General features: G+C 41.2%; 3 protein-coding genes across 6 annotated transcripts; 2 read left to right on the top strand and 1 right to left on the bottom strand.

Annotated features, from left to right (window-relative positions):
* The first annotated feature begins 11368 nt into the window (after positions 1-11368).
* LOC126234663 (gastrula zinc finger protein XlCGF7.1-like) lies at positions 11369-13075 on the top strand. 2 transcript variants are annotated; one of them, XM_049943395.1, is made up of 2 exons: positions 11369-11493; positions 11923-13075. In XM_049943395.1, exon 2 carries the CDS (start codon positions 12047-12049, stop codon positions 12887-12889), a length of 843 nt encoding a protein of 280 aa, XP_049799352.1. In that variant the 5' UTR covers positions 11369-11493; positions 11923-12046; the 3' UTR covers positions 12890-13075. The 2 variants fall into 2 exon arrangements, with proteins under 2 accessions (XP_049799352.1, XP_049799353.1); XM_049943396.1 differs by lacking the exon at positions 11369-11493 and adding an exon at positions 11549-11682.
* Positions 13076-48559: 35484 nt separating this feature from the next.
* On the bottom strand, positions 48560-280683 carry LOC126237101 (general vesicular transport factor p115). Of its 2 annotated transcripts, none has more exons than XM_049946909.1 (18): positions 280547-280683; positions 232885-233113; positions 214311-214479; positions 201209-201305; positions 177245-177446; positions 169078-169181; positions 168767-168996; positions 148583-148737; positions 142126-142331; positions 134604-134726; positions 134206-134316; positions 130066-130246; positions 120192-120382; positions 110326-110511; positions 90482-90598; positions 66788-66985; positions 66152-66236; positions 48560-49173 (listed from the first exon to the last, which is right to left on the bottom strand). In XM_049946909.1, exons 1-17 carry the CDS (start codon positions 280622-280624, stop codon positions 66153-66155), a joined length of 2661 nt encoding a protein of 886 aa, XP_049802866.1. In that variant the 5' UTR covers positions 280625-280683; the 3' UTR covers positions 48560-49173; position 66152. The 2 variants fall into 2 exon arrangements, with proteins under 2 accessions (XP_049802866.1, XP_049802867.1); XM_049946910.1 differs by having other exon boundaries at positions 48560-49170.
* A 1521-nt stretch (positions 280684-282204) lies between these two features.
* LOC126234662 (protein charybde-like) lies at positions 282205-286958 on the top strand. 2 transcript variants are annotated; one of them, XM_049943394.1, is made up of 4 exons: positions 282205-282634; positions 282707-282899; positions 283122-283277; positions 286109-286958. In XM_049943394.1, the coding sequence occupies exons 1-4, from the start codon at positions 282457-282459 to the stop codon at positions 286188-286190; spliced, it is 609 nt and encodes a 202-aa protein (XP_049799351.1). In that variant the 5' UTR covers positions 282205-282456; the 3' UTR covers positions 286191-286958. The 2 variants fall into 2 exon arrangements, with proteins under 2 accessions (XP_049799351.1, XP_049799349.1); XM_049943392.1 differs by having other exon boundaries at positions 286106-286958.
* The last annotated feature ends 1400 nt before the right edge of the window (positions 286959-288358 follow it).

The raw sequence follows: 288358 nt of genomic DNA, 5'->3' as shown, positions 1-288358 counted from the left end.
GGAACTGAATGTAAATTAATAACTCCAAGAAATAATATACTTTAAACTCATACACCACTGCTCTTACCACAATGCACATAATAATTATAGTGCTTTTGTAAATAGTGTTTATAAATATTAATCCGTAAATTAAACTGTAGCAAACCGGGACTGCAAGGCTGGAAGCAGTCCCGAGGATTTCAGGCTAGGCTGGCTCAGATAGAGTAACATTTCTCTCTCTCTCCCCCTCTCTCTTTCTCTCTCTCTCTCCCTCTTACTATCCAAGTCTTCCCTATCGTCTATCAACGTATCTTCTTAAAATAAGGATATCTTTAGTAGTTTTTTCAATTTCTAATATTATTCTTAATTTATTATTACTTCTATTGTAATCGCTGAACGAACGACCTGTTATAAAATGTAAGGCAACAGGTCTCTAAATGATCAATAAATCAAATCAAATAAAATCTCCATGCATAACACACAGTTTAATAGTACCCCAAACTCAGCAGTTCTGTATGTTTACTGCATCCTGTAGCGTAAAATCTGCCTCATCACTCCCAAGAATATTGCTCAACAACATATCATCAATTTCGATCCATGCTAGAAACCGAAGAGCAAATTCAGAACATTGTTGCAGATCATGAGGTTTCAGCAGCTATGCCATCTGGATCTTTTACAGGTACCACTGTGAAATAGACCACAAAATATTATGTGCTGTTCACTGTGAAATGGACAATTCTCGTGACACTGCATGAGCACTAGCGCTACCAGGGACATTTGCTGCATTGTCTACAGCAACAGCAACCTCGTCAATAGCTTCCCCCGGGTTGCATGCCTTCTTCTTCCAGGTGCCATACCTAGCTCACCTACACTTTCGAATTTCTTCATCATCTTCTGCAAACCGATTAAGGACATCGGGTCAGTCCCCAGACCTTCCAGTCGGCGATACACTTTCATTACTGCACTGTAATTACTGCCTTTCACACAAAACTGTTTTACTAACAGCACAACTTCTCTCTTCTCAATAGCTATACCGTTCACTCACATTATGGCTTGTCATATAATAGTGTGGATGTCATACTACCATACAGACACCATATACTGCCAGATTTGGAACTGGTGGCCAAAAACTGGAGCTGATTTTTTCCACATTAATGCATTAGCACTCGACCAAGTTTCATTGTCATATGATAACTGCAGCCCACACTGTGAGTAACTGCACTTTAATTATAACCAGCCAGTATTATACATGTGAAATAGTCAAAGTAGACCGACCTCTATACACCTGAAATATTGAAAGCAGATTGACCACAACTGTACCCAGACGTCATAGTCAAAAGATAAACAAGTCCCCACAGCAGCACAGTTGATTAATTTTGCTGTGAATGCAATGACCTTAAATTTTTATTACAACTCTAAAATCGAGAAACTTTAGACATAACTTTATCTGGTTTTGGTGTAATGAATACATTGCTGAAGTTTCCACAAAATGTTAATTCAATTTGTTTCTCCTCCATTTTTGAGGAATCCTAACCAAAGTCACTAATTTTTTTATGTTCATCGCAATAATTGTAGTTGCCCTTTAGGTTCAGATTTTTGCTTTTCACTATTAGTTTAATGTTACTGGAACCATATTTGAATGCATATTATATATATTAGAAATCTTTATTTCTGAAGTTGTATAACACTTTTTTGCATACTTAATGGGCTTAATCATATAAGAATAGAATTTCAGATAATTAAGTCAAAAAAGGTGATACCATTTATCATATTAATATTTTAAAAAGACGTACTTAGCGTGTATGTATGATTCATGTGTAGCTTTTGGGTACCAGTCATAGTCTGCCTACGATAAATAGTGAGTGGACACTTTTCACTCGTTTGTGGTACAATAAATTTTATGTATCTCGTGTAAAATTTATTATTTATGGGATGACTTGTGTTTAAACTCACTGACTTTGTTATACACAAAAGTCAGTTTTAAAATCTTTCGCCTGTCTCCTCCCCCCTCCCCCCTCCCCTCCTTGGATAACTATTCGTGTAAGCTCAAGTTCAGCAGTAACTTTTTGCAAAGGGGCCATACCTACATTCAATCTTACAAATTTGGGGAAGACACAGAGAACATAAATCTCTATGGCCTAAACTAGTACCAACACAAAGACACCAATTAGCTCTGTAGTACTTGTCTATTTTATTTATTGTGAACTCCAATTTTGTTTCTGTACATGCAATGTAAGCTGGTTGGTACTAGGTCATTAATCGAATGCCAAAATGCGGTTCATCCTAGAATAGAGACTTGTGACTTATTGTGCTTGATGCACTGTTGCTATGAGGAAAAGGAGTTTCAGATTATACCGACATGTTATGTAGCAGGTAACCTTTTTCCACTCAAAGCCTTGTACCTGGTAGCTAAACATCTTTCCTTGAATGTACAGACTGACTCTCTTTTACTGTTCTGGAGAAATCAGATACCAGTAATCTGGATACAGAATGCCAGACCTATATTTTTAATTCTTTTAAAGAATTGATCTTCGTATTCATTATGTGAAAACAAACCAAACAATATCTAACAACAGCAGATGCAACAATGGATTTTCTTATAGGCAGAGAACATTTTTAAAATAAGTGTTTCGTTATATCCATTACAGGTAAATTTTGGTTGAAATTCCTTTATTGCAACCAACATTTCCCATTCATTAATAGGATACAGAAAAAGGAATTTTCACTTGAGTTACCAGTAACTGCATTTTGATTCATGTCAATATACTGTTAGTTTTACTATTTCAATAATTTTGGCATGTATTTGCAGGTTTATTTAGAATTGGGGATTCGAAAATGTTAACATTCTCAAGGTGTGGCAATTTTCACGCTTTCTGTTTTCAGTTATATTCAAGATGGTGTCGATAGCCAATGCTGCTAGAAAAGTTTTATAGCAACTCCCCATGTAAAGACTGCAAAAAAGAGTATAAAAGACATAGTGACTGTAAAGTGTGACTTCTGGTTATGTGTAAGGTGTGCAAATGTGAATCTGAAGTTTGAAAGTTGCATTTGGTAAAACTGTGATTTTGCTCATGGCGAGTGTGAAGATCTCCTGAACATGATGAATTCGAAAAACAATGTTATCAAGTAGCTAAATAGTGACATCACAACCCTCTGAAAATAATGGTTTTGAATTAAGAAAACACAAAACTCTTAAATGAAGGAAGTGTATGGATTTTTGGACACATTGTAACAGTGATGTAGAGTAGCTACAAAAGAAGTCTAATTCAAATTGTTAAATGTGATGTGAAAACGGAGAAAACAGATATGGTTAATGAAGCACATGCAATGAAAAACTAAAATATGTTGAACCTGCAAACGAATGTAAGTGGACTGCAGTAAAGTATAAATACCAAGCAAGAAACCAGCAAGTAAGTGACAAACAAAATACTGGAAATGGCTTCTTAATAACTGACATTTCACTGACTAAAAAGTTTGCATTACCCAAAACAAAAATAGATATTCTCACAGAGATAAGTTTACATAAATTAAATAACTAAATAAAAACATGTAGATGGTGAAACAAAATTAATTCTCATGGGCAAATCGCAAATGAGAACTATAAAAGCGTTTTCATCCATGTGGGGACGAAATCACTTTGAAACAGCAGTGAAATCACGAATGTAGCACTAAAACTGTGGACAGCAAAAAATGTATGCCCAGTACCAAAGTTAACTTTAAGTGGTAACCCACACTGAAGACACATAACACACAAATAAAAAAAACAGCCATATCAGAGAGCAGTGCAATAATATTGGCGGACTTGAATCAATTTATTAGTAATAAGTGCTTAGGATGCGCTGGGCTGCATCTAAACAGGATAGGCTTGTCTACATTCAGCAATATGTACAGCAATATCAACCTTTGAAAATAAATGCCTTTAAAAATATTTTTAAAAATACTTTCCTAATGCAATGGAACAAAAATGCATTAAGTTCAGACTATTCAAACGGCAAAGAACCCAAACATAAACACTTGCAAATCATTGCACATAGGGTAAATATCAATCTCATTGAATGAACATTGGCTTGAAAATGTCAGTCTCAAAATTTTAAATAAACTTGGAAATTTACACATAAGTATAGCTACTGCAAAATTAATGTAACCCGTGGAAATCCTGTATACTTGTGGAAATGTCAAAGGGACATACATAAAATTGGCTATGATTTTTATTCACTTAATGAAGAAAGTGTATTTGAAAGCTGTTGTTAAGAGTTAGCACAAAATATTGTAATTTTATCTGTGTATAGAATTCGAGCTGAAGAAATAACGAAACTATTTTTGCCGAAATTTCAGTGTGTATTGCAAAAACTTAAATAATGAATCAAGAAAACAGTCTTGATAACTGCTGATTTCAATGCATATTTGTGCTAATTAAGCCAAAAGCTTGACAAAATTAATTAAAATGATTCAAAAATAGTGTTTCACTGCTAATTTCACTGATTTTACTTGAGAAAATGAGCAGTCTGCAACATTTATAGATCATGATCCTTATAGTGAACTGACTTTCTTTAGATGATAATTTATTTTTTGTTGCAATTTATTAATTTTAAATATGCACACAGCTAAATATTATCTACTTTTCCATCTCATAATTTTAAATTTAATATTTGAGGCAAGTTTAGCATGACAAAGTTTGTCAGTATTGTGCACTCTTCGTACACATACTACTAACGCCATTTCTTGGCAGAAGCTGTCCTTAGCGCAAGTATTGTGTGTGTGATGCTAGTGTACTAGCTCTACATTGGTGAGGAAGTACCATGTGACAACAGCTGCATGTTTTAATTTAATATGGAGGTGAAATTTTATACTTGATGATGACTTTCATCTATAATTCAATGTGCCTGTCATAACATTTAATCCAGTAACTAAACCAGTATATATATATATATATATATATATATATATATATATATATATATATATATATATCTGTGTGTGTGTGTATTACATTACTTGTTTTCACTGTTAACTTGCTTATTGTCCATATTTTCCTTCTGAAGAAGACACTTTTATAAATGTTGAAACCATGGCAAGGGAATTTTAATAAACCATCCAACTTGAAACTGATTGGCTGTTTATTATTTCTACAAGAAGATTTCATTCTATGGTTGCTGTCCAGCCACGTACAAAATTAAAAAAAATAAACACATGTCATTGTGTTAATTGAGTAACATGTGTCAGTATACTTGGCACAACCTTAGCTTCTGGACTGTTATGAACCTGTGCTTATTTGCTCTGATGTAATAAAGCCCAAAAGAAGTGAAAATTATTTTGTTAGACTCCTCATTCAAGATGCACCTAGTAATTATTTATTTTGTGAGAGCTTACTGAAAATCATTTTCCTTTTTTCATTGATACCATGCATGTCTGAAAATAGTATGAGTTCGGCGATTTACGAAAATGTGACAGTTCAGCCACAGATTATTAATGGCATTCCATATTCCAGAGATAGACTTTATCATTGTTAGTTTTTGATCAAGGTAATACTTTTGTCAGGTCAATAAACTGCTTTTACTCAAGATAGTCTCTTGATGTTCGAATCTGCTAATACCTTATCGGAAAACTTCAAAGATTTAATTGTGCCTGTGGCTTGCAACCTGTGTAACAGAAGTCCAGACACAACCAAGAAAGACCAAATAAAGTATTTAATTGAGTGCAGGGCTGATTAACTGAAAATTGAACTACTGCTGTACTTATGCATGGAACCAGGCATTGTAATGCCACACAGTATACCACAAAAACAGCAAATAAATTGGAATACTGAAGCAATATAAAGGCTACACAGAGAACTAAAATACAAGTCCCAAATTCGTTACCTACATATAATATTACAAACATATTTTTAATAAAGGTGTAAAAGGTGTAAAGAAAATATGGGAAATTATCACGAATTTTTTCTTCTTCCAACAGGCTAAAAATATTTGGTAATGTTATGACAATAGAAACTCAAAATTTTATACAAAAATTTCAAAAAATTAGTATGGATTTCGAAAAAGTAGAAACACAGTATCTGCTCTCAGACAGTTTCCAGACAAAATTAGCTCCTCTCTACATAACTCCCTGCATGCCATAGGGATTTGTTTTGAGTTATCAATAGCCTTTGATATTGTGTACCACTGCTTGTTACTCTCTAAACTGGAAAAATATGAAACTAAGGGCCCTGAATTAGAATGATTAAGTTCCTATCTAATTAACTGAAACCAAGTATAATTATAAAGTCAGACAAAGGAAATTAAGTTTCAGAATGGAAAACTATTTCACAAGCAGTAACCCAAGTTTCAATCTCAGGTCCTATTTTGTTTTATGTTTAACATAAATGTTCTATTGCTTAATAATCACTGACATTCAGCATTATTTGTAGATAACATGTCTTTGATCATTGAAACTAACACTACTAAGCAAATTCCTTACATTGTCATAAATACTTCAGAAAAATTAGATAACTGATTCACTCTAAACACGTCAAAATTAAACATGGAAAAAACTCAGTTAACGCTATTTCAAACGAAACAAACAATGTTAAATAATATTCATATTGATAACAACAATCAGAATTTGTAAGGCGCTAGTTGCGTAAAATTTCTAGGAATGTAATTGGATAAAAATATATTATGGGCCTTGCAAATAAATTAAATATCCTTGCATTTGCAGTTATGGTAATGTACAATGATACCAGCATGAACACAGAAAAAGTAGTCTACCACAGCTACTCTGAATCAGTAATAATATTTGGAACCACATTTTTCACTAGATCGAACCATTATGGCTTGAATATTAACACTTCAAAATACCATCATTAGAAATAGGCACAATATAAAGAAAACTATGTCAAGCAGTTCCAAAAAAATTATGTCTACTAAGTGTTCTCCCGCTTTACATCTTAGGATTTATTAGCTTTGTTAATAATAAACGTGATTTACTGCTACAAGAGCAGTATGAACATGATTACAACACCAGGAATCAAAATAAGTTTATACAACCCGCCTATTATTTAAAACTTTATGCTCAAACTCCATGGTATATGGATATAAAAATTCATAACGAAGTAAGAGGAAAATGTTTGATTAGTATTAATTTAGAAGCAACTACTTAGGTACTTATAAGAGAAACTAGTGAAGAAATGTTACTATTCAGCTGAAGAGTTCTTGGAAGATGATCTGAAAGTTCGAGGAGGAGAGAATACATAGGATTTAAGTTAATTATTTAAAAAAAAAACAATCATGTGTCCAGTTCAATACAGGGTGACCCATTTATCTTGACCATTCTAAATAACTGTTGTCTAGATGCAAACTACAAAATTTTTCAAGCAAACGTTCTTTAGCTGTCATGGGGACATCAGTCAGCATGATTACCTTCGTTGTAGCTTTGTTTTTTACAAAGATATGAAGAGCGGTATGACTTTTTTAAATGGCATCCTGTATTTTTTATTTGGTAACTCATTTCCTCTCCTAAAGACCTACTCAAAAATGTATCAAAGTGTACCATTCACTGAAACACAACGTTATTAATTACATAACACAACATTGACGATCCCATTGCTTAGTGCAGGTACTCGGGGTAATGAAGCACATCCACATACTGACGTTGACAGAGGACAAATGTAAACATAAGTAGAATGCACACCTGTCGTTCCATCAACCATCGTCAGTTGAAGAGTTGTGTGAGTAGAATGTACACCAACGAAGAGAAGGCAGAAATGCTACTCATCTGTGGGGAATGAAAGTTAGCAGAACAGTAATTGCAATACAGTTTTATTATGTACAGGTACATTTAGTACAGTAGTTTTGTCCTTTTAAATACTGTTGTGTAGAGTAGGCATACAGTAAAGGCTATCCTTCCTACAAACTGCATCGACATAATGTTTCTGTTATTGTTGTCGTTGAAGGTAGGCGAAATGCTACACAGGCAGCGGAACTGTACAGAGAGCTACATCCTGACAAGAACCCACCTTCCTGATGGATGTTTTCTCGTCTTGTTGCGACGCTTCACGAAACAGGAAGTTTCATCCACGACAACGCAATCCTCATAGCCCTCGCACAGATGAAGCAGCCAAAATTACTGTTCTCGCTTCCGTTGCTAGGAATCCACATGTGAGCGCATGACAGCTTGAACATGAGATTGGCATTTATAAAACTAGACTACATCGTATTCTTACACATCACCGGTTCATTCCTTACCATGTACACATACATCAAGAATTGCATGGGAATGATTTCCAGAATTGTGTACTGTTAAGTCAGTGGGCAGAGCTGCAAATCATCGCTAACACGAACTTCTTCTCCAATGTTCTATTTACCGGTGAATGTTCATTCTCAAACAAAGGACAGGTAAATACAAGGAACAAGCATATTGGTCCAGCGACAACGCAAGATGGCTCAGACAGATGGAACATCAGCGTCAGTGAGAGTTGAGTGTTAACGTCTTGTGTGGGATGCTTGATGCTACAATTATTAGCCCTTATTTCATCAATGGTAGTCTAAATGGCGCAGCGTATGCCAACTTCTTCACACGAATTCTTCCTCCTCTTCTGAATGAAGTGCCGCTAAACCAGAATGCTTATGTGGTATAAACATGATGGATGTCCAGCACATAATGCCTTGCATGCACGTCGTGTTCTGAACCGAAGGTATCCTGTCAGATGCATTGGCCGAGGAGGAACAGTTACTTGGCCTGATAGGTCTCCTGATTTAAATCCTCTGGATTTTTTTTCTTTGGGGATGCATTAAAGACGTTGTCTATCGCGATATTCCAACAACTCCAGAGGACATGCAGGAACTTATCGTCTTTGCTTGTAATTCTCTTCAGCAAGCAACACTGGAAGCAGTAAATAATTCTTTCATTCAATGAGTGCACCAGTGTATCTGTGTCCAGGGTCACCATTTTGAGCACATTTGAATTTCTATTCCTGAGCAATGGTACAGGAGAGTCAAAGTCAATTTCGTGTTATGTTTTTACTTGGTTTTCATTTGTTTTCTGACAACTCCAGCAAGTGGACGAGTTGGTGGTCCCTGGCTCAAATCAATTTTGTGTTATGTAATTAATAACGTTGTGTTTCAGTGAATGGTACACTGTGATACATTTTTGAATATGTCTTTAGGAGAGGAAACTAATTACCGTATAAAAAATACAGGGTGCCATTTAAAAAAGTCATACTGCTGTTCATATCTTTGTAAAAGAACAAAGCTACAACGAAGGCAATCGTGCTGATTGATGTCCCCCTGACACTTAAAGAACATTTACTTGAAAAATTTTGTAATTTGCATCTAGACAAACAGTTATTTAGTGTGGTTAACATAAATGGAACACCCGGTATATTATAGTTTCGTGTTCTGACGAGTTTCCTGCACATTAAGTGAATGACCTGAAATTGTATGTTATGCAACAATAAATTTTTATTCTATACTGTTCTATACTACTCATGTGGATCTTACGTTAATGTGAACTACGATTTTTCACAATTTTCTGTACAGAACGTATTAAGTGGAAAAAGTATTTGAATATTCCAACCATAAGTGGCCTTTGTGTCAACCAAGTGATGAATCGGTGGATCGTCTGAACTGGAGAACAGTTTCAAGTTGCAGCTCCATGGTATGCCATAGGACTCTTGTACTGTCTACAAAAGCAACATATTGCCCAGCTGTATCATATCTGGCTGATATTATTCACAAAATTTGTATATTTCATTATGTTATTATCTCACCATCCAACTACAGGTGATTCTGTCAGTTCAGAATATGAAACTCAAAATGGCTCTGAGCACTATGGGACTCAACTGCTGAGGTCATAAGTCCCCTAGAACTTAGAACTACTTAAACCTAACTAACCTAAGGACATCACACACATCCATGCCCGAGGCAGGATTCGAACCTGCGACCATAGCAGTCGCACTGTTCCGGACTGCGCGCCTAGAACCGCGAGACCACCATGGCCGGCATATGAAACTCATCATGGCATATTGCACACAATAAAGCCAACTGACTTCTCCAATATCATATTGTGCATTTCATACAAAAAACTTAAATAAAGATAAAATACAACGTTTATTACTCAGAAATTGGTCCAATTATACAAAGTCTACTGTGTAACAACTGAGAGAGATAGAATGGAAGCGAGGACTCACTTATTTGACTGACTGTTACAAAACACATGTGGGAACTGTGCTGGAATTTTCCTCGCATATATGGAATCTGTATGAAGTCAGATTAAACGGAATATCGAAAATGCGTACAGAAGAGTATTACAGATGATTCCAATTTGCTCTGTTCACTGAAGCGTTATAAAAAGTTGAAAATTTTTAATACTAAGCGCTACGGGAGAGGTACCACTTAGTCCATACAGTCGTCTGTTTCCAAATTTCCTTGAGTCATATTACAAAGAGGAAACATATATTTTACAATTGCATACATGGTTCTCTCTCATCAATCATAAAACCTGATAACTGTGATATAAAAAAAGGTATTCTTCCTATTCTCCAGCAGTAAAACACGAGATAGAAGTACCATACATGTATAGTGTCGGAATTTAGATACACATATTTTCCAAGTTAGGCACTCTCCGTGATCAATGATGGTAAACAATTCACACTGGCCGTCACGTCACGTCACGTCAAAACATTCCACAACGCATTTCAAATAGCGGCATTCACACAGGACGTCGACGGACCTTCCTTCACGCCACGTCACGTCAAAGTTTCTCACGAAGAAAGTTTTGAGCGTGTCGTCTGCTAAAATCAGAAGTTAATCTATTTTCACCGAGCTCGCTCATGTTATACTAGATGGTTTTGTGCTTTTGTTTCTTCTTAATCTTTATATTATTATTGTGCTTTGTTTTCACGGCAAACTGCTAATGTTACATAACGATAGAGATACTTTTTCTGAGTGTTTTTACGCAAACAAGGTCAGATTATTTAGGTTTTATAATAACAGAACAGAGATGACGCCCACACTATATAAATTAAATCATAAGTTGTTGACGCAATTTTTATTAACGAACATTTTATGTGAAAAATCAGCTTTAATGAAGGAGAAAAATACGTTGTTTGTGACGTTACTAGTTACTTAAGAAAAGGAACATAATGGATAAGGTAAACAGTCTCTATTTATATCCTTATAAGTATTGTTTCACATGTTCGTATGTATATATTTTCGCTAGCAATAAATGTCGCTGTTTTGAAATTTTGTTTCATTTCTTCGCACTTTAACGCACACAATTAATTAGGAACGTACGTTACGAAGTTCCTTTGGCCATTAATATATTATCGGAAGAAAGCTGCCAGTAATGATGAATTAGATGTGAAAGAAAGTTTTTTAATGCTGGTGTTACACAAAATCGATACTTTGCTGAATGTCCCATTACTGTATCAATGTTGGTAGAACAGAACGTGTTGTATGAAATGTTTATAAATCGATATTTCGTCGAGTAAATAGAATATTAGAGTATTTAATAATTGGAATCTCAGTAAATAATTTTCAGGTGAGATACTGCAAGACTCCTGTTTTTATAGGTTTTGCAGGTTGAATTAGGAATCAGTAATGGTTAGCTGACCAAATCTCTCTGTTGGCCAAAATTATGCGAGTAAACTGCGCTAATACTGGAGCAGTGATTATTTTTGGGAGAACTGAATGGACAGAATACTGGAATAAATTATATCTACCGTTCTGTGTAATTATAGAATCTTTTATTAGCTGACTAGTCATAGCGCATTATTAAAGGGACTGCATGCTCATTAATATCACGTTTATTGTTCAAGCGATGAGGGGCCCAGTATCCGAATGTTTTATGAGACCTGAACTCTAGAATAACTACGTGCATGGTAGTTTATGTTAATAGATGAAATAGAAAGTTTCCTGCATGATTTAAGGGTTCATATTTTGTAGCCGGATGGTTTTTTCCGTGTTGCAGGTCTCTCAGTAAACTTATTTACGGAGGATCCCGCTAACACCAGGAGAATGAATTTCAAGGATTCAGTATGCTTATTTTCTAATTTTTCGTGAATTGAGGGGAACTTGAGAGAAGATCTGTGAAAATGTGTGAAACGAACCAAACTTCTGTGCAGCCACAGCTATATAACTGTGAATCAACTTTAGGAAATGCTAGCTGTCAAAAATCGACAAAAGAAAAGCCTCGTCCAAAACCACAGACGTGTAAAGTGTGTGGGAAAGTACTCGCTTCAGCATCCTCATATTATGTTCATATGAAGCTACACTCTGGCGATAAACCATTTCAGTGTAAGTTATGTGAAGCAAGTTTCAGTCGCAAACCATATTTGGAAGCCCATGTTAGAACGCACACGGGGGAACGTCCATTTCAGTGCAATGTATGTCTTAAATGGTTTAGCCAGAAAAGCAGTCTCAACACACACAAGCGGGCACACACAGGGGAGAGACCCTATTCTTGTGATATGTGCGGAAAAAAATTTGCTGTCAAGAGCTATTTGACAGCACATAAATGGAGTCATGTTGTAGATATGCCTTTAGTTTGTGGAAAATGTAATGTAACATTTACCTCAAAACAGGATTATGCTTTGCACGAGAGATTACATGCAACAGGCTTGAACTTTGAGTGTCATGTCTGTGGCCGTACATTTGCTAAAGACAGTTACCTGATTCGTCATGTGAATCGCGTTCATCATAGTGTAAAGGAGGTAGCAAATGACCCGTCTGGAAAGCAAGTGGCTAGTATAAACTCTGACATACATAATGCATACACAGGTGAAGTATCGAAGAACAACATGCTTGTAAATAGTGGGCACCCAGGTGACAGTCCCACAGACCAAATGACACAGCCAAGTGAAGAAGGTAGAGGTACACTTTCAAGTGATCTGCTTGCACACAGTGTTGCATATAACCATTTTATGGTACCATGCTGAGAATATTCTCAAGATTGTGTGTTTGGACTGATTTGAAATGTAAAAATACTAGCTGCTTTGAGTATTGTTTTCCTTGTGGACTGTGTTATTTTGACGCATGCATATCTTAAAACTAGTCTAATTTAATGGAAATACATTACATGTTTCCAGAATCTCAGAATGCTTTTAGAGCTTCTGTGTAAATAAAACCAGTAATAGAATTTGAGAGTTCTTTTCATTCTATGTATAATATACTCTGATATTGTATTACTTGAGTACTCTTCTTAAAAAACGTAATTGGGAGCAGAAATCTTTAAAATGTAAACAAGTAGCTGCAGTTCATTGTATTTTGGGAAAGTGAAAAATTTAATCTCGCTCTCTCTCTCTCTCTCTCTCTCTCTCTCTCTCTCTCTCTCTCTCTCTCTCTCTCTCTCTCGCTCGCACACACACACACACACACACACACACACACGCACACACACACACTACCTTTACAACACAAGTTAGTCTTTCAACCTGCTATGTTATTTAATCCACATCCGAGTTGTCCTCTGTCTCTTAATGACCTTGTTATCGACGGGAAGTTACACACTAATCTTCCTTCCTCCCTTCCTTAACTGTAACCTCTTAATATCTATAGCCCTGCAGACACCTTTCCCTTTTTCATCTCCATACGTCTTGTGGTTCCCTCTTTATATTGCTTCTCAGTAACAGCTGTGACCTGTTTCTGATTTTCTACAGCTTCCAATGTTTTCGTCTGCTTTGTGGTTGTGAGAATTAGATCTGCCATTATGCTTTACTATGAGCTGCACCTCTTGAAAGTGTATACTGGTTAGCCTATTTTCCCTTATGCAGATTCAGAATTTTTGTGAATGGTGACTCCATCAACTTCGAATCACTTGAGTTGCATTTGTATTTTCAGTCTGACAAGTGCTCTTCGTTAATATGAGCAGATATTGCAATTTTACTGCTAGTATTTATGAGTCCGCAGTGCTTTAATACAAGCACTGATGATGGTCACACAGTGATCGAAATCAGTTTGCAACAGAAATAAAGATTTCTACTTCAGCGACTAATGCTGATCCTGCTCTTGTTATTAATTTTGGTATGTGGTTAACACAGATTAAATCCTTTAATTATCATGCTATCAGGCATGATTTCAGAAAGCTCTCATCTAATTCTGCTCATAGCTGATCTAGTCATTACAGGTGTTGTTGGCATATAACATAACATGTGAAATAATTTTTAGTAATGTTAAATGAAATAAAAGTTCCTGTTGGATACCCAAAAAATTTTAGAGTTCATAGAATGCCTTAATGATTTTTTAAGATGACAACAGTTACTACAGCTGCATTTATACTGTGCACACCATTGTGAAGTGCATAGCAAACGGCACTTCCCGCTATACTTTGTATTTGGGTTTCTTCTAATTTCATCAGTTGTGGAGCAAAGGGAGAATGATAACCGGTTGAGTCCTAAATGTGAAACTTTGTAAGCAAGCTCTTGTGGGATAGTTAGCAGCTATTATTAAGCATCTACATGGTCAGGTTTTTGAGCATTTCCATGATACTGTCCAATGGATAAAACAAACCTGTCACCTTTCGTAGTGCCTTTCTTTGTATACATTCATTGTCCCCTGTTAGACCTATATGGCTTGGAACCCAAACACTTGAGCAATATTCTAGGATGGATAATGTAAGTGTTTTGTAATAAATCTCCTTTGTAGAATGAATGGATCCTATCAATGAACCAATGTCTGCCCTCTAATTACCTATGGTTGAGTCTATGTGAATGTTTCAATTTTTACCACTACAAATTGATACACCCAGCTATTTGTTTGTCTCTGCCCTTCATACTGAGCCTGGCCCGAACAATCACACATGCAGCTTGTTAGCACTTCTCTGAGTCTCGTGTGTACTGCAACGAACACACCACATCCATTATCCTTTAGCCTATCCTTTTGATATAAATTTATTTTGACCCCAAAAATCCAACTGCTGAGGATTTGAAGATTTCACCAGCTTTCTGTACCAAAAAATATATGAGATAAGCTGCTTTTTGGAGTTCTTCAAATTCTGTATTTTATTGTGAATTCTTTGGCAATTGCTCACTAGGATTTTAATTGTCTCATCTTAGGGAGGCTTTTCTTCAAGCCTACCACTAACTAATTCTTTCGGATCTCCTACATATACCAGTATCTGGACTGGATGGAGAGTTCCCTGATCCCGAAAATCCTTGGTTACATACTATTCACATTCAGTCACGTGGGTACCAGGCTCTTATTTGTAGAGCACTCCTGATTAATTATGTTCTTAACCCTGTGGTGCAAGTCTGGATGTCACAACCTTCTCTACCATGTGCTGGAATGTTGCAATAAGACCTTTAAACCCAGAGGACAGGCATCATTTGTTCCAGTGTGCAGCTGGTTGTACCCCATTCTCTCAGTGGCTACAGAAGCCTTTTAGGATTTTGAATGAGGCCCACAGACACACTCCCTTAGTGCACAAGATGATCCTTGTTAACTGGAAAGATGTTTATAGTGCTCATGACATGAATGAAAAATATAACACATTCATGAACAATGTCAGTACCATGTTTGAAAACTGTTTTCCTCTAAAAGTTACTCAAATTAAACAGAAGTCTATAATAAAACCATGGATTACTCAAGGAATAAAGATTTCCTGTAAGACAAAAAGGAAAATGTATTTGTTGACCAAGAATAGCTCCAATGCTGATGATTTAGCTAAATACAAGGAATACTGTAAAATATTAAAAAAAGTAATTCAGACATCTAAACAAATGCACTACAAGAATAAGATAGCAATGTCAGGCAACAAAATAAAAACAATATGGGATATAGTGAAAGAGGAGACTGGTAGAACCAGAAAGGAACAGGAGCAAATAGCATTAAGGGTAGATGACACATAAGTAACCGATGGGCATAATGTGGCAAATCTATTTAAGAAGTACTTTATATCCGTTACTGATAGAATGGGATTGTCGGGATCAGTAAATAATGCCCCTGAATATCTGAAACTAGCCTTTACAGATAGCTTCAGGTACATGAATATGTCACTCACTACACCAAAAGAAATATCTTCCATAATAAAATCTTTAAAAACAAAGCATCCTAGTGGTTACGATGAAATATCAACAAAGTTAATTAAGGCATGTTCTTGTGAGTTTAGTACAATTCTGAGTTACTTGTGTAACCAGTCAATTATAACTGGGATATTTCCTGATTGGCTAAAATATGCACATGTTAAGCCTCTATTCAAGAAAGGGGATAAAGAGATACCATCAAACTACAGACTGATTTCACTTTTGCCAGCATTCTCAAAAATTTAAGAAAAAGTAATGTACAGGCAGCTTCTCAACCATCTGACCACAATTAACATATTATCAAGAACACAGTTTGGATTTCTGAAGGGTTCTGATTTTGAGAAGGCTATTTACGCCTACAGTGAAAATGTACTTAATTCATTAAATAACAAATTACAAGCAGCAGGTATTTTTTGTGATTTGTCAAAGGCATTTGATTGTGTGAACCACAACATCCTTTTAAATAAATTAGAATTCTATGGTGTCATGGGCAGTGCTGCAAAATGGTTCAAGTCATACCTCGCTAACAGGAAACAATGGGTGCCAGTGCAAGGGATTAGTGAATTAAGTCATCAGTCATCATCAGAATGGGAAGAAAAAAAATGGCTCTGGGCACTATGGGACTTAACATCTATGGTCATCAGTCCCCTAGAACTTAGAAATACTTAAACCTAACTAACCTAAGGACATCACACAACACCCAGTCATCATGAGGCATAGAAAATCCGTGACCCCGCCGGGAATCGAACCCGGGCGTGGGAAGCGAGAACGCTACCGCACGACCACGAGCTGCGGACAGAATGGGAAGAAATTACATGTGGTGTCCCACAAGGATCCATCTTAGAGCCATTGCTTTTTCTTGCGTACATTAATGATCTCTCATCAGTTACACTGCCAGAAGCAGAGTTCGTTTTGTTTGCAGATTACACAAGTATTGCAATAAATAGTATGTCTAGTGTAGTTCTAGAAAGATCTGTCAATGATATTTTCATGGATATTAATAAATGGTTTAAAGCCAACTCACTGACATTAAACTTCGAAAAGACTCACTATGTGCAATTCAGAATTTCGACCCAGCATATGCATAAAGTATGAAGAAGAGCAGATAGAAGAGGTTGACAGTCTTAAATTCCTGGGATTACAACTTGATAATAAATTAAGTTGGGAGGAGCACACCACAGAACTGCAGAAACGCTGTAACCAATCTGTATTTGCAATTCGAGTGTTAGCTGACATAGGTGATATAAAAATGAAAAAGCTTGCATACTTTGCCTACTTTCATTCCATAATGTCATATGGTATAATATTTTGGGGTAACTCTTAAAGTCAAACAAAAGTTTTCAGAGTCCAAAAGCATGTAATATGTATTATTTGTGGAGTAAACTCACGGACGTCCTGTAGAAACCGCTTCAGAGAACTGGGTATACTAACTACTGCCTCTCAGTATATTTACTCATTAATGAAATTTGTCCTAAATAATATGTCTCTTTTTCCAACAAACAGCTCAGTTCATACATACAATACCAGGAACAAAAATGATCTGCACAATGACTTAAAAGTGCTTACTTTAGTTCAAAAAGGGGTCCACTACTCAGGAACACTCATCTTCAATAATTTGCCAGCAAACATAAAAAATTTAGTTACAAATAAAGATCAGTTTAAAAGGAGCCTGAAAGACTTAGTAGTGGCCAACTCCTTCTACTCCATTGACGAATTTTTTAATAGAAACAAATGATGTATATATTCATAATATTACAGCACGGATCTATGGAATGAAAAACTAATCTAATCTAACCTAACCTTTGCTGCCTTTTCTGTATGTTTGAACTGCCAACAATTAGCAGGCCCCCAACCTTCTGTTTGCTTTCCGCTGACACAGGTCACAGAAAGTCCTCCCCTCCCCCCCACCCCCTTTTCCCCACCCCACAGGTAAAGTGTGAAGTGTGTTGCATTGGCCTACTAGTTTCAATTTTAGTAGAGACAACACCTGAAAGTTGTTGGTAAAGAGGATGAGTGTTGTATCTTGGGTTCTCCCAAGTCTCTGCTTCCCCTGTACAAAACCCCAGGAACTACTACTGACTCAACACACAGCCTGGTTTTGTTGAGGAGCAATAGGCCCTGCACTTCCTGTAGATGAGACATTATTCATGGAAGAGGATAGTAACGTAGGCACTGTTGGTACATCTGCTGCATGACTCTCGATAATTTGCTTGGTACATAAACTCACAGCAGCTTCCAATCGCTTGACAGTAGTCACAAAGATTTCCAAGTGTTCATAAATGGTGAATAATCATGCTATGCTCTAGAACAGCCTTTAAAGTGGGGCTGCATTCTTGCTCTCCATCTAGCCTCCCAAGTACACTTACCTGCCCTACTCTCTCCCCATCTCATCCCTGTTTGATCTCACAAGCAGCATTTTACTGTCCCCCAACCCTACCCTGCTATCTGTCTCCCTCCCCACCCCAGCCTCCTCCTCAACCCCACTACCCAGTCGCTTCTACAATTATGTGCTTCTGCCCGCAGACTGTGGTCATGTGTGTGTGTTTTGTCTGTTCTGATGGAAGGCCTGTTTGGCTCAAAGCTTTGTTTGAGAGTCTTTTTGTTGTGCCTATTTGAAGTTCAGCATCTCCGCAATATGGCCAGTAAAAACTGTCCTTTTCATAATATTGTTATTATTCCATCCTAAATTTTCCATTGTTTAAGTCATAAATAGCAGAATTTATGACAAAATGAACAGATGTTTAGAGCATAGTAATGCTTCTAGATGCCAACTGATTGCCTGTGATCACAGTTTCTAATGTTACTTGCAACTTTGTCTTCACTGTGTGTCAAAACAGTTGACAATATATATTTCTCAGTGGTTTTGTATTTCGTGGCCATGCCTTGAGTTTTAATCGCACAGATGATCTCATTTCATTATAACATAGACAGGTGCTAACAAAAAAAGCAGTGTTGATTATTGTTGTATGTTATTGTGGGTCTTGTAGCTTGTGCCAATTTCTACCATCTAGCATTGCTTTCAGTAGGTTCACAGATCATCGACAACTTTTATTTTCCTCCCAGGAGGCTATCCAGGCATTATTAGAAAGCTATTTTGTGTGTATATTTTAACCACTTCTGCAGTTTGCTAAATTTTAGTAATCTCCCTTTTCTGTCCTGTCATGTTTGATTGATCTTTCTAACAGTAAATAAATTCTTGCATAACAGCCATGCAAGTTACTGTGTGTAGATTGCAGCAATGGGTATTAATGAGTGGTATTGTGTTCATGCTGAGTACACTTAAAGCAACATTGAAAAGTAAATAAAGCTACTTAGTTTAGCAGTGAGGGATTATATTTTGTGCTATCAAAACTTGTTTCACTTCTGGAACAATGAAGTATGAACAGAAAAAAGTCAGCTAAACATTCTGTTACACTCAGTCCTGCTGCGTACAAGAAGAGAGATTACCAATACACTCACCCAAAATGAAATTCGTCATTAGTTTGTTTATCTTCCACATTCAGAATCAAGTAACTAACACATACATAGCAGCAGTATAGTGGTACAGTGTATTGATGATGGCAACAATGAATAATCACATGACAGAGATACTATGCAGCACACTTTTATTAACAAAAGGAACATACATCTCAGAAGCATCTGAACTCAATAAAATCATAAGGCAGACGACCAGAGAGTTTTGTGCAAGGTCCCAGTCAGTCACCACTGATGACATTTGTCAACACAGTGTTCCCACAAATGCCAAAAAATGCCATCTTGGAGTTACAACTCTAAGAAAATTGATGACACCTTCATTTCAACATGCAAGTCTAAATCTCTCTTTATTCACACTGTAATTCACAACATATAATATTGACTATGACACTAACATTTTATATGCTATGTTCGCCCGTCCCTCCTCCCCACACTCAAAATTAACCTTTTTTGCCAGAATTTATATGTAACAAACATCTAATAATAAGAGGAAGAGGTGGAGAAATGTTTTCAGTACTACTTCAGCATGTTTAGAGAAGACAGTGGCGACTGATGACAGCTGCAACATCCACTTCCACCTTAAACAGGTAAGAATGAGCAACAGAATGTTGAAGGCCACAGATGGAAGCAATCTAAAACATCAGCAGAAAATAATTGTACTGTCCCTCATTTTTTTGACCAGTGAACAGAAGGCATGCAGAAAAAATATCAGTCATATCTTTTTATAATCTCCAGTTTCTGTAATTTTACTGTTATGATCTTTTCAGAAGAACACCGCAACCTGTGTAATGTGTGTTTAAACGGGCACAATCTGGCAGCCACTGTTGAAAAGCCATTGTGTCTAACTCATGTTCTAGTCTCTAGTAACTTTATGCATTAAAGTGTTGTTTTAAAGACCAAGCATTCTACACTTTTACCAAAGAATTTAGTCTGATCAGGTTCTAGTTTTTGCATTGTGGCTGTTGACACTGGAAAGTGGATATACATGCAAACAGCTTATTGAAAAGATGCATTGACCAGTGGCTCTGAACTGTGAAAAGAGCAGACTATTATAAGAAGGTCAGGGTTTAAAATTCTGTTGATGTGTTGAGAGTTGGCACACAGACGTAGATTACACAACAATAGGGAATGAAGTCGGCTGTGGCTGTTTACGGAATCATCCCAGTATACAACTCGAGTTATTTAGGGGACTACAAAACCTAAACTGTTGTGGCGTAACAAGCTAGCTACGCCACACTGAGAAGTAGCCGGAAGGGCACGCGTCAACTCTCGCCGTCTTGCGTTAAGTCTGAAACAGGATACGTGATGAAAGCTATAAAGAAAAGAACGGAGCTTCTCGTATACTTAACTTTAATTTCTTGTTGTACATTGCTCTTGATAATACAAGTGAGACTCTCTCCAGATATGGTTAACTGCGCCTTGCTAGGTCGTAGCCATGGACTTAGCTGAAGGCTATTCTAACTGTCTCTCGGCAATTGAGAGAAAGGCTTCGTACGTGTAGTCGCTAGCAATGTCGTCCGTACAACTGGGGCGAGTGCTCGTACGTCTCTCTAGACCTGCCGTGAGGTGGCGCTCGGTCTACGATCACACAGTGGCGACACGCGGGTCCGACATGTACTAATGGACCGCGGCCGATTTAAAGCTACCACCTAGCAAGTGTGGTGTCTAGCGGTGACACCACATAAACTAAGATGACTGGACAGGGATTTGAATCCTACTCTTACTGACACCTTGCCCAGTACATAACTTCCTTGGAAAAAATGGAATGAAATGATCGTATGGCATTGTTGGCCGGGAGGCCCCATGCGGAGAAGTTCGTGGAATGATGAAGCATCATGTACCCTGTGGCCTTAATGTGGCCTAGTAAGTGGATTAAGGATAGAAAAGACCTAGTGTGGTTTAACTGTGAAATTTGGAAAATGCTGAGGAAGCAAAGGCTGTTGCACTCTCCATCAAAAGAGAAAGTGCCAATAACAACAGGCAAAGGTTAAAACAGATTTGTGCTCTATAAAAAAATCAATGTGGAAAGCATAAAACTGTTTTGAAAAAGGGAAAAAAAAAAAAAAAAAAAAAAAGTTCAGCAATCATTCACAAATCCAGCCTATATTTTCTTACTGCAGATCTAAATTTCAACTGCTAAACAGCTATCTTCAGTGCATTTAAATAGTATCATATGGACTCGTCAAGCATTTGACAAGATGTTATATGACCTTAGGATGTACAAGGTTTGAATCTGTTGTCATGCAGTCATTTAGTAGCTCACAGATTTCCCTGTTCAGTATGAGATGAATTTCATTGACCTAATTTATCTAAAATATGTACTATCTTTTACTATTTAATACAGCAAGATTGATCCCCACCCCCTCTAAAATGATTGTCTAACAATACTTCTAGAAATTTTGTGTAGACATTTGTTAAGTCCTACAGCCACCTGATACTACACTACTGGCCATTAAGATTGCTACACCAAGAAGAAATGCAGATGATAAACGGGTATTCATTGGACAAATATATTATACTGTAACTGACATGTGATTACATTTTCACACAATTTGGGTGCATAGATCCTGAGAAATCAGTACCCAGAACAACCACCTCTGGCCGTAATAACGGCCTTGATACGCCTGGGCATTGAGTCAAACAGAGCTTGGATGGTGTGTGCAGGTACAGCTGCCCATGCAGCTTCAACACGATACCGCAGTTCATCAAGAGTAGTGACTTGTGCATTGTGACGAGCCAGTTGCTTGGCCACCATTGCCCAGACATTTTCAATTGGTGAGAGATCTGGAGAATGTGCTGGCCAGGGCAGCCATCAAACATTTTCTATATCCAGAAAGGCCCGTACAGGACCTGCAACATGCGGTTGTATATTATCCTGCTGAAATGTAGGGTTTCACAGGGGTCGAATGAAGGGTAGAGCCATGGGTCGTAACAAATCTGAAATGTAACGTCCACTGTTCACAGTGCTGTCAATGCGAACAAGAGGTGACCGAGACGTGTAACCAGTGGCACCCCATACCATCATGCCGGGTGATACGCCAGTATGGCAATGACGAATACACGCTTCCAATGTGCACTCACCGCAATCTCGTCAAACAGGGATGCGACCATCATGATGCTGTAAACAGAAGCTGGATTCATCCGAAAAATTGACATTTTGCCATTCATGCACCCAGGTTCGTCGCTGAGTACACCATCGCAGGCGCTCCTGTCTGTGATGCAGCGTCAAGGGTAACTGCAGCCACGGTCTCCGAGCTGATAGTCCATGCTGCTGCAAACGTCATCGAACTGTTTGTGCAGATGGTTGTTGTCTTGCAAAAGTCCCCATCTGTTAACTCAGGGATCGAGATGTGGCTGCACAATCCGTTACAGCCATGCGGGTAAGATGCCTGTCATTTCGACTGCTAGTGATACGAGGCCGTTGGGATCCAGCACAGTGTTCTGTATTACCCTCCTGAACCCACCGATTCCATATTCAGCTAACAGTCATTGGATCTCGACCAATGCGAGCAGCAATGTCGCGATACGATAAACCGCAATCACGATAATAAAGGTCGGATTGTAGCCTAAGTCGGAAACGTGATGGTACGCATTTCTCCTCCTTACAGGAGGCATCACATCAAGGTTTCACCAGGCAACGCCGGTCAACTGCTGTTTGTGTATGAGAAATCAGTTGGAAACTCCTCATGTCAGCCCATTGTAGGTGTCGCCACCGGCGCCACCCTTGTGTGAATCCTCTGAAAAGCTAATCATTTGCATATCACAGCATCTTATTCCTGTCTGTTAAATTTTGCATATGTAGCACGTCATCTTCGTGGTGTAGCAATTTTAATGTCCAGTAGTGTAGCATTATATTTCTTCCAGCTTTTGTTCTTGTGTCTGTTATGTTAATACTCTCTGGTTTTTTCTCATTTACCATTATGCAATTGTCTCTAAATCATTTCTCTGCCCCTATTCCCACAGAAGCCTTTTGTTGTAAATAAACTTCAATGTGTTTTTTAATAAACTGGCTAGTATGATTTGCAAACAGGGCTCTGCCGCTGTCAAGTGGCAAAGTAAATCATCACTAAATCAAGACTAATAGAGGGACAAACAAAAAGTCTTCAGTGTCCCTTTAACCAGTATTCATTTATCTTGAAAAGTAATCTTAATTTTCATGACATTTCTGCCATCTAACACAACGTAAACCTGATGACAACAATCCCATGCATACCACATTTGTACAATTTTTTAAGCAGCAAATCAAAATTAATGAAATCAAAGGCTTTATACAGGTTTAGAAAAACCCACAATATAATTAATTTCGGTCTGCAGCAATAAATACATGCTTTAAGAAGTCAAATGTAATTGTTTCAGTAGATTTGTTTTCCCTGATACCATTCTGAGCACTAACCAGTAGTGGTCCCCCCCCCCCCCCCCCCCCCTCTCTCAACAAACAAGTTTCATCCTTTTTGGGAAGTGGATTTACTTTTGATTGCTTTTAGTAGAATCACCACTTTGTTCATTTTGGTATATAGCTTACCAACGTCATTTTTTTCACAGAATCCAATGTCAGTGGAATATTTTTCTGTAAACTCATTATGCTGCAGTACTGTTGGAATATTAGGTTTGTTTTGGTTTATTGTTCCGACTATGGTTAGTCTTTTTTTTTTTTTTGTAATAGCTCTTCAGCAGGAGATAGAGGTAACTGAGGCACATTTTTTGTTTTAGAATTTTTTGTTATGAAATTTGATAGTATTCGTGGATTATTTCATGTATGTAAGAAGCCTATACCATCTAGTATCTATATTAATTTACAATTCTTGTTCTGCTAAAAACTTTACAAACAGAATAATTGACAGCAAAGTGATGTGAAAATGCCCACTCTAACCCAATCATGGGGCACACTGAGTGCTGCTGCCGTGGGGCACATTGTGCGACAGTAAAAAAGATCTGCAGACAGACTGGAAACATGTATTTTTCTTTGTAAACACTATGTGATACATTGAATTTGTGCATAATAAAATCACTGGATATTGCAAGTATCCATGTAAATAGGAATTACAAACTTTGCTACAGTCTGTTTTGTGCAACCGACTGTGGGATGCCTCGGTATTCTACAAAGGACATCTGTAAAGTTAGTTTCATGTGCTGCATTTACAGCAAGTAAGAAGTGTATGTCAGTCTTAAGTGACTCCTGCAGATAAGTCACAATTGTAATGCCTTTTATTTGTATTAATTGAATGGTGAAGCTGTGTTTCTTTTTCTTTTGTTGCAGCTTTCACAGTAACATTGTCATTCTCTTCATCTCACCTTCCATGTTAAATTATTCATCATTGTGAAGACTTGAATTATCATCACTGTCACTCATCTGAGGAATAGCAGAGCTGATCTCTTGGTGAAGTTTCCTTCTGACATTTGTAGGATTGGGTTTATCTATTGTTTGATTTTGAGTGTTCAGTCATATTTTTTCCATCCTACTTTTACATTCTAGAAGCTCTCTCTTCTTTGGTGTGTCAGTAAGAATTCTTGTCTTTCCTCCTTTTCTTCCATGCTGAGCTGTTGTCTTTCAGGTGGTTGCTTTTGGAACAGATTGAGTTTCCTTTGGTGACACCAAGTGTCCTGGACTATTTAAACAGCTACTAGATGCAGGCAGATTACAATCAGACTAATGCTTGCATTGTTGATATGTGTTATATTTGCCCTGTTAGTACCATTATCAGTACTTATTACTACTACAATTTCAAATATTGCACCTTTTTACCATTGCATTGCCACGAGTCTGTCAAGCGATGCTTTATTGTTTTTCTGCTGCCAGAACCTGCATGCCATCTTGAATCACACTGGCCAGAGATTTCTGTATTTCTTCAGAGGTTGTTAGACCAAATGAAGTTTTTCAATATCTGTAGCAAACCATTTTTGTTTTCTACATATTTACCCAGTGTGCCTACCCTATCAACACAAACACATTTATTGAATCGCAGACAGACAGAATTCTATATTTCATATGCTGTGAAGACTCAATACCTGTGATAACTGCTTACGTTTTCTGTGTTTTGTTTCTGCAAAATGAAAGATGTGCAAATCCTTACGACTGACATGGCAATAATTGCAGAGGAAAAAGTAAAAATACTAGAGCCAAAATTTCAATACTCCATCATCATTCAGCCACCTCGTTTTCACAGTCCTCTAAATGCTCAGAGAGTATAGGGTACATACGAAGCACTATGATGGCATCCTGACAGTCATTTATTTTATGTAACTAATTCCTTGCTGTGCCCCAATCTCCCTTAAGCTTATAAACTAGTTATCTAATATTTTCTTCCAGCATTTTGAATGCACACTGGAAGTTACAAGCATGTGATCTTGGAAGGGCAGTAGAGAATATTTACATTACAGCCGAGCAGGAGTGGGAAAATGGACATAAGAGAACTAAAACTATGATACTAGTATTGCTTTGGGCAAACAGCTAGTCAAAACAACTTGCTTTTGTTTGATTCCTGGTCTGCGTATAAAAATCATGCTCTTTTAGAACAAGGTATCCCTTCTGAAATGTCTGTGACAAGACATTCATACACCTGGAACCATTAGACAAAGTCAGCCTCAGGATGTTTGTTTGTTCCATGCCTGTGAAACATATTATCGCACTGTCTGCAGATACACATTAAAGGATGGCCAGTTTCACAATAAGCATCACAACAGACTTTTTCATATTTGGTTGCATGCCATCACATCCCATCAGTTCTCGTCAGCTTGTTGCACCAATAATACCAATAATTCTTTAAGAGATGGATATCTACATCTACATCCATACTCCGCAAGCCACCCGACGGTGTGTGGCGGAGGGTACTTTGAGTACCTCTATTGGTTCTCCCTTCTATTCTAGTCTCTTATTGTTCGTGGAAAGAAAGATTGTCAGTATACCTCTGTGTGGGCTCTAATCTCTCCGATTTTATCCTGATGGCCTCTTTGCGAGATATACATAGGAGGGAGTAATATACTGCATGACTCCTCGGTGAAGGTATGTTCTCGAAACTTCAACAAAAGCCCATATCGAGCTGCTGAGCGTCTCTCCTGCAGAGTCTTCCACTGGAGTTTATCTATCATCTCTGTAACGCTTTCGCGATTACTAAATGATCCTGTAACGAAGCGCGCTGCTCTCTGTTGGATCTTCTCTATCTCTTCTATCAACCCTATCTGGTACGGATCCCACACTGGTTAGCAATATTCAAGCAGTGGGTGAACAAGTGTACTGTAACCTACTTCCTTTGTTTTCGGATTGCATTTCCTTAGGATTCTTCCAATGAATCTCAGCCTGGCATCTGCTTTACCGATGATCAACTTTATATGATCATTCCATTTTAAATCACTCCTAATGCCTACTCCCGGATAATTAATGGAATTAACCGCTTCCAGTTGCTGACCTGCTATATTGTAGCTAAATGATAAAGGATCTTTCTTTTTATGTATTCACAGCACATTACACTTGTCTACATTGAGATTAAATTGCCATTCCCTGCACCATGCGTCAATTCGTTGCAGATCCTCCTGCATATCAGTAGATACCTAGCTGAATGCCCTCCACAGTTTGTAAGTCCCAACGAGTTTGCCTTCGACCTTGATTGTGCGAACCTTGCAGTGTTCATGTGCTAGTTAATGGTTTGTTTTGAACATATCTTGAATGTTGACGATGTCCATTTTGTGAAGTGAAGTGTAATACATACATCCCATATTGATCTATGCACTTCCAAGACACTCATTTTCTGTCACCTTCCTGATGCATATGGTGAGCCATTAGCAGCTAATAACACAACACTTCCAAATGGGCCTTACTTGAAATGAACTCGCAACCTCGCACTCAAGGGGTTCTTTGTGAGTCAGCATGATACAGAGGATGGACAAAAATATGGAAACACCACAAAACAACAATTACCATGCCTAATGCAGTGTGGGAAAACTTGGCATTCAGTGTATCTTTCAGTCATCTCAGAACGGAAAAAACAGATCCTTTATGGTTTTGAAGGGAATCTTATGCCATTCTCCCAGCAAAACAGTGGCAAGTCCGGGTAACAATGATGGAGGTAGGTAGCAGTCACGTACACTTATCTCCAAAGCAAACCACAAAGGCTCAATAAAGTTGTGGACTGGGGTGTCCACTCTGATGGAAATTTCACAGCCACTGATAAAAGTGTCCTGATAGGAAGAAAGTGTGGGTTCTAGTGCAGAATACACACAATGAAAATAAAAGGAAATATGGAATAGTGAAGTATGTTACTCAACTTTGGTAGTGCAGGTTACAGAAATTGTAGAATACAGATTTAGCCTATCTGTCCTGTGTTGACTACAGTTCCATGAACACAAATCAATAATGTTCTCCGAACTAAATTGGGAAGAAAACTAATCTTATGTCTGTATGTACTATTAGAAGTTCCAAACTAACAGTACTCAGTTAAATCTCTAGGCATACAGTCTCTGTTCATACATAATAATTCTACTCACTGTTCTGTTTTTACTGAAGGCTGATCATTGTCTTATCTACCGAACACTGTTTCTATCTCACTATTACTTGAAGACAATGAATGTTCTGCCAGGACTCCTCCCTAGCAAGACTCGGACTAAGTTACAACTTCCTCTCATGTGCTGTTACTTAAGCATGTCTCTCTTCCTGGTGGTGCTGCCACCCCAGGGGGCGTGAGTCTCACAGGCAGCACAACTTGTTTGCGTGCAGAGTCCTGGACGATGTGAGCTATGTGAATGGGGGTCCTGTCATCTTGGGTCCCTCTCCCTTATATATGTTGGTTTTTGTTTCTCTCTTCTTGTGTCATGACATCCTAGACTGGCTTGCTTTTATTCTTTGCATTGTATATTATTTGGTCATTTTGCAGCAAACAAAATCTGTTTATACCTATAATAGAAATTTAAGAATTCTAGCTCATTATGACTCATTTTTAATGGAATTTAGATACAGGTTTCAGAGGACATCCTAATTCCTGCTGTTATCCATTTGATTTTGTAACACGTTGATACTGATGTGAGTACTTTTGAATATGTCTTTTCAAAACTCAGTTTAAATAGTGTTAGAATTTAAAGAATTACACATTTACCTTGGTTACTCTATACAATTAAGCCCAGCTTTGGTTTGCTAATTCTCCTAAAAGACCTTGCAGTTTGATTTTTGATAAATGTCATTTGTAGGCCTGCAGTTTAGGGAATTTTTCCATACCTGATTTTACTGTTATGTGGCAGAAATCGTCTGAGATTCCAAAATCATTTACAGCTGTATCCCCTTTTCCCTGTCCATATTTATTGATACATAGCAAATTACTGGTGCAGTCTCACTAGTAACCTTATTGCACTATTGATCAAGAGAGACGTGCTAGAACTCTTTGAGGTGTATTTACGAGGATGCTACTAGTTTCATTTATTATTTTATATATCCATATAAAATTACGTTGACCTTTTTAGCTGAGAACTTATCTTGAACTTCTATCTAGAAATGTCCGCACTGTCACCGGTTGATCGGTATAAGTGCAAAATAATTACTGTCAAGCCCTATTAAATAAATAGCCGATATTTCCAAGTGTTTGTCTTCACTAAAAGTACTCAGCTCGGCTTTCAATTTAAACTCTGTTCCTATTCCAGTGTAAGTGCATGATCCTCAACCCTTTGAAATATTTCTACAGTAATCTGTCCTTCCATACAATGAAAATATTACACATTGGATTTTTGTGTCTCTACAGCAGTGCTCAGTAATACAAACTACAATGCAGTTCAAAAATTGGAGATCAACTTCAAATGCCTACATTTTATTTTTTGTTGATTACCTGTTTTGATGAAGGATTGTTAACTCCTTTAAATGTCTCATATTACTGTTTCCAATGGTTTCTTTTCCTCTATAACATGTAGTATGTGTGTCATTTGGGGTGTCAGAATGTATCTTGTGAGAGCTTATTGCAATCTTTTTTTAAACTTCTGGGATTGGGAACCTTTTGTCTGGATTTATTGTAAAAAGACCTAATTCTCCTACTCGTGACATCAGGTATTTCACCAGGCTTGGCGTGAGATCCACTCCCTGTAACGAATCAGCAGTGCAAATCCTCCCTTTCGAGTCCTATTTAGGTGTAGGCCATGCCTAATGAAGCCCCATCTATCAATAGTCCAGACTGGTACCAGAGCAAGGTACATCAAGTTGGCTGCCACCTGTTGCATTTCTAACCCCTCACTAATTTGCCTCATAGCTCTATCAATGCATGGATGATCATGACACCAGAAGAGCTTGACAAAGTGTACATTGGTGCCATGAGTAAGGTAAGGTGTTTTGACTAAGTCCCACCTATGTCATGTACCTCATCTCTGTCCAAATGGTTTCCTGCCTCACACACTACCACTACATGGTTCCCTTTTGAAAAATCATCACATAAAGCCCCTAAGTCCTTCATCATTTGACTTAGCCCTGTATTTCATTTCCAACTGCTGGTGGCCTGGTAAGCTGCTTCTAAGTTTTCATGTAACTAAAGGTCTACATCTCAACTCAAGCTACTAGCTAGTTGCACCACTTTCTTCCCTGACATTTTGCACATTCCTAAGTTTCATAATCTCGGGTAAAGTGTGCTGCACATTTCCTGCTCGTGGTCTTACCTGAGATTCTTCTCCACTTAACTCTGGCAGAGATTGGTGCCTTTTTTAGTGTTTAAAATAAAACTGTAATAAAACTGCGTGTAGTAAATTTATCTGCAGAGGGAATTGTGCCACACACACACACACACACACACACACACACACACACACACACACACACACACACACCACTAGTTGCTCATACTGCCTGCTTGACTGTTTGACTTATAAATACTAAAAGTACATTGTTGTCACTATCTAAAATTATCTTCTGTGAATTTTTACAGACCCTGTACGACCTGGCTCATGTAAAAGTGTGGTATATTTACTTGAATAAACATATATTGTTCCTTAACAATGACTAGTTAAATATATGTCACATTATCATTGTAGTCTATTATGTATGTGAATAATACTGTGATGCTGAAGAAGGTGATTTAAGTAGTTTTTATACAGTTGAGCTATGCCTCAGAAGTACAGTCATCATTCCAAACTTCAAACAAACACAAGCACTGCCCAGCCAGAAAAAAAAAACAGGTACGCACAAAACCATGACAGTAATATGTTTATATTCTAGTATTGTCCAGTTTCAAAGTTGGATTATAAATGTGGTAAATGGGTACTACAAAAGCAACTACCAAGAAAGTATCATCCTAGTGGTACAGAGATAATACAATTAAATTTGATTCAGAGTCTCATTTGTAATTTTCCTTGCATATAACAAAAACTGATTCAATAACTGGGTGCATAGAAGCAATGTACAGACAACAGTTACTGTAAAACCGTGTAGGCCTAAGCAAAAATTATATTAGTAGAAGTGATACAGTTAAGAAACAATTCCAGATGCAAGCTAAAACAAAGAACTACTAGGAATGTTACAGTATTGATGTTGCAGCAGTAAGTTCCATTAATATAAAATTTCACACACCATCTTGAAAGATATGTAAAAACAGCCTGTATTTTACAATGATTGAAATTTTGTGTTATTGCACCTTCTTTGTATACCAAGCTACGATTTTTCAAAAACGCCAATTTACAACTGCATTCAACTTTCAGACAATCTCAGTGGAACTCTTTGTAATGGAGGTCATTACTTCATTCCTAGGAATGCTGCAAAACTGTGAATACTGTCATAGTAGGTTCCATTAACATCTAGCTATTGGGGTGCAGAGCCTACATTTTCAACAGAGATCTTCAGAAGTAAATTTTGTCATGTTCACTCTACTTTATTTCTTTCTTCAGCTTCAGTTTATCACATACTATCTGACATTCAGAGCAAATATCAATATCTTGCTATCAACACCTCTTCATACTGAACAAATGATATTATGAAGAGACAATGCATACAAAACTTTTAGCTTCATCAAGATGTATTTTTCACTTATATGGACTCCAAAGACAGCAATATTAGGTTTCTTTCATATTGTGTATAGTGTAATTTGTCTGTTTGTTTGCTGCTATTGTGGAAGTTCAGTAAATGTGAACTGATTTCATCCCTATGCAGACTCATTAATGAGTAGACTTGAAGACAGCTCATTTATTTAATGTAGCAGTTTTAGAAGTTCTGGCCACTTGCTTCAAATGAGAGGTGGATAAAGTACAGCATGTATCCAGGTACTAATTCATTAATCCCCCAAGAAACACACAATTTCAGTCAGAAGCGCTGCAAGTTGTATATGAGACAAATGGAATTAAGCCAAGTGAAAAACCGATCTATGCATTTCCCACTCTTTGAGATTCCTGTGGTAGTATAACGAGTATAAAGTCATGGACTGTGCACTTAAGAATATGGCCCACATCACCATCAAAGGAATGAGACTAATTAGCAAAACCATATTAAGCAATTGTCAAGCTTTGGCAGAATGATCTATGCAGCATTGTAACCCTTCTCATAATGACCTATTATATATCAGTTTTATGTATGAAGAACAGAAATTATGAGATTTCTAGTTGTAACTTAAATACTCATATGAAGACAGGCAGTTATCCCTTTGATGCTCAATTAAAAGAAGAAGTATGCATGCGACCTGCCTCTGTGACATGCATATGTGAAGTGCTGTCAAAGTTGTGCAATTTATGTAACTGGTGTTACAAGGTTATGCAGAATTGTATTCATAACTTAAAGGAAAACAGCTTGATTACAAAAGGGTTGAGTAAGAAATACTGAAGTTAAGGTCATTGATAAATAATTTAATTCCATGACTAATCACCTGAAATTTCAACACAAGCTCAGTTGACTTAAATGATCAAGGGCTTGCTAAATGTGTTTCCATCTAAGACATATCCTTTCAGCAATATTGTAACGAACTGTGGTGCATGCAATGCAGTGTAGTGCAATGCAGTGTAGTGTAGTGGTAGTGTCACCAGGTGATGTGCTGCAGGTAGCCAGTTCAAACCCAATGGGTCATGGGGTCCCAAGTTAGATATCCAGCCGGGTTACAGATTTTCTTTGTTTGGGGTCTGGGTGTTTGTGATGCCCTCATCATTTCATATCATCTTCATTAACATGCAAGTTGCCAAAGTGGCTTCAGATAGGACGACTTGTACAGGTGGCCGAACAATGCCAGATGGGGTCTCCCGGCCATTAATGCCATATGATCATTAATTTTTTGAATCATTTCTGGAAGCTTGTTGAAATATCTTTTATTTGTATATTCTGGAACATAGAAGCCATTGCCTACATAGACAGGAAATATAGTACAAGCAGTACATTTTTCCTAAGATCCAGTCTATTAAGGAGACAGATGGAAATCAGCTGCGTATCAGGCATCCATAAGTGTTTTCCAGAGACACTGGTCAAGACCCAACGAAATAGATGAAAGGATTTGACTGAGTCACCAAATACAACACATGGGATGACGTGAACTGTTTGGCAAATGTATACTTTTACTTGGAGAGCACTGCCCAGCTATGATTTGAGAACAAGTAGCTGTGGCAAATTCCAGGCCAAACTGAAGAAAACATTTAGTGTGAATCAACCGTAAGTCCGATTAGCAGAAGAACAACTGAACAAAAGTGCCTAACACCATGGCAAAATGACACAGTCGCACATACAAAATGTTTTGGACCTTTGGAGCATTGTGAATCTGAATATGACAGAACCCAACAAAAACTCACATTTGGCAAAAGGAGCCACAGGAAGGATATCACAGTAACAAAAGAATTCAAGTGGTGCCACCGTATGGAGAGAGAGAGAGAGAGAGAAAAAAAAAAAAGGTCAGATGAAAGAAGAAGACTTCCAAATTTAGTCCAAACAGAAGTTGTGGAAGACCACCATGACCTTACTTCTCTACTATGCCACACTGCACAAGAAGAGATGCAGCATTTTATGGCAACCAGAACTGTCAGACCAAATACAAATTAAATTTGACCTCCTACATCAAGAAGTAATAGAGAATGTTGAAGAAGAGGTCTATTGATCTTTGGCATCAGTCTCCAGCACCAGCCGAACATGCCAATTCAGACTTATGCTGCCGCTGCCATTAAATGACAGCCCAACTACTTATCAATGTATGTTTAACCAACTTCTCCGTGAAGTAAAACACACTGCAGAAGAACAGACATTTGGAGAACAAAGAACAACACACCAGTCTGTTTTCACTGTGGATGCCCTGGACACATTGTGTGCCACTGCAGAGGAGTGTTTGACAACTATTACGCCACACACTGTCAACCATCACAAGAATCCTGTTCACGCCTGTCAACTGCAGATGATTACACACCGATGTATAAAAGAAAGTTGCAACACCAAGAACAAGTTGTGAAACATTAACAATAGTTGATAGGAGCATTTCTGCATCTGGAAGCTGATGTCCATTAAAATTTCACGCCAGTTTCACAAGAGTGGTGCTAGTAGCACCACTATGAGGATGCAAATCAGATTTGTTTTAAATCCACCCTGCAATGGTCATGTGGTAGTTACTTTTGAGACTGGACCTAGTGAGTTGATGTTAGTCAGGAATAACTTTCAGGTGACAATGATGCCATTATCAACACTTCACTGAGTTGAGCGAGGTCCTGTAATAGGGCTACGAGGTGCTGGATGTTCCTTCTGCGATATTGCAGAAAGACCTGGCAAGAATGTAGCCACTGTACATGATTGCTGCCAGTACAGCTGCAAGAAGAATGAGCTTCAGATGATCATGTGGCACTAGCGAGTGTGACTTCAGTGAGGTCAAGCAAGAGCTCTTTGGAGGGGAAGTTAGGAGTCTGTTGTGTTTTCTGGTGGAAACTGGATTCGCCTCAGTGCCAGTGATAGGTGTGTGTTGTTTAGGAGGAGCCAAGTTATGAGCCTGCAACAAACCTGCCTGCATGCTAGACACACACCTGGAGTTAAGGTCTGGAGTGGGAATTCGTTGACAGCAGGAGCACTCTCGTGATTATCCCGTGCACCCTGACTACAAATTTGTATGTCAGTCTGGTGATCTGACTTGCTGTGCTGCCTTTCATGAACAGTATTCCAGAGGGTATTTTTCAACAGGATAATGCTCACCCACATACCAACTACTATTGTAACCCAACATGTCATCATTATGCCTTTGCCTTCTCTATCACCAGATCTGTCTTTAATCAAGCACATATAGCACATCATAACAAATCCAGTGTCATCCACAACCAGCATTAACTGCCTGGAATTGACCAAACAACTACAATAGGCATGGAACTTAATCCTATTAACTGACATCCTATTAACTGGCACATGTACAATACAATACAATGCATGCAAATTTGCATGCTTCATTCAACATGCTGGTGGTTACACCAGTTATTAGTGTACCAGCATTTCACATTTGCAATGGCTTATTTCACACTTGCATTAGCTTGTGGCTTTCCAGTGTTAATCACTTAAAATATGTTACCCAGACAAATGTAGTTATGAAATTTTATTACTCTGCATTAATAATTTTTTGGTGCTGTGATTTTTTTTCTGTCTGTGTCTTTGTTCTGTGGGTTGAAGTTCACTTATGTACTCAATGAGGTCTCTGTGCAACATGCCACAGCCATTCTCTGTCACCGTACACAGGTACCAGCACTCATCTAGCTGGTAAGATCAACAAAACTATTCAAGGTGACCATCTACAGAGCTGAGGCTGTCACAGGTGAAAATCATCCACAGATGACAGTTACCAAAGTGACAGGAAATCTCACCAATATTATTGACAGAAATTAGTCTGGGGCTCTAGTCAACTTGGGCTTCTTTTTCTATAAAGCTGAATGCTTATCATTGCCAGCTGAAGGTACAAAAAGTTGTGTTTAATGTTCTTAATGGGAAATACATTCAGCCTACAGGAACATGTATTGCAAGAATGATTATCAATGAAAGAACACAGCCTTTCCAATAGCCATAATGTTATTCTCAGATGAAACTTTTTATGGTATCTTGTTGGCCCACCCCCATGTTGTCAAGGGTGTTTCAAGTACACTGCAGAAGTTTCACTGGGAAGCCCTTACACATACTCCATACAGTCTCAATCTTTCCCCTTACTATTTCCATATTTTCGGAGCCCCGAAGAAAGACATTCGTGGCCATCGAGTTGTTTTTGGACAAAGAGATGCAAAACAGGGTTCTGTAGGCAACTGCAATCTTTTTCCACAAAAGCCTTGACTGTCTTGCATACGGTAGGATAAATGTATTAACAATTATGGCAATTAATTTTGAAGTAATAAACAGTTTACTTACTTTTTTTCCATCTGTCTTGTTTTTATTTGAATGCCCTTTATAATTTTGAAATTGCATCTCTGTATAAGAAAGTGTATAAAGAAATAACATTAAACTTCTATCTGATATCATTTTGCCCATAGTCTCATAAATTGTACAAAATATCATATGTATGTGGTTTCCTACCCATCTGACAAGTAACTTTGATACAAAAGTTACAGTTTGGGTGTTTCAACACTTAGTGGGCTATTTAAATATGCAGTTAACATGTATAATTAACTTGTGTGTAATACATTAGACATTAAATTGTTGGTTATTGGTATATTCTTGATAGTGTAAATGATGGTGAAAGAAGTAAATAGTGCAATAGCTGTAATGAAAAATGAAGAAGCAGTAGGTACAGATAAAATACCAGGAGAAATAATAAAATATTTGAAACAAGAAGGAGTGAAAGAAATATTCAGGTTACATAACAAAATATGTGACAGTAGCGAATGGCCTGAGGACTCCCTTACAATGGTAATGATTGCAATACTGAAGAAACAGGCAACCATGAAATGCTGTGAGCACCGGCCAATTAGCCTCATTTCACATGGAGCCAATGTTACGTTAATAAAAAAAAAAAAAAAAAAAAACAGGAAATGGAGAATACAGGTGAGGACTAATTTTGTCTTAGACATTACATGGGTACAAGAGATCCAATGAGTTACTTGTGAATTTTGGGAGAATGGTTTATTGAAAAGGGAAGAGACCTGTACGTATATTTTACGGATATGGAAAAGACAACTGATGGTGTGGCTTGTTGACGTTTGCATGTGACATGGTCTTTCTAGCAATAGATGAAAAAGAATGACAAGATATAGTGGATACCATTGAAGTTAAAGCAAAGAGTTATGGAATGAAAATCAACACAAAGAAAACAAAAGTAATGACACAAGGAGGAAATAAAAGGGTAAAGGCAATGCTGAATAGAGAAACATTAGAACATCTGCACAATTTTAAATACCTAGCGAGCAGTACAGAAAGCAGCTGTAAAAGCAGCACAAAAATTAAAACCATGATAACAATGGCAAAGAGAGGTATATTGTACAAAAAGGAAAATCTTCTTCAACAATTTGGGCAAGGATTTTAGGACACAGCCAATAAAATGTTTTGTATGGATTGCCATCCGTATGGTGCTGAAACATAGATAATGAGGATGAAACATAGAGTTAGGCTGGAGGCCTTCGAGATGTGGACATGGCGAAAGAGGAAAAAAATAAGTTGGATGGATTAGAGTGAAAATGATGAGATATTAAGAGTAGGAGAGCAAAGACAGTTACTGAATGTAATAAAAAGAAGGACAAGGAACAGGACTGGAAACATCGAAGAATAAAGAAGGGACTTATAAAAGCAGTCCTAAATGTGTATCTGGAAGTGGAAGGGAATAGAGGGCAAGGGAGGAAGAGATTTCAGATCCTGGCTCATATTCTGGGCAGCAATGCATGCAGCAACTTTAAGAAGGAAGCAATGGGTTGCAGGAAATGGAGACGTAACAACTGCTAGCACAGAAGAAAACTGATGACGGTGTACTCTCTAATCTTTCAAAGGTATTTGACTGTGTAAATAATTCTTTTAAGTAAATTATAATATTATAGGCCACTGGTCTTTCCACAAAATAGTTAAAAGGGCACATTTCTCTAAAAGGAAACACAGGAAGTCAATAGGAAGGAGTACTGTGTCATGCTAAGACTCAATAGAACTACTTACATGTCAACATTCTTTCTTGTTTATGTTAATAACCTAAATCACTAATACCACTAGAACCTAAGTTCAATATTTGCAGATTATATGAATATTATATTAAGCAGTAATTCAAGTGTTGCTTTAGAAGTGGTATTAATGAAATCTTTATGGACATGTAAGGGTCATTCAAAAAGAAACAAGCCAGAGGCTGTAAAATGAAAACCACTGAAATGACTGTAATGACGTTGCCAACAGAAGATGAAGTGGTCCCTATAAAAGTGCTGAGGCCCAGACTCAAAAGGTAAAATTAAGGCTTAAAAATAATGACAAAGGTATGTAACGCATTTCTTGCCAGCAGCAGAGTGCGGGGAACAGAAATTCCTCAAAGAATAACACAAGTGTACGAAGAATGTTGCATGTGAGTTGCAAGATTCAAGACAGGGCACAAGCAATTCAAGAAAGGTCGGGTGTCATTAGCTGATGCTACACAATCTAGAAAGGGAAGGAAATGCACCACACCCATTTGATCTTCTTTTGAAGCCTCAGTCCATTTTCAGCATTGTTCAGTGCACTGGAAGGTTGACGCGTACACATACTCACCCTGTTGCCACGTAGGTGTACCTCATTCACATCCCTCTAGCGGTGAGTTTGGGGCCTCAGCGCTTTTATAGGGACCACATCTTCCTTCATTGGTAGTGATGTTATGATCCCTTCTCCAGTTTTCGGTTTACAGCCTCCAGCTCATTCATTTTTGAATGCACATTATAAATATTTTCTATACACTTCATTCTTATTAAACTTTTAAAATACTTAATGTATGCAGTTCAGAAATGGCAAGGTGCTTTCACACAGAATATGAGAACATCAATATTATAAATAGCATTGATTTTTACTTGCCACATGCACGAGACAATGAGTCACAGACAGGCACAACAAAGAGCCACAAAGGGCCACTGTGGCCAGACTACTGACTCAAATGTTTCCAGCACTACTGAGTGCAGTGGACGGTCGGTCAGTGCGTGCACAGGCTTGCTCTGTTATCATATGAACGTACAGCCAAACATTGGTTAGTGTGTGTGTGTGAGGAGAGAGAGAGAGAGAGAGAGAGAGAGAGAGAGTTGTGAATGTGTGTTTTCTACTTTGGAAGGTGGCCTTTTGGCCAAAGCCTTAAATGTATAGCAGTCTTTTCCTTGTTCCTGTCTGTGACTCAATGTGTCCTCTATACAGTGAGTAGCACTCTATTCTTTTCAAATATGAGAACATGTTAGGAGAGGTTAGGTTATAAGCTGACAATATTGAAATTCTTGGGATTACCACTTGATAAAAAATTCAGTTGGGCATATCACGTAACTGTCAAAGTTCTAAACAAATTATTGTTTGTTATGTGTTTGGTCGCATATAAGTGATGTGAAAAAAAAGAAAAGAAAAAGAAAAAAAAAGAGCAGTACAGTTTGATTTCATAACACCAAATGGTAGAATATTTAGGAGTTACTCATCAAGGGATGTTAATGCTTCTCCAAGTCCGAAAGCATATAATGTGGATTATTTGTGGTGTGTTTCAAGAATACCCAGGGGAGGCCTCCTCACAGAATAGAGTATATAAATTATTGTACTTAGGTTATTAATCTCTTAATGTCAATTGTAAAAAATAATATCTATCTTTCAGATTAGGAGCTCATTTCGCAGAATCAATGTTAAAAATAATAAAAATCTATACAAAAATTTAAAGCTACTTACTTTGGTTATAGAGAACAGTTTAAGAGAAGCCTAACACTTTTCTTGTTGACCAACTTCTTTTACTCCATTGACAGATTTATTAGTAGAACCAACTAATGTGTTATACTGTTAATGATGTTAAGAGGACATGAATGCTATGTGATATATGTACTTCTGCACCTCTTTAGTGCATTAACACAATGAATTAGGTTCCACCCATTTCAGTATGTAGACACTGATGTGTTTGTGACCTTTTTATCAGTTTATGAATGAAAACCTGTTTAAGATTTTTGATTGTTCCACATTGTCAAGTGAAGTTTAATTTAGGATTCATGGAAAGAACATTAAACTATCAGTTCCTTGTAAATATGTATAAAGTATGTTTCAAAAATTAACCAATGGAAACTACAGGTTGGATTATCAACAATATTAGAAAAATGATAGATTGCTACTCACCATAAAGATGACACACTGAGTTGCAAACAGGCACAACGAAAAGACTGTTGCACATTTAGCTTTTGGCCAAAGCATTTTACAGAAAAGAAAAAACACACATTCACACAAGCAAGCACACCTCATGCACATTACCACTATCTCTGGCAGCTCAGACCGGAATGCGAAAGGACTTTTAACATTGCAGTCTGAGCTGCCAGAGATGGCGGTCATGTGTGCATGAAGCGTGCTTGCTTCTGTGCATTTTATTTTCTTAAAAAGGCTATAACAGTCTTTTTGTTTTGCCTGTCTGCAGCTCTGCATGTCATTTTTATAGTGAATAGCGGTCTTAAGTTTTTCTGATATTATATAGTATTTTTGTTTTTCTTCCAAGTTCCATATCTTAAACAGTCTCCTCACTATGGATCTATGGCAGAATCAGTGTATTTAATCTAATGCAATTCAAGAAACGCTCAGTGCAAAGGCAACAATAATTAAATGTTTAACGAGACAAACTCTGCATTCCAGTGGCCTCATTCAATGTTGTTATTATGTAACATGTTTCTGTTGATGTGGAATATAACAATGTTTTAAAGTATTGTCTTGTCTTCTATGAGTATTGTCACTTTTGACATAAAAGTTAAATCAGAACTGATATATCTACATTTTTACCCCGAAGGTCACTGATAAGTAGTGAAATTGAACATGAACTTCAATGTGAGAAGCTTTTAATAGTTTCCACAAAGAAACTCTGTCTCAAAATCTGGCAGAAGACCCAAAGAGATCCATTAATTGTGCAATAACAATGGTGATGTTACTCTTGACAGTTCCACCAAAACATGGTTTTCCAAAACTCCTTCGCCAAAGAAATGAAGTAAATATCCCAGAATTAGAATCTAGAACAACTGCCAACAGGAGTACCTTAGAAGCAGATATCCCCAGTGTAGTGAAGCACCTTAAATCATTCACTAAAGGCAAAGCCTCTGGTCTAGATCGTATACCAGTCAGGTTCCTTTCAGAGTATGCTGATACATTGGGTCCATACTTAGCAATCATATACAACCTCTCACTAATCAATAGTTCCATACCTTAAGGCTGGAGAGTTGCACAAGTCACACCAGTACCAAAGAAAGCAACTAGGGGTAATCCACTAATTACTATTACTAATGTAAATTTGTGGTAGGATTTTGGAGCATTTACCGTGTTCGAACAATACAAATTACTTTGATGAAAGCTATTTATTGACCAGTAGTCAGCATGGGTTCAGAAAATATCATTCTTGTGAAACACAACTAGGTCTTTATTCTCACGAGGTAATGAGTGCTATCATCAGGGGATGTCAAACTGATTCCATATTAATAGATTGTCAGAAGGCTTTTGATAATGTTCCTCACGTGCAACTTGTAATCAAATTATGTGCCTGTGGAATACCGCCACAGCTGTGCAGCTGGATTCGCGAGTTCATGTCAGAAAGGCCATGGCTTATAGAAACTGATGGAAAGACATCACATGAAACAGAAGTAACATCTGGTGTCCCCCAAGGAAGTATTCTAGACCCTCTGCTATTCCTAATCTACATAAATGACACAGAAGACAATCTGAGCAGTCTTCTTAGACTGTTTGCAGATGATGCTGTCATTTACCATCTTGTAAAGTCATCTGATCACAACCAATTGCAAAATGAATCAGACAAGATATCTGTACGGTGCGAAAAGTGCCAATTGACTCTATATAATGGAAAATGTGAAGTATACATGTATGAAGAATACATGAGTATTAAAACAAATGTGCTAAATTTTGGTTACATGAGATATAACACAAATCTGAAGTATGTAAAGTCAACTAAATACTTACAACTACGAGTAACTTAATTTGGCACAGTCACATAGATAATGTTGTGGAGAAAGCAAACCAAAGACTGCAATTTACTGGCAGAACACATAGTAAGTACAACAGTTCTACTAAAGAGACTGCTTATACAATGCATTTCTAGAGTATTGCTGCATGGTGTGGGATCCAGATCAGAGATTACTGATGGACACACACACACACACACACACACACACACACACACACACACACACACAAAGAGAAAAAGGGGTGGGGGCCAGCATATTTTGCATCATCACAAAACGGGAGAAAATGCCACGGACAAGATTCTTGAATTGGGGTGGCAACCATTAAAACAAGGGCATTTCTTCATTGCGGCAGTATCTTCTTGGGAAATTTCAATCACCAGCTTTCTGCTCCAATTGTGAAAATATGTTGTTGGCATGCACTGCATATGGAGAAATGATAATCATTTTAAAATAAGAGAAATCAGAGCTTGCACAGTGTGATTAAACTGCTCATTTTTCGAGAGTGGAATGGTAGAGAAATAGCTTGAAGGTGGTTTGATGAACCCTCTACCAGGCTCTTAATTGTGAATTGCAGGGTAATCATTTAAATGTGGATGAAAGGTACCAGTATCATTATTCAATTCAGAGATAGTGCACAAAAAGAACAGCAATCAGTATGCCTTTGCATCAGTTTCTAAGCAACTAAGTCACTTTTATTTGACACTTTATGCATGAAATTCTTGAAATAATTTTCAATATCACATGAAGATGTTCTGCATAATTTTGCAATGCAGGTCAAAACACTGTATTGCAATAACATAAATTTATGAAACTACTGAAGTTCATCACTGTTTGGTTCCACAAAGTTTATAAAAGTACCTTATTTCCCAGTGGCACAAACAAAATGGAAGTGAAGAGGATTCCCTAAAGATGACAGCTACACACGATAGTCTACAGCCGTGAATAACATGCTTGCTCAGTCTTCATTTAAATGATATTGTGTCATTCCAGATGTTTAAGATCTCTTGCAGTGATACATAACACTCCAAGGGAGTAGTGTGAGTGATGTAGGGATACACATCATCTTACCGACAAATGATACTTGCAACTAAAAATTATAAAACAAGATGTCATCCAGGTAGAAGAGCAGGTATTGTACACAGTTGTTATTTTTATTTGCATATATTCAGCTCTATTAAAGGACAATGCTTGTCCAACACAGGACGGCGATTGCAGCAACTTCGCAAGAGAAAATGCCTGTGGGACACAAGGAAAAAAGTTCAATGGGTCACTGGCCTGCCTTGGGGATGAGCAGAATTCCAAAGCATATGGAGGAAGAACTGATGTTCATTAAAAGAAAAGAAGACGTTAAAATATTCACTGTCATTCATTCTGATTCTTATTTTGGATATGGCATACTGAACCAAGAAGGTGTAAATGTAAAAGTGTTAATGTATATTTTGTGAAGAGAGTACACATATTAGTGTTACTGAAATCTCACAAATTATTTGGTATCAATTTAGAAATGTAATGTAACAGTTCCTAACTGCAACGTGAGAACAGCTGGCTCAGAAGTCCAGTAAGCATAAAAAAGGTACAACAGTCATGAGTAAAAGGCAAAGAAGAGGTAGATTACATCAGCAATAATCCTTACCCTCAAATATCAAACACTGGTGATTTATAAATATCAGATTTATAATCAAACCACCAGTCTCAGAGGTCTGAATTATTTTCAACCACGTCTCTACATCATATACGTGGGCAGTTCAATAACTAATGCAACACATTTTTTTTCTCGGCCAATTTTGGTTGAAAAAACCGGAAATTTCTTGTGGAATATTTTCAAACATTCCCGCTTCGTCTCGTATAGTTTAATTGACTTCCGACAGGTGGCAGCGCTGTACGGAGCTGTTAAAATGGCGTCTGTAACGGATGTGCGTTGCAAACAACGGGCAGTGATCGAGTTTCTTTTGGCGGAAAACCAGGGCATCTCAGATATTCATAGGCGCTTGCAGAATGTCTACGGTGATCTGGCAGTGGACAAAAGCACGGTGAGTCGTTGGGCAAAGCGTGTGTCATCATCGCCGCAAGGTCAAGCAAGACTTTCTGATCTCCCGCGTGCGGGCCGGCCGTGCACAGCTGTGACTCCTGCAATGGCGGAGCGTGCGAACACACTCGTTCGAGATGATCGACAGATCACCATCAAACAACTCAGTGCTCAACTTGACATCTCTGTTGGTAGTGCTGTCACAATTGTTCACCAGTTGGGATATTCAAAGGTTTGTTCCCGCTGGGTCCCTCGTTGTCTAACCGAACACCATAAAGAGCAAAGGAGAACCATCTGTGCGGAATTGCTTGCTCGTCATGTGGCTGAGGGTGACAATTTCTTGTCAAAGATTGTTACAGGCGATGAAACATGGGTTCATCACTTCGAACCTGAAACAAGACGGCAATCAATGGAGTGGCGCCACACCCACTCCCCTACCAAGAAAAAGTTTAAAGCCATACCCTCAGCCGGTAAAGTCATGGTTACAGTCTTCTGGGACGCTGAAGGGGTTATTCTGTTCGATGTCCTTCCCCATGGTCAAACGATCAACTCTGAAGTGTATTGTGCTACTCTTCAGAAATTGAAGAAACGACTTCAGCGTGTTCGTAGGCACAAAAATCAGAACGAACTTCTCCTTCTTCATGACAAGCAAGACCTCACACAAGTCTTCGCACCCGAGAGGAGCTCACAAAACTTCAGTGGACTGTTCTTCCTCATGCACCCTACAGCCCCGATCTCGCACCGTCGGATTTCCATATGTTTGGCCCAATGAAGGACGCAATCCGTGGGACGCACTACACGGATGATGAAGAAGTTATTGATGCAGTACGACGTTGGCTCCGACATCGACCAATGGAATGGTACCGTGCAGGCATACAGGCCCTCATTTCAAGGTGGCGTAAGGCCGTAGCATTGAATGGAGATTACGTTGAAAAATAGTGTTGTGTAGCTAAAAGATTGGGGAATAACCTGGTGTATTTCAATGCTGAATAAAACAACCCATGTTTCAGAAAAAAAATATGTTGTATTACTTATTGAACTGCCCTCGTACTTCTAAGAAAAATAATGTACCCACTTTATGTTATGAAATATTAATTAATATTTAAAATTATATTTATTGTAATGTTAATTCACAAAATTTCCATACATAGGCTACTGATGGTAGCCTCTTTTGACAATTTTAGAGATATTAATTATTGTGAAACTAGAATCAGAACATAAAGAACAGATACTAAATGCACCACACACACATTTATGACCTATTCCAACACTTCATGGTCCTCATGATCACCATTTTCATTAAGCACATGTTCTGTGGCTTGAGGTGCAGATAAAACTGTTGATACACCTCTGATCATGAAATATTACTAATAAGTACATGATGTGGATCCTAAATTATGTTGGCAGCCCTACATAACAATTGAGCAGTGCAGAACAACAAAATTATGCTTTGTGCTTTGGCCCATATGGAAATGAATATCCGAGAAATTAATGAGACAACTTTTCATACATGTTCATATACACAGTGTGGTGCTACAGATATAGACATACCTGGTTCACCATAAGATCAACAGATGTCAGGAGCACGCATACATGCTACAATCTCGAAATTGATGATGGTGTGCTTTAAGCCCTTAATATTAATTATTAATAACAATAACTATATAAGTTGTGGCTGTAATCTGAGTGACTCCAGTCCTCTCCACCAAATCAAACGAGTTGTCATATGTAGGACTGTAGTACAGTTTATGTTATTAGCATGCCGAAGTAGGATCCCCAAAAGTGCTGAGACTGAAAAATCTTTTTTAAGGCATCTATCTGTAAACACTATGCAGATTTACCAAACAGCTTGAAAGTAAATGGATGATATCAAAATAAATTTACAATTTTAACTTATCACTATAAATAGTAACTACAACTGTATATATGACCATTGATAGCTTTCACTCTATACCAGTGTGAAACCTTTTTCTTCTTTCTTTTTCTTTTCAAATGTAGTGGACACTATCCAAACAACAGCACTCAACTTTATTTTCTTTTGACACGTTTAATATGTTTTTATAAGCTGTCATAAAGCAGATAAGATTCATCATCATAAATTCACTACATATGACAACATTTGTAATGCTGAAACAGTGTATGATGGGCAGTAAGTTCACACGCAAAATGAGTGATGACGATATGAACTACTTCTTAGTGAAGCATAAGGTCTATTTTCTGAAAATCAACTTGCTAGCATCTATTTGACCCTAGTCCTACAGATGAAGTCATAAAGTATGTCAATAACACTATGGTGTTTGAGTGACTATTCATTATTACTAATTGGAATAATAAATAGGAGCATGGATAAGCTGCTGTGAACAGCATAGTGAACGCATTATTGTAGCCAAGACAGACACGAAGCCCACACCTACCACAGTAGTACAAGCTTATATGCCACTAGCTCTGCACATGGTGAAGAGATTGAAGAAATGTACAATGTGATAAATGAAATTATTCAGATAGTTAAGGGAGACAAAAATTTAATAGTCATGGGGGACTGGAATTTGATAGTACGGAAAGGAAGAGAAGGAAAAGTAGTAGAAGAATATGGACTGAGGGTAAGGAATGAAATAGGGAGGCCGCCTGCTAGAATTTTGCGTAGAGCATAACTTAATCATAGCTAACACTTGGTTTAAGACTCATGAAAGAAGGTTGCATATATGGAAGAGGCACTAGAAGGTTTCAGATAGATTATATAACGGTAAGACAGAGATTTAGGAACAATGTTTTAAATTGTAAGACACTTCCAAGGGCAGATGTGGACTCTGACCACAATTTTTTGGTTATGAATTGCAGATTAAAACTGAGGAATCGGCAAAAAGGTAGGAATTTAAGGCGATGAGACATGGATAAACTGAAAGAACCAGAGGTTGTAGAGAGCTTCAGAGAGAGCATTAGGGTACAATTGACAAATACATGGGAAAGAAATACAGTAAAAGAAGAATGGGTAGCTTTGAGAGATGAATGTAGCAGAGGATCAAGTAGGTAAAATGATGAGGGCTAGTAGAAATCCTTGGGTAACAGAAAGAATACTGAATTTAATTGATGAAAGGAGAAAATATAACAATGTAGTAAATGAAGCAGGCAAAAAGGAATAAAAACGTCTCAAAAATGAGATCGACAGGAAATGCAAAATGGCTAAGCAGGCATGGCAAGAGGACCAATGTAAGGATGTAGAGGCTTATCTCACTAGGGGTAAGATAGATACTGTCTACAGGAAAATTCAAGACATTTTTGGAGAAAAGAGAACCACATGTATGAATATCAAGAGTTTGGGTGGAAAATCAGTCCCAAGCAAAGAAGGGAAAGCAGACATGTGGGAGGAGTACATAGAGAGTCTATACAAGGGTGATGTACTTGAGGACAATATTATGGAAATGGAAGAGGGCATAGATGAAGATAAAATGGGAGATATGATACTGCGTGAAGAATTTGATAGAGCACTGAAAGACCTAAGTCAAAAAAAGGCCCCAGGAGTAGACAACAGTCCATCAGAACTGCTTGGGAGAGCCAGCCATGACAAAACTCTTCCTCCGGTGAACAAGATGTATGAGACAGGTGAAATACTCTCCAATTCCAAAGAAAGCAGGTGCTACCAAGTGTGAAAATTGCTGAACTATCAGTTTAATAAGTCACGGCTGCAAAATACTATTACAAAGTCTTTACTGGTGAATGGAAAAACTGGTAAAAGCTGACCTCGGGGAAGATCAGTTTGGATTCCGTAGAAATGTTGGAACACATGAGGCAGTACTGACCCTATGACTTATCTTAGAAGATAGCTTATGGAAAAGCAAATCTACATTTCTAGTATTTGTAGACTTACAGAAATCTTTTGACATTGTTGCCTGGAATACTCTCAAATTCTGAAGGTGGCAGGGATCAAATACAGGGAGCGGAAGGCTATTTACAATTTGTACAGAAACCAGATGGCAGTTATAAGAGTCGAGGGACATGAAAGGGAAGCAGTGGTTGGGAAGGGAGTGAGACAGGGTTGTAGCCTCTCCCCGATGTTATTCAATCTGTATATTGAGCAAGGAATAAAGGAAACAAAAGATAAATTCGGAGTAGGTATTAAAATTCATGGAGAAGAAATAAAAACTTTGAGGTTCGCCGATGACATTGTGATTCTGTCAGAGACAGCAAAGGACTTGGAAGAGCAGTTGAGTGGAATGGACAGTGTCTTGAAAGGAGGATATAAGATGAACATCAACAAAAGCAAAACGAGGATATTGAAATGTTGTTGAATTAAAATGGGTGATGCTGAGGGAATTAGATTAGGAAATGAGACACTTAAAGTAGTAGAGGAGTTTTGCTATTTGGGCAGCAAAATAATTGACGATGTTCGAAGTAGAGATGATATAAAATGTAGACTGGCTATGGCAATGAAAGCATTTCTGAAGAATAGAAATTTATTAACATCAAGAATAGATTTAAGTGTCAGGAAGTCTTTTCTGAAAGTATTTGTATGGAGTGTAGCCATATATGGAAGTGAAACATGGACAATAATAGTTCATATAAGAAGAGAATAGTAGCTTTCGGAATATGGTGCTACAGAAGAATGCTGAAGATTAGATGAGAGATCATGTAACTAATGAGGAGGTACTGAATAGAATTAGAGAGAACAGGAATTCGTGGCACCTGACTAAAAGAAGGGATCGGTTGGTAGGACATGTTCTGAGGGATCACCAATTTAGTATTGGAGGGAAGTGTGGTGGGTAAAAATCAGAGGGGGACCAAGAGTGAATACACTATGCAAATTCAGAAGGATGTAGGTTGCAGTAGTTACTCAGAGATGAAGAAGCTTGCACAGTATAGAGTAGCATGGAGAGCTGCATCAGATCAGTCTCTGGACTGAAAACCAAGACGATGACAACCACCACCACCACCACCACCACCACCAAAACAACAACAACAATTGGTTACTATACCATTAACATTATACTAACAACACTGTCACTAATAAATGTAATATAAACAAATACCAAGTTGAGTCTTTTTTTTTTCCTTCAGGGTTGGTACTGAGAAAGCATGTGGTTTTCAGATTAATAAACTACAACATAAAAAGCTATACAATAGTTTTATTGTTCCACATTATTTTTGTGCAGATGTGTTGCGTTAACTTCTATTAATGTTATTACAATTTAGGCACCAAAACTAGCAATGTATTGGTGTCACACACAATTTATTACCAGTGCTTTAGTCATTGCACATAGGAATAACATAACTGAGACGAAATGTTCCATTATGTATGCAGTGATGCATTGCTTGTGTCCCTTATGATTCATAAATGTAAGGTACTGGAAGAACTACTTATTTAATATGAAGAGATCAATAATTGCAACACCATTCAAAATGCAAAACAATGGAGCAATACAATACAAATTACTTACATGAAATTAAGGTCAGATTTTTTTTAACAAAAAATTTACAAAAGAAGCACTATGTACACAAAACATACAATAGTTGATACAGAGCTAGTCTACTATGTACAGATTATACAGAGATTTCGCTCAAGCCAGTACCATGATTACACATTCTTATTGTTCTCCTTGACCAGATTAAAATTTCTATTATGATACAGTAACAGAACTTTTACAGTTCCCAGCAAAATCAGTGTAACTGGTGTAACTTATTTTGCGAACAACAGATAAAAATGTAGTCGAATGGATGACTGCTGAAACAACAGAAATATATTGTTAGAAGAAAAATTTGTCACAAGAATTTGTTCAAATACAAATGCTAGTGTAATTAAATGGCATTAACAATACACTTGGCAGTTATAGAAGCTAGTAAGTGAACAACTGAACAATGAGACTTTCACAGTTTGTCATATATATTACAAATGTCAGTTTAAATATGTACTTTTTTGTCGTAATAATGATTCAGACATATTTTTCAGGAATACATTAACGGCAGCGATATACTTGGAAAAATGCATGACAACACAGTACTGTCTTATAAAATTGTTTATTTACAACCGGATTAGGTCGTAGTCCACCTTCATGGTGGAATAACTTTTACAATGGCAATATCACACCACATAAATGTCTTCAAGTATGAAGAACATGGCCAATCAAAAGTGTGGCAAACATTTAACATAGGTATTCAGTAGGAAAGCAGTGGCTCCATCAACAGGAAGCAAAATATTTTTGAGTTTCTGCTTGATGTTGATTGAGCTATTACTTTGCTACCAAATACCTATGTTAAACATTTGTTACATTTTGACTTGATCATGTTATCCTTCATACTTGAAGGCCTGTATATAATGTGATGTAGCCATTTTAAAAACTGTTTTCACTGGGAATATGGTGTATGACTGAAACCAGTTGTCCATAAACAATTCTATAAGACAGTGCTGTGTCGTCATGCATTTTTCCAAGTAAATAATGATTACTACAATTCCATGTGTAGTATAAGGTAGTGTTTTATTTCTAAAATATTTTAACTATGTTATATAAAATTAGTAGGTTTTATCTCCCTTTCAGAGCATATGCCTCATGGAAGGCACTAAAAATTGGTGATTTCTTAATTACTCTTAGTACTGTTGCTAAGGCTCTTTACTCTTGCACTGGTTGGTGTTGCTGACACCATGAAATACAGCAGCAAACTTGTTACCTTCAAACAATTAATCTCAAAACTATTTTGAGAAGTAATGCAGAGAAAGATATAAATGAGTCCAAATCAGTTACAACTAACTGAGAATCATATATATTGAGAAAAAACAGTTACAAATTTATACCACTTGTTTGATACTGTATTTGTTTGCTTACAACCATTAGTCCCCTTATTGGTTGGTTTGTGGGGCTGAAGGGACCAGACTACTAGGGCCATCGGTCCCTTTTTCCACGAACTATAAACACCCACAAAGATAAGGACAAACAATGGAGATGACAAGAGACAACACAGAACAAGAAAGACACAGAAAGAGACCAGAAAAAAAGGAATTAAAATCACACCGAGTGTGACAGAGGTTGGCAGACCATAGAAACAAAAAAGGAAAAGCCAACCACCAAGAAACGCACTAAATCTGCCATCGCAATGTCATCTGATAAAAGTGCAGGAAGCATATCAGGCAGCGCAAACGTCTGCCTGAGCGGAGTTAAAAGCGGGCAGTCCAACAAGATGTGGACCACCGTCAAAGCTGACCCGCAGTGACAAAGGTGGGTCCTCACGGCGCAATAAATAGCTGTGTTTTATCGAGGTGTGGCCAATGAGCAGCCGTCAGAGGACAACAGAGTCCTTGCGAGACACCCGCAAGGAGGAGCACCACGCACCGGTAGCCTCCTTGATGGCCCGAAGTTTGCTGGGTGAAGGAAGGGTGCGCCATTCTTCACATCAGGTGCAAAGTACATTCTGCCGCAAAACTGACCCGAGGTCACTCTCTGAAAGGCCAATCTCCAAGGCTGGTGCACCGACAGCCTGTCTGGCCAGCGTGTCAACACGTTCATTTTCTGGGATGCCGACATGACCCGGGGTCCACACAAAGACCACAGAGCAGCTGCTACGGGCAAGAGTATCGAGGGACTCCTGGATAGCCATCACCAGGCAAGAGCGAGGGAAACACTGGTTGAAGCCGTAAACCGCTCAGGGAGTCACTACAGATAACGAAGGTCTCACCTGAGCAGGAGCGGATATACTCTAGGGCACGAAAGATGGCGACCAGCTTGGCAGTGAAAACACTGCAGCCAGCCAGCAATGAGTGTTGTTTATAATGATCCCCTAGAGTAAGAGCATAACTGACACGACCAGCAACCATTGAACCATCAGTATAGACAACGTCAGAGCCTTGAAATGCGGCAAGGATTGAAAGAAAGCAGCGGCAGAGGGCCTCAGGAGGGACTGAGTCCTTCGGGCCCTGTGCCAAATCGAGCCAAAGGCATGGACGGGGCACACACCATGGGGGTATACGCAGAGCGGCCCAGAAAAGAGGTGGAAGAGGGAAAACCTCAAGCCCAGAGAGAAGAGCTCTGATGCGAACCGCAATCGTACATCCTGACCGGGGCCATCGTTCTGGAAGATGGATGACATACTGAGGCAACAGGAGACGATAATTGGGATGCCCAGGCAAGCTAGAAACGTGTGTAGCATAAGTGGTCAGTAATCGTTGGCACCGGAACTGCAATGGGGGGACACCTGCCTCCACAAGTATGCTATTGACAGGTCTTGTCCGGAAAGCTCCAGTGGCGAGACGAATCCCGCTGTGAAGGATGGGGTCCAGCAACTGCCATAAGGAAGGGGATGCCAAACCATAAGCCAGGCTCCTATAATCTAGACGGGACTGGCCTGGTACAGCCGTAGAAGGGTAGACCGATCAGCACCCCAGATGGTGTGACGCAAGCAAAAGACAGAGTTAAGATGCCGCCAGCATGTCTGTTTAAGCTGCCGAATATGAGGGAGCCAAGTCAACCAGGTATCAAAAACCAATCCCAAAAGCCGATGCGTCTCCACCAAAGCAAGAGGTTCGCCGTCAAGATAAAGCCGTGGCTCAGGGTGAACAGTGCATTGCCGGCAGAAATGCATAATGCATGTCTTGGCAGCTGAAAACTGGAAGCCATGCGCTACAGCCCAAGACAGTGCCTTGTGGATAGCATCCTGCAGTTGCAGTTCAGCAGCTGCAATGACAGTGGAGCTAAAGTAAAGGCAGAAGTTGTCAGCATACAAGGAAGCTGAGACAGACATTCCCACCGCCGCAGCGAGTCCATTCCCACCACCGCAGCGAGCCCATTAACTGCAATTACAAAGAGGCGGGCACTTAAGACAGCTCGTTGGGGTACCCCATTCTCCTGAACTCGAGAGGAACTATGGGAGGCCACAACTTGCACATGGAACGAACGAAGTGACAGAAAATTTTGTATGAAAATCGGGAGCAGACCCCGAAGACCCCAAGCGTAGAGAGGATGTGATGTTGCCATGTCGTATCGTATGCCTTCCGCAGGCACACCAGATTATCGGCGGCAGAGCGGCCGTTACGGAACCCACCCTGAGACGGAGCCAGAAGGCCCTGAGACTCAAGTAGCCAACTCAACCTCCAGCTCACCACGCATTCAAGCAACTTGCAAAGAATGTTGGTGAGGTTAATGGGGCGGTAGCTGTCCACTCCAGTGAGTTCTTGCCAGGTTTCAACACGGGGATTACGATGCTTTCCCGCCATTGCGACGGGAACTCACCCTCAACCCATATGCGGTTGAAAAGGTCTAGGAGGCATCCCTGGCAGTCCACTGAGAGGTGTTTAAGCATCTGACAGTGGATGCGATCTGGCCCGGAAGCCGTATCAGGGCAAGCGGCTAGGGCACTGTGGAATTCCCACTCACTGAACGGAGCATTGTATGATTCAATGCAGTGTGTGTGAAATGAAAGGCTCCAATGTTCCAACTGTTCTTTCAGGGAGGAGGAGGAGGCCAGTGGGTAATGTGCAGAAGCAGAACTCTGAGCAATATGCTCCGCTAAGCGGTTTGTAATTGTGTCGGAGTCAGTACAGACTGCTCCATTCAGTGAAACCGCAGGTACGCTGACGGGGGTTCATAGCCATAGAGTCGCCTGATGTTGGCCCAAACCTGCGATGGAGAGGTACGGAGGCCAATGGTGGAGACATACTTTTCCCAGCACTCCTGCTTACGTTGGCGAACGAGGCGGTGGGCTCGCGCACGGAGCCGTTTAAATGCGATGAGGTGTTCCAATGAAGGATGCCGCTTGTGACGCTGGAGTGCCTGCCTGCGATCTTTAATTGCCTCGGCTATCTTGAGCGACCACCAAGGCACAGTCCTCCGCCGAGGGGACCCAGAAGAACAGGGAATGGCAGATTCTGTGGCAGTAACGATGCTGGTGGTGACCGAGTGAACCACCACATCAATGGCGTCATTGGTAAGAGGCTCAATAGTGGCAATGGAGGTGAACAAGTCCCAATCAGCCTTATTTATAGCCCATCTGCAGGGGCACCAGAAGAGTGACTCTGTGGCAGAGACAGTAAGATCGGAAAGTGGTCACTACAAGTCATCATGCACACTCCATTGGACAGATGGTAATAGGCTATGGCTGCAGATCGAAAGGTCGATGGCTGAGTACGTGCCATGCGCCACACTGAAATGTGTGAAGGCACCAGTATTTAAAAGAGAAAGGTCGAGCTGCGACAATACTTGCTCAACGAAGCTGCCTCGGCCTGTTGCCACTGATCCACCCCACAGAGGGTTATGGGTGTTGAAGTCGCCCAGTAACAAAAAAGGTGGCGGCAATTAGTCTATCAGCGCAGCCAGGACATGCTGCGGGACATCACCATCTGATGGAAGATAGAGACTGCAGACAGTAACAGCCCGAGGCGTCCACACCCAAACATCAACAGCCTCTAAAAGTGTTTGTAGAGGGACAGACGTGCTATAAAGAGAGTGAAGGACGTAGATGCAGACACCACCAGATACCCTCTCATAAGCTGCCCAGTTCTTATAATAAACCCGATAGCCACGGAGGGTGGGGGTTCGCATCGCCAGAAACCAAGTTTCCTGAAGAGCAATGCAGAGGAAAGGATGCAGGCTGAGAAGCTGTTGGAGCTCAGAAAGATGGTTGAAAAAACTGCTGCAGTTCCACTGGAGGATGACATTGTCTATGGCTGAGAAAGACGTGAAGGGACCGAGGAGTTAGATTACGCCACTGGGCCACCTGCTGCCACCGACTGAGTACCGACGGGAGCGACATCCATTACGTCTGAGGGACCGGCGAGATCTAGGTCCTCAGCGGATGTCAGAATCTCCACTGCGTCCTCAGATGCAGAGCTTGTAGGTAGCAGTGGAGTGGATGCCACCGCAATTTCCTTGGTCTTAGGGGTCTTTGATTTTGATTTCCTACGCTGTTCCTTTGGTTGCCCTTGCTGGGAGGGCTTCTTTCATTCAGTTTCCGGGACTGAAGAGGACTGCGAAGCTCTACAACTAGCTACCTGGGGCTTTTTCAGCCCCTGGCGGGTGTCTGATTTGCCACTGGTAGGAACCTGGGAAGGGAGTGACCCAAGGGATCCCTTCCCAGCGAGAAAAGCCAAAGAAGATTTATGCTTCTCTGGCTTAGAGGTGGGGACTGGTGGCCCCGATGGTTGAGGGGTTGCTGTTTCTAAGGTAGGTGGTGCGGGAGCAACAGGGAGGGAAGTGCCCCCCACCATGAAGGGGGCAGGTGTGGTCCTTCGGCTCTGAGAGCTGACTGTATGTGGTGCAACAGATGGAGCTGCAACAGGAGTGACAGTGGTGGCATAAGATGACATCACGCACATGGGATGAAGCCGTTCAAATTTCCGTTTAGCCTCAGTGTAGGTCAGTCAGTCCAGGGTCTTGTATTCCATTATTTTCCGTTCCTTCTGTAGAATCTTACAGTCGAGCGAGCAAGGGGGATGGTGCTATCTGCAGTTGACGCAGATGGGAGGCAGGGCACATGGAGTATCGGGATGGGATGGATGACCACAATTGCGGCATATGAGGTTGGAAGCACTGTGGGAAGACATATGGCCGAACTTCTAACACTTGAAACACCGCATTGGGGAGGGATATATGGCTTAACATCACAGCGGTCGACTTTCACCTTCACCTTCTCGGGTAATGTGTCATCCTCGAAGGCCAAGATGAAGGCACTAGTGGCAACGTGATTATCCCTCAGACCTCGGTGGACGCGCCGGATGAAATGGACACCTCATTGCTCTATGTTGGCGCGCAGCTCGTCATCGGACTGTAAAAGAAGGACCCTGTGGAAGATAATGCCCTGGACCATATTTAAGCTTCTATGGGGTGTGATAGTAACAGAAACATCCCCCAGCTTCTTACAAGCGAGTAATACCCATGACTGGGCAGAAAACGCTGTTTTTATCAAGACTGACTCGGACCGCAATTCTGACAAGCCCTCCACCTCCCCGAACTTGTCCTCTAAATGCTCTACAAAGAACTGAGGCTTCATGGACACTCTCGAATGGACTAGATACCGCTGTCATTCATAGCCTTTCGTTCCTCCCATGGTGTGGCCAGAGAGGGGAACGATTTGCGGTCATACATGTTTGCATGAAAGTGAGCCCTCGAACACTTAGAGACTGCTGGTGATCGGCCACCAGCAAGAGAAGATGTGCCACCTACTCTGACCAAGGGGCCCTCCCCACAGGTGCCACCCAGTCACAGCAAGGGCCACCTGGCAGGAGGGCCATTGCCAGGAGTCCCGATGCCCCAGGGAGATAGGCATCTACTCCTTGGCATACGTGCGGAGTTAACAGCACAGGCATCAGTAGAGCGATCCCTGTGTTGTTAGAGGGCTACAACCAACATGGTACACGGCGGCCCCACCACAACAGACTGGCTACCGTGCTGGATATTAGGTGGCAAGTGGTCCATGGTCGTCGTCAGCACAGAAAGCGACGCTGCAGAGTACATGGTCGAAATCCCACCCAAGAATGTATCCTCGCCCAAGAGATGGAGAGCGAGTGGGACCAACGCAACGACGAATAAGCTGGCTAAAGGTCTCGATGCACAACAGACACAACACATCAAGTAAGGCGCCCTTCCCGAATTGGCTCACTCTTTGGAATAATTTTGAAATATGGTGATCAAACCCAAGAGGGGACCATCACGTAAGGGTCGAAACGTTTGAGTCTCCTTTTAGTTGCCTTTTACGACACGCTGGAAGACCGCGGGCCTATTCTTACCCCCAAAACCCCTTATTCTTTTAGGTCTTAGAACTAACTATTTTTGCAGATACTGAACTTCAATTTTATTAAATAATTTGTTACAGTTTTATCTCCTCTTCTAGTTTACACCATTAATAAATTATGTGGAATGGACCACTAGAGGAATTATCAGATAAATGATTTTTTAAGATTCTGGTTTAAGAAATTTCTTAATTGGAAAAAAATTCTATCTTTATCCATAGTAGAAAAAAAAAACAATTTCAATGGAAAATTTAAGCCATAAACAATTTCCAGAAATATATAAAGCATCTGTACTCCACCTGACAAAGACTGAACACTCATGACTATCAGTCCATGAAATGTCTTGACATAGTGACAAACTACCTATTGGCTTCTGTCTCAGGTTCTTCGGCCGACATTCGCCTAATGATTTTACTGACATTTTGCCAGCACGAGTGGCTCGCATTGTCAAATGCTTCACCCTCCATTACAGGTGGTGAACTGGAGCCGCACTCGCAGCCGCACACTAATGTACCTGGTGTGCCAATGTTTGAGAGCTTCTCCGCGGTCATTTCTGGTGCAGTTCTCCTCTTGCTACCTACGACAGTCGTTTGCCGAGTACGGGAAGCCAGGATCCGTCTACCTTAAGGCTTTCCTCTTTCTTGTTGAAATTGTTTGTGTGTTTTTGTATTTCTACAGCTTCTCTGAACAAGTGCGTATGACAGTGCTTCTCCACAGCCAGAACTTCCATTTCGGTGAATTTTATTACGTGGTCGGTCTCACTCAGTGCGTGCTCTGCCACGGCCAATTTCTCCACCTGCCCCAACCTGCAATTTCGCTTATGCTCTTTGATCCTGGTGTTAATTGATCGTCCAGTCATTCCGACATAAACTTTTTCGCATGTGCATGATATACGGCATATTCCAGACACTGCAAGTGGGTCCCTTTTCTCCTTTGTTGATCTAAGAGACACTTTGATCTTCCTTGTCGGTTTGAAAATCGTCTTCACACCATGTTTGCGCAATATACAGCCTATTCTGTCCATCACTCTGGGAATGTATGGCAGAAAGGCCGTACTCAACATTTATTTTTCTGATTCCTTACTTCGCCAAGTGTTTGGCTTTGTTACACTTCTAATATAATTTGTGGAGTTCCCATTACTCCTCAGAACACTTTCCAGGTGTTGCATTTCTCATCTGAGGTGCTGCGGCTCACATATTCATCCTGCTCACGTTACAAGTGTATTAATCATGCCTCTTTTCTGGCTCGGGTGGTGGTTTGATAGTTTGTGCAAGTATCGGTCCGTGTGTGTCGGTTTTCGATACACGCTGCGTCCCAGGTTTTCGCCGTCCCTTGTGACCAGCACATCTAGAAATGGCAGTTTCTTGTCCTTTTCTACTTCCATGGTAAATGTTATGTTGGCATGGAGGCTGTTCAAGTGTCTTAGGAAGTCACTGAGCTGTTCTTCACCATGGCTCCGCACCACGAAAGTATCATCGACCTGTCTGTACCACACGTTAGGTTTGCAAGTCACCAAGTCCAGTGCCTGTGCTTCGAATCATTCCATGAAGAAGTTGGCCACCACTGGACTAAGAGGACTACCCATGACGATGCCTTCCAGCTGTTCGTAGAAATCGCCATTCCACATGAAATAGCTCATGGTGAGACATGCATGGAAGAACCTTTTGATGTCTTGTGGGAAAATGGAACCGACGTGCTCCAGAGCGTCACTGAGTGGCACTTTCGTAAACAATGAAACAACATCAAAGGTGACCAGGATGTCGTTTGGTGCAAGTTTCAGTTTCTTCGGCTCCTCAATGAAATTTCCTGAGTCCTATATGTATGTGTCGGTCTTCCCCACATGAGGCTGGAGCAGAGAGGCCAAGTTTTTTTGCCAGTTTATATGTCGGTGAGCCAGGAGCGCTAAGAGTCGGTCTCAGTGGAACGTTGTTCTTTTGGATCTTGGGTAATCCATACAGCTGAGGTGGTAGGGCCTCTGTGTTGTGCAGGTTTCTCTGTATGTCCGCCGGCAGAGAAGACGCCTTGATTAATTGATTCGTATTCCGTGTGATACGCTGTGTCGGATCTGCGCTTAGTTTTCGGTACGTCATCGGATCTAATAGGTCTCGGATCTTTTGCTTGTAATCTTCGGTCTTCATTACGACGATCACATTCCCCTTATCGGCAGGCAGTACCAATATACTCTTGTCGGTGTTGAGTTTCTTAATGGCTTGTACCTCCTCTTTCTTCAGGTTGCAAGCTGGTGGTTTTGCTCGGCGCTGTATCCTGGCGCTTTCAGTGCGTATTTCCTCTGCCCTTTCACAAGGAGGGGTCCGAATGGCTGCTTCTTTCAACAAGAAAGAGGAGAGCCTTAAGGTAAACGGATCCTGGCTTCCCATACTGCAGCGAATGACCGTCGCAGGTAGCAAGAGGAGAACCGCACTGGAAATGACCTTGGAGAAGCCCTCTGACATTGGCACTCCAGGTACATATAGTCTGCGGCCACGAGTGCGGCTCCAGTTCACTACCGGCAATGGAGGGTGAAGCTTTGACAATGCCAGCCACTCGTGCTGGCAAAACGTCAGTAAAATCATTAGATGAACGTCGGCCAAAGAACCCGAGACAGAAGCCAATAGGCAGTTTGTCAACAAGTGGCCACAAAAACTTTAACAATCTTGACATAGTGCCACTTCGTTATAACCACAAGCAATAAATGCTTCATTGTTATTGAAAATGGCCACAAAATTTTCTAGTAAGTTAGAAAAAGTGGACTGTGTTTTGAAGAAGGTTAATGCAGGCTTCTATACCTTGCTTAAATTAATTGCCCTTTATTTATAATAATATACTGTCCAACAATGGCTTTCTCTCTTCATATTTAATACTATTTATCTCAGTCAAGCAGCGCTCTCTACCACAGTTGATTTCTCTGGCCACTGTAACCAGCCTAGTATGGTGGCAAAATTCCACACACTTTTCCTAAAACATGCAACTGGTCTTGTCTATACAAACATTCCCACACTGATGTGTTATTTTATATACATCAGATGCCCTTATCCTCTTCTCCAAATTTTGAAGATATATTCCCAGCATAAGTTAGGAAAATAACTAATATACACCCACCTGGTAGGAAAAGGGAGAGAAGGAAACATAGTAGGTGAATATGGATTGGGGGGAAGAAATGAAAGAGGAAGCCGCCTTGTAGAATTTTGCACAGAGCATAACTTAATCATAGCTAACACTTGGTTCAAGAATCATAAAAGAAGGTTGTATACCTGGAAGAATCCTGGAGATACTAATAGGTATCAGATAGATTATATAATGGTAAGACAGAGATTTGGGAACCAGGTTTTAAATTGTAAGACATTTCCAGGGGCAGATGTGGATTCTGACCACAATCTATTGGTTATGAACTGCAGACTGAAACTGAAGAAACTGCAAAAAGGTGGGAATTTAAGGAGATGGGACCTGGATAAACTGAAAGAACCAGAGGTTGTAGAGAGTTTCAGGGAGAGCATAAGGGAACAATTGACAGGAATGGGGGAAAGAAATACAGTAGAAGAAGAATGGGTAGCTCTGAGGGATGAAGTAGTGAAGGCAGCAGAGGATCAAGTAGGTAAAAAGACGAGGGCTAATAGAAATCCTTGGGTAACAGAAGAAATATTGAATTTAATTGATGAAAGGAGAAAATATAAAAATGCAGTAAATGAAGCAGGCCAAAGGGAATACAAACGTCTCAAAAATGAGATCGACAGAAAGTGCAAAATGGCTAAGCAGGGATGGCTAGAGGACAAATGTAAGGATGTAGAGGCTTGTCTCACTAGGGGTAAGATAGATACTGCCTACAGGAAAATTAAAGAGACCTTTGGAGAGAAGAGAACCACTTGTATGAATATCAAGAGCTCAGATGGCAACCCAGTTCTAAGCAAAGAAGGGAAGGCAGAAAGGTGGAAGGAGTATATAGAGGGTTTATACAAGGGCGATGTACTTGAGGACAATATTATGGAAGTGGAAGAGGATGTAGATGAAGATGAAATGGGAGATAAGATACTGCGTGAAGAGTTTGACAGAGCACTGAAAGACCTGAGTCGAAACAAGGCCCCGGGAGTAGACAACATTCCATTAGAACTACTGATGGCCTTGGGAGAGCCAGTCATGACAAAACTCTACCGTCTGGTGAGCAAGATGTATGAGACTGGCGAAATACCCACAGACTTCAAGAAGAATATAATAATTCCAATACCAAAGAAAGCAGGTGTTGACAGATGTGAAAATTACCGAACTATCAGTTTAATAAGTCACAGCTGCAAAATACTAACGCGAATTCTTTACAGACGAATGGAAAAACTGGTAGAAGCGGACCTCGGGGAAGATCAGTTTGGATTCCGTAGAAATGTTGGAACACGTGAGGCAATACTAACCTTACGACTTATCTTAGAAGAAAGATTAAGAAAAGGCAAACCTACGTTTCTAGCATTTGTAGACTTAGAGAAAGCTTTTGACAACGTTAACTGGAATACTCTCTTTCAAATTCTGAAGGTAGCAGGGGTAAAATACAGGGAGCGAAAGGCTATTTACAATTTGTACAGAAACCAGATGGCAGTTATAAGAGTCGAGGGGCATGAAAGGGAAGCAGTGGTTGGGAAAGGAGTGAGACAGGGTTGTAGCCTCTCTCCGATGTTATTCAATCTGTATATTGAGCAAGCAGTAAAGGAAACAAAAGAAAAATTCGGAGTAGGTATTAAAATTCATGGAGAAGAAGTAAAAACTTTGAGGTTCGCCGATGACATTGTAATTCTGTCAGAGACAGCAAAGGACTTGGAAGAGCAGTTGAACGGAATGGACAGTGTCTTGAAAGGAGGATATAAGATGAACATCAACAAAAGCAAAACGAGGATAATGGAATGTAGTCTAATTAAGTCGGGTGATGTTGAGGGTATTAGATTAGGAAATGAGACACTTAAAGTAGTAAAGGAGTTTTGCTATTTAGGGAGTAAAATAACTGATGATGGTCGAAGTAGAGAGGATATAAAATGTAGACTGGCAATGGCAAGGAAATCGTTTCTGAAGAAGAGAAATTTGTTAACATCGAGTATAGATTTAAGTGTCAGGAAGTCGTTTCTGAAAGTATTTGTATGGAGTGTAGCCATGTATGGAAGTGAAACATGGACGATAACCAGTTTGGACAAGAAGAGAATAGAAGCTTTCGAAATGTGGTGCTACAGAAGAATGCTGAAGATAAGGTGGGTAGATCACGTAACTAATGAGGAGGTATTGAATAGGATTGGGGAGAAGAGAAGTTTGTGGCACAACTTTACTAGAAGAAGGGATCGGTTGGTAGGACATGTTTTGAGGCATCAAGGGATCACAAATTTAGCATTGGAGGGCAGCGTGGAGGGTAAAAATCGTAGAGGGAGACCAAGAGATGAATACACTAAGCAGATTCAGAAGGATGTAGGTTGCAGTAGGTACTGGGAGATGAAGAAGCTTGCACAGGATAGAGTAGCATGGAGAGCTGCATCAAACCAGTCTCAGGACTGAAGACCACAACAACAACAACACCCACCTTCACAAGTCTTCAAAAATAATTGGAACTCTTAACACTCAACAGGCCTGTTTCTTAGAATATCCATTCTACTTACACACAGATATGTTAAGATGATGTATGCTGACTACCAAAGGATATGAATGCATACGTACAGTGCAGTGGATGGTAGCTCATTACATGCAAATAATGGTCTGCCTGTACAACAGTTTGTTTAGGGGGCTGGGGAGGGGGGTGGGCTAGACCCAGGGGTATGGAGTATTTTTAATATTCTAGAAAGGCAAATGTCTACTTCCAAGTAGCCACAAAATAGTTTCAGTTCCGACTCAGTTAAAAATCTGTGTAATTTCGACTTGCAAATCATTTTCTTGAAAGAAAAACATTGGACTACTCTTTTGGCTGAGAGCTGGGGATGGCCACAGTCTACCCTTGCCACTGGTTATGGGCACCCTTGTCTACACATGTGGGTTTATTATAAACACTATGATCTAGAATTCCATCACTACTCCTGTAGAAGATTACGTCCGCAATACTAGCTTTCTACAATACTTAATTTCCATTCTACCCTTTACACTGGGTTAAAGCACTCCAAAAAGGCTATTGAGAGAATCTAATTCATGTGGCTGGACCCTGAATGTGTAATCAACATATCTTCAAAAGTATATCAGTGTTAAAGCTGCCATCCTCGCTGCCCTGTCCTCAAAGTCTCAATAGATTAACAACTATAGCAGTAGAAAAATCTGCCTCAAATATTAGTTCCTTAAATTTATCCAGTACAATTTTATGAACAAAATGTTGCCTATTTTATGACGAATCCCATGATCCTCTGAGTATCTCTTACACTTTTCTAGAAGGTTTAGAGATCTGTTATGGTCTTAGAAATGTCTCTCCGGTTTCTTCTTCTGTCGACTGTCAGGCCTCATCATGAAGGAACACAAATTATTGTTAGGCTTGTGCAGTGTAATGTAGGTTATATGTGAGAATGACCTATGTTTCACTGAGGACATTTATGCTGCTGAAAGATCGCCTCTCTTTTAAACACTTTATCTGTTATCTGTACACACAATGTGAATGCAGTGACATAACACAGCAGGGACAAGGTGTGACATGGAGAGCATGGTTGCACTTGCTGGACATGGACATTTATACCTTGGTGACGCCTCTTGAAGGTGTCGTGAACACCTCAGAAAAAACGGCTGTATTGATCGATGTGTTTGAGTTTACGAGTTACTGGTATTTGGATCTGTCTTCATGACTGATGCAAATGATTGGAACAATACAGAAGATCATTCCTAAAGACTTGTTTGTCATTCAGTATTTGGAAGTAGTGAGACACTCTTATAGTATAAGTCTGCTTGGGTATGAACTCAAGAATTATAAGTTCGTGCAGTGTCATGGCAGAGTAACAGGACCATGAGAACAAAAGCTAACAGAGACTGTATTGGAAGAACCACATAGACAGATCCACTACACAGTGTTCCCTAATCATGGCGTTACAGCCAAGTTGCCACCCACACATGGAAGGAAACAAGGTGCTTGATATGGACTGCAGTTGGCTCCAGAAAAATCTCTGTCCATGTCAAGCCCACCAACCATCACCAGTAACTCCATTATGAAGTTGCTATCTCCTCCCAAATTAAAAATTCCCTCCCATAAACTTTGGCCAACTGTGAAGGGTGCATCTGCAGTGATGAGCAATCCTTTGCACAATATGCTAAAGATCTTACTAAGACTTTCACAGGTACACACTAGCCTTCAAATCTAGTCTGCAAAAGAGCATATCCCACCACCTTATTACCCAATATCATCCTGGACTAGAACAACTCAACCACATTCCTTGCTAGGGCTTCAACTATCTAATACCACACTCAGAAATGATTAACATCCTAACCAGAAACATGCCCACTTCTCCCAAAATGATAATTCACTGCTCACCCAATCTATAAAATATCGCGGCCATTTGTATGTTACATCTACTCCCAATCCCTTGTTGCATGGCCCATATCCTTGTGAAATACCCAGATGAAAGACCTGTCCTATGCACCCATCCAGTGCATCCTATACTATTCCCATCATAAGTATATCTGACCCTACCAGAAGCAGACACACCTGTGAAAGCAATCACACAATATATCAACTCTGCTGCAACTTTTGTATGGGTTTTTTTGAGGGCATGACCATCATTCAGCTGTCCACTTAATTATCCTGACAATACATTTTTTGATCTCATAATCCTCCAGGCCTTGAAATTTGACAGCCTACAGCCCCATCCCTATCCCTGTCTGCATGCCCGTACTTCATTCATTGCAAACTCTCACTCTCCTTCCTGCAGTCTCTCTCTTCCTCTGTTCAATTTCACCTCTCAAGCCATCCTCCACTTCACTTCATTGGTTGTCACATGCATCTCTCTCTGCCTATGCCAGGGCGAGTTCACTGGTGCCACATTCCTATCCTGCTCCTTGTTGCCTGACTTTCCTAGTTGTTAAAGCCCCTTTCCTCCACTCCTCTCTCCAATCCTTTCTCCTCTCACCCATTCCACCTCAGACAACATTTCACCCCAGTCGACCTGCTGCACTGGTACAATGTAGCTGTGTGACTGTTTTCTGCATTAGTTAGCTCTGAAAAAGAACACTGTCCAAAGCTTAGCAATGGAATCTTGTTTATATGCCTAATGACCATTCACCACATCACCAACATGGTAAGTTGTTACCTTCACTCTGTGTGTTAGTAGAATTCCATTCAGATCTTTCCATTGCCACATATATTTGAACAGTGTGAGACACTTCAGAAGTCTTCTCTCTTTCACTATGGCAATTATGTCTCATTATACCAGAAAATTTATTTCCTTTATTTAATAATCTTTAATATTATTCTATTACTCATCTGTATAAATAGTGTTTTCACTATTATTGAGTCTTGTTAATGTGAAGGATTTCCTTCTTTTGAATTTTGCTAGTGAAAGACTGGTGACTGTGTTCAGCTTCAGTTCATTACATTATATACCAGTATTTGGGGTTTACTTCCTGGCATTTATGCAGTATTTTATGGAGTGATAGCATAAGAACTGTCATTAATTTCTGCTCACTGTCTGGTACTTTTAGCTTAGCACAGACTACATGTTTTGCAAGTCAGCACTGGACTTCAGCCAGTAGCTTCTTTCCAGTTCTTTACATATATGTAATGAATTTAACACTTCACTTATTGCATTAAACCCTAATATGTCCTCTTACACTTGAGACTTCACAAAGATCAGATCATGGAAGAAAATGTGGCAAGCTATGTCCAATAGAATCTTCCTTAGAATGACAGAAGCGACCTGCTGTATTTTTCTTAATATTTACGTACATGAACTACATGCCTATGCTTTAACTTTCAAAATATCAATGCAAAATATTAATCGATGAAATATTTTATTCTATGTGAGTTAATTAACTCCCATTTTTATGCACCAATATTGTTGATGAACCTTGTTCTACAACAGTCATACTTTTTTATGTAAGTTGTATCTGTCTTCAGCTATAAATAATTTTAACCAAACTTCTCTTCTTGTGTGATAACATATTCACTCCTGATCCACTCCAAAAATATGAGATTTTTTTCGTGAAAATGTTTTGCCTATGATCAAATGGAAGTCAGTTGATCATAAATGATATCTTCAGCCAAAGTATTCTTTCATTTGTTTACCACTTTGAAAGTCTTAACACCAAAAGATAAACAATTAATTTAGTGAGACATATGAGTGAAGATCTGAAATGAGAGATATGAAGGGGGGAAAAGAGAAGATAACTTTGCTTGCATTACTTTGAGGGTATCTTTAATGTCATATTAGTGCTAGACTATTTTTTGAACTTAGTTTTTGCTGTTCTACTGTGAAATGCTTCATCAAACTTCATTAGCTGAGTGGTGGTTGACAAGCACTTTACTACAGATCTGTTCTTATGCTCTGCTGAAATGCAAAAATAAATTATTTTGGGCTGTTTGCAGGAAGCAACATGCAGAAAGATTTTGGACAGCAGAAGGGATAATGGCTGATGTGTATTGACTCAAAAGGATTCTATATTGAATGCCTCTACCACTAATTAAATATATCTGGTAATAACATAAATTTGCAATATCAGTCTGGTTTCTTTTGTCAAACCTCAAACAAAATATTTCCCAGTGGAGAACAAGAACATGCCTCTAGTATACTGCATATCACTGCTACTGTGTTGATAATTTTAATGAAATTTATCGCAGGGGAATGATGCAGTTCAAAATAAAAAAAATATCACAACAAATAATTTCTTAGTATGCAAGCACTGTAAGTTCTTTTTCATCAAACTTTAGAATTATTTTCATATTTCCTACAGAAATGACATTCACACCTCTTTAGGCTGAGTAATAGCAGTTCTAGGTAATCCAAATTAGCCAGGCAAACACAATGAGGTCAAAACGTACATTTTTTAAAAATCTTATTGGGCATATCCTTACCTCAAGGAATTTTTCCTGAAGCACTGCTGATACCTTCATCCATTTCGTCATCTTGTGAACTTACATCATCTTCATCATCATCAACCTAAGTAAAAATACCACAGACTGGTGAAGTCTACATAAAAACAGAGGATACACGACTACACACATTCAAGTAAATTCTCTCTCTTTACAATTTTTTTGTTATGTTTAGTTTTTTTTTTCCTTTTTAAATTGCTGGTTGGGGAGTAACAATTGAGTTATTTCCAGAATGAGAATTAGTTATTGCTTTGTTGGAAAAAAAAATCATAGCTTCAACGGGCGAAAAAACTTGTGTTAACTTCCCATAGTGTGCACATTTTTTATTTCTCACAGGTTCCTTTGTTTAAAAGGTTACATAGCTATAATTGACATTTAGTTTTGAAAAGAGATTATAATGGGTGATTCCTAGCTTTTTATTGTGCCCTAGCAATGAAAAAATTTCTATTACCCTAATTAGCCTGAATCCTATTTAAGCAATATATTGTCTATAGTACTTAATTACATGATACATAATTTAGACATTCTATATGTAATAAATTTAAAAAGGAGTGACAAAGGAATATGATCATAAACTTTTCTTTTTTTTTAAAACAGATATCGTAACATATATTTTACCTTCTCTCCAAGAGCTCTTAATTTGTCCTTATATTCATTCAACTTTGTATCTTGATCTGCTAAAAGTTCCAGTAAAACTTCTTGGTCTTTCCTCAATGTATCTGCTTCGCTTACAATAGCTTCCATTAAAGTTACTTTATCTTTTTCAGCAGACAGTTGTTTTTGTGTTTCTAGAAGTTGCTGCTGCAGTTGTGAAATCTGTGGGAAAATATCATGTAATGTCTAATTTCAGAACCATCTAAATTGTTTAAAACTGGGATTTTAATATACCTCTTATGAAGTATGATAAAAACCATCACAATTTTCTCATTATATTTGTTTACATTTTTAAAAGAAACAGCCTCACAGCTCACTCACAAATGCACCAATGGAATTTTATAGACAACTGTATCAAAGGAAAATTCAAATGTGAAAACTAATACATTTGTATGAGAGAACTATTACCTTCAGGAGTGAAATGCATAGTAGGCTGACAGACAAACATGAAAGTAAAACTGACACACAATCTAGCTTTATGAAACTAAAAAGTTCTTTCCTCGGGGCATGAAAGAGGTATATAGGAAGAACAGATCACTTGGACATAGGATGAGATGAACCTACCTGAAGTAAGGATGAGGATAGTTATTACAAACATAAGCATGGTCATCAACTGAAAGTGATGAAATTTTCTTTACATAATTACAAGTTAGTCTAACAAAGCAAAGGCAAGTAGGATATTTAGTCCTACATACAGGTAAACTGTACCTATGAAATTAATTACTGTATATAAATAATGTGCTGCAGTTCAGTGGAGTATATGCCTACCCATATTGTTTTACTTTATGACATAACAATAAAACATGCAAATACAAAACGAAAGTGATATCAGTTACAGTGCTGTTGAAAATAGAAGAGGAGGCCACTATGGCCAAAATCAACACCACCTATAGGAAAAAATCAAACAATGGAAATTCCAGGTAGGAATTCAACAATGAAGGAAAAGACAGATTGCAACTTACCATAAAGAAGATACGTCAACACAGATACCTCATGCACACATGACCGCCAACTCCAGCATATCGGGCCGGAATGCAACATCACAAGGGTTACAAGATACAAGAAGCAATCTGGATGGTATGGGGGAGGGGGAGGGGAAGGGATGGTGGTGAATGGGTGGGGGGGGGGGGGGGAGACAGACAGACAGACAGACAGACAGACAGAGAGAGAGAGAGAGAGAGAGAGAGAGAGAGAGAGAGAGAGTGAGTTTGGCACAGGATTCCATATAAACAGGGTGGGAGATGAGAATGGGGAGGAGATGATAGGGCAGAGGGGGTGGAAACTGTTGGGTGAAGGGTGTGGGGCAGTATGTCACTGTAGGTTGAGGCCAGAATAATTATGGGAGGGGAAAATGTGTTGCAAGGATAACTCCCATCAGCACTGTTCGGAAAAACTGGTGGTGGAGGGAAGGATCAAGATGGCTCGGGTAGTGAAGCAGCCATTGAAATCAAGTGTGTTAGTGCTTAAGAGTCGACCTCAGCTGTGAATATAGGCATGGCACTAACCTTTATTTGCCCTCTTGTTGGAGACCAAGCAGAAAGCATGCATAAGAGCGTAATGTTCAGAGCACCTGAAGCTAATGATAACTTTAGTCATCAAAATGTTGTGTGTAAAATGGAATCATCAACTCTGCTAGAAATGCACAAACAGATGATTAACAAAATTTTTATGTTACTACAACCAGGAAAATGATTTTTATAGGAGGATTAGATAAGCCAAGGGTTAGACACCAGGGAAATGTCATAGCTCTAGTTTTGTAGGGATGCAGATGGTACCTGCAGTGCAATGGCATGCAAAGGGTAGCTATGCGGAATTTGGGCTCAAAGAGAACAAAGGCCAATGGAAAGTGCTTTCACTGTGATCAGATTTCATGATAGCAGATGCTACAGCAAGAAATTAAAGCTCAGCTCTGATAACAAATCACATTTTCTGTACAAAAAGATATATGACGACTAGGAACTGATGGAAAATACCTACAGCAGAACTGTACCAATTTTCATATATAAATACACACTGGGTCCAACATTTGCAAACAATTGGACTGTAAATGTAGTATTCAAAGTGCTAGCTAGCCATAGGTGTAGAAAAATATTACAAGGCATGAGCTTTGGACGATTTATTGTACGACATCTTATAGATGGGTACAGTCACAGGATGAACTGTCTTACCTGGAGATATCTACATTCTGTGGTATTTCACTTTCCACATATTCTCTCCCATTTTCCATAATTACACCATATAGAATAAAGTGAAACTTTCTGCAAAAGAGCTTGTGGGTGTGTCAAGATCAGAACAGTTTCAACTCGACATTTTCCTTGCCCTCTAGTGGCCACCGACATCTTGGTGCCAACTGTTGTTCAACCAAATGAACACGGCACATCTTGGGCACTTTTATCCTCTCACAGTGATAAGAATAAAATTGTTTCTTATTTCCGTTTGACCTTCCACACAAAATAACTTTGATAAACTACATGATCACCATTCCGTAACACATGCACAGGCTGCTATGGGAGTTTTTACCATGAGTTATTTTTTTATCTGAAGTAATAATATTTACATTTATATATTGGATTTTGTATACTGCGATCTCATGAGAGTTAAATTAACATTATAAAATACACTGATAAGCCAAGACATTATGACCACTCCCCACTGCGATGATGGATGCTCCCTGGTGGCACAGCGGGCACGTGATGTGGTAGCAAAAACATGTAAGTAGAGCTGACATTAACAGGGGCTCACCCTAGCAAAGATGTGGGCTGCAAATTGGGAAACTCATTGAGATAAGTGACTTTGGCAAAGGGCAGATTATTATTAAGCAGAGCCTGTGAATGAGTGTCTTGAAAATGGTGAAGCTAGTCAAATGTTCATGTGCTACTGTAGTGAGCATCAATGGAAAGAGCTACGACAATGAAACTACCACTAGGCCATAAATGATTGGATGCCCATGGCTCTTCACAGAACGTGGGGTTCGGAGACTTTTCAGCTCTGTAAAGTAGGATAGATGGTGATCTGTGGCATCTCTGCCAAAAGAGCACAATGCTTGTTTCAGACCACCCCCTACGCGTTAACATGTTGACCCAACAACACCATATATTATGATTGCAGTGGGCACAGGACCATCAGGATCTGACCGTCGATCAATGGAAACCTGCTGTCTCTCCAGGTGAATCATAGTTTTGCTATACAAGGTTGATCGTCGTCTTCACAAATGTCGTCATCGGGGCGAATGGCGACTTGAAACATGGAGCGCACCACAGACACTGGCTGGTGGGCGCAGTATTATGCTATGGGAGACATTCTCCAGCACTTGCATGGTACCTGTGGCAGTAGCTGAAGACACACTGACAGCTGTAAACCACCTGAATCCCTTCATGCTTGATGATTTGCTCAATGGCAATGTCATCTTTCAGCAGTATAACTGTCCATGTCTCTGAGTCACAACCATGCTACAGTGGTTTGAGGAGCATTATAGTGAACTCATGTTCATGTCTAAGTGACCAAATTCACCTGATGTAAATCGTATGGGACCCATCTGGGTTGCTACTGGGCACCATCACCACATACGAAAATCAGCAGCCCATTATTTATGCAAATTGCATGACCTGTGCATAGAAATGTAATGTCACATACCTACCAACAAACTGTTGGATCCCTGATATGCGGAATCAGTGATGTATTTTGTTCCAAAGACGGACAAACAAGCTATTATGTAGGCGGTCGTAATGTTTTGGCTCATCATTGTACAGTCACAAGTGACAATATGTCTAACATTTGAGATATATTGTTCACTTTGGAGGGGTGCAGGCACCAAAAGCAGATTGAAACATTTATGTTGTGTGTGTATCATCACTTTTTCATTCTTACCTGGTACCGAAAGTAGTGAGATGACTTATGATGGACAAGTTTTGTTACGATTTCCCTACTGATATTCAATCTGGCTGATAGAAACCGTGACACAGACTAGGCAAAACACTGATCACCATTTGAGCCTGAAACTGATACCAAACTTGGCATTTACTTTACAGAGTGACCTTATTCTCAGAGCTAGTGAAGAGCTGCACCATTCATTTCTCCAATATTGCCCCTGTGGTGCAAAGAAAAGTTCCATTACACCTTTACAGCGACATACTGATAGAAACAAAGTTTAAATTGTCTTGTATTGCTGTAATACAAGCTTATACTGTAGTTTCCATACTTGCAGATTGCAGCTGCAATTTTTAATGAACTAAGTAATCACTGTAAGTAATAGTATGCGACACAGCTTGTTTCGCACTTCATATACCAGTTATAGTATCAGTTTTGCAAGTGTAATGCTTCTTCATGCACCTGCTTTCATAAATAATATTTTCATACATTATATGCCAGTTAGAGATTGCACACTTTGCAGTTAAATCTTGCAGTGGTGTTTGCAAAACACACATCATGATCACCTTGAAAATGATGTCTCTTGTATTTGGCTTCAATCTGAATAATCATACTTAATGAACATAGTCCTCAATCCATGAGTCGCTAATGATACAAGAACAATAATAGAGTTCAGTGTTGTAATTACATTAATTCTGCAGATAACTGCATAACAAGTAGTACTGCCTACTATGCAACTGTAATGACAGTCCTACACTGATTCTAAATGTCACAGCTAGGTAAGTAATCAGGTTGTTGCATTCCTACTTCCATTGTTCTGAAACAAAACTGACCTCTAGTCGTTTGAAACAATAGGCACTGCACTCTTATTCTCATGTATTTGACATGGGTTGGCGCCATCACAAAATAATGACTACGGGAAGGATGCTGAGCAAGACAAATGTTTGCAATTCACTTGTATACCTCAAAAATATATACATAAAGTGGCACCTGGGAAATGTTTGGCAGCTTAGTGATAGTAACATAATCCAGTTCCAGTCCTGGAAGTCCACTGACTAAGTTCACCAGATATTGACCTGTAATTTTGACGAAATATTCTGAACAATTCTTGCATAATACAGGATGTCCAGTGAACGTGTCCCTGACTTCAAAATTAAACATCTCGAAAACTAAGATTGACAGACGAGTGCAACAAAAGGTATGTTTACTGTGAAATCTGTAAGAATTTTATACACAAGTTCTGAAATAGTTCGAAAAGGTGCTAACAGGCAGTATCAGTGTATAATTAAAGTTTTCCTCTGAAAGCAGTCTTAACAATTGCATCACAATCTTTCTAAAATGTCCACCACTTGCAGTATGGAGGTGATGAAAATGGACAATATATGTACAAAATCTCCAAAAACAAAGATGATGTGACTTACCAAATGAAAGTGCTGGCAGGTCGACAAACACACAAACAAACACAAACATACACACAAAATTCAAGCTTTCGCAACAAACTGTTGCCTCATCAGGAAAGAGGGAAGGAGAGGGAAAGACGAAAGGATGTAGGTTTTAAGGGAGAGGGTAAGGAGTCATTCCAATCCCGGGAGCGGAAAGACTTACCTTAGGGGGAAAAAAGGACAGGTATACACTCGCACACAATCCATATCCAACCGCACATACACAGACATCTTACTGTTTGGTTGAATCTGGGAGTGGGGCTGAAGGTGAGGCCTTTGGATAGGACAGAGGTTTCGGATTGGGAGAGAGGTTTGGAGGAAAGGTTAACTACTGAATTAGGGTATTGTGGTTCCAGATTGTGTTGATTGGAATTTTGAGGTTTTGGAGGGAGTGGAGCTGGAAGTGGGAGATTGAGTAGATGGGAGAGACTGGGTTTGTGTGCAATGAGAGGAGTTTGAGGTTTGTTGGAAAGGTTGTGAAGGGTGAGTGAGTTGCCATTCCGGAGGTGGGAAACCAGGAGATCGGATAGTTTTTTGAGGTGGAGGGTGGCATGCTGTTCTAATTTGCAGTTGGCCTGTAGGAGGATGCTCTGAACAGCTGGTGTGGATGTGGGAGAGGAAAGACTGAGGACTTTTATTAAGGATAGGAGTTGACGGGTGTGTTCATTGGCTGAGTTGATGTGTAGGTGAAGGATTAGGTGGGTGAGGGCAATGGATTGTTCAGTTTGGAATTGGTATAGGGACTGATGGAAAGAAGGGTTGCAGCCAGAGATGGGAACTTTAAGTGTGAGGCCTTTGGGGGTAATGCCAATGTCAGACAAGCCTGAGAAAATAAAATATGGGAGCGTAACCTGGCTAGGGCGAAGGCATGTTTGCGGATGGAATGTAAATAAAACTTAATGGGGTCGTTGTGGGGGTGTTGTGAGGGTGAAATGGTATTAGAAGCTGGAAAGTGTAACAGAGGCTGAAATGAAAATGAAAATAAAAATATATGGGGAGAGATGAAGGTGAACTAGAAAGCAACTGGAGATCTGGTGTGAAAAAAGGCGAAAAAGTATTGGTTAAAGCTGGGCTATGTTGATCCTGTGGTGAACTTGGGTTGGTAGACAATGATGGGCACATAGGTTAGGTGGTTGTGTTGCCGCCAAAACACGTTAAAGGGTGGAGAAATTCGAGAAAATTTCGAAAAAACTGCGTGTAAATGTATTAAAAGGAGTGGTTTTGTGGTGGCAGATTGTGAAAATGAGGCTAACAATTGTCTCACGAAGAAATGACGTTAAAACCTGTGGGAAGCAGCTACATATATAGGCAATACCAAAAGATATTTTAAACCTTGTGTAAGTTAAAATTATCTCAGTTGTTTCACTAAAAGAATTTCATATGATTTTGAATATGATTTGTAATATTTCAGGCTAAAATGTGCAAAAAGAAATTAATTTGTTAGTACTCTGTACATTCAGTTAAAATTACTCTTCTTTTGGAAATATTTGAAATTATGAAATATCTGGCATACTTAAAATTTATGTTATTAATTGCACAATCTAACGGCAATAATTAAAATTATTTCTGAATTCATTTATAAAATAATGTTATATCTTGGTGATGATTCTTCTTTTGTCAAGAAAGTTTGTACACTTTTTTGCTTTGTTAACTCTCTGGAATATTGTGAGTACTGCAGAATTTAAAGTAGTAGTGGGCATGCCTCTGATGGGATCAGATGTGTTTTTGTGATTGACACTAACAATATAATTTGTAGTGTTATAGAAGTGGAAATTGTAAAGTCAGTGTAATATTGAAAAGTAACAAAAAATAAAAATAAAGAAATAAAATTCAAGAATAAAACACACAAATCTTCAAACATTGTTCAGATCAAAAGGAACGTACAAAATCAAAATTTCAGCCTAAAGAATGTACCCCTAGATGCAAGAACTGCAGCCAACGACTAGAGAAAATGAAGAGAAGTGAAAGGTTTTTCTTTTGCACACCTTAAGCCTCTCGAACTTTTGAAACTTTTTAGAAACAGAGAAATTTAATGTTGATGTGTGGGAGGGTAAGATTACAAGGCACTGTAGTAATAGTCCCATCAGCTGGTGATGAATTTTCTTACGCATTGGCAAAAGTAGGCAACTTATTGTTAAAGGGAAGCAAACATGATGTTCTAGAGGCTGGAGTTGCAAAAGTTGAGGCTACTAATTTGCACACCTCAACGAAAGGAGTTTGTGCATTTATTTCTGTTGCTGGAAGTGAACCAATGGCTCTTCATGAAAGCATGAATTATGAGTGGATGTGGAAGGATGAATGCGAAAGTAATGTATTAGGTAGTGAATCAGAATGCAAAGTGTCAGAAAAATCTGAGAGGAGATAAAATGTTAGAGAGACAGAGGTAGCTCCGAATTTGATGGAATTTGAGTGTACCACACTGACTATGCAAATGTAGACGAGATGTGGCTCAAATTCAAAGATATAGTAGCAACAGCAATTGAGAGATTCATACCTCATAAATTGGTAAGAGATGGAACTGATCCCCCATGGTACACAAAACAGGTCCGAACGCTGTTGCAGAGGCAACGGAAAAAGCATGCAAAGTTCAGAAGAACGCGAAATCCCAAAGATTGGCTAAAGTTAACAGACGCGCGAAATTTGGCATGGACTTCAATGCGAGATGCCTTTAATAGGTTCCACAACGAAACATTGTCTCGAAATTTGGTAGAAAATCCGAAGAAATTCTGGTCGTATGTAGAGTACACAAGCGGCAAGACGCAGTCAATACCTTCGCTGCGCAGTGCCGATGGTACTGTTACCGACGACTGTGCCGCTAAAGCGGAGTTATTGAATGCAGTTTTCCGAAATTCGTTCACCAAGGAAGACGAATGGAATATTCCAGAATTTGAAACACGAACAGCTGCTAGCATGAGTCTCTTAGAAGTAGATACCTTAGGGGTTGCAAAGCAACTCAAATCGCGTGATACGGGCAAGTCTTCAGGTCCAGATTGTATACCGATTAGGTTCCTTTAAAATTACGCTGATAGAATAGCTCCCTACTTAGCAATCATATACAACTGCTCACTCACCGATAGATCTGTACCTACAGATTGGAAAATTGCGCAGGTCTCACCAGTGTTTAAGAAGGGTAGTAGGAGTAATCCATCGAACTACAGACCTATATCACTGACGTCGGTTTGCAGTAGGGTTTTGGAGCACATACTGTATTCAAACATTATGAATCACCTCGAAGGGAACGATCTATTGATACGTAATCAGCATGGTTTCAGAAAACATCGTTCTTGTGCAACGCAGCTAGCTCTTTATTCGCACGATGTAATGGCCGCTACTGACAGGGGATCTCAAGTTGATTCCATATTTCTAGATTTCCGGAAAGCTTTTGACACCAATCCTCACAAGCGACTTCTAATGAAGCTGCGAGCCTATGGGGTATCGTCTCAGTTGTGTGACTGGATTCGTGATTTCCTGTCAGGAAGGTCGCAGTTCGTAGTAATAGATGGCAAATCATCGAGTAAAACTGAATTGATATCAGGTGTTCCCCATGGAAGCGTCCCGGGACCTCTGCTGTTCCTGATCTATATAAATGACCTGGGTGACAATCTGAGCAGTTCTCTTAGGTCAGGCTGTTCCAACCGAGCTCCAGGGAGCCGGAGCGCTCACTGCGGCAGCTCGGAGCCCGCGTGGAGGGGGAAAGCGAACTCACTGCCCCCTGGCCGCATGCAGCCGCAACTGACGCAATAATCCACGTTCAATGACAGCTATGACTAGCCGCGGGAGTCCTGTACCTCTATTGGAGGATACATTTCTATTCATTGAGAGGGATGGTCGTCATGTATGTCATAACGTATTTAGTTCTGCGAAGAGGTACAATATTTATCAACATTATACACGTCTTCACGCAGCGCACTACAATCAGGTAGAAGGCGTTGCATGCAGAGAATTGGTAGCCAGGCTTAAGAACGACATACCAGGAGACGTTTAAAAAAAATGGCTCTGAGCACTGAGGTCATCAGTCCCCTAGAACTTAGAGCTACTTAAACCTAACTTACCTAAGGACATCACACACATCCATGCCTGAGGCAGGATTCGAACCTTCGACCATAGCAGCAGCGCGGTTCCGGACTGAAATGCCTAGAACCGCTTGGCCACAACGGCCGGCGGAGGCGTTTAAAAACGGTTTCATAATACGGAGGGTATCAAAACATGCAACATAGTTCGTGTTCTGTAATGCGTTTATAATTTTCAGGTGAATGAGAGCGGAGAAAACACTACTGAATCTGCAATTCGAGCAAGCTACAGGGTCGCTCACATCATTGCGACGAGTGGCAAGCCGTTTTCGGTGGGACCACTCGTAAAATCAAATGGTTCAAATGGCTCTGAGCAATATGGGACTCAACATCTGAGGTCATCAGTCTGCTAGAACTTAGAACTACTTAAACCTAACAAACCTAAGGACATCACACACATCCATGCCCGAGGCAGGATTCGAACCTGCGACTGTAGCGGTCGCGCGGTTCGAGACTGAAGCGCCTAGAACCACTCGGCCACCACGGCCGGCCTCGTAAAATTGTGCATGGTAGCAGTTGCAGAATGTTTGTTTCCAAGGGAGGTGCAAGCATTTGAAGCGGTTTGCCTGTCGAAGCAAACAATGTCTCGTCGAATCCTGGACATGGCAGCGGATTTAGAGACACAGCTCAGGAAAAAGGCGGAGAACATTGTTACATTTTCGCTAGCACTTGACGAAAGCACCGACATATCGGACTGTGCTCAGCTTGCAGTCTTTGTGCGTGGCGTAGACATGGAGCTGCAAGTAACTGAAGAACTCTTGGATGTGGCACCACTCGATTACACCGCAACAGGACGTGACATTTTTGAAGCTGTTTGTGAATCAGTGGACAATATGAATTTGCCGTGGGATAAGCTCCATTCTGTAGCGATCCGACGGTGCACCGCAAACTATTGGGCGTCACCAAGGTTTTGCTTCTCGTTTGAAAAATAAACTCAGGGACGAATTCGGGAAAGACTTTTTGACACTTCATTGTTTTATTCACCAAGAGGCACTGTGTGCTGAAACAGTAGAGCTAGGTGGCGCAATGAAAGATATCGTGAAGTGTGTGAATTTTGTGTGGCGTCACAGTATGAATCATCGCTTCCATATCCTCCAGGAATCCTTTGAATTGGCGGAGTATGGGGATATACCTTACCACAGTACAGTTCCTTTGCTGAGTCAGGGAAAAGTTCTTGATGTTTTCTTTGCCATTCGTGAGGAAATATCCCTTTTTCTTGAAATGAAAGGGGAAGAAATACGTTGTCTGAAAGATATAAAATGGATATCAGACCTGGCGTTCCTAGCTGACATGGCTATGCATCTGAATAATTTAAATCTGTCATTTCAGGGCAAAGGGCAGCTAATCGTTGACATGCACGATTAGATCAAAGCGTTCATGGAAAAGTTACGTTTATTTGAGAGGCAGATGAGTAATGGACATTTAACGTTCTTCAATAGTCTTGCTTCTTTAAAACTACCTGAAGGTACTACTTTCGGCGATTACCAAGCAAAGTTAAAGCAGCTCATCCCGTCGTTTGAAACACGATTCCGAGACCTCATTAGTTTGGAAATGGAACTTAAGGTGTTCAGCACTCCTTTTTCAGTTTCCCCCGATGACTTGTCATCGTCACTTCAATTGGAGATTATTGATTTGCAAAATTCAGCTTTGTTGAAAGAGAGGTACTACAAAACATTGGATTTGTCCTGATCGTATCGTTCATTACAGCAAAAAAATGTCCCACCCTTCACAACAATGCCTCTCAGATCATGTGCATGTTGGGATCTACGTATTGTTGTGAGCAGCTTTTCTCAGCAATGAAAAGAATAAAATGTAAGGAACGATCGTTTCTTCAGGATGCAATAATGAAGGCCATCCTCCGCATTAACGCTGCGAACACATTGACGCCTGATATTTCCAATCTTGTAATGAAAAAATGGTTCAAATGGCTCTGAGCACTATGGGACTTAGCATCTATGGTCATCAGTCCCCTAGAGCTTAGAACTACTTAAACCTAACTAACCTAAGGGCATCACACACATCCATGCCCGAGGCAGGATTCGAACCTGCGACCGTAGCAGTCGCGCGGCTCCGGACTGAGCGCCTAGAACCGCTAGACCACCGCGGCCGGCTCTTGTAATGAAAAGAAAATGTCAAGCCAATAAATTTAGTATGCAATTTCTTGTAAAACAGTTGTTTCTTATTTATTTCATGAACATCGTATTTTTTGGTGTAGCATGTCACCACGTCTTAGCAGCTATGAGTATGAGGTTGTCGATCTTGTAAGACGCAGCTGGCACATCAAAACGCTTGCCCTGCCGCCTGCCTTCGCTAGCCGTGCCACGTGCCGGCCCACTTGACTGGTCACAGCAAGCGACGCGGCTCCCTGGAGCAGGGAGCGCTCCACAGCTCACAACGGAGCCGACGAGCTGGAACAGCCTGTCTTAGGTTGTTCACAGATGATGCTGTAATTTACCATCTAGTAAGGTCATCTGAAGACCAGTATCAGTTGCAAAGCGATTTAGAAAAGATTGCTGTATGGTGTGGCAGGTGGCAGTTGACACTAAATAACGAAAAGTGTGAGGTGATCCACATGAGTTCCAAAAGAAATCCGTTGGAATCCGATTAATCGATAAATAGTACAATTCTCAAGGCTGTCAATTCAACTAAGTACCTGGGTGTTAAAATTACGAACATCTTCAGTTGGAAACGCCACATAGATAATATTGTGGGGAAGGCGAGCCAAAGGTTGTGTTTCATTGGCCCAATATTCAATAGTGTGTGACATACAGAACAGAAAATTTGGTGTGGCAGAAAGGAGGCAAATCAAATTTAAAAACAATTATAACAGAGTAAAAGAGGGATGAAAGAATAGCCCAGTCAAGGAGGTACAATCGGGGAACCCCCAGACCAAGCATACAGTGGGAGACGCACCATCCCCAACCACCCTGCCCATGCTCCAGAGGTAGAGAATAAAAATCACTTTCATGGAGGAATCTGACAGTCATGTCAACCATCCATGAATTGTCCACCAATATTAGAGACAGTGAGTCTGGAAGACCAGACTTACGATAGAGGGCCAAAAGGAGGATTACGATAGAGGGCCAAAAGGAGGAGCCATTCCATCGACATAGGAGCTACTATTTATAAGGCTTCACAACTACAAGAATGGGTTAACTTTGAATGAGCAATGTGGAGATGACATAGGAGTGTATATTCTTTCTGGGAGAAGCAGGAGGAAGAGCGCCACACTGCAGTAGTCTTCTTCACTGTGCGGAGTTTATTAGATGGGGCAGTAATCCACCAGATGATGTTCCATTTCCAATTGGGCTAAGATCTCACATAAACTTGCAAATCTGCAACTGTGATCGGCAAAGTGAACGGGGCACAAGTACATGTTATTCCAGCCAAACAGTTGGCCAGTTCATTCCCTGGGATTTGAACAAGACTTGGGACCCAGAGACAGCGGGCACCATGACAAACCTCTGAGAGAACAAAGGGTGGAAAGTGTAGGTTTGGACAATAGCCTGGAGACTGCTCATTGAGTCAGTACATATACTCAAGGGAGGACCGTTTAATAAAATGTAAGTTTCTGCTAATGGCTGTCAGCTCTGCCGTAAACACATTATGTGTTCCCGGCAGTGAATGACATTCCATACCAGCAGGATATGTAAAAGCATACCCAGTTTGATCCACAGTTTTACAGCTGTCTGTGTAAAAGATGGTAACTCCCTCAAACTCTTGAAGAACCGGACATAAAAGATGCCAAAAGGCCATGGAGGTGAGTGAGACTTTAGGACCTTGCAAGAGATTAATCCTAATATGTGGCCTATGCATCATATAATGGGTAGTGCACAAGAAAACACAGGGAGCTGTCCACGGAGGGGAAATGGAGATCTTCACTGAGGGGAGCAAGTCAAATTCAAACTGGTAATCCCACCTGATTGTGGGTATCGGGATGACAACACCCTTCATATGGAAAGAGAATGGGATACATAGGATGCTCAGGGAATTCTTGGATAGTGATTGCATAGGAGACCAAAAGCTTGTACCATCAAATCTGAAGAGGGAAGGTCCCCACTTTGATAAGGAGACTGTCCATGGGAATAGTCCAAAAGGCACCAGTGACTAGATGCACGCCACAATGGTGCATCAACTCTAAACAAGCACAAAGCTAAAGGAGTGTGATATTCGCTATTTTTGGCTTCATTAAAACAGCAAATAGTTAACACTTTCAGCCAGAAGGTGAATACTTGTTTGTAAAGAATGATTAATGTATAATATGGCGTCGCATAGCAACGGTGGAATTTCCTAAATAATGTAATTCGTTGTCTTTGAGCGGCAATATAAACTGAGAAGAATATGGATCGATATACGATATGCGCGGATTTGTGGCAGTCTGATCTAATTTTTACTAAATGTATAAAAACGTGTTCCGTCTAAGTTTGAGTGAAGTGTAAAAAGAACCGTTATAACTTATCGTGACGACGCAAGGGCAACTCATGAAGACAATGGCTATATAAAAGAGCGCTCAATGGACATGAAACGGACATAAAAATCTACCGTCATTATTGTACTAAGCATAAGGTATGATATATGTTTTAGTTACAATAAATATTTGTTCTGGAAATATTGAATCATTTAGCAGTGCTCATTCCTATCATCTCCTCAGTATTATTTTCATTTTAATTGTGCATTTTGCTAAGATTACAGACACCAAGATCAGCAGTCCAATGCGCCTGTCACATTTTTAAAAACAAAAAAAGAAAAAAAAAATGTTTTATCGTCTTTTTGCATCAGCTTTAATTCGACGTGCAAGGCGCCGAAGAGGCGTCAAGTCGAAAGACTTGCACCCAGCAAATGGTCTACCCGACGGGAGGCCCTAGTCACACGCCATTTATTTTTATCAGCTTTAATGTTGAATTTCCCTTTTTGTGTGATGTTACAGTTGTTTTTACACCCTTAAGAACTTACTGGTCCCTTAGGAAATTGTTTTGTCATAACAATAACTTCACAACCGGGTATGATCGTATCTACGATCATGAAGTAATCAGAAAGACGATAATGCAATTTCTTAATCAATAGCACGTTACCTGTAGCTGCCTCAAGTCATGCAAAACTGCAAGTAAAGACTATTCACATTTCATAATGCAATATCTTATGACAATGGTCAATCCATAACTCTTACGCCAATTGTGATTGATAAAACAGTAAATGAAATCTCAAATTCCAACTTTTCCATTGAATAACATCATCACTTTTATTTTATTACATCACAGGAGCTTGCTGAGCCATAATCCTGGCAACCATACTCCAGTCAGGACAAAATCAGGGTCCGTTAAATATGGATAAGAGTAGCATAATCCACATTCCTATGTGGGCAAGGAAGCAGAGAGCATTAAGCTTCCACATCCAGTTAGTCTTCAGGTGATGAATATGGGGCAGCCAAGTCGGCTTTTTTATTGAAAAGAAGGCCCAGGAAATGGGACTTTGCTTCAATCTCTAGGTGCTGGGTATCTAAATACAGTTTCAGGTCAGTATGGGTCATGGTATCATGGCAGAAATGTGTGATCTGCACTTTTGAAGGAGAGTATTAGAAGACATGGGAAACAGCCCACATAGAGAGATGCCAGATGGCATCAAGGAGCTGCTGCTGAGCAACATTTACTGAGTGGGAGCTGTACCAAATGCAAAAATTGTCGATTTAACAACACAGGGGTGACCAACAGTGAGGTCACTAGCCCACTGCTGGTGGTAAGGAAGAGGGTGGCACTCAGCACAGAGCCCTGTGGGATGCAGTTCTCTTGGACCTGTGAGGAGCTGAGTGGAGCATCAACTCTACACTGGAACAACCGCAGGGATAAGAAAATGCCGAATAGAAATCGACAGGGGGCCTCAAAAGCCCCAGTCATGGAGGGTCAGTAAAATGTGATGATGTCAAGTATGTGTCATACACTTCACGCAGCTCAAAAAAAGAGAGAGGGGAGGAGGGAGAGGGAGGGGGGGGGGGGGAGAGAGAGAGAGAGAGAGAGAGAGTGTTGACACTTAGAAAAAGCCTCAGATGGTCAGTTGTGGACTGTCCATCCAGGAAACCACATTTATAGAGGGACAAAAGGCTCTGATATTCGAGAGCCCAGCATAATGTCCAGGCACCTAGCATTTCTAGCAGCTTACAGTGTAAGTTGGTCAGGATAATCGACTAGTAACTGTCGAGGGACACTGGGTTCTTGCCTAGATGAAGGACTGAGACAACTATGGTATTATGGCATTGTGAGGTGAAATCACCTGTTGGATGCCCTGAGATGTTGTTTTTGGGGAACATTCATGTGTTGGATCATCTGATTGAGAATTGGTGCTATATTGTGGGACAAGGCAATGGCCTGAAGTAGTCTCCAGTCACTGAAACATTTATTAAAGTATTCTGCTTAGAGAGGAGTGAAACAGTGTGTGTGTGTGTGTGTGTGTGTGTGTGTGTGTGTGTGTGTGTGGAGGGGATCTTAGAAAATAGAAAGGTAGCCAGATAGGAAGAGGACACTGATGCTGTTGTGAAGTGGGTCACAAGGTGTCCCACGAGAACCTACAAATTGGTAAAAAGACCACCCGGTAGGACAAGACCATGGAGCTTGGACCACACCTGAGATGAAGATGCATACATCCCCAGGGAGGAGACATTGTGCTCCCAGCATTCCTCCTTACTGCATTCCTCCTTACTGTGTTTCATTAGTTAGTGAGTCTTAGCCCAGAGTCACATAAAAGTGATGAAGCTAGTCAGCAAAGAATGTAATCTGAATCACTGCTGGACTCGGCGACAATCCTGAACAGCTATTATAATGTCTTTGGTCTACCACAACACTGGCCAATGGTGTGAGGGACCTATAGGAAGGGGAACAGCAGTTACAGTGGTGTGGATGATCAGGTCTGAGATGCCTTGCACAACCTCATTAATACAATCCAACAAAGGTGGTGACTGTAATAGCAGAGGCATACAAGGGCCAGTTGGCTCTGTTAAATGCCCGGTGTGGTAGTCAATCTGTCAGGCAGTGGTAAGGAAATCACAAAGGTGGTAGTGTAGTGACCAATGTAGTGAAACCACAAGATTACAGGAAGTGAGCATAAGATTGGTAACTGAAAAGGTGCTATGGGCCATACTGAAATAGGTACAAGAACCATCATTGAGGAGGCAGAGATTATGGTCTGAGAGAAACAGGTCAATTAGAAGACCCCTACCAGACGATGTGGTACACCCCCCACAAAGTGTGGTGTGGGTTGAAGTACCCAAGCAGGAAAAAAAGGGGGGGGGGGATATTGTTGGATTAATGTAGTCAATTCAACGTAAGTGGTCTGTCTGTAGGTAAGTAAACATTGCAAATATTAATCACCGAGGTCATTTGCACCTGCATCTCCAATGAGGTATGAAGGGGAACCCACTGACACCATCTGTATGAAACTTCCTGGCAGATTAAAACTGTGTGCCGGACCGAGACTCGAACTCGGGACCTTTGCCTTTCGCGGGCTACCAACTGAGCTACCCAAGTATGACTCACGCCCCGTCCTCACAGCTTTACTTCTGCCGGTATCTCGTCTCCTACCTTCCAAACTTTACAGAAGCTCTCCTGCGAAAGGCAAAGGTCCCGAGTTCGAGTCTCGGTCCAGCCACAGTTTTAATCTGTCAGGAAGTTTCATATCAGCGCACACTCCGCTGCAGAGTGAAAATCTCATTCTGGAACCATCTGTATGAATCAAGGTACAGACCCCTCTAGATACCCTCTGCACGGTTCGGGCAGAATCCACGATACCCACGGAGCATTGGAGAATGATCATCAGTGAAGTGCATTAGTGGGAGAGCAATGCAAACTGCATAAGGAGAGGATATACAGAAGTGTGGTTCAGGCAGGTGACAGCAGTGCAAATCCACTGAATGATCATCTGACTGTTGACCAGGTTAGGCATGAAGGGGCCTGGATGACCATTCACACCACACTGCCTGTCAACAGTGGGGATGGAACTACAATCAAAAACATCGTCTCAGAATCCAACTACATGGGGGAATCTGGCGCCTCCAGGGGCATCAGAGAAGCCGCCACCGCCGCCGCTGCCGCCACCTTCGACTCCCTTTGTAGCCTCTGGTGGGCAAGGTTCATTCAAGGGGCTATCTGCATAGATTATGGGGACAGATGAAGAGCAGATGGCCCTGGGACCCACATGGCCAGGGCTGCTTCAGCCATTGTTTGGCATTGAGCCTCTGATCTAGGGGTTGCCAAGGAGACTGACCCTGAGACAGAGCCCTGTCACCAGTTAACACCAAAGAAGGCGATTGCTGCTCCAGCTGGGTGTGGGAAGTTCCCAAAAAAGATACTGTAGGTACCACAAGAGAGGAGGGTGGGTGGTGCGAGATTTTGAGGTATGATCATGATTAACAAGATGAAGGTGCTCAAATTTGTTCCATGCCTTAGTATACGGCAGACAATCGATTGATTGTATTCCTTGATCTTAATTTTTTTCTTAAAAACTGGACAAACTGGTGAACGTCGAGGGCAGTGTTCCACACAGCTGACACACGAAGGGTGATTTTTACAAGGGCTACCTTCATGGAGTGATTGTCCACAGCTGCCGCATTTTGGGACTACGCTGTAAGGAATGACATACACCCAAAGTGTAAACATCTGAAGCACCTCACAGGTGGTGTGACATACAGTTTCATATCACACCTGCGTACCATGAACTTAACTTTATCTGGGAAGACATTTCCTTTGAACGCACACATCTCATAAAATGTATGTCTCGCCACTGGAGATTAGTCCAGAGCTCCTCATCTGTTTGGAAGGCAAAATCTCTGCGACAGATGATTCCTTGGACCATGTTCAAAGTTTTGTGTGGAGCAATGGTCAAGGTATATCACCTAGACGATCACATGCCCTAAGAGCTACAGATTGGCCAGCAAAGGAAGTTTTAATTAATAACAAACCATTTTGTATTTTTACCAAAGACTCAACTTTGCCAAATTTATCTTCAATGTTTTTGACAAAAAATAATTGTTTCATTGCAGTAAAAGTATCCGCATCAAGTACTGGGTGTCTGGCTTGTCCCTCTTCCCGGAACGTAGCCAGGGAATGAAACATTGTGGGGTCTTATCTCTATGCATTATAATAATCTTTCCTATCTGGCGAGACTGTTGGGGGCCATGCAGCCACCAGTGGAAGAAAGTTAAATTCGCTTGGAACAGAGTAGCAAGCCAAACCCAACAAGGGGACCATACAGTTAAGAACGAAAAGTTGTAGAATGCCGGAAGGGAAGAAAATGACTGTCCAAAATCACAAACCAGATCAAAGCACAATCAGAACCAAGACCATCCAATGAAAAAGCAGAGGAATAAAGAAAAGCAGAAGAATAGACTTGCAGTACAGAAAAGGAAGTAGCATTTAAGGGCTGAGGCCCTATGGAGGCCAAGCACTTACTCGCAAAAGAGATGTGAGCCCCCTGGGGGGTTGCCACAGTAAACTACACGTTTTCGGAAAATTCTAATACAGTGTTCTCATACAGCAAAGCCTGGTGTAATGTAAGGGCTGCTTGTCAACTTATGCGGTGCATTTTCTACACTGCCTGTCACTTTCACACTCCCTCTTTGTTATAGTGCACCAGTGGGCCTCAGAGGTAGGTACATTCACTACCAGCAGGGCCAACTGAATTTTTATCGTCAAACTGACTGGCGTGTTCTGCATGAGCAGCAACTACATCTGTAGAACCCACAGAAGGCACAGGCAATGCAGCCACAGGAACTGTACTGTGGATGAGACAGACTTCCCATGGCAGATCCTTTTCATGGCTAAAGCCAAGTCACGAGGGACAGTCACAGTGCAAAAGTCACAGTTCATAATTTACGCCTATTATCAAGGTTTCTTTAATGTGGAAGATCATTCATGCCAGAACAATCTTTCTTGAAACAAGAAAATCCTTTTCTGAAGCTATTTGTCTGATAGCACTCGCACCCACAAATGCTACGAATGTTTTGCGCTGCTTCCGCTGCCTGCATCCCTCTTTTAAAACCAAAGAGAACAATAGGTCACAAATATTAGACTTTTTCCACTTGCAACTATATTTTCTAATGCTTATTCAACTTTTGTAAGATTCAATATGCAAATTCCAATATGTAACTGCACGAAAAATACTAGAACTTCAAATAAGAAATTGACACTTGATTAAAATACTCGCAGCAACCTAGGCATCTTGTTTAACTGCACACTGTACATTCAGTTTATAGAACTATTTTGTATGGAAAATAGGACTACAGTAAGAAACAATTTTATGCTAACAATGCGAGAGCAAAAATGTGCCAAAGTGCGCCACACTGTGATCACACCAAGGTGCCCAGTGGCAGGTGGCCAGTGGTCAGGGCTACTGTGGTGTGAGGAAACACTTGAGCATAGACTATTCTGATCTTGATTAAGCTACAAGACCTTTCACAGAACGTTTTGATATTGCTGGTTGATTAGAAAGTGAAGCAAATTATATATGACCAATACCATTCACAGACAGCTGAAATGTCATAAAAAATAAAGGAATGAGTAGTATCTTTAACTCAGTAATTTGCATCGACAACGCATGATGTAGACCACTAGCAAATAGAGGAATTTACAGCTTGAGTGGAAGACCATACTTGCTCCAGGTTAGGTTAGGTTAGGTTAGACTTAGAATTCTGAGGAGTGGCCAATTTTACTGGCATCTTACATGGACAACTTGGTCTTAGTCATTGTGCCGGCTGGCCAGTGCTCATACACTATGTCTAAGGCTGTACATTGGAATGGGAAATAATGACTAGAAACATAAATGAATGAACACAGAAAAGGTTTACAGTACATATCCTAAGGGGAAGAAATTTAGTGCCCTGGACAGAAACTTATGAGAAACGAAGACATTCAAGAGGGAGAGCAGGAAAAAGGATTTTAAGAAGCACCCCTCAGTTTTCCCATTAAATGCACTCACCCAAGAATTCACTATGGACATTTCATGGAGTATGGAGCAGCAATTACACATCTATCATTATCAGTGTGTACAACAAATGCGCCAAATGATTTTGAGCCTAGGCTTCAGCTCTTCCAATGGATTATGTTGTAATGTGTGCACTGAGAAGGTGGTCAGCATCATAAATTGTTACTGCAAGGTGTAAATAAATGTCAATAAAAAACTCAATGTCTGTTGCCGACCTTTAGTACGTTGTCTTTAAGTACTCGGGTTTTGGATCTGTATAATTTTGACCCTAAATGAATCGGATAGAGATTTTTATTATTTTTATTTTATTTTACATTATTTTCTACTATAGTGAATTTCTCAGAATACCTTAATATAAATAATGAAATGTCCTTTACATGAAACAGTACAGTTAGGGTTCCTGAGCTGTGGAAAAGGGTGCATTCAGAAATCATGACTTTATTCTCCGCATGAGCATTAAAATTTTTCTTAACAGTAAAAGAACGTATAAAAAATATACAATCACTGTCAGTTTGTGCATCATATGGAACACTACCGTATTTTACGCACTATGGACTATAAGATGAACCTTAATTTTTTTTTAAAGTAAATTTTTATTATTAAATAGCAAAGCCAGACTAAAAAAAGTTCTTAGTTTATAAGACTGAACTGACCTTTAAAATGCATGAAAATTGTCATCCGAACCACCACCACCACCACCACCACCACCACCACCACCACCACCACCACCACCCCCCTCTTTGTATATAACATGGTCTTCACTCCCTTTGAGAGCATTATTACACTGAACGTCTTGAAAGATTTAACAATAATTTCTTCTCTCGCTTTTCACCATGACTGTTTTATCTACTGATGCACTTGTTTGATTGTAAGCCATTTTAAAACTCCCTTTGGTGTGAATTCATGATGGGTTTCACCCACATCCATTTTTTCCATTTCTCTCTCGTATACACTTTAAATGGTTTATGTATAAAGACATCATGAGGTTGCAATCGTAAAGTAAGTCCTCCCAGAATAACCGTGAGTTTTCTCCTTCGCAGAATTTTTCAAATGACTACTAAACTGATCAAGCACAAGAAGAGAACTCTTCTTCAATAAAGCATCTTTCCTACTATCCTACACCTTATTAATCGACAATTCCATACCAGCCTCATCCATCCAACTCTTGTCACATATGTGAACAACATTAGCTGGTGGTATTTTAGAAGGTTTTGGGATTATTTTGTGCTTGAAAACAATCACTATATTGAGTATCATCAGCACAACATGAAAAGAGAACAGTGTAGTGCATTTTTTCATGTCCACTTGCTTTTATACGAGGTGTGGCTAGAAAAAAACCGGACTAGTACTGGTGAAACAATAAAACGAATGCAATAAGGCTGAAAGTCGTGTGGCCTGTCACGTGACTCTCGCTCCGCCTACTGCTCGAGTTTCATCTGCCTCCTGCACTCAGTCTGCCCGTGGCGTCTGTTTTAAGTAGTTGACATTTTGTCTGTGCGTCGGAAAATGTTGAGTGTACAGAAAGAGCAGCGTGTTAACATCAAATTTTGTTTCAAACTAGGAAAATCTGCAAGTGAAACGTTTGTAATGTTACAACAAGTGTACGGCGATGATTGTTTATCGCGAACACAAGTGTTTGAGTGGTTTAAACGATTTAAAGATGGCCGCGAAGACACCAGTGATGACACTCTCACTGGCAGACCATTGTCAGCAAAAACTGATGCAAACATTGAAAAAATTGGTAAACATGTTCGACACTTTCCTTGTCAACTCCTGTTAACTCAGACACTGCTCCGATTGTTAAACGGCGATCTTGTCGAACAAGTTTACCGATTTTTTCAATGTTTGCATCAGTTTTTGCTGACAATGGTCTGCCAGTGCGAGTGTCATCACTGGTGTCTTCGCGGCCATCTTTAAATCGTTTAAACCACTCAAACACTTGTGTTCGCGATAAACAATCATCGCCGTACACTTGTCGTAACATTACAAACATTTCACTTGCAGATTTTCCTAGTTTGAAACAAAATTTGATGTTAACACGCTGTTCTTTCTGTACACTCAACATTTTCCGACGCACAGACAAAACGTCAACTACTTAAAACAGACGCCACGGGCAGACTGAGTGCAGGAGGCAGATGAAACTCGAGCAGTAGGCGGAGCGAGAGTCACGTGACAGGCCACGCGACTTTCAGCCTTATTGCATTCGTTTTATTGTTTCACCAGTACTAGTCCGGTTTTTTTCTAGCCACACCTCGTAGTTACAGTTTTGGCACCTTTCACGGCAATAGTTCTGTTACTCAGCACTTCAAATGTCAGAGGAGTTTTGTCCATGTTTGCTATTTGGTTTAGTTTCTCACTGGTTTTCTTCCGATGTTGAATAATAGGGTGATGGAAATATAATATTTTTTCTTCATACTCTTGAGGCATTTTCCAAGATATTTTGGGTTTGGTTGCCACACCAAGTCCATGATGCTTCATAAACCTGTAGCTCCAACCAACTCCACCCTTGAAGTCTTAAGTTCCGCTGCAGCGCCAGCTTACAAGCGTTTATTTGAATCATTTTTGTATTAATTCCAATGCCATTTTGATGGTGCACCTGAATCCATGTCAGTATGTCATCTTCTAGTTTTGGCATTCAAATTTGTCATTCTAGTTTTTGCATTCAATCATCTATTTTCACATTTAGTTTTCATTTTTTAAAATTCCTCTTTACTAGCCCGCCAATCACAAATCTGTTGGTGGAGGGCCTAAATGCCACTCAGCTGCTCTGTTTCTATATTCTTCTGCTTGTGCTATTACCTTCAATTTATAGCTTGCAGCATATGGATACTGTACCTTTTTTTTTTTTTTTTCATTACAAAACTAGCTACTAGCAAAAATATTGTACTGTTACCAATAACGCAAATCACTTTGAATTCAACTTCACTGGCACCGTAGACTGCAATGACGTACCACAGGCTATACAGGGTTCGTGATGGCAAGGTAGGAGGGAAACAGTGTTAGAAAGTTTGTGAATCCCTGTAACTCATGTTCATCACATCAGTGCACTGCTGCTGCCAGTTGAATCCAATGTTGCCAGATCGAGAGCTTCCCCGTGCATTGAATGTATGGCTATTTTTAAAACTGTTGGGAATTTTAAATCAAACACTGGAAATTTTTATATTAACTTTGAGTATAAGACGTACCTGAATTTTGCAAGCAATTTTTGAAGAAAAGAAAGTATCTCTTATAGTGTGTAAAATACAGCAATCGTTACATTATATTACCAGGTAAGAATTTGCATTTTTCTTCAAATTCAATGAAGGTTATGTTACCTCACTATTCCCTGTTTCAACATCTTCAACAGTTGACTTCTGCACTCTAGAATCTTGTGAATTCATATGCATATTTTGTGAGACTGTTTCTGCTGTTCTTCGATGGAGCTGCTCTTCCTGTAACAATACCGTAGGTACAAATAACTTTCTATGGATCAGAAATTTAAATGCCACACAACACTTCTCTGTTGAACTGGTATCCAGTACATAATTTATTCTAGCTTTACACAGATGAATGTGTTGTGAATTGCCTTGGGTTTCTCTGGCACCTGAGAAACAGTAATCAATAGACAGCAGCACACATAAACCACAGGTTACAAAAATATTAATTTGATATCTAATGGAAGCCAGGATTATTTAATCATTCATTGGTTCTTTTTCTAAGGCTGGTATTACACTATCAAATTTCTTTGTCAAAGATTTGATCAAAGATGTGATCAAATATTTGTCAAATATATTTGACGAAGATCTTTGATGTGGCGCTAAAAAGGAGTATTACACTGTCATCGTATTTTTCGTTAAAGTTCAAGATGGCTGACTAAATTTTGTTATTAACCACAGCAGTTGCATGTACCACAATTGCACTATGAACACATGCGGAAGAGAAGCAAGAGAAAAAAAGGAAACGTATCTGGGTGAAGCCGTGGGTTTTACATGACACGATAAAAGCATTCAACAAAACTTGTTTCGTGAGCTTATAGTGGAGGACGTCAAGTTGTACATCACGGATGAGCATACATTTTGTATGTGCTCAGTGAAGTGTATCCTCATATCACAAAACACAATACTCACTTCAGAAGTGCTATATCTGCAGAAGACAGGCTCACTGTAACACTCCGATTCCTTGCTACAGGAGAGTGTTTGTATTTAGGGTGCCTCACGTTGTAAAGCGCATCAGCAGCTTCACACACCTCTATTAATTTTGTCGTTGTTGGTACACACCAATTGTATTTACTGGCAATGTTTATAAAAACACTACAGATGACAGAACGTTGCAGCGATGCTAGTGCTCCATGTGGTAACATGTCACACTGCAGTGAACAGAAGACAAGCGACTTCTTTGATCAAATCTACAACGAGGCCCTAGTTTTGATCAATTATTTGACGACATTTGACAAAGATACTGGACAAATAATTTGGACAAAGAAATTTGATAGTGTAATACCAGCCTAAATACAATGGTACAACATGTACATTACATAAAAGTCTACAGATCAGCGTCCTCCTTGTATTGCATGAAGTATTCAGTAAAATTATTGTCCATGACATATGCATAAGATTGGATTTTAATCATGAAAATGAAAAATTTGACACTAAAGGTAGACAAAGTTCCAAGTCACAAATGGAATTATAAGACATAGCAGTGAGTAACAGTGTGTGGCTTGGCAGCTTAACTCCCCATTCAGTCTTGGATTTTCATTTTCTCACTTATCACTTTTTTCCACTTCCGGCAGTGATTTGTAAATGTGAAAAATACCAAGGTGCAACATGATTCGAGATCCACATTAAAATATATCTTTACATCTACGTCCACATCCACATCTACATCTACATGGATACTCTGCAAATCACACTTAAGTGCCTGGCAGAGGGTTCATCAAACCACCATCACAATAACACTCCATTATTCCAAGCTTGAACAGCATGTGGAAAAAACGAACATCTATATCGTTCCACGCAAGCTCTGATTTCCCTTATTTTATTATGATGGTTGTTTCTCCCTATGCTGGTTGGCATCAACAAAATATTTTCGTATTCGGAGGAGAAAGTTGGTATTGAAATTTCTTGAGAAGATTCTACTGCAACAAAAAATGTACACCCCAAATCCAGTATCATGTCATTGACACTCTCTCCCCATTTCATGGTAATACAAAATATGCTGTCCTCCTTTGAACTTTCTTGATATACTCCATTAATTCTATCTGGCAAGAAGTCCATAGCAGTACTCTAAATAGGAGAATGGACAAGCATGGTGTAGGCTCTCTCTTTAATAGATCTGTTACATTTTCCAAGTATAATGCCAATAAAACATTGTCCTTGGTTTCCCTTCCCCACAACATTTTCTATGTTCTTTCCAATTTAAAGACTGATTTATTGTGTAACCAAAGTTTAGCAGACTCCTTTTAACACTCATGTGGGTGATCTCACATCTTTCAGTATTTGGGGTTAATTGTCAATTTTTGCACGATACAGGTATCTTCTCTAAATCATTTTGCAATTTGTTTTGATCTTCCGATGACTTTACAAGACGACAAATGACAGCATCATCTGCAAACAACTTAAGATGGCTGCTCAGATTGTCTCCTAAATCGTTTATATAGATACTGTTTATATAGATACTGTTTATATAGATAAGGACAGCAGATGACCTACAATACTTCCTTGGGGCATGTCAGAAATCATTTTTGTTTTACTCGATGACTTTCCATCAACTACTACGAACTGTGACCTCTCCGACAGGAAATCACAAATCCAGTCACTTAAGCGAGACAATATTCCATAAGCACGAAAGTTCACTACAAGTTGCTTGTGTGTTACAGTGTCCAAAGCCTTTTGAAAATCTAGAAATATGGAATCAATTTGAAATCCCGTGTCAATAATATTCAAAACTTTACGTGAGTAAAGAGCTAGTTGGGTTTCATAAGAACGATGTTTTCTAAATCCATATTGACCGAGTGTCAATAGGCCATTCTCTTTGAGGTAATTCTTAATGTTTGAAACACAATATATGTTCCAAAATCCTGCTGCATATCGACATTAATGATATGGTCCTCTAATTTAGTGGATTACTCTACTACCTTTCTTGGATAGTGATGCGAGTTGTGGAAATTTCCAGTCTTTGGGTACAGATCTTTTGTTGAGCAAGAGGTTGTATATGATAGTAAAGTATGGAGCTACTGCATCAGCTTACTCAGAAAGGAACCTCATTTGTATACAGTATGGGCCAGAAGACTTGTTTTTATTAAGTGATTTAAGTTGCTTCACTACTCTGAGGATATCTACTTCTAAGCTGTTCACGCTGGTAGCTGTTCTTGATTCAAATTCTGGAATATTTACTTCATCATTTTTGGTTTCGTAACTCTACTTTGGCAGCACTGTCATCAATAGCATTTTCATCACTATAGCTTAAAGATGGCATTGATTGCATCTTGCCGCTAAAATACTTTACGTACAACCAGAATCTCTTTGGATTTTCTGCCAGGTTTCAAGACAATGTTTCATAGTGGAAACTATTATAAGCAACTCACATTGAGATCTGCACTAAATTTTGAGCTTCTGTAAAAGATCGCCAATCTTTGAGATGTGTGTTCATTTAAATTTGGCATGCTTTTTTGCTGTTTCTGCAACAGTGTTCTGCCCTGTTTTTTGTATTAAGGAGGATCAGATCCATTTGTTAATTTATTTGGTATAAATCTCTCAATTGCTGTCGATACTATTTCTTTAAATTGAAGCCACATCTGGTCTACATTTACATCGTTAATTTCGAAGGAGTGGAGATTGTCTCTCAGGGAGGCATAAAGTGTATTTTTATCTGCTTTTAGTAGGTATATCTTTCCTTTATTTTTGGAGGATTTGAGGGTTACAATATTCAATCTCACTACAACAACTCTATGTTCACTAATCCCAGTATCTATTTTGGTGCTCAGGATAATTTGTTGCTTAGAGGTGAAGTGTGTTTTCACAACTGTTTTCTATTTGCATGGGCTCCTGAAATAGCTGCTCGAAACAATTTTTACAAAATGCATTTAGCACTATTTTGGATGATGTTTTATGCTTACCTCCATTCGCAACCGTCTCCATGAAGCTGGGCTACGGTCCCGCACACCGTTAGGCCGTCTGGAGGTAAGCATAAAACATCATCCAAAATAGTGCTAAATGCATTTTGTAAAAATTGTTTCGAGCAGCTATTTCAGGAGCCCATGCAAATAGAAAACAGTTGTGAAAACACACTGTATTTTCATCAACACAATGAAGCTAAATTAAAGTCACCACAAACTATAATTGTACGAGTTAGATACCTGTTTGGAATTAAACTCAAGATATCTTTGAACCTTTCAGCAATTATATCATCCGAGATGAGATCTCAGTAAAAGGATTCAATTACTATTTTATTCCAGTTGCCAAGAATGACCTCCGCCCATACTAACTCACAGGGACTACTACTTCAACTTCGTGAGAAGATAAACTACTTCTAATGGCAACAAACTTCGCCAACTGTGTTTAGCCTATCATTTCGGAACACTGTTATGTTCTCCACAAAAATTTTGGCTGAACTTATCTCCAACTTTATTCAGCTTTTAGTGCCTATAACGATTTGAGCATCAGTGCTTCTATTAGCACTTGGAGCTCTGGTACTTTCCCAACATAGCTGTGACAATTTACAACTATTATACGAATCGTTCCTGTATTTATGTTCTTCCTGTGTTTCACCTGCACCCTTTGAGACTTAAGCCCTTTTTGAGTTTTCCTGAGACCCTCTAACCTAAGAATCAGTCCAGTTGATGCTACATGCCCCCTGCTACCTGTGTAGCTGTCTCCTGCATGTAGTGAACTTCTGACCTATTCAGCAGAACCAGAAACTCAAGCACCCTACGGCACAAGTCGAGGAATCTGCAGCCTACATAGTCTCTGAGCGATCTGAGCCTCTGATTCAGACTCTCCACTCAGCTCTGTATCAGAGGTCCACAATCGGTCTTGTCGACAATGCTGGAAATGGTGAACTCTGCTTTCATCTCGCAAGCAACACTGGCAGCCTTTAACACTTCTGTTAGCCACTCGAAATCAGAGCCGAGTATGTCACCCAAAAGGCAAGGGCACACCACCATCAAAAGGACTGTGCAAAATGAATCACCGTGACATTCATACTAGCCTTCAGGTTGAGGACAGCTTTCAGCAATCAGCAGGAATTACCACTCTGTCTATGGTTCATAGATTTTGAGGAAAGGTTCTGATTAGATTTCTACAAAATCTATTTGTTCCAGCAACCCTTGAGAAACAAGGCATTACGTCTGGACACTGCAGAATTTATACATCAGTTCCACAGCTTCAATAAGACTTCTTCACTATTGAAAGGAGAGGTTCTGTAGCACCAAATCTATTCTCACCATCCCTAGAGGAAGATCCCTAAACCGGGGAAATGGAGAAGGAATATACAGGGTGGAGAAAAATTTTGTCACAAAATTTTAACCCTGGATAGCTGATGCCAGTAGGAAACTGTGGAAACTTGGTGCCATGTGCTCTGATTGGCCATGGGATTGCCCTGTTGCCGTTTGTCAGTTGATGGGCAGCACTATGGTTGTCGGTTCACACATACAAATGTCCCTTACCCCGTCACTGCCCCAACGTGATACGCCCACGTGTCGAATAGGCCTTGCTGTTTGTCCCCACCTCATGTCAGAATGTCAGAGGCATTTACAAGTAAGCTTGCTTCGGAGCGCGCGCGCGCACACACACACACACACACACACACACACACACACACACACACACACACACACACACCACCTGCAATTTAGTCATACAGTAAGCATGGTGGCACGGTATTCGTTTGAAGACCAATGAGAAATGGTTTTTGTTTATGACCTAGCCGACAGTAACGCTCATGAAGCTCAACAGTTGTATGAGGTATGGTACCCAGCAAGACTCCAACCACACCCGCAAAAGTTTACAGCAATTCACCGGTGACTTGGGGAAACAGGCTCATTAGTGGGATATCATGGTGATGCTGGAAGACCTCAAAATGATGTGGTGACGCATTTGAAGAGACTGTTTTCGAGTGCTTCGAGGAAGCACCTACAACAAGTACTCGAGCAGTTGGACACAACATGGGGGTCATTCATTGGTTAGTCTGGGAGGTTTTGAGGGATGATGGCCAGCATCTATTTAGTTTCCACCCTGTGCAAGCCCTACATCCTACGGCAGGCTATGAACACAGGCTAACGTTTTGACAGTGGTTTCTGTGACAGGCTGCACGAGATCCAGACTTCCCTGCCATTGAGTTGTTTACTGACGAGTGCACCTTCCATCGGTATGGCCTTTACAACACTCGAAACATACATTACTGGGCAATGGGGAAATCTTCACATCATGTATGTCCACGGACTCCAGGAATGATCAACATCTGGGCAGGCATTGTTGGTGACCATCTGATGGGGCCAGTCCATCTACCTCCAACTTACCGGGGCAAATTACCTTCACTTTTTGTAAGAAACTCTACCCAGCCTGCTGGAAGATGTTCCCCTGACATACGGCTACACTTGTGGTTGCAGCATAACGGGACATCTGCGGGTAACAGCCGTGCTGTGCGCGGATATTTAAATAAACTCTTCGATGGCTGGGTAATTGGTAGAGGTGCTCATAGGATGTGGCCCCCCTGATCACCAGACCTCATGCTGTCGGACGTTTTCCTGTGGGGGTTCTTCCAGGTTCTAGTTCACCCACCTGCACGTGAACCACCTAGAAACGAACAGGAATTAATGGATCACATTCAACATGCTGCCAGTCACATCAGGGCAATACCAGGAATCCTTGAAAGAGTTCGGCAAAATGCCATTCGACATAACCAAGCTTGTGTCTTGTCAGAGGGTTGCCAGTTTGAGCACAAGCTTTAAACTATGTTCTAGCTATAAAAAAGGCCCTTTTGAGGGCCGACACAGTTTGTAAAAGACTTTCTGTACATGAACCAACTTCTGTTGATGGGTTTGCTCCTGTTACGTCTTATCATGAAACTACAATGGGTGTGTCGGGACCTCGGCAGATTCGCCCCCAGGCCCCCGAGCGGAAGGCTGGCACGCTACCACTGAGCATGCGGGCCACCTTGGATACATCGCAATCTCTGGCAGGCAAAGCATTCATGGTAATGTGTTGTCCAGACATCTGGTAAAAGGGCAATCCCGCACCCAATTGGAGCGCATGGCGCCAAGTTTTCGTAGTTTAAAAATTGTGTGTTGTCAACCTACACAACATTAGTAATTTTGGTTCCTACTGGCATCAGCTATCCAGGGTTAAAATTTCATGACAATATTTTTCTCCCCCTGTATATTAAAGGAACACAAATAAACCACTTTGTTTACCTCTAGTGCTGACTAATTTCAACAATTAATGGAGAAACTGAATAAAGCAAGTTTAACAACAGTTCTGAAAAATCAATTAAAATAATAAATAAGCAACACATTGAAAAGAAAGCTGAACAAAATAACAACAAAGTACTCAGAACCAGTTAAAGATTTTTTGTATTTAGTGCAGCTGAAGACTGACTGCAAGAGACATAAACAGAAGAGTAAAAATAATCAGTCTGTTTTTTAACAGTTTAGACTTATAGCAATTAGGCATGGAGTCTGTGGTAAATGGACCAATGCAGTGTTTGCTGGGTTTCAAGAGAGATGAAAGACAGAGATGACAACCTAAATGTGTTTAGAAGACAGAAATCATGAAAGAGCTACATGGATATAAATAACTGGAGATGTATTGCACAGAAGGGTTTAGAGGAGGTGTTTTTCGAGCAATGAATGTCAAATGGCTAAAGATGCTGATCTAAATTACAGGCTGTATGAGAGATGTAAAGAGCCAACTCAACTGACAGTCAGGATTTTATTTAAGCTATTGACATTCAAATTGACCCAAATAGCGAAAGCTGCCTTCAGAAATCAACAAAATTATGTACCGAGGGCAAAGACCGTAAGGAAAGTGACCATTACTTCTAGACCTTTTAACTTTTTCTTACGTATGAGCCACTTATCCTCCTTTTGATGTGTCTATTAACTTTAGATTCTTTTCTTTCTCGTTGGTTTTTAAAATGTCATTAACAGCTCAAAAAGCTTAAAACTAATGACTGAAATAATTCATATTTTATCCACACAGTTATTTATCAATCTGTGACCACAACCACAATCTAACCTTACCACTAACAACAAACATACACTCCTGGAAATTGAAATAAGAACACCGTGAATTCATTGTCCCAGGAAGGGGAAACTTTATTGACACATTCCTGGGGTCAGATACATCACATGATCACACTGACAGAACCACAGGCACATAGACACAGGCAACAGAGCATGCACAATGTCGGCACTAGTACAGTGTATATCCACCTTTCGCAGCAATGCAGGCTGCTATTCTCCCATGGAGACGATCGTAGAGATGCTGGATGTAGTCCTGTGGAACGGCTTGCCATGCCATTTCCACCTGGCGCCTCAGTTGGACCAGCGTTCGTGCTGGACGTGCAGACCGCGTGAGACGACGCTTCATCCAGTCCCAAACATGCTCAATGGGGGACAGATCCGGAGATCTTGCTGGACAGGGTAGTTGACTTACACCTTCTAGAGCACGTTGGGTGGCACGGGATACATGCGGACGTGCATTGTCCTGTTGGAACAGCAAGTTCCCTTGCCGGTCTAGGAATGGTAGAACGATGGGTTCGATGACGGTTTGGATGTACCGTGCACTATTCAGTGTCCCCTCGACGATCACCAGTGGTGTACGGCCAGTGTAGGAGATCGATCCCCACACCATGATGCTGGGTGTTGGCCCTGTGTGCCTCGGTCGTATGCAGTCCTGATTGTGGCGCTCACCTGCACGGCGCCAAACACACATACGACCATCATTGGCACCAAGGCAGAAGCGACTCTCATCGCTGAAGACGACACGTCTCCATTCGTCCCTCCATTCACGCCTGTCGCGACACCACTGGAGGCGGGCTGCACGATGTTGGGGCGTGAGCGGAAGATGGCCTAACGGTGTGCGGGACCGTAGCCCAGCTTCATGGAGACGGTTGCGAATGGTCCTCGCCGATACCCCAGGAGCAACAGTGTCCCTAATTTGCTGGGAAGTGGCGGTGCGGTCCCCTACGGCACTGCGTAGGATCCTACGGTCTTGGCATGCATCCGTGCGTCGCTGCGGTCCGGTCCCAGGTCGACGGGCACGTGCACCTTCCGCCGACCACTGGCGACAACATCGATGTACTGTGGAGACCTCACGCCCCACGTGTTGAGCAATTCGGCGGTACGTCCACCCGGCCTCCCGCATGCCCACTATACGCCCTCGCTCAAAGTCCGTCAACTGCACATACGGTTCACGTCCACGCTGTCACGGCATGCTACCAGTGTTAAAGACTGCGATGGAGCTCCGTATGCCACGGCAAACTGGCTGACACTGACGGCGGCGGTGCACAAATGCTGCGCAGCTAGCGCCATTCGACGGCCAACACCGCGGTTCCTGGTGTGTCCGCTGTGCCGTGCGTGTGATCATTGCTTGTACAGCCCTCTCGCAGTGTCCGGAGCAAGTATGGTGGGTCTGACACACCGGTGTCAATGTGTTCTTTTTTCCATTTCCAGGAGTGTATTTTTTTACAAAATTTTTATGAAAAAAGAAGTCTGCTGTGACAGTAGAACACAAATGCCACTTTTGAAAGGAGCGTGACTTACACAGCTACATCTGCCTTTAACACAGTCAATTGATTTACCTTGGTGTCCGAAATTAAAGCAACAAACCACTACTTTCCTGTCCGGTGTCTAATTCATGATATCATACAAACTGTCAACAGATGTCTGTACAATAGTGTTCTACATGAAACATGGCCTTCCGGTCAACAGACAACCACGCCAATGACGATGTCAGGGCACACATCAAACGAGGTAGTGTTGCCGAATAGTCCTGCGCCCACAATCGCTGTGTACAGACACAGACAATGCAATATGGCACCGAGAAGACACCTACCTGACATTCTGTGGTGGAGGGCCGTAGGAAGAATGGAAGCAGACCAGCCCCAAACTGATTTGGCACAATGGCTTAATGTGAATCTTCTGTTGTTTCTCAGACATGGTGACAATTTATAGAGGTCAAAACTGTATCCCGAAGACCAGGGCACGACTGACCATGTATGACGTCAGAAAGAGGGGACCATTATTTGGTTGTAAGGGCATGACGGTATTGCCTTAGTACTGCATGGCAACTGGCATTTGACCTCACAGCATCCACTGGATGTGTTGTATCGGGGCAAACAGTCTACAGAAGGCTTCAGCACAGACTTCTTCACAGAAAGGAACGTCTACAGTGGCGTTATTAACTTGCCACCTTGACAGTCAAACAAGGGGCCAATATTCTTATCACCCGAGTCCCAATTTGGTCTGGCAAGTGATACTCAACAGATTCGCATCCAGGGGGGAACATGGAACACAATTCCGGCACCCAAACACTGTTGAGATAGATTGATGTCTTGGAGGATCCCTAATGGTGTCAGCAGGGATTATGTTGGCCACTCTGACACCTCTTCAGGAAACAGTACATGTTAATTGCTGTCATGTATCATGACGAGACCTTGGGACCTCACGTGCCGTTGTTATGAGGTGCTGTTGGCACAGACTTTGTATTGATGGACGACAATACTCGACCTCATAGAGCAAGAGTGGTTGATGTTTTCTGGGAAACAGAAGATATTGCACATATGGTGTGGCCAGCTTGCTCTCCTGATTTGAATCCCATAGGGCATATCTGCTTGCATGAAGTTTGCATCCACCAATCACTCTCAAAGACTTGCAAGCAGCTCTGCAGGAAGAATGGGCATTATTGCCTCGCACAAGACTGATGACATCACTCACGGCATACCCCGTTGTTGTAAGGCCTGTGTTGCTGCCAAAGTTGGCCGCACTCCACACTGAGCACGTTAACCAGTTGCTGGGATGTGTGCGTAAATCCATTAAAAGTTGGAAAAAATGAAGTTTTTTTTGCCTAGCATTATGCATGTTGAAATTTTTTACATACTGTATTCTTCACATTGTTTCTACATTACCATCACCTGTTCATACTGTTTTGTGGCAAAAGACAAGCAACCTTGCAAAATTCCTGTTTGTTGCTTTAATTTTTGAGACCAGCGTATATATCAAGCTCCATGGTGCTTAGTGAGACATAGGTACTCATAGGTACATAATATACAATGCCGATTATAAAATTTATTAAAAAAGGATTAATACAAAAACAGAGCATATGAATAAATAACACGTTACAGAGAAAAGTTATCAACTATCTTCTGCAGTATAGGAGTTTAATACAAGCAAAACTCTTGGATCTGAGTACTTGGGGCTTATCACTCAAGTTTTTTCCACTTCAGCTGGCAGCCTACTGAAACTGAAAACTGCTGAATTGTGCACACCTTTCTGTACAACACTTAAGGAAGTGTTATCCAGAAATATATATTTTTTTTCCATCTACTGCCCACTTAATGAATTGCATTTCTTCTGAATGAGTCAATGTCAATACTGCCGACAAGAAATCCCACAATTGAATATAGTACAAGGATGGCAGAGTTAGTGCCAAGAGACCCGAACAACTGTCTACATGAATTGACACCACAGAACAATCTGACGGCCCTTTTCTGGCCTAAGAACATTCTTGGTGAGTTCAGAGAGTTGTCCCAAAATATAATACCATACAAGATGAAAGTAAGCAAGGTAAACGTGTCTTCATGTTTCAGTGTCAGACACAGTGAAGACAGCAGCACTCAACTTCTCCAAACGATCCTGACATTTCCAAGAAAACCTTCCATCTACTCTCTGGTCCTAAGAATTTAAAATACTTGACTTCACTGTCTTTCTGACTACCTTGTGATAGTAAAATTTTGCTTTTACTGAAGTTCTGCATCAGAAATTGTATGCATTGTGTTTTGTCAAGCTGTGAGTCTGACAGCAAATTATGTGTACTGATATGTGCCACTACTCTCCTATACACTGTTTTCTCGAAAATTCTGCAAACACTTCTAGCAAAGAAATTGGCCAATAATTGTCTACATTGTTTCTTTCACCATTGTTATAGCGTGATTTCACTACCTATTATTTCAATCTGTCAGGAAACTGAGCACGCATGGAAGACACATTGTAGAGAATTAATATAGGGTGCACTGATCATCATAACTCTACTTGAAATTTCATTATACCCATGGAAGTTTTTACCTTTTAATGATGTGATAACTGATTCAGTTTAATTTTTGTTTATTTCCTGTGGCTGCATGAGGTGAAGTTGTCTTAGAACACAGCCTTTCAAGTGTTCTGCTTATTCACCCGTGCCAATAAAATTTTAACTTGCGAACTATTGACAAAAAGTGATTATTAATTTTTGAGGAAAACTTTTTATTTGGTGTGATCACAAAGAAGGACACATCAATTACTAGTTTTGGCCAGTTAAATGGTAATCTTCGTATCACCTAATAGAAAGCAATATCTATGACTACTGAAGCAAGATTCTTTGTCACAAACATGTTTAAAATTCCAAACTCAAAACTTGTGGTTGCAATATATGCATTTTAGCTAAACAGCAGAATGAAATGGTGCAAAGTGTAACATATGTCATAGTAATATGATAAGATAACATATGGAGCCATCTGGTCGTTTGACAGTACCAGATGAGGCTACCCAGCTGACAGGAATATGCCCATTGCTGTCAGCTTGATAGCTTCATCTGCTACTGTCAACAGACAAGATGGCTCCTTATGTTCTTGCAGTATATCACTATGACATATCATAGTGATTCAAGAATTTCTGTGTAAATTCTAGAACCACTCAGCCTTCTACCATCTCAAACACATGATATTCTAGATACAAGTGTGGGATGGTAAAATCCTACCTACTGCGCGTCACATGTTTGTTTGTGCAGGTTTAAAATCAGTCGCGGGAAGAAAGTAGATGCAGCGGTCAAACAGCACTGACAAATACTTGTCGGGCAGTCCATAGATGTTTTAGAGGAAGAACCATGCAGTTTTTATACAGCTCTGTGTCTATTGTGTCATTGACTATTGTTATGTGAAAGAAGAACAGTTGGAAAAGTAATTTTAAAAACTCTTAATCCAGCCTTGTTACAGGCAAGATCCGTTTTATGATTCATGTGAAATAGAGTCATGGTTATTAAGCCAGCCTTTTTATAAATGTAATTAAATTTATTTCTGATGATGGACGAGCGAGTGACTTAATGGAAGTCATATATGTATGTGGAAAGTAAGCATTTCATTCTGCTAGAAAGTTAAATATACCAACGGTGTTGCTAAAAGAGCGAAATTAGGAGAGAAGATCTATTAAAAAAGTCGTCACAACATGTTAGAATCTGGCAACCTGTATGAAATGACCCGAGAAAATGGGAATTTTAAGTAAAAAACTAGAGAAGAAGTTGTTACGTGTTGCCCTAGCAACCAAACATAACACAACAAGGGATTTACTTCGAGACATTGGAATAAGTTCAAGTATCCAACAAAGCAAAATTTGAATGAAAAATGGTGAAGACATGGAAAATTCACAACTATAAAACAGCCAAGAAGATTACGACGCATTTGTCTAAGAAGAAATACGCGTAGAACATTTCAACCAAGAAGATCCAGTGTGGTGAGTATACAGCTCTCACACACATCACGAGGACGCAGACGCAGAAACCAACCTACAACGCAGAAACCAACCTACATCTCCCCGCCAGCACCAGCTGCTGTTCACCGAAGCTGACCTGCCTCTACATCCGTTCACCTACGCAATGAGACTTCTATGCTGGGTGAGCATGAAACAAAACGTCATTACTTTAGTACAAAGTGGTACACACTGTTGAGTGAACTTTTATTGTGTAATTATAGCACTTAAAGTTAGTTTTAAATGCTTACTATGGCTAAAGCATATAAAAGCATGGACATTATAGTTAGCACAGAAACACTTGACTGGGCTGAGTTGTTAAATTTAATCAAAGCTCAGAGTGCGACTCTAAGTTTGGTAAATTCTCAATTAAATGCTCAGAGTCTTTAAAGTTAAACTCATTAGATTCGTAACTAAATACCCAGAGTGAAGTTCTGAATGCCCAGAGGGACACTCTAAATAGTCAAGCGACAAATATAGGTTTTCTGAATGCCAAACTTGACTTGCAAAGCAAAGAATTTAGTAATCTATGCAAAGACATGGGCGCTCTTAAGACTGAATTTGATGCCTTAGATAGTAGAGTAGAGAATTTAAAAATAGATTTAAAGAATGAAGTGACTAATTCCTTGACCATTCATGTAAATCAAATGTTTACTGACCTTAGTCAGAAATGGAATGACAATTTCCAAGATTTATCAAAAAGGTTAGAATTTAACACTGAGGACAGGTGTAATAATGTTGAATCCGAAATTAATGCAAAGTTAGGATCTTCTGAAAATGTGTGCTAAATTCAGTTTAATGCTGTAAAGCAGGGATTGAATACTTTGAAAGAGTGTAGATAAGAATAATGAATTAACACCGATATTCAATCGCAGATTACAGGTGTCAGTACATGAGCAGATAATGTAGAAAGAAATTTCAAAGAGAAAATAACAAACTCTGATATCATAAATGTAAGTAGTTTCGAGGAACAATTTGAAGAAATTATAGATCAAAAAGTTAACGAGAGAATAACATCTGGGAATGTGTCACCTATTCCTTCTTCCGAACTCAATGATACCAGGACGGGTATAGAAGACCTATAGAGAGAATTTAAGCTTATTCCAGACAAAGTAGAAAAATGGGTAACTTCACCTAATGTGGTATTAACTAGCGAAGCTGTGACTAATTTACAATGGGGAGCTAATTCAGGGTTATCTAGACAATTCCCTAAATTTAAGCTGGACAGAGATGTACATCCGACCCATTTCTGCTTGTCTGCTTGTGTCTGTGTATGTGCGGATGGATATGCGTGTGTGTGCGCGAGTGTATACCTGTCCTTTTTTCCCCCTAAGGTAAGTCTTTCCGCTCCCAGAATTGGAATGACTCCTTGCCCTCTCCCTTAAAACCCACATCCTTTCGTCTTTCCCTCTCCTTCCCTCCTTCCTGATGAAGTAACTGTTTGTTGCGAAAGCTTGAATTTTGTGTGTATGTTTGTGTGTCTATCGAGCTGCCAGCGCTTTTGTTTGGTAAGTCTCATCATCTTTGTTTTTAGATATATTCGACCCATTTCTTAAGTAGATTTAACCAAGGATTACCAAAATATTGGGAAGATTCTAAGAAGATCGAATTTGTTGTGGTGTACCTTCTAGGGGAAGCCTCAAAATGGGGTACAGTAAATATTGAGAATTTTTCATCTTGGGAAGACTTTCAAAAGAAATTTAAAGAGAAAGACTGGTCTGTCAGTGCACAAGAAAAGTTAATATCGGATCCATGGGACCCACACGGAGTCATCTATCCCCCAGGGATGTTAACATTCTGAGTTAACAGGCGGAGTGACGACCATCGGATCTCAAGTTGTTCTCGGTTTTTCTTCCAAAACAGTTTTCTTGCACTGAATTCCTTTAAAATCTAAAACTATCCTATAATCTTATTGCTTAAAAAAGCGGATGTGACCATAAAATGTAAAACAACTTGAAAGAATGACAGAAATAAAGTGATATCTAGACGAAATGAACTGAATAGATTATTATATTTATGGATAATATAATATGATGTGACTAGTTAAACAACTGTGATACCACAGTGTACAGATTATCTACTTTGCATAAGGTATTTTATACCCTTTATAAGATGTGATATAGATGAGAGGGTTTGTATAAATTTTGAAAGGGGTAGGTATTGTAGATAAGACACAAACATACAATTACACACTAGAAAGCCTGTCACGATGTGAGAACCACCAAGTGTTGTAGGGGAAAATGTGGGTACATCTAGAAATATGCACACAAATACAAGAAGCAATGACGGTTCTACATTGAATATGCATAAGAAAAGGTGTTTATAAACTAAGAAAGAGGCATGAGCAGAGAGAGAAAACGAAAGCAGGAGAGAACGTTGATCATGCTGATCAATACGAAATGTCAAGTATAATAAATACTCTAATGAATTTGAAGGATAGTGGGACATGAATAATATGTGTTGACATAGTATCTATTGAAAGTACAGAGGTTGATAAGTAAAGGAAGACTCTAGGGAGTAAATGATGTATTAAAGAATAAATGTGAAGCCTAAGATAGATTTAAATACTTCCCAGAAAATACTTAATTATGTTATACATAGAAATGTGTACTAGGGTAATGAACCGTGAGGCCCACTCAGAAAGGATAAGGGGGGCGTACCCAGCAGGGCAGGCATACTTACGTGGAGATAGGCTGATCTGTGGCTCAAGAAATAGGGATGTTTTATAAGGGGCATACCTACCAGAATGAAAAGAGGAAGTGCTCTCACAGGGTCAACCCAGAAGCAAGGTACAGGTACTGATCTGAGGAGAAGGGGACAGTATCATAACAAAAGTCACAAATTTTATAGGTATAATTCTGGAAAGTGTAAATTCCATGAATGACTAGTATTATTATGTTTTGTAGAAACAAGTGAGTGTCAAAAGAACACTTTTATTCCACCCAGATTCCTATAAATAATTAAAATATTACATACTAGGTAAAATGTAGTACAAAAAGATAAGAATGGAAAATAGATTACTCATGCATAATAATCACCTGAAGTTTTTGATTGAAAAAGAAAATAAAGAAAAGAGAGAAAGTCCTCACGATTCCTAAATATTACAAAAGCTGACTAAAACTTTGAGTGAATGCTCATGTCGCAATGTTAAAGTAAAATAAGAAAAGAATAGAGAAACAATAAGAGAAAGATTGTTGTTATAGAAAGGAGAGATACGTATATAAACCTATGTAAAAAAATGTATATTAAGAGATGAAATGTTATTATGAATGATATTACTTGCATAATGATTATGTATAAAATATTGTGTGTTCGATCTGAGGGGGAGGGGGATATGTAGTGATTCGGGAATTTCTGTGTAAATTCTATAACCACTCAGCCTTCTACTATCTTGAACACATGATATTCTAGATACGATTGTGGGATGGTAAAATCCTACCTACTGCATATCACATGTTTGTGTGTGTGCAGGTTTAAAATCAGTTGCGGGAAGAAAGTAGACGCGGTGGCCGAACAGCACCAACAAGTACTTGTTGGGCAATCCATAGATGTTTTAGAGGAAGAACCATAGAGTTTTTATGCAGCTCTGTGCCTATTGTGTCATTGACTGTTCTTATGTGAACGAAGAACAGTTGAAAAAGTAATCTTAAAAACTCTTAATCCGGCCTTGTTAAAGGCAAGACCTGTGTTATGATTTATGTGAAGTAGAGTCATGGTTATTAAGCCACTCTTTTATAAATGTAATTAAATTTGTTTCTGACGTTGGATGGAGCGAGTGACTTAGGCTTAAATATTCCTGTATCTAGCATCATTCTATGGAGACCAGGCCAGAGAGTTTTCCAGTTGCCAGCTAGCCATCAAAGAAGATCAGATGCGAATCTCAAGTAAGTCACCTTGTATAAAAGAAGTGGGAAGTTTGTACATCTACTTCATGCTTTAAATTGCTGTCAAAAATGTTAGAATATCTGCAATAAACACCAATGAAATGGTGCCTAGCATTTCTAATGTGCAAAAAATTGTGAATCATCTAAATCTTACACTACAAATATTGGAGAAACGGAAAGTTCTATTGAAGTGCAGTTCTGACAGAACAGATTAGTAGTCAGTTCATATTTTTACCCAATAAACAGATTGTAATAATGCTTAAAAAGTGTATTTTTTGTGTAAATACACATTAGTTTAAATGGAAAAATGCCTGTGGACACTAACAAACAAAGTAGGGTAAATTAGAATGTCTGTAGTGTTTGTTGCACGATCCTAGTGAGAGTCATTTATGAGATATCGTATTTCGAAAACCTTCCATACCAGAACTTGTTTGTGCCACTCAACGTGCAAGTCAATTAGTGTGTGGTAGTCCAAGCAGTGTAAGAAGAATAAAGTTTGTTCTTGTACAGTGTATGCGACAAGATATCCCAACAGACATAAACCATCTTGGCAATTGTTTATCAGCATCTTCAACTAGTAACGTGAAAGTGGTAGTGTAGCACTTGGACAATGTAACAGAAGGAAACAAGTGACAACAGGGGAACGATGTTGTTGCTGCTGTTGTTGTTGTTGCCGCTGATCCACACTTTAGCTCCCAAGCAATTGCATGAGGAAGTCAGGAGTCAGCCTACGTATTTTCTATCAACATAAGTCCCATCCGCATCACATCTCTATCCATCAAGAGCTGCATGAAAATGATTATGAGAATTGTGTCAACTTCTGTACATGGGCATTAACACAGGTTACTCCAGATGTATCGTGCACCTCATTTAGTGATGAAGCCACAGTTGCCAATCATTGCCAGGGACTGCCAAAACATGCACTACTAGTACACTGACAATCCACGTTGGACTCACCAGGTGGAGTGCTAGTGTCCATGGAGTACAAACTTGTTGTGTGGGATAGTGAACTCTAAGCTCATCTGTGGTACCAACGTGGTAGCTATCCACAGCCCATAGTGTATGAGGTACTACAGTACTACAGCATGCCTTCACAAATTTTTTTCCAACTTGTTGGACTGGACAGAGAGCACCTGTACCTTGGCTGGCCTGCTCCTCAGATTTGATACCTGTTGTTGTTTTTTTTTTTTTTTGTTTTTTTTGTTTTTTTTGTTTTTTTTTTTTTGAGAAAGCTGAAAGATGCTGTCTACAAGGACATACCAACTACACCCAATGATATGCAATGATGTATTACTGCAGCCTGCTGGGACATCTCCACTGAAATGCTAACACGTAAGCAACAGTTTTCCAAACTGGAAGCGTGTATTGCCACTGCCGGTGGTCATTTTGAACCCAACCTGTCATGGTCAATTGTGTTTTTCTTCAGTGTGTGCTACCATAGGTGATGCACATGTGTCGGTGTGGGAACTTTACCAAATACAATATCTCAGAAATGACTTGCGATAGAATCCAGCAACAAACACCACAACATTCAAATCCCTTAGTTTTTTAATGTTAAAGTTGATAGTCATTGTTCCATTTGAAAAAGTGTACAGTATGTTTGCACAAAAAATACACTTTTTAAGTGAAACTTCCTGGCAGATTAAAACTGTGTGCCGGACCGAGACTCGAACTCGGGACCTTTGCCTTTCGTGGGCAAGTGCTCTACCAACTGAGTTACCAAAGCACGACTCACGCCCCGTCCCCACAGCTTTACTTCTACCAGTACCTTGTCTCCTACCTTCCAAACTTTACAGAAGCTCTCATGCGAACATTGTGGAAACATCCCCCAGGCTGTGGCTAAGCCATGTCTCCGCAGTATCCTTTCTTTCAGGAGTGCTAGTTCTGCATGGTCCGCAGGAGAGCTTATGTAAAGTTTGGAAGGTGGGAGACGAGATACTGGCAGAAGTAAAGCTGTGAGGACCGGGCGCGAGTCATGCTTCGGTAGCTCAGATGGTAGAGCACTTGCCCGCGAAAGGCAAAGGTCCCGAGTTCGAGTCTCGGTCGGGCACTCAGTTTTAACCTGCCAGGAAGTTTCACAACACTTATTCCCATACAAATTGGAAAACTATGGCTGCCATTGCTGACATGGGGTTCCAGGTACTCCTACACCTACTGTATCCTCCTAACTTAGCCCCTTTGATTACCATCTATTCAGGGCTACGAAGAAACCTCTGTATGGACATCATTTCGCAGTTATCCAAGAACTGTGAGCATCTGTCCTGTGGTGGGTGTGACTGGCTCCCAAAAAGTGGTTTGAGGAGGGCCTACAGAAGATACCACATCAGTGGAGCATGTTTGTGCCAAGAGCAAGGCCCTTAGTGAGTGACGATAAAAGTGTAAATCAATTAGGAATGCCCCTTGTATGTTTGTTCTACAGTTTCCAGAACTCTAGTTGGAAAGTATACTGTTTGTAGGAGGTTGCAAGATTCAAGTAAATCAACATATACCTTAACAACTGACAACCACTTCACCAATAGCTGACATCCATGTCAAATTGCTTAAAATACAAATATGAGACACAACTAACTGATTAACTCACCAATGTCTGAATAATTGAATCCTTGCGGTCACTTTCTGCCTTCCACCTTTCTGCAGTGCTACAAGCTTCCGCCAGTCGTCTAGCCAAATCTGCACCTTCTCCCGTCCCAGTGGTTGTCTGTGCTCGCAACAGCATATTTTCATCTCTTAACACAGACGTGCTGGATTGCAGTTCATCATACTGCACCTATCAACATTCAAACACAATTTCAAAAGATGTTGAAGGCTGTGAAAAAAAATTTCTTTGCATTTGAATAAATTTAACGCATTGCAAACATAGGAATACTTATGAAGTTTTGAAAAATATTACTGTCTACAAAATAAACTCTATCATCAGCAGAATGGTCCTGAAAAGAAAATCTGATGACAGTCATTTAAAAAATTACCAGAAGACCTAGATCAGACCACCTACCTCATTCTGTTTGAAGAGACAGCTCTGTTATTCCTTCTGATATCATGGACAAGAGAACATACATTCAGATAAAGACCAGTGCATTGCAATTAAAATGAATCAACACATCATAAAACAGAATATCTCAGCAGCAGACGAAGCAGTTGAAATTACCATCTGCTAATGAAGAGGATGCCCACTATAGGTGACCAATGGTGCTTTCAACATACATGGCATGGTTTTCATGAGATTACTGATGACATTTAAAGAGACTTTTTCGAGATCCTCAAGTAGCGAAACCTGAGTATTGTGTGGCTGTAACACATTACTGCATATAGAATCATGAGAAACTTCTCTACTATTCTTATAAAAAATGTTTCATTGTAACTCTTGACCTGGATCCTCTACCATACATCAAATGATTTGAAAATTGTATGTAACGGTATGAATAAATCACTTGCTGGTTTAGCATATCACCCACGAACTGAGGTCTATGCTGATGGGCACTTTCATTAAAAAAAAGTTCTCAGAATGAAACTGGTGTTTGTAACTAGCGGCTAATAGAATGCGACACACAGGCCCAAGTAATAAAATAGTATATTTACAAAGTTTTAGAATAAAGTCCAAAATCACTCTGGACTAATGACTGCAATTAAAAGAAGTGTATTTAGGGGAGTTGTGGATTTGAATATCTACTAAAGGGGGGATTGATTAAATGCCAGGAAATTTGTCCAAATACAAGACAACAATTTTCTAGTCTTAGCCCCAGGTGGATTACAATTTTATTTATCGCATTCAAAAGGACTTTCATCACTGACAGCAGTCTTTGATATGAAAGAGCCCACTTGTTTTGTGCCTTTGACTCCACTTTAATCTGGTGGTGCTACTAATAATAAGCCAAGAACAAAAGCACAGAACATCTCCAATAGAACCATACCAAGGAAACAATGTGATATTCAATCCAGCCTCCGGGGTTGTGTGCGATTTGCTTCAGTTACTAAGAGCTAACCTTGTACTAGCTTAGTCCTAAAGTAGATACACTACTATCTTATGAGGTCTTCTGCAAATAATCCTGGTATGGTTTTACCAGAAAGTTTTGAATCTTTCAGGACTGACAGTGCTTGTTAATTTGTGGTGTTTGTAAAGAGTGTACAGGCTTCTCCAATGTATATTTTGTTGGGACTTTATTAGGAGCACATGATACAGTAAATGCCACGAAATACACTCCTGGAAATGGAAAAAAGAACACATTGACACCGGTGTGTCAGACCCACCATACTTGCTCCGGACACTGCGAGAGGGCTGTACAAGCAATGATCACACGCACGGCACAGCGGACACACCAGGAACCGCGGTGTTGGCCGTCGAATGGCGCTAGCTGCGCAGCATTTGTGCACCGCCGCCGTCAGTGTCAGCCAGTTTGCCGTGGCATACGGAGCTCCATCGCAGTCTTTAACACTGGTAGCATGCCGCGACAGCGTGGACGTGAACCGTATGTGCAGTTGACGGACTTTGAGCGAGGGCGTATAGTGGGCATGCGGGAGGCCGGGTGGACGTACCGCCGAATTGCTCAACACGTGGGGCGTGAGGTCTCCACAGTACATCGATGTTGTCGCCAGTGGTCGGCGGAAGGTGCACGTGCCCGTCGACCTGGGACCGGACCGCAGCGACGCACGGATGCATGCCAAGACCGTAGGATCCTACGCAGTGCCGTAGGGGACCGCACCGCCACTTCCCAGCAAATTAGGGACACTGTTGCTCCTGGGGTATCGGCGAGGACCATTCGCAACCATCTCCATGAAGCTGGGCTATGGTCCCGTACACCGTTAGGCCGTCTTCCGCTCACACCCCAACATCGTGCAGCCCGCCTCCAGTGGTGTCGCGACAGGCGTGAATGGAGGGACGAATGGAGACGTGTCGTCTTCAGCGATGAGAGTCGCTTCTGCCTTGGTGCCAATGATGGTCGTATGCGTGTTTGGCGCCGTGCAGGTGAGCGCCACAATCAGGACTGCATACGACCGAGGCACACAAGTCCAACACCCAGCATCATGGTGTGGGGAGCGATCTCCTACACTGGCCGTACACCACTGGTGATCGTCGAGGGGACACTGAATAGTGCATGGTACATCCAAACTGTCATCGAACCCATCGTTTTACCATTCCTAGACCGGCAAGGGAACTTGCTGTTCCAACAGGACAATGCCCGTCCGCATGTATCCCGTGCCACCTAACGTGCTCTAGAAGGTGTAAGTCAACTACCCTGGCCAGCAAGATCTCCGGATCTGTCCCCCATTGAGCATGTTTGGGACTGGATGAAGCGTCGTCTCACGCGGTCTGCACGTCCAGCACGAACGCTGGTCCAACTGAGGTGCCAGGTGGAAATGGCATGGCAAGCCGTTCCACAGGACTACATCCAGCATCTCTACGATCGTCTCCATGGGAGAATAGCAGCCTGCATTGCTGCGAAAGGTGGATATACACTGTACTAGTGCCGACATTGTGCATGCTCTGTTGCCTGTGTCTATGTGCCTGTGGTTCTGTCAGTGTGATCATGTGATGTATCTGACCCCAGGAATGTGTCAATAAAGTTTCCCCTTCCTGGGACAATGAATTCACGGTGTTCTTATTTCAATTTCCAGGAGTGTATATTAAAAGCAAATGCTATAAAAGGAAAAGTTGTGAATACATGGCCTAAAGATAACCTTAGAAAAACCACCCACAAAACAAAACTTAGTGTAAGCAGGATATCATCTACACCTACAAATTCTCCATAAGTAGTGCCTAGCAATGAAGAACTGAATTCGTAAACTCTCAAACTAAAGGCTAGAATAATGTTCAGGAATTAACTATATAAACTGTGGGTTGACGCCAACCATAATATTGTCAAAATATAGCATAAAAGACAAAGTAAATTTTGTTGGGTGATAGTAGATAGTTATGTTCAAAGTATAGTACAGTAATAGTAAAACAAGTGCTCAAAGGTTCTCATATGGCAGTGAAGGACTACAGATCTGTGGTAGTTCAATCAAAGTCACTCACAACAATGGTTTGCATGTTATTAATGCAATGAGAACAGCTTTAAACTACATGAAATGCACCAATATAATTGTGTTTGACATTTCCAACAAGATAATTTAAACCAATACTTATGTTTTAACAAAGTATGGAGCATGCAGCTTTCACAAGATTTGAAGCAGATTCCCTGCTAGTACATACTTATAAAAATAAGAGCAATCAGAAATTTGAGCCTACTTATATCTTGCACCTAGAGTCAGTTTGTCTATTACAACAGCTTCACATTCAAGAATGGTAACTGACCAGATATATAAAGACCACACAAAAATAACTGACACCACTATCTGTCAGATTCTTTATGGTCTCTCTGACCATTATCAACAAAGACTCACTCTTAACATTGTACGTACTTCTGAGGTTCAGAGGGTGTTATAGAGTGGCATTCCTTTATAATAATAAAAACTGTAAGACTGTAATGCATTTACTTCTGAAATGAGTAATATTTATGACAAAAAGACCAGGGTTTTGTAGATAAGACATCTATTTATAATACACAGTGTATTCCTAACATCACAGCTAAGCAAGACAGATGATATGAAGGGTCTAAACTGAGTATTACAGACAGGAAACAAAGTTGGAAACACTTATCTCATGTGAAATGTGATCCAGAATGAGTAAATCACGTGAAACAAAATACAATATGGAATCATTGGCACAGGAGCATAGTGTGGTATAAAATGCTGAAAGAGCTTGAATCTAGGTGCAAAATTATTGGTAAGCATTGCTTGCCCCAATAGTGGATGACACTGATATACTTGCTGGCACAAGCAACATGAGCTGTGGTTGTTGATTTCTATTCTATTACATGATCAAAGTGTGTCAATAGGTCATTATTTATCATCCTGACGTAGCTTCATACCTTCCATGATCCACTCTCACAAACACACATGTTGTAAACATTTCTTCTTCTGTTGGCCAGAGGAGGTCATGAAAAATAAAGCACTGTTCCTGTTTGTTTCCCCACCTTGTCTGTTACTTGCAGTTGCACTGCATTTAACTAGACATGTCTAAGATTTGACACTTTATAGTAGCCCTTTATTACCTGTCTTATTATGGCTGAAGCTGTGCACACATTGACAGTTTGATAGTTGCCATATGTACAAGACTGAAAAATATTATTACACTGCTTTATATTTTCTCATAAGGAGAGTGATCCTGACTGCAAAAATCTTAAGTTTATGTGATCAGGTGGATGAAAGAGTTCTATTTAACAAAATTATGTGGAAGTACAACAAGAAGTGTTACTGACAGAATTGTGAGCAGTAAAGGCTCGTTAAGAAGTTCCTATGTAAATCTCTTGAACTGCTAAAACTGTCTTTGCATCCTGTCATATGATATCTTCCACAAGGGTGTCTATAAAATGTACATTTTTCTCATATTGGATATATGAACTCTGAGTGAACAGCGCAATTCTAAAAAGCTTTGAGGGGATTCCACAATTCGTCATCATGAGAAGTATCATGCAGTATGGGGATAGGTATTGGCTGTTGTTAACAACACAACAATGAATATGTACATCCTAGCTAACACTCTGACTACTTTCCTAGTAGTCCGAGTTTTCCAACCATATGCTCGGCCAAGAGATGTCACAGTAGATGTGCAAAATAAGAGGACAGTATTTTCCTTAGTGGAGAAGGTGCAAATAATGATGTGGATGTCTCATGGAAACAAAAATAATTAGACAAGTCTCCAGGGATACCCTCTAGAGCTTAGCAAGACATTGTTAGCAAACAAATAGACGTTAGTACATTGCATGTGGAGAAGCCACAAAACTCCAAAAAGTGAACTCTAATATATTAACAAAAATTACAAACATTTGAAAGTAAAATATAATTGTATAGATAAAAAAATCTACTCACAAAGTGGCAACAGGAGAAAACACACACAAAAATTTTGGAAATACTGACAATATTGTATGAAAAGGATAGATTGGTACTCACTAATGGTGAAGACGCTGAGTCGCAGACGGACACAACAAAGAGCCTGATTAACAAGTAGACAAAACACACACACACACACACACACACACACACACACACACACAAAAATCACTGTCCGTGCCCGCCGCCTTGGCATGTTTCCTAGATCTCGCTAGTCCTTTTCCTTCATCCCTTTTCTTTTCCCTTCAATTCATCTGATAGGAAAAGCAGCCACTGCCTCTGAAAGCTTGTGTATTTCCAAATCTTTTATATTTTTTTTCTCCTGGTGCCACTTCATGAGCAGACTTTTTTATCTATCCACCTATATTACATTTGCAAAAAGTGAAGTCTGGCACTTATGCTGAGCTAGTAAATATGTTAATTCAGTAGGAACACAAAACTTGTACTGTGTCAGTTGTTATGCACCACTCAGTAATTCAAGCGTAGGATACAGAAATTTCCAGTAGGATTAAGAAGAGGGCATCTACGGGTAGCCTCCAGGGGTATAAGCCAAGTCCTGGAATTATTAAAAAAAAATAAAAAAAAATAAAAAAAAATAAAAAAAAATAAAAATAAATAATCAGCATTGAAGCCAAATCCATGAATAAAGATAATGGCACTGTGAGAAAAAAATTCTTGTTGTGGACTGATTGGATAACTTTTGTCTCTGGGGCAGGAGAGGATATTTCCGATATTAACAATTCTGATGATGAAGACTGTCTTATAGCCCATGAGAAAGTGGGCAATGTCCACTTTCAAGACATAATTTTTATTGATGATAGTGTTATTGATGGTATTATGAAACCTTAGAAGTTGGTCATAGATGAAAAAATAGATTTTATCACAGAAAGTAAGTGTTGAACATAGAACAAAGTTGGATGCAGTTTAAAGCCTGTTTCATGAGTATATTGAGTATTTGACGCGATTAGTCTCATTTGCAGATATGTCCTTAGTGGAAATGTTGAAGCACTTAAATCACATAGGAAACTGAGTTGAAAAGTCAGTGCAGACTAAAGCAGCAGACACTTCCTAAGTCTTTAAAAAATTTAATTTCTGTGCTTCAAAAACAGTTTTATTTCATAGCATAAGTTCATTAAAATTTAACTAGAATACTGCATTTACTTCTTTACACAGTATATGAAATGCCTTCTGTAGCTACAAATTTAGCAGGATCTGCAGCTATGACACTAACAGTTGCTTGCCACTTACAAATTTTCCTGTGTAATCTATTCTCTGCTACTGTATAAAGACAAGTCTTTGTTTAGCACTGTTAACAAAAATCTCTGAAAGTACTTGACCGATTTATTTCAAATTTATACACGACACACTAATGAACATAAGGATGGATATAGGCTATATATTTTTCAATGTAAATATATAAATATACATTGAATGAAGAAAGGGGAAACATTAGCAAACATCTTCCAAAGCTTTTGACTGATTCACTTCAAACATTTACATGATACACTAATAAACAATCAGACAACATAGGATTGCTATATATTTTTTAAACAAAAATGTACAATTTTTTTTAAACAGACTATGAGAAAGAAAATGCTGTGCTGCAAAAATTTACAATTTCAATTTCTTTCATGCACAACTACGATAGAGGGGCATGTAAACCATTAGACAAATTTTTTCCAAGATATATTCTTCTCCTTATATCTAATTTCATACAAAAATTTTATACACAATGATGTGCTGCCTTTTTTTTTTCCTCGCTATTGTTTCTACAGAAACACAAAAGTTGTATTTATGGCTTATCAGCTTATGATTAGAATACTACTATGGTATTTGAATCATTTGAAATTTTGTAATCCTAACTATTTGTAGATTAAAACTATGCAAAATACTGTCACTGAAGCTACTACCCCCGCATATTCAGCAGCTGGAGATGTCTCTCTCATGCCCCATATACCAATGATCCCAACTGATTTACCATTCATTTTAAGTGACTTCAGCTCCCACTCAAGGTTTTGTTTGCAGAAACCATAAATAAGGCTCAAGGTCAAAGAGAGGGGTAGGACAGAGTGGGGGAGAGGTGAAATGGACCTAGAGAGAGGGGGGAGAAGGATATCAATAAAGAGAGGGGGAGGACGTGTAGCACAGACAGAGGGGGATGGGGAGTGGGAGGGGAGGGGAGGGTGAGGCTGATGGGGAGTGGGAGGGGAGGAGAGGGGAGGGTGAGGCTGATGGGGAGTGGGAGGGGAGGAGAGGGGAGGGTGAGGCGGATGGGGAGTGGGAGGGGAGGGTGAGGGGGGTAGGGGTGGGAGGGGAGGGTGAGGGGGGTAGGGGTGGGAGGGGAGGGTGAGGGGGATGGGGGGGTGGGAGTGGGAGGGGAGTTTGAGGGGGATGGGAGTGGAGGTTGAGGGAATGGGGGGTGGGAATGGGGGTGGGAGGGGAGGGTGAGGGGGATGGGTGGTGGGAGTGGGAGGGGAGGGTGAGGGGGATGGGTGGTGGGAGTGGGAGGGGAGGGTGAGGGGGATGGGTGGTGGGAGTGGGAGGGGAGGGTGAGGGGGATGGGTGGTGGGAGTGGGAGGGGAGGGTGAGGGGGATGGGTGGTGGGAGTGGGAGGGGAGGGTGAGGGGGATGAGGGGTGGGAGGGGTACAGGGATGGAAGGGGATGGGGATGGGAAGGGGTGAGGGGTACAGGGATGGGAGGGGTACAGGGATGGGAGGGGTACAGGGATGGGAGGGGATGGGGATGGGAAGGGGTATGGGGAGAGACGGGGAGGGGATGGGATATGGGGAGAAAAGGGGAGGGGATGGAGAGGGGTATGTGGACGGGAGGGGAGGGGAGGATAGGGGAGGGGAGGGGTATGGAGAGGGGAGGGGAGGGGTATGGAGAGGGGAGGGGAGGGGTATGGAGAGGGGAGGGGGTTGGGGAACAGAGAAGGGTATGGGGAGGGGGAGGGGGAGATAAGCACACAGGGGGTGTGGAGGTGATAGAGCGAATTCAGGATGTATATCGAATTCCCCTACTTACTGAGCAATTGTGAAGCACTTCCGGGTTCACTAGTAGGTACAATATTTGCAAGCCTAAATCAGCATCTTAGTAAGGTTTTACTATATTTGTATATTTTCAGATATATGCTCCGTTTGGAAGATAAGAGGAAACATACCATTAACAATGTGTTGGCAGTTGTAAAACAATTGGAGAAAGAGGAAAAGAAAGTTAAATGAGCTGTAAGATCAAGAGAGGAACACATGAAGCAGATAGGAACTAAGATTAGGTAATAATGACAACAGTATTAACTGTTACAACAGTATTAAAATCTAATATACCTTTACACTCTGCTGTGTATTGTATGAGGGTAATCCCAAAAGTAAGGTCTCCTATTTTTTTTATAAGTACATAGACCTGTTTATTTCTACAATGGTTTACATCAGTTTACAGCTTGAACATTTAGCTATTTTTCGACATAATCACCATTTCAGTCGATGCATTTTTGTAAGCGCTGTGGCAGTTTTTGTATGCCCATGTCGTACCAGCTTGCCACCATGCTATTCAGAAAGTTATGAACCTCTTCTCTCACCTCGTCGTCGAAGCTGAATCGCTGGGACCACAGTTAACGCTGACAGGTACTGTGAGACTGAAAAAACTCAAACGGGCAATTCAGAACCAGAGAAGAGGAATGTTGGGTAAGGGCATACACATTCTCCATGACAACGCTCGCCCACACATCGCTCAGCAAACCGTTGCTCTCCTGTGATAGTTTCAGTGGAACATAATCACCCACCCACCCTATAGTCCTGACTTGGTGCCCAGTGACTATCACCTGTTCCCTATGTTAAAAGAATGTTTGGTTGGAAAGCAATTAAGCTCCGATGACGAGGCGAGAAAAGAGGTTCATAACTTCCTGAACAACATGACAGCGAGCTGGTATGACATGGGCATACAATAACTTCCTCAGGGTCTACAAAAATGCCTCGACAGAAATGGTGATTATGTTGAAAAATAGCTAAATGTTCAAGCTGTAAACTGATGTAAACCATTGTAGAAATAAACAGGTCTATGTACTTATTAAAAAATAGGGGACCTTACTTTTGGAATTACCCTCATATTAAATATCTTTTCTTCCTGTCATTTTCTCCTTAACTGCAAAATAATAAACCACACTTTTAGTCACCTGAGTTTTCTTCAACTTTTTACTGTAACTGTATGCTATAGTATTTGCATGCTTTCAAGTAAGTACATTTTTTTACTTCCCTTCACCACCATTCATCCTTTTAATCACTGACTTAGATGCTCAGATTTTGTAGGAATGTGACAGTAAACGTATATCAATATCCATGAAAGATTTTTACATGTCGGAAATAGCAGTCAAAATAGATCAAAGAACTTTTATATAACTTTCAACAAATCTGGTGCTATCTGATGAAAATAAAACCACATTAATAATAAATACCTTCTTAAGGGTTATTACCAACATACATCAGAAGGTAGCAACCTGAAACAAATGCTACAAATAAGCGAACTACCTGTAATGCATTATTTTCCTCTTTGAGTTTCTGTATTTCCTCTAATAATTCTTTAAGCTTTCGATCTTGTTCTCTAATTACTTCCTTGTACTGAAGCAGTACACTGTTTTCGGATTCTGACAGAGTCAGTCCAGAAACACCATTGACAACATCATTTTTGGGTTTGGGTGTTACAGCTTTCACAACCATACCTACAACAGAGAAATTTTTTTTTAGACGTCAATAATGCATGCAGAAGTACAATGTAAACACAATGTGTTTAACAAACAATTCATTGTGCATGATGGTCATGGTGGCTGGAAATAAAAGGTGCGTATTAGCACAGTCAGACTAGACTGCTGAAATTAGTTCACATGTTAAGTGCGAACAACTCATTTAATTTATACAAATTTAAAATAAATTACATTTCATATTAGTATAATATAAATGGATAGATAAAAAATCTACTAAACAAACAGTGGCAGGGGAACACATACACAAAAGAATTTAACTTTTACAAGCTTTCAGAGCCAGTGGCTCCTTTTTCTGGCAGAAGAGTTGAAGGGGAAGGAAGAGGGGCAAAGGAAAAGGACTGGAGAGGTTTAGGGAAAGGGGAACAGTTCAGAAAAGTCACCCAGAACTCCCGGTCAGGGGAAACTTACCGGAAGGGATGAGAAAGAATGACTTTCCTCCTCATCTCGTCTGGTATGTCCCCTGACCCGACGTTCTGGGTGACTTTTCTGAACTGTTCCCCTATGAGAGTCACCATGACCACAGGGTAGTGACCTGGTAAACGCATACCATGGACCCACGGCCATAAAACCCCAGATGTCTTGGCTGTTGGCAAGAAGCTTGGAGAGAGAGGCCGCAATGACTAAACTGCACCATAAATGTTAAATAAGGCTAAACTCAATAAAAACTGAACCAGACTTGTTACTGAGAAGCCATGAACATGCTTATAAAGACAAAATTAAGATGAATGAATGGGTAACAATGCTCCCTCAACTGAAACAGTAGTTCTCAAGTTATTTAATGTAAAATTCTTGTGTCTAAAATGAACTTTCAAAATTGATGTCTTGACAACATTCTAAACAATTTTCATGGTTGGTTGGTTTAAAAGAGGGGGGGGGGGGGGGGGGGACCAATCTACAAAGTCATCGGTCCCTTGTTCCAAAAACAATGCCACAATGGTGAGAATAAGACAATGAGACTTACAACACAAAAGAGAATGAAAGAAAAAACAACCACAACAATGACTAAAAGGCAAAAAACATTTAAATGGACAAAAGGGAACAAGAAAACCACACAGACACAAGAAACAGGTAGAAGAGGTTAAAACAAAAAAGCAGGTTACCATGGCTGGCTTGAGGCATTGTCATCTAACACCAAAGGTAGGGTGCTGGGAAAGTTTAAAGTCCGCCACAGAGCAGCTAAAAGTGGGCAGTCCAGCAAGACATGGACGACTGTCATTCATGAGCTACAGCGACACCGAGGTGTGTCCTCGCGAGGGAGGAGGTAACCATGTGTCACCCACATATGGCCAATGCGGAGCCGACAGAGAACCACAGAGTCCTTTGAGTCCTCGCGAGGGGTGCGTACTGAGGTCTTCCTAACATTCATAGTTTCCTTAGTGGCACACAGCTTGTTGTGCGTACTGAGATTATGCCATTCCGTCTCCCAAAGCTTCGAAACCTTGTGGCATAATACTGAATGCGGATCAGTTTCAGAGAAGCCAATCTCCATAAGCGGTTCCCGCATAGCCTGTTTGGCAGCCTGTCGGCAAGTTTGTTGCCTGGGAATCCGATGTGACCTGCAGTCCAGACGAATACCACTGAACGACTGGACTGTTCCTGGGCATAGATGGATTCCTGGATGGTCACTAACAAAGGATGACAAGGGTGGCACTGGTCGATAGCTTGTAGGTTGCTAAAGGAGTCAGTACACAGGAGAAATGACTTGCCTGGGCATGAACGGATGTGCACAAGGGCACGAGATATGGCCGTCAGTTCTGCACTGAAAACACTGCACCCATCTGGTAAGGAGTGCTGTTCTATATGTCCTCCATGAACATAGGCAAAGCCAAGGTGAACATCATCCATCAAGCCATCAGTGTGAACCACTTTATGGCCCTGGTACATGTCGACAGGAAGTGGCAGTGGAGAGTTGCAGGGTTAACTGAATCCTTAGGGCCATGTGAAAGGTCCAGGCGAAGCCACAGCCTAGATTTACACCATGGAGGTGTTCACGAATGAACCTGAAGTATAGGTGGTAAAGGGAAGGACTCCAGTTCGGAGAGAAGGGATTGCACACGAAATGCAGTTGTAAGCACTGAGCTGTGCTGCCAATGAGGGAGATGAACCACCATGGGCAGGAAAAGGAGACGGTAATTTGGATGCGCAGGAGAACTACAAATGTGTGCAATGTAACTGGAGAGCAACTGCGCACACCTAACCTGCAATGGAGGGATTCTAGCCTCCACCAGGATGCATGTCACCAGACTCATCCTAAAAGCTCCTGTCACTGGGTGAACGCCACAGTGGTGTACTGGATTGAGTGAACACAACGCTGAGGGTGCCGCTGAGCAATAAACCACACTCCCATAGTCAAGGCAGGTTTGAACAAGGGCTCTGTACAGCTGCAGCAGCGTAGAGTGATCTGCACCCCTGGTCAGGCAGTGGAGGGCATTGAGGTGCTGTCAGCACTTCTCCTTAAGCTGATGGAGGTGAGGAAGCCAAGTCAACTGGGTGTCGAAAGCCAATCCTAAGAATTGATATGTCTCCACTATAGTGAGTGGATCCTCACTGAGGAAAAGTTCTGGTTCCGGATGAACGGTATGACGACGACATAAGTGCATAACGCATGACTTTGCGGCTGAAAACCGGAAGCCGTGGGTTAGAGCCCATGACTGCACCTTGTGGATGGCTTCCTGTAGGTGCCACTCAGCAACACCAGTACTGGTGGAGCAGCACAAAATGCAGAAGTCGTCTGCATACAGAGAAGGAAAGATGGAAAGCCCTACAGCTGCTGCTAGACCATTAATGGCCACTAAAAATAGATGTACACTCAATACAGAGCCCTGCGGGACCCCTTTCTCCTAAATATGGGGGGGGGGGGGGGGGACCTATGGGAGGCACGAACTTGGAAACGGCAAGTATGAAGCGACAGGAAATTGTGGATGAAAATTGGGAGTGGGCCTCTGAGACCCCACTCGTATAATGTGGCAAGGATATGATGTCATCAGGTCATGACATATGCTTCTCTTAAATCAAAGAAGACGGCAAAAAGGTGTTGTCATCTGGAAAAGGCTGTTTGGATGGCAGACTCGTGGGACACAAGATTATCAATGGTAGAGAGACCCTGGCTGAAGCCACCCTGACATGGAGCCAGTAGGCCATGTGACTCCAGGACCCAAACCAACTGCTGACACAAGATACGTTCCAGCAGCTTACAAAGAACATTGGTGAGGCTGACGGGCCGATATCTATCCACATCAAGCGGGTTTATATCAGGTTTAAGGGCTGGAATGATGGTGCTCTCCCACCATTGTGATGGAAAGATGCCATTGCACCAGATACGGCTGAAGATGATGAGGAGATGTCACTTGTAATCAGATGAGAGATATTTAATCATCTGACCGCGGCTCCGATCTGGCCCAGGAGCTGTGTCGGGGCTATGTGCAAGGGCACTGAGGGGCTCCCACTCTGTAAATGGGGTATTATATGGTTCACTGTGCGTGTAGTGAACAAGAGGACTTTCCTTTCCATCCGCCGTTTGAGGGTGCAAAAGGCTGGGGGGTAGTTCTCCAATGCAGAGGCTCAAGCAAAGTGCTAAGCAAAGCAAAGTGCTAAGCAAAGCAAAGTGCTAGGCAAAGCAAAGTGCTAGGCAAAGCAAAGTGCTAGGCAAAGCAAAGTGCTAGGCAAAGCAAAGTGCTAGGCAAAGCAAAGTGCTAGGCAAAGCAAAGTGCTAGGCAAAGCAAAGTGCTAGGCAAAGCAAAGTGCTAAGCAAAGCAAAGTGCTCAGCAAAGCAAAGTGCTCAGCAAAGCAAAGTGCTCAGCAAAGCAAAGTGCTCAGCAAAGCAAAGTGCTCAGCAAAGCAAAGTGCTCAGCAAAGCAAAGTGCTCAGCAATCGCGTTTGCACTGGTAGATAACAAGCCATTGATGTTAATGCTAGGGACACCTGTTGGGGTCTGGTACCCAAAAAGATGTCTGATCTTCAACCAACTTGGGAAGGTGACATATGGCACCCAATGGTTGAGATGTATATCTCCCAACACTCCTGCTTCTGTCTTTTGATAACCTGGCGAACGCGGGCACGGAACCGCTTATAGGCTATTACGAGGAGCATTCAAGTTCTAAGGCCTCCGATTCTTTTTCTAATTAACTACTCACCCGAAATCGATGAAACTGGCGTTACTGCTCGAAGTAATCGTCCTGCAGACGTACACATTTTTCACAACACTGACGCCATGATTCCATGGCAGCGGCGAAGGCTTCTTTAGGAGTCTGTTTTGACCACTGGAAAATCGCTGAGGCAATAGCAGCACGGCTGGTGAATGTGCGGCCACGGAGAGTGTCTTTCATTGTTGGAAGAAGCCAAAAGTCACTAGGAGCCAGGTCAGGTGAGTAGGGAGCATGAGGAATCACTTCAAAGTTGTTATCACGAAGAAACTGTTGCGTAATGTTAGCTCGATGTGCGGGTGCGTTGTCTTGGTGAAACAGCACACGCGCAGCCCTTCCCGGACGTTTTTGTTGCAGTGCAGGAAGGAATTCGTTCTTCAAAACATTTTCATAGGATGCACCTGTTACCGTAGTGCCCTTTGGAACGCAATGGGTAAGGATTATGCCCTCGCTGTCCCAGAACATGGACACCATCATTTTTTCAGCACTGGCGGTTACCCGAAATTTTTTTGGTGGCGGTGAATCTGTGTGCTTCCATTGAGCTGACTGGCGCTTTGTTTCTGGATTGAAAAATGGCATCCACGTCTCATCCATTGTCACAACCGACGAAAAGAAAGTCCCATTCATGCTGTCATTGCGCGTCAACATTGCTTGACAACATGCCACACGGGCAGCCATGTGGTCGTCCGTCAGCATTCGTGGCACCCACCTGGATAACACTTTTCGCATTTTCAGGTCATCATGCAGGATTGTGTGCACAGAACCCACAGAAATGCCAACTCTGGAGGCGATCTGTTCAACAGTCATTCGGCGATCCCCCAAAATAATTCTCTCCACTTTCTCGATCATGTCATCAGACCAGCTTGTGCGAGCCCGAGGTTGTTTCGGTTTGTTGTCACACGATGTTCTGCCTTCATTAAACTGTTGCACCCACGAACGCACTTTCGACACATCCATAACTCCATCACCACATGTCTCCTTCAACTGTCGATGAATTTCAATTGGTTTCCCACCACGCAAATTCAGAAAACGAATGATTGCACGCTGTTCAAGTAAGGAAAACGTCGCCATTTTAAGTATTTAAAACAGTTCTCATTCTCGCCGCTGGCGGTAAAATTCCATCTGCCATACGGTGCTGCCATCTCTAGGACGTATTGACAATGAACGCGGCCTCATTTTAAAACAATGCGCATGTTTCTATCTCTTTCCAGTCCGCAGAAACAATATCGGAGGCCACAGAACTTGAATGCACCTCATTGGCGCTCCAGGGAAGGTTGCTGCTTAAGTTGCTGTACAGCTCGCTGACGCTCCTTAATTGCCTCAGCAACTTCTGGCGATCACCAACGGACCGCTTTTCGCCGGGGGCACCCTAAAGAGAGAGGGATCGTGTTTTCTGCCACAGTAACAATTGTTGTAGTCACCTGCTCAACCATAACATTGATGTTACGGCATGAGGGAGTCTCAACGGTGACCGCAGAGGGGAAAGTTTCATAGTCTGCCTTGTTTAAAGCCCATCTGGACAGGCGTCTGTGGGCCTGACGCCAGGGCAGTGACAGGAAGGTGGGGAAGTGGTCGCTACCACACTGAAATGTGTGATGACCTCAGTATTTAAGAGGCAGAGGTCGAACTGAGACAATAAAGTTTTGACATCTCCGCCTCTGCCAGTAAGCAAGGTGCCACCCCACAAGGGGTTATGGGCATTAAGATGTCTCTAAAGTAAGAAAGGTTTAGAGAGTTGATCAATCAGTGCAGCTAATACATTCAGGGGTACTGCACCATCTGGAGGAAGTTATACATAGCAGACAGCTATTTCCTGTGTCATCCTTATTCTGACAGCCACAGCTTAAAGAGGGGTTTGAAGGGGTACAGTTTCACTACATACTGAGCTTAGGACATAAACACAAACTCCACCTGACACTCGATTGTAGTTGCTACGGTTCCTGTAATATCCCTTACAGCTGCAGAGGGCAGTGGTCTGCATTTCCAAGGAACCAGGTTTCCTGGAAGGCAATGCAGAAAGCAGGTGTAAAGCTTAACAGTTGCCGCTGCTCAGCCAAGTGATGGAAAAAACTGCCACAGTTCCACTGGAGGATGATGTCATTGTGGGACTGGGAAGGCATGGAACATTCAATTAGGCAGTTTACACCTCAGGGTCACCCGTTGCCACCAACTTATTGCCTGAGCAGTCTATATCCATTGTGTCTGAGGGTCTGGTGAGATTTAGGTCCTCAGCGGATGCCAGAATCTCCACCTTATCCCCAGACGCAGAGCTTGTAGGTAGCAGTGGTGTCAGTGCCACCGCGATTTCTTTGGTCTTAGGGGTCTTCCTTTTGGACTTTTCTCACTGCTTCTTGGGTTTCTCTGGCTGGGAGGGCTTCATTGATGCAGTCTCCGGGACTGAGGATGATCATGAAGCCCTTCCGTGGGAAGGGAGTGACGCAAGGGATCCTTTCCTGCTGAGAGGAGCCGAAGATGACTTACGCTTCTCCGGCTGAGAGGTGGGGACTGGTGTCCCCAATGGTTGGGAGGGCAGTGCTCCCAAATTAGGTGGTGCGGGAGCAACGGGTGGGTCGGGGGTGGGGGGGGGGGGTGGGGGGAAGGAGTACACCCTCCCTCCTCCCCCCCCCCCCAATCAAGGGGGGGCAGGTGTAGCCTTCTGGCTCTGAGGGCCGACTTGAATTTGCAGAACTGATGGGGCAACAACTATTCTCGTAGTGGCAGTGTATGAGGAGCTCATAGCCACAGGATGTAGGAACTCATATTTTCTCTTAGCCTCAGTGCAGGTCAGTTGGTCCAGGGTCTTTTATTCCACAATTTTCCTCTCTTTCTGTAAAACCCTGCAGTCTGTTGAGCAATATGAATTATGCTCTCCGCATGTTGACACAGATGGGAGGCGGGGTATATGGATTATTGGGATGTGATGGACGTCCACAATCTCAACATGTAGTACAGCAGGAATACATACGGCCGACCTTCCAGCACTTAAAGCACCGCATCGGGGAAGGGATATATGGCTTGACATCACAGTGGTAGACCATCACCTTGACATTTTCGGGCAAGGTGTCATCCTCGAAGGCCAAGATGAAGCCACCGGTGGCAACCTGATTATCCCTTGGACCCTGATGGACGTGCTGCATGAAATGAACACCCCACAACTCTAAATTGGTGCACAGCTCTTCGTCAGACTGCAAAAGAAGGTCCCTGTGGACGATAATACCCTGGACCATTTTTAAGCTCTTATGTGGCATGATGGTATCAGAAACATACCCCAACTTGTTACAAGTGAGTAAAGTACGTGACAGGGCAGAGGATGCTGTTTTTATCAAGACTGATCCAGATTGCATTTTGGACAAGCCCTCCACCTCACCAAACTTGTCCTCTAAATGCTCTACAAAAAACTGCTGATTCACCGAAACAAAGGAGTCTCCATCAGTTCTCATACATATGAGGTACCGGAGTGGATACGGTTCGCTGCCATCCTTAGCCTGGCATTCCTCCCATGGTGTGGCCAGGGAGGGGAATGATTTAGGTCCTACTTTCTTGCATTATACTGAGACTTTGAACACTTAGAGACTGCTGGTGTTTGATCACCAGCAAGTGATGACATGGTACGCTTCATCGCGCATCATCTGCCCTGATGCCTCCCACTCCGACCAGGGGCCCTCCCCAAGGGCGCCACCCAGCCGCAGCAAAGGCCACCTGGCAGGATGGCCATTGCTGGGATTCCCGATGCCCCAGGAGGACGGGCATCTACTCCTTGGCATATGTGGGGAGTTAACGGTGCAGGCATCAGCAGATTGATCCCTGTGTTGTCTGGGGGCTACAACCAACAGGGTACATGGTGACCCCACCACAACGGACTGGCTACTGTGCTGGATATGAGGTAGTCCATCGTCATCGTCGGTGCAAAAAGTGACACTGCACAGTGCATGGTCAAAAACGCACCCAGGAAGGTAGTAGGTCATGTCATGAGAGTGTCAAAATTTTTTGAAGTTTTGAATCGTGGACTTGCAATATTCACGTGTGTTGCTAGCAAATACTCTGAAATATTGTCAACTTGTGAACTTTAAATATTTTGCATTAGTGACCTAGTTCTAACTCTAAAACTTTACCATGGTTTTTTGCGAGTGATTTGCACTCGGAATTTAACTAGTTTGAGATTGCGGAACTTTAATTATAAATTTGCACTAAACGAACTCTGATTATGTTTTAGCGACTTTTCTGAAAGTTTACGCAATACATAATGAGAGATACTGCTCCAGTCTGGTTTAAACTCACACTCAGATATTCATTAATTCAATGACAAACAATTATTAAGTTTGTTATATTTTGGAAAAAAAAGAAAAGAAAAAGTGTGAAAAAACTGTTTTGCTCGTCTTAAAAATACTGACAATAGTGAAAATTATTTTCGCACTAAATTCACACTAAATTCCTGAATGGAGTTATTTGAACTTTGTGATGAGATTTTTGGGTTAATGCAATGAGCATGTTTGACTGGTTTCTATACTTCAGCAGAGCAAACTGTTAGAAATCCAACCATGCATTCCAAGGCCCTATGTATAGCGATTTTCAAGTGAGGGGGCACTCACAAGTTAAAAGTTTACAGAACTTTTTTTTGTGTCAGCTAGTTGGAAAGCAATTTGTGCAACATAAATATTTCCCATTACATCACAAGATGTAACACACTGCTTGATCTTATGTTAAAAAAAGAAAGAAAGAGAGAGAATCAGAAGAAGAGAGATAGTTTAAATGCAAGGTTGTGCTCACCTTACTTTACATGTGGCTCTTAACCTTGCTCAAGTCTTTCAGCTGGGCACTATTTCAGTTGATTATACATCTGATCAGCCCATTGCTTCCAGGTTTACTGTCAGTGATTGCAGTAAGTGTTATATGTCTGTGCTGATCCTGATGGAGGTGGCAGAAGGGAGAGAGTGAAACCTAGAGTCAGCATACAATTTTGATCTTTCAAGAAGCAGTGAGCATTTGTGTGTCTCATGGGTCAATTGCCGTTATCAGTGTTTTATGCCTTCTCTTCACTGTATATTCCCCAACATCTCTTCTGGTTGCTTCTGCTTTTATAATATGCCTATACTATTCTGTTCTTTAATAATGAACCTCATGTTTGTACATTAATGAACCTTAAGAATTGTGAAAAAGGAGTGCACCATGACACCACTGTGCACACTAAATTGCGACAGGGGAAGATAGAAACCTGTGGCATACAAGGTAAACCTGTATGAGATTACTTAGTGGGCCTTAATAATCATTGTGGCCAGAGGACTTGAGTAAAACGATTAGGATTGTGTTTTGTGTGCTTGTGGTACACAGTTTATGAACAGAATTATACTATGCTTCCCAGTGCAAAATACTTGCTTACCATCTACATGATTTCTTGAGAGAGAGAGAGAGAGAGAGAGAGAGAGAGAGAGAGAGAGAGGGGGGGGGGGGGGGGGAGGATTCTTCAACCTTAAAATAAAAGGATAAACATATGATTCTTACCTTCCAAAGCTTTAAAAAGCCGACAGAATTCATGATCAAGAAGCAGATCACTAGGCTGCCTAGGACGCAACTGTGGATGTTTTGCAGCTTTGCTATAGAGTTCATGTTTGGAGACGCTACTTAGCTTATCAAGGAATGTTTCAAGTCCAATGCGTTTCTCAATCAGCTGGCAGAGATTCTCCTAGCAAAAAATTCAGAAAAATATAGTATACTGTTAATTAAGCAACGAAGTGTATAATTTTTTAATATGATGAAGTTTAGCAACTGCTTTGAAAATCAAACAATTTCCACTACTGCTGCTACACCACACATATTAAAAAAATTAGTACTTTTTTTATGTGTACAGAAGAAGACATTTGCTTAGTGAAACAACTTGCTGTTGACAATCTCCCCTTTACCGAATGCCTAAACAGATCAGTTCATGTAAAACAAAAATTAACAAACACAAGTTTAACAACAAAATAATTGCAAAAATAATATTCACCTTTTGTTTCTTTCAGCACTGTGAACATTTCTGCTATCAGGCGTGCAAGGGCTTTTTATGACTGTTTCTACTTTCCTGCACTCCAATTTATAGAAAATACAATACTAATGGTTGTGACTATGAGCTGCAGAAACAAAGGAAAAAGACCCCATTAGGCATTATTGTAGTTTTTTTGACAGTTGCAGAAATAATCTCCAGCTACATACATTATACAAAATGTATAGAAGAATGACAAAAAAGAAGTGTTCAACCTGAATTCTCAAAATATGTCTGATGGAAAAGTTATTTCCCATAATTTTCCTTCACATCCCTATGCCCGTATCTGTGAACACTCCAGTTAATATCAAAATTGGTTGATCCCTACTTCAACCATCCGCAAATGTATGTAGAACACTATGAAGTAAAGTTTCCTTGTTCATAGTAACTGGGCTTTACATGTATTGTGTTTCACATTACCTACCTACACCTTATAAATAATTACATCAGACAGTGTACTTTATTTTGCAAGTAGACGTTGAACTGTTTATAGAGGTATGTCCTACATACAAAACGTTTTATGACATCCAATGTTGCAAATGCACATGGCACTTCTTCGTGCGTTTTTTTTAAAAAAATTCTCTCTGTGACCCACAAATGGAAACAGAAAGAAAATGTTGAATGCTCCCCGATATACACTCTGAATAGTTAAATCTGTAGGCATTGTCTCATAAGTTGGCAGAGAGATGACACTATATCCTTGGAAGTCTGTCTTTGTTACATGCTATGGCATAATGCACCTCATATGTATAACTTGAGCTGCAGAATAGTTTTCATTACAATAGTTTTTAAAGTGGTTTCCATTCATCAAACATATGAACTAAAATACCATGTGAACACAAAATTACATTTTGGAAGGTCTGACACTAACAGAATATCTTCCAAAGACAATGTTCATAAAGAGTCCACACTTTCATTTTCAACAATTAAGAAATACTCTTATTTCCTGAATATGATTCATTTGAAAGAAGTCCCAAAAATGCAACCACAGATAAAAAACAGAGAGAAAGTGAACAACACGATATTGGACAATTCACAGTTGAAGATGTATGAAATACCTGATGCTCCAGGCTTCTCTGAAGAAATATTTTGCAAAAGAATTGTTTGTGTAACATTTATTGAATACTGACCAAAAGAAACTGCCAAAATGAATTTCTCAGCAATCTTAGGAACATTTTAAAAAGAATACTGGTTATTTTATACATTAACTTGCTTGTGTAGAATACAAATTTGCAGCTTGCATGTTAGTTTCACTGCTTATTTTCTTAAGAAGATTCTCATTTGGCAATGAAAGACTGGTCAGAACCCAATTTAGATCTTTCCAACACAAAAAAACTTTGAGGTGATCACCAGGAATCAAACTCAGGACCTCTGCCTCAGTAGCCAGCAACATTAACTACTAGACCATGGAGGTTGCCAACAATATTTGATAAGAGGCTAGACAGTAAAAGAGACAAATAAGCTTTAATTCGGACTGTCAAAAGTACTTTGATAATGAAAAAACGTAAATGAGAATTGTTGGAACTCTTATTCTATTCAATATATTTGGACCACCCCACATTTAATAAAATTTATGGAAGCCATAAATGAGTATTTTGAAGAGCCTCCATAATTAAATTTCAGGGATGCAATCTACTTACTAGAAAAACCTTGGACACAGTGTACTGACCTAAAAGGAAACTACTTTGAAAAATTAAGATGTTTTTACAAAGAACAGACATGTCAGGAAATTTTTCTTCACTTATAATTACAACCAACAATATTTTAAAAATTTCCTTACACAGTTACCTAGTAACAGTTCACAGTTTGGCTCATTTTATTGTCTGAATACCATAAGACTTCTTATATAGATGAAAAATAATTACAGTAAGCAATTAAAATAATGTCATGAAATGAACTAAGGGAACCGCCACAGCTTAGCTAACAAAAGTCACTTCAAAAGAAATGAGGAATGGTTTAATATAGGAAAAAATCTCTGGTCAGAAAAATCATTACCTCCTCTGACTATATCTTTAACACAATTACCACTACTTTAAAGTGTCTGTCATTTGTGATAGTAATACTTGATCTACATCTGTAGATGGTCTCTCACACACTCACGAGATTAGACAGTCCCCATGATTACAAAAATCTTTTGAGTACTTACCAACTAACTTCTTTATTTAAGAATGAATGTTTGTGTTTACTCATGATTTCTCACAGAAGAAGCATCAGTCAAAGTGAATCATTAACATGATTACTCAATGACTTATTTGATAGATTAATGAGTTGTAGGGCACAACCATGGAAATAATGGCTTGAAGCTTTTTATGTGACAGGATTAGAAAGTGGAGAGCCCTGATGTGGGAAGATCAGGAACAAATAACACATCATATGGTGACAGAACTGGCAGGTGACCAGGCACCATACAAAAAAAAGACTTATGTTGAAAAATGGTGACATTGCTGATGACTATTACATACAAATAGGAACAATAAAAGGTCTGCACTTGTTTAAAAAAAAAAAATGTTGCGACTGATTAAGTTGCACACAGTGAGACACAAGAGAGTGGAATTCCTTCATTAGCTAAACTGAAAAATGAATTAAAAGAATGTGAAAAATTAAAACAAGTTCTAGTCCTATTTAAAGTAAGAAGGAAAGAAGATCCGAGTTTAATCTTCTATAAACAATGAGGTCATTAGTTGGAGACTGAGCACAAGCTTCGATTAGGGAAGGATGGGGAAGGACATTGGCAATACCCTTTCAAAAGGAACCATTCCAGCGTTTGCATTAAGTGATTTAGGGAAATCACGGAATAGGGATGGCTGGTCAGGGATGTAAACTGTTATCATCCTAGGTGCAAGTCGAGTGTAATAACCATTTGCATCACCTCGCTCAGCTCCAGCCATGCTTACCCAAATAATCAAGCATATAGACACAGAAAGAGCTATCAAGTAAGAAATAGATGTAACTGGACAAGTGCTACACAGACAAGTGGTTCCTAAGATGATCACTGGTGAACGCAACAGGAAATAAGACTAGTCATTCATAGAACACATTTCTACTAGCAATTATGATGCCTTGTGACCACTACAATTAAAAATACTGCTGTTATTGAAATTATGGGGCCATACTTGCATTTTCCACAAAAAAGACTGAGTTAAGCTTTATTGAGTGTGAAAGCCTTCGACATCCATCTTCTCGAATGCTTACTTACAGCTGCAAGTCAACTTCAATGGAACTTACAGCTTCTGTGACATCTGTTTTCAGCTGCCAGGGCACACTGTTAGTTCTCTGTCAAAGATGGGTACATCAGAAACATTCGCCATTTTAGAAATTAGGAACAAAGGTTTTTCCGAGTTTGAGGCATTTGATATTGTATGTAACACAAGGCCTCTGTATGCTCATACCATGGGTAGGATGATAGTCATAACAGTTTAAAAGAAGGGAGGTTTATCATTATCTTGACATCAACATTAAATGCAGAGCTTCGGTGGAGAAGAAGAGGGGTAAGAAACATACTATCATTTGCCAGGACATGAGTCCAGAGGCAATGTTCTAACTGATTAATGTAACTTGACTGAATAACAACTGAGACAACAATAAATTTACAAGTAAAGTGTGAACACACTGTAACTCACCTTGGAAAAGCTGCTGACAGTGTCGTCATTGAATACTACACATATGCCCATTAAGAAAGCACAGATCCCCTGTACCAGTTCTTCATTTTCATCATGTTCATTTGATCCAACCTACAAGAACAATATGAATTTTTAATACTTTCAGAGCTACCAACGTAACTATAATAAATAAAGGATTATGTATGAATTCAGCAGCTGGGGTTTACTAATTCTCTAACAAGTAAAGTGCAGAAATTTAAAATGTTCTGAAATTTCAGTTTAAAACTATCAAGCACTTCACATCTTATGAACTGTCTTATGTTTGGAGTTAGTATGCAAATAAGATATACTATATGCATGATTCTAAAACCTAGAATAAATCCAGTAAATAGCAACAAAGTCAAGAATATTTTACACACCTGTGCTGTGAGGTAGGGAATACTCGTGGCAATGCTCACAAACTGTTTAACTGCCAGAGAACAATGGGCCAGCCATGTACTGAGCAACATCAAAATTCCAAGTTTCGACTGCACTTTGCCACACTGGAAAAAAAAAAAATTAATAATAATAATAATAATTTTCTTGTTACTTTTTCAAAGCTACAGAATTTCTTACCATCTACTGTATTTCATTTACTGGAATAAAAGGCTTCACAATACTAAGTAGTTTCTTTCAGTCCTGTTGTAAACCATATTTGTACAATGAAATGACAAAATGAAACATTCAATAATAAAAATATTGACTGGGTTACTATTGCTAAGATTAAAATTTTTACCGAAAGCCAACCAAGACAGATGCTGTTACACAGGCAGTCATGAAATATAACGCTGCAGTATTCCAAGCCATGTCAAACCACACGTGTGAAGTGCCTCTTAGTAGTGAAGCTCAAGTGACTGAATGTGTGATTATACAATATATAACATGTCATCACAGTTATGATCCGGAATTTGTTATCACAGTTAAAGAGAGAGAGAGAGAGAGAAATCTTCCTTCACGTAGTGGATCAGAGACAGATTTTATAACACTTAGACCAGTCGAGCAGACAAAGGAACACACTATTTGATGAAAAAGAGGAGAAGTTGTTACAAAATGGTTTATGTTAGGCAGGCCTTCATTAATTTTAATAGTCACAAAATATGGTGACACTGTACTTTGGTTTTCATCATGTAGGTTACATCTGATGATGCAGCTTTATGCCACAAAACCAGTTGTGTTTTTAATACACAACAATTTTACCAAGTGTTAGCACAATTCTTCCTAACATTATGTCTTTCAATAGTTGCGGTTGCCCTGAATATAAAGTATTTGCAATTGGGAACTGTTGTCTTGGATGCATCACTCAAGTGAGCATCACAAATCTGCTCTTGTTGAAACTATGTTTTTGTTTTTGCTTTAATGTTCTTTGGTGAACATACCATACAGCAAACAACATATTACTTATGTAATACATCTTATAGTTAAAACAAATTAATGTAAATGCACACAAGACACATAGTAGCTGATAAAAATATTACACCAGACAGCATAATCTCAGGCAACAAATACAATTCTTTTAGGTTACTGGGTAAAAACTATAGAAAATTAAAAATACACTAATTTGTTCTGAAGTGACATTACCTTCAAGTTGTATGACAGATCACAAAAGATAAAGATTAAGAAATACAAACATATGGCACTTTTGCCTGGCAGTATGTGAAATGGTACAGAGGTTCTCTACAGGAATATACATTCAATATATCTAAAAACAAAGATGATGTGACTTACCGAACGAAAGCGCTGGCAGGTCGATAGACACACAAACAAACACAAACGCACACACAAAATTCAAGCTTTCGCAACAAACTGTTGCCTCATCAGGAAAGAGGGAAGGAGAGGGAAAGACGAAAGGATGTGGGTTTTAAGGGAGAGGGTAAGGAGTCATTCCAATCCCGGGAGCGGAAAGACTTACCTTAGGGGGAAAAAAGGACAGGTATACACTCGCGCACACACACACACATATCCATCCACACATATACAGACACAAGCAGACATATACATTCAGTTATATATCTAGGTTTTCAAAAGTCAAATTACAATTTTGTAAGTTGTTGCATTTTTCTGGTACAAAGATAGTGTCGATATTAGCAAGAAATTGGTGTTTCAGACCATCACATATACACTGCCTGATGAAATGAAATATAATTATTTGGTAGCCCTTGTCAATAAACAACTTGCTATAAGTGTAATGAGACTGCCACAAGCTGCAGACAAATATAAATATAATAATCAAGCATTCATTATTCAGTTATCCCAGTTGGAGGCCATTCAATAGAAAAAAAATATTACAAATTCAATACCAGCTGGGAATTAAATAAAAAAAGACCATATTCTGCACAATACATGGTTTCTGTGTCTCTCAGTGGATGTACAGAAGACTTTAACAGTGCACAATTGTGATTTAAAAGCATTAGCACAAATGGCACACAAAACACTGGAGATGTACATTGATCGGCCAAAACATTATGACCACTGCTGCCCTCGACGTTGAATGCTGCCTGGTGGTGTTATGGATACACGATGCAGTAACAAAAGTATCTAAGCAAAGCAGACACGGGTGGGGGTTCACCGTAGCAAAGATATGGGGAGCAAATGGGGAAATCCATTGAGATACGTGACTTTGACAAAGGGAAAATTATTATTACACAGAGCCTGTGAAAGAGTATCTCGAAAATGGCATAGCTGGTCGAATGTTCACATGTGCAGAAAGAAGTAGGAGGACACTGAAAGTACCAATGTGCACTAAATGTTTGGATATCCATGACTCTTCACAGAACATGGAGTTCAGAGGCCGGTGGGAGTGATATTATGCTATGGGAGACATTCTCCTATGCTTTCACAAGACCTGTAGTGGTAGTTGAAGACAAACTGACAGCTGCGAACCACCTGCATCTCTTCATGTTTGATGTCTTCCCCTGACAGCGGTGTCGTCTTTCAGCAGTATAATTGTCTATGTCTTGGAGCCAGAACTGTGCTACAGCGATTTGAGGACCATTATAGTGAACTCACATTGATTTCTCAGTGACCTGTTCCTGTGGAACCCATCTGGGTCACTATCGGGCACCATGCAAATAAGCGGCCCATTAGTTACACGAATTACATGACCTGTGAGAAGACATTTAATGCCATGTACCTCCACAAACCTACCAAAAAACTGTCAGATCGCTGATAAGCAGAATCAGTGACATACTTGGTTCCAAAGATGGACAAACAACCTATTAAGCATATGGTCATAATGTTTTGGCTCGTCAGTGTACACCATCAAGAGCATTGAATTGATAACTGTTAGAGTGGGGAATCTTATGAATATACTATAACCTCTAGAAGATGAACTTATGATACAAGTTGCAGCCTAGAAGTTGGAAATGTTTATCAGTGTACTCTGCAAGTCACCTACCTTAATGTGAAGCAAGCCGTACTGAATTGTGCAATGCAAACGGATCTGCTATTGCAATATATGAATATGTTACGATCTCTCTAAATATTTGACGATCTGCTATTGAAATATATGAATATGCTATGATCTCTTTACATATTGGACTTCAATGAAGCTCTGCATAGTATTTTATAGTTGTCACTATTTCGCATCAAATTGTTTGTGCAATTTTTAAATCTTTTATGATTTTTTTTACCTCATTTCTGCCACTTACTTAAATGGTTCCACAATGCAAATCATTTATATAACACCAATAAAGTCAGCAGTTGACTTATTGTTAACAACACACCCTATGTCAAATTTTTATTCCAATTAATGGATTTTACATGGCACCAACAAGCATGTTGATAAATAACACACATATAATTACAGAACTAATACCACCTGTTCAGTGGCTCAAAGTGAAGATTTTTTGGTAAATCTGTGATACAGTGATATACTCCATCCTTGATGTGGTCAAGGTGTATCATCAAATTTTGCTTACACCCAATGACATTGCTAAAACTGAGATTTGGACACCAATTCATTTGTACAAATTTACATGTGTTGTTTGGCTTATGTAATGAAGGGCATGCTATTTGAAGGCTTGTGTATGAAATTACTCAACATTTAGAGTTTTGTTAAGAGCCTTGTGCACACAGACATTGTGGGATCATCATTACTATCAGAAAGAAATCTTCAAACTTCAACATCAACAGACTACTATTTGCAATCACTGGAAATTTTTTCAATGGCAGATGCAACAGCAATCACAACTGCATGAGGATGGGTCACATATTTTAGAGTATTCTAACACCACTGACCAAGGAATTTTATTCAAATTACCATGTTTGTTTAAAACTTTGGCAGTGCTACTGGAAACAAAACTCATTTCAACTACTGCCTACCACCCAGCTGCTAACAGCATTGCAGAACAGTTACTCCTCTAGTTAAAAAACTGCACTTGTGGAATGTCATAGAGCACTGCGTAGATGATGCTAGGAATGCATATGTATTTTAAAGAAGATTGAGATCCAACAGGCAACGAGATGCTCTATAGATAATGGGAGAATTTTGACAACATATCAGAAAATGTCATCAAAGAATCAGAGTTTGCAAGGCAGTTGTGAGCTTTAAAGTGGTAATTAGGAACAGGGATATGGTTTCTGACTGAAAAAGAGTTGCAAATCTGCAAAAATGTTTCGGTATACCATGATGCTGTCTGTAAACTGCTAAAGCCACAATACTATGAACCATAAGTCATGTCAGTGCACAGAGACAAAACATATGATGATATGGATGAACTAACAGTTGCACTATAAGAAGACAGATGTAAAACTGGTTTTCACCGCAAATGAAAACTCAATAAAGCACATCCACAAGCAAGATGTCGTGAGCACCTGCCATCAGCACTAGCAATGCCAAAATGCATGTACTATACGACAAGTCCATTCATTCCTATACAATGTTAAGACAACAGGGTGGGGGTGGGGGGCTACTGCTGATGACTATTTTATTATCCATTTTATAACATCAGTCTTTTTTATATTTACTTTTTCCTCTCTTGTTCTCCTCCTGTTTTACCTCCACTTTAAAGGAAAATACCTTTTTGTTGCATCTCCAAACCTTTATATGTGTGTATTTAATTTTGAAATTAAAAACTGTATTAGCTGTACCACATACCTATAATAAATATAGTTGTGGAAATGTCTATTTCCTGCTCTTCACACACAAATCACCTGAATTACAAGGCATCACTGCAGCTTTTTTTATGAGATAGTTTATGAGTAAGTTTACACTTTTATTTTCTCCTCAATGCATGCATATTACAGGGCAGAATACTAGAAAGACCTCAAACTGTTAAGTGCTACAGGCTGATTTGTCTGTTAGATGCCTCAGGAAGCTGCTATAATAACAGAAACAAAGACTTTAGTGGATCAGTTCTTGTTAGCAAGATTTTTTTTGGAGAAAAAAAAAACCTGAACTCAACGGCAGTGAGTGAGGAAATAATCTTGGGTAAAAAGGCTCTGTGCAAGTGGCATGAATAACACTTTTTGGGATATCCAACAACCTCATTTGGTCATCTCTTTTTGAGTCTAAAAGAGCTGGAGCTGGATGTGTGTAAGCATCGTCTGCATAGCTTTGACCACGGCAGGTAGTTAAAGGCCAAGAATAAACTTGAATGAAGAAGGTACTCCAAAGAGTGCTGACTACAATCCATCCGGTTTCTGGAATTTGATTAGTTCACTTGACAAAAGCTGCAAATTAAGGAAGTTGTTCAAGATCTGGTGGCCTTTCACCCATTCCAGCAATAAAACTATCACCATAAACATTAACTGCCATACAGGGATACCACACAAGCACAGCACTGTAACAACATTGCACACAATAAACAAAGTAAAATGAGGTGGTGTTCTGAGGTTAACTGGCATGTTTCATACCATGCCAGTTGAAGCTCGTCAATCGTTATTTTGATATGTACACCTACATATGTACACATACAAATGTACACATACATAAGAAAGTAGCCATATAAAGGATGAACCTTCTTATAAGAATACATGTTGGGGGAAAAAAGAGCAAGTGAAGCGTCACATCCAACTCCTACAAATACAATAAAATTAAACCAAGAATCCCAACCACTGCTCAGACTCGGTTAACAGCATCTGCACCAATTAAGAAGGTTCATACATTTTCTGATCTGTGATCCAAATTTTATGCACTTGTGCCAAACTGGAAGAATATTTCAGTAGAGAACAACATATTTGTGGGTGACCTGTCTCGAAATATACTTGATCGTAAATCAGGATTCTTGACATAGCATCAATAAAGGCTTGGGATGCAAACCATCCATTGGACTAAGTTACATCTTTTAAGAAGGTCAGATGACAGATGCACAGAATTAATACTATCTCACTGATGACTGTTTCCTGTTGCATTAAGGAACATATTTTGTATTAGCATATGATGTCCACCTTGGAAGCCATAAAACTCCTCTGTATTCTGAAAATGAAAAATGCTAAGGATTAGATAGATAGATAGATCTGGTAACTAATGAAAGGATACTGAGTCAAATCAGCGAGAAAATAAATTTACGTACAACTTAACTAAAACAAGGGATCAGACACATTCAAAAACATCAAGGAATAGTTTAGTTTGATAACAGAGGGAGAGGGAGAAGGGAGCTAAAAAATAGGATCTAGAGAACAAGGCTAAATTACAGTAAACAGGTTCAAATGGGTGTATGTTGCAGTAAATACACAGAGATGAAGAGACATGTACACAAGATACTAGCATGTAGGGCTGCATTAAACCAGTCAGTGGACTGAAGAAGAAGAAGAAGAAGAAGAAGAAGATGACAATGACGGTGATGGTTACTACTGTTACTGTTACTACTACTACTACTACTACTACTACTACTACTACAGTGATGGACTATCAATCTTTAAGACAAAATTCCTTTCTTGAAATGTACATCAACCTCCAATAACGGGTGACTTTCGGATTTTTCTAAATAAAACCACAGACCAATATTATTTGATAATTAGAATAGTTATAAGGACTGTAATAAAGAAATTTAAAAGGAAACCCAAAAATTGAATTTAGAAGTATTTTTTTACTGGTGTTTAATGTATGTAATGCAGGAAATGTGAAAATTGTGTTCAATGTTATAAACATAGGAGAAACTAGTCAAAATGGTTACAAAATTGCTGCCACGGGAAGGTATATGTGTAAGTGTGTGGGTGTGACTCGAGAATGGTAAAAAACTATTCTTGAAGTTCCAGAGCTACGGAATAAGATTTAACAGGAAAATAGTGACTTCCAACAAGCATATAGCCCAGGCATTATTTCTGACGTGATAACTGTCTGCTCCACAGGATTGTACAGATAGAGCTGAACAGTCACTTACACACTGCCCATCGCTTAAGGATTAATAAAAGCTACTTTTGAACACTATCTTAATTTACAATATCTCAGTCTGTTAAGTGCACAGGATGAGACAAGATGAAATACGTAAATATGGTGGTGAGCCACAAGCTGAGAGCAGTGGTGTTTTGTTTTATGCAGCCTAATCATCTACATAAGCGATTACTGGACTGATTGGTATTACAACTTAAATTAACATCTAAGAAAAGAACATTAACACCAATGTTACAAAATTGACAAAATATTAGTGATGTAACTATTATTGTTCTCACTAATTAAAGTAAAATATTTCTAGGTTAAGATATGCGCACATGTTGACTAACAAGTAACTAGTGGTTAAAAAGAAGAAGCAAAATGGTATCATAGTCAGTACAAAAAAATAAAAATAATTTTTTGAATACTCTACAGAGCAGGAGGAGAAAGAGAAGAAGAAGAAGAAGAAGAAGAAGAAAAGAAAATATTTTACTTACAACTTAAGTATGAAGTAAGACTTATTACAGTTAATGCCGAAAATGCATGTGACATTACAATTAAATCACTGTGAGAAAATACTTCTAAAATACCTGCTGTAGCAATGAAGTGCACTGGTTGAGTAAGGACACAGGAGGGTTGCCGATGCTAGTTGCAAGCATTACCCTCAAAAGCTGCTCTTTCTGTGCAGGATTTTCAACTAATGCATGAGCAAGAGCCACAGCACTGAACCAGTTTGAGAGTGGATCAGCACTAAACATTCCTCCACAAAGTAGCTGACCAGTTGTTAGGGTGCTCACTGAAAAATAAATTACGAAAATTGCTTTTCAGAGTAAAATGAAAGCAAGACAATTTTAATTTTATGCAATAATGATCTTACATATACTTGCTGCCTGGACTCCAACCAAATGTGAGGTACTGTTGGTGCTGCACTCCTATTTACAGCCAAATTTAACTTCCTCTGCTTGCTACTTGCTTTGATGTGCATTTTTCTGCACCTATGCTGTTATGCCATGTAATTTACATTCAAAAGATGTTCCCAGGCTCTAGCAGATGCGGTATTACTGAATTTGTTGTCAGACTTCAAGTCTGATTAAAATGAAACCTTCATTTTTATTTCCCAAGTTTTCCAATATTATTTTTCTGAAAGGCCTCCTCTACTACAGTCTACACCAGGGGCAGGCAAACGTTGCACGCGGCTCATGAGCGCACAGCGCTGCACGTGTGCTGCTTGCGTGCAGGCGTCGACCGGGGCTGTGGCGACAGCCGGCAGGTTGCGGCAGTGTAGTGCCAGGCTAAGCTGCGGACATTGATGCGAAGCGAGCACTATGTAGTGAACGTTGTATTTCAAGAAACGGAGAAGTGGAGATTTGCTATCTTTTAAAAAGTAATGGGAGAATCATTTTTTCTTTGTGCAAAAACCTGAAAATTCGAAATGTTTAATATATGGCAGTATTCTTGCTGCTCAACAGAAGTTTAGTATTGAAGGCCATTATAATAAATTTCACAAGGACGAGTACAATTTATTGTCAGATTCTGAGCGGATGGGGAATTGACTGAGCTTAAGAAGAGCGATCTGACGATACCAGATGAATCTGTCATAGTTGGCCGGCCAGAGTGGCCGAGCGGTTCTAGGCACTATAGTCTGGAACCGCGCGACCGCTATGGTCGCAGGTTCGAATCCTGCCTCGGGCATGGATGTGTGTGATGTCCTTAGGTTAGTTAGGTTTCAGTAATTCTAAGTTCTAAGGGACTGATGACCACAGCAGTTAAGTCCCATAGTGCTCAGAGCCATTTGAATTTGTCGTAGTTGCCGTTGTCACGAGAGATCTGCGACTTTCACTCGTCATGTCTCTCATCTAACTGATTTAACATTTTATGGAGCACTGTTTTCAAGTTTTCAGGACGACAACAATAATAGCCCAGCGGTATGTGCAAGTTATAAGACTGCACTTAATACAGCGAGAGCTGGAAAACCATTTGCTGAATTAATAAGTATCGGTTAAGAGCAAACATCAGTGATGAAAATTTACGTAACTGTGTCTTTGTCTGTATGTAGAAATTTTGTTTCAGATATTAAACATATTGTAAACTCCACCTGTGATAATTAAATAAAACGTATCGTAGGTAATAGGTACTCTTTCAAGCCATGATTTCTTTCAAGCACTCCTACTAACCTTATTCATTCACTCAATAAAGCAAGCTAGGAAACAAAACGCATTACAGAGGAAGGAGCGGACAGAAGGTATGGTGGGGATGGGAGATAAGCGGGTGGCCAGCTTGCCCCTGTGTGCACGCGGAACACCTGTTAACTGCACGCGTGCAAGTGCACCGCACATGTCCAGGATTCCTGCCCGCCCCTGGTCTACACTGTCCCAGTATCTTGGCTGCTAAGCCATGGCATAAGAACCAAGATACTGATCTTGTTGCATTTCATTTTATGATTACACTGCGGATGGTGACCAGTGACAGATGATTTGCTTGACTGTTTACATCAAATCTGCTGCTGCTGTTCCTGGACTGTTTTAAGGTTGTGCCCCACATATGACACACCACAATGGGATGGAATGTAGTCTATATCCAGTTTTCAGAGTCCTAAGCTGACCTTAACATTGCAGAGCAGACCTACATTTGTTGGAGGGGGGGGGGGGATGAAATTACATTGGGTATGTTTTCAAAGGAGTCCTCCAATTTCTAAATAGACGGATTGTGATTGAGAAAAGAAAGGAAAAAACAAAAGAAAATGGTTCAAATGGCTCTGAGCACTATGGGACTTAACATCTGTGGTCATCAGTCCCCTAGAACTTAGAACTACTTAAACCTAACTAACCTAAGGACATCACACACATCCATGCCCGAGGCAGGATTCGAACCTGCGACCGTAGAAAGGAAAAAACATCTTTTACTTGCTGTATACTGACCCAATCAGTTGCCACTGTTCATTCTGACTGCTTAACTAGTCAGTCTAAGTATATACTCATTTGGAAACCTAGTAATAGGATTATAGTCTTTTGCAAGGATCTCATTGTCCAATAGCATGTGAGCTGTGTGGAGCATAAAAAAAGAAGGATGGTTAGATTAAGTCCAGTGCTTTAACTACTGTCCACTTCACTCCACACTATGAACCAGCGTTCTCAGCATGACAGTGCTTTGCATTGTGATTACAGGTAAGGATTGGAGATTAGGTTCAGTGTATGTGTACTTTCTACACAATATGGGGTCCAGGTACCTTAACTAACAGGTCATGATTAGGCTCCAAATTCCTACAATGAAAACAACTACACAGTCTATAAGTTTTCTAATATCCTTATTTCATTAACCAGGAAAAGAAGTATCAAATTAAACACAGCTAGGTATAAGGCATTTAATTTATTATGGTCTCATCAGTCATCTCCTTCCTCATTCACCACTGATGTAGAACACCAAGGGAGTGTGCATTTCACAGAGTAACAGCAGGAGTGCAGAAAAACAAATATGCATCAAACGTTGTATTGGACACCTGAAGTCAAATGGGCTTTCAACAATGCTTCACAGTCAGTCTTTGAAATATTGTGGCTAAAAATGGAATCAAATCAGTTGCAAAACCTAAAATGTATCATCCAACAGAATTACTTTTTCTCTCTGTAGTGGAATATGCACTGTTTTGGAAATTGTACACTGGACAGTGACACAGATCCAGAATCTTGCCTTTCACTGATGCTTTTCGTACTGACTGAGCTTTACACCTTCAAATCTGCCTCTTAATTCCTTCCATCACTTTCCTCCTCTTAAGACAAGTTGTCCTTTCATAGCTTAGTCAGTAAGAGCATTGGCTACAAAATGCAGGATTCTGGGTTGAGTTCCAGCCAAGCCAACAGTTTTAATCTGGCAGGTTGTTTCAAAATAGAAAGGACCTGCATAATCACAAACTAGTATCCTTAACATCGGTTTGCTGCAGAATTCTTTAACACATTCTGAGTTCGAATCTAATAAATTTCATTAAGAAAGAAAAACTTCTGTCCACAAATCAGCACAGATTTAGAAAGCATCACTTGTGCAAAACTCAGCTTCCCCTTTTCTGACATGATGGCCTACAAACCACAGATGGAGAGCAGCAGGCAGATCCCATATTCCAAGATTTCCAGAAAGCGTTTGACACAGTGCCCCACAGTAGGCAGTTGACAAAGGTCCAAGCCTACAGTTTATGTTCCTAGATATCATTTTTTAAAAACTATATATTTTCAAACTGTTTACAAAACAACCTTATCCTCAACAAAATACTCTCCATTACAACTAATACATTTGTCCCACCGTTACTTCCACTGTTTGAGACAATTTGTTGTAGTCATATTTACAAATGGCTGACAGCTCCTCCCTCGCTTTTTTCTTGAATTCTACAATGTTGTCCAATCACTCCCACTTTCATGTCCCTTTTTATGTGTGAAAATAAGAAAAAGTCGCATGGAGCCAAATCCAGTGCGTATGATGCATGGGGCTGTGGAACTATGTCATTTTTAGCCAAAAAACTGTCTAACAGAGATGGCTGTATGTGCAGGTGCATTGTTGTGGTGGGAGAAACAGTCTCTTGTCTGCCACAAATTGGGTCTTTTTTGATGAACACTGTTTTGCAGTATTCTTAAAATTTCCAAATAAAACGTTTGACTGATGGTCTGATGTAGGGGAATAAACTACGAATGAACTAGAATGAGATTTTCACTCTGCAGCGAAGTGTGCGCTGATATGAAACTTCCTGGCAGATTAAAACTGTGTGCCCGACCGAGACTCGAACTCGGGACCTTTGCCTTTAGCGGGCAAGTGCTCTACCAACTGAGCTACCGAAGCACGACTCACGCCCGGTACTCACAGCTTTACTTCTGCCAGTACCTCGTCTCCTACCTTCCAAACTTTACAGAAGCTCTCCATTAGCTTGACTGTTGCTTTGTTTCTAGGTCATAGTCATAGCGCCATGACTCATCACCAGTAATGACATTCGACAGAAAATCTGGAAGAGTTTCAGCTGATGTTTCAAACCACTACATTTTTCAACTCCACTTGCCTTTTGCTTGTCAGTCAGAACTCTAAGAACACACTTGGCAGAAACCCTTTTTATTCCCGTATCTTCCATTAAAATTCACTGACCTGAGCTCCAAGATAACCAACTAATCTCTGCAGTTGATCAATTGTTGTTGATGGTCTGTGAGCATAAACTCTTGAATTTTTTCACTATTTTTGTTGATTCAGGCAGTTGCTGGAAATCCAGAACAAGGTTTGTCATCAATCTACATGTCGTCATTTTTAAATTGAATAAACCATTCACACACTTGAGTTTTTCCCATAGTGTCACCTTGGTAAGATGTTTTCACCATTAAGACAGTTTCAGCAGCATATTTACCAAGTAGAAAACAAAATTTCACAGCTGCATGTTGTTCACTTAAACTTGCTATCATAAGAATTGAAACAAGAACAAAATAGCACTAGCAAAAACAATCAGTGTGAATGAACAGAACAAGCCAGGTCAACAACACAGGCAGCACTGAACTGGCAATGAGTTGTGCTCTACATGTCTAGCGGCAGAAATGCGTACTACACAAGCTCCGCCCATGGCAACGTTATTGTGTACCACCCCCCTCATACACTGTCCTTGACGAGTGTTCATCAAAGAAAAGGGTATTGTCCTGAGTGCCCCATACAACTGTGATACAACCACCCTTATTCTCTCTCTATATAAATCATCTGATGGACAGAGTGAGCAGCAATTTACAGCCATTTGCTGATTATGCTGTGTTTTACAGAAAGGGGTCATTGAGTGATTGTAGGAGTATACAGGATGACTTTGACACAATTTCTAGTTCGTGTGATGAATGTCAGCTGCCTCTAAACACAGAAAAATGTAAGTTAATACGGATGAATAGGAAAACCATCCTGTAATGTTTGAATAAAGCATTAGTATGATGCTGCTTGACACAGTCACATCAAATATCTACGCATAATGTTGCAAAGCAATACGGAATGGAATGAGCATATCTGATTGTCAGTTGGTTGTAGGGAAGCAAATGCTTAACTTCATTTCATTGGGAGAATTTTGGGAAACTGTAGCTGATCCATAAAGGAGACAGCTTACAGAACGCTAATTTGACCCATTCTTGAGCACTGTTTGAAGTGCTTGGGATCCCCAACAGGTCAGGTTAAAGGAAGACATCAAATCAATTCAGAGGTGTGCTGGTAGATTTATTGCCAGTAAGTTCAATAAGGAGGCCATTATCACGGAGATGCTTCATGAACTGGAATAGGAATAACTGGAGGGAAGGCAGTGCTCCCTTTGCAAGGTACTATCGTGGAAAATTTAATGAACCAGTATCTGAAGCCAACTGCACTACAATTTACTGCTGCCAACGTACATTTTGTTTAAGGACAATGAAGGTAAGATGAGAAAAATCAGGGTTCGTACAGAGGCTTTTAGGCGGTCATTTTTCCCTCACTCTTTTTTGTGAGTTGAACAGGAAAGGAAATGACCAGTAGTGGTATGTGGTATCCTCTGCCATGCATTGTATGTTGGGTTGTAGAGTATGTAAGAAGATGCAGAAAAGTTTCTTCAGAAAACAAAGAAAAGTTGCAAAAGCTACAGAAGCTATATAATGAGATTTTGATATTACAGAAATTAATCATTTCCTTTTCCTTATAGGTGTACTGATTTATTCGAAAAGAGCAGTCACTAAAGTGAGTGGACTAGTGTCACTCCTATGGCAACAGTGAGGTGAGGGTTGCAGAGTGACGGGGGGAGGGAGGGGGGGGGGGGAGGTAGAAAATAAATAAGTGTAACTACAAATGAAACACAATGTATATTGTTTTGCAACAATTAGTACTCCATTACTCCTGTTCAATAACATTACGACAAACTTTATTACAAAAACTCACAAACTATTACCTTTTTCACAAACTGTGGCCACTTTTAGAATAAATGGTATATAATTGAGAATAATGCTTATCGTCTACTTTAATACAACTTTAATTATGGCTCCTAGATTGTAGAGGAAGAAAAATGACAGTTCAAGAATATATCTCGGTACTTACTCTCAGATGTAGAAGGGAGGAGAGTTTGAACCAGTTGTGCTTGACCAACTTCATTCTTAAATAGGAAGCACTGGAAGCAATACAGCACAGAACAACGAAGTATGAATGGTTGTTTCTCATTCACCATGGACATCAGGAGGACAACTATTGCAGGCCTGGAAAAATAAGAAAGTAGATTTATTATTTATTTTTTATTCCATAGGATCATTGACACACAAACATGGAATATCTCACTACATCATGTGAGTAATACATTACATTAGTCGTATTCCAAGGATCCTGTAGTAAGAGATCTCTGGGATATGGGTAGAAGTTAAGGACCTACATTTTATTTAAGTGCAATATAATGATGCAACTGAAAATAGTAAATATTATCATACAGGATGTACATGAAGTCCACGAACACTTTCAATTATTTATTGCACACAAACTAAACACTGAACAGATGTCATACATATTGCATTTTGAAGAGAAACTCTTGAAGTGTTTTTTTTTTCCTTCTACAAACATTCGATAAGCAAATCATGAGTAACCCGGCAGACATCAATACGCTGGGTAGCGTGGCATTGTCGACTGGCAGTCGTTTCCTGTATTCTTTCCCGGAGCTCTGCTAAATCACGTGATTGAGTCGGTACATACACTGTAGCACAGCCGATCCATTGATGTAGCAGCTCCGTGTTCATGTACCCACGAACTTCACAAGGAAAATGGGGTGGAGCCCCATCCTGCTGAAAGATGAATGGAGAGTCTGACTGCATTTGAGGTATCAGCCATTGCTGCAACATGTCCAAGTAGGAATATCCAGTGACCGTGCTCTCCACGAAGTATGGCTCATACAGTTTTCAACGTGACAAGGGACAAAAAACATTTATCTTTGGGGAATCACACTCAAATTCAATGCATTCATGTGGATGCTTTGTACCCAAGATTTGACAATTATGCCTGTTCACTTTCCCATTAGTGTGAAAAGTGGCTTCGTCACTAAAAATTAAGCGATCAACAATGCCATCCCCATCCTCATTCAATTGTTGCAACTGTGAACTAAACTGAAAATGCTTGTCTTTGTCATTGAAATTCTGCACTAGCTCCAATTTGAATGGTTTCATAGACAGCTTCTGTCGCAGGACTTTCCACACTGTCATTGGAGCCATTCTGAGTTCACGGGATGCACGATGCACCTATTTCTTTGGACTCCTTCTGAATGTCTCTCGTACGCACTACACGTTCACTTCACTCACACTGCAATGTCTGAATCTCTTTGCCGGGCACAAGCAACCCGTCTTAACAAATTCGTTGTGCCAGTGGTAAATGACCTTCCTTGTTGGTGGCCTCTTACCGTACTTGGGTCTAAACATCTGTTGAACAGCTGTAGTACACTTGTTTCTGTCAAACTCCAACACACAGAAAGCTCGGTCCGCACCTGAAGTAACCATGTTTGCGACTAGTGCTGACTACTGGCAAATTACCAAACTACGCTGTGGCAGTATACACGGAAAATATATATATATTCAGGATTTCTCTTCAGAATGACATATGTTTGATATCTGTACAATGTTTAATTCTTGTGCAATAAATAATTGAAAGTGTTCCCAGACTTTATGTACACCCTGTATTATAGTTCTCATATTAATTACGGACTAACATAAAACATTGTCAACAGTTTCTGTGGAGACACTCTTTGCTGGAGTACAAGCAGTCACCTTACAGAAAGTTTTTAAATTTTGTATTAAACTCAACCATGTAACCTTTAAGAAATTTAATATGGTCTGGCAGGCTGTTGAAATCATGTGTACCCATGAGTCAGGCCTGATTCTAAATTAATGTTGACTTATTGTAATCTTTATAGAGGTTAGTTTTGTTCACAGTATTTTATTCACGCTTTGCACTACTTACTGATGTCAGAGAACTAGTGGTAATCAATAAAGACACTAATTAGTACATGTATAATATAGCAGCTGAGAAAATACGAAGTTCTTTAAAGAAATCTCTAAAGGAAATTTGAGAATTAACATCAGACACATTGAAGAGCCAAAACATTACAACTACTACTGCAAGATTGAATGCTGCCTGGTGGTACTAAGGGCAGGTGAGAGGCAAAGAAACGAGAAATCATTATAGTGATGATATAAGCCAAAAATGGAGAAATCCACTAACATAAGTGACTTCAACAAAGGGCAGATTGTTATAGCCTGGCATCTGGGAATAAGCATCTCAGAAACAGTACAGGTTGTGCACTGTGTGTGCTACTGTTACACACATCTATGGAAGATGGTTGAAGAACAATGAAATCATGAAGTAGGCGACAAGGTGTTGGACAACCACACATCACAGAACGTGCAGATCAGAGGCTTACCCATGGAGGACAATACAGGTACAAGCATTTCATAGCATGATGTTGACCACACATTACTGAACATGGGGCTTCGCAGCAGACGACCCTTACATGTTCCCATGGTTACCCAATGACAATGGTCAGTTACAACTACAGTGGATACATGATTATAAAGATTAGACCTGGGACCAATCGAAATGTACAGCCTAATTGGATCAACCACGTTTCTTGTTATACCTGGTAAATAGTCTCATCATCTGGACATACTGTCATATGTAAGAATAACTGCTCAAAATATGCACTGCACTATGGATTCAGGCAGCTGGGGGCAGTGTTATGCTAAGGGGAACATTCTCCTGGGCTTCCATGGGACTTACAATAGTAACTGAAGGTACCGTATCAGCTGTAGACTATGTGAATATTACTAACCACCTGCATGCAGCCCTTCACACTTAATGTCTTCTTTGATAACAACAGAAACTTGCAGCACAGTAATTGTCTCTCAATGCCAGAATCAAGCTAAAGCAGTTTGAGGAGCGTTACAGTGAACTCATGTTAATGTGTTGGCCACCAAATTCGCCTAATCTGAACCCAATGGAACAGATCCAAATTTGCCTAATCTGAACCCAGTGGAACAGATCCAGGATGCTATTGGCACCAGTTCTGCACCCGCAAACAACCAGCCTCTAATTTATGGAAATTGCATGATCTGTGTGTATATATCTGGTGCTACAGGCCTCCAGAAAACTACCAAGGGCTTGTCAGATCCATACCATACACATTCGCTGCTGTATCACACTTCAAAGGCTATTAATGAAGTGGTCGTAATGTTTCAGCTCATCATTGTACAAGTTCTATAATAAACTTCTGTAATCTATAAATATACCCCCCACCCTGAAGTACACTGTAACTCATTAGTTAGTGAGGATATGGAAAATAAATTTCTTAACTTGTAATTCACCTATAGCAGTAATCACACATAGTGAACATGTAGCTGAAGGGTCTTTCCATCTCATTTATGGAAAAAAAAAAAAAAAAAAAAAAAAACATTTTCACATGCGCCATCTCAGATTTGGATGAAACTTGGTGTATTTGTTCTCACTACTGAGATTAGCTGCCATACCATATGTTATTATTTATCAATGTCTGTCTCCTTTTTTCAACATTTGGAAGTTTTGTTGTTTTTAACATGGTGCTGCTAGAACAAAATGACACTTGCTAATATTCTGAAAATAAGTTACCATTTGGTTTTGTTTATCATCCAAACAATTTGAAATTTGGGGGCTGTATATTCTTTATTACTGTACAAGAACAAAAGGAAAACATCACTGTACCTTAAAGTAAAACCACAAAGGCAGGAAAAACTGTTTACTTACATTTTTTCAGAAAGAAAAAAAGAAGAAGAAGAAAGAAAAATAGCTCCACCACCAAACTGAATATCACATTTAAAAAAGCTCATGTTAATGTTTTAAAATAACACGATGTACAGTAGATGTAATTTATATCACTAACATTTTTTTGGAGTAGATTAATAGTCCTGCCATTGCATTGATTTCAATGATTACTCCTAAGTACCATAAATTAGAATATTTACAAGTTACATGTCTTGGAAGGAACAATTTTCTTTTCTCACAAAAGACACCAATTTATTTCTTCAATTACATTTCAAGGTGGGCTCCATGTCACTACGTGATGACCTTGCTTCAAGTTCCCTAAACAGTCTAATGACTCAATGTTATGGAAACTTCTAGTTCTGGGGAGTGTTCAAAACTCTGCAAAGCATCCTGCAAGGTAAGAATGTGTCTGATTTACATACTCTTAAGAAATAATATAAAACTTAACATTGGTGACAATAACATCGCAAAACTGAAACAAATCTGAATGCAGATCGTATCTGATTTGCTAGGGTCTTTGTAAAATTTTCTTTTGAGTCAATCTTTTAACTGTTCATCCTACACCATCACACTCAGATTTTATGTGGCCAGATGCAAAGCACGATTACTCAGTATCGATATTAAAAGTGTTTTGGTGTAGACATAGGTTTATCAAATGAAATTTATTTTTTCAATTGGCGTATACAGCCATAATCAAAATAGTGGACTTTTTTTTAAGAATAAGAACATGTTTCTTTTGAACTGAGTCACAGTTTCTTGAATTTCATGGATGATGCAGAGATCACATTTCATATCATCAGATACTATACATAGACTTTAAACTAGGCTTTCATCTTCAGTAATTTTTAGATTAATTATAATATGACTTACAGTGCAAAGGGACCAATGATACCACTGGTCTTTTTCCTGCGTAGTAAAAGAGTAGTTTTCACTAGAATTCATTCATGCTGTGGTCACATTTACGTCAGGTAATTCTTTTAGTGCATTATAATATTTTGAACAATATTATGAAAGGACAGTTTGCCACACACCACACACAGGAGCTGTTGTCGCATGCAGACACAACGAAAGACCATTAAAGCATTAAACCTGTCTGCGACTGAACCCCTCCTCTGTGTGTTGATTAGAAATCTAATCCTTTCATAACATTATTGTTATTCCATCCTGGTCTTCTCATTGTTTGATTTTACAATATTTTGACTCAGACTTGGTAATGCACTAATGTGGAACAAGTATTTTTCCAATTCAGATGAAAGATTGTCAATAAAGTCAGCGATGTTTGCAGTAAATGTGATTATTTGTGCTCTGCCAGTTGAAACGTACTGATATGAATAGCAATAGTTGCACCGTCTTCACTGTTCTCAATTTTTTTTTTCTTTTTTTGAAGGGCATTCACTACAGTATCACAGCATACTTGCTTAGATTGGTTTTTGCATACTAACATTTTTCTGATATATTTATAGCTTTGATACTGCAGTAAACAGTAAAATTATTTCTGATGAATACTGCAGATATACACTGAGACAGTACAATCAGCACCTGTAAAAATCATTTGGAATGTAGTGATCCCAATGTACAAAAACCTACTTTCAATTCTGGATGTTTTGTGTAAATGACCTAAAATCAACTTTAAATGTTTAGAATTAGATTCTCACCCTGAACATCTATGAGAAGACAACAGTCAAAGAAAGAGCCAAAAAGGTGGAAACAGCATTCAGACTATGCAACACCACTTACAAATCCAAAGCCCCATCTTATTATGCCAAACTGAGATACTTCAGTACTGTAGTCAAATTTGAATGTTTATATGCAGCAGACGCATGTGTCAGGAAGGGACTCTCAGAAACAGAGAACAAATTTCTAAAAAAGATTCAGGGGCTGAAAACAAGAATCAGTGTTTCAGTTTACATTTTACTTGATGTCAAACAATGAATTACACAAAATGTATGGAAAGATCTCAATCACAACAAAGAAGAGAAGGTTGGCTTTCTATAGCCCCTTACAAAATGAAACCAAAAAGGGTTGCAATTACAATTTGACTCACCAGGAGAACAGAAAGACAAGTTTCGTGCATGAAGGAAGTACATCAGGATCTAGGGAAGTGTGGGGATCATTGGAGAAGATATAGGAAACAAAGAGATATTCAGAGTAAAAATAATGGGTGTGGTGGATCTAGCCAACAAGAAATCAAGAACACCACAAGGACTATTCATGGAAGAAGATTGAGTAAGTCAGAGAATGTAGGAATGCTGGGGGAAGAGAACAAAAGTGACTGCAACTGCATAATTGAAGCTGACAGGTGACGGTAATAACCAAGAATTTTCTTCTTGTGGGATCCACAACCTCAACAAGTTTTAAGAAAGAGAACACGGCTGAAACAGGCCGCAATATCTGTATTGTCCATGCTATTAGCTAATTTCGACTGTTAGTCATTTTCAAGACCTATCACAAGCCTCAAGCTTCACATCACATTTGGCTAAACAGTTCGTCCAAAACTTGGTCATCAGTGCCCTGACGAAAAAACAGCATGCTAATTTCAAGGGTTAGGACAAAGGCTGTCCCCTTATGCGGAGCAGTTTATAATGTATTTAAGTCTGCCTCCCTTCCCCAGCATTTAGGGATGAGGCCTGACAGTTTACAAAATTTCATCACTCTTGTAACTGGAATCAGTATCTGCGAGGATGGTGGGCAGATCTCCAATGAGACTGAGGGCTGCCCTAATATGAGTATATACGACACACATTGCCAAAATAGGCTGAACTGAAAGTGGCATGCCGCAAACTTCACAGAGTGGTGGATCCTCCTGCCGGAGGAGGAAGCCATGTGTTAAAGGGCTATGTCCGATGTGCAGTCTGGTAAGCAGAACCTCTACCACGATCAGGCTAACATGAAGTCCACCATGCCTTTGTGGTCGATTTGAGAGACACAGTTTGTTTTCTGTCACCTGCAACCATTAAGTCTCCCACTAACACATGATGTGTCTGTCAGAAAGTAAGATGATGGCATGTAGTGGCATGGGACATTGGTGGACAGCACCATCCCAAGATGTTTCCTTGGTGGCTTTGTCGGCCATGTTGTTTCCCTGTATCCCTGGTTTGAAAAGCTCCAATCAATATCTGAATTCCCTCATGGTGGACAGCATCTAACTTCTTGAAGAAGGAAGGAAGGAAGGACAGAAGGGCTGGTCAGTAGACCATGCTGCCATAATCTAAATGTAATCAGACAAATGCCTTATAAAACTGCAGGAGGTGGGACCTGTCAGCTAAGGCATTTCAAAATATTCAATGACTGGAAGCCTTTCGTTCATAGTCTTTCAGGTATGGGAGCCAAGATAGTTTCGAGTCCAATAAAAAACCCAAAAAGTGCACAGTTTCTTGAAAACGTAAAATATTCTCAGAATGAGATTTTCACTCTGCAGTGGAGTGTGCGCTGATATGAAACTTCCTGGCAGATTAAAACTGTGTGCCCGACCGAGACTCGAACTCGGGACCTTTGCCTTTCGCGGGCAAGTGCTCTACCATCTGAGCTACCGAAGCACAACTCACGCCCAGTCCTCACAGCTTTACTTCTGCCAGTATCTCGTCTCCTACCTTCCAAACTTTACAGAAGCTCTCCTGCAGCTCTCCTCGCGGAGAGCTTCTGTAAAGTTTGGAAGGTAGGAGACGAGATACTGGCAGAAGTAAAGCTGTGAGTACCGGGCGTGAGTCATGCTTCGGTAGCTCAGATGGTAGAGCACTTGCCCGCGAAAGGCAAAGGTCCCGAGTTCGAGTCTTGGTCGGGCACACAGTTTTAATCTGCCAGGAAGTTTCACGTAAAATATTGCCCCCCCCCCCCCCCCCATTGTGACATTGGTTGGTTTAAACTTTGACAGTCATGGTTAAATTGACACATGTAGTCTTCTCGGGTGAGAAACAAAAACCAGCTGTCCTGGCCTAGGTTTCCAGCCTCCCAATCATCAACTGTAGCTGCCTCATTATATCATTATATGATCCGATGAAGAGTAGAAGACTGAAAAGTCATCCACAATCAAAGAACATTTAACAGGGCTCCTGACTGCAGAAGAAATGCCACTGATAGTGATGGCAAACAATGTGACACTGAGGACACTGCCTTGGGGGATCCCATTCTCTTGAACATAGCAGTTAGACAAGGCATCACCAACATGATATCAAAAACACTGTTCCTTGAGAAAGGATTGGAAAAGAAATGGCAGGCATCCACCACACAGTCCCCATTCATGAAGTTGGCGAGCGTAAGAAGGATTCTTGTATCGCTATCTCCAGCAGAATTAAGTTGTCAAGGGTGGAACAGTAGCACCTGAAACTGCACTGTGAGCAGCTCAGATGATCTCTGAATTCAAGCAGCCAGACAAGGCGGTAGTTGACCAAACGTTCAAGGGCCTTACCCACACAACTAGTAAGGGCTACACTCTGGTAACTGTTATGGGTGCTTTGGTCCTTGCCAGGTTTCCAGAATGGAATTAATATTGCCTCCTTCGAAGTCATGGGGTACTGTCCATCAAACCAGATCTGACTGAAACAAGAGAGGAGCTGTCCTTTTGCATCAGGGCACAGATGATGAAGCATGGCATAATGGATCTCATCGGGTCCTGGAGCAGTGTCTGTAGCTGCAGACAAACCTGATTCCAGTTCCCATATAAAGAATGGAAGGTTGCAGACTTCCTCATTATGCGAGAGGAAATTGAGCTTCCTAATCTCTGCAGTTGTACGGAACACCTGAAAAGCAGGAGCTGGTTTGGATAACATAGTAACACTTAAGATGTGTTCAGCTAAAACCTGAGCCGTGTTTTCTGGCATGTGCACCATGAGCCCATTACGTGAAAAGGACGCAAGGGGACATGTACTACCCTTGCCTGAAATCCATCTCATTGAGTCCCAAACTTGTACAGTGGAAGTGGACTCATTAATGAAAGTTGTGAACTCCCTCTAGGATGCCCTCTTCCACTCTTTTATCACTTGCCTTGCATGTGCTCTTGCAGTTCTGAAGGCATGAAGGTTTTCTGTAGTTGAACAATATTTGAAGTTCCACAGATCTGTTCGTCTGGCCCTGACTGCCAATCGACAGTCGTCATTCCACCCAGGTACAGGCCATCGTCTGAGGTGGTTACTAGACCGGGGCATGGACTCTGTGGCAGCCCATCGGATCTCACAAGTGATATGGGCCACTGTCTCCTCTGTGCAGTCCTTTTGTTCAAAACTAGCCCATCAACTAACTGTACTGCAACCAATTTACCCTTTGTATCACCCAACTGTGTGGTCTCCTGTCAGCCCCCGTCTTAGTTGGCAGATGGATCCACACTGGGAAGTGGTCAGTAGAATACAAATCTGTAGCCATTTCCCACTGAACTGAGTCTACAATAGCTGGGGAACAAAAACAGAGGTCAATGGCTGAAAAAGACCTTGCAGCTGTGGAAAAGTGTGTCATTTGACGATGTTCAGGTGTGTGTGTGTGTTTGTGGTTTACGGGCGCTAAACAGCGGGGTCATCAGCGCCCAAACGCATAAAAACAGGAACACATGCAGGGAAGGGACGAAGACGAACAATGAACAAGGGGAACAGCTAAAAGACACAGACCTGCCGCAGTTCCAAATCCTAACATATAGAGGCAAAACAAGAGGAGAAGGAGGGCACTAAAAAAGGAAAGGAAACACAAGGAAGGGAGGACAGAAACCGAAGGGAAACAAGGAGGTATTCGTGACTGGCGGACCTCTTACCTAAAATCTGGGTGAGCCAGTCATCCAGCAGCACATTAAAACCCTCTCCCTAAAATCCGTGGCAACAAATTGGACAGCACACAAAACCGTAAAACCGTAACCACAGACGTTGCGTCGTCTTTCAAAATAGAGGGCAAATCCGGTGGCAAAGAAACCACCGCCCGCTGGTCAGAGAATAAAAGACAGTCAAGTAAAATGTGGCGGACAGTAATCTGGACGCCACAAGCAGTGCAGAGGGGGGGATCCTCCCGCCGAAGTAAAAAACCATGGGTGAAGGGACTGTGCCCGATGCGGAGGCGAGTGAGGAGAACCTCATCCCGCCTGCGTGACTGGTAGGACGTACGCCATGGCTGCGTGGTGGCCTTGACCAGACGCAGCTTATTTTCACCGACTGCCAGCCACTCCTCTTCCCACTGACGCATAACGCGAAAACGCAGGAGGGAGGTAACAGCATGTAGGGGGACGGCACATGCAACAACGTGAGGGAGGGAACACGCATCTTTGGCAGCCACATCCGCCAGTTCGTTGCCCCTAATACCCACGTGCCCCGGCACCCAGCAGAAGGAAACCTCCTTCCCCTGCCGTTGCAGGTGGAGTAGGGCATCATGGATGTTCTGGACGACCGTATCCGCTGGGTACAAGTGTTGCATGGTCTGAATGGCACTCAGGGAGTCAGAACAGATGAGGAACTTACGACCGGGAACACATCTCATCTGCTCCAATGCCCGCAAGATCGCAAACAATTCGGCATCAAAGATGGTAAACGCCGCAGGAAGCCGTAACTTGACGACTCGATCAGGGAAAACAACAGCACAACCAACAAAGTCCCCCTGTTTAGAGCCATCCGTAAAGACTGGTACATGGTCGGGATGCTGGTTTAAAATATCATAAAATAAGGAGGTAAAAACAAACGCAGGAGTGCAGCTCCTCCGGTACTCTGACAAGTCTAAAAGGACGCTGGGCCTCTGGAGCAACCAGGGAGGCAGGCGAGTAAAACCTAGTCGTTGGGGGGGCACACGCTCCACACCAAGGGACTCAAGCAAATGTTTGGCACGAATCCCAAATGGTCTCGTTGCCCTGGGACGACAGGAAAAGAGACGTTCCAGAGGCGGTCGGGCAACGGTAGGGTACGCAGGGGAGGTAGGACAGGCAAGGAATTGACACACCCGTCGCACCATGAGGAGTTTCCGCCGGATGGCGAGCGGCGGTTCCCCTGCCTCAGCACACAGGCTGGGGATGGGACTGGTACGGAAGGCACCAGTGGCCAGCCTGATACCCTCATGGTGTACTGCGTCAAGAATCTTCAGATACGAAGGCCTTGCTGACCCATACACGGTGCAACCATAGTCAAGACGCGATCGGACGCAAGCCCTATAAAACTGCAGCAGACGCGCCCGATCTGCTCCCCAGGACCGATGGCTCAGGCACTTCAAAATATTCAGTGCCTTCAGGGCCCGCACCTTGAGGTCTTTAAGGTGAGGCAACCACGACAACTTGGAATCAAAAATGAGGCCCAGGAACCGCACAGTGTCGCTAAAAGGAAGAATGGTGTCCCTCAGACGCAGTGCAGGGGAGGTAAAAAGACGTCGAGAACGATTAAAATGAACACACACACATTTGTCTGCAGAAAAGGTAAAACCCGTCTTCGCAGTCCATGTCTCTAATCGCTGTATCGTAAGCTGCAACTGCCGACTAGCAGTGACAAGACTGGAGGAAGAACAGAAAACAGCAAAATCGTCCACAAACAAGGAGCATTGGGCAGGACTCCGGATAGTGGACGTGATACTGTTAATGGCGACGGCAAAGAGGGTGACACTTAAAACGCTTCCCTGAGGAACACCATTCTCCTGCACATACAAATCAGATAGCACATTACCAACCCTATATCGAAAGAGGCGGTGGGAAAGAAAGGACCGAATGAAGATCGGGAGACGGCCACGAAAACCCCACTCGTGGAGTTGATTGAGGATATGGCGGCGCCAAGTAGTGTCATACGCCTTATGAATGTCAAAGAAGACACCGAGACAATGCTGGTTACGTAGGAAGGCCTGCTGGATGGCCGCCTCAAGCAGGGTCAAGTTGTCTATAGTTGAACGATATCTCCGAAAGCCACACTGCGAGGGGCTAAGGAGCTGCCTGGTTTCGAGCAGCCAAACCAGGCGACGGTTGACCATGCGTTCTAACGTCTTCCCGACACAGCTCGTCAAAGCAATACTGCGATAACTACTGGGATGCGTTCGGTCCTTCCCCGGTTTCAGGAGGGGGATGAAAATCGCCTCTCTCCACGAGTCAGGGTACGTGCCAGATAACCAAATCATATTAAAAAAATTCAGGAGAACTTCCTTGGAAGGCAGTAACAAGTGCTTCAGCATGCTGTACCGGATTTGATCATGGCCAGGCGCTGTATCATGAGCCTCAGACAGCGCCGAATCCAGTTCCCACATTGTGAAGGGGCAGTTGTAGGGCTCAGAATTTGGAGACCGGAAGTCCAAGTGAGCCCTCTCGATGGCAGTGCGGTAGCGGCAGAAATCTGGATCACAGTGAATAGTGGCGGTAGATGCCGCAAAATGCATGGCCAGTGTCTGGGCAATGTCTCTCGGCGCCGTGAGAAGACTTCCCTGATGCAGCAATGCCGTGACAGGTAGTTGGCTGCGTTTCCCGGAAATCCTCCTGATGGCTTCCCATACTTTTGTAGAACTAGTGGAGCGGGAGATGGAGTTCAGGAACGATTGCCATGACCGTCGTTTGCTCTCTTTAATCACTCGCCGCGCCTTGGCCCTTGCCACCCGAAAGGCCGCAAGATTGTCAGCGGAGGGACGGCACTTGAAGCGGCGCAAAGCTGCACGGCGGGCTCGGATAGCTGAGCGGCACTCAGTGGTCCACCAAGGGACAGGACGCCTCTTGGGATGACCGGATGACCGTGGGATTGATAAGTCAGCAGCATGGGAGATCACGGCTGTAACATGGTCTACCCATTCGTGGATGCTGGCACGGTGTTCCAAAACAGCCAGTCGGCCGAAAAGTGTCCAGTCAGCTCTGCAGAGGTGCCACCTGGGCGGCACTGGTAATACCACAGCCTCATCCAGGAGGCGAATCCAAAGGGGGAAGTGGTCACTAGAATGGAGGTCTGCAGCAACCTCCCACAGAGCAGAATCGGCGAGTGCTGGAGAGCAAAAGGAAAGGTCAATAGCTGATGACGACCCAGAAGCAGTACAGAAATGAGTGGGAGCACCAGAGTTCAGGAGGCACAGTTCTTCAGACATCATGAGGTTTTCCAGAAGGCGACCCCTGGGGCAAGTAGTCGAAGAGCCCCATAAGACATTATGAGCATTGAAGTCCCCCAGAAGAAGAAATGGGCGGGGGAGTTGGCTAATAAGGTCTGTGAGAGCCTCAGAGTCTATTGCAACCTGAGGTGGTAAATAAAGGGAACAGACCGTGAGCCTCCGACCCACGAGAAGGTCAACTGCAACTGCTTGCAAGTCTGTAACGAGAGGGAGCTCAGATGAGGGGTGCATGTCACGGACAAAAACCGCAACACCACCTTTCGCCCTTTCCCCCGTCAGATCATCTTTCCGATATACGGTATAGCCCCGTAAAGAAGGAGCATCAGTGGCCCGAAAATGTGTCTCTTGGAGACATAAGCACAAAGGGCACTCTCGTACAAGGAGTTGTAATTCGGCCACATGCGTCCTGAACCCATTCAGGTTCCACTGTAATATGGGAGCCAGTGATCAGGGTGGTTGAACTTTCACCCTGCCTCTGTGTTTTGGAGGAGAGCCCGTACTGGCCGGAGATTTATTCCTGGGGCGAGAAGATCGCCCCCGGTCGACATCAACGTCCATCAGCTCCGATGACGACCCACGGGAAATGTCAGACAGTACGATGGCCTCGTCATCGGACCGACCCTGACCAGTCTCCGCAGGTGGCAAAACCTTCACCTTCGGCGTCTTTTTCTTGGGGGGCTGAGAAGGCAGAGCTTTGGCAGCAGGTGGAGCTGTAACCGCCGTGGCAGAAGGCGCCATATGGGAAGAGGCAGGAAGTACTCCGATGTCAGCAACCACAGCCTTGTCCGACGTTGCGGGGAGAGCCGCAGGTTGCAAAACAACCGCAGCAGCACAAGTGCACTGGCAAACGCAGGTATTAGTGCTAACACTAGCAACCTCCGTTTGCGTAGCAACAGTGGCCATTTGTACCGGTTTTTTCAGAGCGGAAGCGAAAGATGGCGTAAACACAGGAGGTTGCATGGCCTTAAAGAGCTTCTTAGCCTCACCATAGGGGATGCGCTTAGATGTTTTGATCGCCTGGATCTTACGTTCGTCGAGGTAGATGGGGCAGACCCGGCTCCAGACAGGGTGACTCCCAGAGCAATTCACGCACTTCACAGGCGATGAACAATCGGCTCCTTCATGGGCAGGCTGACCACATTTACCACAAGTGGCTATCCCATTGCACCCCAACGTAGTATGCCCAAAGCGCTGACATTTAAAACAGCGCATTGGGTTGGGGAAATATGGCCGTACTGGCAAACGTAAGAAACCCGCTTTAACATGCTCCGGGAGTCTCGGGCAATTGAACGTGAGAATAAACGAGTCGGATTTGACTAGGTCACCATCGACTCGTTTCATAATATGCTGCACATCGACAATACCTTCGTCAGCCCACTCAGATTTCAACTCGTCCTTGGGGATATCCACCAAGTCCCTACATGTCACAACACCCTTACTATAGTTCAAAGTGGAGTGGAGCTCGGTCTCGATAGCGTACTCTCCGAGACAGGTTGCTTTCCTAAGAGAAGTGACTTGACGGGAACTAGAAGTTTCAACTAACAGAGTCCCATTGCGCAGACGCTTCACAGATTTCAGTGTTCCTGCAATTCCCTCAAGACCCTTGTGGATGTAAAAGGGTGAAACTCTCTCAAAGCTACCTTCCTTCCGTTTAACAATCAAAAACACATTCTGGATATCAGCATGTGCTCTGTTACGACAGTCTGATAAATCTCTAGTAACACCAGGCGCTGGAGGACTCCCAGCACGAAGTCGCTTTTTCGATTGGGTGTGTTTTCCTACCAGTGGCCCACCCAATCCACTGGTAGGGGGAAACGTAAAGGGCGAAGGGTCCATTGTGGTCCCACGAGCAGCTAGGGAACGAAAGGTCCGCTCAGACAGAGCCCCGCGTGCCTGAGTAAGCCTTATACAACTGGGGTGCGGCAGGTGCCCCAGAGGTTGCCCGCTTGCGACTGTTCCACCCCAACAGCCATGCATCTCATAGGCGCGGAGCACACCGGAAGATTGAGGGGTTTTTATAGAGGTTGTCCTTCCTCGCAATCCAGGCGGTCAAGCCAAGATTACCATTCCCCGCAGCACACAACATTCCACCGCCGCGCCATACGGTGGTCGCTGAAGCATGTCCGGGGGTTACGGAGACAGGAGACTGGCGGCGCTGACCAGTCCCCAGCTCAGGACCCCGGGGTCGCCAAGCCCGTACTCAGCAATTGAATGCTGAGCCCCTGGGGGGGACGATGTTCAGAAGACATATATTCTCAGAATGGACGAGTTGCTCATCCGACCCCTGGAGCAAATGGTAGCTGAGCCCCACAGCACATTGTGTGAACTGAAGTCCTCCACGAGGAGGAATAGGTGTGGGAGTGCCCAAAAGAGTTCTGCCAGTATGTCTGTATCCAAAGCATCATTATGTGGAAGATACAAAGAACACACTGTGATGTTAAAGGGTGCGAGAATTTTCACGGTAACTGCTTGCATGGTCGTGGGAAGAGGGACAGGAGAGGAGTGGCATCTCTCATCAATAAAAAGAGCCACTCCACCTTTAGCCCTGTCTCCAGTAGTATTGTCCTTCCTGTATAGTGCAGGTGTGTTGGTGACTTTAAGATGCATTTCTCGTAAGCAGATGCAGAACGGTTTCTCTTGGGCCAGGAGCTGTAATTCTTCCAAATGTGAGCTCTATCCATTTAAATTCCACTGGCACGCAAAAGTACCTGTGGAAGCCATTGTTTAGCAATGGTTGTTCTTTTCTTTCTCCCTCTGAGGTAGTGATTTACCAGGGCGATCAGGGGACTGTTAGCCAGGTCCTGGCTCTCCAGTTCTTCCGATTGGAAGTCCATATCCTCAAGAGCATAGTCCTCATCAGAGAGGGAGAGAGCTTGCCAATCCAAAGGTTTAACTACTGCTTTCTTGGACTGGGAACTACTTCTTGAAGGACATTTTTCTTTACCGATGGGAGGAAATGGTTGCCTGGGTTGTGGGGATGGCTTAGTTGGCTTCTGATGGTGAGTAGTAGTATTGGCTTAGATCATATGTGGCTTAGGTGGTAAGCCAATTGCTGGCCACTTCCAAATTACCTCTGTTTCAAGTGGAGCATTTCGAGACAAGTGCATGTGCCCGTACTTGAATCTGTGGTCTGAGTTTGCATGGAGGCATCACACTTCGCGATTGGCATCTTAAGGGCTGATGCAAAAGAAGTAGCAAAAACTGGAGATTGCATAGCTCTGAAAGCTTTTTTAGCTTCACCATAGGGTATGCACCTCTCGACTTTCAACTCTTGAATTTTCCTTTCCTCATTGTAAACCTCACACTCTCTGCTCCACATGGAGTGATCCCCCGAGCAGTTTACACACTTCGGAGGAAGTTTACAAGAACTGCCCGATTCGTGGCTGAGCCTCCACAATTGCCACACGTAGCCCTCCCATTAGTGATGTGGCCAAATCTTTGACATTTGTAGCACTGCACTGGGCTAGAAATAAATGGCTGAACCTCAAGGCAGATATAGCCTGCACGGATATGTTCAGGTAATTCCAGAGTACTAACCATTAGAATAAATGTTGCCGATTTTTTCCAATTTGCCACTGATTCTCCTCATATAGTTCTGCACTTTTATGACGCCCATACTTTTCCATTCTTCACCTAACTCCACAGGGTCCACCTCCATTATATCGGAGCAGGTAACCACAACTTTACTAAAGTTAAGGGTGTTATGCAACTCAGACTCGACTCTGTAATCACCTAACACCTTACATCCCAGGAGCTTAAATATTTGGGTTCAATTAGTAGTTTCAACTGAAAGTGTTTCATTATGAAGTCGTTTGACACTGTTTAAAGATCCAGCAATACCTTCCAATGGCATATGAATATAGCAAGAGGAGACCTTCTCAAAGGTTCCCCCTGTTCGCTTGACTACAATGAAAGTGTTATGTCACACTAATGCCCTGTTACTACGATTCTGAGACTACTTTTTGGGAGGACTAACCAACTGAGCTCTCTTTGATGAGTGGGTGAAGGTACTACCTGATGGTACACCCCTCCCGTCAGGAGTAGTAGTTTGATGAGACCGTTCCATAGGGATCCCACGAGGTGCTAGGGAAACAACCATTGACTTAGGCCAGAACCCTGCATGCCTGAGCAAGCCTTACACAACTGGAGAAAGGGGGGGGGGGGTAGGCAGTAGGTGCCCCAGAGGTTGCCCGCTAAGAGACTCTTTTACCTCCAACAGCCATTCATCTCATCAGCACGTAGCACACCTTGAGGTCGAGGTTATATATATTGTGTGTGTGTGTGTGTGTGTGTGTGTGTGTGTGTGTGTGTGCGCGCGCCTCATAGTCCAGGCAGTGAAGCCAAGACCCCTGTTCTCCAGAACACACGATGCTCCTCCGCTGCACTGCATGGCGGTCACTAAAGCATGCCAAGAGCTTATGGTGACAGACGGCTGGTGGCGCTTACCAGTCCCCAGCTCAGGAACCCCGGGGTCGCCAAGCCCATACTTAGCAAATAAATGCTGAGCCTCTGAGGGGCAGAACTAATGAAAGTAATCTAGTGAACCATTGGATTGTATTTGTGCTGTATGTATGTGAAAGTGACATGTTCCCCTAGTATATATCTCAATGAGGAACTTTAAACTTTCAGCACAGTAAGGAACCTGTAGAGGAACTATGGATCAAGTTTAAAAGAATAGTTGATCATGCACTGGACAGATATGTAGCCAGTAGAAAAGTTCATAATGGGAGGGAACTACCAGGTATACAGTCACTGTAAAGAAACTTCTAAAGAAACAGAGATTACTGCATAATAGGTGTAAAACAAAGTGCAGGGCTCTAGATAGAGAAGCTGAGTCAAATGCATTTATCTGTCAAGAGAGCAATATATGATGCTACCACAGCAGAATATAGCCAGGTGATCTTTCACAGAACCCAAAGAAATTCTGGTCATATGTAAAGGCTGGCAGTGCCACCAAAGTTGGTGTCCAGTCCCTCGTAATGAGACAGGAACTGAAATTGAGGGTAGCAAAGTAATAGGTGAAATGCTTAACTCCATTTTCAAAGGAAAATCCAGGAGAATTGCCACAGTTTAATCCTCATACCACTGAAAAGATGAATGAAATAATTATTTGTGTCAGTGGAGTTGAGAAACGTCTGAAACCGTTCAAACTGAACACAGCTCCAGGTCCTGATGGAATTCCTGTCAGATTCTATACTGAATTTACAGCAGAGTTAGTCCCCCTCCTAACTATAACCATTTAAAATCTCTTAAACAAAAAGTCCATGCCCAGTTCTTGGAAAAAGGCATAGGTCACACGCTTCTACAAGAAGGGTAGTAGACGTGATCCGCAAAACTACTGTCCAATATCCTTGACATTGATTTGTTGTAGAATCTTAGAAAATATTCTGAGCTCAAACATAATGAGGTATCTTGAAAAGAATGACCTCCTCAATGCCAATCAGCAAGGATTTTGAAATCATTGATCATATGACACCCAACTTGCACTTTTCGCATATGACTTACTGAAAGCTTTGGATCATGGCAATCAGGTAGATACTGTATTTCTTGATTTCTCAAAAGCATCTGACTCAGTACCACATCTACAGTTATTGTCAAAAGTACAAACATATGGGATATCAAGTGAAATTTGTGACTGGACTGAGGACGTTTTGGTAGCGAGAACACAGCATATAATCTACAATGCAGAGTCATCGATAGATGTAGAAGCAACTTCGGGTGTGCCCCAGGGAGGCGTGTTGGAACCCTTACTGTTCAAGTTTTATATTAATGATCTTTTAGATAATATGAATACTAAAATCAGGCTTTTTTGCAGATGATGCAGTTATCTATAATGACTTCTGAGAGAAGCTGCATAAATATTCAGTCAGACCTTGATAAGGTTTCAACAAGGTGCAGAGACTGGCAACTTGCTAAGTTCAGAAACGTAAAATTTTTGCACTTCAAAAAACGAAAAAATGTAGTATCCTATGACTACAATATCAATGAGTCACTGTTGGAATTAGCCAACTCGTACAAATATCTGTGTGTAACACTTTGTTGGTATATGAAATGGAATGAACACATAGGTTCAGTCATCGGTAAAGTGGGTGATCGACTTCAGTTTATTTGTAGAACACTTGGGAAGTACAATCAATCTACGAAGGAGATTGATTACAGTCACTCATGCGAACCACCCCAGAATACTGCTCAAGTGTGTTGGAACCGTACCGAATACGACTACCAGGGGATATTGAATGTATACAGAGAATGGCAGCACAAATGGTCACAGGTTTCTTCAATCTGTGGACAGTGTCACAGAGATATTGAATGAACTGAACTGAAAGAATCGTGAAGATAGGTGTAAGCTATCCCAAGAAAGCCTATCAACAAAGTTTCAAGAGCTGGCTTTAATTGGTGACTCTAGGAATAATTTACAATCCCCTACGTGTCACTCACATAGGGATCGTTAGAATAAAATTAGTATAATTACTGCATGCACAGACACATTCAAACAATCATTCTTCCTGCACTCCATACATGAACGGAACAGGAAGAAAACCTAACAACTGGTACAATGGGACGTACCCACTGCCATGCACCTTACGATGGTTTGCTGAGCATAGATGTAGTTGTAGATATGTTCTTACTATTTAATCAAATGAAATGTGAAGCCTGAAGTTTGTGATAAGTGCTTGAAAATTACTTACAGTTGAAATTAGCTAATCACATGGACAATAAATATATCACAGCCTGTTTGGATCATATTTTCTTTCTTGAAATAGTTCAACTATACAATAATGTATAACGAAGGAGATAAATATTGGAACTTCCTGTACACAACTCCACATAGTTTTCTATGAAGATATTACAATTATATCAGTACTAAATAATTAAAACTTTGCATAATTATGAAGATGAATATGTATTTTAGCACTGCTATCAAAAGCACTTAAAACAGAAATCAGTACTCCAAGTTTTAGGGCAATATTTCACTACTTCTTTGCGAGAGATTGCAAAGGGCTAAAGAGATAGGTCACTCGAGCCCTATACCACAAGGAGTTCAAATATTATGAGGAGTGAGGGTGGAATATCACTGTCTTGTCAGTACATATGCTTGTAAAATACACAGCCTTTGAAACAAGACATTTACCATACATAGGCATATTTAACAAACAAGACACAGAGAAACCATGGTTTCCAGCCTGGTGAACAATTTAATTTCACCCAATGGTAAGAATCCGCAACTATAAGAAGAATATTTAATGTTTTCAGAGTTGAAACTCTGCAAGCTTAGTTTCAAAACATATACTTTCTGTTCACTAAGAAGCTATAAAGCAGCTGGTTGAGTTTTTTTAGTGAACACTTTTTTTAGAAACTTCTTTTTTTGGTTTAAATTCTAATTTTAACTGTTACTAAAACAACAAACAACTATTTACATAAATCTTAAATTACACCCACCTTGGAGGAGCTGAAGGTGCCAGAACATTGGCAAAATATTCCTGGTTGCTCATATTACCCCTAATGACTTCTCCAACTGTGTTGATTGTTTCAGTAAGAATATCTGCCGGAACACCACTTGCCATCAGAATATTGCACAAGTTTTCTAACAGCCCACAGGACTTCATAGTCTTCTGAGATGAAGTGGTTACCTGAGCTGGATTACCAGGCGTTACCAATGTCCGTAAAACCTACAATTGAACAGAATGATATCAAAAACATATTGTGACAATTACTTCTGACATCTAACTACTATTTGAATGGACTCTCACCTGCAACATACAGTGCACGTTGCTGACTTTTTGAGGACTCCATACTGTATCATCCCCTTCAGCAGGTAAATAAAACATGGGTGCAAGTCTTTGTATGTAGCTTCCTGCCAATTGACAAATTTCTCATAGTTTTATATACATAAAAAAGCAATAAAATAAGATTGAAACAAAAGCATTTTAAGGCAATGAAACTGTCTTCAGTGTGAAATAACATAAATAAAACTGTATCTATTGTCATCAAAATAAGATTTTACTACAACCAATGCAAATTTCAAAAATACTGTTCCTTGTCATGTTGTACAGTAGTTGTTACAAAGTGCAGTAAGGTATGGTATGAGGCCACAGTTTAAAATCTCTTTCTAATTATAAGTTATCTGTTTACTATGTAAACTACAGAGGTCTTTCTTGATCTACAACATAAAAATATTTCTTACATATCTTGAGATGGGCACTCTTTTGTAGTAAAGAACTATTATGGGCTGTCGGAAAAATTGGGTGGTATGAGGTCTGGCCACAATAATCCATCCTGCCATGTTGTTGACAATTATAAAGAACATCCAATATAGCACGTTTTAGATTACTGTCACTTAATGTACTATATAAATATTACATTTTGTACAGAGCATAACTTAATCATAGCTAACACTTGGTCCAAGAATCATGAAAGCAGGTTGTATATATGGAGGAGGCCTGGAGACACTGGAAGGTTTCACAGATAGATTATATAATGGTACGACAGAGATTTACAAACCATGTTTTAAATTGTAAGGCATTTCCAGGGGCACATATGGACTCTGATCACAACCTATTGGTTATGAACTGTAGATTAAAACTAAAGAAACTACAAAAAGGTGGGAATTTAAGGAGATGGGACCTGGGTTAACTGAAAGAATCCGAGGTTGTACAGAGTTTCAGAGACAGCATTAGGGAAATACAGTAGAAGAAGAATGGGTAGTTTTGAGAGATGAAATAGTGAAGGCAGCAGAGGATCAAGTAGGTAAAAAGACGAGGGCTAGTAGAAATCCTTAGGTAACAGAAGAGATACTGAATTTAGGATGACAGGAGAAAATATAAAAACGCAGTTAATGAAGCAGGCAAAAAGGAATACAAACATCTCAAAAATGAGATCGACAGGAAATGCAAAACGGCTAAGCAGGGATGGCTAGAGGACAAATGTAAGGACGTAGAGACATCACTAGTGGTAAGATAGATACTGCCGACAGGAAAATTAAAGAGACCTTTAGAGAAAAGACATCCACTTGTATGAATATCAAGAGCTTGGATGGAAACCCAGTTCTAAGCAAGGAAGGGAAAGCAGAAAGGTGGAAGGAGTATATAGAAGGTCTATACAAGAGCGATGTACTTGAGGACAATATTCTGGAAATGGCAGAGGATGTAGATGAAGATGATATGGGAGATGTGATACTGCGTGAAGAGTCTGACAGAGCACCGAAAGACGTAAGTCGAAACAAGACCTCAGGAGTAGACAGCATTCCGTTAGAACTACTGATAGCCTTGGGAGAGCCAGCCCTGACAAAACTCTACCATCTGGTGAGCAAGATGTATGGGACAGGCGAAATACCCTCAGACTTCAAGAAGAATATAATACTTCCAATCCCAAAGAAAGCAGGTGTTGACAGGTGTGAAAATTACAGAACTATCAGTTTAATAAGTCACGATTGCAAAATACTAACACAAATTCTTTACAGACAAATGGAAAAACTGGTAGAAGCCGACCTCGGGGAAGATCAGTTTGGATTCCGTAGAAATGTTGGAACACGTGAGGCAATACTGATCCTATGACTTATCTTAGAAGATAGATTAAGGAAAGGCAAATCTACATTTCCAGCATTTGTAGACTTAGAGAAAGCTTTCGACAATGTTGACTGGAATACTACACTCCTGGAAATGGAAAAAAGAACACATTGACACCGGTATGTCAGACCCACCATACTTGCTCCGGACACTGCGAGAGGGCTGTACAAGCAATGATCACACGCACGGCACAGCGGACACACCAGAAACCGCGGTGTTGGCCGTCGAATGGCGCTAGCTGCGCAGCATTTGTGCACCGCCGCCGTCAGTGTCAGCCAGTTTGCCGTGGCATACAGAGCTCCATCGCAGTCTTTAACACTGGTAGCATGCCGCGACAGCGTGGACGTGAACCGTATGTGCAGTTGACGGACTTTGAGCGAGGGCGTATAGTGGGCATGCGGGAGGCCGGGTGGACGTACCACCAAATTGCTCAACACGTGGGGCGTGAGGTCTCCACAGTACATCGATGTTGTCGCCAGTGGTCGGCGGAAGGTGCACGTGCCCGTCGACCTGGGACCGGACCGCAGCAACGCACGGATGCACGCCAAGACCGTAGGATCCTACGCAGTGCCGTAGGGGACCGCACCGCCACTTCCCAGCAAATTAGGGACACTGTTGCTCCTGGGGTATTGGCGAGGACCATTCGCAACCGTCTCCATGAAGCTGGGCTACGGTCCCGCACACCGTTAGGCCGTCTTCCGCTCACGCCCCAACATCGTGCAGCCCGCCTCCAGTGGTGTCGCGACAGGCGTGAATGGAGGGACGAATGGAGACGTGTCGTCTTCAGTGATGAGAGTCGCTTCTGCCTTGGTGCCAATGATGGTCGTATGCGTGTTTGGCGCCGTGCAGGTGAGCGCCACAATCAGGACTGCATACGACCGAGGCACACAGGGCCAACACCCGGCATCATGGTGTGGGGAGCGATCTCCTACACTGGCCGTACACCACTGGTGATCGTCGAGGGGACACTGAATAGTGCACGGTACATCCAAACCGTCATCGAACCCATCATTCTACCATTCCTAGACCGGCAAGGGAACTTGCTGTTCCAACAGGACAATGCACGTCCGCATGTATCCCGTGCCACCCAACGTGCTCTAGAAGGTGTAAGTCAACTACCCTGGCCAGCAAGATCTCCAGATCTGTCCCCCATTGAGCATGTTTGGGACTGGATGAAGCGTCGTCTCACGCGGTCTGCACGTCCAGCACGAATGCTGGTCCAACTGAGGCGCCAGGTGGAAACGGCATGGCAAGCCGTTCCACAGGACTACATCCAGCATCTCTACGATCGTCTCCATGGGAGAATAGCAGCCTGCATTGCTGCGAAAGGTGGATATACACTGTACTAGTGCCGACATTGTGCATGCTCTGTTGCCTGTGTCTATGTGCCTGTGGTTCTGTCAGTGTGATCATGTGATGTATCTGACCCCAGGAATGTGTCAATAAAGTTTCCCCTTCCTGGGACAATGAATTCACGGTGTTCTTATTTCAATTTCCAGGAGTGTATCTTCCAAATTCTGAAGGTGGCAGGAGTCAAATACAGGGAGCGAAAGGCTATTTACAATTTATACAGAAAACAGATGGCAGTTATAAGAGTTGAGGGGCATGAAATGGAAGCAGTGGTTGCAAAAGGAGTACGACAGGGTTGTAGCCTCTCTCAGATATTATTAATTCTGTATATTGAGCAATCAGTAAAGGAAACAAAAGAAAAATTTGGAGTAGGAATTAAAATCCACGGAGAAGAAATAAAAACATTGAGGTTTGCCAAGATATTGTAATTCTGTCAAACACAGTAAAGGATGTGGAAGAGCAGTTGAATGGAATGGACAGTGTCTTGAAAGGAGGCTATAAGATGAACATCAACGAAAGCAAAACGAGGATAATGGAATGTAGTCTAATTAAATTGGGTGATGCTGAGGGAATTAGATTAAGAAATAAGACACTTAAAGTAGTAAATGAATTTTGCTATTTGGGGAGCAAAATAACTGATGATGGTCGAAGTAGAGAGGATATAAAATGTAGACTGGCAATGGCAAGGAAAGTGTTTTCGAAGAAGAGAAATTTGTTAACATCGAGTATAGATTTAAGTGTCAGGAAATTGTTTCTGAAAATATTTGTAAGGAGTGTAGCCATGTATGGAAGTCAAACATGGACGATAAATAGTTTAGACAAGAAGAAAATAGAAGCTTTCAAAATGTGGTCCGCTACAGAAGAACGCTGAAGATTTGTTGGGTAGATCATGTAACTGTGTAATTAGGACGTACTGAATAGAATTGGGGGGAAGAGAAATTTGTGACACAACTTGACTAGAAGAAGGGATCGGTTGGTGGGACATGTTCTGAGGCATCACGGGATCTCCAATTTAGTAGTGGAGGGCAGCATGGAGGTTAAAAATCATAGAGGGAAACCAAGAGATGAATACACTAAGCAGATTCAGAAGGATGTAGGTTGCAGTAGGTACTTGGAGATGAAGAAGCTTGCAAAGAATTGAGTAGCATGGAGAGCTGCATCAAACCATTCTCTGGACTGAAGACCACCACCACCACCACCACCACCACCACAACCACCACCAACAACAACAACAACAACAATATGCAACAGTTTTAGAAAATGTATTTTGCCCCTTCCCATAAGGGTGATGGGAATAACAGAACCTTAATAAACAAACCATTTAAATTACATTTGAATACAATAAGAAGACTGCTGTGTTAGCTGATCTCATCCTTACGCTGTAACTGGTCTATCTCTTCTTGAACTTTCTCATGAAAGTTTGCAGAAAACAGTATTATAGGAATAATACAAGCTTAAATTTGTTGGTGGTTTTTGGGAGTACACAGGAAGTGAAATTTAGTCACAGAGCTCCCAACTCTAACTCTGGCAGCAACAGTACCTGTAACCCAACTGGGCAGATCGAACTGAGCTTAGGTACAGGAACATCATTCACTCTACTTCAATTTTATGGCTGCTATACTCTTCACCAATCATGGTGGCCCAAGGATAGTGCAGAATACACATTGCAGATCATGAGGTGTATGTACAGTAGCAAGCCCTGATGTCAGACTGAACACAACCAGCACTCAGTAGCTCGCAGCTCCCACAACATATTGTGTTTTAATTGTGTTTACGAGTGAAAACAAGGCTGTTTACAGCAGTGTGAATTTTTCTTAGTGAGTGGAGATTGAGTTCAGAGTTAGGCCATAATTGTCAGTCTATTGAGGGATTTTTTAGAGTATGTTTTAAGTGATAAATAATGGTTTTCCATGTGATCGACAATTGCAGCAACCACAGCAGAAAACAAAATAAGTTAGAAATTAAGTTTCATATATTTCCTAAAAACAAAGAGACAAAACGATAACGATAATCGATGAATGTTTGTAAACATACAGAATCATTTTTAATTGAAAATGCTTGTACCTGCACAATATATTTCATCGATTTGGATTCTGAAAGGGATTTGAAAAGTGAACTGTTGAACATTCCTTTGACAATCAAGTTCAAGGCTGATGCTGTTTCAACTCTAAATCTACCATCCTCTGGCATTTATTTATGGCATAGTAATGAGCCCAATAATTTGATAAATATTTGCGGGGGAAAAAAAGAAGCTACCCTAAAGAAGTAGAAGATATTGTACAGATAAATACATTACCAACAACCAAAAAAATTACTACCAGACAAAACATTAACCATTAAAACAAACACTGCTGCAAATACGACGATGTGTGCTTGTGCCAACAATTAAAAATTATGGAAACAGAAATAAAAGACCTTAGGCAAAAGAATGAAGATTTACAGGATCGTCTCTCACAATGTACGGCTGAGTTACATGAAGTTAATTCATGTTTAAAAAATGATTCAGGGCTCTTTTTCTGACTGTCAACAAGTGGTTATGGAAAAATAGTGTACTAACTCATCATCTGAAGAAATTGCAAAGGCTGCCACTTTATGTTCCCTATCTTATAAAGGGTCAGAAATTTATTTCAGTATCTTCTTCCTGGTAAAATCACTATTAAAAATATGACTCAGGAAATTTAGTGTTCCACCAGGTTTTATTGATTTAAGCCTTAGTGTTTTGAAAGTTTGAAGTTATCAACAAAATTTGAAAAAGATGTTTGGAAGCTTTACGCTAGTATTGTGCCGACAATATAAAATAACAGCTTAACTAATATAAATCTTAACAATGACAACATCCACAACTGCATACGAGTTAAATGTGTGCATGCTACGTAGCTAAAAGCTCCAGCACAGTGCAGCATAATGGGACCATCCATGGTAACGTCAGAGCTCACAGCCTGTCTGAGCGCCACCCCTACAGTATGTTCTAGTATCTGTGCAGTGACTGGGGAGTTGAGTGATGGTGTGCCAGTCTCCCGGTAACTAATGACCAGATATTTTCAATGGATGAGAGATCTGTAGAACAGTCTAGTGATCTTTGTCAGTAACGTCAGGACAGCACAGGCAACAAGTGATTTGGTATTATCGTTTTGAAAGGTAATGTCGTGGGAGATACTGCAGATGGGGCATGTCCCAAAGTACAGATACCATCTTCATATAGATAAGGCAAACCGGCCAGTGATCTTCTTCAGTGCGGATGCACTCACATTGCCCGAACTCTTACGGGAATTTGTAGATTGACAGCCGCAAGTAATGAGTATAGTGGGCAGGGGCACTACAAATGTAGTGTGTGGACAGTAAGTTGGGAATGTGAGTCACATGGGGAGTGTGCCAGAGGTAAGTCCCTGCATCGCACTATCCTCTGTGTCCTCAGCGGCTCAGACGGATTGAGCATCTGCCATGTAAGCAGGAGATCCTGGGTTTGAGTCCAGGTTGGGGCACACTTTTTCAACTGTCCCCGTCTTTTGGACATGTAGGAAAGAAAAGATACCATCTTCATATGTCTTCTTTTTGGTGAGTAACAATCTGTCTTTTCGTACATTGTTGATATTCCTACTTGGACTTTCCATTGTTCGACTGTTTAGGCTATGCTTGGCATAGCTAAGTAGCATTGTGGGTAGAGACTCAGACATGATTTTATATGTTTTGCTTGGATGTGAGATGCATACTAAAGCTGTTCCTACAAAATCCCTAATTAGAAGAAATTAAAGTAAACTGAGCTGCCCCAGCTTTATGTAGATAACCCCTTGGCCTTATAGCATGTAGGGCTCACATTTAATGGGCACATTATTTCAGTTTTTTCACAATTTCAATTAATGAATTGATAAAAACGGGTGTGCTGCTCTGGACTATAAAAAAATAAATAAATAAATAAATCGGACAGCCTCCACGTGTTTGCAAATTTTCTTGGCCAACATTCTGGAAACTTAGAATTCTCTACAGTCTTCTTTGCAGCTTCTTGTAGAGACAAAACACTTACTTCTGTACATCCACCACTGACTTCCTAAAGGCCTAATGTCTATTCCTCCTTGAAATTGCAATGATCTCAATTATCTCTCTGGTAAAATACAAGAACAAATTAGCGCTGTATTATTTCTTCCATGTAAATCATAACAGAACTTGTTAAGCACTGCATTTATAGTTCGATGGGAGGAAGGTCATTCAAAACAGATTAGTTTTACCTCTTAGCATCTTAGGAAACAATGACCATAACATTATGAGCAGACTCCAGTTGCTATATTTAATGGCAAAGAATTCAAATGTTGCTACTCCATATATTGTATGACTTTTAGGTTGGCTTCAATGAAATCATGTTCCTTCACATTGCAAAGAAATTACAAAAGGAGAAAAAACTGTCTCCTTCAATTCTGTATCAATAAAGGATGTCAGAAGTAAATATTTTAGAAAATGGTCACTTCATATAGACCCTCAAAACAGAAACTATTGAAAATGTAAGCTTACCATCAATTCGTTCACTGTACTATATCCTGCTATTAAGTTCCTCAGAAACTTTGTTTCTAGCAACACTTGTTTGGTTTTTACATGTGCTTTAATTATGTTTTATTAGTAATTTCATCTATTCTGTCCATTCTGTATCCACTGCACACATAACATGAAGCTTACTTGATATTCTCCCATCTTCAAAATGATTTGTCCAGTTCCTAAACATTACTGCTCACCTCTACTAACATAGGTATTTGTACCATCTATCCGTGGCCATGTGAAAGAAGTATATGACAGCACAACAACTCGCTAAGTTACACAAAATCTGTATAAAGAGAGATAAGAAATTCGATATTCTCATTATATTGGATTTCAGCTAGCAAACATGCAGATATTTTCATAACAACATATTATGATTATTCCCAATGCAAATTAGGATTATTCCCAAAGCAAATATGGGAAAGGGCAGAGTAATACCTGAGATACAGAAATAAAAACAACATTGAAAATTACAGACCTTCTTTAAAAAAATTCTGATTTGATGTGTTGTTTCTCAGAAGATTTAACATCAATAGCAGACAATCTTCAACAACAATACCACCATCAGAGTACCCTTCTTTTGATATAACATCAAACAATCTGTCAAAGGCATTCTCGAAGGCTACTATTTTTTGGATGTTGGCATTTCCTTTTGTAAGCTGTATCAGAAGTAAGAGTGCCTGAAATCACAACATTTAAATTATCTCTGAAAGATATATTATTCATGTGGAAATTTTTATACAACATACTTGTAAGCTAAAATACTTAAATAATACATGTAACTGTGCAAAATATATCAATGTTACATTACTTAGTCTTACATTAGAGTTAAGGATTAGAAGCACAAAAGTAGATAACTTATAATGGCACAAATTTGCCTTCTCCTGATTTGTGGTTTGCAAGGCACTGTAGTGGTGTCACACACATGGCACTTTCTGGAGATGGAGGTCACATAAGTTGGCTAATAAAGATATAAGGTAAAAGGCCTGATAGAGAAAAATGTAAAAAATGGAACAAGGGAAAAGGTCAAAGACTGACAAAACGGAAAGGGAAATGAATTTATATATTGAATAAGAGATCAAAATACCTAGTAAAATAAGTCGGGACTCTTTTTAAATTTGAATCCCTCAACCAAAGTATGTGCTCATGATGGTAACATGGCCACATACTTGCCAGTTGAAGTACCAGAGGTAAAACAGAACTGCTGTAATATCTGTTGATGATGGACAACACTAATTCCTGAGTGAAGCATAGGGATAACTATGAAGATGTACTGTTAACAACATCTTCGTCTAGAAGTGAGTGAGCTGGGAGGAATTAGGAACTACAAAACGTTCTTGTGGAAATAAGAAAATGAGTAAAATAATACGTGCAAACATCTGTAAAGTCTTTGAATATTTCAGTGAACAATGCATCCATTCTTTATAGTCATTAAAGGAAGATGTACACATAAATTTCAGGCTGTCTCTTGATACAGAACTGCAGGAAAATCATGGGAAGAGACTGTGGTGTGGAACTTTACAACAAAGACTGCTTCAAGTATTTTTTAATGTAATAAAGGTCCATTGTTAACAAATCCTCAAAATTTCATTAATTTTATGAAATAATTCTGTGTTGAGAGCAATCTAAACAAAATTACTGCACCAGCCAGCCTCAAACTCCTAAAACATATTAGGTGGACACATGGAAACAGACTGAATGGTTAATACATAAACCACATTTGATAACTACAACCAAATAACCATAAACTTAAAGGATAGTGAACAGTGTGGAAGAGTAGCATTGCAATCTGAGTACACAAAGTAATTTAACTGACACTTCTATAACATAATATCCAAAGGCTGGTATAGTCTCAAGGGTTCTAACTCCTGCTGGAAGTGTCAGAATATTAAAACCTTGAAAATGCCTCTAAGTTCTTAACAGCTCTACTAGCAAATTCCACTCCCATGTCTACAAAGGTGAAAGCTGTGTGGTCCCTGGAAAATGCCCACCTATGGAGTGTAGCCAGTGGGAGGGTGGGAAAAGTGAGTTCCTGACTCTTTAAAATTAGTGCTTTTTGGCTTTAGCAGAAGACACCCTGGCAGAAAATTAGGAAGGTCAGCTGGCATAGATATGGCAGCCCCACCACCTGTGTATTCAATCACATGGTTGTTACCCCTTGTAGAAGGGGAAAAAAAGTTACCTTAAAGTGATCAGCGAAGAAAGCCAGATAGATGCAAGGGTTAGGACAAAACAAACAATGAGTGAACAGATAATTAAAATAAAAAATGTAAATAAGCCCGCCATAACTGAAACAAAAATGAAACTAAAATGTACAAAGAACCGAATGGTTATACAATGGTCTACAGTAGTGTAAACCCAACAAGAGCATAATGTGGGGTTGCAATACTGGTTTACAGTAAACAAAATTCAGAGTTCTAATTATGTGAATGAAAGTACAGTACCAGTATGGATAAAAATAGGTATGGGTTAGTTGACAATAATAAGTGTATATGCTCCTGAAAAAGGAGGAAAAAAGAAGAGATGTAGTCGTTTTAGAAAGATTTAAGAAAAAACGGGCACACAAAAGTAAATACGGCCACTTGATAATAAGTGCAGACCTGAATGTACATGTAGGAAACATACCAGTACCCGGAGTTACAGGAACGTATGGAGGGTACACAGTAATAATAATAGGCAAGAACTAAATCATTTCATCACATTCAATGATATGAAAATTACCAGCAAATTCTTTAGGAAAAAGACATTTACAAAGATAAATGGAATGCAAGAAGGAGCCATTAGTCTCTTAAAAATAAAGCAGTAAATCAATCCGAAGATTGGTTTGAATACCACAGTGCTTTACTACTTATGGTCCTGTTGGAAGTGCAACACTGTTGCCTTCCTCCAACATTTGATAACTGACTTACCCAGCCAGTTATAGGGGGACCTACTATTTAATGTAGATTCATACTAGGATTGACTGGAGATCAAACCCAAGGCCTTTATCTTTGTAGTCTGACACTCTGCATCTGAGCCACAACTTCTTTATTATTTTATTGTACATAGATAACTTGGCTCACTTGTCCAAGATGTACCAGAGGACATAACGTGAATTTAGATCTCTATCCTGTTATAGCCAAGATAAACCTGTTGATCAGATGGAAGAAATGAATTACACAACACCCAAGATGAAGTATTTAAAAATTCATCTATTACAAGAAAACAGTATAAAACACTTGTCTCAGTGACACCTCTCACAATGTCTGCAGAACGAAATCACATAGAGTAATGTAAACAAAGAATGAGAAAACACGAAGTCATCATTAACAGAGCAACAATGGAAGCTGTAAGGAAAAAGAATAAATTCAGGAAGAACAGTCTCAAAGTATGGAATCAAAGTAGAGAATGCAGTTAAAACAGAACAAAAAGCATACCTCAAACCCATATGATAATTCAGAAGAGACTCTGGTTATATCTGCAGGAAAGCACATCTTCACCAAAACAATAAGGAAGCTCTTCAAGTGTTGTGGAACAGATTTATTTCGTCATAATGAATGATGGGCATGGTGGGCAGAAGATGACCTCAAAAATGAATGTCATATATAAAGAGACATGCATAAAATACCATCAAGAACTATATACTGAAGAAGATGAAAAAGAACACACGTCAAGTTGCAGACAGGCACGATTAAAGGACACTCACATGCAGCTTTCAGCCACATACAACCACCAAATCCAGCAACTCGGGCCTGAGATACTGGTGTTGGTGGTCGTGTATGCATGAGAGGTGTGTGTGTGTGTGTGTGTGTGTGTGTGTGTGTGTGTGTGTGTGTGTGTGTCTTTGTCTCTAGTGGAGAAAGCTACATATGACTTTCTGTTAATCGTGCCTGTCTGCAACTTTACGTGTCTTCTTTACGGTAAGCAGCAATCTATCTTTCCCTACATTGTTGATATTCCCGCCTGCAGTTTCCATTGTTTGAAGATGAAAAGGAGGAAGAAAAACAACTTCAGAAGATGAAGGGGACCAACTTGTGCATCAAGGAGATGATATCACATCATGTAACACACAGGAAGCCCTGAAACAGATGAAAAACAGTAAAGCTATGGGGCCTGATGGAATCAATGTATAACTCCTTAAATATGGAAGATAACTTACCTGAAGCTCTTACATGTCTTAAAAGACTGTTGGAAGATGAGGGTAGTAACTGAAGCATGAAAGGTGGAGAAGAATAAATGTCTGTGAGAAATGTAGAGGAATATGCTTACTAAATGCTTCTTACAAACTCTACATAAGAATTATTAACAACAGAATGAAAAATATTGCTAACACCCTCTTAATGGAGGGGCAATATGGCTTTAGAAACGGCTGCTCTTGTAATGCCAGATAAAAGATAAACACCTCACCATCAAGCTGTTGCTCATTTATTTTGTTTTGAAGACAAGGGTCCATTTGTTTAGTAAGCTAGTCAGTCAGACCCCAACTCTCAGCTGATACACATCTGCATAATGATAAATTAAGTGTTTATCTTTTCTTGTGTTTACCTTGTTGAATATTTCTTAAATTTTGTCCATGATTTCTGTTTAGTAAGTGTAAATTCAGGTAGTATGTAGCACAGTTTTCATTTCTTCAGGACAGACAGCAACATGGCTCACTGAGGCATCAGTGGCCATTGGTGACACATCAGAGGATAGCCAGTTGTGTATCTAGGATTCGGTCTGTTTTTATAGTTTACTTCCTCAGTTAGTCTTGCTAGGATGGGTAGGATGTGTACATTCTGTGTGCTGACACAGGAGAAATTGGCTGCAGTTTGTGAACAACTGAATGCATTTTTGGTTACAGTCAGTTACCTTCAGGTTATTGCCTCAGGGTGTAGCACTGTGCCAAAGAACGTGACATGTCCATTGAACACATCAGGCCTCTCTTGTTTTGCCCATGTGCTCTTCTGCTGAGACACCTCCTAATGTACTCGATGCAGTGGATCCATTATCACAGCAAAGTGAGTGGTGGGGAGGGGGGGGGGGGTTATGTGTTCGCGTCACTCAAGGGCAATGCTCAATATGGAGACTGAATGACTGGCATTGTCCGTTCACCCAGTGATTGGACAGGTGGCTGCTCCTTCAGCAGGGTCCGAGCAAGCACATGGGAGGAGGGTTTTCTAGTTACTGGGAGCTGCAATGTTAGGTGTGTTATGGAGCACTTTTAAGCAGATAGTGTTCAGGGCTGGAAAGAAAGCCAATGTGCACTCAGTTTGTCTGCCGGGGTGCCTCATCCGAGATATGGAGGTGACTGTCTGCAGCTATCTAAGAGAGCAGGGTGCAGCTGCTTCCAAGTTGTGGATCAAGTTGGCACCAACAACGCCTGTCGCATAGGTTCTGAGGCCATTCTCAGTTCATACAGGTGGCAGGTGGAAGCAATAAAGGCTGCTGACCTCACATCTGGCATCCAAGCAGAGCTCACAATTTGTACCATTGTTCCCATAGTTGATCTGGGTCCTTTGGTTATAAGCTGAGTGCAAGGTCTCAACCACAGGATTCGTTAAGTCTATGATGGTCTTGGCTGTAGATTTTTAGACCTACATTATTGGTTGGGGATTTGTAGGACTCCGCTTGATACGTCAGGGGTGCAGTACATAAAGGAAGCAGCTACTCGGGTAGCAGAGTACTTGTGGAGTGCACATCAGGTTTTTTTAGACTAGGTGGTAGTTTGAGGTGCTCTGATGAACACTCTCCAGTCAATAAGCAGCAAGGGAAGTCAGACTATGTTGAGAGTGAAGACACTTTCACTGTAAAAATTTTATCAGTAAATTTTCAAAGTATTCATAAAAAGTTTTTGAATTTACTGGCCTTCAGGCAAGTTCTCACAGTCAATTTATTCTTGGGACTGACATCAGGTGGAAAGCCAAAGTGGGAAGCTCTGAGATACTTAACGAGTCGTGGAACGGAAGACACATTAGAGGTCATAGGAGAGAGAGAGAGAGAGTGTTCACTGCAGTTGACAAAAATGATGTCTCCACTAACGTTGACACTGAGTGAGACACTGAAGTTACCTGGTCGTGTGTAACAGGTCTAGGTGAAATCATACTGACTGTTGGATGTTGCATGTATTTACTGGGAACCCAATTTTGCTGTGGCAGTTATAGAGTTATTCAAAGAAAGTCTACAGTCACTAGTGCAATACTAGTTTCAGGCGACTTTACAGACTAGGATGTCTAAGGATTCACTCCAGGTAGTACTGACAGGTAGTCGTGCGAAGTACTTTGAACACATTTTCAGAAAAACTCTCTTGAGCAGTTAGTTCAGCAGCCCACAAGCAATGGAAATATCTTAGACCTGGTAGCTACATATATGCTAGATATTATTGACAACATCAGTATAGGATGGTGGATTAGTGATCATGATGTCATTATAGCAATTATGGTTATGAAAGTTAATAAATCAGTTAAGAGGGCTAGGAGAGTGTTTCTGCTAGAAAGAGCAGATAAGCAGTTGTTAGAGAGTGAACTGGCATCACTCAGTTCCAGTAAGATGGATGTAGAGGAATTGTGGACAAAGTTCAAGCAGATTGTAAATCGTTGCCTGGAGAATTATGTGCCACCATGGTTCAACAATGAGATTCGGAAAATGCAGAGAAAGCAGAAGATGCTGCATTCTCAGTTCAAAAGAGAACATGCAAATGATGACAAGCAAAGGTTAGTAGATGGATGGATGGATATGTTGGTATGGGTGCATGACAGCACAGTCTCCCCCCGCGCGGAAACAGTCCGAGACGAGCGTTGGGAAAAAACACTAAACAGGAGTATAAATTAGCATGGAAACAAAAGGTGGAAAACCATGTGTGCACCTACATGGAAGCACAAAACAAAGTATCATATCAATATTAAAACATCAACTAAATAGGAAGGAAGTGGCAGAAGGAGTGAAAACAATATAGCAGATGGAGATGGTTGGCTGATCACAAGAATAAAAGAAGTATGAGAAGCCACTCTGCAACACACTAAAACCTTCAGCCAACAAGCTTACGTCAGAGTCCAGATAAATAATGAAAGTTTAAAACTTTAGTCACACTCGTCTCATTATCAGCTAAAATAGAGGACAGATCCCCACCAACATTTGATTCTGCTCTCGCATCATGGTATAAAATGCCCTCTGTTAAAATATGGCGTACAGAGATGTGCACATCACAAGTATCACAAAAAGGGGGGATCCTTGCACCTCAATAAAAAAAGCCACGTGTAAGAGAGCAGGGCCCAGTGCAAAGATGTGTGGAGGTCACTTCATCCCATCCGAGAAACTGGCAGGAGGAACACAACAGCACAATAGTTGACTTCAAAAACCAAAGCTTATTGTCCATTACTGCCAGTCATTCCTCATCTCACAACTGCATGAACTTTCTATGTAGTGCAGAAGCAACAGCCTGCAGAGGAATAGGACACTGTGCCACATCCTGTCCTCTGCAGGCCTCCTTGGCCTGTTCATTTCCCCATATCCTCACATGCCCTGGCTCCTAATAGAATGACACCTGCTTTCCCTGTCATTGGAACAAGTATAGTTGGTCATATATCAGCTGGCTAAAGGTTCTGTAGTGACTGTAAGGCACCCAAGGGAATTGGAGTAAATGAGAAACTGTTTGCCCTGAATATGATGCATCTGCTCCAGTGCCTTCAGGTTTGTGTGAAGCTCTGCTGAGCAAACAGTATACTCATCATGAAGGCGAATTCTGGTGACATGGTTGGGGAACACTACAGAGCAACCAAAGGAATTCCCTTGTTTGGAGCCATTAGTATGAAATACTGTGAAATTTTGATGCAGATATAAAATGTTAAAAAAACAGAGACTGAAATGTAAGATATGGCATACTATCTTTCTTAAAATTGGTCAAATCTAAAATAAGTCTGGGCCTCTGGAGGAGCCAAAGTGGAAATCTGCTCCATCCTTGATGTAAAATATTAAGGCTGGCCATGCTCATTGCTAAAACGCAAACGTTTGTGCGAATCCCATAAGGCCTTGTTGCTCATTGCCGATTATGAAAAAACTTTTCCAATGGAGGCCAAGCAATGGTATGGTATGCAGGTGGATGGTATTTTACATGCTTGACACAATGAAAGTAGCCACTAGGCATATAAACACAAGGTTAGTAGAGACAGGGCATAAATGCAGACAGGAAAAAAAAGTTCCCAGATATCCCAGTTACAAATACACTTTTTCCCGTGTGAAAGTACAATTTTCCCTGGGCGAAGGTACACTATACCCTAGTGAAAGTGCAAAGTACTTTTTTCGGAAATAATTGACAATATACTCTCCATCATAGCTGTAAAATTTATCAGCTTTTTTAATGGATAAGGTATTATACACCGGCATGGTCTAGGCATAGCATCTTTGATTAGTAATCAAAATGTCCTCAGCCCCAGGTTCAAAACCTGCCACCGCTAAAATTTTTATTAATAATCATCACTGGCTGCCGAAGACTTCTGGCATAAGAAGCCACCCTCATTCTGCTAATGACCTTGTCAAAGAGGGCGGAGGAGTGGACAGAAGCTTCAGGGTACTCTTGTCCTAGGGGTGGGAAACTGCCCATGAAGGCAGAAGAATCAGCAATGATCAACGGCACCAGGATGCAGAAAGCAATGGAAACCACTGCATTAATGACACATAACGTGTATCCACAGGACATGTGGCCTGCAGTTTATAAAGTGTCATGATGATCTCTCCATTGGCAAAAGATTCCAGAACACTCCACATTCAGACCTCCGGTAGGGGACTGCCAAGGGGGAGGTAACCATGGAAAAAAGATTGAATAATCAACAAAAGGATAAAGTTCTATGAGCTGGGGCATTGAATGTCAGTAGCCTGAATGTGATAGGGTAGCTAGTAAATCTGAAAAAGGAAATGCAAAGGCTCAATCTAGATATAATAGGGGTCAGTGAAGTGAAATGGAAAGAAGACAAAGATTTCTGGTCGGATGAGTATAGGGTAATATAAACAGGAACAGGAAATTGTATAACGGGCACAGGATTCTTATCAATAAGAAAGTAGGGCAAAGAATGTGTCACAGTGAACAGTTCAGTCATAGGGTTGTTCTTGTCAGAATCGACAGCAAACCAATGATGACAACAATAGTTGAGGTATACATGCCGACGTCACAAGCTGAAAACGAAGACAGAGTATATGAGGATGTTGAAAAGGTAATACAGTACTTAACAAGGGGGATGAAAATCTAGTAGTCATGGGGGACTGGAAAAGGCTACTGGAGAATATGGACTTGAGCCGAGGAATGAGAGAAGAGAAAAACTAATTGAGTTCTTTAATAATTTTCAGCTAGTACTTTCTTTAATAATTTTCAGCTAGTACTACTGAGTTCTCTGTTCAAGAATCACAAGAGGAGGAGGTATACTTAGGAAAGACCGGGTGATTTTAGTTAGATTATACCAGGGTCAGACACAGATACCGAAATCAGATACTGGACTGTAAGGTGTACCCAGGAGCAGATATAGACTCAGATCACAACGCAGTAGTGATGAAGAGTAGGCTGAAGTTCAAGAGATTAGTCAGAAAGAATCAATACGCAAAGAAGTGGGATACAGAAGTACTAAGGGATGATGAGACATGCTTGAAGTTGTCTAAGGTTATAGATACAGCAATAAGTAATAGCTCAGTAGCCAGTATATTTGAAGAGGAATGGACATCTCTAAAAAGGGCCATAACAGAAGTTGGGAAGGAAAACATAGGAACAAAGAAGATAACTGCGAAGAAACCATGGGTAACAGAAGAAATACTTCAACTGACTGATGAAAGGAGGATGTACAAAAATGTTCAGGGAAATACAGAAATACAAGTTGCTGAGGAATGAAACAAAAAGGAAGTACAGGAAAGCTAAGGCGGAATGGCCACATGAAAAATGTGAAGAAATCTAAAAAGAAATGACTGTCTGAAGAACTGACTCAATATACAGGAAAGTCAAAACAACCTACAGTGACATTAAAAGCAAGGGTGGTAACATTAAGAGTGCAATGGAAATTCCACTGTTAATTGCAGAAGTGAGAGCAAGTAGGTGGAAAAAGAACATTGAAGGCCTCTATGATGGGGAAGATTTGTCTGACACGACAGAAGAAGAAACAGGAGTCAATTTAGAAGAGTTAGGGAGCCAGTATTAGAATCAGAATTTAAGAGAGGTTTGGAAGACTTAAGATCAAATAAGGCAGAAAGGATAGATAATATTCCATCAGAATTTCTAAAATCATTGGAGGAAGTGGCAAGAAAATCGATTATTGACATTGGTGTGTAGAATGTGCGAGCCTGGCGAATTACAGTCTGACTTACGGAAAAATATCATCCACATAATTCTGAAGACTGCAAGAACTGGAAAGAGCGAGAATTATCGCACAATCAGGTTCACAGCTCTTGCATTCAAGTTGCTGACAAGAATAATATACGTAAGAATGGAAAAGAAAATTGACGATGTGTCCGAGTTTCACTTTAGAAAAGGTAAAGGCATCAGAGAGGCAATGCTGACATTGTGGTTGATAATGCAAGCAATACTAAAGAAAAATCAAGATACGTTCAGAGGATCTTTTTTTGGTGTGTGTGTGTGGGGGGTGGGGGGGTTAGGGCGCAAAACATCTAAGGTCATAAGTGCCCAGTAAAGAACTAGAGAATGCTGGGACCACAAGGGCAAAAAACTGTTGCGAGATCCAATACAAAAAGGAAGAAAAATCAAATCTAAAACATCAAGATGTTGCGGAAGAGTATCTAAAAGACGTCAACAAGAAACCAGAGTCAACAGGTAGAAATCAAATCTCTTTTGCCACATTACCGCTTTAAAAAAAAAGATTAAAACGTGAGCCACAGCTCGCACGTGATCTGCTAAAATGTCCAGCAAAGCGGGCGGCAGCCCAACCCTGAGACATAAGTGGCTAAAATATTGGCAGAGGATAAGGAAATGTCTGACCGGTAATGGCTGGCTACAAAAAGGGCAGCTGGGTGCAGGGTCGCCACTCAACAAGTGGTGGTGACTAAAGCGGCAGTGCCCTATTCGCAACCAAGGTAACATTACTTCCTCACGGCGAGACAGCTGGGAGGAAGTCTGCCAGGCTGTTGGGAGAGGTTTCACTTATCTGAGTTTGTTCCCATGAAGGGAGCACCAATAGTTATGCCAAAGTGACGTGATACGCTGTTAGAGGAAAGTACAAATATCTTGTGAGGGAACAGAGTAAGAGGCGGGTCGACCGAGATGGACGGCGGCCTTGGCTGCAGCATCAATCGCAGGCAAACCGACATGGCCCCCCATGAACATCACTTGGGCTGCCCCATCCGGGAACAAATTGAGGCAGTCTTGGATCTGTCGAACGATGGGGTGGACTGGATCGGGATCATCTAGACTCTGAAGAGCACTGAGGGAGTCAAGGCAGATCACACAGAGTGAGCTGGAGCCTACAGACATAGTGAACAGGCTGATAGAGGGCAAAAAGCACTGCTGTAAAAATTGTGCACTGGTCGAGAAGCCGGTACTGAAACTTATCAGCGCCGATGACAAAAGCACAGCCAACTCCATGGGCAGACTTTGAACCATCAGTGTACAAAAATATGCTATCGGCAAGTTGTGAGCGAAGTTCAAGAAATTTGCAGCGATAGGTCAGCTCGGGAATCTAATCCTTCGGGAACAAGCTGAGGTCAAAACGAACACAAATCTGTGTCTGAAGCCAAGGTGGAGAAAGGCTCTCCCCCATTCAGAAAGTGGCAGGAAGTGTGAACTGCAGCTGCTGAATCAGGTGACAAAAGTGGACGCTGGGAGGCTGCAGAGAAGAAAAGTACATCTCGTGCTGGCGGTCAAGAATGTCATTAAAAAAAAAATGTGGGGGGGGGGGGGGGGTCAAAGGTAGGGGGGCCTAGTGCCGGTATTGCAGTGGTAGTTCACCGGCTCCTGCGTAGAGACTTAACGGGACTAGTACGGAAGGTACCAGTGGTGAGACGGATCTCCAAATGGTGTATTGTATTTAGACAGCGTAAGATAGAAGGCCGTGCAGAGGAGTAGACAATGCAACCATAATCCAATTTTGAATGGACAAGAGATCAATAGAGGTGGAGGAGGACAGTCTGTCTGGCCAGCTCTTTTGATGTTCTTCTCTCATTTATGTTTTATTTCTGCAGTATTATTCTGGAGTAATGGGCTACAGTAAAATCCTTTGTAAGAGTATAGTAGAGTAGAATCAAAATTATAAAAATTTAACTGAAAACTGAAACAATGAAAAATTCCCAGAATTTAAAAAAATTCCTAGGTTTCTCCCAGATTTTTCTGGGATGATAAAATTCCTGGGTTTTTCCTAGTTATCTTGGGGCGTATACATCCTGAGAGATTCATGCATCTATGAAAAATCTATCGTGAAGTGTAGAACATCTATCACTATCATATCCTTAGTGAAAGATCTGGCAGGGAACCCAAGAAATTTCTGGTCCTATGTAAGACCGCTAAGTGTGTCTAAGGTTTCTATCCAGTCACCTGTTGCCCAGTTCGATGTGTCAATAGAAGATAACAAAACAAAAGCCAAAGTTTTAAATTTCACAGTTAAGAAATTGTTCATGCTGGAGAATTGTACAAAGATGCTGTCATTTGACGATTGATCAGACTCCTGTATGGAAAACACAGTAATAAACATCCGTGGCATAGAGAAGCAGCTGGAAGTCACAAGGTCTGGATGGAGCCCCATTTCAGTTTTTCAAAGATTACACTGTAGCACTGGCTCCTATCCTAGCTAGAGTTTATTGTGAATCTCTGTCAGTGCAAAGTCCCAGGTAACTGGAATAAAGCAGAGGTGACTCTTGCGTATAAGAAGGGCAAAAGAACAGACCCACAAAATTACAGACCAACATCACTAACATAAGTTTGCTGCAGAATCCTTAAACACATTCTAAGATTGAATGTAATAAATTTTCTTGAGACAGAGAATCTTATACCCAAGAATCAGCATGGTTTTACAAAGTGTTGCTCGTATGAAACTCAGCTTGCCCTTTTCTCACTAAGGATGAAGGGCAACAGGCAGATTCCATATTTCTAGATTTCCAGAAAGTATTTGTCATGGTGCACCACTGCAGGTTGTTAAAGGAGGTATGAGCATATGGAATAAGTTCACAGATATGCGAGTAGCTCAAAGACTTCTTATGTAAAAGTAACCAGTATGTTGTCCATGATAGCGAGTGTTCATCAGAAACAAGGGTATCATCAGGAGTGCCTCAGGGATGTGTGATAGGACTATTATTATTTTCTACATACATAAATGATTTGGTGGACAGGGTGGGCAACAATCTGCAGTTGTTTCTTGATGATGCTGTGGCATATGACAAGGTGTTGAAGTTGAGTGACTGTAGGATGATAGGAGATAACTTAACCAAATTTCTAGTTGGTGTGATGAATGGCAGCTAGCTGCATATGCAGAACGATCAAAGGCAGAGCCACGTGTGAAAGCACCCACGTGATTTACCAACTGACCTGCCTACACTGTGAAGCTTTCTATGTGGGAATGACCAGCAACAAACTGTCCATTCGCATGAATGGACACAGGCAGACAGTGTTTGTTGGTAATGAGGGGCACCCTGTGGCTAAACATGCCTTGGTGCACGGCCAGCACATCTTGGCACAGTGTTACACCGTCCGGGTTATCTGGATACTTCCCACTAACACCAACCTGTCAGAACTCCGGAGATGGGAACTTGCCCTTCAGTATATCCTCTCTTCTAGTTATCCGCCAGGCCTCAACCTCTGCTAATTTCAAGTTGCCGCCGCTCATACCTCACCTGTCTTTCAACAACATCTTTGCCTCTGTACTTCTGCCTCGACTGACATCTCTGCCGAATCTCTTTGCCTTTACAAATGTCTGCTTGTGTCTGTGTATGTGTGGTTGGATAAGGGTGTGTGTGCGCGAGTGTATACCTGTCCTTTTTTCCCCCTAAGGTAAGTCTTTCCGCTCCCGGGTTGGAATGACTCCTTACCCCCTCCCTTAAAACCCACATCCTTTCGTCTTTCCCTCTCCTTCCCTCTTTCCTGATGAAGCAACCGTTGGTTGCGAAAGCTAGAATTTTGTGTGTATGATTGTGTTTGTTTGTGTGTCTATTGACCTGCCAGCGTTTTCGTATGGTAAGTCACATCATCTTTGTTTTTAGATATACGAGGGCGGTTCAGAAAGTAACCTCCGATTGGTCACAGTGCGGGTTGTGGGGGGAGTAGCGACGCCATCTGTGCGTTCACACACTCAACAGGTCAGTCGGCATCAAGCCGTGGTCGAGTGAACGTCGTACCTGCGCTAGTTTAGTTTTTGTGGCAGTTTGAAATGTGTGCTGCAATAGAAAACCCCGCCAAATGTGAAGTGCGTGCTGTCATAAGGTTTTTTACGGCCAAAGGATATTCTGCAGCAGCTATTCATCGTGAGCTTTGTGCCGTGTACGGACCAAGAGTTATGAGTGAAGGAGTTGTCCGTGAATGGGTACGTTTATTTAAAAGTGGACGAGAAAACGTTCATGATGAAGAGAGGAGTGGCAGACCATCATTGGTGACTGACGAACTCGTTCAGACAGTTGATGCAAAAGTTCGTGAAAATCGACGTTTCTCAATGTCGGAGTTGTCTACTGGTTTTCCACAGATTTCTAAGACTCTCTTGTACGAGATAGTGACAGCAAGATTGGCTGGCTCCAGGCACAAGCGGGTGATTTTTATGCAGAAGGAATTTCAAAGCTTGTGAAGAGATACGATAAGTGCCTCAATCGCTATGGAGACTATGTAGAAAAATAGTGCAAAGATGTAGTTGTAAGATGTATATATTAAAATATTTTTATTTAACTTGGTGTATTTTTTTAAATCAACCGGAGGTTACTTTCTGAACGGCCCTCGTATAAAGTATAAGTTAATGTGGATAAGTAAGGGGGAAAAACTATAATGTTTGGGTACAGCATTAGTTGTGTCCTGCTTGACACAGTCACGTTATTAAAACATCTGGGTGTAACACTGCAAAATGATATGAAACTGGACAAGCACGAGACGACTGTGGTAGGGAAAGTAAATGATTGACTTCATTTTATTGGGAGAATTCTAGGAAAGTGTGGTTCATCTGTACAGGAGACCACATATAGGATGCTAGTGTGACCTACTCTTGAGTACTGCTGGAGTGTTTGGGATCCGTAACACGTCAGATTAAAGGAAGACATCAAAGCAATTCAGAGGCAGGCTGCTAGATACATTACTGGTAGATTCGAATGACACGTAAGTGTTACAGACACACTTCAGAAACTCAAATGGGACTCCCTGGAAGGAAAGCAACATTCCTTTTGAGGAACACTATTGAGAAAATTTAGAAAACAGGCATTTAAAGCTGACAGCAGGACGAATCTTCTGCCTGCAAAATATATTGTGCATAAGGTTCACAAAAGATAAGAAACTTGAAATTACGGCTCATATGGAGGCAAACACACAGTCGTTTTCTCCCTCACTCTATTTGTGCATGGAACAGGAAAGGAAATGATTAGCAGTGATATGGGGTACCCTCCCCCAAGTGATATAAAGTGGTCTGCATTATGTAGATGTAGATTTAGATGTAGCTGTAGAAATGAGACTTACAAATTGAAATAATTGAATATTTTTAACGGACCTGATTCTTTGCACAGCACAGTGAAGAAGTCTGCCATAAAGAGTCTATGACACAGAATTGTTGCAATGAGTCTCAACAATGCAGCACAGTGCATACTAAGCTTCACTAGAGGAATGCTGTACCACGAGTTGAACAGGTACACTGCGCACATCTTTTATTTTGTCTGTACCACATCACCCTGCCCCGATACACAATGAGTCACTTTCACATACACACTCCTGTGATTTGCTTCTTGGCGAAACAAGCACTGTATCATTTGAGAGAGACAGAGGTGAGGGAGCGTGTCAGGACTTAGCCCAGTTCACTGTTACTAGTGCCATATCATCACAACGCGCATACACAGTATTGTGCCATAATCTAAGGGTGAAATTAAAAATTAAAGTTGTTTTTCCAAACTCTGTCAACATACGCATTATGTTTAAATTGTTAAATCTCAGAGTGATCAGATAAATATGTTTCCCTAAATACATTGTTTTAAATAAAAAACAAGTGGTGCTAAATAATAAAGCTAGAAAGCCAAAAATTTGTCAGAATGTACAAATGCATATCAAAATAAATCGTTACAAGTTTTAACTTGATCGGATATTTTGGATTGAAATCCACATATTTTTGAAAAATTGAAGGTGCTAAATATTAGACTTAGGAAGATGAAAATTGGTATGAAACTTCAGTTCGATATAAAAACATTTACTATGTGACCTCATTAAACGACCTCTAACAGTTTTCAAGTAATTTACTGAAAACTAAATTTGGAACACAAACGTCATAGATTAAGTATCATTTATATCACTGATACAAAGTTTTGATTACAGCACCTGATGAAACCAATTAAATAATGAAGCTATAACAAGTTTCAAGACTTTGATGCAATTACCAACCAATACCAGATTTCTTAAAGATGTAGTTCAGAGGTCATGTTCTACTGTCAGTTCCATTCTAAAAAATTCTAACTGGCCAAGCCTTAAATGCAGTCAAGCTAAAACTTTTTCTGTGATTAAAGTCAACTTAACTCCATTCATATAAAAATTATGAAGATTCTAATTATGATTTATGACAGTTTTAAAACAATACATATCTGAGAAAGGGGCCATTTAGAGGCTGCTATCGCAGCATAGAGTAGATGACAGCAGGTGTTCCCTTTGGCTGTCCGCTACGCCCATACATAAATATGGCCAGGGAGGCAGTGACTTCACTTCACTTCACTTCACTTCACTTCACTTCACTTCACTTCACTTCACACCCAGCTATCAATTGCATCAGTCAAAAGGCAGCTTACGTGCTGCCTCGGGTGATGTCACAGCCAGGCTGCAACTAAATGCCTGAAACTTCTTGGCAGATTAAAACTGTGTGCAGGACTGAGACTCGAACCGGGACCTTTGCCTTTCACGGGCAAGTGCTCTACCATCTGAGCTACCCAAGCACGACTCACGCCCCGTCCTCACAGCTTTTGACTCTCGGTCCGCCACACAGTTTTAATCTGCCAGGAAGTTTCATATCAGCGCACACTCTGCTGCAGATTCAAAATCTCATTCTGGAAACATCCCCCAGGCTGTGGCTAAGCCATATCTCCGCAATATCCTTTCTTTCAGGAGTGCTAGTTTGGCAAGGTTTGCAGGAGAGCTTCCGTAAAGTTTGGTAGGTAGGAGACAAGATACTGGCAGAAGTAAAGCTGTGAGGATGGGGTGAGAGTCGTGCTTGGGTAGCTCAGATGGTAGAGCACTTGCCCGCGAAAGGCAAAGGTCCCGAGTTTGAGTCTCAGTCCGGCATACAGTTTTAATCTGCCAGGAAGCTTCATATCAGTGCACACTCCGCTGCAGAGTGAAAATCTCATTCTGGGAACTAAAGTTTACAAAACCACACGGCAAGTGGTGACATTATTTTCCACTATTGCGGTGAGCAATTAACTTTCATTATCATAAGTCAGGGCAAAAAACCATTTAATGGGAACTTACCACATAGGTCATCTTTGAACTGCTCATAGTGCTGTTTATGATAGACACATCATCATCACCATCATCATCAAGAATATCACTATTTTGTGCGTGTGAAATTTTCTTAAATATAATTGAATTAGTTAGAACTTAAAACTTTTATTTGTAATTATAGTTCCTGATCCTGCTGAGTAAACAGAGAGTAGAAACATTTCTTTCAGTGAACAAAAGAATGTGGACTTGCAGACTGGAAACTTTTTGCATCACTTTCTGGCTGACAACAAAAATTGTTTTCAGACCCTCATAAAACATGGAAAATATTCCTAAATTTCGTATTTTCTCATACTGCTATCCACCCGCCACCCTGCAACTTACAATATTTACATTGGTTGTAAACATACTATTTACATCACAATGTGCTCCCATCATTGCAATGAGATGTCAGTCCAAACACCAATTCAATATGAAAAACTTAACATTCATTCCTCCAGGCAACTTTCTTGCCTTGTGTTACTTACATTGTGTAAGTTATATGAAAGTGATGATATTCAGTTATTTAACATTGTTCTCTGAAAATTATTCATGGCCAGCAAACAAATTTCATTATGGCACACAAGTTGTCTGGCCACAGATACATAATGCTGCCTGTGTGAAGCTGGGCCGGGTTACTGGTGTTTGACATAAATTTCAACTTTCTATTTCTACCCCTTCCTGAAAAAATGGGATCTCAACAGAGGGACAACAAACTGATCCTGTAACGTTGTTTTTCTGGCTGAGGTACAGAACAATAAAAATAATGTCCTTCAAAGGGAAATTAACAGTTTACTCCAAAATAGTATTAGATGAACAATCAACAGACTAGGTGTCCGATTTTCAGATGTTGCAATATCAGCTATGAATATCAAAATGATGTCACTAATAAATTAAATAAATTTCAGATCATATATGACACAATACATAGAAGTAGCACGACAAATAATAATACATAATCGAAATTTTATGAAATAATGGCTAACTATATTTTAATACAAGAATGTGAATCTTCGACATTAACTAAGGAAAAGAAGAATATAGTTGGCTGAAATGGAATTTTCTAAAGAAATTTTCAATATATAGCCTCAGAGGAAAATACAGAATAATATTATAAGTGGTGAAATTATGCATAAAAATCTCAGGGGGTGGTCTAGGTGGTGCAACCTGACCCATCTCGTCATGTTCTACAGCCTTCCATGAACCACTCTACATACATGAATTGCACTGCTGGAACACTTCATCCCACATGAGCATCTCATTCTCTCATGCCAATAACGTGCCCTTTTTCAAACTCACTTATTTGATGGTACAATTTGTGCATACAGGTGCGAGGTATCCTGCATGTCTGCTCAAGTCACGCTGATCCATTAACTTCAGTTTATAGTTACAACAAGAACTGCAAGCACAATTTACTGATAGTTGGTGGTGTGTCAAAATATCGATATTTACCTTGAACCCGTGGGCTGGCAAGGTGGTGGTGGTGGTGGTTAGTGTTTAACGTCCCGTCGACAACGAGGTCATTAGCTCGGGTTAGGGAAGGAAATCAGCTGTGCCCTTTCAAAGGAACCATCCCGGCATTTGCCTGAAACGATTTAGGGAAATCACGGAAAACCTAAATCAGGATGGCCGGAGACGGGATTGAACCGTCGTCCTCCCGAATGCGAGTCCAGTGTGCTAACCACTGCGCCACCTCGCTCGGTGCGGCTGGCAAGGTTCAAATGCTAAACATTTCTGCAGAACACCTTAATTTACATGTCCTGTGAATATGAACATCCTCTCTCTAGTTATTCAAGGTGTTCTATTTTTTCTGAACATGAGAGTATAAACATATTTTCAAACAATGAAAACTATAGGTTAGAATATCAACAATGTAATGGAAAAGATAGATTGCTACTCACCATAAAGACACCTTGAGTTACCGACAGGCACAATGAAAAGAATGTAACACGATTAGATTTCGGACTAAACTTCTTCAGGAAAGGAAAAGGCCGTTGACATTCTGGTATAAGCTGCCAGAGACGGCAGTCACGTGTGCATGAGTTACGCTTGCCTGTGCGAATGAATGTGTGCATGTTTCTTTTTCAGAAGAAGGCTTTGGGTGAAAGCTAAATGTGTAACAGTCTTAATTACGCCTGTCTGCAACTCAAAGAGCCATCTTTACAGTGAGTAGCAATCTGTCTTTTTCATTATATTGTTGTTATATATATTTTCTATTTTTCCATATCCTTGAAACGCACGTATCAACTTAGAATTTAAAACTATTTCGAAATAGTGAGTGACAATTCAAGTTTGATCAAGAAATAAAAAAGTTTTTACTAAGAGTTTCCTCATCTGTTATTCATTAATTATGCCTACTTTTATATTATACTCATACATATTTACAAAAACATTCTCCCACTTTTAAGGTTGTTTATTTAGTTGGATCCTATAGCCTATCCCTTTCAAGATGATTTAGCATCTGAGTTGTCATATTATATGGTCTAATAAATTATGAGACAGAAATGCTAACCATTTACAGAAGGGGAGATGTTTAATAATGTTGATAGATACAAACAAAAGTGGTGATACTACCTCAGCTATCAGAATTATTGGTTCCTTACTCCGGGTGGTGAGAGGGGTGCGTTGCAAAAGGTTAAAAAGGAGTGGCAGATCCAACACACACCTGTAGTGAGGATAAGATTGGTCTGTCCTCATACTTACTGTCTGATGGCAATCACTGGCCAGAAGAACTGTCTTATAATTTATTAATTGTCTCAACTGAATTTTGTTTTGAAACAATATTATATAGTCTTGTTGTTGAGGTAACATTGCTTTCATGAACTCACAGTGAACTGAAATTGTCACATATTAACTGCTCTCAATGCATTTGTAAAGTGCTAGTACTTCCTAATTAGTTAATTCATTTGACTGATTTGACAGATTATTACAACTGATGTACTTTAGAAAAGGAGAGTGTAGTTACTGTAACTCTCATTGAACCAAATATTTTTTGAATTCATTTATTTGTGACGAAATGCGATGCTTAAAAGTATATTTGTTTTTGAAACAAAAATTCGTGGTCACTCTTTCATAGTAAATCAAATTAGTGATAAGTGTATAGTTTGGGCTGTTCGTCCAGCATTTTATAGAAGTATTATTCTTCAGTCTAGGAGTATGTGTACAGCCTGTTTTGTCTCCATTAAAGCCATCTGTTCCTTGGCCATCCTACATCTTCCTTTCCTATTGGTTACAATAATTTGTTAACTAATTTGTCTGAGAAGATAGACACCTCATCTGAATGGCACTGCAGGACAAACCTCTGTCCTCCTCTGCTCTGGCACAACAGTGGAAAAGTGTAACGCAGCATACACTATCAGGGCTGACAGTCCATCACCATTTATTACGGCATGGTTTAGGTGCATATCGTTGACTTCTCTGCCTACTTTGACGAACGTGTGGAAACATGCTAGACGGCAATGGTGTGAGGAATGACATTGCTGGAGGCAGGAATAGTATCAGACAGTTTTTTCAGGCAAATCCAGGTTCTGTTTGTTTGAAAATGATGGCCCCATTTCGGTTTGCTACAGACATGAGGAGAGACATCACAGTGACTGCATTCACACAATACATACACCATCAACTCAAGGCCTTAAGGTGGGTGTACTACTGGGTACAGCCACAAATCACAGTTGGTGCATGTCTAGGGCACTGTGACCAGTGTGACCTACGAGAATGACATACTGCGACCCATAACCATACCCTTTCTGTACATCACCCCAAACCAGACAGCAAGACAAAGCACAACCACATATTGCTGCACAAACATGTCTCTTCTTGGTGTCACAGGAAGCCAGCCTTTTACCCTGGCCTGCCAGATCACCAGACTTGTCGCCAATCGAAAATATGTGGGAGGTGGTGAAATGATGGGAGCAGTGCTGTGACCCAATGTCAAACACTACAGATGAACTTTGGAACCACATGAATGCAGCATGAATGGCTGTACCACAGGATGCCACTTTCACCTTATAAGTACCGATGCCATCACACAAGGAACAAGCTATCAGGGCCCATGGCAGAACCTGTGCTTACTATGCAATGGGACACATGCTGAACCAAGGTGACTGAAATGCTAGTCATTTCTGCAGTACATACTAACGTATAGGTCCTGTGAATATGAATGAATGTCCTTTCTCTAGTCATTCAAAGTGTTCTGCTTTTTCTGAACATGAGTGTATTTTGGTCAGCATATAACAGCATAGTTCTTTGTTTACAAAATGTAATTAAGATTTACACAGCTCTATAAAAAACCACTGATCAAGCATTTTCAAACATACGAAAATATTTCAGAAACCCAAGCCGACTACAAGAAATGGTATGGTAAACAGACCAGTAGCTTAAAAGCCGCTATGTAAGATATATGTCAAATTCCAATCCCTTCTATACAATTATACAGAACTGTGCTTACATTAATAATTACTTTGGGCAATATACACCTCAGCAAGACCAATAAATACGTCAAGAATGTCAGAGCGTTTATCATAGTACAGTATCAAAAAATTTCCCTCCCACATTTTAGAAACATATGTCACTCTCTTTCAATAACACCTTCAAAGGCAACAGGCCCACCATGACACAAAGATTTAACAGTGCTTTCCAAACTGCTTTATGACTTAATTATTAACCAGGAGAAGGTCCATCTTGATGAAGGTTATTGCCATGCACTCAAGACTAGTATGCCATCACTGATCTATGAATGGCATTCAATCAGTAATGCAACACTTTTTTTCTGAAAGCAGGCTGGTCTTACTCAGGATTGCAGTACACCATATTATTCCCCACTCTTTCAGCTACAAAACCCTATTTTTCCACATAATCTCCATTCAATGTGACAGCCTTACGCCACCTTATAGGGAGGGCCTGTATGCCCACTTTGTACCAATCTACTGGTCGATGTCCGAGTCAACATCTTGCTACATCATCAGTAACTTACCCATCATCAGCCTCATAATATGCAGCAAGCAATTCCACACAGATGGTCCTTCATTGCTCTTTATAGTCTTCTGTTAGGCAACAAGGAACCCAGCAGGCATACACCTCTGAGTACCTCTTAACTAGTGGACAATTGTGTCAGCACTACCAACAGAGATGTCCAGTTGTGTAATGAGGCGTTTCATTGTGATCCTTCAATCACCTCAAATGAGAGTATCTGCATATTGCAACACTGCTGGAGTCACAGCTGTAAGTGGCCACCTGGCACACACAGGAGATCAGGCAGGTTTGCGGGACCTTGTCGTGACTGTGATAGCCTCCTCGCACGATGACTCACCTCACTTTTGTTCACTGCCAGGCTCCCATAGACCTTTTGCAAGTGCCTATGAATATCTGTGATGCTCTGGTTTTCTGCCAAAAGAAACTCAATGACAGCTCTCTGTTTGGAATGCACTTACGTAACAGATGCCATCTTCAAGGCTACGTATAGTGCCACCACCTATCTGAACTTTATGAAACTATACGGGCTGAAGTGAGAATATTCCACAATGTCCCACAACAAATTCCACATTTTTTTCAATCAAAATTGGCCAAAACAAAAAAAGTGTTTCATTATTTGCTGGATGCCCTTCGTAATGTTCCACCTGTTGTACGTTTAACCCAATGCAAAGAATGTCCCACAGTTCCACTTCCATCAGCTATACTGGTCCAACAACTTAAAATACAAACAGTTATGTAGTGAAGTCAAAGTGTAAACACCTATATGATCAATGACTGAGCATTTAACAAAAGTTAAAGAACATTTACATTATCAGTAAAGTTATGTGTGCTAGCATATGCTGCAGAGGAGCAGTCACATTTGCAGGACGAAAAAATTAAAGAAAAAAAAGGTAAGCAGTGGTAAAAATGTAAGCAGCAGCCATACATAATCAAGCTGGATCACTGTTTTTGAAACATCACAATGAAACACAAGGTAAAAACATAATCCTTGTACAAGTACGCCAGATTTTACACAAAAAAGTACCACACACAACAATGCAGCACATAAAGTAGACTAACGCAGATGGCTCATCATAGCATGGTGATGAGAACAGTCTTCTATATCTTTCCCCTGAATGTTGTTGCAAAGTTATGCATTTATGGGAATAGTTTTAACTATTCATTTCACACATCTGATGATGGAAGACAGCTTTCTGAAACATGTAGTGCAGTGAACAACTAATTTACAATGGCAGAGGATGAACAATTTCTTTATCACTGCTTATTCCCATGTAGTCATGATCATTATCATTCCAGCCTTTCAAAACTGGTACACTGATAAAGAAATTCTGTTTTCTTTTGTCTCCTACAAAAGTGCTCCCCTTGAATAAACATAAAACTGTGAAACAAAAGTATTGGTCTTCCAGTTTCCAGGATAGCAGCATCTCAATAGAAACCACTAATAGGAAAGATCCACATGTTCAGGCCCTTATAATATTTCCATTCCGTAAGTATTAGTAGCACGAAATTTTCAAAACAGCATAAACATCTTTCATATCACCAACTATGTACTGTGACAGTAGTCCCTAAATGTAAAATAGGTGATTAATTGACAGCATTATCATTTAACTGCCTATCAATTGTTAAGCAAATAGAAACATTTCACAGTAATAAAATTGCTTCTGCACAAATAAATTTCATACATAGGCTGCACAAATAAATTTCATACATAGGCCACATTACAAACAGTCAAGTTCTACATCTAATGCCTATAAACATTTTGCTCACATACAGCTGACTGATAAGACACAAATATGAATTGTTTTTTCCCTCTTGTCTTTCCATGCCTTACATACCAGGCTCTAAACAATAGGATTTAAAAAAAAAAAAAAAAAAAAAAGAGACACTGAATATACATACATCATTCCTAATGACTTCACGGCTATCTCCCAAGAGGTCCATAAGTCTGGATACACCCATAGGGCTCACCAAAATAATCTCTTGGATTTCCTTTGGCCTGAAATTGAAATTTTTAGTAATTACACAACATTCAAATCATAAGCTAACACACTAAAAGGAGACTCTTATACCAAAAATACCATTTCAACGATTTAAATTTTATTTACATTGTGTTACATGCTTTATGTCTATCGAATTCTTCATGAGAAGTCAGATAAAAGTCTTAACCATATCAAAAAGAACATTCAATCGAGGAAACAAATTCCAGGGAACAGAATGTCTGGCTTTTACATGCCTCAGTGAGGGTAAATTCCAATTACTGCTAAGAGAAACCTTAAAAAGTAGAGAGAGAGAAAAAGTATTCCTAGCTTTTCGAACTTATATGTCCTTCCTCGGATACAAAAAGAAGGATTGGTCAGAAAAGATTAGAAAGGAGGTACAGGTCACTCAGACCATAGGTTGACAGGGCCCCACCTGTCATCTTTCTTAAAGCTTACGGTATTGATACAAGGAAAAATAGTAGGAGAACATGGACTGACCGAAAGAAACGAAAACTGCCTGGTGGGGTGTAATTTACTCATGGCTGACACATGGTGTAAGAATCATAAATGAAGGTGTGTGGAAGAGACCTGGGGATCCCAGAAAGCCTCAGATTCTGCGTCTACACCTACATGAATACTTCACAATTCACACTTAAGTGTCTGACACAGGGTTCATCGAACCACTTGCACACTATTTTTCTACCGTTTTACTCTCAAACAACTTGTGCGAAGAGTGAACACTTCAATCTTTCCATATGAGCTCTTATTTTACTACGATAACCACTCCTCCTCATGTATGTGGGCACCAATAAAAGATTTTTGCGTTTGAAGGAGAAAGTCCATGATTGAACTTTCATAAAGAGATCTCACCAGAATGAAAGATGACTTTGTTTTGATGATTGCCATGCCAACTCGCATATCATATCCACAGTACACTATCCCCTGTTTCACGATAATACAGAATGAGCTACCCTTCTTTGAACTCTTCCAGTGTCCTTGGTAAATCTTATCTGGTAAAGGTCCCTCACCGCACAGCAGATGATGGACAAGCATAGTGTAGGCAGTCTCTTTAATGTTTGTTGCATCTAGTAAGTGTTCTGCAAATAAAAGACAGCCTTTGGTTCGCCTTCCTCGCAACATTCTATTTGATTGTTCCAATTTTAGTAGTTCGTAGTTGTCATCCCCAGGTATTTAATTCAGTTGACAGCCTTCAGATTTGTGTAATTTATTGTATAACCCAAATTTAACAGATCCATTTTAGTACTCATGTGGATGACCACAATTTTTCCATTATTAAAGGTCAATATCCACTTTTCACACCACACAAATACCTTGTCTAAATCATTTTGTAATTGGTTTTGATCTTTTGATGACTACTGGGTCATAAATGACAGTATCACTTGCAAAGAATCTACGTGGTTGCTTAGATTCTCTCTTAAATTATGTATATAGATTAGAAACTGCAGAGGGCCTGTAACACTTCCTCGAGGAATGCCAAATATCACTCCTGTTTTACTCAATGTCTTTCCATTAATTACTACAAACTGTCACCTTTCTCACAGAAAACCCAAATCCAGTTGTATAACTGAGATGATACTCCATACTGACATTGATTATATAATCAACATTAATTATGTAATAGCAATACAAAGCCAGATTTTAAATTATAATACATTTTCAGGGATAGATGTGGACTTTAACTGTAATTTATTTGTTATGAACTGCTGTAACCAAAGAAACTGGGAAAGGTAGGAAATAAATGGGACCTGGATAAACTGAAGGAAACAGAGGTTCTTGATAATTTTGGAAGGAGCATTCAGCAATGTTGGACTGAAACAGGGGAAGGAACAAAACAAAAACCTATTGGCAGCTCTAAGAGATGAATAAGGAAGGGAGCAGAGGATCACATAACTAAACAGACAAGGCCTACTAGGAAATCTTGGATAACTTAGGAGATATTTAATTTCACTGATGAAAGGAGAAAATGTAAAAATGCAGCAAACTGATGCTGTATGAAGGGATGGATGGAGATGTTCGAATGGGCGCATGACAGCAAAGTCTTCAGCACCTGCGAGACAACAGATTGAGACGAGTGTCGGTAAAATACACAAAACAGGAAGATAGGTTGGTTGCTTGGTTTGTGGGATTAAAGGGACCAGACTGCAACGGTCATCGGTCCCTTGTTCCAAAACTTAAAAACTACCACACAGAGTAAAAAATGGATAATAGAGACAACAGACAACACAGGACAAGAAAAACTCAGACAAAGAACAGACATAACAAATTAAAATCACACAGAGTGTGGCAGTGGTTGGCCGACCATAGAATAAAAAGGGAAAAGCCAACCACCGAGAACACATTAAAAACTCAGTTTAAAACCGTAGGCCAAAGGCCTGAATCAACACAAAACAATAAAATAAAACATAAACACTCATATTAAATGATAAAAACCCCCTGCCCGAATAAAACGTAAAACTAAGCCAGCCATAGCAGGGTCATCAGTTAAAAGGGCAGGGAGCGTATCAGGCAGCGCAAATGTCCGCCTGACCACAGCTAAAAGGGGGCAGGCCAACAAAATGTGGGCCACTGTCAAAGCCGCCCCGCAGTGACACAGAGGAGGGTCCTCCCGACACAGTAAGTAACTGTGTGTCAGCCGGGAGTGGCCAATGAGGAGCCGACAAAGGACGACTGAGTCCCTGCGGTTGGCTCGCATGAATGACCGCCACACAGTCGTCGTCTCCTTAATGGCATGGAGTTTATTGGGCATGATCCAATCGCGCCATTCAGCGTCCCAAAGCGCAAAAACTTTTCAGCGGAGGACCGCTCGCAAATCAGTCTCTGGGAGGCCAACATCAGAGATGGTTGCCTGGTGGCCTCCTTCGCCAGGCGGTCAACATGTTCATTGCCCGGGATACTGACATGACCGGGGGTCCACACAAAGACCACAGAGCGGCCGCAACCGGCAAGAGTATGCAGGGACTCCTGGATAGCCATCACCAGACGAGAACGAGGGAAATACTGGTCGAGAGCTCGTAAACTGCTCAGGGAAGCGCTACAGATCACGAAGAACTCACCTGAGCAAGAGCGGATATACTCTAGGGCTCGAAAGATGGCGACCAGCTCAGCAGTGTAAACGCTGCAGCCAGCCGGCAAGGAACGTTGTTCGGAATGGTCCCATAGAGTTAGCGCATAACCGACATGACCAGCAACCATCGAACCGTCAGTGTAAACAACGTCAGAGCCCTGATACGTGGCCAAGTCGAGCCGAAGGCAAGGGCGAGGAACACACCATGGGGGTGTACGCAAAGTGGCCCGAAAAGGAGGTGGAACAGTGAAAACCCTAAGCCCGGAGAGAAGCTCTTTGACGCGGACCGTGATCGTACAACCTGACCGGGGCCGACGTTCTGGCAGATGGATGACCGATCGCGGAAACAGGAGAAGATAGTTTGGATGCCCAGGCAAGCTAAAAACATGGGCAGCATAAGCGGCCAGTAAATTTTGGCGCTGGAACCGCAATGGAGGGACACCTGCCTCCGCAAGTATGCTGTCCACTGGGCTGGTCCGGAAAGCACCAGTGGCAAGGCGTATCCCGCTGTGTAGGATTGGGTCCAGCACCCGCAGCGCAGATGGGGATGCTGAGCCATAAGCCAGGCTCCCATAATCCAGACGAGACTGGATTAACGCCTGGTAGAGCCGTAACAGGGTAGATCGGTCGGTGTCCCAGCGGGTGTGGCTCAAGCATCTCAGAGCATTTAGATGCCGCCAACACGCCTGTTTAAGCTGCCGAATATCAGGCAGCCAAGTCAGCCGGGCATCAAAAACTACACCCAAAAACCTGTGGGTCTCCACCACAGCAAGGAGTTCGTTGGCAAGATAAAGCCGCGGCTCAGGATGGACTGTTCGGCGCCAGCAGAAATGCATAACGCGGGTCTTGGCAGCCGAAAACTGAAAACCATGTGCTACAGCCCAAGACTGCGCCTTGCGGATAGCGCCCTGTAGCTGACGTTCAACAGCTGCAATGCCAGTAGAGCGGTAGTAAAGGCAGAAGTCGTCAGCATACAGGGAAGCGGAGACAGAATTTCCCACCGCCGCAGCGAGCCCATTTATTGCGATTAAAAACAGGCAGACACTGAGGACAGATCCCTGTGCTACCCCGTTCTACTGGACTCGGGAGGAACTATGGGAGGCCGCGACTTGCACGCAGAAGGTACGATACGACAGAAAATTTCGGATAAAGATCGGCAGAGGGCCCCGAAGACCCCATCCATGAAGCGTAGAAAGTATGTGATGACGCCAAGTCATATTGTACGCCTTCCGCATGTCGAAAAAGACAGCGACCAGGTGCTGACAGCGGGCAAAGGCAGTACAGATGGCCGACTCCAGACTCACCAGATTGTCGGTGGCGGAGCGGCCTTTACGGAACCCACCCTGAGACGGAGCCAGAAGGCCCCGAGACTCCAGTACCCAATTCAAGCGCCAGCTCACCATCCGTTCGAGAAGCTTGCAAAGAACGTTGGTGAGGCTAATGGGGCGGTAGCTGTCCACCTCCAAAGGGCTCTTGCCCGGTTTCAAAACGGGGATGACAATGCTTTCCCGCCATTGCGACGGTAACTCACCCTCGACCCAGAGACGGTTGTAAAGGTCAAGGAGGCGTCGCTTGCAGTCCAATGAAAGGTGTTTCAGCATCTGACAGTGGATGCGATCTGGCCCAGGAGCGGTATCAGGGCAAGCGGCAAGGGCACTGTGAAATTCCCACTTACTGAATGGAGCATTGTAGGATTCAGAATGGTGAGTGCGAAAAGAAAGGCTCCGACGTTCCATCCACTCTTTAATGGAGCGGAAGGCCAGGGGGTAATTGGAAGAAGCGGAACTCAGAGCAAAATGCTCTGCCAAGCGGTTGGCAATTTCGTCGGAGTCTGTACAAACTGCTCCATTCAGTGAGAGCGCAGGGACGCTGACAGGGGTCCGATAGCCATAGAGGCGTCGGATCTTGACCCAGACCTGCGATGGAGAGACATGGAGGCCAATGGTGGACACATACCGCTCCCAGCACTCCTGCTTGCTTTGGCACATAAGGCGGCGGGCCCACGCACGCAGGCGTTTGAAGGTAATGAGGTGTTCAATGCAGGGATGTCGCTTGTGACACTGGAGCGCCCGCCGGCGATCTTTAATCGCTTCAGCGATCTCAGGCGACCACCAAGGCACAGTCCGCCGCCGAGGGGACCCAGAAGAACTGGGAATGGAAGATTCGGCGGCATTAACGATGCCCGTGGTGACCGATTGAACCACCGCATCAATGCCATCATTAGAGAGAGGCTCAATAGCGGCAATGGACGAAAACAAGTCCCAGTCAGCCTTATTCATTGCCCACCTGCAAGGGCACCCAGAAGACTGACACTGTGGCAGTGACAGAAAGATCGGAAAGTGGTCACTACCACACAGGTCGTCATGCACTCTCCATTGGACAGATGGTAAGAAGCTAGGGCTGCAGATCAAAAGGTCAATGGCAGAGTACGTGCCATGTGCCACACTGAAGTGTGTGAAGGAACCATCATTTAACAGCGAAAGATCGAGCTGTGCCAATAAATGCTCAATGGTGGCGCCTCGACCTGTCGCCACTGACCCACCCCACAGAGGGTTATGGGCGTTGAAGTCACCCAGTAATAAGAAAGGTGGCGGCAATTGGGCTATCAGCGCAGCCAGGACATGCTGCGCGACATCACCATCCGGTGGAAGGTAAAGACTGCAGACAGTAACAGCCTGTGGCGTCCACACCCGAACAGCGACAGCCTCTAAAGCTGTTTGTAGAGGGATAGACTCGCTGTGAAGAGAGTTAAGGACATATATGTAGACGCCACCAGACACCCTTTCATAAGCTGCCCGGTTCTTATAATAACCCCGATAGCCACGGAGGGCAGGGGTTTGCGTAGCTGGAAACCAAGATTCCTGAAGAGCAATGCAGAAGAAAGGGTGAAGGCTGATAAGCTGTCGGAGCTCAGCTAGATGGTGGAAGAAACCGCTGCAGTTCCACTGGAGGATGGAATTGTCCATGGCTGAGAAAGGCGTGACGGGACTGGGAAGGCAGATTACGCTTCTGGGTCACCTGCTGCCTCCGATGGAGCACCCATGAAAGTGCTATCCATTGTGTCTGAGGGACCGGCGAGATCGAGGTCCTCAGCGGACGCAAGAATCTCCACCGCATCCTCAGATGCAGAGCTTGTAGGTAGCGGTGGAGTAGGTGCCACCGCAGGTGTCTTGGTCTTACGGTTCTTCAATGTCGTTTTCTCTCGCTGTTCCTTTGGTTGTCGTTGTTGAGAGGGCTTATTGGAGTCAGTCTCCGGGACCGAAGATGATCGCGAAGCTCGACGACCAGCGACCTGTGGCTTCTTCAGCCACTGGTTGGTGTCTGCTGTGCCGCTGGTAGGAACCTGGGAAGGGAGTGACCCAAGGGATCCCTTCCGAGCGAGAGAAGCCGAAGAAGACTTACGCTTCTCCGGCTTAGAAGTGGGGACTGGTGTCCCCGGCAGTTTAGTGGGTGCTGCTCCTGAGGTAGATGGTGTGGGAGCAACAGCGAGCGAAGGGGCCCCCATCGTCAAGGGGGCAGGTGAGGTCCTCTGACTCTGAGAGCTGACTGTTTGTGGTGCAGCTAAAGGAGTTGGAGCAGGAGTGACAGTTGAGGCATAAGATGCCATCATGCGCACGGGATGTAGCCGTTCAAATTTCCGCTTAGCCTCAGTGTAAGTCAGTCGGTCCAGGGTCTTATATTCCATGATTTTGCGTTCTTTCTGCAAGATCCTGCAGTCTGGCGAGCAAGGTGAATGAGGCTCTCCGCAGTAGACAGATGGGAGGTGGAGCACATAGAGTATCGGGATGAGATGGGCGTCTGCAATCTCGACATGTGAGGCTGGAAGTGCAGCGGGAAGACATATGGCCGAACTTCCAGCACTTAAAGCACCGCATCGGGGGAGGGATATAGGGCTTGACGTCACAACGGTAGACCATCACCTTGACCTTCTCCGGTAATGTATCACCCTCGAAGGCCAAGATGAAGGCACCGGTGGCAACCTGATTGTCCCTCGGACCCCGATGAACGCGCCGGACAAAATGAACACCTCTATGCTCTAAGTTGACGTGCAGCTCGTCATCAGACTGCAAAAGTAGGTCCCTATGGAAAATAACACCCTGGACCATATTTAAACTCTTATGTGGTGTGATGGTAACGTTAACATCCTCCAACTTGTCACAAGCAAGTAACCTGCGTGACTGGGCGGACAATGCCGTTTTTATCAAAATTGATCCAGAGCGCATTTTGGACAAGCCCTCCACCTCCCCAAACTTGTCCTCTAAATGCTCTACAAAGAACTGAGGCTTCACGGAGAAAAAGGATTCCCCATCAGCACTGGTACAGACGAGATACCAGGGCGAATACGTGTCACTGTCATTCATTGCCTTTCGTTCCTCCCATGGTGTGGCCAGGGATGGGAACAATTTGGGGTCATAAACGTTACCTTTAAAATGAGCCCTCGAACGCTTAGAGACTGCTGGTGGCTGGCCACCAGCAAGAGATGATGTGCCACGCTTCATTGCGTGTCATCCACCCTGATGCCACCTACTCCGACCAAGGGCCCTCCCCATGGGCGCCACCCAGCCACAGCAAGGGCCACCTGGCAGGATGGCCATTGCTGGGAGTCCTGATGCCCCAGGGAGATGGGCATCTACTCTTTGGCATACATGGGGAGTAAACGGCGCAGGCATCAGTAGAGCGATCCCTGTGTTGTCAGGGGGCTACAACCAACAGGGTACATGGCGGCCCCACCACAACGGATTGGCTACCATGCTGGATCTTAGGTGCAAAAATGCACGAGGTTGTCGTCGCAGCGAAAAACAACACTGCACAGTGCAGCATGGAAATCGCACCCATGGACGTATCCTCACCCAAGAGATGGAAAACGAGCTGGACACCATTGCAACGACGAGAAAGCCGGCTAAAGGTCTCAATGCATGACAGATACAGTGCACCATGTAAGGCGCCCTTCCCCAATTGGCTCGCTATTCGGAACAATTTAGAAAGATGGAGGTCAAACCCGAGAGGGGACCATCACATAAGGCCGAAACATTTGAGACTTCTTTTAGTCGCCTCTTACGACAGGCAGGAATACCACGGGCCTATTCTAACCCCCGAACCCGCAGGGGGAAAACAGGAAGATAAAACAGCACGTAAAACACAGGTAACAAAAGTTGGAAAACTATTTGCCTGTCCACACAGAAGCACGGAACAAAGTATTGTGTCAGTAGTAAACCATTAATTACACAGGACAAAAGTGGTACAAGAAGTGAAAACAATATTGTAGATGGATGTGGCTGGCTTACTACAAGAAAAAGAGGAGGAGCCAGCCACTCTGCAACACACTAAAACCTCTGGGCAGGGTGGGGTGGGAAGAGGGAGGCAGGAGGCAGGGAGAGGGACGAGGGCCTGGGAGTGGGTGGCTAGTGGCTCACAGGGATGCCTCCCTGTTTGCCAGCTAGGGATGTGCAAGGGAAGGGTAGCGGGTATACAGGCTGGTACAATGTAGTGGCCGGTGGGAAGTGGCAGGCATTGAAGGCAATGTGGGGAAATGAACTGAGAGGGGGGGTGACACGATGGAGGAAGGGAAAACTGTTGGGTGGATAGCATAGGGAATTTCTTTCTCATATTATGGCCTTGTTTGTAACTACTAGATATCTTTTGGCAAAGAATGCTCTCTTTACCCATGTTAGACTACTTCTAATGTCTTCCTTGCTTCATTTGCCACATGTTATTTTGTTTCATCTACTGTATGATCCTCTATTTCAATTTTTTTTTTTTTTTATTTCTAATCTCATTTCTGCCTCTGACCACTCCCACCCTCTCAATCTGTCCTAAGTGTATGACCACTCAGTAGTGAAGATAAGTAAGGTATAGCAAGTTTGTAGCATATGCATTTGAACAAGTAGTGATGAATAAGAGTGAATTTTTATGCATTTATCATCAGAGATAAAGAATAATAGCAAAATTAACTACGACTTAATACAAACTCAATGGCTGCTAACATTGCATAGATCTGTCAGTGGCAGAAGATGCCCAAGGAGCATTTTTTCAACACATATTAAATGCAGCCGAGTCAAAATACAGTTTGATGTGTTTTTACACCAATTGTGGTATGCTCTTTAACACTGTTGAGTCAGATCAGTACATTTTGTATTCTTTCCCATAGTAATTTACTCCTGAAAAACATGAATCGGATCAAATCATACTATGTGTATCACAGTCGACAGTTCGAAACATATTACGTTCAGGACATGTTTCCCAGACTGCTTTATTGGCCCATTCTTTCATTGTCCGTTCCTGGTGTTTTCATCTTTTAACTCTTAGTGTGGTGGTGATTGTGTTACTGTGCACTTTCGAACACCATGGTGGGCCATTTACCCATGGGTGAGTGACAGAAGCCAGATACAATGAAAATTAGAGCTGCAAAAACTAAATATACCTTGAAGAGGAAGCTCAGTAATTAAAAAACCTGATGTATTTTACGAGGGTTGATTGAAAAGTAATGCCTCCGCCTTTGTAACTCTTCAACAGTTGGCAGCATTGGTATGCATCAGGTACTGGAATGTTCTGTAGCCTCTTCTGTACAGCTCCAGTTTGCAGGAAGCCTTGGCATTGAACGGTTATGTTGTTACAGTGTAAAGTATGGAACCATGTGCAGACAGTCAGTCAATGCGATTTAAGCAATGTGCAGTCACTGAATTCTTGACAGGAGGAGGTGTGACCCAACAAGAGATTCATCAGAGAATGAAAGCAGTTTATGGTGATCGTGTTGTTGCGAGTACTGTGGCTCTTCATTCTTGTAACCTGAGAGGAGTTCCTGGCAAATTTCAAGCCTCTGCACTTTCATTTCAGGAGTCAGTATCCGGGGAACCCACCATGCACACATCTTCCGATAGCCAAGCAAAGCGATAATGTGACCCACACTTTCTTGTGAAATGCGGATCATGCTTGCAAATTCTCTCTGAGTGATACGACAATCATCCTCAATCAATCTGTCAACATTTTGCTTGTTAAACTCTGTGGTTGCTATCACAGGATGTCCAACCCTGTTTGTCATGCAGGTCACATGTTCCTGCCTCAACATCTTTAAACTTACTCGCCCAATGATGCACAGTACTCACAACAACACAATCACCATAAACTTTGAGTAAATCACATTGACCGACCGTCTGTGCAGGGTTCCATATTTTACATTATAACAACGCAAGCGTTTGATACCAAGGCTTCCGCCAACTGGAGCTGTAGAGAAGAGGCTACACACCAAGCCAGTACCTGCTGCAAACCAATGCTGCCAAATGTTGAGTTACGAAGGTGGAGGCATTACTTTTCCGTCAGCCCTCATATGAATGATCATTTATAGTAAAATTTGTAATATTGGTGCATGCGGGAAATATTGCATAAATGCATATTTTTATACTTTGGGCTTTACTATCTCTAGTTATGACATGAGGTAATGTATTTAGTTTTAGGTAATTCAACCCAGATCCACATTTAAGGAATTTTTAGCTGTCTTGCAATAAAACGAAGACAGAATCAAGTAGGGATCCATCCCAGTATTCTATCTGGTGAAAGCAAAGAATTAAGTTTGCAGCTTATCAAACCTAGTGGAACAAGATCACAGACTCAGTTACATGATGAAAGCTATACCTCCAAATTTTGGATTTTAAAATTGGTGGTAAAACAAAACTGATCTGCTGAAAAGTTATTTGGGGTAAGCCAAACCAGGACTAATAATATACCAAATGCTGTGAAGAATGGTGGTGGTGTTAGAGAGAAGAGAGGCAACAATAGAAAGAGTGCTCAGTTTGTTGCAAGTAGAGAAAAGATGACTGCACTTACTTCTTAGTTACGAGCATGGGAATCACATTACAGTAGGGGGGAGGGGGGTGAAGAAAAAATAAATAAATAAATAAATAAAAAATAAAAAGGAGGGCAGAGGCTGTATCTTCCCGCTGAATTAAACATAAACAGGCTCTTCAAGATGTACAATGCCTGTGTTCCTCTGGACTTTAAAGTGATACATTGGTTCCTCCAGGACATTTTCTGCACATAATTCAATATAGAGTTTAGGACATCACCCACCGATACTTTTAGTTACTATGCTGAAACGCTCTTCCAGATTAAATCTGAACACACCATACTGTTCCAAACAAATATCGTTTTACACATTGTGTGTTATTGATGTCAGTATTCAGAATCCAAAATTTTATGCTTGGGGTGAGACTGAGGATGGAAGAGGAGTGAATGGGGTGCCCTCTGGCAATATCTAATTTCTAGATGAGGTAAAGTTCGATAATTCGATCACCTGCATCCAGTGCTTTGCAGACAGATGCAATGGGCAAAACAAAAACATGCATATCATTCATACTCTAGTTTACTGGCTTCAAAACAAAGCAACTGCTAACTTTTCAATGATTACAGCATTTCTTCCTGTGAGAGGACATTCATTTTTACCAGTGACGGAGTTTTTGGCATTTTAGAAAAGTCTCTTCATAAACGCTCAGACGTCATTAACATCTGAGAAATACCCAGAGATTTATCAGGCTGTGATAACTGTAAAATTTCTAGGCAAAGAATGTTTTGTAAGGAAGTAGAAGATGCTTGCCAAGAATTTTAAGAAATAGGAGGGGATAGAAGAACAAAGAAAGATCAGAATAAAGATGGCACTGATGATCAGGTTCAATGACCCCTCAAAGCAATTCACAACCCTTCTGAAATGACGCACAAAGACTGATCAGGTATATGGGCCTCACATAACAGATAAACCGAGAATATTAACCAACACAAAGAAACTGGATGTGGACAACCGGTTGAAAACAAGATTTGGAAACAACTGGAAAGAGGTTGATAGATTGCAGTTTTATGTTTCGGCACTAAATATCGATACAACATTAGCTGAAACTGGTAGGCCAACTCATGAGACGAAGACTGTGATTTTTTGCACATGAAAGGACTAAGTGCAAGATTTTAACACATCAATCGACCATCAACAACATGTTAATAGTTTTCTTATGTCAGAAGCTGTCTCCAACAAAATCAACTAAAAATAAAATTTATGTTTCAAATGATGATATATGGAAACATGGTGGATCAAACAATTTTTTTTTTCAGTGAACTGGTTCAAAATATATTAAGTGCAATTTAAAAATTAAAACCGCACTTTCATGCATTGGCAAATGACTTCAGTCATGACTAAGTCTGGAACATAATCTGAATTCCTAGGTTCTGCGATCAAGAATTTTGACATACTTAATTTAGTTACCAAGTGAAACATTTTTTTCGTTTCTTGTAAAATTATGATCTGTGCACTTAATACTATTTGAAACACTGCTCTTTAAATTTTGTTCTCTTTGATTTTGTCAATTTCTAATTGTTTGAAAGGGCTGTGCTTGTTAATAAACAAAACAATTTTCCAACAAATTTCTCTTTATTGTATTTGGTGTAGAGAGACGAATGGAATTGTCTTCACCTTTGAGCAACTAAGCTTAACTGAAGGTTTTATTTTCACTATCCCCTTTGTTTGCTCCGTATTTCTAACAGTTATTTATCACATTGGTCAACCATACATTTTTCCTTAAAAAAACCCACAACATTATTGTAACATAATGTTAATAAAAACTTTCTATATCTGCATGCCAATTCTGCTTCAAACAAAGTTGAGAGAGTCGTCTTAAAATGTGCTCCTGCTTTCACAATGATTGAATGACATCACAGGATTGTGACTAGTACTATCGTATGTTGGAAATTGATGCTTCAACTATGTGGTCATTAACAAATGCAACAATTGTGGATGATTGCTCAAGCCTACAACAAGACTGTAACAGCATGCCAATGAGTAATCTTACCAATGGCACTGTGAGCCCAACAATGTACATGCAATTTATCTTGCCTGTAGCAACCATGAAATGAATCATTACCTAAATATCTATGACAAGGGCAGAGAAATAATACTCACTTGTTAGCAAGCAAATTAGTTAGCAGCTTGACGGCTGGCCATCGAACATGGAAATCATATTCCTCCAGAAATCCCAAAACAAGGCCAACATTGTCTGGCTGTTTGATAAAAATTTCTGTGAACTGTTCTCCAATAGTTGCCACTAAAGCAGAATTTAAGTTTATATGTTCTGAAAACACACAAAATAATTAGATAGGGCTTCCACAACAAGAAGTGTGAGAAACATGACATCATATGTTAAAAACACATTCCTGACATAGAGTACGACTGCTACACTTTAATCACAAACAGTTTTTCCTATAAATGTCGCCCTATCACAACATTTACTTTCACTATAAGACAAATTCACCTCTTAATGTTGTTACTTATGGCAGTTACAATTAAAATACTTGAAAACAATGATAACAAAGAGATAACCGTTCCATTATGGGAATTACTGAAATAATATACACTGTTAATCAAGGCAACATGATGACTGCATTACACAAACAACCTGGAAGTACACAGAAATAACAGACACCACTACAAACTATCACTAAGAAACTGTATTTTTTTATTCCACATTGAACTGCGTTCAAGGATTTCTTTAAGGGAAACATCAAACCAGATAATCCACAATGAAATATGAAAAAGAATGAAAACAAAAAACTATTCAATGCCTACTAGTTATGTTGAATTTATGGAAGGGTACATTACACAATTGTGTGAGGAGTCATTATCTGTGTCCCCCTCCCTTGAATTCAGTGCCTATATAACCTTCAGCAGAGTATTTTTACTAAAAAAATAAGAAAGAAAGATGGTGCTGTTTGAAGGACATTGATGGATTGTGCTCTTAAGCACACTGCAGCACCTGTTCGTTTCAGCCTCACTGTTAAGAGACCACAGCCAATGGACATTTGCAGATAGCTGGATTTGTCATTGTGGCCATGTCACTTGTCTGCCTTGACTTTAACTTATCAAGTTACCAAACATCTATCAGTTTCTTTCATTTTTCCTCTGTAACAAAGAAGCATACACTTCATATTTTCTCCACATCTTTGTATCACTATACAAGCTGCGGTGTAGGTTATAGGATCAAGGATACATTGTCAGAAATTGTGCTTTTCCATTCCTGTGCTGTTACAGATATGGTTTTTAAGATACGTTCCCAGAATAGGATGGCTTTGGAAGGTTGATCAGGCTATGAAATCACAATCTGCAGACGGACCCCTGGGCCTACTGTGCCCAAACTGACCTAGCAGCTTTGCCATGTACTGGGAGAACCTGTTTGGTTAATTTATGGGTGATAACATGATGTAAGTACTGTCAGTGCAGTGGTTCAATTAATGTTGTCAGGGACAGATTTGTTTATTAAATTTCTGGAACGGAAAGTGCTTTGTGGTCCCAGTTGAGGAGGCCGCAGGCCATGGTAGCACATTATGTGAACAGTTTGTTTTATCTGAACTTTCCGTGTAAAGGAGAGTACAGGGATGTGATGGAGCATATCCAGGCAAGGGCTACACAGATCGAGTTAATGATAAATGGCATGTCGTCATTAGTGTGGGCCTTTGTAAAAATGGGGCAGGATGGGGAATGCAGGTGGGATGAGGAATTAGCCAGAGTTCATTTAAATGCAGTATAGTGGAACAAACAGTTTTCAAGTTTACCTCATCCTATTCTGGGAATCATTAAAGAAAAGCAAATATTCTAGATCAACACTAGTCCAGATACTGCACAATATTTATATTATTTGGTGTCACTCAATAAGAAGAAAGATGTGCTTAGACTCTGGGCTAGAGTAATACTGCAGATGTATCTGCTCATAAAGAGCAATTTAGTTCAGTAGGTGACTGTGGCAATTACAGTGAGAGAGAGAGAGAGAGAGAGAGAGAGAGAGAGAGAGTGGGAGGGGGGAGGGGGGGTTAGGGAGGGGGGCGTGAGTGGTTGACAGTTCTCATGGAGAGATCTGCCAACAGGTAATCCCTGTGAACACAATGTGACATTTGTTTGATCCGGATTACTGCCATGAACGAGATGATGGGGAACTTTTTGACAAGTATACAAATAGAGTAAAATCTGTAGCAAGGACCTTGTGTCTTTCAAGTGTGTGAGGGGAGGTGGTGTCGGACACTGAAGAGGTAATTAATCCACAGCACAGAACAAAGCATGTTTGAGCAACAACACAACAGCTTGTTGATCTGCACTCACAACAATGAACGGATTAAATATGTCTATAATTCTCGGCAAGCCAACAGTGTAGTAGATACTGTGGGTAGCACTCCTGAAACGCAGCACCACCAGAGTACAAGACAGGTCAGTCTTTTTGCATGTGGACACCAGGGACATTTATTTACATTGACTTCAAGGAAGAAGGGTTAATGGAGAACCAAGGCGAAAGTGCCAGAAAGGGATAACTTGGATGAATGGATCAGTCACCGCTATGTCTATCACTGCTAAATAAATTAAATAGAACACATCTAAATAATAAAGTATGAAATTTAAATACATGTTGGCTACCTAGGCAGCACAGGTAAATAACAAAACAATGATATTAATTAATATACACCGAAAAAATTGCAGTTTGGACAAAACAGACGACACGCATTCATTCGAGACACTGCACGTGGTCATGCCCTGCGTGCTGCATACTGTGCGACTCATGTTCATGGTTTACTGAAATATGGGTTAGTATTATATCATCAAAGCACTGCAGGTCATACGTCTTGGACAGACTACCACAAGAAACTAAGTTCGTACATAATTATGTCAAAATGTGATTGAAATAAATAGGTAACATTATTCTTTAACAATGTTAGGCTAATTAAAGATGGGATGGTTTTCACGTTTTGTATAATATGTAATTATAACTTCACTAGCTATTTTGAGGTGTGGATGCAGGACACGCACGCCTGGAAAAGATGATGCCAAACAGAAGAGATTTATACCCAATAATAATAATAGTATGCTGTTCTGGAAAGGATAACTGCTGTTAACTTTTTTTGTATTATTTACTTAGCGGCCCCTGATGTGACAATGCTTGATCAAAATATTACTACTAATATTAAACTTAAAGAAGCAACGCAATTATTTTGTGTCGGTCCTTTGTTTACATTTTTAATTTATTTTTACATCATTAGAAAAAGTAAAATTTATGTTACTAACAGAATTCAGTTCACCTACACTGTGCATTTAAAATTAACTAAAGGTCAACTTGCATTTGTTATTCTCAAATAAATTTGGGTGAAGAGTTAAACACTAGTAAGTTATGCTTCTACAATTCCCGGCCATTCTACTTCACAATTTCAAAACTGCTGTAAACATTTGAGAACTGAAGAAAGATACTATTTAATGGTGCACAGTCTTGCAAGAAAGAGACGGCCAAGCTAAATATTTGTAGTGACACATTGGAAAAAATTATTTTATTTACAAATACTTTTTGAAGTGCAAGTTTTTATCATAAGCAAATGCACATGGGATGGAGCTTTTATAAAATGCTTAGATATTATTTTAGAGTCAATAGTTAATAACAAATATCGTTTAAAAGCAGAAATATTGGTCACTGAGCTGGAGTAAGTGCTGAACAGAACAATATAAATCTGTGTCAGAGAAATCCAGGAAAATAGAACATAGAAACTATCAATGGAATGGATGTGTCATCTCCATTATCAAGGATTCTCTCACTGGCACTGATAGATTTAGGTTAAAGTAAATGAAGAGACTTCAGTTTAAATGGATTGAATTTAGAATGGTGAAAGGAGTTTGCACCAAATGGTTATTTGCCACTAGACAGAATACACATAATGGGAATAACAGCACAAGATTGTGCAGCTATGGCAAGAAACAAATTACTTACATTCAGTTTGAGTGATTTGTGTTGATGGTGAATGATCTTGCAGAGACTGAAAGAATTCTGAAAAAAATCAGATGTATCTGCATTCAATCCACACCATTATTGTGATCTTCATAAGAATACTTAATATTGTTAAACGATGAACAGACTATAGTTGGAAAAGTCTGAGAAGGGAGTGTCTCTGCAAGAAGAGAGATCCCTTCAGTATACTTGGTTTTTCTGGTTGTATAAATAACTGGACATTACTACGAAAAGCCTATTTTCAAAAAAGGGGGCAATCATAAATTTGTGTAAGAAAACAGAATATATGATGCATTGAATATATGTAATAACTGAAAACCTGGTGTAGGGACATGGTGACCCCATTGCCCAGTGGGAAAGTACTGCAATCAGCCACCCGAGTATTGGTGGGAAAACCATACCTTATTGGGTTAGGAGGAAATGCCAACCCAAAACCCTGAACATCTAGGGTTGTGCCTCTGTGGTTAACAACCTTAGTTGTAAATTGGAGCTTGCTCCACCCAAGGTTAACCACCTCTTAAAGTCAACCATGGAAAGGTCTTTTAGGAAAAAATTTCCACCGTCCTGTCCAAGAATGCAGGAGAAGGCTACATCGGATTCAGTGGGTAGCCACCTAGACAAGAAATGAAATAAACCTCTTGTAATAACCTTCGTGGACTTTAAAAAAGCATATGACTGTATCCATATACCTCCAATGTTAAAAATCTTAAGAAATTTCGGGCTCCATACAAAATTAATCAAATTGATAGAACTCACCTTAACCAAAACTGTATCAAAAGTCAAGTTCAGAGGGGGAACTCTCTGAGTCAATCATCATAAAGAAGGTTTCAGACAAGGAGATTGCTTGGCACTCATGCTGTTCAACTGTGCTTTAGAAAACATAATGGGGGAATGGTACAAGATTAACCCAAAGAACATCCAAATTGGAAGACCCAAAGACAATGTAATTTTAAATTGTCTAGGATTTGCTGATGACCTTGCTCTCTGTCCAACAGTATTCAGGAAATCAAACAACAAGTTATCTCACTACAGGAAATAGCACAGAAAATTGGTCTTGGAATATCCTTCGAAAAAACAGTCATCACGTTAACTGACCCACCACTCAAACAAAATTGCCATAGGAAACCAAGAAATGAAAATTGTAGATAAATTTAAATATCTGGGAGAAATCATAATATATAACCTCAATGAAAAGCTAACATGGCATAACAGAATAAACAAATTGACTAGAGCACAATATATCACCAAGAACACCTACAACAAAAAGAGCCTGTCAATAGCAACAAAATTAAAACACTACAAAACAGTCACTCAACCAGAAATAACATATGCAAGTGAAACCATCTTCAAAATAACTAACACTGCACAAATAGACAAAATACTCAAAATAGAGAGAAGAATCATCAGAACGTGCAATAACAAGATGGACACTGGAGAGTAGCTACAAATGAAACAGTCGACAAGGAAATAGAACCTGTCATGAGTAAAATCAGGAAGAAACGCGTTTCATTTTTCCGACATGTAATCAGAGCACCAGAGAACAGGATCATCAGGAGAATAATAGAAAAATTGTGGAATAGTAAGTGCAACATTAAGTGGGTTACAGAAATCAAGGAAGATATGGATGAGTTACAGATTACATTGGAAGACGTAAAGAAACAAAACTGACAAAATCAGAAAACTCACAGACAAACAAACCAGATTGCAAACGAGAATCAACAAACAGACAATAGGAAGGGTTATTTCCAATGAAGAAAGAAGGATGAGATCCGAGAGAATGAAGAGGTACTGGGCTGACAGGAAATTGAAAAATTCCTTGTATAAAGTTGGCTAGAGTGGTCCAATGAAGGCCATAAAATGTAAATAAGTAAATAAATAAATAAATAACTGAAAACTATGTGCCACACTGGATGGAACCCCGATCCCTGCCATTGTTTGCATAAAGTATGCTGTCAATAAAGCCATCTGAACACATGTCAAACCACATGAAAGTTTCAAGTTGTCATAAGTTCCTCACCGGGTCATTCCATGTCAAATCATCCCGAAATTTTAGGAAATGACACCCATTGTCATGCAAATACTTGAAATTTTGGGTAGTGGAAGTTTACCTAGATATATTCACATTTCCAAAATGTAAATGTTACAAGTCAATTACTTTTTCACTTATGATGAAAAGAAGTTGTACAGATTCAAGAATTCAGGCTTTCATAGACGAGTTCCTTTATAATTTAAAAATGCAATAGTTTCTATAGTTTTTGAAGTGGAAGCTTGAAATTTTGTTGTTGTTGTTGTTGTTGTTGTTGTTAAAGAGGAAGGTTTATATTTTTATAGTCGTGCTTCTTGTAGTGAATATCCATCTTCTGTATCTCAGAAAAAATTGTAAATAATTTCTTTTAAACAAAATCCATACAGGGACATTATAATTTTTTTAAGGTATTGCGCCCTCATAGACAACTTTGAAAAATTTAGGATAATATTATAACTATTCCATTACGTCACACAAAAAGAATCATTTTGTAAAAATAACTGGAAGTGTGAAAAACAACATTATTGTAAAATAAATATTGAAGTTGCTAACTCATGACTACCATGTCACCACTACATTGCTGAAGTAGGCTACACAGGATTTCCCTAGGAACAAATCATATCTGAGAACACTGTTTTATTGCCACTACATGTATTGCATCATCTAGTTCCTTTGTTTTGAGTCATGTGTTCACTGAGCACACAGTTGTGAGATCTTGTTCCGAGTTGTACCCAGAGTCAATTATGGGCTAAAAATTCAATTGTTGCAGTTTTTAACTATTCATTCAAAAACAAAAGTAAGTCCTTTAATGTTACAAAAATAATTTGAATATTTTTGTAATGAAACAATGCGATAGAACGATTTTCCAAAATTTAATTACTTTTTAGTTTACACCAATCATCTTTTGAATTATTTATGACAAATATTGGTTTTATGACTGAAGCAGTATGGAAAGTACAAGTAGGCAGTGTTTTCTTGGACAGTATCTGCAAGATATAAGTGATAATGCCCTGACTTGTGTGAATGAACTGACCAGTGGAGAACAAGAACTTTTATTATGGCGAAGCAACAGTCATTCATTCATACTGTGATTTAAGTGTTTCATGTGTGTGTGTTAAACACAAAGACAGGTACCTGCGCAGATTCTCTCTACATAAGAAAATTTGCTGTGATCCCTTCAAGCACCATAAACAATCTGTTTCATCTCGATTGCATGAAATTAGTTTAGAAAAGGCAAAGACCTTCAAAATGAGAGGCTTTAGCTTTATTCCTAAGGAGAGAATGTGTCCATCCTGTATCAGACCTATTAATAAAAAACAAACAAGTGACGACTCATCACCAGACTATATAAATGACAGTAATGTGAAGGTGCAGACTCCTGAAAAATCTGTGCTCAATACTAGATTAACTAGCTTAGGAGTATCTCCCGTAAAGCTGCATTCAGTTGCTCAGCATAGTCAGCATGCAGCAGCCAAACAAAAATTGGAATCAGCAGCTGCGGCTCTGAAAACTAAAATTTCACATAAATATCAAGTTGAGCTGGTTGCTGAAGCAAGCACTATCCCTGACAGGGATTTAACAGAACTGGAAAAAAGGCAAAACATCATGATGAACTTGTGGAAAAAATTAAAGTAGAAAATTGAATATGCAAATAAGTGTGAAAAATTCAGTTACTTAATCTTGTGCCGCCAACTTGTCTCGACACAAAGTCAGTTCCAAATTTCAGGTTTTTTAATATTTGATACGACAAGCAAGAGCTCTTTTAAATGGAGAAGGGTATTTTATCAATGGCTGAGCAGAAAAGAGGAAAGACATTGCCACATGATACAGTGCAAAAAGTAAAGAGGTTTTATTTGGATGACGAAAACACAAAAATAATGCCTGGGAAAAAACAAAGTGAGCACCAGCAAAAATACCTATGAACAAAAGCGTCTTGTTTTAAGTAATTTAACTGAACTGTATATTCTCTCTCTCTCTCCCTCTCTCTCTCTCTCTCTCTCTCTCTCTCTCTCTCTCTCTCTCATAAAAAATATCTTTAAGACAAAGTAGGATTTTCAAAATCTGTTTCTTTTCCACCAAAACAGTGTATACTTGCAGGATCATCAGAAACACCAGAAACACATACCACATGTGTGTGTATTTACCACAAAATGTTAAATTGCTTCTAAATTCCACTTCTACTAAAGAAACATACCAAAATCTAATTAAAATAATAAAACATATGTCTGTTTGTGTCTGTATATGTGCAGATGGATGTGTGTGTGTGTGTGTGTGTGTGTGTGTGTGTGAGACTCCTTACCCTCTCCCTTAAGACCCACATTCTTTCGTCTTTTCCTCTCCTTCCCTCTTTCCTGATCAAGTAACCGTGGGTTGCGATAGCTTGATATTTGTGTGTTGTTTTACTGTGTGTATCTACCAGCGCTTTCCCGTTTGGTAAGTCACAGCTTCTTTTTTTAAATATATTTTTCCCATGTGGAATGTTTCTTTCCATTATATTCTTAAAATAATAATATGTGATATAAATAACTGAGCCTGTATGCTTCGTCTGTGTGAAAAATGCCCCAGCAATTAATTGTTTCAAACCCACTTAGAAAATGAAATAGAAGACTATGGTCCTGATTAGATGGTTCAGCACAGTCAATGGGTATCAACTGATACAGAAGTGATCCGAACACTTAGTCATTCCATCAGAATTCTGTGATACCCTAATTAAGAACATTAAAAAACTTACTCTACACTCTTATTTCTCAATCACATTCTGATTATCTGAAAAAAAAAAAGAAAAGAAAGAAGGGAACACTTGAAGGGTCAGTGAAAGTCTCAATTTTGTTGTTCATGATGAAGTACAGGGGTATCATTAGAACAATGGCAGCTGCACTCTTCACACTGTCCATATAGATTAAAAAAGGACAAACAGCTGCTTGCAAAAAGTATGTGTATTGTTTCTGATGATTTAGAACATGATGTTGCCTTGGTGTACCAGACTCAGAAGACTGTATTGAATTTTTTTAAAGTGTGAATTTAAAGAAGTTCATCTTGTGTATGTTGAATATTTCACTGATGGTTGTGCTGCACAATATAAAAATTGTAAGAATTTCACAAATATCTGCTACCATGAACACGACTTCAACATAAAGTGCGCGGGAGGGGGGTCCGTTTTTGCTACTAGCCATGAAAGCTCCCTGTGATGGTATTGGTAGCACTGTTAAAAGACTTGTCATGAAAACAAGTTTGCAGAGAGTTTACAAAGATCAAATATGTACAGCTTCGCAGGTATTTGAATTTTGTCATGAGAACCTGTAAGGCATTTCAGCGCTCTTTGTTTCGAAAGATGAAATGGTACATGTCAGGCATTATCTTTCTCAGCGCACTTCCGTCACTAATGCCAGAATGCACTGTGCAGCCCAACTGCCATGTTGCATGTGCATATGACTCTTCTTGGTATTTGGGAATTGTTGAGAAGGTGAAATGTGAAGAAGATGTTACAGTAAGATTCATGCATCCTCATGGACCATGCCCGCCCTTTTGTTGGCCTGATAATGATGTTTGTGATGTTTCTTTCTCTCATATTCTGTGTGAAGTTGATTATCACCACAGCAACAGGCCGTACTTATTCTTTGAGCAAAGAGTTGTCGAATTGGTGGAAGAAAATTGGTTCTCATACAAACAAATATTATCTAAGCATCGAAGTGTCTCGTCACATGTGTAGTTCTGAATCACCTTGAATGCAGATTGCAGCACCAGCATTTGTGCAGTGTTGACAATATTGGCTATTGACAAAATGCTTAAATGTTATAAACAAAATAAGTTAATTTGGCTACGGCAGAGGTATGAAAGTGTTCATATGTCATGTAATGTACAAGTTGGCCTATATTTTATAATTTGTAATTTTGTTTCGTATGTTGCGCGTTTTGTTCAATTTGGATATTGTTATATGTACTTATGTTGTTAATATCTCTTGGGAAGTAATTGTATTTCTCTCCCCTTTTTTATTTTTGCCTAGTGCATTCATTTCTCAAAACTGATTTTTTTGTGTGATAAACCTTTATTATTTGTACATCACTTTCTAATTTTTTCAGTGTTTTCCAGAGGGGGCAATTGTCCAAAATATTTTTTTCTAATTTAACAAGAAAATTAAATAAAATTAATTTACAAAAATTTAATTGGACAATTCTAACATGTTTTCAGAAACTACACTTGCGAAAGAATATTCAGGGGGAAAAACTGTCAGCATACCATTTTTTGTTTAAAAACTGCAGTCAAATTTTCAAATTTTTACACTTTGCTTTGAAGTAACGCATTGCATCAAACTTTCTGCAATTGCTACCAACAGAACATATATAAAGCAATAAAAATTGGCAAAAGTTCATGATATTAGATACAAAAGCAGTACACATAATCTTAGTTCACAATTAGTTAATGGGTGTCATGGCCTGGATGACTCAACATGGAATGACCCCACCTTTCTTTCTAAACTTTGAAGAAACTCTCCCATGATTCTGTGAAACTAGCACCTTTGAGAACAAGGACATAGCATGGTGATTAGCCTAACTACACCATCAAAGATGTTGCTGAGGAAGAAATGTTTTAGTCTATGCTAAGTATATGTTGCTCTGGATACAAATATCAAAAGTTAAAACTGTGTAGCACACCAGTATTCAAACCTGAAGCTCAGTCTTTTGCAGTCAGTGAATTACCAATTATTCTGAGTGCACTTCACAGACTGACAGTTTTAACTTGTTACCAATATAAAATGTCATATATTCTCTACAGTAAAATATTTCATTGCTAACAACAACCCCAAGGCTGTAGATCAGCTGTACTCCTTGCTATATCCTTCCTCTTTGATGAGCTATTTTCTCACTGTTTTGGGACAACTTCCACTGACTTTGAAGGAAAAGGGGAAGAGTAGTCACAAGTTGAAGTTTTAAATTGGTCTGTGAGGTGTGCTCAGCATGCATACTTGGTACCACATTGCTTAAGAAAGGCAGGATCTAGGTCAGAGATTCTTTCAGGTACACAATTTTGTGTCACACATAATCAATGGAATGATGATGTGTGACAAGAGGAAAACAGAGTACTAGAAGAAATTATACACAAGAATACACTAGCAAAAGTCCTTAGATGGAAGCAAAATGGGGACAGCAAATGCAGAAGGATAACTTGTATTATGTGAACCACAGAGACGTGTCGATACAGTCTGAGGGTACAGAGATGGAAATCTGAGTTTAAGATAACCATTACCATTTTCACTAACACCCAGGCAGAATTAATATGATTTGAGTGTGGTCAAAATATTTTATCAGCTACAGAAGTAACACAATATTTTAAATCATGAACCATAATAAAGCATAATGTCCACTTTCTAACATACATATAAATCTAACATACATATAAATCTTCTTATCAGACAATAAAATAGAGAAACTACAAATAAATTTTGCACAACCTATATATCTACAGACACGTGTGGGCTCCAGTCAACAAGGAATGCAAGAGTAAGCCTTACGACACTAAAGAATTGGTTTAATGTGGAATAATATTGTTGTCATTGTGCTCTTCAGTCCGAAAACTTGTTTGATGCAGCCCTCCAGGCTACTCTTTCCTGTGCATGCGTTCACTCTGAGCAACTACTGCAATCTACATCCCTCTGAATCTGCTTACCTTATTTATCTCTTTGTCTCCATCTACAATTTTCACCTCCCGTGCTTCTACTCAGTACTAAATTGGTGATACATTGTTGTTTCGGGATGTTTCCTACTCACCAATCCCTTCTTCTGGTCAGGTTATGCCACAAATTTCTTTTCTCCCCAATTCTATTCAGTGCCTCCTTATTAGTTACATGATCTCCCATCTAATCTTCAGCATTCTTCTGTAGCATCACATTTCAAAAGCTTATATTCTCTTCTTGTCTAAACTATTTATTGTCCATGTTTCACTTCCATACAGAGCAACATTCCATACCAATACTTTCAGGAAAGACTTCCTGACACTTACATCTATATTCAATGTCAACAAATTCTGCTTCTTCAGTAACACTTTCTTGGCATTGACAGTCTATACTTTATATCCTCTCTGCTTCGACCATCAACTGTTATTTCACTGCCCGAATAGCAAAACTCATCTATTACTTTAAGTGTCTCTTCCCCCAGCATCACCTGATCTAATTTGACTGCTTTCCATCATCCACATTTTGCTTTTGTTGAGTTCATCTTATATCCTCCTTTCAAGACACTGTCCATTATGTTCAACTGCTCTTCAAAGTCTTTTGCTGTCTTTGATAGAATTACAATGTCATCGGCAAGCCTCAAAGTTTTAGTTTCTTCTCCTGGGACTTTAATTGCTACTCCAAATTTTTCTTTGGTTTCCATTACTGCTTATTCAATGTACAGATTGAATAACATTGGGGACAGGTTAGAACCCTGTCACTCCCTGATCAACCACTGCTTCCTCTTTCATGCCCTTCTACTCGTATAACTGCTGTCTGATTTCTGTACAGGTAGTAAATAGCCCTTTGCTCCCTGCATTTTACCCTTACCACCTTTAGAATTTGAAAGAGAGTATTCCACTCCACATTGTCAAAAGCTTTCTCTATGACTACAAAGTCTATAAAGATAGGTTAAGCAGAGGCAAACCTATCTTCTGTCAGAGGTCTTAGGGTCAGTACTGCCTCGCGTGTTCCAACATTTCTCCAGAATCCAAACTGATCTTCCCTGAGCTCAGCTTCTACCAGTTTTGCCACTCTTCTGTAAAGAATTCACGTTAGTATTTCACAACTGTAACTTATTAAATAAACAGTTTGGTAATTTATGAATGGTGGGCTCCATGTGGTTCCCAAGTTCTGCAGAGGTCAAACATAAAGTAATCACTTTATGTTTGACCTCTGCTTAAGACAGTTTACTACTCAGGGCACATATTCGTTGAAAGCGCCAATGATGGCTGTTAATCAGTTGAAATCAATTTGCAAAAGTAAATAAAGAAAACTTGATTTTGCGACTGGTTGCTGCTTATTTGGTAAATTTGGTAATTTTCACAAATGTCAGCACCTGCTTTCTTTGTAAATAGAATTATTATATTATTCTTGAAGCATGAGGGTATTTTGCCTGCTTCACAAATCTTGTTCACCATATGGAAGAGTTTGTCATTGCTGGCTCTCCCGAGTCTATCAATAGTTCTAATGGAATGTTGTCTACTCCCAGGACCATGTATTAACTTAGGTCTTTCAGTGCTCTGTCAAATTCTTCACGCAGTATCATATCTCCCATCTCCTGTCCATCTACATCCTCTTCCATCTCCATAATATTTCCCTCAAGTACATCTCCCTTGTATAGACCCTCAATGTACTCCTTCCACCTTTCAGCTTTGCCTTTGTTGCTTAGGATTGGTTTTCCATCTGAGCTCACAAAATTCATACAGATGGTTCTCTTTTGAATAAAGGTCTCTCTAATTTTCCTGTAGGCGGCATCCATCATTCCCCTAGTGATATATTGTTCTAAATCCTTATATTTAATCTATAGCCATTCTTGCTAAGCCATTTTGTACTTCCTCTTAATCTTGGTTTTCAGACATTTGTATTCCCTCTTGCCTGGTTCATTTACCACAGTTTTTTTATTTTCTCCTTTCATCACTTAAATTCAGTACCTATTGTGTCACCCAAGGATTTCTGCTAAGCCTCATCTTTTTACCTACTTGATCATCTGCTACCTTCACTATTTCATCAAAGCTACCCATTATTTTTCTTTTGTATTCCTTTTGCCTGTTCTTGGGAATCATCCCCTAATACTCCCTCTCAAACTCTCTACAACCTCTGGTTCTTTCAGTTTATCCAGGTCCCATTTCCTTAAATTCCAGCCTTTAAAACATTAAAACAAAGATAAAGGCAGCCTATTTGAAAATGCACAATGCTGCAATCAGAATCTGGTGTTAGGTAACATTCAATACTGTGAAGCAACACAGCACTGAATGTTACCCAGCACAAAATTTGGATTTCACAGATATGCACTAACAATCAGGCTACTTTTATATTTTATATTGCTTTAATTTTATTTCACAGAACACTTTTGTTTCATGGGGGTTATTCTTCCATTCCCTGCCGCATGAAGCTCCACCTCATGCATAGTAGCATGCTTGGGTCCTCCTAGAGACACCGTCATCAAGGTGGCCAAGATTTTACTGCTCAAGCCTATACCACTCCAGTATAAGGAGGGTTCCTGCAGTGGCACACTGCAAGTTTCTAACGGTCCCATGTATGACATCTTGGGTTGTCGGGTGTTCTGTCGGATATCAGCGTCGTATTTGCACGATATTTCGGTCACGTAGCTCGTAACCTTCATCAGGTGCGACCTGAGACTGCTCCTCGAGTGGACCTGGTCCAGTATATATGCCTATGGCCTTCCCCCTCCACCAACGGCTGCAGGTGCTTCCTCTGTGGTCCGCGCCCATTCCCTGTGACCTGCTGGAGCGTTGCTGCTCCGTTTTCCATCCGCTGCGGTTCTAGGTGTTCCCTCTGCGGTCCGCGCCCACCAAACCCGCTCCTGGGGGTTTCATCTACGGACTGGGGTACCAAGCGTTCCCCCTGCGGTCCGCGCCCGCTCACCACGACCTGTTGGAGCGTTGCCGCTCCGTTTTTCGTCCGCTGCGGCTCTGGATGTTCCCTCTGCGGTCCGTGCCCACCAGTCCCACTTCTGGGTGTTCCATCTTTGGTCTGGTGCACCTGGTAGTCCGTCAGGGGCTCGTTTTCCATCTCCATGTCTCTGGTTCTTCTGTTTGTGTAGTTGCTCCTTTAACAATTCCAGAGCCGGATCACAGGCTCTGCTTAGCTGGTACCCTGTGTCACGGTTCATAAGATCGTCAGCCATTTTAATTTCTATCGATTCTCTTATAACACTGTCCCAAAATCTGGGTGTTTGTGCTAGAATCTTGGTATCCTCATACTTCATGGCATGATCTAGTTCTAGACAGTGTTCAGCAATGGCTGACTGTCACCTGTCTTAATCTAGTGTGCCTCTGATGTTCTTTGCACCTGATCTCCACAGTTCTTGTCGTCTGGCCAATGTAGGGCATGCCACATTGACAAGGTATATTGTAAATCCCTGGTTTTCGTAACCCCAGGTCGTCTTTGACACTCCCCAGCAGTCCCCCGATCTTGTTGGATGAACAGAAAACACACTTGATATTGTGTTTATAGAGGATCCTACTGATTCTGGCAGAAATAGAGCCAGCATAGGGCAGATATGCCACCTTCTTTGCTTCATCTTGGTCTTCTTCAGGAACCTGTGGAATAGTGGCTGGTTGGAGTGCCCTCTCAATTTGTCTGTCCGTGTATCCATTCTTGGAGAAAACTGTTTTGAGATGTTCTATCTCTATAGGTAGATTCTCTTGGTCTGACAGGGCACGTGCTCTGTGGACCAAAGTCTTCAGAACCCCATTCTTCTGTGCAGGGTGGTGACAGCTGCTGGCCTGCAGATATAAATCAGTGTGTGTTGGTTTTCGGTACACACTGTGGCCAATTGATCCATCTGCTTTCCTCTGGACTAGTACATCCAGAAATGGCAGCTGGCCATTCTTCTCCAGTTCCATGGTGAACTTGATATTAGGGTGGCATGAGTTAAGATGTTCAAGAAACTCATTGAGTCTGTCCATCCCATGTGGCCAGATCACGAAGGTGTCATCCACATACCTAAAGAAGCATGTGGGTTTAAAAGTGGCTGTCTCCAATGCCCTCTCCTCAAAACTCTCCATAAACATGTTGGCAACCACAGGGGACAGTGGGCTGCCCATAGCTACACCTTCAGTTTGCTCATAATATTGGTTTCTGTACAGGAAATGCGTGGCAGTCAGTGTATGACTGAACAGGTCCAACAGAGCACCGTCAAATTTCTCTGCAATCAGTTCTAGTGAGTCCTTCAGTGGGACCCTGGTGAACAGCGATACCACATCAAAACTAACCATGATGTCCGAATCTGTGATGTGCAGTTGCTTGAGGCGTTGCAGGAAATCTTCTGAGTTGCGGATGTGGTGAATACATTTCCCCACATATGGAGACAGGAGACCTTTCAAGTACTTGGCTGTTGTGTACGTATGTGCCCCCATATTACTGACAATTGGACGTAGGGGCACGCCCTCCTTGTGTATTTTAGGCAGACCATACAGTCTAGGTGGCACTGGCGCTTTTTCCCATAGTTGTCTGATGATCTTATCGGGCATCCCTGTTTCCTTCAAGAGAGCACTAGTCTTCTTGGCCACCTTGTCTGTGGAGTCACACTCCAGAATTCTGTATGCAGGGTCCTCCAGAAGTTGGCGTACTTTATCATCATAATCCACCCGCTGCAAGATGACAGTAGAGTTCCCTTTGTCTGCTGGCAGTACCACAATGCTGTTGTCTTCCCGGAGTTTCTTGAGTGCAAGCCTCTCCTCGGTTGTGATGTTCGATTTCGGCGGCCTGGCCTTGGTGAGGGCCCTGCAGGTGTCTCGGCGGACTTCCTCTGCCACATTAGGTGGAAGTGTGGCTGCAACTTGCTCTACTGCACTGACGAAACCTGAAATGGGTACGTTTCTAGGGGTCGTAACAAAGTTGAGACCCTTGCTGAGTACCTTTAAGGTTGTATCATCAAACTGTATGCCACCCAGATTCGTCACAGTGCGTGTCTCTTCCATCTGCTGTGCTTTCTTACTCATGTGGTCAAACTTTGCAGATTGGCAAGATGAGGCATTCCTTCTAGCACACTCAGCTAAAGACCAGGAGGCACGGTCTACCCAATCCCAATCTTCTCTTGTTAAGGAGGCTGCCATGTACAGATGAATGTGTAATAGCTCCCTGGCCGCAACATCTAACCTGTGGCGCACATCTCGAATCCTCTCTCTCACCAGTGCCATGCTGGCTCTGCGTTTTATCTTGTTCACCGCTCTGGAGTTGATGTGATGTTTAATTCTGGCAAATACTGGTACCACTTCTCCATCTCGACACCTCAGCAAAAAACTGAGAGAACTCAGCATCTTCCCTTTCTTCTGCCGAAGCTTGTCCAGCTTATTGATATTCTGATACATCTCCTCCCCGTAGAGACTTTTGATATAACTCTTCAGGCTTTCCCGGCGATCTAATGACATCTTGGGTTGTCAGGTGTTCTGCCGGATATCAGCATCGTACTTGCACGATATCTCATGTATGTTCAGTTGGTTTCATACAAGAAGATAACGCAGGGCAATCAAATTTGGTCAGTTCCTGCTGTTTGGCTTGTTGTCTGGGGGAAAGTATTTATGAGGTGGACACAGTGTGCTGGTGTGTTATCATATTCATCATTGAAGTGTTGACTGTAGGTCTAAAAAACAGGTTTAAGGTTCCTGTTCCAATAATACACAGCCTTCAAATTACCCTTGGTAGTATTGAGAGGTACCCAACATAGTAACATCATTACATTACTCTGTACAAAACTTGACTAACTCATCTCCCTGCTGTACCCATGGGTCTGTTACATGTATTAGTACTTGACAACTTCCACACTTTTCCACCACAATCACCAGGTATCATACGAAACTTGTACTCCCTCGTGAACCTAACTCAACTCAGCCAGGTTCCACTCCAGGTATCTCTTGCCTTATTTCTCTGAGTGCCACAGAGCTAGAGATGGGGGTTTGCATAGTTGTTTATAATGGATGCCTAGAGAGCAACATGATTGTTTGGAAATGGTGGCATACTGCCTGGCTTGGCATAGACCTATCAGTTGCCTCCAACAAGGTAACACACAGTCCTAAGATGTTCTCTCTGTGATACCTAGGAGCGACAATTTGTAGGTAACAGTCATAAGCTGATGATGTGACCACTGTGATGCAGATCTTTAATGTTGACTGTTTCATGATTGTGGCTGAATGTTCGAATGACAACAATGTGGTGTATGCCAATTCAGCAGGCAACTGTGTTTGCTGACTGTCTTTCTTGTTACAAAGTCACAAAGTGTGCATGATCTAAGCTCAAAATGACCCTTTGAACCATGTTGACAGACTGAACACTATTACATGCCACATCATACAGGTTACAATTGGAGGTACAATGAATTCTAATGAATTACACTCAAAATGTAGGTTTACTTCCGCCTCTGTTATATGGATAGCTGGCTCTGTGCAGGAATTCCCTGTAGTCAGAGGGGTACTGAGAAAGAGGTTTTCAAAGAGGGAAAAAATCCGCACGTATAAAAAGCTATGCAATTGATGAGAGTGGTAAAAAAATAAAATTTTTTTCAGCAGTTTATTTAAAAAATCTGTCTGTTTATTACCAATTTCTTTTTGTGCACTCATATGTGTTTGATGATACTGAAAGGCTCAGAAATTCACAAAGCACGAGTTTTCTTCACATTTTCATGGAAAACATGTCATTGATTTACTGAATTAACATTAGACAGGAAGTGACTACTGGATCAATTTATCAACAGATGAGACAGCTACCCAATTTAAGCTGCACACCTTTTTCCGCCACAATGCCAAAATATTAAGATAGTAACATAGAGCAATATGCTGTCTCATCATTTACCTTCAATGATTCTGGGAAACAACAGTAACTTCCCTCTGTAAAGCCATGAAAAGATTACATCCAGATCGTCTTCTCACTGACTCAGTTATTTAGTACTAAATTTTCATCTTAAGTAAATTAATAGAGGACAGAAAACGTATATGAAACTGCACAGTGTATCTTAGATAACACCTACCTTCCTCTTCAAAGTTTTCACCTGATGTGATATTGCATAAAGTGTCCAGTGCATAGCCAACTATTTCTGCATCGGCTCGATCCATTTCTAAGACTTGCCGAAGCGCATCCATTCCTTGTGCTCCAACTTCAACACGATACTTTCGAGATAATGCCTTGAGGGCCCGACATGCATCTCTTCTGTCTTCGAGAAGTGTAGAAGACTGTACTCGATCCACTAATCGTTCAACCTGCAACATAGATAAAAATTTGTGGTAAAAATATAAGTTGCAGTGAAAGACGGGTCCACATCGCAAAGTAACAAGAGTTATGCTAACAGGGTTCCAGCAGCCTATACAACGAACAATAGAATGCCACAAAATTATGGGTTGAAATTTATACAATAATCTCAACATATACATTTCTATAGGCAAATCTTAAGTTAATTTTTGTACCAGCAATTTTTTTTTATGATTTAAATCACATCCAATCTTATTACTCATAACTCAACATGTCTACTTCACAGTCACAATGTGTCACCAGTTGTGAAAAAGTGACTTTTTAAATGCAAGCATCAAAGCAGATGGCAATACACTGTTTCTTTGACTAAAGGTGTAAACGTACATGAACAGGGCTCAATACAAAGCATTTGTACTTTTGATAATGAAGACTGAATGAAATTCATTAAGGATAAAACCCTGTCATTAGTCGCAACAGATACTAAAAAGACTCTGGCTTCCATCATACTGTAAGTCGCATTGCACAGCACAGAAAAAGAAATATGCTTTGTGAGTTGTGTATACTTTTTCTATGGACCAACTAACACATGTAGAATCAGATCTACATAATTTTAAATGCATAAAACCACTGGACAATGAAAACATACAAACGAAACTTTATTTTTGTCATGATAGTTTACAGTAAAGCCTTATTTCTCTGGAATCATCAATCACCTTTGTTTCAGGGCTGGTTTATGCCTTGGGGGATGCTGCTACTTCCATGGACATTACAGCACGCAAATGGAGAAAATGGTGGCCTTCAGCTATGCACTGAACAAATAGAGCATATAAGCAGTGTTAAGTCACTGTTCTTCCATTTGGAAAATTAAAGTTTTTAGTGCATTTGTTAAAATTATTGATGAAATTTTATTTATTTGTTAATCTGAATAGAATATCATAAATTATTTTAACAAACACTCTCGATTCCTCAGTTTTTCCAAACGGCAAAATAGTATGATGTTAGGAAGAATTCTGCTCACAGATGGTAAAATTGTTGTTTATTAAAACATGGCCGCATCATTAGGTGAACAATGTTAAAGGATCACAGGCATACCCATCACTCCTAGTCAAAATTACTATTCAGAGAATGTCGCCAATGTTATGGAGAGCGAGAGGTAAAGAAGAAGTGCCCCATTTTCCTTGAATAGTAACTTTTGACTAGGAGCAGTGGGTATGCCTTTGATCTTTTAACACTGTTCACCTGACGATGCGGCTTAAAGCCATGAAACCAGTCGTGCTTTAATAAACAACAGTTTTACCAGCTGTGGGCAGAATTCTTCCCAACATCATGCCTTTCAACATCAACAGTTGCCTGGAATATAAATTAGTAACTCACACCACTGTGACTCTAAACGCTTCAAATAGGTTGGGATATTACTTTTAGACAAATTACAGGATTCAGAAAATATCTAGAAGAATAAAAAGAGTGGGTAAACATGTATCTAAATAGTAGTACAAACAATTTGAAATGTGCAAGACACCCATCACGCTGAAACAATATTTTCTGATGTTCAATTATGAACACCTCTTCAAAAGCTGCTGCCAAAATGTCTGAGGAAATTGGTGTAAGTGGGGCTCCTTATTACTTCTTTCAATAAAATGTAATCAAGTGATGATGTCATCAAGGACTACTCCACATCACATATTATGGTCAACTGTTACTGAAAATCAATTTATAGGGGCAGTAAGAATTTGCAGTCAACCAATGATGTATATTGTGTAACTTAACATGTTGATAGTTTTTGGTTGTAGCTTCCCAAGCAAACAACATCTCATTTAAAGAATAGCTGTAAACTTTTACCCTTTACAAATATTAAAATAAATTTACAAAACTAGATCTGATGCTGAAAATTATCTTTATGCAACTGCTGATAACAGCTGTTATGGCAACAATGAAATTCATATTGGTGCAGTATTTGATGGATGCTTCAACAGATGATGCCACCAGTGTCACGCAGACTGTCGTGACAATTTAACGACCGTGTGTAAGAACACCTTCCCACATTGTTTTGTAAGTGCAGTCTTTTTCTACATTTGGTGTCTTCAGTAATGATTACCTCCCAATAACACATTCTTTCATTTTGTTGTTATATGACCTGCCAATCAGGATACCTTCCAGTATATAATCTGACAGTTTGTTTTTGCATTTCTGCCACATTCACAATAAACTAAAATGGCATGGAGGATTTTTTCCATTACTTATCCCCATTTTCATACACTGTTACAAATATAAAGGCACTACAGTTCACACATTATTGTGATGGCTAGTGCACACTGTTTATAGCATCGAATTACAAGACCACCTCTGGTTTGAACCACGTCCTCCATACATTGTGGGTTAAATGTCTCTATGGGCCATAGTGCTTTCAGTGCTGTGCATCATTTGAAAGGAAGCGAAATTGGAACTTCTCAGATCATATTAAACACTTCCAGTCAACTAATGCTGTAAACAATGTGAAATACCTGACTTCAAATGTCCACTGCATGCAGCTCTCCTCCCTTTCCAACATCCACTTGGAAAACTCTTGACAATGATATGGAGTTACTGACAGCAGCAATTCTGTCAGATTCAAAAGTGCCTGTCACTGAGACAGTGTGACAGTCAGTAGTCCCCATTCATAAAGATCTTTTTATGACCACTGTTCTTATGCCATGTTACATGGTTGTGGGTGGAAGACATGTTGGAGACTATGTTGATTCACCAACAAATCCAGCTACTTCATTGACAGTGAGGTCATGAGCCTGTCCAAGCACAACTGCACCTTTTTGCCAATCTGTCATGTCTCCACATCAACCAGCTTATTACACTAATGTCATACAATCAACTGGCAGACACACAACATTTCACAACGACAACTCATGGCAGTGGTGGAGGGTCACATGATCACCTTGTACCAGCTCTACACCATCTACAGTTACTCCAGAAAAAGCAGTCTCCTCTTTTAAGCAGGGGACTTAATATTTTGTCTGCTGAACTTATGGTTTGTTGGAATCATCATCTTGAAATATTCAGTGGGTCCAATTTAGTGATTCAACCCTGGGTATACCACATCAAATAAAAATTTTATTTGTATGAGATTTGAACAAAAAGGAATTGGAATTTTTTGTTTCTCTTCAAGAATCTATTTATTCAGGAACATCAACTTTGTCTTGTTCAAAGTAATCCTCCTCAGATATACACTTGTGCCAGCAATTTTTCCAATCTTGGAAGCACTTTTCGGAACCCACTTTTCATTATGGTGTTCAGCTCCTTCAGTAATTCTGTTTTTATCATATCAATGTTGGCAAAACAATGCCCTTTTATGGTTACCTTCAGACTCAAGATCAGAAAGAAGTTGCAGGGGGTCATGTCCAGCAAATACAGTTGCTGAGGCAATATAATGGTTTTGTTTTTGCCAAAAAATAATGAACAAGCATTGAGGTGTGAGCAGATGCATTATCATGACGCAATTTCCGCAAGCAGTTTTACCACAACTCTGGTTGTTTTCTTCAGATTGCTTCACGCAGATGGAGCGTAACTTCCAGGTAGTACTCATTATTGAATGTATGACCATCAGACAGGAACTTGAGATGCACTGTCCCATTGGAATCAAAGACAACAGTGAGAAGAACCGTCATATGTGATCGAACTTATCAAATTTTTTTTCAGTCTTCGCTCTTTCACCACGTGTTGAAGACACTAATGACAGCACTCCTCGAACACCTGACAAGTATTGCTGTTTCCAAAATGCTCATGCCAAGCCTCTGAGCCATCACAATCTGCCCTCAGCCAAACTCAGATAGATAGCATTCCTTGCCCATTCTACACAGGGGCAGCACGCTCACTGATACTACATGCACCATGCATGTGTGACTGGCAGTCATTCCTCACCAGGTGATGCTGCTATTGCCTGCATGGTTTTATATTGATTGTAGATAAGAGGTAATAATGTTCTGGCTGATCAGTGAAAGTGTGTGAACTGTTCACATAATTACTTTCTTCTGTACTATGAAAACTCAAAATGTTACTCTGTAAGATAGAGAGAGATTTTCACAAAATATCCATCACCAACTTTCTCGTTTGAAACACAAATATTTTGTTGACTCATCTATACAGAGAGACAGAGCATCAAATTCAAATAAGAGAAATCAGGGCTCTGATGGGAAGATTTAGGTTTTCAGTTTTCCCACATGCTATTCGAGAGTGGAACAGTCGAGAAGTATTCTGAAAGTGGTTATGTGAACCCTTTGCTAAGCACTTGGTTGTGAATTACACTGTAGTGATGTAGACATAGACGTAACTAGATGAAAATGAGCAAAACAAAGTACTTGCAGCGCTAAGCTGTGTTTTGGACCTGGACTTAAACCCACACTCTTGTCCTTGGGAAAAGGTCAGGGTTCTAATCATAGACCATCACATGGTTTAAATTTTTCAGATAGTTTATTATAGTTTCCACTTCACTACAGTGTAAAAGAACCAATGTACACTCAAAATAAGTCAACTAATTAATTACTATGACACCAAAGTTGACAGTTATAATTATGGCAAAATTAACTGAAATTAAATGTTTAATGTATTTATCCTATCATTTTTCTTGTTTAGTTTTTCATAAATAAACATCTACAAAATAAAAACTCTTATGTCTAGTTTCCACCAGCCAAGTACTCTGCTAATGTGAACAAAGAAATGAGAACTCAGTCTAAAGCGTGAACGAGTAAAATAATGAGTGAGTAGATACAGGACATGGACCGTGGAGGTGATGGTGACAGGAATCTTACGTCGGAGTGTCAGTAAAATATCCCTGGTTAGGAAAGTCTTTTATTCGGATCAATTACAGGGATGGAAATGTAGCTGGAGGGAAGGTGGCTGTCCTCTGAGATATACGTGTCCACAGGTGAGTGGTGTGCTGGTATCAGCAATTTGACTGCCAAGTATGGGGCACTTGCTTGTGGAGGTGACTGCAGCATCACTCAACATACTGTGCACACAGGGATACCGAAGGAATATTTGAGAGTGAGGGTCTACATTAAGTGGTACATATGCGAGACGGGCTGACTAGTTCTTTCCCCATGACACTGTTCCAGTTGGAAATCATAAAAGGCCCGAATACTTAGCCATGACCACTTGGCAATTTAGCTTCATTTGTCCTGGTTTTCTCATTTGGTCAGCTCCTCCAGATGCCCTACCACCACTGTAAGGTGTCCCAACTCTGACTTTCAGAGGTGGTGACTGGCTTACTCTACAGCAACAGCTTACTGAATGAGTCTTCTTGCACTCTGAATGAGCTTTTTTGATAAATAGTGCCTGGCCTCAGCTGATAGGCATTTCTCCCTCTATGGCATTGTTCTGCTGATTCAGTGCTAAGCAGTGAATTACATCAGACTGGTTTGTGGCACAACAACTATTTCCACTTACTTCAGTGAGTTGTGACTGCCAACATTGCCCTGCCCCCCAAACTGCAATCGCTAACATATTTGGTGCGTGCTTATATTTTCTCCAGAGTATTGTGGTGAACTGTGATGGTGCTCCATACGGCTCGTACCTCAGGGCCAGTGGACCAAAAATAGCTTTCATACAGGAATACAGGGCAAACGAGTATTTGTAAAATTCCGAGGCACTGCTATACAGACAGAAACAAATGTGAAAAGCATAAAAGGAAATTGCCAGTGTACTAGCAATGAAAAATATAATTATAACCTTCCCTGTTGTCCATGTTGCTCAGAGTTGACATAATAAATGAACGACTCATTACAACTTTCATAAGAATGTACACCAGGGGTAGTCAATCTTTTATATTTATTGGCCACTTTTGTATCTCTGTTAGTTGTAAAATTTGCTATCCCCCCCACAGATTCCACATACTGGTGATTTACAAAGTAAGGAAGTAACATCACTTCTTAAAACTTATAAAGTGTAATTACAGAAAGTTAAAACATATCATAATTATTTGCCAAATACTTTAAGTCAACTTTTTATGAAAACCTAATGAAAAGGTTTTTAAAGCCCCTGCCACCCATCATGAAAGCTGGAAACCCCGTAGTGGGCGGTAGGGTCCAGGTTGACTACCACTGATGTAGACTAAATTGTCTGAAAAAATCTCAGACGAGCAACTGAATTAGTACTCTGATGGTGTATACCCTGGGCAGTTGAGAGAAGCCATATTTTTCTCTGTCTGTTCAGCCATGCATAATGCCTGCCCACACCATATCGCCTAAGTCACAATGGTGGCTTTCATGCACAGTCTGTGGTGTGTAACATGTTCCCCTCTTTCTCACACTAACTAGTGGACACAATCACCTGCCACAGTGAAGCGCAATTCATTTGAGAACATCACTCTGGACCATTGCTGCTGGCCCTAACCAAAATGCTCCCTACACCAACAAACACTTTCTTGACAACTGTGTGGTTGAAACTGGGATGTATTTAATCAACTTTCCAGAGGACAAACAAACTTGATTTAACTGCTACCACGAACACATGTACTGGTATCGGCTGCAAGTCTGCAGCGATCTGCCTAGGAGTAAGGTGTCTGTTCCTTTTCACCACTAGGGCTACATGCTGATCATCTTGCAGTATGGTGGTCCATCTAGGGCCACTGGTATGCTTTCATGTAGCATTTCCATCTTCAGTGGCTTTTTTTAATCGCGAGATAGCACTTCTGGACACACCACTTACTGTACACAAAGTAGTGACATTTAGACCAGTTTTGAGTCACCCAACTGCTTGTCCAAGTTGTAAAGACACAAATGATGTCTTGCATGCATGTTGCCATACCACACGGAATGTTACGCTAATCAGTTCCACAACAACCTTCATCAAACACCATGCTGCATGAACTGTCAAATGCAGAGCATTTGCACTCAGGCTTTGCTATAGTTAAATGTTTCACCTCCCTACATTCCCTTTTACTATCATTGATGGGGTGTTTCGTAGCTATTGTTAGTTGTTCTGCAGAAACTGGCAGTTGTTCCTTTCCAAGGGTCTGTTGTTTCTTAGTACTTGTCAAGCAAGGTAAATGGATTTCTGCTAGAATAATAAGAATGGTTCGTCGTTGGAGTTAAAGGAATCAAACTGGAATAACCCTCAGGAGGAGGATACAAAAGGCAAATCCTGGGAAGCAGAATTGTAAGCAAGATGCAACGAGACAGAAATAAACTCAAGGAGAAGTAGCAGGGGAGGGAGAGGGTGTACGTTGGATGAGCCACTTTAACCACAATGAAGTTGGAGGTCCCTGGAGCATAGTATGTCGTGTGAGACGCACCCTCTGTAACCCACCAGCACCACCTCACCATCTGTTACCCCCAAGGAAACGAGCAACACAGACAAGATGACAAAAGTTTACGAAGGATAAAACATTAAAAATGGCAAACATAAAAGAACAAGGAGAATAAAAATCGGGGACAGGTAGGGGCCCAGCCAAACCAGACCACCGATTAAGGGCCAGCTGGGCTAGAGCAGGCGAAGGGTGCCCCTCCAATCTCCTCAGGTGGTCAATGAGGCCAATATGCCCCACCTCGTAGAGACAAGTAGAAACGACATTTGCAGGTGAAACATAAAACCAGGAAACTGCTTTGGTGTCTTCTGCTAGAACCAGAGGTAGCATGCCAAGATGTTTTAGATATTGCCGCAAAGCAGCCAAATTTGGGCAGTTTAGTAGGATGTGGGCCACCGTCAGGTGAACACCACATTGGCAGTAAGTTGGATCCTGATGTTGGAGAATGTGGCTGTGGATCAGCCAAGTGTGGCCAATGCTAACCCAAAAAAGGACAGTGCATTCCCTGCGAGAAGCACGAAGGGAAGACCTCCATGTGGTCATGGTCTCCTTTATTGCCCTGTTTGTATGGGAAGTCCAGGACAAACCTCCCCAAGTTCCAAACACCCAACAATTGATGGCACATAGTTGACAGAAGGTCCCCCATTTCCAAAGTCGGAATTCTGGCAGCCAGCTTTGCCACATGGTTGGCTTCATTCCCTGAGATCGCAACATGTCCTGGGGTCCAAACAAAGATGACTGGCTGTCCAGATTGATGGAGGTCAGAAAGAAGGTCCTGGATAGTCGTGACTAATGGGTGATGTGGGTAGTAGTGGTCTACAGCCTGAGCACTACTCAGGAAGTCGCTGCATCTTACTGGTGCAAAAACCAGCGAGACTAAGGCCTCATTTGATGGGCACCAATTCAGCATTGAAGACACTGCAACCATTCGGCAAGGAGCGTAGTTCACTGTACCTCGTGTGTGTGTGCAAAACTGATTCGTCCATCGACTGATGCGCTATCAGTTTATATCACTTCCGAACACTGAAATGTGCTGGGAACAGTTGGTGGAATACCATGAGGACAACACACTTTCAGTACCAAGGATAAATTGTGACAAATCCGGTGTCGAGGTACCTGTTTTGTCCGGTGTCAGGAGGAGACAAACACAAATGAGTAGGGGTTCGTTAATCGTCGGCAGTTCAAGCATACTGTGAATGATGGTACCCCTTAGGGAAATGGCAGCAAGGGACAGTAAAGCACACCAGGTGCACTTAGTGTGTATGCCTATCGGCCTCATTCAACTTGAAGAGGCTATTCCAGCACCCAATGAGGGAACAGGGTGCAACCAACTGTAAATTGTGGTGCACGTTGGACCAAATGATGCATGTTGTCTGGGCTCTGAAGTTATTCTTGGGTCATTACAGCGGCTGGCAGAGAAGGTCAGCCTTGCATGTGGAGTTTGAACGAAGCTCACAATTTGCAACATTGTTCCCAAAACTGATCATGGCTATTTTGTTCAGAGTCTAGTGGAAAGGCTGAACCAGATACTTCGAAAGTTCTGTGACAAGCTAGGCTGCAACTTCCTGGACTTGCGCCATAGGATTAATAACTTTAGGGTCCCTCTAAATAGGTCAAGTGTGCACTACACATCAGAAGCTGCTTCTCAGGTAGGTGACTATGTGTGGACCAGACACAAGGGTTTTCTTAGATTAGGTGACTCTGCACCCAATCCAGATAAAGATAGCCGTAGGAAACCCCAAAGTATAAGTGTAAGATCGAAAGAAATGCCTCCCGCAGGCGAGAGTATTAAAAACCTACTGGTAAACTGCCAAAGCCTTTGCAACAAAGCCAGAGCTTGAAGTGCTCATGAAAAGCAGTGAAGCTCTCATTATACTAGGTACAGAAAGCTGGTTGACACCTGAAGTTGACAGCAGTGAGATTTTTTGGGGAACATTTAAACGTATGTCAAAAGGATAGACAAATGGGAAATGGAGGTGGTGTATTTGTCACAGTATACAAAAAACTCAAATCCACAGAGATAGAAATTGCAGCTGCATGTGAGATTGTTTGGGCAAGACTCAATACCGGGGGTGGGCATAATACGATAACTGGATCCTTCTATCGCCCACCCGATTCATCTGCTGATGTAACTGAAAACTATAGAGAAAACCTCAGGTCACTTAAACACCAGTTCCCCAATCATACTGTAATCATTGGCAGAGATTTCAATCATCTAACAATTAACTGAGAAAATTAGTGTTTTGATAGTGGTGGGTGTGGTAAGACATCTTGTGAAACTTTACGAAATACCTTCTTTGGAAACTACCTAGAACAGTTAGTTAGGAACCCTACTCATGATGGAAATATAGTGGATTTAATGGCAACAAATAGACCTGACCTCTTTGAGGATGTCCACATCAAAATTGGTATCAGTGACCATGACATGGTTGTGGCGACAATGATTACCAAACTATGAAGGACAACTAAAAAACGCAGAAAGATATATATGTTCAGTAAGCTAGATAAAAAATCAGTAGTAACTCATGTCAAAGAGGAACTTGAAACTTACTGCACAGGGCAGGAGCCAGAGAGGAACTCTGACGCAAGTTTAAAAGAAGAGATGCCCACACACTGGGTAGATATGTACCCAGTAGAACAGTTCATAATGAGAGGAAACCTCCATAGTCTAAGTCACTGTAAAGTAACTTCTAAAGAAACAGACATTACTGCAAAATAGGTGTAAAACAAAGTGCAGGGCTATAGATAGAGACACTGAGTGAAACGCGTTTAGCTGTCAAGAGAGCAATGTATGATGCTACTGTAGCAGAATATTGCCAGGTAATCTTTCACAGAACCCAAAGAAATTCTGGTCATATGTAAAGGCTGGTAGTGCCATGAAAGTTAGTGTCCAGTCCCTCATGAATGAGACAGGAACTGAAACTGAGAGTAGCAAAGCAAAAAATGAAATGCTTAACTCCATTTTTAAATGTTCCTTTACAAAGGAAAATTCAGGAGAATTGCTGCAGTTTAATCCTCATACCACTGAAAAGATGAATAAAATAATCATTAGTGTTTGAAACTGTTAAAACTGAACACAGCTTCAGGGCCCAATGGAATCCTGTCAGATTCTATAATGAATTTGTGGCAGAGTTAGCCCCTATTCTAACTATAATCTACTTAAGATCCCTCAAACAAAAAACCATGCACAGTTTTTGGAAAAAGGCACAGGTCACACCTGTTTACAAGCAGGGTAGTAGAAGTGATCCACAAAACTACCGTCCAATATCCTTGACATCAATTTGTTGTAGAATCTTATAACATATTCTGAGCTCAAACATAATGAGCTATCTTTAACAGAATGGCCTCCTCAATGCCAACCAGCAAGGATTTCGAAATCATTGATCATACGAGACCCAATTCGCACTTTTCTCACATGACTTACTGAAAGCTTTGGATCATGGCAATAAGATATTCTTGATTTCCCAAAAGCATCTGACTCAGTACCACATCTACAGTTATTGTCAAAAGAAAGAACAGATGGGATATCAAGTGAAATTTGTGATGTACTGAGGATTTTTTGCTAGAGAGGACACAGTGTGTCATCTTGGATGTAGAGTCATCATCAGATGTAGAAGCAACTTCGGGTGCACCCCAGGAAGTCTGTTGGGACCCTTGCTGTTCATGTTTTATATTAATGATCTTGCTGGCAATATTAATAGTAAAATCAGGCTTTTCGCAGATGAGGCAGTAATTTATAATGAAGTACCATCTGAAAGAAGCTGCATAAATATTCAGTCAGATCTCAAAAAGATTTCAACACGTTTCAGAGATTGGCAACTTGCTCTAAATGTTCAGAAATGTAAAATGTTTCACTTCAAAAAATGAAAAAAACAGAATATCCTTTAACTATAACATCAATGAGTCACTGTTGGAATCGACCAACTCATTCACCTGTGTGTAACACTTTGGAGGGATATGAAATGGAATAGTCGCATAGGTTCAGTCATGGGTGAAGCAGGTGGTAGACTTTGGTTTATTGGTAGAATACTGGGGAGCTGCAATAAGTCTATAAAAGAGATTGCTTACAAATCACTTGTGTGACCCATCCCAGAATACTGCTCAATTGTGAGAGACTCATACCACATGGGACTAACAGGGGATATTGAACGTATACAGAGAAGATCAGCACAAATGGTCACAGGTTTGTTTAATTCATGGGAGAGCATTGCAGAGATGCTGAAAGAACTGAAATGGCAGAGGCCTGAAGGCAGACATAAATTACCCCAAGAAAGTCTGTTAAAGTTTCAAGAACTGGCTCTCAGTAATTACTCTTAAGGATATACTACAACCCCCTATTTATTGCTCACACAGGAATCACGAAAATAAAATTAGAATAATTACTGGATGCACAGAGGCATTCAAACAATCATTCTTCCCACACTCCATACGTGAATGGAACACGGAGAAACCCTAATAACTGGTACAGTGGGACGTACCCTCTGCCATGCACCTCAAGTGGTTTGTAGAGTATAGATGTAGATGTAGACATAGATGTACACACAGCAGTGAACACAATTGCTTCCTGAAAAGAGGTGACATTGGGGGAAGTTGGAGTTCAGAGCAGAGACACTGTATCTGACCTGCAATTATGGCCCCAGTTCTGGGTCTCTATTGTGGGAGGTGGACCTCCTATTAGGAGAAAGGGCATGGGAGTTTGGCTGCTTAGGGAAGCTGCGAACACGTATAGCATAGTTGAGTAGCTGTTGTTGGCACCTGATTAACAGTGGAGGGACCCAGCCTGCATGAGTAGGCTGATCACAGCACTAGTTTGAAAGGTTCCCATTGCAAGTCAGTGGCGTATCAGATCCAGTGACCGCAATGCTGAGGGCAGAGCCGAACCATACTCCAGACTCCCACAATCAAGATGGAACAAGATATGGGCTCTGTATAGCTGCAGGAGGGTAGTGTGGTCTGTATTCCAGCTGGTGTTACTGAGGCAGTTAAGTGTATTAAGGTGTAGTGAGCCCCTTTGCTTAAAGGGGCGAATATGGGGAAGCCACATCAGACAGGCATCGAAGACCAGTCCCAAAAAGCAAAAGTCTCTACCACATTGAATAACTAGTCGTTGAAATAAATTCTGGTTGTGGATGAACAATACGATGGCAACAGAAGTGCATGAGGCAAGTCTTGGTGGTGGAAAAATGAAAGCCATTGTTGGGGGCCCATGACTGTACCTTCTGAAAGGCGCCTTACAGTCAGCGTAAAGAAAAACCCACACTACAGGAGCAATAGTGAAAGCAAATGTCATTGCCATACAAGAAGGTGATGCTGAAGATCCCACAGCTGCTACTACATTGTTGATGGCCACTAAGAAGATAGGGGCACTTAATACAGAGCTCTGTGGGACACCATTCTCTTGGATTTGGGGCTTACTGTGGGAAGCACCAACTTGAACCACGAAAGTATGGTGTGACGAGGTTATGGACAAAAATCAGAAGTGGGACCAGAGATCCCACTCATGTAGGGAAGCAAGGATGTGGTGTTGCCAAGTGATGTCATGACCCTTTTGTGGGTTGAAGAAGACAGCAATACGGTGTTGACGTTGGACAAAAGCTGTCCGTATGGCAGACTTCAGGCAAACCAAATTATCTGCAGTGGAACAGCCTTGGTGAAAACCACCCTTGGACGGAGCCAGAAGACCCTGAGACTCAAGGAACCAACACAACCCCCGGCTCACCATGCATTCAAGCAACTTGCAGAGAACACTGGTGAGACTAATTGGGTGCTAGCTGCCCACCTCTAGTGGATACTTACAAGCTTCAGAACCAGGATGATGATGCTCTCCTAACATTGAAATGGGAGCTCACCCTCACTCCAGATACAGTTGAAGATGGTAAGGAGACCACAAGCAGATGATACTGACAATTCACTGACAGGTATTTGAGCATTTGGTTGTGGATGTGTTCTGGTGCTGGGGTTGTATCAGGGTAAAGGGCACTGAAGAATTCCCAATCACTGAGTGGAGCTTTATAGGGCTCCAAGTGGTGTTTAGTGAAAGAATCACTCAATCCGCTGTTTAAGAACATGACAGACGTGTGTTGATAGTTCTCAGACACAGAAGCTCACACATAATGCACAGCAAAATGGTCAGCTATGGCGTCTCTGTCAGTGAAAATAAGCACCATTAAAGGAAATACCAAGTACACCAGCAGAGGACTGGTACCCATAGAGGTGTCTGGTCTTCATACAAACCTGCAAAGGAAGTGTATGTGATCCAATGGGTGTAACATACTGTTCCCAGCATTCTTGCTTCCATCATTTTATTACGTGGCAGATCCAACCAAGGAGTGTTTAAAGGAAATGAGGCACTCAATTGATGGATGCTGCTTATGGCACTGGAGAGCCTGCCTACGATCACTAATGGTCTCTTTGATCTCCAAGGTCCACCAAGGTACTACCTTCTGATGAGGTGATCCCAAAGAATAGGGGGTAGCTAGTTGGCTGCCGATAGAATGGCTGCTGTTGCATTCGGGACAGCCTTGTCAATGTCTCCATTTAGCAGCAGCAGCTCGGAACAACAGTGGAGGTGAAAGCATCCCAGTCAGCACTGTGGAGAGCCCTTCTAGGCAGGTTCCCTGAGGGAGTGACACTGAGGGAGGGACAGGAAGACTTGAAAGCAGTGACTATCACACAGGCCACCATGGCCTCCCCTGTGGATGGATGGGAAAAGGCCAGGGCTGCAGATACAAAGATGAATGGCCAAGTAAGTTCCATGTGCCATGCTGTTGTGTGTGGAAGCACTAGTATTCAAGAGACAGAGGTCGAGATCTGCCAGTAGGTTTTTGATGTCTTTACTGCAGCTAGTGATCATGGTTCCACCCCTCAAAGGATTATGGGCACTGAAATCGCAAGATTAGGAAAGGTAGGGGGAGAGGAGAAAAAATCCCAGACAATATGTTCTTATAAACACTATCAATGGTAAAATCCTGGAATGTCCTTACCTGAACAGTCACAACCTTCAAAGTTTGTATCAAGAGGCACAAATTCACTACATACAGCATTCAGAACATGTGCAAACTGCACCTGACACCCTATCACAGCCAGCACGATTCTTAAAATATCCATGCTAACCACAAGGGCAGGGTTCTGTGTTGCTGGAAACCAAGTTTCCTTCAGGAAACTTGGGCAATGAAGAAAGCAGGGGAGCAACTTAAGAGATACCATAGCTCCATCAGATGGTGGACAACACCACTACAATTCCACTGGATAATCATGCTATCAGTATACTGTGAAGGCATGAAGGAAACAAGAAGGCAGGTTATGTCCCACGTTCACCTGCTGCCACTGGTTGAGATATGGTATAAACATACAGGTTCTGAGACATATTGTGTGGCGTGATATGGAGCCTCAAGGGTCACTGGGATCACTGTTTTGGCCACAGAAGCAGAAAATGTGGGATCCAATGGCTGCCGCAATTTTCTTTGTCTTGGAAGATTTCTTTTTACCTTTTTTTTTTTTTTTTTAAAGGGGCTTAGATAAGTGTAGATTGTGTAACCCTACAACCAACAGCCTGTGGCACTTTCAGTCACTGGCTGGTATCTGGTTGCAGACCAGCAGAAACCTTGGAAAGGAATGTCCTAAAGGATCCCTTCCTGGCATGAGAATCCGGATGATGATGATGATGTGTGTCTGACAGGGGGAAGGGGATCAGCATCCTTGAGGGGTGGTATTGCACGGACATCTAAGAACATTGAGATGTAGCCAGTACGTCCTCTTCAGCTAGCGAAGATGAGGGAGTCATGTCAACCCGGCATCGAAAACCAGACCCAAGAAGTGATGTGTGTCCACCACCTTGAAGGAATGGCCATCGAGGAACAGGTCCGGATGGGGATGGACTGTATGGCAATGGCAGAAATGCATGACCCACGACTTGGCCACCGAAAACTGAAAGCCATGGGAGAGAGCCCAAGATTGCACCCGGTAGATTGCCCCCCTGTAGACGGCATTCTGCAGCGCCCATGACAGAGGAAGTGACGTAGATACAAAAATCGTCAGCGTACAAAGAGGGGGACACTGTCGACTCAGCAGCTGCCACCAGTCCATTAATGGCGACGAGAAAGAGAGGGACACTCAGCACGGAACCCTGTGGAACCCCATTTTTTTCGCTGATTGGAAGTGCTGTAGGAGGAACCACTTGGACCCAGAAAGAGCGACAAGAAAGAAAGTTACGGATAAAAACAGGCACAGCGCCATGAAGGCCCCAATCGTGAAGGGTGGTGAAGATGTGGTGGCACCAGGTGGTGTCATGGGATTTATGCACGTCAAAGAAGACTGCAATGAGGTGTTGCCGAGGGGCAAAAGCCTACCGGATAGCAGACTCCAGGTGGACTAAGTTATCCACCATAGAGCGGCCATGGCAAAAACCACCTTGAGACGACAACAAAAGGTTGCGGGATTCAAGGATCCAAATCAGCCACTGACTCACCAGGTGTCGAGGAGCTTGCACAGAGTGTTGGTAAGGCTAATTGGATGGTAGCTATCCAACTGAAGAGGTGGCTTCTCAGGCTTCAACACCGGAATAACAATGCTTTCCTGCCACTGGGTAGGAAATACCCCCTCACTCCACAGACTGTTGAAAAGGGTCAGTATACCACGGTGGCTAGCCACTAATGAATGTGGGAGCATTCAGTTATGTATCAGATTCGGTCCAGGAGCCATGACGGGACAAAGGGTAAGGGCACTGGCGAATTCCCACTCGCTAAATGGGACATTATAAGGCTCCAAGCAGCGAGAAATGAAAGACAAAGGAAGTCTTTCCGAGTGCTCTTTAAGGATGAGGAATGTGTGCAGATACTGAGTCGATGCAGAGGCTTGGGCAAAGTGTTCAGCGAAATGCTCTGCAACAAAGTCCGGGAGTGTAAGGACAACACCATGAACCGAAATTCCTGCAATTCTGGTAGGAGGGCGATGGCCAAAATTTTGTCCGAGTTTCGCCCAGACTTGTGAAGAGGGGGTGTGTCATCCTATGGCAGCCACATATCGTTCCCAGCAAACCTGTTTCTGAAATCTGATTAGGTAATGTGCCTGGGCACGGTATAGTTTAAAGACCAGAAGGAGAGCAGTAGAAGAGTGTCACTTGAAGCATTGAAGAGCACGGCAGCGGTCTTTTATGGCCGTAGCAATTTCTGGAATCCATCAAGGGACCATCTTCCGACAGGGGGAACCCGAAGAAGAAGGAATGGCTGAAACAACTGCGGAAAGAATGGTGGCAGTCAAAGTCTGTGTAGATTCGTCAATACTACTGTGGGGTAGTACAGGGGGGATGGTAGCAGAGGAGAAGGCACCCCAATCAGCTTTAGAAAAGGCCTACCTGGGAGGGTGACTGAGTGAGACGTACTGAAGGAAGGTCAAAATAATCGGGTAATGATCTCTGTCACATAAGTCATTGTGGACATCCCACTGAATGGAGGGAAGAAGGCTGAGACTGCAGACGGACGGTCAATGGCAGAGGAAGTGCTGTGTGCCACACTAAAATGTGTGGAAGTGCCAGTGTTTAGGAGACAGAGGTCAAGCCCTGCCAGAACAGCTTCAACTGTCCTGCCAGGGCAGTAGTCATGTGACTACCCCCAAAGAGGGTTGTGGGCATTAAAGTCCCCTAGAAGCAGGAAGGGAGTTGTTGAAGAAGGGTGGTTAGGGCAAGGGATGTGGGTGGCCTGTCGGGTGGGAGGTAGAGATTACAGATTGTGATTGGAGTGGCCAGATGAACCATGACAGCAATTACTTCCAGAGTGGTATGGAGGGGAACACATTTATTAACAACGTCCTCACAGACCAAGGTTTAAACACCACCAGAAACCCGCAAGGGGCCAATTCGGTTTCGAAAGAAAGCGTGGAACCCACGAAGGGTGGGTGAATAAGAACTGACAAAATGGGTCTCCTGGAGAGCAATACAAACAGCAGAGTAGGAGGAAAGAAGAGGCTGCAACTCTGGGAGGTTATGCAAATAGCCATTACAATTCCACTGGAGGATTCTCAAGCTAGAGTCGAATGGGAAGTGAATGGACTGGAGCCGGCCACGTCCTGAGTCATCATCTGTCACCGAAAAGGATGGGGTAATGCCCATATAAGTGGGAGCAGACACTGGCAGATTGCCTTTCAGAGGGGTGCTGGGAAAAGGAGTCCCGGGAGGGAGCTCCAGTACCGGCGGCTGCTGAAGAAGGGGAGCGCTTCTCCAATAGGGGAGGGGGAGCAGCACCCAAAGGGGTGGGTAAGGGTACTGATGGCGAGGGAGAGGGGGAGTGGGAGAGTGAGGGGGAAGGTGTGGGGCAAATTGGACGGAGCTTGGAAGAGGAGGGGGTAGGAGGGGGAATGGACATAACTAAAGCAGAAGTTACAGGCACGGGATGGAGCCAGTCAAACTTCCAACAAGCCTCAGTGTAGGTAAGTTGATCTTAAGTCTTGTACTCTTGAATCCGTCATTCTTTCACATACACCGGGCATGCTGGCAAGTGTGGAGGATGCTGTGCATTACAATTGACGCACACTGGTGGAGGAGCACAGGCACTCTCCCCTCATGGAGGGGGCGCCCACAGTCACCGCAGAGGCGATCATTGGTGCAGTGGGAAGACATGTGTCCAAACCGTAAGCATTTAAAGCGTCTCATAGGTGGTTGAATGTAAGGTTTTAGATCACACCGATACACCATCACCTTTACCTTCTCTGGGAGTGTATCCCCCTCGAAAGCCAGGATAAAGGCGCCTGTATCTGTGCGATTGTTTTTAGGGTCTTGCTGTAAATGGAGGATAAATCGGACTCCTCACTACTCGAGGTTTGCAAGGAGCTCCTCGTCAGTTTGGAGAAGAAGATCCCAGTGGAAAATGATACCCTGTACCAAGTTCAAAGATTGGTGGGATGCGACAGAGACTGAGATGTCACCGAGATGGTCACACGCACATCGGGCTGTAGATTGGGTGCCGGAAGATGTCTTTATAAGCAAAGAACCAGACCGCATTTTACTGATGGATTCAACTTTGCCAAACTTATCTTCAATTGTCTCTACGGAAAACAAAGGCTTGGTTGTGGCAAAACTCTCGCAATCTGTCCTGGTACAAACCAGGTACCGAGGGAAAGGTTTCAACCCAAGCCCACCCTCTTCCCCGGGGGTGGCCAGGGAGGGGAAGGTCGAAGGATCAGAAGAAGGATGGTCATGTCTACTATCACTCTTAGAGACAGCCACAGAATGGCAAGGATGTTGAAGCCTTTGTCGCTTCGTGTGCAAGACTTCCACCTTAGTAAACCCACTCTGACCAGGGGCTTGCCCCGTGCACGTCACCCAGCCACAGCAAGGGCCACCTGGCATGGCGGCCATTGCTGGGAGTTCTGATGCCCCAAAGTGATGTGCATTGACTCCTTGGCATACACGAGACATTAACAGAGCTCAGGTACTAGCAGTGTGATCCCTGTGTTGTTAGGGGGCTCAACCAAATAGGCACCCCACCACATGGACTGGCTACCGTGCTGGTGACCTAGCGGGAAGGGGGCCAGGGTGCAAGGGGAAAAGGGAGAGGAGGGGGAGAGGAGACTGCACCATGTAAACTAGGTATGGAGTGTGGTGTCACTGCCAGACACCACACTTGCTAGGTGGTAGCCTTTAAATCGGCCGCGGTCCGGTAGTATACATCGGACCCGTGTGTCGCCACTGTCAGTGGTTGCAGACCGAGCACCGCCACACGGCAGGTCTAGAGAGACATCCTAGCACTCACCCCAGTTGTACAGCCGACTTTGCTAGGAAAGGTTCACTGACAAATACGCTCTCATTTGACGAGACGATAGTTAGCATAGCCTTCAGCTACGTCATTTGCTACGACCTAGCAAGGCGCCATTACCAGTTTATATTGAGATTATAAATTATGTATCATCAAGAGCGATGTTCTCCCATTATGGATTTAAGTTAAGTATTCCAAGATCTTCGTACTTTATTTGCAATTCTCAAGACATTGTCCTGTTCCAGACCTCACGCCAGTCTGCGTGAGCTTAAACGCGTGCCTTTCGGCTACCTCCGAGTGGCTTTGCTGTCTTGCCAAGTCACCACAGGGTGTTCATCCCCAAATGGTTTACACTAAACGGAAAATGTTGGAAAAGGTGGTCAAACCCCAGGGGGGCCAAAAACGCTGAAAAGGAGATGAAAACAAAAACTAAACAACAGCACGTACCAAAACAAAGCCGGGAGGATAGCCAGGTTGATATAAAGAAGTCCACCAAGAGGGAAAGTAGGGGCAGGGAGAAAGGAGCAAGGACAGGGAAGGAGAGGAACAGGGATGGTAATGCAGTCTGGAAAAAGGAAGGAGACCGCAATAGCTCGGGGCCCCATGCACACCACACACTTACCCACAAAAGGGACTGTGGGCTCCCTGGGAGGGGTGCGGGGGGGGGGGGGGGCAGCAAGATTATTCTGGATCACGTCTGTATGTTTTAAGGGTGTGGTAGGTCCTGACTTTGTTTATGGATGACAATGCCCACACATAAAGGACTGCTGAGGTGTCAGACACAATGGAAAGTGAAGATATCAAGTGTACAGAATGGTCTGTATACTCCCTGGTCTTAATTTAAAGCATTCCTGGGATACTCTTGCCAAATATATTACTCAATGAACACCCCTTCACTGAACCATGCAAGAACTGAAAACTGCCTTGAGAGAGGAGTAGGATAATATCCTCCATAAATTTGGTAGCCAGGATAAAAAAAAACATGTGCAAAACGTGCATTAGTGTCCAAGGACGGCATATTCCTTACTGAGAGTTTGATATCAACCTTTATGTTAGAAGTCTGACCTGGTAAAATAAACATTATTTATTTTTATTATCCTTCTTCCCCCTGTGGTGAAATCTGAACCATTTTTCATTATAAATATATACCACTCCACCTATATTACATATGTACTGTGTTTCACATCAGCCATCACTGTCTGTGATTATGCCTGCCCAAAAACATGTCCTTTCCTTACCAATTGTCAAGCAGCGTACTTTGTTCAGTTGTACCTCCAATGAGCCTACAAAAAAGAACAATGTTCTAGAACAAGCTACATTACACATAGTATTCAAGTTTGTGAAACTATATCCTCGTACAGTCATGGTATACCTAATTCAAATTAAACAGATTGGAAGGCTTATGGTGATTAATACAGTGATAATATGGAGTTTTTGTATGTACAATAGAGTTAATGTAATAAATATTAATGGGGAAATTAACACAGGTCTGATGTTTGAAATATGATTGTTATAATGAATGATGTACAGCTGTAATAATAATAAAATAAATGACCTACCAGCGGGATGGAAAGGAATAATATGGATGAAAAGAGAGATTACTCCTCAATGAAATGGAAAGGGGCTCTGAGCACTATGGGACTCAACTGCTGTGGTCATCAGTCCCCTAGAACTTAGAACTACTTAAACCTAACTAACCTAAGGACATCACACACATCCATGCCCGAGGCAGGATTCGAACCTGCGACCGTAGCAGTCGCACAGTTCCGGACTGCGCGCCTAGAACCGCGAGACCACCGCGGCCGGCTCAATGAAATGGAAGTAGAGAATGCTAACACGAGTGAAATTTATGTGTGGCTTTGATAAATTACAAAAAGGCATATGATGTGTTATAACAAGACTGAATACTAAGATGTCCTGAATTCTGGCAGTGCACTGAAAATGGTTCCAGTTCTTTAAGTATTGTATGAAATGATGAATACACCAGGCTACACATAAACAATGGACAATGTTCAGTAATGGACTAATGCAGATACGAAATGGAAAACTTCATTCTTTGTCTCCATTTTCATTTTGCATTTGCCTGTTTCTTCTCTCTAAAAAACGAAATAAATTAGTCACTTTTTACACTAATGACTTTAAACTATTTGCAAGAAATGACAAGACTCTAAATGTAATGCTAAGTACTGTTAAATACTCCAGTAGTGGCATTTGCATGCAGACTAGTACTGACAAAGGTATGAAACAAAGTGTGATTAGAGGGAAGGCAAAGCACATTCATAGAATGAAGATATCAGTATCAGAAATATAGAACCTGGGAGACTTGCAAGCACCTTGTTATAAAGGAAATAATGAAATCACAAAAGCAGCAGTGAAGAGTACTTCAAGAATATTTCTGGAGGGCAAAATTGGTGCCAAGAACAAATCTCAAGTCTGAGAATAAAATTATGGCTAGGGCACCATTGGCAGTTCCTGTACATGATTACAGCTTTGGTTTGGTACACTGGACGCAACATATTATCAATAGATCTTAAAATACAAAAGCTGCTTACCATTATGATGGTTTGCACCCCAGAGATGGCATCAACCAACTACACGACACATAAGGAAGGAGTTAAGATCTGAGGCAAATATAGGCAGCATATTAAAACACCATAGTTGGTTTTATCACGTTTGTGACCCAATGCATGAATGATCTGCTAGTACATGAAATAACACAGTCTGGGATGAAAAATGGAAAAATAAGGCAATTTTCCAGGCTAAGAGGGTTGCGAGAAAGTTCTCGCAGAATGCAGAGCAGATGATACTAATACCATTTAAATTCTATAAAATAACATCAAAACAGAAATTTAGAATAAGCTGAAACAAATTTGAAGACAGAAATCTCTGGCTGTTCAGATCCGAAACCGACTCAATAATAAATATTGACAGATCAGACACATTTGTGTCTTAAAAGAGGAATGTCCAGAGCAAGGTGAGAAGCTCTAATAACAGCTGAATAGGATAATGCCTTCAGGGTGAAGAATTACAGAGTTATAATGAAAACAACCCATGTTGACATATGTTAGCACTGTGGCTCTTGACCATGGATCACAAGTCATACTGCCCTACCTAAGTGAAGAATGAATACCTGATTATGCACAATAGATGATCTCACACCTACTCTAGGAGTATCAGATCTGTCCAACAAAAGGTATGAATACAACTCAAAAGCAGTCACGACAGCTGGATGTAACATTATTCCACCAGCCAGCAAACACATACCAAACAAACAGTTGTAGCCAGACAAGAACATGCCTGTTCATTGGTGTCTCAGTTCTGTGCGACGAGAACATTTATGATAAGGCAGCTCAGAAGAAATTGAAATATAAGGACCTGAGCATCAAGGTGAGTCAGATATTGAATGTTAAATTGCATGTCATCCCTGTCATAACTTGTGCCCTGGGATATATGTAGCTCTGCCCAGAATCCCAGGATGTAGTAAAGACAGCGAAAGAAAACATATATTACTATTTATAACTGCCCACACCTTCAAGGAAATGTTGTAAAATTACTTAAGTTGTCAGGCCTACTTGCGACAAAGACAGAAGTAACCTTCAATGGATCACTACATACAACAATGCAACCTGTTTTGAAAAATAAAGATGATAATAAAAATAAAAAACTAAAAAGTGTTATATTTCTGCTTCTTGTTCTTTTTTTGGTCCAGCATGGACTGTGGGGAAACAATTAGTTTGCTGGTTAGTCATTTCTTCCCTTCCCATGATTTCATCATTCTATTGCTGAGGTTTTTCCTCCTTTCCTCAGTTCAGATGATCCTTGTCCTACTTTGCTTTCCCTAGAACCCTAGGACGTTGTCAACTTTTATTTAAAATACTTTATTCCTGATCTCTTCCTGTCTGGCCCCAACTTCCTCCATATCCCTTCTTTTGTGGTCACCTCTAGTTTGGTGATGTAGTTGAATATTTTCTTTGTCAATCTTCATTCACTTATGAAGACAAGCCCACACAAACTTCAGCCTTTTCTTGTATAGAGAATCTGTGATCTACTCCATCTGGTTCTAAAGATCTGCATTTTTGCTCTTTTTTCCATGCATCATCATTTCTTTCTTTTTGTGCAGTCTGAGGATCTCCCTTAAAATTTTTCCTTCCTTCTTGTCTAATTCTTCCATTTCTGGCATTCTGAACTAAAAAGTGCTTCTGAAGGAAGGAAAGATAACAATACACATAACTTTGTAATTGATTTTTCTATGATACAATAAAATCATTCAACATACCAATCATGCAGGATCACTTAATCTGTACTGATACACAAAAATGAAGTTTCATCTTTTTGTGCTTAAACACACATAAATTACTGAACTGATTGAATTGAACGTTAGTGCAAACATGTCTAAAATTTCTGGTTTCCAAGCATGGCTACTGGGATTCTGAACAATTGCACAATTTCAAGGTGCTGTCATTTATATGGTGTCTCACAGGAAAGGGAGTTAGTGATCATTATGCCATCACAACATCATTGAATATTGCTGTTAACAGGAATGTAAAGATATGTGGAAAAATATTTCTGCTAAGCAAGTATGATACTAAGGAGCATATTCAGATCACCTGAGTAGTCAACATGAAACATTCACTTTCAGGACTGAAAATCTTTGGCATAATGGACAAAGTTCAAGAGCATTGCCCAATACACTTGAGACAAATATGTCTCAAGCAAAACAGAGGGACGGGAAAGACCTGCATTATTAGAAACCTGCTCCAAAAGCTAAGAGAGTTAATTCACAGATTTAAATAGAGTCAAAGCCTCACAGACAAACAAAACTTGAATGAAACCAAAATCAGCATCAGAAGGGCCACACATGAAATGTTCAACAAATTCAAAAGCAATATTAAATATATCGATCTGATAGAAAAACATAAGAGGCTGTGGTCTTATGCTAAATAAGTAAATGGATCAAAGCCATCTGCCCAGACACTCTGATCATAGAGGTACCGAAAAGGAGAATGACAGAAGTTTGAAATAAATCGTGCCTCAATTAAATCTCATACGAACAACAAAATTAGCACAGGACTCAAAAAAACTGAAATTGCTGAACAGAGGAAAGCCCAATGGATATATGTTGGTTTGGTTGGTTTATTTTAAAGGGGGGGAAGGGACCAAACTACGAGGTCATTGGTCCCCTGTTCCGAAGGAAACAATGCCAGAAGGGTGAGAATAAGACAATGAGACTTACAACACAAAACAGAATGAAAGGAAAAACCACAACAACGACAGAAGGGCAACAAACACTGAAATGGATGGGAGGGGAAAACAAAACCACAAAGACGCAAGAAACAGGTAGAAGAAGTTAAAACAAGAAAGCAGGTTACCACAGCTGGCTGACCATGAGGATAAAAAGGAAAAGCCAGCCATTCTGCAACACACAAAAACCTCCACCCTGAAAGCATTAGGGTGGAGGACACACAGGGACAAAGGACATGTGCTAAAACTTAGAGCAAATGATAAAACTCATACTCACAAATAAAACGTAAAACAAGCTGCTGTTGAGGCAATGTCGCCCAACACCGAAGGTAGGGTGCTGGAAAAGTTAAAAGTCAGCTGCACAGCGGCTAAAAGTGGGCAGTCCAGCAAGAGATGGACGACCATCATCCCTGCAAGAGGCACGCATGGAGGTCTTCCACACATTCGTAGTTTCTTTAATGGCACGCAGCTTGTGCGTACTGAGGTTATGCCATTCTGTCTCCCAAAGCCGCAAAACACTGTGGCATAATACTGAATGCAGGTCAGTTTCAGCGAAGCCGATCTCCATAAGTGGTTTCCACGTAGCTTGTTTGGCCAGTCTGTGGCAAGTTTGTTGCCTGGGTTTCTGATGTGACCTGGGGTCCAGACAGACACCACTGGATGACTGGACCGTTCCAGGGTACAGATGGACTCCTAGATGGTCGCTACCAAAGGATGACGAGGGTAGCACTGGTCGATAGCTTGTAGGCTGCTCAAGGATTCATCACACAGGAGAAATGACCTGCCTGGGCACGAGCGGATGTGCTCAAGAGCATGAGATATGGCTGCCAGCTCTGCAGTGAAAACACTGCAGCCATGTGGTAAGGAGTGGTGCTCTATATGTCCTCCATGAACATAGGCAAAGCCAACGTGAACATCAGCCATCGAGCCATTGGTGTAAGCCACTTCATGGCCCCGGTACATGTCGAGAATTGAGAGGAAGTGACAGCAGAGAATCGCATGGTTAACTGAGACCTTAGGGCCACGTGAAAGGTCCAGGCGAAGCCACGGCCTAGATGTACACCATGGACGTGTTCGAAAATGAGCCTCAAGTACAGGTGATAAAGGTAAGGACTCCAGTTCAGTTCGAACTGCAATTGTAAGCCCTGACCAGGGCCGCCGATGAGGGAGATGAACCACTGTGAGCGGGAAAGGAGACGGTAATTTGGATGTGCATGCGAACTAATAACATGTGTAACATAACTGGAGAGCAATTGTGCACACCTAATCTTCAATGGAGGGACTCCGGCCTCCACCAGGACACTGGTCACTGGACTCTTCCTAAAAGCTCCTGTTGCTAAGGCGAACGCCACAGTGGTGCACTGGGTCAAGTAAACGCAACGCTGAGGATGCTGCTGAACCATAAACCACACTCCCATAGTCAAGGCGGGATTGAACAAGGGCTCTGTAGAGCCGCAGCAGCAAAGAGCGATCTGCACCCCTGTTGGTGTTGCTCAGGCAGCGGAGGGCATGAGGTACTGCCAGCACTTCCGCTTAAGCTGACAGAGATGTTCTGGTTCCGGATGAACGGTATGATGCCAACAGAAGTGCATAAACACGACTTTGCAGCCGAAAACTGGATACCGTGGGCTAAAGCCCATGACTGCGCCTTGTGGATGGCTCCCTGTAGGCGCTGCTCAGCACTGGTGGAGCAGTACGCAACGCAGAAGTCTGTCTGCATGCAGAGAAGATGAGGCGGATGGCCCTACAGCTGCTGCTAGACCATTAATGGCCACTAAAAATAGATATACACTCACTCAATACGGAGCCCTGCGGGACCCCATTCTCCTGGATATGGGAGGAACTATGGCAGGCACCAACTTCAGCATGGAAAGTACAAAGCGACAGGAAATTGTGGATAAAAATTGGGAGCAGGCCTCGGAGCTGCCACTTGTATAATGTGGCAAGGGTATGATATCACCAGGTCATGTCATACTCCTTTCGTAAACCAAAAAAAGACAGCAACCAGGTGTCAGCGTCTGGAAAAGGCTGTTTTGGATGGCGAACTCGAGGGACACAAGATTATCAGTGGTAGAGCGACCCTGGCGGAAGCCCCCCTGACATGGAGCCAGTAGGCCACATGACTCCAGGATCCAACCCAACCGTTGACAAACCATACATTCCAGCAGCTTACAAAGAACGTTGGTGAGGCTGATGGGCCGATAACTATCTACATCAAGTAAGATTTTACTGGATTTAAGGGCCGGAATGATGGTGCTCTCCTGCCATTGCGATGGAAAGACACCATCACACCAGATCCAGTTGAAGATTATGAGGAGATGTCACTTGTTTAATCATCTGACCGTGGATCTGATCTGACCCAGGAGCTGTGTTGGGGCAATGTGCAAGGGCACTGAGGAGCTCCCACTCTGTAAATGAAGCGTTATAGGGTTCACTGTGGCGTGTAGCAAATGTGAGGACTTTCCATCCGCTGTTTGAGGGTGTGAAAGGCTGGGGTGTAGTTCTTCGACACAGAGGCTCAAGCATAGTGCTCAGCAATCGCGTTTGTGTCGATAGATAACACGCAATTGATGTTAATGCCAGGGACAGCTTTTGGGGCTCTGGTACCCAAAAAGTCGTCTGATCTTTGTCCAGACTTGGGAAGGTGATGTATGGCACCCAATGGTCGACACGTATCTCTCCCAACACTCCTGCTTCCATCTTTTGATAAGGTGACGAACACAGGCATGGAGCTGCTTAAAGGCTGTGCGGTGCTCCAGGGAAGGGTGCCACTTATGCCGCTGTAGAGCTCACTGACACTCCTTAATTGCCTCATCGACTTCCGGCAACCACCAAGGGCCCGCCTTTCGCTGGGGGCACCCTAAAGAGCAAAGGATCACGTTTTCTGCAGCAGTAACGATTGTTGTAGTCACCTGCTGAACGATCACATCGATGTGTGTGGGAGTCTCAATGGTGACCGCAGAGGCGAAAGTTTGACAGTCTGCCTTGTTTAAAGTCCATCTGGACAGGCGTCTATGGGCCTGACACTGGGGCAGTGACAGGAAGATGGGGAAGTGGTCACTACCACACAGGTCGTCAAGTGCTCTCCAGTGGATAGACGGAAGAAGTCCTGGGCTGCAAATGGATAAATCAGTGGCTCGACAACTACCACGAGCCACACTGAAATGTGTGACGAACCCAGTATTTAAGAGGCAGAGGTTGAACTGAGACAGTACAGTTTTGACATCTCCGCCTCAGCCAGTAAGCACAGTGCCACCCCACAAAGGGTTATGGGCGTTAAAATCTCCAAGAAGTAGGAAAGGTTTATGGAGTTGATCAATCAGTGCAGCTAATACATTCAGAGGTACTGCATCATCTGGAGGAAGATATACATTGCAGACAGTTATTTCCTGCGCCGTCCTTATTCTGAAAGCCACAGCTTAATGAGGGGAACAGTTTCACTAAAGCCTGAGTTTAAGACATGAACGCGAACTCCACCTGACACTCAATTATAGTTGCTACGGTTCCTGTAATATCCCTTATAGCCGTGGAGGGCAGGGGTCCGCATTTCCGGGAACTAGGTTTCCTGGGGGGCAATGCAGAAAGCAGGTGTAAAGCTAAAAAAATTGCCGTAGCTCAGCCATGCGATGGAAAAACCACTTTAATTCCACTGGACGATGACGTGATTGCGAGACTGGGAAGGCATGGAACATTCAATGAGGCAGTTTATGCCTCAGGGTCACCTGCTACCACCGACTTATTGCCTGAGCAGTCTATATCCAATGTGTCTGAGAGTCCAGCGAGATGTAGGTCCTCAGCGGACGCCAGAATCTCCACCTTATCCCCAGACGTAGAGCTTGTAGGTTGCAGTGGTGTGTGTGCCACCGCTATTTCCTTGGTCTTAGGGGTCTTCTTTATGGACTTTCCTTGCTGCTCCTTGGGTTTCTCTGGCTGGGCGGCCTTCACCGATTCAGTATCCGGGACTGAGGATGATCGTGAAGCCCTACTACCAGCTGCTTTTGGGCACTTCAGCCACTGGCAGGCGTCATCTTTCCCATTAGCAGAAACCTGGGAAGTGTGTGACCCAAGGGAACCCTTCCTAGCGAGAGGAGCCGAAGAAGACTTACGCTTGCCCGGCTGAGAAGTGGGGACTGGTGTGTCTGATGGTTGGGAGGAGGGGGGGGGGGGTGCTCCTGCGGTAGGTGGTGCGGGAGCAACAGGGGAGGAAGTGCCTCCCCACCATCAAGGGGGCAGGTGGAGCCTTCTGGCTCAGAGCCAACTGCAATTCGCGGAACTGATGGGGCTACAACTGTTCTTGTAGCGGCAGCATTTGAAGAGGTCATAGCCACAGGACGTAGGCACTCATATTTTCTCTTAGCCTCAGTGTACATCAGTCAGTCCAGGGTCTTGTATTCCACGATTTTCCTGTCTTTCTGTAAGATCCTGCAGTCTGGTGAGAAAGGTGAATTATGCTCTCCGCAGTTGACACAAACGTGAGGCGAGGCACATGGATTATTGGGATGTGATGATGTCCACAATCTCGACATGTGATGCTGTTTTTTTTTTTTTTTTTTTTTTTTTTTTTTTTTTTTTTTTTTTTTGGGTGGGGGGGGGTTAAGGGCGCTCAACTACTGAGGTCATTAGCGCCCAGCCACAATTGTTAGAGCACATAGAATCTAGTAAAACCCAAGGGGGGGGGGGGGACACCAGAAAGTTCTTACAAAGATGCAGATAAAATAAGTGAAGGAGTTAGATGTCTTTGGACAAGCCAGTCAAAGTAATGAAACGAGGAACACGAGCAGCTGCTCGAGCGTCATCAGCTAAAATATCCTTTAAAGTAGATGGCAGAGACAGGACAACACGAGATTGACTAAAACGGGGACACGACAATAAAACATGGCGCACTGTTAATGCATGACCACAAGGGCACTGTGGGGCTGGGTCACCGGAGAGCAGGTAGCGGTGGCTAAACCGGCAATGCCCAATCCGCAACCTGGTCAGAAGGACCTCTTCTCGGAGGAGGTTGTCCAAGCAGTTGGGAACGGTTTTACTGCCCGGAGCTTGTTTCCTTGAAGTGATGACCAAGTATCCCACCACAAAGACACAAGCCTCTTACAAACAACCCCACTAATGTCAGTTGACGGGACACAATGGGAGGCTGGCCGAGGCAGGACTGCAGCCTTGGCTGCAGCATCAGCAGCCTCATTCCCAGGCACTCCTACATGGCCGGGAACCCACAGAAAGCTGACAGGAGAGCCATCAGCAGCAGAAGAATGGAGGGACTGCTGGATCCGTTGCACCAAGGGATGGACCAGATATGGAGCTCCAAGGCTCTGAAGAGCACTGAGTGAATCAGAGCAGAGTACATATGATGAATGGCGGTGGCAGCGGGCATACTGAACGGCCTGATGGAGAGCAAAAAGCTCGGCCGTAAAGCTGGAACACTGGTTGAGGAGCCGGTATTTAAAGGTGCCGGCTCCGACGACAAAGGCACAGCCGACACCATCGTCAGTTTTGGAGCCATCAGTGTAAATAAAGGTGTGACTGGCAAGTCACGCACGAAGTTCGACAAACCGTGAGCAATACACTGCAGCCGGAGTACCCTCCTTCGGGAGCGAGCTGAGGTCGAGATAAATATGAACCGGAGCCTGGAGCCACGGTGGTGTCGGGCTCTCACCCTCCCTGAAGGTGGTAGGGAGGGCAAAATCCAATTGTCGAAGCAGGCGACGAAAGCGGACTCCAGGGGGCAGCAGGGCAGACACATACAACCCATACTGACGGTCGAGAGAATCGGCGAAGAAGGACTTGTAAGAGGGGTGGTCGGGCATAGACAACAGCCGGCAGGCATACCGACACAGCAGTACGTCGTGCCGGTAGGTCAATGGTAACTCGGCAGCTTCAGCATAAAGACTCTCGACAGGACTAGTGTAGAAGGCTCCGGTCGCAAGACGTAACCCCCAATGGCGGATGGAGTTGAGACGGCGTAAGAGGGATGGCCGAGCAGACGAGTAGACGAAGCTCCCATAATCCAGCTATGATCGGACTATAGACCGATACAAGCGAAGCAGGACAGTGCGATCCGCTCCCCAAGATGAACCACTAAGAACTCTGAGGACATTAAGGGAACGTGTACAACGGGCAGCCAAATAAGAGACGTGCGGAGACCAAGAAAGTTTCCTGTCCAGTATGAGCCCTAGAAACTTAGTTGTTTCCACGAATGGGAGAACAACGGGACCGAGATGTAAGGATGGCGGAAGGAACGCTTTATATCGCCAAAAGTTGATGCAAACTGTCTTCTCTTCAGAGAACCGGAAGCCATTTGCCACACTCCACGAGTATAGGCTGTCTAGACAACGCTGAAGGCAGCGCTCCAGGAGGCATGTTCTCTGGGCACTGCAGTAGATCGCGAAGTCATCGACAAAAAGAGAGCCTGAGACATTAGGTGGAATGCAATCCATAATTGGATTGATCGCTGTGGCAAAAAGGGCTACGCTCAAGACGGAGCCCTGAGGCACTCCGTTCTCCTGGAGGAAGACGTCGGACAATACGGAACCCACACGTACCCTAAACTTTCGATCTGTTAAAAAGGAATCAATAAAAAGGGGCAGGCGACCGCGTAGACTCCACCTGTGCATAGTGCGGAGGATACCTCCTCTCCAACAGGTATCATAAGCCTTCTCCAAATCGAAGAACACGGCTACCGTTTGACGCTTTCGCAAAAAGTTGTTCATGATGAATGTCGACAAGGTCACAAGGTGGTCAACAGCGGAGCGGCGGCGACGAAAGCCGCATTGAACATTGGTAAGTAGCCGTCGAGATTCAAGAATCCAAACTAACCGAGCGTTAACCATGCGCTACATCACCTTACAGACAGCTTGTAAGAGAAATGGGGCGGTAACTAGAAGGAAGGTGTCTATCCTTCCCGGGTTTGGGTATAGGAACAACGACGGCGTCACGCCAACGCATGGGGACGTGACCTTCGGTCCAGACGCGATTGTAGGTACGAAGAAGGAAGCTTTTGCCTGCCGGAGAAAGGTGGGCCAGCATCTGAACATGAATGGCATCTGGCCCCGGAGCAGAGGACCGGGACAGTGCAAGTGCACGTTCGAGTTCCCGCATAGTAAAGGGGGCATTATAATTTTCCTGATTCAGCGAGTGGAAGGAAGGTCGCCGAGCCTCTGCTGCCTCTTTCCTGGGAAGGAAGGCAGGGTGGTAATGGGCGGAGCTTGAAACCTCCGCGAAAAAGCGGCCGAAGGTGTTGGAGGCATCCACAGGATCAACAAGGACCTCATTACCCGAAGTCAGGCCAGGTACTGAGGAGTGGGCCTTGATGCCCGACAGCTGGCGCAGGCCACCCCAGACGACAGAAGAGGGAGTAAAACTGTTAAAGGAGCTGGTGAAAGAGGCCCAACAAGCTTTTTTGCTGTCTTTGATGATTCTACGGCATTGCGCTCGGAGTCGTTTGTATCCAATACAACTCGCCAACGTAGGATGGCGGCGAAAGGTGCGTAAAGCACGTCGTCAAGCACGGATAGCATCTCTACAAGCCTCATTCCACCAGGGGACGGAAACGCGACGTGAAGAAGAGGTAGTACGAGGAATGGAACGTTCGGCAGCATTGATGATAACAGCCGTGAGGTAGTCGACCTGACTGTCACAACTGAGAAAATCGTGGCCCGGAAAGGTCGCCAGGGAGGAGTAAAGTCCCCAGTCAGTTTTCGGTATGTTCCAGCTTGAAGGACGTGGGGATGGGGTGTGGTACAGGAGACTAACGACACAGGGGAAGTGGTCGCTCGAATAGGTGTCAGAAAGGACATACCACTCGAACCGACGGGCAAGAGTGGTAGAACAGATCGAGAGGTCCAAGTGGGAGTAGGTATGAGTAGAGTCCGAGAGGCAGACAAGACTGAGATGTTTGAACAGTCAATTCGCCGGGAAAATTTTAAAATTCACATAAGACTGAGATGGTTGAAGACATCCGCCAAGAGGGAGCCTCTCTGACAGGATGCAGGAGAGCCCCAAAGGGGATGATGGGCATTGAAGTCGCCAAACAATAAAAACGGTGGAGGAAGCTGAACAATCAGGTGCATCATGTCAGCCCGACTAACTGCGGATGACGATGGAGTGTAGACTGTACAAACGGAAAAAGTAAAGGCAGAAAGAGTAATACGGACAGCTATTGCTTGGAGTGGGGTGGTCAATGGGATGGGATGGTAATAGACATTGTCCCGAACGAGCAACATGACCCCACCATGAGCTGGAATACCGTCCACAGGGGTGAGGTCAGACCGCTCCGAGGTATAGTGGGTAAAAGCAATACGGTCAGTTGGGCGCAACTTGGTTTCCTGGAGACCAAGGGCGAGCGGACAGTGCAGGCGGAGGAACAGTTTTAATTCCTCCCGATTAGATCGAATACCTCTTATGTTCCAATGTAACAAAGCCATCGCTAGTCAGAAAAAAGGGGGAACGAAACGGGTGAAGAGCTGGTCACCTTGACGGCCGCGGAGGGCCAGGTTTCGAGGGAACAACGCTACAACCGGCGGGAGGCGGATCCTGTTCCATCGAGTTGTCGCCAGCTGCGGCCGCTTTCTCGGGTTGCGTAGGAGAGGCAGCATCATTCGCCGACGAGAGGCCAGCTGAGCGCCTGGCAGCAGAGCGTCCCGGCGAAACTGAGGACGGCCGGTAGCAGCGACTCACGGATGGAGTGTCAGACGAAACGCGCCGGGGTGGAGAGGGGGATAAAGACTTCTTTTTGGAGGCCTTCTGGGAAGTCCGATGAGGCACGGGGATGGTGGGCTGGACCCGAAGAAGGTCCTCACGCGCGGGGTCCGTTTTGGAACGCCGGACCTCGGAAGCCGGGGTCCGGAACGTTTCCCCGATGGACGCCTGAGAAGAGGATCGCTGGGGCAGAGGGGGCAGGTGCCGCGAGGGAGGATTTGGAAGGGAGGGATTTGGGAGGCGGAGGCATAGACCCCGGATGGGGTGAGGAGGTGGAGGGGGGACAGGATAGGGGTGAGGATACTGTGGAAGGAGTGGACACGACTGAGGCAAACGAAGTTGTCAACGTCACGGGATGGAGGCAGTCATACTTCTTCCTGGCCTCAGAATAAGAGAGGTGATCCAAAGTTTTTAATTCTTGAATCTTCCTCTCCATCTGATACGCATGACAGTCTAAAGATCTAGGCGAGTGGATGCCAGGACAATTGACGCACCGAGGTGGTGGGGTGCATGTATGTTCCTCACGAAGAGGACGTCCACAATCGCCAAAAAGGGGCTCAGCCTCACACCGTGACGACATGTGCCCAAAGCGCAAACACCGAAAACAGCGCATAGGAGGCGGGACGTAAGGTCGCACGTCGCACCGGTAGCACATCACCTTTACCTTCTCCGGGAGAACGTCCCCCTCGAAGGCGAGGATAAAGGCCCCGGTGTAGATGCAACGGTCTTTGGGGCCGCGCTGGACTCGCCAGACGAAATGCGCTCCAGGTTGGCCCTGAGCTCCTCATCAGATTGCAGCAGGAGGTCCCGATGAAAAATAGCCCCCTGCGTCCTATTCAGTGCCAGATGCAGGACAATGGACACTGGGATGTTCCCTAGTCGGTCGCATGCCTGGAGCGCCGCCGACTGAGTGACGGAGGTTGTCTTTGTAAGAACGGACCCCGAACGCGTTTTACTGAGAGCCTCGATTTCCCCGAAGATGTCCTTGATGTGCTGGACAAATAACATGGGCTTGGAGGTGGCGAATGTCCCCCCCATCGGTCCGAGAACAGACTAAATAGCGGGGGAAGTACTTCGCCCCAAGCCGGCGGGCCTGTCCTTCCTCCCAGGGAGTGGCCAAAGGGGAAAGGGCAAGAGAACCAGAACCAGAGACAGTACCTTTCTTTTTAAAAGACTCAGCCACAGAGCGCCCCGATACATGTTGACGTTTCATCTGCGAAATGTCCGCCCCGATACCACCCACTCCGACCAGGGGCTCTCCCCACGGGCGCCACCCAACCTCAGCAAGGGCCACCTTGCAGGATGACCGTTGCCGGGAGTCCTGATGCCCCAAGGAGACGGGCATCTACTCCTTGGCCAACGTGGGGAGGGTGCAGCTCAGGTATCGGCAGTACGATCCCTGTGTTGTCAGGGGGCTACAACCTAGAGGGTACATGACCCCACCACAACAGGCTGGCTACCGTGCTGGATTTCGGGTGCCATGGAAAGTCCATCATGATCGTAGGTGCAGATGGGACGCACTATGGGCGTAACTTGTGCAACCCATCAGGCGTTTAGGCCCAATTTGAGGAATAGTGGGTGTGGTTATAACGCCGTTACAATGCTGAGTGCCAAGGTCTTAGTGCACTGAGGACCAGTGAGACACCACGTAAGGCGTCCTTCCCCAAAAGGCTCGTACTTCTGCAGAATTTTGAAAAATGGAGGTCAAACCCCAAGGGGGACCATCACATGGAAAGCCGAAACGGTTGAAACTCCTTTTAATCGCCTCTTACGACAGGCAGGCCTATTCTTACCCCGGACCCGCAGGGGGGCATGTGATGTTGGAAGTACAGTGGGAAGACGTATGGCCGAACTGCCAGCACTTAAAGCACCTCATCTGGTGAGGGATATATGGCTTGACATCACAGTGGTAGACCTTCACCTTCACCTCCACCTTCTCGGGTAAGGTGTCACCCTCAAAGGCCAAAATGCAGGCACCGGTGGCAATCTGATTATCCCTCAGACCCCGATGGACGCGCCGCATGAAATGAACACCTCGCCACTCTAAATTGGGGCGCAGCTCGTCATCAGACTGCAAAAGAAGGTCCCTGTGTTAGGTAATACCCTGGACCATATTTAAGCTCTTATGTGGCTTGATAGTAACAGAAATATCCCCCAACTTGTTACAAGTGAGTAAAGTCCGTGACAGGGCAGAGGATGCTGTTTTTTATCAAGACTGACCCAGATCGCATTTTGGACAAGCTCTCCATCTCTCCAAACTTGTCCTCTAAATGCTCTATAAAAAACTGTGGCTTCATCAAATCAAAGGAGTCCCCATCAGTTCTCGTACATACAAGGTACCGGAGTGAATAAGGTTCACTGCCATCCTTAGCCTGGCATTCCTCCCATGGTGTGGACAGGGAGGGGAATGATTTAGTGTTGTACTTTCTTGCATTGTACTAAGACTTTGAACGCTTAGAGACTGCTGGTGTTTGATCACCAGCAAGTGATGATGTGGTATGCTTCATCGTGCGTCATCTGCCCTGATGCTACCCATTCTGACCAGGGGCCCTCCCCACAGGTGCCACCCAGCAACAGCAAAGGCCACCTGGCAGGATGGCCATTGCTGAGAGTCTCAATGCCCCAGGATAATGGGCATCTACTCCTTGGCATACATGGGGAGTTAACAGCACAGGCATCAGCAGAGTGATCCGTGTGTTGACTGGGGGCTACAACCAACAGGGTACATGGTGGCCCTACCACAATGGACTGGTTACCGAGCTGGATATGAGGTGCAAAGTAGTCCATCGTAATCGTCGGTGCAAAAAGTGACACTGCATAGTGCATGGTGGAAAACGCACCCAGGAAGGCGTCCTTGCCCAAGAGATGGGGAATGAGCTGGACTGCAATGCCTCGACGAGAAAGTGTGCTAATGATCTCAATTCGTGATGGATACGTTGCACCACATAAGGCGCCCTTTCCCCAATTGGCTCGCTCTCTGGGAACATTTTAAAAGATGTATGTCAAACCCTACAGGGAACCATCACATAAAGGCTGAAAGGTGTGAGACTCCTTTTAGTCGCCTCTTATGACAGACAGGAATACCTCGGGCCTATTCTAACCCCCAGGCCCACAGGAGGTGAACGTATGTGATTCTACACTGTGTATGCAGAAGAACTTGCTTCTATTCTAACCCCAGTGAATTGTATGTTGCTGGAGGTCAGAACCATTCCTAAGGATTGGAAGAAAGGGCAGGTCATTCCAGTTTTCAAGAAGGGTTGTACGACAAACACACAAAACTATAGCCCCCATCACAGACGTCAGTATGTTGTTTAATTTTTTGGAACATGCTTTATGCTCACACATTATATTTCTGGAGACCAAAAATCTTATCTGTACGAATCAACACCGATTCCGCAAACAACGACTGCATGAAACCCAGTTCACTCTCTTCAGCAACAAGACCCAGAAAGCAAAGGACGACAGTGCCCAGATTGATGCCGTATTCCTGAACTTTCAGAAGGTATTTTACAGAGTTCCACACTGCCCTCTAATAAACAAAATACAAGAATACAGAATATCAGACCATCTGTGTGACTTGGCTGAAGAGTTCTAAGTAAACATCACACAGCACATCATTCTTAACAAGAGGAGTCTTCAGATGTACAAGTAACTACGGATGTAACCCATGGGAGTCTGTTAGAACCATTAGTTTTCACTATATAGAGGGTGAGACAGCTAAGTCATAACACCCCTTGTATCTCTCCAACCGTAATAGATACAAAGATGCCATTTGGTCAGTGAATTGTAGGATGGGGGCTACTTGAATACATCACATTTCATGTTTGTGCTATTTTTTATTACAGAAATATGAGGCCATTTTTGTTTTTGTATTTTTAATGGAACCCTTTGTTAAATTTTAGCATAACATGATGGGCTTAAAAAGATGGTTTCAAATATGTGTATATCATAATATTTAGGCAAATAGTTTTTGAGACACAGATATGTTCCCGTATTGTATTCGTCCTTCGAAGCAGCATTGTCCAATGCGAAGCGGCATTGTCCAATGCGACCTTTCCTGTTCACCACTGAGGAACTTAACAGGGAAGGTATTGTTTTCCTGTTTCTCAATAACGCCGCAAGGTGACGCACGAGGTAGCTACAGAGAAGGGTATAAATGTGCTGCCGGAGTAATGAGACATCGCATTTCCGTCAGTTTTTTGGAGCAGACATGTACACCACAAAGAAATGTTAGATATACTTCTAGTGTATGGTGAAAGCAGAAGAAATGCTGTTAGAGCAATAAAGCGATATGGAGAGCTCTATCCTGATCGTGAGTGTCCTACGTGCCAGCTTCTTGCACGTATTTGCAAGAAACTACTTGAATCAGGATCATGGAACGCCATGCAGAGAACAAGGCAGCAGAAAACTGCAACTGGCGAGGTACATGAAGAGGGCATTCTAGCATTGGTGCATAACGATCCTGCTGTTTCGTTGTGACGTATCGCCTTGGAATGTTGTGTAAGTTAGAGAAGTGTTCTACGTATATTGCACCGGCATAGATTTCACTCGCTCACCTCTCATTACATCAAGCATTCTCCGGTGTGGATTTCGAACGGCACCAGGAATTTTGTCGGTTTGCTCTGCAGTGCCTATAAGATGATCCAATGTTTTTTCAATGGGTGCTTTTTACTGATGAAGCGACTTTCACCAACGACGGTAATGTAAATTTGCATAATATGAATTACTGGTCAATAGAGAATCCTGATGGCCTTCGACAGGTACAGTATCAGCAACCATGGAGTGTTAACGTGTGGTGTGGCATCGTCGGAAATGTGATTGTTGGGCTGTACGTCATTCAGCGTATATTAAATGGCAATTCCTGCGAAACGTTGTGCCCATTCTGCTGGAAGAGGTACCGCTACACATCAGTGCATGTGGTTCCAACATGACAGCTGTAATGCTCATTCTTCCCGTATAGCTACAGAGCTGTTAAATGCAAAGTTCCCAGGTTGTTGGATAGGACGATGTGCTGAAGTGAAGTGGCCAGCCCAGTCTCCTGATTTGACCGCTTCTGATTTTTTCTGTGGGGAGCTATCAAAAATAAAGTGTATGCTCAAACACCAACAATGCCAGACAATATGAAGCAACGTATCATCGAAGCATGCACTGATATCTCGCAGCCGTTCACAAATCATTCAAACGGCGACTAAAAATGTGCACTGCAGCAGAGGGGAAGCATTTTGAGCACACGCTTCAGTAAAGTTTTGTATCACATACAGTACGTATTTTGTATCTCTGTGTTTATTTGCTCCATATTGTGATCAATAGTAAATATTTTCAAATAAAAAACAAATATACATAAAATAATTGTGACCAATAAGGGCCTCCTTATTTACATTTGTATTTCTGTTACTTAAAATGTATTAACAGCTTGTAGTATTTTAATACTGTATGTTGTCTACTATTTTGGTATCACAGTTGTCAAATAACTGAATAATATTTGTGCGACATCATCAGTTAATTTTTGCGCAAAATATTGCAGTATGTATTACTATTGTCGGGTAAATGGGTGTGTTTGTGTAAGGATGGACTCGTGATGTTTAGCATCACAACAGGAAAGGTCGCATTGGACAACGGCGTTTCGAAGGACGAACACGATACGAGGACATTTCTGTGTCTCAAAAACTATTCGCCTAAATATTATGATATACACATATTTGAAACTGTCTTTTTAAGCCCATCATGTTACACTAAAATTTAACATAGGGTTCTATTTAAAAAAAAAAACCAAAGATGGCCTCATATCTCTGTAATAACAAATAGCACAAACATGAAATGTGATGTATTCAAGTAGCCCCTGTTTCTGCAATTCACTGTCCAAACAGCATCTTTGTATCTATTACGGTTGGGGAGATACAAGGTGTGTTATGACTTAGCTGCCTCACCCTGTATATAAACAATTTAGTGGGTAATGTCAGAAGTTCCACGAGGCTTTTCACAAGTGACACCGTGTATAAAGATAACTCATAATGATTGTAAATGTAGTGAAATGTAGGGAGATAGATAGAAAATCAGTACTTTATGCAGGGACTGGCAGTTAACTTCAAGATATGGAAATCTAACATATTGTGCATAAACAGGCAGAAATACTCAATATTGTACGATTATACAATTGCAGAACAATCACTGGGGCAGTCACATCTGTTGAATATCTGGGAGTAAGTGTACGGTACACGGCAATTTAATGTGTAACAACCACTTCAAACTAACTGCAAGTAAGGCAGATGTCAGCCAGAAATTCACTGGAAGAACCCTCAATAAGCATAGTCTGCCTGATACCAGGATACAAGGGGGGGGGGGGGGGGGCAGTTTCGTTTTCAGGTTCATTTACTATGGCCAACAACATCACAGAGTTTCTCAACAACTCCAGATGCAAACAGTACAAGAGAGGGGTTGACATCTTACCACAATAGAAGAGTCATCCAACGTATTGGTTCCTTCTATGTGTATCTTGCAAAACAATTATGAAGTTAATTTGAGAGATTCATGCAGAGGCTTAGCAATATCTGCTCTTTCTGGATACCATTCAGAACTGTGTCAGGAAACGGGGAAAGTGAAATTGGTACACAAATTACCATTCACCGTACTCCATAAGGTGACTTGCAGAGTACAGATGTAGATCACTACTAACTTTCCACAAATTCCTGTGTTCAAGATTTAGTAATTAAACAGCTTGTCAAATACTAGTTTTGATATCGCTTTCCACATTTGTACAGTCAGGTGGTGCAAACAGTTCATAAATATTGTTTCTGTATGTTTTTCAGCCTTTTTTTTAAAGTTTGCCAACAAATTGGTGTCTTCCTTTCAATATCCACATAGGAATTCCATGGATCGGACAGAGAATGGTCTCTGGGATGTAGAAAGCAGTCAAAGATGTACAATACAGTAAAATGACTTTACATTACTGTGTTACAGTGCAAATTCTAATTATAAATTTATAATAAACTCATTAGCTAAAGAGCTTTCTCTATTGGCCCTGTCCAGCCATTTTGCGCTGACTAGCCACTGTGTCGTCCTCTGCTGATGACGTCATCTGAATGAGGTACGGAGGGACATGGGTTAGCACATGAGGGGCGTGGGTTAGCACATTGCTGAGCTGGCTGTCATCAGCTACCCAGACCTTAGAGCCAGTAATTCTCACTCAAGTAGATTTTCAACTGGCGTCATGTGGCTGAGTGCACCTCATTCCAGTCCTCTGACCAAGCAAAAATCGCTGGTAGTACCAGGAATTAAATCCAGGTCCTCCAAGTAGCAGTCAGACAGGCTGACCACTCAGCTATGGACGCGGACTTATAAACTCATTATTAGTGGATGGAAATTAACATAAGCCTCAAATTTAAGAGTTTCTTTGAAGATACTCTTCAAAGGAATAGGAGTTGCTCACAAGATATTTCTCCGACATGTTGAATTCCACATACTTAGTGATGGATGTTCCACCACCACACCATGCACAGTGTTAGCCATCAATGTGTTAATTCAGGAATAAACACTACATTTTATCTATAAGGAATTTAATCCACTCACTTTTCAACCTAACTTAGATCTCGGGTTATGCTAGGGATCCTTCTGTCAACACAACATACTTTTGCAAAAAAAGTGGCAAATACTTTGAGAGGTGATAGATAGTATGCATTGAAACAAGAAAAATTAAGTCCAATAAACATGGGTCCGTAAAGGCATACTTTCTGAGTTATGTCCAATAACACATACTTTCTGCGATAAACAGGTGTTTAGCCGAAGTGTTCAACATGGCGTCCATTCATGACAATGCACCACTCTGCCCTCTGGCATAAGGAGTGGTGTGCCCTTTGAAGTATACGTATACCCTACTACTGTTGTACCTGCTGGCACGCATTGAAGACTTGACTCTTCAGTGTCCCCACAGTGTTGATTGGCATGGCATAGACCAGTTCCTTCAAGTGTCACCATAACCAAAAGTCTAGGAGACTGAGGTCTGGGGAACAAGCAAGGCAAGGCATAGGGCCTCCTCGATCAATCCGGCAGTCCTGAAATACCTGCGTCAGATGTTCGTACACATTGTGACGAAAGTGCACTGGTGCTACATCATGCATGAAGCACATTTGTATTTGTTCCTGCAATGGCACAGCCTCCAGCAAGTCAGGCAGTAAATTAATGAGAAAGTCCAGATAATTGGACCTGTTAATGTTTGTGGTAGCACATATGGCCCTATCAATCCATCACCAAGACACCTGCCCATATGTTGACTGAGAATCTGTGTTGATGCCCTCTTTCCTGAATTATTTGGGGAATATACATTTACCCATACAAACTAGTTATAGAAATTCACAACACCATCTCTTGTGAACCCTGCCTCATCTGTAAATAAAATCTTGGATATGAACAGTGGAACTGCAGCACACTTCTGCAACAGCTACTGGCAGAACCACCATCTGACAAGATGATCTTGTAGTCTTAGGGCCCGATCGCACTGTAGATGATATGGGTACATGAGAGTGAGACAAGCTTTCTGCTGCTGATAATCGTTGCACACTGGTCTCAGGGTCATCTTCCACCGAACATAGCATGTGCTACTCCATGTCAGGTGTACAGACTGTGTGGGGCCTTCCACTGTCATCTTCCGAGGTGCAAGGGTACCTGTGTCCCTCAGATCCTGGAGAAGTCTGCCAAACAGCTTATCAGAGGGCACTCTGCACTGTGGATATGTTTCAACATAGAGGGCACAGGCTTGCAGGCTATGTCCATTTGCTAAACCACAGCAGAATAACATATCCACAGCAGGATACCATATTCACACACTTCATTTGTCAAATAGTAAGCTTCCATTGCTACTAAGTGGTGGAAAAGAGAAAATGTAAATGTATTACACCATTAGTACATACAAACAGCACAATAACAGACATACTGAGTAAATCTATGTATGAAAGAAGGTAAAACACCACGATATGTACCCAGGGTTGATAGTACCATAGAATAAGGCACACAAATATGACGAAAACTAATGTAGCCTACAACACAACTCTAACCACACAACTGACTGCAGACCACCTAATGGTAGGCAGAGTGCTGTGAATAAGACATCATAATACTCAGCCAACACATTTGACGGAGCACCAATAAAATGACTGTGCTATAATATTCACAACCAAGTGTCGTGTAGACCTTCCTATAAACACATGTTCATCTCAAAAAGTATGTGTTTCCGGACCCTTGTTTATTGGACCTTTTTTTCTTGTTTTGATGAGTAATATCACCTCCCAAAGTATTCGGCACTTTTTTTGAACACCTTGTATACACTTTAAATAAATATTGGCAGTGTTCTGTTCTCGGTGTGTTCACACATCTATGAAATCACATGCTACATCATCGTCAAGATATCATTATGTTCCGTTGACTAATGTAGCCCTTTGAAGTCTTGTAGATGTGACTTTTGGCTTTGGTGTTATATTCATGCTTTCCATTATTTTTTGTGAAAAGAGAAGTATCAGTACCGGTAAAGGACATTAATGAATAGTAGTTCTCAAAATACACGTTTTTTGAAAATGTTTCTGCACGATTTTCTAGAATTAACTTCATATATGACTGTTGTACACAGCTGTATTCTGAGAATTAACTCCTTACACGACTGTTGTACACAGCTGTATTCTGAAAAATACAATCTCTGTAGCTTAAATTTCTCTGGAAAATTATTTCAGAACTCATTACTGAATGGAAATATGCAGAATAAACTAGTTCCTTCATTTTTAAAGCACATATAGCAGTAATTATTTGCAGCAAACATAGATGAACCACAGTAATTAGTCCTACACAATGGATTTTCAATTGAGGTTATGATTTAAAGATGGTCCCAAAAACGTAACACTTTCTACTCCTTGCATTTCATTATTTGAGAAACCTATCTTTATAGTTTGTAGAGTTCTATGAGAAGTTCTGAACTGTATGTTCTGACTATTGTCAAAACATTCAATCAATACTGTTGAGTTGAAAGGCTTATCAATAATGCCCCAATCACATAATATTGGATATTTTCTTGCACTTACACACAGCAAGTTAATTTTTGCCAGTCAGTCTGTCTACACTTCTCAAGAAGTGAGAGTTTCTCACAATTCTGCTAGGCTACTCAAACCATTACCAAATTCTGTGTTTTGTCAACTTTCATCCCATATTTAGGAAGTATTTATCCAGGGGACAGAAGGTTTAAACTCTGACTGTAACCCTATGCATGTGTTCGTCCCCCGTAGCTGAGTGGTCAGCGCAACAGAATGTCAATCCAAAGAGCCCGGGTTCGATTCCCGGCTGGCTAGGAGATTTTCTCCGCTCAGGGACTGGGCGTTATATTGTTCTAATCATCATTCCATCACCACTGATATGCAAGTCGCCGAAGTGGCATCAAATAGAAAGACTCGCACCCGGCGAATGGTCTACCCGATGGGAGGCCCTAGTCACACGACATTCACATTTACCCTATGCATGTCATATCATATTCGAGATACAGCTGCTGTTTGTTCTGTATGTTGGAGTCTGCTTAGCTTCTGTACCAAATATCAGGGTTAACCAATTTTTATTGATGTTTTGGCCTATAGTAACCATTCTTGTTGCAACTGAAAACTGCCTGCTACACTCATCTTCTCAGCTACCGATGTCATATAACTTAAGTGTATTCATAAAATTTATTCCTGTCTGCTATCAAATTATTGAAGGTAATTGCAAAATAATATATTTAGTGTTACTTTCTGTATTGTTTTTACTACTGGTAGGCAATGTGCTGTCCTTTGGGCTGATATTTGTGAAGTTAAACTAATTTTCTACTTATTTTTACTTAGGGTGCCATGGAATGAAGCTGCAACATTTTAAGCGATTTTCATGGACTGTAAAAATAATAATAATAAAATTTTATTGTCATTCAGCTCACTGTAGCAAGAGGCAAAGTCAAGAGCATACATTTCTCAACATACTTTAGTTTGCATGATATGGGTGAAAGTAGAAACCACTTGTTACAAAGCAATACTTTCATCTTCAAAAAATTCATCAACAGTGTACAAAGGAATTTTTACTAGTAGAGCATACAATTTGGCTTTAAAAATATTTACTGGCAATTCTCTATAATTTTGCTTAGTCAGTTGAACATCCTTAGTCCAAGGACTAGGCAGGAGTTCTGATGATGTGTCATGTCTCCACATGTTCTATTTCTAGTATTATAGCTAAGAATATCACTTCTGAATACAAATTTTGAAACTTTAATGAACAAAGGTTTACAGTGTTCTTAATACTTTCTTCTGCAAGAGTAAAATGTCATTTATGTGACAGCTACTACTCTGCAATAAAATTCCATGTGATGTAAGGCTTTGGAAGAAAGCAAAAATATGCTGATCTTATATAGTTACCTGCAACATGTCTTTAAATTTCTAATAAATAAATAACTCTTGAAAGTCTACCTGATATATTTTTGATCTGTGGTTCCCAGCTCAATTTGTTTGTTGTCAATAGGAACACTCAAAAATTTAACAGTTTCTAATTCATGGTTGCTAGGGATCTCCTTCAAGCTTTTACTTTCATTTAGTACAAGAAACATTTGCTCTGAACCATAATGAATATTGAACAAGGGTATTTTCAGTCTATGTCTTCAGTGTGGTTAGATGTGAGCTTTTATTTAGAAAAGTTGTGTCATTGGGATACAATATTTTATGTGAATACATGAACAAAGGCAGATGATTAATCATTAACAGAAAAATAAAGGCCCAAGCACTGACCCTTGTGGCACTCCAGACCTAATACAAACCAAATTTAACTTCTCTCTACCAATGCACACAACTTGCTGGCAGTTCTCTAGAAAAGATTTAAACATATTTATACTGCTGCCATCAATACCATAACAGACTAGCTTATTCAACAAAGCATTATGCTCTACACAACCAAAAGGTCACAAAACATAGCCTGCGTATAGCCCCTAGCCTTGAAGGCATCTCGGACAAATTGTACAGGGAAATCCATTGTGTCATTTGTGGATTTTCCTTTCCTAAATTCAAATTGTTTATCACTGATTATATCTGATTTGCCCAGGTAAACTCTAACTTGATGATACATCCAAAAATTTTAGAAAAAAGAAAATAGGAGTTATGTATATGGGTCTATAGCTAGTGGAGCAGTTCTTTTCACCCTTTTTATATATGGGCACAACTCTTGAAATGTTTAGTTTATCACTGAACTTACTTTCAAGTAGACATTTATTTGCACAATAAGGTATAGGATAAATTACACAGTCAATATCCTATGACACCATAATACACAGAAAAGCAAGTGGAAGGCAGCTATTACAGAATAATGAAAGCAGATGAATCTAACTTAATAACAAGAGACTTTATATACTTGGGAAAAAGAAGAAGTCCAGGTGAAGTATTTGGAAATCTGTAGCAGGTCTACTGATGTTAAGGGGGGTAGGACGTCAAACGGGCTGACTCGGAGCAGGAGAGGCACCACAGAACATTTTATTTTCTACTGTCTATACTTTTACAAATAAATTCATAAAACTTTGTCAGCATGGCCAGGATGGATTCAGGATTCACACTCATAGCAGTGGAAGTGCAAAAACATAATTTTTTTTTTTTACATGTGAAATTTCATCATTTTTTCACTTACTATTGGCTGCATTTGTTGCTATAGGTACACTTTTCTTCATAAGTAAGAGAGACTGTTCGATGAATTTTGCACAGCATACAAACCATACTTACAGGTGTCTGAAACTCTAGAATCTATTTAATTTATGAAAAAATTAATGAGCTGTCACGTTTTAAACTTTATGTTTGGAAAAAAATCTAATTTTGTACTTAATTATCTCAATTTTTACCAGTTTTTAATAGATTTGGAAAATTCTAGAGTTTCATACACCTGTAAGTATCGTTTGTGTGCTGTGCAAAATTCATCAAAGAATCTCTCTTACTTGTGAAGAAAAATGTACCTATAACAACAAATGCAACCAACAGTTAGTGAAAAAATGATGAAATTTCATATCTAAAAAAAAAATTATTTTGTTATGTCTTTGCACTTCCACTGCTATGAGTGTGAATCCTGAATACTTCCTGGTCATGCTAACAAAGTTTTATGAATTTATTTGTAAAAGTACAGAGAGTAGAAAATAAAATGTCCTGTGGTGCCTCTCCTGCTCCAAGTAGGCCCGTTTGACGTCCTACCCCCATTAACACATATGGCAACACAATAATGGATGATCAGTTTGACTGCTCATATTCCTAAACTGCATACTAGACCAATAACAATGTTGAATTACGTTTTCCATTACAGAATGGGCACATGGCAACTGTGTCCCACATAAGCATGTTACCTAGGTGAAACAATACCCAATGCTTTCACAAAATTAAATTTATTTTCTGGTAAAAGTTACGTATTGCATCCTCCCCCTCCAAGCATTTTCCAATATGGAGCGGATGTAAACATTTGGCCGCACTACCAATCAGTTTGTCACAAGATTTTCCGCTTTCACATTCGTTGGCTTCACCAACTCACAAACAGACTGTTACCTTCCAATCTAACCTGAACCTTGGACTGCACTACAGAGCAGTCTGTCGCTACAATGAAGATTTGGCGGGGGGGGGGGGGGGGGGTTTAATACATAGCTTTAGCCAATTTTCTAGCTTTCTTTTTAGAAGCACTTTGTCTTTATGGCAGAGTTTTACTTATTTTATCCTTTACTTGTGCTTAGAAGTGGATCTTAATATACTTCTCTGATATACACGAAGTAGAATCAAACAGTCGTGAAGCACTTTAAAAAAATTAAAAGCGAATGCTTTAAAGTAAAACTGTGGTTTTTATTTCAAATGTTATTCATTGTCCTATGAGTCATGTTCTATAGTTTTCGATACTTCTAGGCTTTGCTTATTAGGCTTACATAAAGATTTACATTACGTTACATTTGACATTTACAACACTCATCAGCATATTAACGCATGGGCAGAAATTGCAGTGAGAAAAATAATCAAGTGCTCGTCAAAGCATTACGTGAAAAGAATAAGGGCAAAAAGAACTTAGGCAATCGGCCTCGAAGGCAGCAATATGAAAGCGGTGTGATATAAAAAGTAACTTATCAGAAATGGACCACCCGGTACATACACCTTCGGGCAGAGTTAATAACATTGTTCCGTTTATTACTGTTCAAATTTCGGATCACTAACATCCACAGCAGTACAATGTTCGGGTGTTTACACAGTCTTATATAAATATTTTCCTTTCCCCATTTCTTATAAGCTCCTTAGTACAAATTCAAGGACAGCGAAAATCACACTGATTTGCTGTTTTCGTATGTAATGTAGAAAAGGTGTTAATAACAGTGTCGTCCCACGAAAGCATACCATATGATTACTATTGACAACAGTAGCAGACGTATGAAACAAAGATAATGGAAAGAACATCTTGTTAAACAAGAAATATTAACTCACCGTTTCGGCACCTGACGGCTGAGACCCTTCATTTGGCCCACCAAGTACAGATTTTAAGCCGCTTTTTAGGAAATCCATGGCATTTAAATTTCACACTCTCACATGTACATGTCACACGTATACCGATTACAAGCCTCCAAAGCAGTTCCAAACGGTGTTCACAGATATGTCACTAGCAAACATATAACACCTGCGATCAAGTGTGAGATTTTATTTATTTATTTAGAAAACATGCTACACACACGCTCACACACACACACACACACACACACACAAAAACACACAAAGTATATTTCAGTAAATAATCGATTTTTTTACTTTCTTCACAAAAGAGCTATTTGCATTAGCACATTTCGCATTTCCTTTTTCCCAAGTTTCTTATATTTCGTGTTTTGAAAATTTTGTCACTGAAAAGAAAAATGTGGCCTCTGCCCGTTTAATAAGTTTTCGTAGACCATTAAATTGCAACAAAAATTCGCTTTTTTTACCAGCTACAAAACTGTTCCACTTACGAAAGTTCCTGTGACAGTGCAGTGTATTCGTAACAGAATAAACAATATGTGCGGTCGAAAAAATACGCGGAACAGCTATGTTTTAAATTATCCGTGTTTCAAAGGCCACATAACTAATATACCTCCATGTATTTTGACTGAAAACCGTAAAGTGTACCGATACTTTTATTCCCAGAAACATCTTGACAATTGGTTAAAATGGGGCCAATACATAGATAAATTAATCAGGAAGCTCGCTTCAAGCTTCAACATGTTTTGCACTCTTTTTGTGTTGTAGGCGGCTAACTTGCTTTGCCTGTGTTTTACCGAAAACTTTTAGGGCACTGCAACGAACATAAACAAATTATTCAGTCAGCAAAAACGAGCGTCTCGATCACACTGCATACGGTACGAACTCCACATCTTGCTGATGGCTCTACAACAACTAGCAAAAAATTGTGAAGCCCTTTAAATATAAGAAAAATTAAAAACAACACTTTTTATCCGATAAACTATAATCAAGAACTGAAGCTTACTGTTAGCTGCATGAGAACTTGTAATGTCTGTTATCACGAATGGCAAATGTTATACTGCAATAAATATTAATGTGGCCATGTAGTTAAAAAATATGAGGTAAACAGCAGGTAACTAACATAATGAGGTAGAAGGACTTCTTTTTATAAAGAAGCGTGTTTGGTGTTAAACGCGCTAAACTTAGTTTGAATGAACATAAGTAGTTAATTGTTGTTTAACGATATTTAATTATTAATGCATCTTCTAACAGCTGCTTCCCTCTGTTAATGAACACATTGACTTCTTCCGCATTCCTGAAAATTCCCCTTGATGCCGAGATACCATGATGGATTAATAATACAATATGTTCTGGATGATCGGTTAGAGTAGTAAAGTAACAGTCGCAGGTCTTATAGCTTTTTATCTGGGTTATTTTTAGTAAATATATATTTTTTAAGCACCTTGGATCCCCTGAATCTATTAAATTTTGGATGCACAGTCCATTTCCAAATTTAAATATACCACATTAGAAGCGGCGCCTCTTCTTCATTGGTTAAGGAACAAGCTTCCTATGATTGGTTGACACTATGACCAATGAAAGACGCCTCTTGAAATCAGCTGACAGTGATCTTGCGCCGGCTGCAAACTCGTTGACAGTGACAGTTCTTGGCAGAGTTGTTATGCCGGCTTCGTAGGATGCGGACGTAGTTTAGAGTTATTCTCTTATGTAGTTTTTGTCTTGCCGTCGTTGATGAGTTTTACTTGTTTTAGTCTTTGGCTTAACTGTAAACAAATCAGTCCTTTAGGCCCTTTTAATCTTTTAAATTATCTGTGTAAAATAACGAAACCTTCCGTTCACATTCCTGTATAATTTAAAACAGAAAGGCGCACTTTTAACGAAATATCATGAATGGTAACATGGAGAGAGTTTTAGAAGACACGCAGAATCGTCCGTCCAAGTTACAGGAAGTGTTCAGCAAAATATCGGATATTTGGCATCAAAGTTCGAGGAGTAAAGAAGTGTTCTCGTCGGAAGTTATAGAATCTGTTTTACCGGAGCGGTTTAACATTCCTATAAATGGTGGTACGTATTTCTACATTGAATCATGTAATTAATGAAGCTATTGCAGTTAAGATAACGATTGCTCTTTGTCAGTTGGGAATCGGGAGTACGATGGAGAGTCCGAAGAAGAAATTAGTGCTTTGGCACACAAGCTGGAAGAGGAGCTACGGATTGGCAAACAGCGATCATTGCCAAGTGAAATTCGATTTTTACTGCCGGAAGATTTACTAAAATGTATTTCGAGAGATATATTGGCAATGGCAGATTCAGAGCCTTGTGGACTCAGGTATTGTTGAATTGATTTTCATTGCACTTCTGTTAAATCCTCTTTTCCCGTAATTGTATTATATTTTGTTTGGTATAGTAAATCTCACGTGTACGGTAAAAACGGCTGGATAAAATCTGCACATCAACAATTGTTGTTGCGGAAGTTTCTTTTTTAAAAAAAATTGGCATTGTCTAATCGCGTGAAAACAGCGAGAAAATGAGACCACCTTTGTTTTTCTAGGGGTTGCACAATGTTCTTAAATTTTGAGGGTGAGAATGAATGTAGAAGACTGAGATCATTTAAATATGACGACAGTACTGTATCTACGTTCGAGCTATTCCTGATGCTGAAACAAGATAAAAATACGTGGAATTCTATTTTACCAGAGTTTCTCAAGTAAGTAAAATATATATTTTACTATAATTTTCAGACCATACACTACAAAGTTTGTAAGTTAAGACACTAGTTTTCATTTTTGTGAATGGACGGGTGTGCAAGAAGTTGACAAACTACCACGGTTTTTATTTTTTTTTTTTTTAAATTAGTAGCTCCTCTACAAATGAGAGCCTCAGCAGGTTACAAATTCAGCACCACTATAAAACTGCTGAAAGTTGGAAGTTTATTCTAAGCTCATTTACTGGGTGTATGTTGTGTTCAGGTTGGGAATGTCTCTCATGTAATGCAAAAGAAAGCAGTTTATACATACTAATACTGCTTTTGCCTTTATTGGTGATACATGCTCCATTTAGCACATGTGCTTTGCATCATATACCTGGCAGTGAGAGTGCATCCAACTTGTAGCATTAAGTTTGGTAGTGCTGATAGTAACTTTGAGCTCATAATGTTTGCCATGAGTATAATGAATGGGTTAGCATTTTAGGGTATAAGTTACTTTGTTGTATCTGGTATTATACATTGTAATTTCCACTTACATATCTGAAGATCCATTCATTTGTAGAGTGAAATTAGTAATAAATTGAATAAGTGACATTTGGTGGTTTGTTTGTACATTAATGTTAATAGGTGTTACTTGATTGATGGAACAGTGATAATGGCACTAAAAATTTGATGGCACTTATCTAAGTACCAATTGTGTGGGTCGAATCTAAGCATATACTTGATATTGGGAAGTTCACGCTCTTCGAATATTAGGATGGGAAGACTTGAATTGAGAATGTCGGTTCATTTGTGTGATTGCATCATGATACTACTACTGACCTTTCAGCTATTTCATTCATTCATGCTATCATTCATTTATTCAGGGATCATCTTCGTGATACAGGATCTGTGAGTGTACAATGAAAATAAGTAGCTCAAAAACACACACACACACACACACACACACAGTCCATAAATATGCCGTAAGAGGATAGGACAGGTTTTCAGCCATGGCCTTGATGAACCATCCCAGCATTTTCCTGTCTCTTGGGAAAACTCTAGAAAACCTAAATTGGGTTGGCTGGCCAGGACAGAGCTCCAGCCTACTGAATGTCAGTGGTCTGAACTGCACTACCTCTTTAGGTTGGTCTCTGTGGTGCAATATTCTTTCATACAACCATAGTTTCTCTTAATTGATGATGTTCACAAGAGTTCCTGCTGATGACCCTGGAACCATGAACAGGCTGCTTCATCCATTGACCTGACTACCATCAATTTTGAAAAAAATACTCCAACCCATTAACATGCCAGTATCCCCTGTATCTGCTTGAGAAACTGAATCAGTAACCCCCATGATGAGTGATGCTGAACTCTCCTCGAGTGGTGAGGCATTACTATTGTGGGCTGTAGATCTCGGCACATAATTTTCATGTAAAAGTACTAAGGCATGTGTCGACAAGCAAGTAACTTCTACAAGCACTTCCCACGGCGTTGTCATTAGGACCAGAACTTGCATGCTGGTTTACATGTGCAAGTCACTTCAACAAGCTAATTCTAGGAACTCGCAGCAAGTACTAGAAGTGTCTCCCCTAGAGTTTTGAGTTAGGCAAATGGAAGTTAAGTGTTGTGATTAAAATTATATCAGCTGCTACTTGTATCGGACGACTTTGTTCAGATTGAAAACTGAGAATGCCCTATGGCCTTTTCGGACATCTCTTGTATTGTACAAACAAATGTCTGAAAAATACTTTGAAACACATAATAAGCTATACCACAAACAAATGGCTTTTAAATTACTGTTAGATCTTAGCACATGGTATTTATTGTGCTTATTAGAAATCCATCTTAACATTTAAAATATCAGCTAAAAGATGGCAGTACTGCCATTCTACTTCTTCTGGTGGGCATTTACAGTATTGTATTGTGACAGTGTAATGTAATTATATCCCCTTTCATCATTAACCACTGCTGTGAGTGCTTTGATCATGTAGTATTCTTTACTTATGTTTTAGCCACCTTTTTAAACAGACAAACTTCAGTAATCCTTTTCCTCTCCTTTGACAATTTTGCAGTTATATTCTCTCATAGAAAATATTTTATTTTTGTTTTTCTGTGGTAAATGTAAGTTCAAACTGGCTCTTATTCACTGATTATGTAGAGAATAATCAGAGAAAAATTAATTAGGTTTTCTGATGCACACAGCAGATCGTTAGGTTTCCTCATTTGATGCAGTAAGGGTGCCTAGTTTTAAAAGTTCTTTACACTGGGTCTGACTAAAACTACTTACTCTTAGGGTCCTTCTGTGCAATTTAAAAATTGTCAATCTTTTATGCCTTTGATCCCTAGAAAAGAATCAAGTAGGTAAGAATTGTGTACATAAGAGCAGTATGTCATCCAAAGACTGCAGGTATTCTTCATAGTGAGATCTACCTCACACCCAGAAGAATCTGATATGGACTTTGGCTATGAACATTTACTTTTATACAAGTGGATTTTTTTCTCTTACAGTTTTAGTTAAAAGTAACTGTTAGATATGCAATCCATTGTAAATTTGCATTAACATTTGACACTTGGCTTTGCTGTTAAAGTAGTTAGTGTTACATTTGTGTGAAAGTATTTTGTTTAAAGTGAGAATACTATAGATAAATTGAAGTTGTTGTAAAAGCTGAATCTGAAGTAGAACACATTACATTTGCGTTAACCCTGTTGCAAACACGGAGGAAGTTGCAATCTTTTAAGACCACAATATTTTGACTTAACAATTTTCTTTTGCTAAAATGCCCTAGCTTTCTATTTCTGGAAAAATAGACCAGAAATACAAAAAATGTATTTTGATTTGTTTTCAGAAGGATGACAAGGAGCAATACAGTTGTGATAAGCCGTGCCTACACTCTGAAAAAGAAAAAATTGTATCGATCATACAATGAATAAACCATACTTACTGGCTGGACCATAGTAGAAGACTGACTGCTCTGAGATGTATCCAAATAGTAGCAGCTTCATTGCCATTCAGTATGTTGTAAATTTTGTATTGGTTCTGTGTATATAAATTTAGTCCATAACAGGGTAGTAACTGTTTAAAGCAGTCTGATGTACCTGTTCATTTAACTGCCATTATATTTGTGGCTGGATTAACTTGTAAAAGTTGTGCAATATTTTTGTGATGTTGGCTTACATCTGTATATTTATATATAATACTATGCCAACAAGGATTTAATTATCCTGGAGATTGTGATATTTCTATTAAATGTTGAATGTTGGTATCAACAGTATTTTCATAATTGAATGTATTTTCTGGATCTGATTTAAAGCTTCATTTAATGAAGTCCCAGAAGGTTAAATTGTACAGGTTAATGGCAGCAGTAATAAGAACAATATTTTAACTGCATTTTCTTGCAGTACAATATTAATAAAACAATGATCTGAATGTCAATATACTTACTGAATGTTTGCTGTCATTCTGACTGATTTTGTTATTTAGACTGACTTTGATTTAGCTATAATATTGTCATGCCGTTTGTCTGGGAATGTGAAACTGTGAAGGGAACTCATTATAGCTCTCAGAAATGTTGTGCATTGTTGTCTGTAGTTTTAAATTCCTTTTTATGAGGATATGTTTTATCACATTTCATCCAATTTTTGTACTTTTGTAATTCAGTTTCAAGCAAATAAATTTGTGCATATTTGTTCCATCTCAAATTAGAGTAATTTGGGCAGTGCTTCTACACCAACCATACCCATTCCTCATTGAAATTACTCTGTATTTTACAGAATATGTTTGGGCTGTTGGCTTGCATTCAGATTTGTTACTTCATCAATGGTACAGTGTGTAATTTTCCATTGACACACTTTTCCATTGACACACTTTTTCAGTTTTGTGTGTGACTGTTTAATGCTGCAATTTATCATGTATACCATACTCTTGCAGTAAATATTCTGTAGGAGGCCTACTTTAACTGCAATTATGGATGTCTGCAATTGTGGTTAGATGTTTTGTAAAACAAATTAAGAGATACTGAATGACCATGGTGACATATACTGCACTTTTACTACCACTTCAAACACTGGTATGAAACTTACTATATGCAGGAAACTGAGCAATACCCTCATAAGAAAATCTGAGCAGCATTAAAATATCTAGTTTCCATTGTTTATGGAACTGCAAGATTGCATTTGTATAACGAACTCACCTTAGGCTGCAGTTAAATGACATTACATTTTATAACTTATCACAATAAAATTGAAGCTCATTTAACTGAAGTCCCAGGCAAATTTGTTATTCAATTGAACAGCGTTAGTTTGCGTCATTGCGAGCAGTCATGTAAAGAGCACCTTAGTCAAATTCTGGCTCTAAGCAATTTTAATCATTTTATTTGAAAAGTAAAAACCATTCCAAGAATATTGACAGGCAGTGTTTGTACACTTCTTTGCTCATTTAATCTCATTACTAATATGCATTGGAGGCTGAATTTACAGTGCGCAGTTACTGTCGCCCACTCCTGGCTCTCATAAATTTGAAGTATGTGTTATTAGCTGTTTGTTTATGTGGTCCTGTGACATCTTGTCAATATAGAAGGCAAAATGTAATGCAGAGATAAACATTACAAATTTTTTACACAAGGACAACACAGGAATTAACCATGCTTTCAGATTGCCTAAGTACATTTACATCTATTGTTATCTTGAATAACTTGAGTTTCAGCATTGAAATTTTCAAATGCTGGGTTCATTTTTACTTTTCAATACACTGAAGCCTTTCAGAGAGTACTGCAAATTCTGCAAATGTTTTTGTGCATCTATAGTAAAATATGTATTACTGATTGCAACTTGTCAGAAGGGCTTTTATGCTCATTAATAAATTGGCCAGAAGTCACCTTTAAGTAAACTGATGCTCCAGGCAGAATTGTGAACAAATAATTCGGTGGTGGTGGTGGTGGTGGTGGTGGTGGTGGTGGTGGTGGTGGTGGTGGTGGTGGTGGTGGTGGTGCATCATCCACTAATGCCACTAAAATGTTGCAGAAAGTAAAGTTACTCCTAATGGCTAGTCTTCAAGCTCAATTTTTATTTCCCCTCCTTGTCTCTTGCAACAAGAATTGTGC

This window comes from Schistocerca nitens, chromosome 2, assembly GCF_023898315.1.
Source record: "Schistocerca nitens isolate TAMUIC-IGC-003100 chromosome 2, iqSchNite1.1, whole genome shotgun sequence".
Lineage (NCBI taxonomy): Eukaryota > Metazoa > Arthropoda > Insecta > Orthoptera > Acrididae > Schistocerca > Schistocerca nitens.
The sequence above is the reverse complement of the archived record's forward strand: the minus strand, read 5'-3'. Positions and strand labels throughout refer to the sequence as shown.

What these genes read in the sequence shown, in the direction of transcription:
- LOC126234662 (XM_049943392.1), top strand. Translation starts at nt 282,457, where the DNA reads ATGAATGGTAACATGGAGAGAGTTTTAGAAGACACGCAGAATCGTCCG. An exon ending in TCAGAGCCTTGTGGACTCAG is followed by an intron (nt 282,900 to 283,121) that starts GTATTGTTGAAT and finishes TTGTTTTTCTAG; the next exon opens with GGGTTGCACAATGTTCTTAA. An exon ending in ATTTTACCAGAGTTTCTCAA is followed by an intron (nt 283,278 to 286,105) that starts GTAAGTAAAATA and finishes ATTTGTTTTCAG; the next exon opens with AAGGATGACAAGGAGCAATA.
- LOC126237101 (XM_049946909.1), bottom strand. Translation starts at nt 280,624, where the DNA reads ATGGATTTCCTAAAAAGCGGCTTAAAATCTGTACTTGGTGGGCCAAAT. An exon ending in TGAAAACTTTGAAGAGGAAG is followed by an intron (nt 214,480 to 232,884) that starts GTAGGTGTTATC and finishes GTGTGTTTTCAG; the next exon opens with AACATATAAACTTAAATTCT. An exon ending in TTCCCTACCTCACAGCACAG is followed by an intron (nt 134,317 to 134,603) that starts GTGTGTAAAATA and finishes TTGTTCTTGTAG; the next exon opens with GTTGGATCAAATGAACATGA.
- LOC126234663 (XM_049943395.1), top strand. Translation starts at nt 12,047, where the DNA reads ATGTGTGAAACGAACCAAACTTCTGTGCAGCCACAGCTATATAACTGT.